Genomic DNA, 288,358 nt, shown 5'->3' with positions numbered 1-288,358 from the left:
AGCGTCCCCTCCATACTCTCCCCGTATCCATACCAACAAGCATAAGGGTCTGGATCAGCCCTGGGCCCAGGACAGCTCATAGAGAACGGAATCGGCGTCGAGTGAGGTCGTTCCAGCTCCGGGTTGTCGAGTATGAGAATGGGATCAATGACGTTGATTGTGGGCCCAACCGGCGTCGCCAGTGTCGACATCTGACCCGACAGCGGGGAAGGTCGCTGTGGCACGACCGGCGTCAGTACGGATCCGCGATTGGATCAGGAGGGGCCCTCCCGAGCCGTGGTCGAAGACAGCAACTTTGAACCCGAGAGGGCCCCCACCAACTCACCTGTGCCCAATTGCGCCAAAGGTGGGTCGGCCTGCCCAAAAATGAGGCGCATTGCCTCATAAAATTCAACGAGCTGGGCAGGGATGGCTCCAACTCCCGGGATGTCAGGGAAGCGCAGAGCTGTCCCAGATGAAGGCTCCGAGGACGGAGGCCTAGAACGTCGAAGCTCTTCCTGTACCGCATCGTCCGAGGGACGGGGTGAAGTCGAAGAACACTTGTCCTTCTTTGACTTCTTCTTTTTGTGACCTGAATGTCACGATGACTTCGAGGATGAAGAGAGGTAGGGACTCCACAGCTGGTCTCGAGACCTTCCTCTCGTATGAGACTGTGAGCGCCACGGAGTCGAGTTTCAGACCCTCATGAGCTTTAGGGACCGCTCCCTCAAAGCTTTCAGGTTCATGGCCCGACAGTCGGAGCACGACTTCGGGTCGTGATCGTGCTCCAGGCCCCAAAGACACATGAGGTGTGGATCCATCACCATCATTGACCATGACGTCATCACAGCGAACACGATGCCAACGACGCCCGCGGAGTCGACCGATGGCCCCTTACGTCACACCGAGGTAACTGGTCGAAGAAAAATCTCCGGATCCAGTCTGACGCCTGGGGAAATTCAAAGGTAAGGAATCTGCAACCAGAAGTCTGTATCAGATTCTACGTACACCACATGGTACATTTGCCACATATCCCAGCAAGGTAAGAAGTGGGTCCAGCATAAGGTCAGTGTAAGGAAATGCCTCCTTGGCATGGTTACCCCCTGACGTTTTGCCTTTGCTGATGCCAAGTTATGATTTGAAAGTGTGCTGGGACCCTGCTAACCAGGCCCCAGTACCAGTGTTCTTTCCCTAAACTGTACCTTTGTCTCCACAATTGGCACAACACTGGCACCTAGGTAAGTCCCTTGTAACTGGTACCCCTGGTACCAAGGGCCCTGATGCCAGGGAAGGTGTCTAAGGGCTGCAGCATGTCTAATGCCACCCTGGGGACCCCTCACTCAGCACATGCACACTGCTTGCCAGCTTGTGTGTGCTGGTGGGTAGAAAATGACTAAGTCGACATGGCACTCCCCTCAGAGTGCCATGCCAACCTCACACTGCCTATGGCATAGATAAGTCATCCCTCTAGCAGGCCTTTGCAGCCCTAAGGCAGGCGTGCACTATACCACAGGTGAGGGAATAGGCGCATGAGCACTATGCCCCTACAGTGTCTAAGCAAAACCTTAGACATTGTAAGTGCAGGGTAGCCATAAGAGTATATGGTCTGGGAGCCTGTCATACACGAACTCCAGAGCACCATAATGGCTACACTGAAAACTGGGAAGTTTGGTATCAAACTTCTCAGCACAATAAATGCACACTGATGCCAGTGTACATTTTTATTGTGAAATAAACCCATAGGGCATCTTAGAGATGCCCCCTGAAAACATACCCGACTTCCAGTGTGGGCTGACTAGTTTTTGCCAGCCTGCCACACACCAGACATGTTGCTGGCCACATGGGGAGAGTGTCTTTGTCACTCTGTGGCCAGGAACAAAGCCTGTACTGGGTGGAGGTGCTTCTCACCTCCCCCTGCAGGAACTGTAACACCTGGCAGTGAGCCTCAAAGGCTCACCCTCTTTGTTACAGTGCCACAGGGCATCCCAGCTAATGGAGATGCCCGCCCCTCCGGCCACTGCCCCCACTTTTGGCGGCAAGGCTGGAGGAGATATTGAGAAAAACAAGGAGGAGTCACTCCCCAGTCAGGACAGCCCCTGAGGTGTCCTGAGCTGAGGTGACTCTTACTTTTAGAAATCCTCCATCTTGCAGATGGGGGATTCCCCGAATAGGATTAGGGATGTGCCACCCTTCCCACAAGGAGGAGGCACAAAGAGGGTGTAGCCACCCTCAGGGCCAGTAGCCATTGGCTACTGCCCTCCCAGACCTAAACACACCCCTAAATTTAGTATTTAGGGGCTCCCAGAACGAGGAAGACAGATTCCTGCAACCTGAAGACGAAGAAAGACTGCTGACCTGAAGCCCTGCAGAGAAGATGGAGACAACGACTGCTTTGGCCCCAGCCCTACTGGCCGGTCTCCCCACTTCAAGAAAAACTGCAAACTGCAACAGAGACGCATCCAACAGGGACCAGCGACCTCTGATGTCTCAGAGGACTGCCCTGCATCTAAAAGGACCAAGAAGCTCCAGAGAACAACGGCCCTGTTCAACAAAACTGCAACTTTGCAAAAAAGAAGCAACTTTTAAAGACCACACGTTTCCCGCCGGAAGCGTGAGACTTTCCACTCTGCACCAGACGCCCCCGGCTCGACCTGCGAAAACCAACACTACAGGGAGGACTCCCCGGCGACTGCGAGCCCGTAAGTAGCCAGAGTTGACCCCCCTAAGCTCCCACAGCGACGCCTTCAGAGGAAATCCAGAGGCTCCCCCTGACGGCGACTGCCTGCTTTAAGGAACCCAACGCCTGGAAACCACACTGCACCTGCAGGCCCCAGGACGTGAAGGAACTGAACTCCAGTGCAGGAGCGACCCCCAGGTGACCCTCTGCCTTGCCCAGGTGGTGCTACCCCGAGGAGCCCCCCCTGTGCCTGCCTGCATCGTTGAAGAAACCCCCGGTGTTGGAAAATGGGTTATTGGAAAGGGCAGGTAGGTACCTACACTTAGCAATAGGCCACTAACCTCTACTAAGGTCCAGTTAGGTCTCAGTAAATTAAACCCAGCTCAACCCTTGGTAGCTTGGCAACGAGCGTCAAGGCTTAACTTAGGAGACAGAGTGGGAAGTGTGGAAAAAATCAATCCCAGGAGGCAACATTCTCTAAAAATCCATCATGGCTGAATCTGATTTTTGGAGGTTACATCTGGCTGAGCCCACCCACTGGTGTGGCTAAAAATCATAAACACACCCCTCTCCTGCCCCCTCCTAATCTAATCAAGGGGGCACCTAGTTGTCTGGGGTTGCAGGATGTGGGGGTGTTGCTGGTTGCTCCAAATGTCCTTCTCTGCCTTTGAAGACCAGTTTGGCAGCCCTCCCCCTTCCTGCCTCACCATCTGCTGAGGGGAGATTCCTTCCCACAGGCACATTCCTTTGTGTGAAGCCAGGCCACTTCACACCTCATCAAGGCAGCTTGGCCAAGCTGCTCAGGCTGGCCAATCAGAGCACAGCAGCAAAAACAATGCAGGGCTGAAATTGGCAACTTTTCAGGTAAAGTTTAAAACTCTTTACCTGAACAAGTTATATTAAATCCAACAACTGGAAGTTGTGAGATTTATTACAACAATCAATTTGATACCAAACTCTTGGTATGCATCATTTAAGGAGACTTTAAAAATTAAAATAAAGTCTCCCCATTCTAGCCTATGAAGGCCATTTACTACAATGAGGGAAAAATGAATTTGACTGTTTTTACCTCACCAGGGCTTATAGAACTATGTTTATAAAGTCCCAGCTTATAGTTACATGGCACCCAGCCCTAGGGGCACATAGGGCACATCTTAGGGGTGACTTAGATGTAAAAATAAGGTAGTTTAAGACTTTGGAACTACTTTTAATTCCAAAGTCGAATTTGCATATAACTTTAATTTAAAAGCAGCCAGCAAGGCAGGCCTGCCTTTAAAATGACACTGGGCACCTCAGCAGTGCACCTATGGGTGCACCACCTATGCTGTGGTCCCTAAACCTACATGCCCTACCATATACTAGGGACTTATAGGTAGGTTAACGTAGCCAATTATAATTAGCCTAATTTGCATATCCATTTTACACAGAGCACAGGCCCTGGGACTGGTTAGCAGTACCCAGGGCACCATCAGAGTCAGGAAAACACCAGCAAAAAGTGGAAAATGGGGGCAAAACGTTAGGGGGCCTTTGCAATCAGCCCTGTTTTCTCACACAAGCCCCCCCCCAGCCCACATGCCCAGGAGACTCAGCCCAACCCTGGGAGAGTCTTCCTGGCTTGTTAGGCGAGGAAGACAGTGAAGAAAACTGGCTGTCCCTTTGCAGGGCCTACTCTGCCTTACATCCTCCTGTCATGGTCACTCCCTCTGGGTAGTGAAGCCATCCCAACAGTGAAAGGACCCATCTCAAACTGAAACTTCCCTCTAGGGGGTCTTCCTCCTCTCTCTCTGCCAACTTGGGTAGTGAGGTGCCCACCTCCCCTACTCCTAACTTTGCTAGGGCAACACCTAGCTTACCCAAAGAGGTCACCCAACACTTGAGCAACCCCACCATGACCAACAGGGTCAGAGGGCCTACTTTGCTTTTGGCCCTGGGGTCTGCCTCCCAGGCCAAGTGCAGTGCTGCCAGGAAGGCTAGCACCCAGCAGAGGCTACTGACAGCTGTCAGTACCCAGAACCACACCCTAAGCTCTCCACTGACAGGTGGCTGAGCTGCTTTAGGGACAACTGTGGGGTCCTGGCACCCCTCTTGCTGTCTAGAGTGGGGGGCTACCACCTCCTGTGGCAGACACCCTCCCTCCACTCTCCCTTCTGTCAGTGCAGGGGCAACACCTTGCATCTGGACAGCTGCCTGACTACTCAGGACTTCCTTGGGGTCAGGTGAGGCCTCACCAGTGCCAACTCTGGGCTCCCCCCCTACTGGGGCAGAAGGCCTTTGGCTCCCTGGAACTCTCTTTAAGAGTGGCCTACCCTTCCTTTTCTTCTTTCCTTTTCTTGGGGACCCCTGTCTCCTAACTGTAGGGACTGACTCCCCAGGACTTTGGGTTGGGGGGACGCCCTGGGCGACCGCCCCATCTGGGACCAGACTCACCTCTGGGAGGTCATTGCCCAGGATACAATCTAGGGGGAGGTCAGCACTGACTACCACCCTAAACCAGTCAAGGATACCCTCCCTCTCTAGGGGCACTATGGCTACAGGTTTGGAGGTGACCTCCCCTGTGGCTATCCTGTCTTTCCTTGTCTCTCCTGGGACATACATGTCTGGGGTCACTAACCGGTCACTCACCATAGTGTGACTGGCACAGGTGTCTCTCAGGCCAGTGGTAGGGATCCCATTCACCTGAATGGGGTGGAAGTGCCTACTCCCACCCTCAGGGATCACCAGCTTACCATCTGGTCCTGTCTCCCAGCTCAATGCTCGGAGGACTTCATCATCTGAGGAGTCCTCCTCCATGGCTACACTGGACAGCCCAGTGCTAACCACCTTCTTTGGACAGGCTGCATCTCCTCTGAAGTGACCTGTCTGCTGACAGTCAAAGCAAGCCTTACTGTCCAAGAGCTTTTTTAACCCTGGGTCTCCCTGTCTCTGCTTGTCAGAGTGGGAGTGGGATTTACTCTCCTCCTTCTTAGGGTTCTGGGGTACAGAGGGAGTCTCTGTGGTGGGCTTACCACCTCCCTCCTTAGGTTTTTGAGGACCTGACCCCCCCTTCTTGGAGTCTCCCCCCTGGGACTTGACAACCACCCTGGTTCTCAACCACTCATCAGCTGCCTCCCCTAGCTCTCTAGGGTTGGTCTGCTTCGAGTCCACTAGATGCTGGCGTAACCTTTCTTGGGGACAATTGGTCAAGATGTGCTCTCTCATGATCAGATTGTATAACCCCTCATAAGTATTCACTTTGTTACCAATAATCCAGCCCTCTAGTGCTTTAAGTGAGGTGTCTACAAAGTCAACCCAAGACTGGGTACTGACCTTCTGGGTGTCCCTGAACTTCATTCTATACTGCTCTGGCGTTAGACCAAACTTCTTGGTTAAGCACCTCTTCATACTAGGGTATGAATCTGCCTCCTCCCCCCTTAAGGTCAGAAGCCTATCCCTCCCTGAGTTGGGGACCAACTCCCACAAAAGGGAACCCCAGTATTGAGGCCTAACCCTCCTCATTTGGAGTGCCCTCTCAAAGGCCTCCAACCACTTGTCTATATCATCCCCCTCTACATAAGCAGGAACCACCCCCTTGGGTAATCTGGGACAAACCCCACCACCCATGGACACCTCAACTTCTCTGTCGCTGCCACCATCTTTTTTCTCTCTCTTTGCCCACTTTTTCTTTTCTAGGGCCAGCTTCTCTGCCTCCAAAGCTATAAATGCTAGCTGGGCCTCCAGCTCTCTTTCTCTGAGGGACAGGTTCTCTCCTCCTGAAGGGACCCCCTTCCCCCAACTAGCTTTCGGTCTGCCCCTAGTGACTGTATGGAATGAGGACCGGTCTTCCTCATCCTCACTTAGGCCCAGATGCCCTCCCTCCCCTGAGTGGTTAGAGCTAGCATCCTCCCCTACTTCTCCCTCCTCTGGAGCTTCCTCTGGGTCTACCTGTTGGGCCTCAGCCCATGCTGTCAGGGATTTGATCAGGACATGCTTCCTGAGGTCAGTGGTTGCAGGCAACCCTCTTTCCGTACACAACCCCCTAAGCTGGACTACTGTCAGTGTGGGTAGGCTAGCCAGATCAAGCTCCATGGTTCCCTGGTTTTGTGTCAACAAAAACTTTTTGCAAAAATTGGAAACAAGAATTTAGAAAAATCACAAAAATTCAATAATTGAAATAAATCCAAATTAAAAATTAAAAACAATTTTTGCACTAGGACAATTTAAAGGATTTTTAATTTGTTTTACTTAAAACTGTAACGTGATACTGAACACAAGTACAGGATCCCACCACTGCTCACCAAAAATGTTGGAAAATGGGTTATTGGAAAGGGCAGGTAGGTACCTACACTTAGGAATAGGCCACTAACCTCCACTAAGGTCCAGTTAGGTCTCAGTAAATTAAACCCAGCTCAACCCTTGGTAGCTTGGCAACGAGCGTCAAGGCTTAACTTAGGAGACAGAGTGTAAAGCATTCAAATATCACAAAACAGTAATTAAATAAAACACAGGAAACAGTTTAAAAATCCAAAAACAATTTATAAAAATAGATTATATTTTTATCTTTAAAATGACACCAAAATGAATAAAATCGGATATGAATTTTTAAAGAATTTTTTTTTTTTTGAGCGCCTAGAAACAAAAAGCGCCAATCGGGTCATCTGGTTGCACCTTGACCGGGGCAAAGTCAAAGTTTCAGGCCGACCGCGATGGAGCCCTGCTCGGCTACAGGGCGCGGGAGGCCTCGGTTAAAATGTTACCGTCACACTTAGGGGGTGATTCTGACAGTCGGCGGGAGCACCGCCAACAGGCTGGCGGTGCCCCGCAGGGCATTCTGACCGCGGCGGTTTGGCCGCGGCCAGAAATGGAAAACCGGCGGTCTCCCGCCGGTTTTCCGCTGCCCTATGGAATCCTCCATGGCGGCGCAGCTTGCTGCGCCGCCATGGGGATTCTGACACCCCATACCGCCATCCTGTTCCTGGCGGTTCGCCCGCCAGGAACAGGATGGCGGTATGGGGTGTCGTGGGGCCCCTGGGGGCCCCTGCAGTGCCCATGCCAATGGCATGGGCACTGCAGGGGCCCCCGTAAGAGTGCCCCACAAAGAATTTCAGTGTCTGCCTAGCAGACACTGAAATTCGCGACGGGTGCAACTGCACCCGTCGCACCTTCCCACTCCGCCGGCTCCATTCGGAGCCGGCTTCCTCTTGGGAAGGGGTTTCCCGCTGGGCTGGCGGGCGGCCTTCTGGCGGTGGCCCGCCAGCCCAGCGGGAAACACAGAATCACCGCAGCGGTCTTTAGACCGCGGAGCGGTGTTCTGTCGGGGGAACTCTGGCGGGCGGCCTCCGCCTCCCGCCAGAGTTAGAATCACCCCCTTAGTCTTTTTTTTTTGAAGATTTTCTTCAGCGGGACGAACCTGCCAGTCCAATCCGACCTCCTGGAGCCCTTCTCCGGATACGCGTTTCTGGAATCCTCGTGGAGATTTTTACCTTCAGACTTAGTCGTTTTTTCGAGGTGAAAATCCTTCGACCGGGGTAAACTTGGATCTTGATCCGACGTCCATGGAGCCCTTCTCGGATACGATGGCTGGGAGGTCCCGGTCAACTTTTAACCTTCGGACTTAGTCTCTTTTTCTGAGGTTTTTCTTTACCGGGATGAACCAGCAAATCAGGCCGGGTCGCGGTTGAGGCAAGCCGGCTAGAGTTGCCGCGGCAGGTCGGTCCCTCTATGGAGCTTTTTTACAAAAATTCTCCAAACTTCTCCAAACTTCTGGGGCTTCTCCCAGATGTCCTTTCAAGGTTCTTTTGGGGTCCACAGGTCACCCCAAGGGTCCAGAAGTCCTGAGATGGTCCTTGGGGGGTGCGGACTACAACTCCCAGAATGCACCTGGCGCAAACTCCTTTTTGGCCACTGGACAGTGGTCAGCTGGTCGCTTTCTTCAGGAGTTGGTGCAGGGGACTCTGGATAGCAATTTTTCACCTGTAGCAAACAGGGAGTCCCTCCTTGAACCAGTTGAAGCCAGGCAAAGTCCTTCTTGTGGTGAAGCCCAAGTGTGCAGCTGGTGCAGTCCTTCTGAGTGCAGGTTCCAGGTGCAGGCCAGGGGTCCAGCAGGGCAGTCCTTCTTCTTCTGTTGTTCTTCCTTGTTGGAAGTGGTAGGGAACTGAGGTGTGGGTGCAGGTATGCCAGTTTTATCCTTGCTCCTGGGAGAAAAGCAGGGGGGTCCTGGTTCTCCAATCAGGTGCAGGGTCATTCCCCCTGTGATGACCACTTCCTGGGAAGTGTGGAAAAAATCAATCCCAGGAGGCAACATTCTCTAAAAATCCATCATGGCTGAATCTGATTTTTGGAGGTTACATCTGGCTGAGCCCACCCACTGGTGTGGCTAAAAATCATAAACACACCCATCTCCTGCCCCCTCCTAATCTAATCAAGGGGGCACCTAGTTGTCTGGGGTTGCAGGATGTGGGGGTGTTGCTGGTTGCTCCAAATGTCCTTCTCTGCCTTTGAAGACCAGTTTGGCAGCCCTCCCCCTTCCTGCCTCACCATCTGCTGAGGGGAGATTCCTTCCCACAGGCACATTCCTTTGTGTGAAGCCAGGCCACTTAACACCTCATCAAGGCAGCTTGGCCAAGCTGCTCAGGCTGGCCAATCAGAGCACAGCAGCAAAAACAATGCAGGGCTGAAATTGGCAACTTTTCAGGTAAAGTTTACAACTCTTTACCTGAACAAGTTATATTAAATTTATTACAACAATCAATTTGATACCTTCATTTAATGCTGCATCATTTAAGGAGACTTTAAAAATTAAAATAAAGTCTCCCCATTCTAGCCTATGAAGGGCATTTACTACAATGAGGGAAAAACGAATTTGACTGTTTTTACCTCACCAGGGCTTATAAAACTATTTTTATAAAGTCCCAGCTTATAGTTACATGGCACCCAGCCCTAGGGGCACATAGGGCACATCTTAGGGGTGACTTATATGTAAAAATAAGGTAGTTTAAGACTTTGGAACTACTTTTAATTCCAAAGTCGAATTTGCATATAACTTTAATTTAAAAGCAGTCAGCAAGGCAGGCCTGCCTTTAAAATGACACTGGGCACCTCAGCAGTGCACCTATGGGTGCACCACCTATGCTGTGGTCCCTAAACCTACATGCCCTACCATATACTAGGGACTTATAGGTAGGTTAACGTAGCCAATTATAATTACCCTAATTTGCATATCCATTTTACACAGAGCACAGGCCCTGGGACTGGTTAGCAGTACCCAGGGCACCATCAGAGTCAGGAAAACACCAGCAAAAAGTGGAAAATGGGGGCAAAACGTTAGGGGGCCTTTGCAATCAGCCCTGTTTTCTCACACCCGGGTCTCCCCATTGATTCCTATTGAAAACCTGACACCTGTTTGCACTCTGCACCCAGCCGCCCCAGTGCTGCTGAGGGTGTACTTTCTGTGCCTGCTGGTGTCCCCCCCAGTACCCTACAAACCCCCCTTGTCTGCCCTCCAAAGTCGCGGGTACTTACCTGCTGGCAGACTGGAACCGGGGAACCCCTATTTCCATTGAAGCCTATGTGTTTTGGGCACCACTTTGACCTCTGCACCTGACCGGCCCTGAGCTGCTGGTGTGGTAACTTTGGGGTTGCCTTGAACCCCCAACGGTAGGCTACCTTGGACCCAACTTTGAACCCTGTAAGTGTTTTACTTACCTGTGAACTTAACATTTACTTACCTCCCCCAGGAACTGTTGATTTTTGCACTGTGCCCACTTTTAAAATAGCTTATTGCCATTTTTGTCAAAACTGTACATGCTATTGTGATAATTCAAAGTTCCTAAGATATCTGAGTGAAATACCTTTCATTTAAAGTATTGTTTGTAAATCTTGAACCTGTGGTTCTTAAAATAAACTAAGAAAATATATTTTTCTATATAAAAACCTATTGGCCTGGAATTGTCTTTGAGTGTGTGTTCCTCATTTATTGCCTGTGTGTGTACAACAAATGCTTAACACTACCCTCTGATAAGCCTACTGTTCGACCACACTACCACAAAATAGAGCATTAGAATTATCTCTTTTTGCCACTATCTTACCTCTAAGGGGAACCCTTGGACTCTGTGCATGCTATTTCTTACTTTGAAATAGTACATACAGACCCAACTTCCTACAGTCAGTCCCAATCATTAAGGAGAGTTGAGAGAAAACTGTGCTCCAAAAACCTCCCACAGGACCAAAGGGTCATGTCAAATGTGCAAAGTTGGAGCCAGTGGCATGGTATTTTGGGCAACTGGAGGACCTTGATGGCTCTACTGTAGCCAGGGCTCTGGGAGTAGAGTATCTGCACTGTTGGAACCTGTAACGTATACGTTTGTGTCTATGGTTAGGCGATATGAGCTTGGTTTGGCTGCAGCAGTAATACCAGATTTTGTTGTGTAAGAGTTAGCCCTTTTTGTGCTCCCAGACCTCCCTGAGCTTTGCATCTTGGGTTGGCGACAGTGCTACACAAGAATGGTAGAGTTTGGATACAGGTGTCCTCCATCAGGGTCAGTTATTACCAACGTCTAGGGAGTGAACTCCTCTGGAGCTAGTGGGTATGAGGGGATTTTTGGTCCCGCCACAGTATAAAATGGTCCATGGGGCAGCATTGGCAAATCAAACACCCTCAGCGTGCTAGAGGACATGTCCATCTGGGAAGAGATCCCCAAATGTGGCTAAAGAATGGTCTGACAATATTTGTTGGACTAGTCTCTTCCGCTTGGGTGGTAGCAATTGGTTATCTGATAGTGGCAGAGCGGGGGAGTGAAGGAGCATCCCCACCTCCAAGCAGACGGAGGAGCTTCCTCCACGCCCAACTGGTAGTAGAGAGTGTCTGTATGTCAGTGAAGACTAGTGGAATACCCTGCAGAAGGATGGAGGTGAGTGGTGTGGGTTTTGCCTGGTCGCGTTCTGGTATGGCATGCGGGAGTCGGGCATCTCAGTGGAACAAAAAATGATATTGAGCAACTAAATAATAAAGTTGGAAATGTGGTAGTCCAAGCCTCACATGGTCATAACAGAGCACCAATGTGTCCCAGCCAACCTGGGGCCTATGTCCCATTAGACAAGCCGTAGCGTGGAGGAGAATGCATTGGTGAGGGAAATCGGAATGTTTAGAAAAAGATACAGAAAGTGGGAGAACGACCATTTTGATAATGGTTGTACAGCCTGCCTTTGACAGTGGAAGCAGAAGCCACCCCTCAATTTGTGTCATCAATTTGCCTATAGCTGGCCCGTAATTTAGGCAAATGATCTGCTTTTTGCCTCTCTGTAGCCAAATGCCGAAGTATCGGAAGGGGCCATCGCACCACTTCAGGGGAAACTCGCATGTTATTGGTAAGGTTGTGGAGGTAGGTGGAAATAGTTCGGTTCTGTTCCAGTTTATGGTGAAGCCGGAGAACCTGCTGAAGCGAACCGCCTCCTGAATTTTTTGGGCCAATTTCTCAGCTAGGCGACAGACAAATAATATTTTGTTTGCATATGGGGAAAGGGGTAACGGGCCCGGTTAAATTGTAATCCTCTGTGGAGAGGCTTTTTCTGAAGATGTCGGAACAGGCAGTCCATGGCTATTATAAATTGGAGAGGGATAGGAGGCAGCCCTGTCTAGTCCTTCTAGTGACAAAAAGCGGCAGTGAGAGAGCCAATGTGTTGTGGACTTGGGAGGTCTCTGACATCATTGGATGTTCAGAGGATTCTTGGGGAGACGGTTGGGAGTGGAAAGAAGAAGCAAGAAGCAGCAGGCACTGTTGTGGATGTTGTATTAATAAAGACTTACCACACGAGTCTCGGATCCTTGGATCTACTTCTTAACAGTGGCGACGAGAGTCTACAGCATCCACCGAACCTGGCGTGTGATATGCTGACGGCTGGACTTCTATCAAGCGCTGGAGCGAGAAGGAGCGCTGTGATGACGTGGAAGTACTCCACCGTTGTAATATAGGAGCTGATATCCAGATGTTATCCCACAATCTGGAGTGCTGACCTGCTGACCGTGTCGAGTCACGCTGTGGGCTGGTGCGTTCATTGAAATTGCTGAACTGCGGCTGAGCTCCCGGTGAGAGAAGGTATTCGGCCGCATTTCTTTTCTTTTTGGGAATGTCTCGAGCCATGCTGGCAGCAGTGGTTTATGCGCGCGATTGAAATTTGTGCGCAATTTCAAAAAAAAAGAAAAGGGAAAAGAAGAACTAACGGGATACCTTTGCACGCGCGCAATTCCAAGCCCTCATGCGAACGTGCGCATTTCAAAGCCCTCGTGCGAATGTGCGCGTGTGGCTTTAGCAGCATTCCATAAGACTTTGTGCTGAGGAGACTATCTTCAAGATCAACATAACACGGTGCGAGTCTCCCCAACAGTTGTTTTCAACCTTGATACATTACGAGACTCGCACGAACGTCAGATCTCGCATGTTTACAGTTTTACGGTGTCTAGACTGCTAACTCATTTTTATTTCCTGGCACAAAACCACACTTACTCATATGTTGTTCTTGGAAATGTTATATTTTATTGAAATGGATGGTAAGACAACATGTGTATAATATACTGTTCTTGACTTAAGTATTTAGAGGATTTTGAACATTTCATTTATCGATTTATTTTTCTTGGAGCATATTTCCTACACTATGTCTCATATGGCTACTCTCAGTTTGTCTCAACCACCACAATTTTTATCTGAACGTGGGGAACCCATTCTACAGTGGAAAAAATGGATTAAACTTTTTGAATCTTAGATGATTGGCATTGGCGGAGAAAATTTTTCGCCAGCAAGGAAACAAGGAATTCTTGTGCATAATTTAGGTATTGAAGGGAGGAATATCTATGACAGTCTTGATCCAATTACGATTGGCACTGCAGATGGTGACCCTAGGGATGTATATGATATGTCAGTCATGATGTTGAAGAAACATTTTGATACTCGAAGAAATGTAGTCATGGAAAGACATAAATTCTTTATGAGAACACAAGCTAGAGATGAAAGAGTGGGAAATTACATTGCTTCTCTTAAGACACTTGCGCAGACTTGTGAATTTTCTGGTTTAACTGATTCTCTTATCAGAGATCAACTGGTAAGATGTACCACTAATCCAACTGTGCAAGAAAAGCTATTAGCAACAAATCCTTCTCTGGAAGAAGCTGTTGCTATTGTGGAGAGTTTGGAGCATGCCGCTTCCTGGGTTAAAGAAATGAAAAACACCACTTTGAACTGTTTAGCTGATTCCTCGGTTAATCCGGCAGTAGCTAGAGTTTCCACTCAAGAAGGTTTACAGGAGAAGAAATCAGCGGCAGGTCATCTGAGAGGGGGCAGCGAGATGCCCAAAGAGTCCAAACTTAAATGTTACAAATGTGGCAGCTCTGGACATTTAGCAAATAATCCGAGATGTTTTGCTAGGAATGTCAACTGCAGAAATTGTGGAAAGAAAGGACATTTAGCAAAAGTTGGCAAAAATCAGAAGATAAATGTGATAGATGAAGCAATATCAAGTCAACAGTTGATCTTAAATGTGAAGTGTCCTGATACTCAGAATTCCTCTATAAGTAGTGATACTAAGTTAGTCATGCCAAAATGTGATATAGAGATTGATGGTAAAATTGTTCCTGTCCTTGCGGATTCGGGATCTCCTTTTACCTTAATAGGTGATAAAAACTGGGAGACAATTTTTGGTAATGATCACATTGAACTTTTCCCTCCTGATATTAACCCCATAGGCTATGGTGGACAAAGAATTGATTTATTTGGCTATTCATTGATGACAATTAAATTCAAGGGGCGTGAAACTGTAGGGAAAATTTATGTGGCCAAACGAGGAGACAACTTGTTGGGGTGGAGACATCAAAAAGATCTGGGCATTATTCTCAACCCAAATTCTCCCGAACAAGTTCTTTCCATATCTCATATAGGAAGTGATGCTTCAATTGTGAATGAATTTCCTGAAGTGTTCAATGACAGATTAGGGTTATTGGCAGATTTCAAGCATAAAATCATTTTGAAATCTTCTGCTAAACCAGTAGTACATAAAGTAAGGAAAGTGCCTCATTTGATGTTATCTCCATTGCAGGATGAGCTTAATAGATTACAGAGTTTGGGAGTTATAGAAGAGATTGAAGCTTCGGAATGGTTGGCTCCCATTGTTCTAGTTCCTAAGGACAATGGTTCTAAAATTAGAATGTGTGTGGACTTGAGAGGTCTAAACCAGTGTATATGGGTAGATCGCCAACCTTTGCCAAACATCAATGAAACCTTAACCATGCTCTCACAAGCCAAGGTATTTAGTGTGTTAGATCTATCTGTGGCCTATCATCAAATTTTACTTCATGAGGACTCAAGACATTTAACTTCTTTTGTTACACCTTTGGGAGCTTTTAGGTTTATTAGAATGCCATTTGGCTTAGCGTCAGCAGCTGCGTGTTTTCAAAGAATAATGAAGGAAGTGCTTAAGGGTTTGAGTTCTGTCCTATTCTTTCAATATGATATGTTAATTTATAGTGAAAATGAAGAGGAGCATAACATTGCTCTCAGAGCAGTTCTGAGGAGATTAAAAGGAAAAGGATTGACCTTAAAGAAAGAAAAGTGCAAGTTCAAGGTTGGAACAGTTTCTTATTTAGGACACACCATTTCTGGCCATCGTATCAAACCTAAAGTGTCACTGGCCAAATCTATCATATCAATGCCCACTCCTTCTGACAGAGATCAAGTGCGCTCATTTCTTGGTCTAGCAGAATACTACTCGAAGTTTATTAGGAACTTTGCAAGTGTAGTTCAACCTTAAAGAGCCATGCTAAAGAAAAGTGTGGATTTTGTGTGGTCCTCAGAGTGTGAAGAGGCTTTTAACATTGTTAAATCCAGAATTGGTGAAATGCCTACACTGGGCCATTTTGATACTAGGAGGAAAACTTTGTTGTCCACGGATGCTAGCCTGAAGGGTTTGGGTGCAGTTCTCTCACAGTTGGTTGATGGTGAAGAGAAAGTGGTGGCTTTTGCCTCTTGTTCTCTTAGAGAGGCAGAAGTCCGCTATTCAGTAATAGAGCGTGAAGCTTTGGCATGCAATTGGGCCGTTAACCATTTCAAGTACTACCTTTGGGGGTTGCCGTTTGTAATTAGAAGTGATCACAGACCTTTAGTGCAGATGTTTTCGTGCCGTAATATTGAAAACCCAACTCCACGCATCAAGCATTGGGTAGAAGGTCTAATGGAATATAATTTCCATGTGGAGTACCTACCAGGGAAAGAAAACATTCTGCCATATTTCCTTTCTAGATTACCTTTGGCGGACCATACTACGGATGATCAGATTCCAGTTTTGTGGATTAAAGAACCAGCTATTGATGAGGAAAGTTGGGAGTCGGAATGTGAATGAGACACAGTTTGCATACTGGTTTCAGAATATGTTGTGAGGGGCTGGCCTGATTTATGCAACTGTCCAGATGGTGTTATAGCATTTTGGAACGTCAAAGATGAATTGAGTATTGTTGGAAATGATCTGTACAGATGTGATAGGCTGGTTCCTCCAGTTGGGTTGTACGAGACACTGGTCAATTTAGCTCATGAGGAACATTTAGGCAGGAATTTAACCAAGGCTAGTGTCAGAGAATGCTATTGGTGGCCAGGCCTAGATAGACATGTTGAGGCGGTTGTAAAAAATTGTATATATTGTGCAAGAAGTGATAAATCCAAAAGAGTAAGAACTTCTCCTTTATCCCCAATCCGTGTCCCTGATGAACCATGGTGCAAACATGGATTACATATTGTGGGACCGTTTGAAGCTCTACCTCACAATGAGAGATTTGCAATTGTGTTAGTTGATTATATGTCCAAGTGGGTCACTGCTAGTTGTGTGAGTGCCATCACCACTAAAGTTGTCATAGAGTTCCTAACTGATGTTTTTGCATGTGAGGGTATTCCAAAGGTGATAGTCACTGATAATGGTGTACAATTTACTTCACTGGAAATGAAGAATTTTCTCAACAATTTAGCTATCTCTCACTTTCGCACTGCCTTATATTCCCCCCAAGCCAATGGGTTGGTTGAAAAGATGAACCAGTTGGGGTAGCTAGTGCACAGACTGCCATGGACAATTGTATACCTTTAAAAACTGTCCTCAGGGAGAAATTATGGGCCCACAGAAATGCTCCTAATGCCGTTATGGGTATGTCTCCTTTTAAAATATTGAGAGGTAGAATGGCGGGTTCTAAACTTAATCCCTTGTGGTTGTTGGCTGATAAGGAGATTAGGGACTCACCAGATAGTAAAGATGCTATCCGACACAGAGTTATTGCGAATCAAGCAAAATAAAAGGAAGCATTTGACGTAAAACATGGTGCTCATAAAAGATTGTGGCATGTAGGTGACATGGTGTATGTTAAGAAACCTTTTTGGTCAAGGAAAGGGGCGTTTAAGTTTATGGGACCGAAGAAAATTGTGCAAGTGAGAAAGAATGTTGTTGTTCTGGAAGGGGGTGATGTGTGGAGCATGTCGCGCGTAGCCAAATGTGTGAATGACAGACCAATGACTGAGGGAATGTACAAGGAGGAAAATATTGGTGGATCTGATCCTGATTCTGGAGAGAAGATTAGAAGGAGTGTAAGGAATAAAACAAACTCCCAAATACTTAGAGGATTTTACATATTAAGGAAGCTATGACAGTAACATTGTGTGTGTGATTACATATTGTTCATAGATTGATCATTTATGGTTATTCCATTTTCATTTCAGTTGCCTTAGCTATAGTTAGGTTTTTGACAATGAGCCACTATTTTTGTTTCCCCTGTTATGTGTTGCATTGCGTTGATCTTCTTTTCTTTCCTTGTATTCTTTATATCACTGTGTTGTAGTGTTATTTGAAATATAGCGAAGTTAAGTTATTTTTATGTTACTATGGGAAGGAGATGTGTTGTGGACTTGGGAGGTCTCTGACATCATTGGATCGATGATGTCAGAGAATAGAATGGAGATGTTCAGAGGATTCTTGGGGAGACGGTTGGGAGTGGAAGGAAGAAGCAAGAAGCAGCAGGCACTGTTGTGGATGCTGTATTAATAAAGACTTACCACACGAGTCTCGGATCCTTGGATCTACTTCTTAACACAATGGCTGTATGCGAGCACTATGCTGGGACTACTATAATATGACAAGTGCAATGAACCCACAAGGCAGTCCTAGTTTCTGCAGCATCACCCATAAGAAAGGCCATTCTAGAGAGCTGAACACTTTCTCTGCATCTTGAAGTGCAACCGCCACCTGAACTGTGGGGGAGATCCTATTCAGCACAGAAAACACTGGCCCATATTTATACTTTTTTAGTGCCGCATTTGCGTCAGTTTTTGACGCAGAAACGGCGCAAACCTGCAAAATAAAATTGTGGCCCATATTTATACTTTTTTAGTGCCGTATTTGTGTCATTTTTTGATGCAAAAGCGGCACCAACGTACAAAATACCATTGTATTTTGTAAGTGTGCGCCACTTTTGCGTCAAAAAGCAGCGCAAATGTGGCACTAAAAAAGTATAAATATGCGCCTGTATTTTGTGCCGTTTTTCGTCAAAAAGCGGCGCAAATGCGGTACTAAAAAAGTATAAATATGGGCAGTGCTTAATTTGTATATTGAGAGGTGCCAGTGCTCAAAGCCCTTCTCTTAAACAGGAGGCTGCTGTAATTAAATCTGCCAGCAATGAATACTGAGGCAGCGTAATCCTGAAGCCATCTTGGGCCTCTTCAATCCATTTACAGCCATCCCTGCCCCTTCAGCTCATCCTGCAACTTTCTACTTTCTCCCTTTATGACGCTTTTTAGTTTTTCCTTCTTCCGTCTTTCACATATGTGTCTTCTGCTCGCAGCAAACGCTCGAGGCATGAGAATAAGCCCCGGCCCTCACAAATAAGTGCCGGTGCTCAGCACTGGAAACAACAAGCACAAATTAAGCACTGAATTTGGGCCACTCTACGCAAGCTGAGAGAAGTAGAAAGCTGTGGGACGAATCTCGAATGCAAGCGTGATATGATCTGATCTAGCAGGAGTGATAACCGGGTAGCCAACACGTTAGCTAATATTGTGTTATCAAAATTAAGCAGACACAAGGACTGATATGAGGTGCAGTGCAGTGGGTCCTTCCCAGGCTTCATTAGTAACGTTCATGCTGCGTTGGGGGAAAAGCCCCAACACCCAGAGCCTCAGCATACATTTTCAGTAAAAGCGGGGCTAGTAAATGTTTATAAGCCTTATAGAAGTCCCCAGTCCCCATCTAGACTGGGGGGGCTTAGAAACGTCGAGGGTGTTGATCGCTTGTATGATCTCTTCACTTGAGATCAGCTCTCTGAGGAACTACCACTGAGCATCCGTTATCCAGACCATGGCTATCTCAGTTAGATAGTATGTTTTGGCCGCATCCTCGCTATAAGTGCGGGTGGTATATTACAGTAATACCTGAGTAACTCTGCCACAATGCCCACATCGTCTGTCAACTCCAGACCCACCAGACAGATGCAGCTCAGGGAAATATGCAGTGCCCCTAGGTGGGCGAAGCAGTCATGCCAAGGTGCGGCTGGGACACTTGCTGTCCCCATATCGTCAAGCTCTGGTGTGCTTTCCCAGGAATCCAACTTACCGCTTGGCCAGCTCCCAGAATTCGACCAGTAGCACCATCTGCTGCAACAACTGTGGGCCATGCCATTGTTGAGTCTCTATGCAATCAATATCACGTAGTTCAGTTTCTATGCGGGCTATATTATTGCGTATGTCTCACAGCACACCTGAGTGTTTAGAGATGGATACCTCCCAAATGAAGGCCCCGAATGCCACCCAGGGGGTGGCTTGTGTGGAGACTGAACCTTTGTTCATTTCAGAGTATTCAACAATAGAAGTGTGAAGCTCTGACTGTAATGTCTTGTTGAGCAGGCCATTACATGGAAATCGCCAGCATCTCTCCACTCCTCCCCCATATGGCATCACCAATGACATCTGGACTGAGGAGTGATCAGAGAGTACACAGCAAACGGGTCACGCTGTCTAGCCACGGAGTGGTAGTGGCAGAGAGCAGCCAGAAATCTATGCCGGTCCATGTGTTATGGGGGCAGAATAAAATGTATAACCAGGGGTTTTGGAATACGCCAAGCTCTGGGCATCCTTCAGCACATACGTGTTGCATAGTGGATTGTGGGGTTCTATATATCAAATGCATACGCCCGTGAGTAGGGACTGAAGTTAGAGAAGTATTGAAGTGGATCCCATAAGGAGGCAAAAGTGTGTGAGTGTCTGGGGGGAGGTGGGTCTCTTCTAAGAATGTAATTTTTATTCTGTGGTGAGTGAGATACTGAAATGCCTGTTTGCCCTTGTGTGGACTGTTCATACCTCTAATATTCCAGGATAGGAATGGGAACTCAACTACTAGGTACCGGCCGCCATGTGTTACCATCATGGAAGGTCATGTAACTGAACATAGCCCTGTGCGTTCCAGAGGATGGGTCGTTTCTGAGACAAAAAAACTAACGTAAAATTAACTCCCCAGTACCACAAACCCCCCCCAACACTGGGCATTTAGATCCCAGTGGATCCCTGTGCCCATTGCCAACAACTGAAAAACAAATACCCCAAGAGTCCACAATGTGGTGTACACCTTGGGGGGTGGGAGGGGGCAAACAATACTATGGTGCCATAGCCTCAGTTACGGATCATAGGAGGAAGAGCAAGGTCAAAACAGGTCACTATGCTCCGTAGAGGTGTGGGACTATAAGATGGCTGAAACAATAAAACAGTACCATACTGTGGGCAAAGGGGCCTGAAATGTTCAAGGAGCCAGCAGTTTAAGGCAGTTCATAGCACTGATCAGTCAGGTAGAAACAGATCTGTGCTGGCTGAGGTGTGTAAGTCCTTGGGTGAGCGAGCAGGTGTGGAGCTGTGGAAAGGCAACTTTTTCTTGCTGTACTGCTTACAGAAGGCCAGGGCATCCGCGGGGGTGCTGAAGGAGCAGGCTTTGCCATTTGACCTCTACCCGCAAGTGGGCTGAGTAGAGCATGCGGTATGTAAGTCCCAGTTTCTTTACCGTGTTCTTGGCCTCAGTATATTTTCGACGAGAATCCTGCACTGCCACAGTGAAGTCAGGGAAGAATAGTCGGGAGCCTTAATGTTGTATTTGCCACATTTCTCACGCGAGTCGGAGGGCAGTGTCCCGATCCCAAAAATTGAGGAGATGGGCGATAACGGGGCACAGAGGGGCACCAGGGTAGGGCCTCCAAGCCAGTGTGTGGCAGGCAAGCTCCACTACAAATATTTGTGAAATTTTGATGACCACATTGGTCTGAGAGGAGGCGCTCAACAAAGAGATCCATTCAGCCTATGTCCCTGGATTCTGCGAATACCAAGATGTGCAGATTGTTGCGCCGGGATCTGGCCTCCATCATTCTTAATCGCCACGGACTTGAGGATCCGTTCAATTTTCTCTAGCTGCTTAGTCACTGTTGTTGACTCATCCTTGAGGATTGAAATAAGCTTCTCCCCACCATCCAGCCAGACATTTTGGTGGTCAAAGCATTCCCCCATTCGGCTGAATCGGCTTGTGAGAGTGTCCAACCGAGCATCTATGGAGTGGAAATCCACGCGGAGTTCCGCCACGATTGCTGCCATGAAAGAGGAGTGTTCTGGTCTGCAGTGCCAGTCACTCCCCTCTCCATGTTGTTAGGGGCCCCTGATCTCTCTGTTTCGCTGGCGCCCTCGAAGGGGAGCATGTGCTGTTTAAGGTCCCTGCATACCATGGTCAGTGAGGACCTGGGTGTTGTCTCTTGTGGGTTAGATGCAGTGGTCACTCTGGATCAGATGCGATCGCAGGATATCTCCCTCAGCGCCAGGAGTGATCAGCGCAGTCCTTTTTCAGCACAAGGTAGACTGGATTAGGTGGGTGGCCACTGGGGAGAGGGGAATGTCAGGAGCAAGGGTGGCAGCACCAGCACCCTGCCAGCTGCCCCCATCTCCAGCACTGGCAAAGGAGAATTGTGATCTGGATGCTCCATGCAAGTCCAAAGTGCTGGCCCAAATTGGATGCACAGTGGTATCCCCTTAGGCCTCTCCAATTTTTATAAGGGAGGCTGTTGCCTCCAAGATGGAAAAGACTTCTGAGGGCCAAGCGCTCTGGTGCGGGCTGAAGGGTACATGCAGCCGGCCAGATTGGGCCGATGCGTGGGTTAGCAAGTGCCGCCTGCCTCCCCCTATCCTGCGCCATTACTGCAGTACTAATTGGCTGGTGCTGAGGGACCCTCCGCTGGGCTGACGTACTGGTGTTGGGAGCGTTCAACTACGAGGGCCTCCAGGTCTCTACTAGGCAGCGTCTTTAAGGAAGCATCTCCCCAAGTCCAGAATTGCAGGATGAAGAACTGACGCTTACTGGAGAGTGTGTCAGTAGTAGGGCGGCATTAGCCCACACGCCCTAGCGTCGTCACTTCCCTTCTCAGGACAAGCATCCTGGGCAGCTGCAGTGCTGTCTCTGGGTTTTGACAGACGAGCCCCAACCCGCCATTGGCATTGAATTCAGTGTCCTTGGGCGGCCGCTGGGCCAAGCAGAAATCATCAGAGGCGCTATCGATGCAGGGGGTAGCGCAGGCTAGCCGGCGGGGTTTGGTATCCCAACCCACAGCCTAAGGCTCCCCCGTGGGGCCTCCGAAGCAGGGCTGCCAGCAACATGGCTCGATTCCAGGTCATTCTCGCTGCACAAAATCACAAGGCCGCTCCGTCCAGGTCCGCCCGCTATGCCGAGCACGGGTAAGGCCTGTTCTAGGGAGGTCTGGGGATTGATTACAGGCGCCGGAGCTTCTCTGCTGCGCAGCCATCTTGGTCGCCGGCATGGACACACCCGTAATATGTCTCTCTGATGCCAGTTAATTACAAAATGAAATAAAAGAAAGAATAAAAAGATCTCCCATTATTATGAGATCGAAGGCAGAAAAATACACAAAGGGAAAACTAATCATTCCCTGCTAGCAAAGCAGGGTTGTATTGTGGCTACAAACTGAAAGAAAAACAATTTGAATACCTTTGTAAAAGTAACTGTCTAAGGTGAAAAGAAGGATGAAGCACTAAGGCCGCCCTACTAGATCCGTACGGCTAGGCGTACTGGCCACAGGAGAGAAAGCTCTACGAAATAGCACGTGGTCATTGGCATTCAAAGTTTAGCAGTTTGCCTTCATTGTTTAACCCTTATGTTCCAGAAGTTGCAAGATGGAAAGCACAAAACGATGATATGAAAGATCTCTTCCTGTGGGAAGGAATCCTTGGACTTGCTTCGACGTGATGCTATGCCCCAAAAAATTAGAAACTATTAAGCAAATCCAACAGTTCCTAATTCATATTCTGCACCACTCAAATATAGCAAAGTATATGGTCAGACCCTTTTGGACATGGATGCCAGCGGCTATTGCCAAGTATCTTCAAACAGAGCAGAAAAGTAGTTAAGATACTACTCAAAAATCCATCAAAATGATATAAAGTGTGAACTCTAAGAATTGGGCAAGAATAGACGACGCATAAAAGGACAGCAGTACTATATCCTTCTGCATCCATGAAGAAGACTCTGCTTGCAACATTGTTTCCAGGGCTCCTGCTACATTTCCCCAGCTGTGCATCCTCTGAGGGCAGTATGTCTTCAGTCTGCATGAGAAGGAATCTCCCTGGGAGTGAAGGAGTCCCTCCCCTGCATCTGCAGGCACCTACTGCAACGACGACGGGCTGCGTGGATCGCCTCTCATCCTAAGCTGCATGGATCGTGCATCACGGGTAGTGGTCTGGAATAGTCCTCTTGGTCTTCTCTGCCAGCTGTCCAAGTTTGGTGGATGTAAGCCTTTGCCTTCTCACGCAGGACAGTACCCCGTGCACTGCATCTCTTGCAGCTGCCATGGCTTGTTTGCATTTCTTCCAAGGGATCTTCAGGTTGCGTGTAGCTCCAGCTCCCAGCATTCCTTCCTGTGATGCACATCCCTCTGCGTGGTTCTCCTGCGGTCTGGGACCCTTCTTCTGTGTGCTGTGTGGGCTCCTTCTGCGACTTCTGTGTACCCGTCCTGTGGGTGCCACCTTTGGTCCTGTGGGCTTTCTGTGTCGATGAGGGTACCCTCTGACTCCTCCTCCTGGGTTGAGTCCTCCTGGGCCCTGCTGGTCCTTGGAAGCACCACTTTCTACCAACCGTGATATTTGCATTTGCCAAGGCTTGTTAGTGGAACTCCTGCCTGACACCCATCTGTAATCTTCCTTCCAGCATGGGATATCTCCTGCATCCCTCAGGAACTCTTCTCTGGCACCAGGGCTGCTGTGCTGACCATCCCTTCATCACTGTCGACCAACTCCTGCAAGTACAGCTGGGTGGGTAGTAGCTCCTACTCCTCCTGGACTCCACTGTGACTATTGGACTTGGTTCCCTCTCTCCAAAGGTCTTCCTCTCCAGGAATCCACTTTTGGTTTCTTGCAGTCTTGTGTGGTGTCTTCTTTTCCTTCCTTTTGGGTGTTTTGGTGAAGTTCCAGTGATTCTGGTCTCTGGAGGCTACTGTGTTACTTACCTCTGTGGTTTTCTAGTACTCCCAGCTCCCCTCTACACATTCTACTTACCTAGGTGGGGGTCTTGGGTTCGCATTCCATTTGTTAGTATATAGTTTGGGCTCCCCCTAGGGTCACTATTGGTTACTTGCAACTGGACTGTTTTCTAACCTTTTCTATGCCTATTGCTGTTTACTACTGTATATAATTAGTGTATTACCTCCTATTGGAGGGTTGCCCTTCTAGTACTTTGTGGTATTGTGTGATCAAAAATAAAGTACCTTTGTTTGTGTACAACTGAGTGTTTTCTTTCATTTGTGTAAGTACTGTGTGACTACATTGGTTTTGCATGAGCTTTGCATGTCTCCTAGATAAGCCTTGGCTGCTCATCCACAGCTACCTCTAGAGAGCCTGGCTTCTAGATACTGCCTAAACTTCACTTACCGGTGGATACCTGGACCTGGTATAAGGTGCAAGTACCTAAGGTACCCACCACACACTAGGCCAGCTTCCTACACTATGCATGTGTGAGACTCCTGTCCACGCAAATCCGGCCAGGATATTTATGAAATTTGAGTACTGAGAGACTCCAACAATTGAGAATCAAGCTTTACCCCTAATACAACAAAGTATGAGTCAATCCAGTCTAATTTTAGAGACCAGTAAGGCAGAATTTGTTCGGGGCCTCTGTGGGGAATGCCACATCGCAAACCAAACAAGGGTGATGCAAGGAAATGAGTCAGATTTGTAACAAATAAAACAAGCAGGTATTGCCAAAACCTATAGTGTTTGTAGACTTCCATATAGTGCATGCACATGGACAAACCATCCTTGCATATACTGACAGACAGCATGCATTTATGCAGAAAGAGATGGCCATGCACAAACCTACTGATATGTCCATGCACAGACTTCAAGTTGTGATGTGCGTTCAGTATTTTGTATGAATTCACTTATGGAATGACATTTTGTGGATATCTAATTACTCAAATTAGATTCATATTTGAATTTTAATAGTCGCCACGTTTGAATATGATTATTATTGAAGCTGAATCATAAAACACTATCGTGTTTGAAGAGAACAGTGTTTAAAATATGAATCAGAATTAATAATGAGAAAATGTAGATATAAATTGGCTGTAATTAAGGATTTTGCCCTCATGTTTGTTATGTATTCACGCATGATGTAAACTAAGGACATTCTGTGATGTATTTTAATTTTTTCTTAATGTTGTTTTTCTCTCTTTATTTCCACTTCTTCCTTTTTTTCTACTTTTCCCACGTTAGCCCCGAGGAAGCCCAGTACATTGGCGAAACGAATGTTGGTTGTGGGAAAAGCACATTTTGAAATCAACCTAATAATACCATACATATAATTTGTAAATCTATGTAGAAACAAAAAAAGAAAATGTTGCACCAAACTTCAAAGAAAGGACTACAACCTATGGGACATTTTGGGGTACTATTCATTAAAGCTGTTTTGAAATGTGTGCACAAGTATTATGTTTCCATAGAATCTTTTTGGATTTAAAATAACTTGATTTTTATTTCGAGGTTTCGTGGTCATTGGAATGAATATGTTGACTTGGAAACTCCTCAAGAAAAAATTGCTAAAAGTAATGAGACACACATAGGCATGAGGAGCACAGCTTTTACCAGAGCAGCAGTTGAATAGTCTCTTGGCGTCTATCCAATGAGACTTTGCACCACAGTGCTAAAGCTCTCTGCAGATACGGAGGAGTGCAGGAGAGGTCTGCTGCTGTGCTGCGCCCCCTGACCCTGGGGAAATAAAGGGAGGTGTTATGATCAGTTATGCAGCTTCAGAAAGGGACTATGCACCAGTTTTCAACTAAATAGCTCTACATACAACTTGCTGACTATGCTGGAGTAGGAGAGAGTACAGCTATGAATCAGTCGGATGATTGCCACTTCACATTTCTGAGTTAAGTTGTCTGCAATCCATGCACTAACCCAGTGTGAATATATGCACTTTACATAGGGAACTTGTGTTGAAGACGTACACGTCACCTGAGTCAGTCACGTGCACAGTTTAGGCCCACAGGTGAACGCTAGAGCTGCAGACTCCGTCATTGCCTACTCATGTGAAAAATGGCCTGTGTGCTGTCCTTGCCAGTGATGAAGCTAGGTGCCAAAGACTAGCATCAGTAATAAATGCACGTCAAGAGTAGGGCGGGGAGCTTGGGGAGGGTGTAGGAATCTGGCTTTTTATGTAGTGTACCAATGTAGGGGGACACTATGCGGAAAGTCCAGACGACCCTTATTGGATCATAGGAGCTTACTTTAATAAGCATTTCTTGTACACACAGTCGATAAATGAGACACAATCAAAAAGAAATTCAAGACCAATTTAGAAAAATAGCACAGCTGTTTATATATATTTAGGAACCAAGGGGTGTATTTATGAGCCCCTAGCGCCACTGGACTGTCACTTTATGTGACGCTCCGGTGGTGCTATGCCCTGCGCCATATTTACAAGGTGGCATTAAGCCACTATTTGTGACTGAACGCCATCTTGTAAATATGGCCCCTTCACACGCAGCACTTTGCGTGGAAGGGGCATGCAAAGGGTGTTGCTGTGGGCGTGCCACAGCAACACCCATTGCATTTTGACGCGGCCCTAGATTAACATGTTTTCGTAAACCTGAGGCAGCCCCCAGGGGTGGCGTTAGCAAGGTACAACGGGGATGATACTTTTATTCCTACTCGTTTTTTGCTTTTTCTATGTGTGCTGCATTCTGCAGCACGCATAGAAAGAGCAAAATGCCAGAAATTATGGTTTATGTGCGGGAAGGTGTCCCTTCATGCACATAAACAATTGTTTCAAAATGACACTTTGGCCATTATGTGTGTATTTCATTCTGCAGCACACAGTGAAGTGCCAAATCACCATTAGTGATTGTTTATGAGCAGGAAGGGATACCTTTCCGCACATAAACAATCAAACCTCTCAATGCAGACATTCTTGCACGATGGTGCAAGGATGCCTGTGTTAGCACTAGGCAGCTCATTTTAGTGCCAGCACAGGGGAAAGTGCAGGGGTGCGCTATATTCTAATGAATATGGCGCATCCCTGAGTTTCTGAAGTGACGCATCGCGGCGCTGCCAATTTAGGTAAATCTGGTCCCAAGATCATTTATATTGGGTAAGTACTTTAGATGTTATTGATTTTTACCAAAAAAAAAACAGTGAAATAGCAAGCTGTCATATTTGAGCTCCACAGTCCTGAAGTCCTTCGATGTCTAGGTGAGTTTTTGCAGCGGTGGTGTCTGGAGTGGACACAAGCAAGCCTTGGTGGGCACAAGTGTCGCAGTAGTCCGGGTATTGGTAAAGAAAGGCTCCTGGACGGTCTAGCATCTAAAAACTGCAGAGACAGGACTGACCTCCTACAGCCTCAAAAACCTCCTCCTGGTGTAATGTTCCCTAGGTGGGCCCCATGGCCAGCAAAACGTTGTACAGGACAAATTCACTTGATGTCTGCAGATGCAGGGAAATGGCACCTCCACCCCAAGGGAGATGGTGCCTGGTTGTTGAAGCGCTGTACAGTCCTCACAGCTTTGGGAGGATGCACAGCTTTTGGACGATTGGGTTGTTGCAATTGTGGTTAAGTCTTCTGTTCCTGCTCTTCCTTTGCCTTCTTTGGTTCCTAGTAGAAGAATCTGAAATCCTAGTGTCAGAGGGATCCTTAAATACTGAATGATAGGGAGTTTAGAGGAGTGTAGGGTAGCAGCCAAGGGGCTACTTACCTCTGGGGAGACTACACCCCCTCTATATAACTACTTACTATGAAGAGGGGGCATATTCCTGATCCAGAGTTCCTAGTTTCACCAAAAACAAGATGGTGGAACTTTTACTCCACTTGTCCACTTCAGGTAGCCCACCTTAGGGGTGTGACTAGCCTAGATGTGAAAAAACACTTCCTGAATAACTCATTTTCTGCCTGCTCTGGTGCCAATGGGCCTCAGGGCAGGTGGTGGCATTCCCCAGGACTGAGGGAAGCCAGGTCACATATCAAAGGCTGCTGGGGCTTTGAAGCCTCTCGCTCTGATATGCTAAAATGCAAGCCATCTTGCTGGAGGAGGAGAGATCACCTTCTTTAGGAGCAGTCATTGTTTCTGTCCTCTGAAAGTGTGGGCTCTCACCTGCAAGGGGTCAGAAACTAGTCTGTGGTGGCAGACTAGTTGATACCAGTTAACCAGCACACTAAGGCCCAGATTTAAGAAAAGTTAGTGCTGCGTTTGTGCCATTTTGTTTTAGGCAAAAACGCTAACTTAACAGCATATTTCGAATTTAACACTAGAGCAGTCTAGCGTCAACATTTTTGACTTAATGTTATTTTTTGGGAGCGTCACCTCACCTTGCGTCGTTTAACAACAATGATATGCAAGGTAGGTGTTCCCTCCTAAAAATGATGCTAGGCTACTAGTGGCAAATTCACAACCCAACGGAAAAACTATGCACGCACAAGACTGGCTCCAAAAATGACGATAAGTCTGACTGGCGTCAACATTTTAATGCCTGGTCAGACCAGGCGTTAAAATCAGACCCACACACCACACAGAAGGAGTATTGGAAAACAACAGGACACCATGGAAGTATTAATCCTACAGCTTGTCACCCGGAGAAGACAACAGCGATGAGGCCAAGTGCTACCAGCACCACTGAAGCAACTGCAAACACAAAGCCAGCTTAGAAGAAGGTAGAGGATCTTTCACCAGCGTGCAAGCATCCTGGCCCTAGGAGAAGAAGAGGTGATCAAACTCTACCGTCTGAGGCGGGAGTCCATTGTACATCTACTCCATCACATAGCGCCAGACATTACAACAAGAGTGCGGAGATACACAGCAATTCCACCCATGAGCAAATTCCTAGCTGTTCTCCACTTGCTGGCATCAGGTTTATTCTAGACAACTACCGCATAGGTGGATGGGATCTCACAACAATCCCCCTCTATGTCTTCCTTACAAGGGTTCTGAACGTCATCATCGGACTCACACCCCACCACATCTGCTTCCCCAACATCCAGGAACTGCAGCAGGAGGCCAATCAAGGTTTCTTCCAGATTGCTGGCTTCCTGCATGTGCTGGGTGCTTTGAACTGCACCCATGTCCAGCTTGTCCCTCCTGCAGTAACCGAACACCTCTACAGGATCCACAAACATACCCATTCCATCAATGTGCAGGCCATCGTGGACCATCATGGAATTATCACAAACATCCATGCTAAATATCCCGGAAGCGTCCATGATGCTTACATCTTCAGGCACTTCACTATAAACCAAAAATTCCAGGCTGGACGATATGGCAATGGCCTACTTGTGGGTAAGATACCATACAAATCATAACACACACAACACAACAAACTTGTAGTGCAAACAATACAAACACAATGTCAAACATACATGGACAGGAAACACAGATGTATAGGCCAAAACACATAAGCCACATGCCACACTACACTGCATACAATGCACATCACCCACACATACGCCCATATCTACAAGTCCATGGCACCACAAGACTGACACACCACTGGACGGACAGGTGGAGCAAGGTCACTTTTGAACACAAAAGCTGGACTCAAACAAATACATGTGTCCACAGGTACACAACAAAACACAGATCCTACACACAAAACACTTACTGAGGCATCACTCTGCTATGTGTTTTGCATAGTGCATTCAAACGTAGAACAACTCACATATTGGCACTGCCCCACATTTACTATGCTGTAGAAGTCTCTAGCAGCACTAATATCTATGGCTCCTGAGTGGTCCCATCACCATCTACATATCACCTAAATATGATAGGTATACTCATTGTGTACAACTTTCCCTTGTGTGGTGCATAGTGCAGCACACATTTAAATACATCACCATCAATGAAAGATCATGTGCAGGAATGGACACCTCACACCACACCAACAAACATACTGGTAAATCCCACATCTCCATACCATGATACAAGGGTACCAAACAATGGACTGTGACAGATGTACTACTGACAATGTACAGGGAGAGGCACACCATGGTGCAATAGTGTCAACATGATGGATGCCATCAATGGACTGTGTAGGATAAATGCCAAATGTTTGGTGCAAATCCTGCACAGTACATATGCCCACATTTAAAGCAATGGTTTGCCCCATTTTTATGCTTGCTCTGTGCAGGTGTCATAAGTACCAGATAAAATATATTCATTGGAACCTCTTCTATAACTCTGCATCATTTTAGCTTTAGCCCAGTGGGGGAACACACCTCGTGCATACATGATGCTTTGCACAGGCAAGTTACACTGTGGACCTGAATTATACTTTTTTAGCGCCACCTTTGCACCTTTTTTGATGCAAAAGCAGGGCAAACTTACAAAATTCAATTACATTTTGTAAGTTTGCCCAACGTTTGTGTCAAAAAATGACGCAAATGTGGTGCCAAAAAAGTATAAATCAGGCCCTGAGTGTTGCACAGCATGGGTAGCGGCACTTTCGTAACATGGTACTGTGAATATTTGCTGAGTTGGCCCACAATAGTGGCAACAAAAATTAGGCTAATGTGGTGCAAAGGGATTCCAGGGCCTTGTAGCTTTGGTCCCCTGGCTCAAATATAGAGATCACTGTACACATGTGGCATGGGTGAACTGTCAGACAAAAATTCCAATTACAATCACCATGTATCTAAGCCACAAACCATGATCGGAAAGTGCACCACCACAGACCAATGCAACCATACATTCAAACAGGAACACACACAATACCAGATGTTAGTCTGATACATCACTCGTCTCAAAACAAATATGGACCATGGCCCCTAGCAATTAACTAATGTGCATAATTGACACATGTCCTCACATTCCTTTGCAGCTGACCAAAGGTTACTGCATCTAGCCATGGGTCATGACACCTTTTGGGAATCCTACAACGGACGTAGAGCGGGCCTACAATGGAGCTCACATAAGGATCAGAAATGGCGTGGAGTGGACATTTGGTTTTCTCAAATCAAGGTTCAGGTGCCTACATCTTACAGGAGGAGGACAGTCATATGCACCACCCCTTGTCTTCAAAATCATACTTGTGTGTGCCATTTTGCACAACATTTGTCTACGCACACATGTCCCCTTGGATGACCAAGTAGATGTCCCCAATGAGGAGGATGACAACAAAGGTGTACAACTGGAGGAGAGGGAACAACAAAACGCTACTGCTGGAGTACTCAGAAGAGAATTAATAGTGCAAATTCTTTTCACATAGAACTGTACTCCAAGAATCACCATGTAAATAATCAAATAAAATCACGTAAACTCAGAATGTACATGTTGTACTCTTTTATACAATCACATACCAATTGTAACTTGCACATATCTTAGGGAGAATGACTACACCACAAGAGTTGTAAACAACTTTGGAACATAGGCCCTAGGCCCTGATTTAAGAGGGTCTAGTGCATCCTTGTGCAACATTAGTGTTAAACAACTTACGCTAATGTGGCCTAGCGATGCAAATATCTAAGCAGCAGGAACTCATAGTGGTGCAAGTCAGGCATTGTGCAACTCTGTAACACCGTGTGCCACCAAATGCCTGCGACACTCATTAAGTAAGCAAGGGGGGTGTACAGCTGGTAGGAGGGGAGCCAAAATGGTGTAGTGGAATCTAACAAAAACAACTGAGCCATATATTGCTGCTACTTTTGACTCCTGCTCAGAGCAGCTGTTTAAAGGGGGCACACCTTTGGTACCAATGGGACCCTGAGTACTGTTTATGGTAAGGGCCTAAATCTTAGCTCAGAGCCTGAACAGTACATCAATTGCATCAAATACCTCATACACTATTGCCCCCTACCCTGTTCCATAGTGTGGAGTCTGTAAAATACAGCACACACATGGTAGGGGGATGCTATGGGTGGAAAGAAAAGTGGCCTTGTACTGGCTTCTGCACCACTGTATTTTAATCTGCCCCATAGTCAGGAACAATAAACATCTCCTAAATAATTCACTACCACATGAATGTGTTGGTGGAATGTAGGCATTGCATCTAGCTAATACAATTAAGGTTATCACACACATATCACACAAGTGTGTTGGCTTGACATATGCCTGTAGCAATCCAGAAAATATACTTGAAGACAGCTGTACAGATGTAGGGGCTAGGTTGGAAAATTCTAGCAAGTACCATCAAATGGCAGGTTTGTGTCTGCTAGCTAACGTAGCTAAGCCTGAATGACAACATCACACGTAAGTACTGAGAACAAACTTCTCAGTGCCACCCATGTATTGGCAAGAGAGTGACATACAGGGACCAATACACACAAATGTCTAGAGGGGTGATTCCGACCCTGGCGGTAAAAACCGCCAGGGCCGGGGTCCGCGGGAGCACCGCCAACAGGCTGGCGGTGCTCCTTTGGGCATTCTGACCGCGGTGGTACAGCCGCGGTCAGACACGGAAAGTCAGCGGTGTACCGCCGGCTTTCCGCTGCCCAGGGGAATCCTCCATGGCGGCGCAGCTTGCTGCGCCACCATGGGGATTCCGACCCCCATACCACCATCCTGTTCCTGGCGGTTTCGGCCATGGAGGATTCCCCTGGGCAGCGGTATGGGGTGTCGTGGGGCCAATGGCATGGGCACTGCAGGGGCCCCCGTAAGAGGGCCCCACTTTGAATTTCAGTGTCTGCTTAGCAGACACTGAAATTCACGACGGGTGCTACTGCACCCGTCGCACCCCTTCCACTCCGCCGGCTCCATTCGGAGCCGGCTTCCTCGCGGAAGGGTGTTTCCCACTGGGCTGGCGGGCGGCCTTTTGGCGGTCGCCCGCCAGCCCAGTGGGAAACCCAGAATGACCGCCGCGGTCTTTTGACCGCGGTACGGTCTTCTGGCGGTTCCCGCTTGGCGGGCGGCTACCGCCGCCCGCCAAGCCTGGAATCACCCTCTAGGTGTATTACAACCAATGAACTCAGAATTTGCATGTAAGTCAATCAAATGCATTAACAAGTCACACACCCATGGCAAATTGTGTGTATGAAGAATGACACAGAAAGCTTGATTGTGTCATTCCCTCTACTCATAGTTGACACGAGTAATCACAGTACCTAAATATACTCAATGGGATTGTTACATAGGTTGTGGAAAGCAAATGGAAGCATGTGGCATTGTATGAAAAATTATGTGAAGCCACAGTAGGACAATTATGAGAGACGATGGAAGACTTGGGGGGGCCGGTCCTGCTGAAATGTTCTATGGATACTAGTGGTACCTCAAAATACCAAGGGTCCAGCCATGGACCTGTTTGTGGATGATCTCATCCTGAAAAGGATGGAAATATGTAGACTCTCAAAAATCTTTTAGGTGGAGGGAGTCCACCGCATCCCAGGTGCACCATGAAGGCCTGGCACACACCCTTGGCCCATCATAGCATAAACGTCTGATACCGGGATGTGAGTCACCAAGCAGCTTGCTGTGCCCCTCCATTGCATATAGGTAAAGCTTGGGTTACCTTCGACCACAATTTCTGTCTTTAGTTCCATAGGCTGCCTTGCAGTGTCCTCTAGGTGAAGAAGACTCTGAAGGAACGGGACCACAAGTTAACAATGACTTTTCTTTTGATTAGCAAGCAAATCTCACTTTTTTAGCAAGCACAAAAGCTGGTTGTGATTGGCTGGATTGAATGTCATCTGGCATGAGGGTCAAGACACTGCAACCACCCTAAGAGGCGACGGGGTGGCGGCATGGCAAAGGAGTATAGTGAGACACTTGAAGTAGAGGTGCAGGTCAAAATATATAGGGCCTCATTATGACCCTGGCGGCCGGCGGTAAGCTGGCGGTAACACTGTCAACAGGCTGGTGTGTTCCGCCAGCTATTGTAACTGTGGCGCAATAGCCACGGCCATACTGCCGGCCCCTCCACTATACCACCAGGCTTCTGCCTGGCGGTCATAATACCCAGGGCAGCAGTGCAAACACAGCTGCCCTGGGGATTATGAGTCCTTGACTGCCAGCCTGGCCAAGGTGGTAAACACTGCCATGGAAAGGCTGGCGGTAAGGGGGACTTGCGTTGCCCCTGGGGGACCCTGCACTGCCCATGCCATTGCATCACTTGGCATGGGCAGTGCAGGGGCCCCCAGTCACAGCCCCGTCGCGCATTTCACTGCACAATAGGCAACACAGCATAACATCAATGTAATGGGGGACACAACAGGAAAAATATTAGCCTGGCTGGGCAGGTGTGAGGCTGCGAATAGATGGGTACCTGGGATCCAGAGGGCATCAGGGGAACTTGCTAGTAGAGGAGAAACCATAGCCCAACTGTCAGGCCACTACTGCGGGAAAATCAATTATGCAAGGTATTTCGCCACAAAAAACAAAGCAGGCGAGCTCCTGGGTGACATGCCCCACCCATGCCTCACTACCAAGGATAGGGAAGCACAATTTCCCTGGAGGAAATTGTAAGAGCCATCACGATGTGAAGCCCGTCAAAGCATCAGGGCCCCACGGAGTAGCAATGGAGCCATATAAGTTGACAGACTCTTAGCTTGCCTCACATCTGAAGCAGATGTATGAGAAGAGCCGGAAGGGGTGAGTACTCCCGTTAGACAAGTGCCAGGCTTCCATAGTGGTCATCCACAAAGAAGGGAAGCCCAGGGAGGACAGTATCTGTGCTCTGGATCCACAGACAAGACACAGTTCCAAAAAATATCAATGACCTAACCAAGCATCCAGGGAATAACCACACCAATTCTTGGTAAATCATGTGAAACAATGGTTATTGATGAGACACACAAACAAGCTGTCATTCCCCAGTATATGATAAGGAAAGCCTGATATCAAGTCTCTCAAAGGCAACTACACATACAAGTCTGCAAGGGACTGTGCATCGCAGTGCAGATGAGCCATCAGGAGGATGTGAGATCACCAACCAATGCCCCCTCAAACTCCTGAGTAGGCTATATTGATCCTTGACTCAGTCAGGGGCCTGCTGATTGCGCACAGTGGACTGAGCTGAGGTGATCACAGTCAACCAGTGTTCATACATCACCAACGGCCCTGTATGGCCATTCAAATTGATAATTGATGACTAGGGTGCCATCACTGCATGAACGCATCAATCCCGTACAGATTGTATTCAATCTCATCAATCTGCCAATAACATAGATGTTTGAGTAATTGAACTTAGAAAATGTATGTTGTTAACACAACACATCTGAATGTATCCACACATGTCCTAGCTAGGTGGACCAGACTTGTTGCAGTGAAGTTGCGGATGGACAAATAAGTACAATTAATATCATAAAATGTGTACGTGTCACGTGATTACTTACAACTTATCATGACAACTACAAAGGTCCCCCCATTGTGAAACATGTGTTACACAGATATGACTACACAGCTTTGGAACAATGGACTACACATAAGATAGCTGTATTCAAGAGTTGGTATGTGTCCAATCCTTATACACACCACTGTATCATGCAGGACTTATGAGACATAATACATGTATTATCACACAAAATACATGTCACATATATACCTACAATGACACATGTCAGCACCCCATCTCCAACATTTTGCATGCATAGGGAACCATATGTTACATGTGTTGCTCTGGATCATTAATTCTAATCCTTACAAGACACCAGAGTATGCACATACATACACTTACATTTAAATGGCTGACAGGATCTTATGCCGGCCTTGGTCAACAGCATCCATTGCTAAAAATGTGTTAAGGGTATGGCATGCCAGAACATGTATTGCACATGGGCTTTTCCATCTTATGTTGGAATTCTAACATGACACTGTGGTAGACCTACAACATGAGTAGCATACAATATGTACACTCAATCCACATGTGTAGACATGTATGTGGCTAAAAGCCTTCATACACAGGCAGCTTTGCAAACTGTATCAGTCCTCATACCAGTCCTCACATGCATCACACACACACACACACACACACATATGGTAACACATTCCTACGTTACCGGTACACATAAAAATGAACATGCACACACATGTAGCCATACCATACAAACTACATGGATGCATAGCCCCTGTAACAAGAAAAGTGAATGTGTGTGCACAGTCAGCCTTCCCACCTAAATCCACACATGGACGTTATGCATCAAATATTTTGAAGCATATGCTACCTCGCCATACAGCGCAAATCACTAAAATTACGCCTGGCACCATGTGCATCTGAACTGACTTCCTGTCTCAGACTTCCCTCAAAAATCCACACATGCAAGGTATGTGTCGAACATTTTGATGCATACCATTGTCCTACAAACATCACAAATTGCACAAATAACTCCTGTCTTCTGCAAGTGAATTGCAAGTCGACAGGCCTTGTCAGCTTGCTTGTTAAAAATACATGCATATCAGGAAATGTGACACATACGCCCAGGAAGTGATGTAACAGGACTTCCTCGCTGCACACATGGTAAAGTGAATTTACTTTCACTTTTAGTTTACAGTCTTTTCTGTCTTTGGTTGACAGAGGTTGACAGAGGTTGTGTGGAGCTGGTGCTGATTGAGGAGTGATGGTTGGTGAGAGTTTTGTGCTGTGTCCAGTTGCTGTCCAGTCCTTCTTGTTGTATTTGTACATTTGTGTAGTGTAATTGTCCTGTCATTGTATTAGTATTGGGTGTTCGTCTTGGGATAGTGTAGTTTAGTGGGGTATTTGGGGTTATGTGGGCTTATTTCATACTTTTTGGTGGTCATTGGTTGCTGTGGAGAGAGACAGCAAGATGTCTGGCAAGGGAAGGGCCCAGCACATGAGTCCAGATGAGAAGGGGGAGGTTCTTTTGGTTAGTGTGCCTCTATCTCCCCAGTATGTTGATAATGGGTGGCTGTGTGATCATGGGCTACCCTACAGAGGACAGGAAGTTGTGCTGGGGAAAGGTCCTGTTCCAGCTGCGCAGGATCTTCAAGATGGACCCCACAGACCAGATCAAGCACAGGTGGGAGACCTCTTTGCAAGGAAAGGCAGATCTGTTGGTAGGTAAACCTGTAACATTGCTACATCCTCCCTTGCATGTGCATCACAGTAGGGCATAAGGAAAATAATAGCATTTCATGAGAAAAGTGAGGACATCAAGGGGCAGATGTAAGGAAAGTGGTGCTGCACCCAATGCAACTCCACTTTCCTTGCACACCTTCACACCCCCCTACCACCACGATGTGTGCACTGTACCTAAGATACGGCGCACCATGGCAGAGGTTAGGGGACATTTGCATCGTTATTTTAGATGCTATTGATGTAGTCTTCTGAGTCATTCCCATCAATTTGCCGCAAACCCTGACTAGTACATAGTGGGCCATCAACATATAATGGTGTGCCCTCTTTTTAGCACATGCTTTGAGCAGGCGTTCAAATGTGCAAAACAAAATGAAGCTAAATGTACCTTTACATTTCAATTTGCTATTTCTTCAGCCCCCCTAATGGGCAAACACCCCCTGTGCATACATAATGGCTGGTGCAGGCATAATGTAGCGAAAAATTGATAAAGTTGCACAATGCATGCATTGTGCCACTTTGTGACCCTATGGGCAACATGATGTCTACGCCATGCATGATGTAGGCAAGGGGGCCATTCCCCTGTTAGGACTGTCAAATAATGAATATCACAGAGGAAACAGTGAAAAATCTTTGTGTTAATCATTCTGGTATTTTCTACGCCTGCTAAGACCAGGCATCAAAACAGGGCACACCATAAATTATGATGTGCCCCTATGTACTGTTCAAGGTTGGACCAAATTCTTGCCCCTAACCCTGAATTGTACATCAATACTGTCAACACTTATGACGCCACTACCCCTCTTAACTTAGATATGGTGCACACATGGTGGCAATAGGGGGTGCTAAGAGACACAAGGAAAGTGGCTCTGCACTGGGTGCAGCCACACTTCCCTATTATCTGCCCCTAGCTTTGCACAATCTGCCTCTAGCTTTGCACAATTCCGCCGCACTCAAAATACACACACTTTTACAAAACACAACCACATTGGACAATTTGAAATACACACAGCTGATACACATACACACACCACACCACACCCACACACTCAATACAATATAAAACACACACCCACATCACCCACAAACCCCTACGACAAAAATTGAGAAAGAAGCACACAGAGAGACACCACCATCAACAATCCTAGCATCCACAGGCACACAACACCATCACTCACATAACATCCACGCACCTCAGACAACAAACACATCCCCTCACACATCACAACACACACCACCCCACACATCACCCACACTATGGCACCGCAAAGACACCCCAGGTTCTCTGTGGAGGAGCTCAGGGTCATGGTGGAAGAAATCGTCCGGGTTGAGCCACAGCTCTTCAGATCACAGGTGCAGCATACCTCCATAGCTGGGAAGATGGAGCTATGGCGCAGAATCGTAGACAGGGTCAATGCAGTGGGACAGCATCCAAGAACACGGGATGACATCAGGAAGAGGTGGAACGACCTACAGGGGAAGGTACGTTCCGTGGTCTCAAGACACCAGATTGCAGTTCAGAGGACTGGCGGTGGACCCCCACCTCCTCCTCCACAACTAACAACATGGGAGGAGCAGGTCTTGGCTATACTGCATCCTGAGGGCCTCCCAGGAGTAGCAGGAGGAATGGACTCTGGTAAGTCAAATCCTAACTATTACATCCCCCACCCTACCTGCGTGCTATCACATACCCCACCCTCACCCTCACCCCCATCACTCCAATACCTCACATATGCCCTACTATCACAACCCACACATCCCAATACCAAGCTCTGCATGCAACAACAAAGCATGGACACCCATCACCAAAGCATGTCCACTACAGATACCCACACAGATCCCCAAACCAACTATCACTCAAGGTCCTACACAAGAATGCAAGCACTGGAATACAGGGTCGCCCACCCATTGCACACGATGGCACACACAGATGCAATAATCATGCTTTTACACCCCTGCAGGACCCCTACCCAACGTCACCGGACAGGAGGTTCCAGACATTGCCACTCCCCCCACAAAAGAGGCCCACAGTGATGACAGCAGCTCTGTCCAACTGGATCAAGATGACCACCCCGGCCCATCTGGGAACTCGGGACAGTCGGTTCCCCTGACACTGGCACATGCCACCACAGAGCCTCCCCCCCGAGGAAACACCAGCACACCACCCACCAAGCGGGCCCATCCTTCTGTCCCCAGGACACGTCAAGCAGCAGAGTGTCCGCCACTACAGGGAACCCAGGCAAACCCACCACCCCAAGAAAATCAGGGACCTGAGGGCAGTGGCAGTGGGCACACGGTTCAGGGGACAGAGGCACAGGAAAACAGGGGAACTGGGAGGACTGCTGTGCGACAGGGGGAGGACAGGCCCAGGGAAACCACTCTCTACGAGGCCCTCTCCAAAATCATGGGAGCGTACCATCATTCCCAGGAGACGATGGCAACGTTATTGGCCAAATTTCAGGCGACCCAGCGGCTGCTGGAGGAACAGTATTTGGGGATCAGGGGGCAACTCAAGTCCATCAACACCACCCTGGTCACCATTGTAGGGGTGCTGAAGGACCTTGTGAACACCAGGAGGGACACTGTGGCACAACAAGGGGCGCCTGACACTAGCCTGGATGATGAACAGCCCACATGTGTGGAATGTCATGTCCTTTCTTGGAATGTGTGGAATGTCGTGTCTTTTCTTGGAATGTCATGTCTTTTCTTGGAATGTGTGGAATGTCATGTCTTTACATGGAATGGCTGGAATGTCGCGTCTTTTCTTGGAATGTGTAGAATGTCACGTCTTTTCTTGGAATGTGTGGAATGTCATGTCTTTTCTTGGAATGTGTGAAATGTCGTGTCTTTTTTTGGAATGTGTGGAATGTCGTGTCTTTTTTTGGAATGTCATGTCTTTTTTCGGAATGTGTGGAATGTTGTGTCTTTTTTCGGAATGTGTGGAATGTCGTGTCTTTTTTTGGAATGTCATGTCTTTCCTTGGAATGTGTGGAATGTCGTGTCTTTTTTCGGAATGTGTGGAATGTCATGTCTTTTCTTGGAATGTGTGGAATGCCGTGTCTTTTCTTGGAATGTGTGGAATGTCGTGTCTTTTCTTGGAATGTGTGGAATGTCATGTCTTTTCTTGGAAAGTGTGGAATGTCATGTCTTTTTTTGGAATGTGTGGAATGTCGTGTCTTTTTTTGGAAAGTCATGTCTTTTTTTGGAATGTGTGGAATGTCGTGTCTTTTTTCGGAATGTGTGGAATGTCATGCCTTTTTTTGGAATGTGTGAAATGTCGTGTCTTTTTTTGGAATGTGTGGAATGTCGTGCCTTTTTTCGGAATGTGTGGAATGTCATGTCTTTTTTTGGAATGTGTGGAATGTCGTGTCTTTTCTTGGAATGTGTGGAATGTCGTGTCTTTTCTTGGAATGTGTGGAATGTCGTGTCTTTTCTTAGAATGTGTGGAATGTCATGTCTTTTTTAGGAATGTGTGGAATGTGTCTTTTTTTGGAATGTCATGTCTTTTTTTGGAATGTGTGGAATGTCGTGTCTTTTTTCGGAATGTGTGGAATGTCATGCCTTTTTTTCGAATGTGTGGAATGTCGCGTCTTTTCATGGAATGTGTGGAATGTCATGTCTTTCTTTGGAATGTGTGGAATGTCGTGTCTTTTCTTAGAATGTGTGGAATGTCATGTCTTTTTTAGGAATGTGTGGAATGTGTCTTTTTTTGGAATGTCATGTCTTTTTTTGGAATGTGTGGAATGTCGTGTCTTTTTTCGGAATGTGTGGAATGTCATGCCTTTTTTTGGAATGTGTGGAATGTCGCGTCTTTTCATGGAATGTGTGGAATGTCATGTCTTTCTTTGGAATGTGTGGAATGTCGTGTCTTTTTTTGGAATGTGTGGAATGTCATGCCTTTTTTTGGAATGTGTGGAATGTCGCGTCTTTTCTTGGAATGTGTGGAATGTCGTGTCTTTTTTTGGAATGTGTGGAATGTCGCGTCTTTTTTTGGAATGTGTGGAATGTCGTGTCTTTTTTTTGGAATGTGTGGAATGTGGCGTCTTCTTGGAATGTGTGGAATGTCGTGTCTTTTCTTGGAATGTGTGGAATGTCGCGTCTTTTTTCGGAATGTGTGGAATGTCATGTCTTTTTTTGGAATGTGTGGAATGTCGCGTCTTTTTTTGGAATGTGTGGAATGTCGTGTCTTTTCTTGGAATGTGTGGAATGTCATGTCTTTTTTTGGAATGTGTGGAATGTCGTGTTTTTTTTGGGAATGTCGTGTTTTTTTGGAATGTGTGGAATGTCATGTCTTTTTTCGGAATGTGTGGAATGTCATGTCTTTTTTGGGAATGTGTGGAATGTCGCGTCTTTTTTCGGAATGTGTGGAATGTCATGTCTTTTTTTTGGAATGTGTGGAATGTCGTGTCTTTTCTTAGAATGTGTGGAATGTCGCGTCTTTTTTCGGAATGTGTGGAATGTCATGTCTTTTTTTGGAATGTGTGGAATGTCGCGTCTTTTTTTGGAATGTGTGGAATGTCGTGTCTTTTTTCGGAATGTGTGGAATGTCGCGTCTTTTTTTGGAATGTGTGGAATGTCGCGTCTTCTTGGAATGTGTGGAATGTCGTGTCTTTTCTTGGAATGTGTGGAATGTCGCGTCTTTTTTTCGGAATGTGTGGAATGTCATGTCTTTTTTTGGAATGTGTGGAATGTCGCGTCTTTTTTTGGAATGTGTGGAATGTCGTGTCTTTTTTTGGAATGTCATGTCTTTTTTGGGAATGTGTGGAATGTCGTGTCTTTTTTTGGAATGTGTGGAATGTCATGTCTTTTCTTGGAATGTGTGGAATGTCATGTCTTTTTTTGGAATGTGTGGAATGTCGTGTTTTTTTTGGGAATGTCGTGTTTTTTTGGAATGTGTGGAATGTCATGTCTTTTTTCGGAATGTGTGGAATGTCATGTCTTTTTTGGGAATGTGTGGAATGTCGCGTCTTTTCTCGGAATGTGTGGAATGTCATGTCTTTTCTTGGAATGTGTGGAATGCCGCGTCTTTTCTTGGAATGTGTGGAATGTCGTGTCTTTTCTTGGAATGTGTGGAATGTCATGTCTTTTCTTGGAAAGTGTGGAATGTCATGTCTTTTTTTGGAATGTGTGGAATGTCATGTCTTTTTTCGGAATGTGTGGAATGTCATGCCTTTTTTTGGAATGTGTGAAATGTTGTGTCTTTTTTTGGAATGTGTGGAATGTCGTGCCTTTTTTCGGAATGTGTGGAATGTCATGTCTTTTTTTGGAATGTGTGGAATGTCGTGTCTTTTCTTGGAATGTGTGGAATGTCGTGTCTTTTCTTGTAATGTGTGGAATGTCGTGTCTTTTCTTTGAATGTGTTGAATGTCGTGTCTTTTTTGGGAATGTGTGGAATGTCGCGTCTTTTTTTGGAATGTGTGGAATGTCGCGTCTTTTTTTGGAATGTGTGGAATGTCATGTCTTTTTTTGGAATGTGTGGAATGTCGCGTCTTTTCTTGGAATGTGTGGAATGTCGTGTCTTTTCTTGGAATGTCATGTCTTTTCTTGAAATGTGTGGAATGTCGTGTCTTTTTTTGGAATGTCATGTCTTTTTTTGGAATGTGTGGAATGTCGTGTCTTTTTTTGGAATGTCATGTCTTTTTTGGGAATGTGTGGAATGTCGTGTCTTTTTTTGGAATGTGTGGAATGTCATGTCTTTTCTTGGAATGTGTGGAATGTCATGTCTTTTTTTGGAATGTGTGGAATGTCGTGTTTTTTTTGGGAATGTCGTGTTTTTTTGGAATGTGTGGAATGTCATGTCTTTTTTCGGAATGTGTGGAATGTCATGTCTTTTTTGGGAATGTGTGGAATGTCGCGTCTTTTCTTGGAATGTGTGGAATGTCGTGTCTTTTTTTGGAATGTGTGGAATGTCGCGTCTTTTTTTGGAATTTGTGGAATGTCGTGTCTTTTTTTTGGAATGTGTGGAATGTCGCGTCTTCTTGGAATGTGTGGAATGTCGTGTCTTTTCTTGGAATGTGTGGAATGTCGTGTCTTTTTTCGGAATGTGTGGAATGTCGCGTCTTTTTTGGAATGTGTGGAATGTCGTGTCTTTTTTCGGAATGTGTGGAATGTCATGCCTTTTTTTGGAATGTGTGGAATGTCGTGTCTTTTTTCGGAATGTGTGGAATGTCATGCCTTTTTTTGGAATGTGTGGAATGTCGTGTCTTTTTTTTGTGTGGAATGTCGCGTCTTTTCTTGGAATGTGTGGAATGTCATGTCTTTTTTTGGAATGTGTGGAATGTCGCGTCTTTTTTTGGAATGTCATGTCTTTTTTTGGAATGTGTGGAATGTCGTGTCTTTTTTTGGAATGTCATGTCTTTTTTGGGAATGTGTGGAATGTCGTGTCTTTTTTTTGTGTGGAATGTCGCGTCTTTTCTTGGAATGTGTGGAATGTCATGTCTTTTTTTGGAATGTGTGGAATGTCGCGTCTTTTTTTGGAATGTCATGTCTTTTTTTGGAATGTGTGGAATGTCGTGTCTTTTTTTGGAATGTCATGTCTTTTTTGGGAATGTGTGGAATGTCGTATCTTTTTTCGGAATGTGTGGAATGTCATGCCTTTTTTTGGAATGTGTGGAATGTCGTGTCTTTTCTTGGAATGTGTGGAATGTCATGTCTTTTTTTGGAATGTGTGGAATGTCGTGTTTTTTTTTGGAATGTCATGTCTTTTTTGGGAATGTGTGGAATGTCGTGTCTTTTTTCGTAATGTGTGGAATGTCATGCCTTTTTTTGGAATGTGTGGAATGTCGTGTCTTTTCTTGGAATGTGTGGAATGTCGCGTCTTTTTTTGGAATGTGTGGAATGTCATGTCTTTTTTTGGAATGTGTGGAATGTCGTGTTTTTTTTGGGAATGTCGTGTTTTTTTGGAATGTGTGGAATGTCATGTCTTTTTTCGGAATGTGTGGAATGTCATGTCTTTTTTGGGAATGTGTGGAATGTCGTGTCTTTTCTTGGAATGTGTGGAATGTCGTGTCTTTTCTTGGAATGTGTGGAATGTCGCGTCTTTTCTTGGAATGTGTGGAATGTCGTGTCTTTTTTGGGAATGTGTGGAATGTCGCGTCTTTTTTTGGAATGTGTGGAATGTCGCGTCTTTTTTTGGAATGTGTGGAATGTCATGTCTTTTTTTGGAATGTGTGGAATGTCGCGTCTTTTCTTGGAATGTGTGGAATGTCGTGTCTTTTCTTGGAATGTCATGTCTTTTCTTGAAATGTGTGGAATGTCGTGTCTTTTTTTGGAATGTCATGTCTTTTTTTGGAATGTGTGGAATGTCGTGTCTTTTTTTGGAATGTCATGTCTTTTTTGGGAATGTGTGGAATGTCGTGTCTTTTTTTGGAATGTGTGGAATGTCATGTCTTTTCTTGGAATGTGTGGAATGTCATGTCTTTTTTTGGAATGTGTGGAATGTCGTGTTTTTTTTGGGAATGTCGTGTTTTTTTGGAATGTGTGGAATGTCATGTCTTTTTTCGGAATGTGTGGAATGTCATGTCTTTTTTGGGAATGTGTGGAATGTCGCGTCTTTTCTTGGAATGTGTGGAATGTCGTGTCTTTTTTTGGAATGTGTGGAATGTCGCGTCTTTTTTTGGAATTTGTGGAATGTCGTGTCTTTTTTTTGGAATGTGTGGAATGTCGCGTCTTCTTGGAATGTGTGGAATGTCGTGTCTTTTCTTGGAATGTGTGGAATGTCGTGTCTTTTTTCGGAATGTGTGGAATGTCGCGTCTTTTTTTGGAATGTGTGGAATGTCGTGTCTTTTTTCGGAATGTGTGGAATGTCATGCCTTTTTTTGGAATGTGTGGAATGTCGTGTCTTTTTTTTGTGTGGAATGTCGCGTCTTTTCTTGGAATGTGTGGAATGTCATGTCTTTTTTTGGAATGTGTGGAATGTCGCGTCTTTTTTTGGAATGTCATGTCTTTTTTTGGAATGTGTGGAATGTCGTGTCTTTTTTTGGAATGTCATGTCTTTTTTGGGAATGTGTGGAATGTCGTATCTTTTTTCGGAATGTGTGGAATGTCATGCCTTTTTTTGGAATGTGTGGAACGTCGTGTCTTTTCTTGGAATGTGTGGAATGTCATGTCTTTTTTTGGAATGTGTGGAATGTCATGTCTTTTTTCGGAATGTGTGGAATGTCATGTCTTTTTTGGGAATGTGTGGAATGTCGCATCTTTTCTCGGAATGTGTGGAATGTCGCGTCTTTTTTTGGAATGTTTGGAATGTCGTTTCTTTTTCCGGAATGTGTGGAATGTCATGTCTTTTTTTGGAATGTGTGGAATGTCGTGTCTTTTCTTGGAATGTGTGGAATGTCGCGTCTTTTCTTGGAATGTGTGGAATGTCGTGTCTTTTCTTAGAATGTGTGGAATGTCATGTCTTTTTTTGGAATGTGTGGAATGTCGCGTCTTTTCTTGGAATGTGTGGAATGTCGTGTCTTTTCTTGGAATGTGTGGAATGTCGCGTCTTTTCTTGGAATGTCGCGTCTTTTCTTGGAATGTGTGGAATGTCGTGTCTTTTTTCGGAATGTGTGGAATGTCATGCCTTTTTTTGGAATGTGTGGAATGTCGTGTCTTTTTTCGGGATGTGTGGAATGTCATGCCTTTTTTTGGAATGTGTGGAATGTCGAGTCTTTTTTTTTAATGTGTGGAATGTCGCGTCTTTTCTTGGAATGTGTGGAATGTCATGTATTTTTTGGGAATGTGTGGAATGTCGCGTCTTTTTTGGAATGTCATGTCTTTTTTTGGAATGTGTGGAATGTCGTGTCTTTTCTTGGAATGTGTGAAATGTCGCGTCTTTTCTTGGAATGTGTGGAATGTCGTGTCTTTTCTTAGAATGTGTGGAATGTCATGTCTTTTTTTGGAATGTGTGGAATGTCGCGTCTTTTCTTGGAATGTGTGGAATGTCGTGTCTTTTCTTGGAATGTGTGGAATGTCGCGTCTTTTCTTGGAATGTCGCGTCTTTTCTTGGAATGTGTGGAATGTCGTGTCTTTTTTCAGAATGTGTGGAATGTCATGCCTTTTTTTGGAATGTGTGGAATGTCGTGTCTTTTTTCGGGATGTGTGGAATGTCATGCCTTTTTTTGGAATGTGTGGAATGTCGAGTCTTTTTTTTAATGTGTGGAATGTCGCGTCTTTTCTTGGAATGTGTGGAATGTCATGTATTTTTTTGGAATGTGTGGAATGTCGCGTCTTTTTTTGGAATGTCATGTCTTTTTTTGGAATGTGTGGAATGTCGTGTCTTTTTTTGGAATGTCATGTCTTTTTTGGGAATGTGTGGAATGTCGTGTCTTTTTTTGGAATGTGTGGAATGTCGTGTCTTTTCTTGGAATGTGTGGAATGTCATGTCTTTTTTTGGAATGTGTGGAATGTCGTGTTTTTTCTTGGAATGTGTGGAATGTCGTGTCTTTTCTTGGAATGTGTGGAATGTCGTGTCTTTTCTTGGAATGTGTGGAATGTCATGTCTTTTTTTGGAATGTGTGGAATGTCGTGTTTTTTCTTGGAATGTGTGGAATGTCGTGTCTTTTCTTGGAATGTGTGGAATGTCATGTATTTTTTTGGAATGTGTGGAATGTCGCGTCTTTTCTTGGAATGTGTGGAATGTCGTGTCTTTTCTTGGAATGTGTGGAATGTCATGTCTTTTTTTGGAATGTGTGGAATGTCGTGTTTTTTCTTGGAATGTGTGGAATGTCGTGTCTTTTCTTGGAATGTGTGGAATGTCATGTCTTTTTTTGGAATGTGTGGAATGTCGTGTTTTTTTTGGGAATGTCGTGTTTTTTTGGAATGTGTGGAATGTCATGTCTTTTTTCGGAATGTGTGGAATGTCATGTCTTTTTTGGGAATGTGTGGAATGTCGCGTCTTTTCTTGGAATGTGTGGAATGTCGTGTCTTTTTTTGGAATGTGTGGAATGTCGCGTCTTTTTTTGGAATGTGTGGAATGTCGTGTCTTTTTTTGGAATGTGTGGAATGTCGTGTCTTTTCTTGGAATGTGTGGAATGTCGCGTCTTTTTTCGGAATGTGTGGAATGTCATGTCTTTTTTTGGAATGTGTGGAATGTCGCGTCTTTTTTTGGAATGTGTGGAATGTCGTGTCTTTTTTCGGAATGTGTGGAATGTCGCGTCTTTTTTTGGAATGTGTGGAATGTCGTGTCTTTTTTTGGAATGTGTGGAATGTCATGCCTTTTTTTGGAATGTGTGGAATGTCGTGTCTTTTTTCGGAATGTGTGGAATGTCATGCCTTTTTTGGGAATGTGTGGAATGTCGTGTCTTTTTTTTGTGTGGAATGTCGCGTCTTTTCTTGGAATGTGTGGAATGTCATGTCTTTTTTTGGAATGTGTGGAATGTCGCGTCTTTTTTTGGAATGTCATGTCTTTTTTTGGAATGTGTGGAATGTCGTGTCTTTTTTTCGAATGTCATGTCTTTTTTGGGAATGTGTGGAATGTCGTGTCTTTTTTTTGTGTGGAATGTCGCGTCTTTTCTTGGAATGTGTGGAATGTCATGTCTTTTTTTGGAATGTGTGGAATGTCGCGTCTTTTTTTGGAATGTCATGTCTTTTTTTGGAATGTGTGGAATGTCGTGTCTTTTTTTGGAATGTCATGTCTTTTTTGGGAATGTGTGGAATGTCGTGTCTTTTTTCGGAATGTGTGGAATGTCATGCCTTTTTTTGGAATGTGTGGAATGTCGTGTCTTTTCTTGGAATGTGTGGAATGTCATGTCTTTTTTTGGAATGTGTGGAATGTCGTGGTTTTTTTTGGAATGTCATGTCTTTTTTGGGAATGTGTGGAATGTCGTGTCTTTTCTTGGAATGTGTGGAATGTCATGTCTTTTTTTGGAATGTGTGGAATGTCGTCTTTTTTTGGGAATGTCGTGTTTTTTTGGAATGTGTGGAATGTCATGTCTTTTTTCGGAATGTGTGGAATGTCATGTCTTTTTTGGGAATGTGTGGAATGTCGCGTCTTTTCTCGGAATGTGTGGAATGTCGTGTCTTTTTTGGGAATGTGTGGAATGTCGTGTCTTTTTTTGGAATGTGTGGAATGTCGTGTCTTTTTTTGGAATGTGTGGAATGTCGCGTCTTTTTTCGGAATGTGTGGAATGTCATGTCTTTTTTTGGAATGTGTGGAATGTCGCGTCTTTTTTTGGAATGTGTGGAATGTCGTGTCTTTTTTCGGAATGTGTGGAATGTCATGTCTTTTTTTGGAATGTGTGGAATGTCGTGTCTTTTCTTTGAATGTGTTGAATGTCGTGTCTTTTTTGGGAATGTGTGGAATGTCGCGTCTTTTTTTGGAATGTGTGGAATGTCGCGTCTTTTTTTGGAATGTGTGGAATGTCATGTCTTTTTTTGGAATGTGTGGAATGTCGCGTGTTTTCTTGGAATGTGTGGAATGTCGTGTCTTTTCTTGGAATGTCATGTCTTTTCTTGAAATGTGTGGAATGTCGTGTCTTTTTTTGGAATGTCGTCTTTTTTTGGATTGTGTGGAATGTCGTGTCTTTTTTCGGAATGTGTGGAATGTCATGCCTTTTTTTGGAATGTGTGGAATGTTGTGTCTTTTTTTGGAATGTGTGGAATGTCGCGTCTTTTTTTGGAATGTGTGGAATGTCGTGTCTTTTTTCGGAATGTGTGGAATGTCATGCCTTTTTTTGGAATGTGTGGAATGTCGTGTCTTGTTTTTTAATGTGTGGAATGTCGCGTCTTTTCTTGGAATGTGTGGAATGTCGTGTCTTTTTTAACAGTCCCTGAGATCCAGGACAAAGACAGAGAACAATGCCAAGACCCCCGCCAGGAAATGAGACCACCCTGAATGTCATCCTTCTGTCCCACTTCGTCACCCTGTCCATCCATCAACTGCCCTAGCTCCACTTCCTATGCCCCTTTGGACAATGCACCTGTGAAACAAATAGACTGTACTCTGCCATGGACAATCCTCCACCATCACCCCTGCCCATTTTACAACCCCCTCCACTAATTTGCACTGAAATAAACACCCTTGAATCACAAAACCTGGTAAAGGTTAGGTGCAAAGTTACTTAGTGTGAGGGCACCCTGGCACTAGCCAAGGTGCCCCCACATTGTTCAGAGCCAATTCACTGAACTTTGTGAGTGCGGGGACACCATTACACGCGTGCACTACATATAGGTCACTACCTATATGTAGCTTCGCCATGGTAACTCCGAATATGGCCATGTAACATGTCTATGATCATGGAATTGCCCCCTCTATGCCATCCTGGCATTGTTGGTACAATTCCATGATCCCAGTGGTCTGTAGCACAGACCCTGGTACTGCCAGACTGCCCTTCCTGGGGTTTCACTGCAGCTGCTGCTGCTGCCAACCCCTCAGACAGGCAGCTGCCCTCCTGGGGTCCAGCCAGGCCTGGCCCAGGATGGCAGAACAAAGAACTTCCTCTGAGAGAGGGTGTGACACCCTCTCCCTTTGGAAAATGGTGTGAAGGCAGGGGAGGAGTAGCCTCCCCCAGCCTCTGGAAATGCTTTGTTGGGCACAGATGTGCCCAATTCTGCATAAGCCAGTCTACACCGGTTCAGGGACCCCTTAGCCCCTGCTCTGGCGCGAAACTGGACAAAGGAAAGGGGAGTGACCACTCCCCTGACCTGCACCTCCCCTGGGAGGTGTCCAGAGCTCCTCCAGTGTGCTCCAGACCTCTGCCATCTTGGAAACAGAGGTGCTGCTGGCACACTGGACTGCTCTGAGTGGCCAGTGCCACCAGGTGACGTCAGAGACTCCTGCTGATAGGCTCCTTCAGGTGTTAGTAGCCTTTCCTCTCTCCTAGGTAGCCAAACCCTCTTTTCTGGCTATTTAGGGTCTCTGTCTCTGGGGAAACTTTAGATAACGAATGCAAGAGCTCATCCGAGTTCCTCTGCATCTCCCTCTTCACCTTCTGATAAGGAAACGACCGCTGACCGCGCTGGAAGCCTGCAAACCTGCAACATAGTAGCAAAGACGACTACTGCAACTCTGTAACGCTGATCCTGCCGCCTTCTCGACTGTTTTCCTGCTTGTGCATGCTGTGGGGGTAGCCTGCCTCCTCTCTGCACCAGAAGCTCCGAAGAAATCTCCCGTGGGTCGACGGAATCTTCCCCCTGCAACCGCAGGCACCAAAAAGCTGCATTACCGGTCCCTTGGGTCTCCTCTCAGCACGACGAGCGAGGTCCCTCGAATCCAGCGACGCTGTCCAAGTGACCCCCACAGTCCAGTGACTCTTCAGCCCAAGTTTGGTGGAGGTAAGTCCTTGCCTCACCTCGCTGGGCTGCATTGCTGGGAACCGCGACTTTGCAAGCTACTCCGGCCCCTGTGCACTTCCGGTGGAAATCCTTTGTGCACAGCCAAGCCTGGGTCCACGGCACTCTAACCTACATTGCACGACTTTCTAAGTTGGTCTCCGGCGACGTGGGACTCCTTTGTGCAACTTCGGCAAGCACCATTTCACGCATTCTCGTAGTGCCTGTTTCTGGCACTTCTCTGGGTGCTACCTGCTTTACTGAGGGCTCTTTGTCTTGCTCGACGTCCCCTCTCTCTTCAGGTCCAATTTGCGACCTCCTGGTCCCTCCTGGGCCCCAGCAGCGTCCAAAAACGCCAAACGCACGATTTGCGTGTAGCAAGGCTTGTTGGCGTCCTTCCGGCGGGAAAACACTTCTGCACGACTCTCCAAGGCAAGAGGGATCCGTCCACCAAAGGGGAAGTCTCTAGCCCTTTTCGTTCCTGCAGAAACCTCAGCTTCTTCTGTCCAGTCGAAGCTTCTTTGCACCCGCAGCTGGCATTTCCTGGGCATCTGCCCATCTCCGACTTGCTTGTGACTTTTGGACTTGGTCCCCTTGTTCCACAGGTACCCTAGATTGGAAATCCACAGTTGTTGCATTGCTGGTTTGTGTCTTTCCTGCATTATTCCTCTAACACGACTCTTTTGTCCTTAGGGGAACTTTAGTGCACTTTGCACTCACTTTTCAGGGTCTTGGGGAGGGTTATTTTGCTAACTCTCACTATTTTCTAATAGTCCCAGCGACCCTCTACAAGGTCACATAGGTTTGGGGTCCATTCGTGGTTCGCATTCCACTTCTGGAGTATATGGTTTGTGTTGCCCCTATCCCTATGTTTCCCCATTGCATCCTATTGTAACTATACATTGTTTGCACTGTTTTCTAAGACTATACTGCATATTTTTGCTATTGTGTATATATATCTTGTGTATATTTCCTATCCTCTCACTGAGGGTACACTCTAAGATACTTTGGCATATTGTCATAAAAATAAAGTACCTTTATTTTTAGTATAACTGTGTATTGTGTTTTCTTATGATATTGTGCATATGACACTAAGTGGTACTGTAGTAGCTTCACACGTCTCCTAGTTCAGCCTAAGCTGCTCTGCTAAGCTACCATTATCTATCAGCCTAAGCTGCTAGACACCCTATACACTAATAAGGGATAACTGGGCCTGGTGCAAGGTGCAAGTACCCCTTGGTACTCACTACAAGCCAGTCCAGCCTCCTACATTGGTTGTGCAGCGGTGGGATAAGTGCTTGAGACTACTTACCACTCTTGTCATTGTACTTTTCATAAGAGAAAAATATACAAAACAAGGTCAGTGTATATACACATAGCCAAAAAGTTTTGCATTTCCTCTTTTCACTCTTTTCTAAGTGCTGAAAAGTACTTCTAAACTTTCAAAAAGTTCTTAAAAGTTTAAAAAGTTTTTCTGTCTTTCCAAAAAGTTCTAAAAACTTTTTTCTCTTTTTCTATCACTTTAAGTCTCTCTAAAAAATGTCTGGCACAGGAAAAAATGTTGAACTGTCCAAACTTGCATATGATCACCTTAGCTGGAAAGGAGCAAGGAGTCTCTGCATAGAGAGAGGTTTGAGTGTAGGGAAGAATCCTTCCTTAGAACTGTTAATTAATATGCTTAGAGTACAGGATAAGGCCATAAGTGCCCAATCTGTAGAAAAAGTAGCTAATGGTTCTCAATCTGATCCAGGGACTCCCCCAGGAAAAGGTTCAGGAAAGAAACTTCTCAGCCTGCCCATTACTAGACAGTCTAGCATAGTTGGTACAGAGGTTGAATCACACCATACTGAGGATGTGATCTCACATTATGCTGGTAGCCAAGCTGTTAGGGTGCCCTCTGTAAGGGACAGGTCTCCTTCTGTTCATTCCCATCATACCTCTGTATCTAGAAATGTCCCTCCCACCCACCCTGATGACAGATTGTTAGAAAGGGAGCTCAATAGATTGAGAGTGGAACAAACCAGACTGAAGCACAAGAAGCAACAGCTGGATTTGGATAGACAGTCTTTAGAAATAGAGAGGGAAAGACAGAAGTTGGGTTTAGATACCCATGGTGGCAGCAGCAGTATTCCCCATAGTCATCCTGCAAAAGAGCATGATTCCAGGAATCTGCACAAGATAGTTCCCCCTTATAAGGAGGGGGATGACATTAACAAGTGGTTTGCTGCACTTGAGAGGGCCTGTGCTGTACAGGATGTCCCTCAAAAGCAGTGGGCTGCTATCCTATGGCTATCATTTAGTGGAAAAGGTAGGGATAGGCTCCTTACTGTGAAAGAAAATGATGCCAATAATTTTACAGTTCTTAAGAATGCACTCCTGGATGGTTATGGCTTAACCACTGAACAGTACAGGATAAAGTTCAGAGAGACCAAAAAGGAGTCTTCACAAGACTGGGTTGATTTCATTGACCATTCAGTGAAGGCCTTGGAGGGGTGGTTACATGGCAGTAAAGTTACTGATTATGAAAGCCTGTATAACACAATCCTGAGAGAGCATATACTTAATAATTGTGTGTCTGATTTGTTGCACCAGTACCTGGTAGACTCTGATCTGACCTCTCCCCAAGAATTGGGAAAGAAGGCAGACAAATGGGTCAGAACAAGGGTGAACAGAAAAGTTCATACAGGGGGTGACAAAGATGGCAATAAGAAGAAAGATGGTGAAAAATCTCAAGATAAGCATGGGGATAAGGGTAAAACCAAAGATCCCACTTCAAATCTTAAACACTCTTCAGAGGGTGGGGATAAAACAAATTCTTCCTCTTCTTCCCAACCTGCACACATTAAAAAGCCTTGGTGCTTTGTGTGTAAAAACAGAGGCCATAGGCCAGGGGATAAGTCCTGTCCAGGTAAACCCCCTGAGCCTACCACCACTAATACATCAAGCTCTAGTGCCCCTAGCAGTAGTGGTACTAGTGGTGGGACTGCTGGCAACAGTCAAGCAAAGGGTGTAGTTGGGTTCACTTATGGGTCCATAGTGGAAACTGATGTAATCAGTCCCAAGACAGTTTCTGTCACACCTAGTGGCATTGGCCTTGCCACACTGGCTGCTTGTCCCCTTACAATGGATAAGTACAGGCAGACAGTTTCAATAAATGGTGTTGAGGCCTTGGCCTACAGGGACACAGGTGCCAGTTTCACTTTGGTGACTGAAAACCTAGTGCCTCCTGAACAACACATCATTGGACAACAGTATAAGATTATTGATGTCCATAACTCCACTAAGTTTCTTCCCTTAGCTATAATTCAGTTTAGTTGGGGTGGAGTTACTGGCCCTAAGCAGGTGGTGGTATCACCTAGCTTACCTGTAGACTGTCTCTTAGGTAATGACCTAGAGGCCTCAGGTTGGGCTGATGTAGAGTTTTATGCCCATGCAGCCATGCTGGGCATCCCTGAGGAATTGTTCCCTCTCATTTCTACTGAAATGAAAAAGCAAAGGAGAGAAGGCCTGAAAACTCAGGATCCCTCTCCATCAACAGGTAAAAAGGGTATCACAGTATCCCCTAACCACCCTACCATTCAGGATACCATTCCTGTGGTGGGAGAAACCTCTCCTGGGGTGGCACCTGTTCCAAGGGAATCATCAGCTGGCAAAGCTGGACTCCCTGAGGTGGAAGTACCTCTCTGTGGGATAACTAACATTGGTGAGAAAAACAGCACCATTTTAGTTAACATGGAGCATCCCTCCAACCCTCCCAGAGAAACTTTAGTGCAGAAACCCTGCACTACCTCACAACACTTAGGACAGCATCCCTGCCCTAGTGTGGAGCTCAGAGGACAGCATCCCTGCCCTGCTCCAACTCAAGAGAAACAGCATCCCTGTTCTCTCTTCCAGCCAGATGGACAAAGTTTTTGCCCAGCTATGGCTTTTCTGAGACAGCATCCCTGTCTGGCATTTCCATCACTACAAATAGGTTCAGTGGACTATTCCCACTGCTCTAAACTAAAACTTACTGATAAAAACTCTGAAAATACATCTTCACATTGTTGCTTAGCTAAAAAACTTCAAACAGGGTGGTTTACATCCCCACAGGGAAGTAACCATATAGTGGATGATAAAGGGAGTAACCAGTCTATTGCAGAGCTACTCTCTACTTATCACCACTTAGACAATAAAGTCTCAACTGGCCAAGGTTAGCCTTATTGTCCTTCGTTTGGGGGGGGGTTGTGTGAGAAGGTAGCCTCTTTCTAGCCTTGTTACCCCCACTTTTGGCATGTTTGTGAGTGTATGTCAGGGTGTTTGTCACTGTTTTCACTGTCTCACTGGGATCCTGATAGCCAGGCCTCAGTGCTCATAGTGAAAACACTATGGTTTCAGTATGTTTGTTATGTGTCACTGGGATCCTGCTGGTCAGGACCCCAGTGCTCATAGGTTTGTGGCCTATATGTATGTGTCACTGGGACCCTGTCACACAGGGCCCCAGTGCTCATAGGTGTGCATGTATATGTTCCCTGTGTGGTGCCTAACTGTCTCACTGAGGCTCTGCTAACCAGAACCTCAGTGGTTATGCTCTCTCATTACTTTCAAATTGTCACTAACAGGCTAGTGACCATTTTTACCAATTTACATTGGCTTACTGGAACACCCTTATAATTCCCTAGTATATGGTACTGAGGTACCCAGGGTATTGGGGTTCCAGGAGATCCCTATGGGCTGCAGCATTTCTTTTGCCACCCATAGGGAGCTCTGACAATTCTTACACAGGCCTGCCACTGCAGCCTGAGTGAAATAACGTCCACGTTATTTCACAGCCATTTTACACTGCACTTAAGTAACTTATAAGTCACCTATATGTCTAACCTTTACCTGGTAAAGGTTAGGTGCAAAGTTACTTAGTGTGAGGGCACCCTGGCACTAGCCAAGGTGCCCCCACATTGTTCAGAGCCAATTCACTGAACTTTGTGAGTGCGGGGACACCATTACACGCGTGCACTACATATAGGTCACTACCTATATGTAGCTTCACCATGGTAACTCCGAATATGGCCATGTAACATGTCTATGATCATGGAATTGCCCCCTCTATGCCATCCTGGCATTGTTGGTACAATTCCATGATCCCAGTGGTCTGTAGCACAGACCCTGGTACTGCCAGACTGCCCTTCCTGGGGTTTCACTGCAGCTGCTGCTGCTGCCAACCCCTCAGACAGGCAGCTGCCCTCCTGGGGTCCAGCCAGGCCTGGCCCAGGATGGCAGAACAAAGAACTTCCTCTGAGAGAGGGTGTGACACCCTCTCCCTTTGGAAAATGGTGTGAAGGCAGGGGAGGAGTAGCCTCCCCCAGCCTCTGGAAATGCTTTGTTGGGCACAGATGTGCCCAATTCTGCATAAGCCAGTCTACACCGGTTCAGGGACCCCTTAGCCCCTGCTCTGGCGCGAAACTGGACAAAGGAAAGGGGAGTGACCACTCCCCTGACCTGCACCTCCCCTGGGAGGTGTCCAGAGCTCCTCCAGTGTGCTCCAGACCTCTGCCATCTTGGAAACAGAGGTGCTGCTGGCACACTGGACTGCTCTGAGTGGCCAGTGCCACCAGGTGACGTCAGAGACTCCTGCTGATAGGCTCCTTCAGGTGTTAGTAGCCTTTCCTCTCTCCTAGGTAGCCAAACCCTCTTTTCTGGCTATTTAGGGTCTCTGTCTCTGGGGAAACTTTAGATAACGAATGCAAGAGCTCATCCGAGTTCCTCTGCATCTCCCTCTTCACCTTCTGATAAGGAAACGACCGCTGACCGCGCTGGAAGCCTGCAAACCTGCAACATAGTAGCAAAGAAGACTACTGCAACTCTGTAACGCTGATCCTGCCGCCTTCTCGACTGTTTTCCTGCTTGTGCATGCTGTGGGGGTAGCCTGCCTCCTCTCTGCACCAGAAGCTCCGAAGAAATCTCCCGTGGGTCGACGGAATCTTCCCCCTGCAACCGCAGGCACCAAAAAGCTGCATTACCGGTCCCTTGGGTCTCCTCTCAGCACGACGAGCGAGGTCCCTCGAATCCAGCGACGCTGTCCAAGTGACCCCCACAGTCCAGTGACTCTTCAGCCCAAGTTTGGTGGAGGTAAGTCCTTGCCTCACCTCGCTGGGCTGCATTGCTGGGAACCGCGACTTTGCAAGCTACTCCGGCCCCTGTGCACTTCCGGCGGAAATCCTTTGTGCACAGCCAAGCCTGGGTCCACGGCACTCTAACCTACATTGCACGACTTTCTAAGTTGGTCTCCGGCGACGTGGGACTCCTTTGTGCAACTTCGGCGAGCACCGTTTCACGCATCCTCGTAGTGCCTGTTTCTGGCACTTCTCCGGGTGCTACCTGCTTCAGTGAGGGCTCTTTGTCTTGCTCGACGTCTCCTCTCTCTTCAGGTTCAATTTGCGACCTTCTGGTCCCTCCTGGGCCCCAGCAGCGTCCAAAAACGCCAAACGCACGATTTGCGTGTAGCTAGGCTTGTTGGCGTCCTTCCGGCGGGAAAACACTTCAGCACGACTCTCCAAGGCAAGAGGGATCCGTCCACCAAAGGGGAAGTCTCTGGCCCTTTTCGTTCCTGCAGAAACCTCAGCTTCTTCTGTCCAGTCGAAGCTTCTTTGCACCCGCAGCTGGCATTTCCTGGGCATCTGCCCATCTCCGACTTGCTTGTGACTTTTGGACTTGGCCCCTTTGTTCCACAGGTACCCTAGATTGGAAATCCACAGTTGTTGCATTGCTGGTTTGTGTCTTTCCTGCATTATTCCTCTAACACGACTCTTTTGTCCTTAGGGGAACTTTAGTGCACTTTGCACTCACTTTTCAGGGTCTTGGGGAGGGTTATTTTGCTAACTCTCACTATTTTCTAATAGTCCCAGCGACCCTCTACAAGGTCACATAGGTTTGGGGTCCATTCGTGGTTCGCATTCCACTTCTGGAGTATATGGTTTGTGTTGCCCCTATCCCTATGTTTCCCCATTGCATCCTATTGTAACTATACATTGTTTACACTGTTTTCTAAGACTATACTGCATATTTTTGCTATTGTGTATATATATCTTGTGTATATTTCCTATCCTCTCACTGAGGGTACACTCTAAGATACTTTGGCATATTGTCATAAAAATAAAGTACCTTTATTTTTAGTATAACTGTGTATTGTGTTTTCTTATGATATTGTGCATATGACACTAAGTGGTACTGTAGTAGCTTCACACGTCTCCTAGTTCAGCCTAAGCTGCTCTGCTAAGCTACCATTATCTATCAGCCTAAGCTGCTAGACACCCTATACACTAATAAGGGATAACTGGGCCTGGTGCAAGGTGCAAGTACCCCTTGGTACTCACTACAAGCCAGTCCAGCCTCCTACACCAATCCCCTGTACCTCAGCCTATCCCAATCACACCATCAGACCAGCATGCACACAACTCAACACACAAGGGTGGCTCTGGGAAACATAAGCACCACACATCCCACAGACACTCACACATGCATCATACCCATGCACACATACCAACATCCACTGCCTCCACTGTGTCCCCCTCCTCCACGTTTCCCTCCTCCCTCCCTGTCTCGTCTCCGCTCACACCTGCATGCACTACATCTTCAGCCACTACCTCCATCACCACACACTGCTCACGTACACTCACCACCCGCACTACCATTCACACATCCCCTGTGTCCTCTACCAGTGTGTCTGTGAGCCCTCCTCCCAAACTACACAAACGCAGCCACACACCCACCCAACAGCCATCCACCTCACAACAGCCTCCAGCCCATGCACCTTCACCCAAAGTCAGCAAACGTACACCTCCTACAACCACAACCTCTTCCTCCACTCCCAAACCCCCTCCATCTACTCGTCCCAGTGTGTCTAAAAAGCATTTACTATCTAATATTGACCTCTTCCCTACACCTCCCCCCCGTCCGTCCCCTAGGGCCCACCTTTCCAGGTCCCAACCCAGCACCTCAGCCACCACATCACTGGGAACAGTGGTGCCAGCAACTGCGGGCTTTGGGAGTGTGCCAAGCAACAGGGCTGCCAGTGTTCCACAGAACGAGGGCAAGGACATTCCGCCACCTCCAAAAGTAAAAAAGTTGGCCACATCCCGGAGGGAGAAGGCGAAAACACCTGCACCAAGGGCTCAGGCAAAACAAAAGTGGATAGTGGCAAGACAGCTGCGCCACCATCCAAGGTGGGGAAGGGCCAGAAAATCAAGGGCAGGTCCATGTCGACGCCAACATGTACGGCCGACAAGACCGCCACCAGCACTTCCACCAGCACCGCCACCTGCACCGCCACCTGCACCGCCACCAGCACCGCAGTCACTGAGGCCGCCACCAGCACCGCAGCCACAAAGACCGCCACCAGCGGCGCCACCACAGAGCCCTCCGCCAGCACCGATGCCACAGAGCCCCCCACCAGCACCGCCGTCACAGAGCCCGCTACCGCTGCCGCCAGCGGACCCGCGACATCCTGAGCCAGTGGCACCACCGCAGACATGGCTGCCATCCCCAGTGGTCAGTCGTACGAGGCTGGTGGTCAGTTCCAGGAGCCTGGGCAGCTAGCATGTTGCACCACCGTCAGTGGAGTATCGCATCCACTACCTCAGTCCTTCGAAGGATGAAGCTCTCTGGGAACAAAGCCCCCTCCAGAACCAGTGGAGAAAGGCATCCACTACCTCAGTCCTTGGAGGATGAAGCACTTTGGGCACCAAGCCCCCTCCAGAACCAGTGGAGAAAGGCATCCACTACCTCAGTCCTTGGCAGGATGAAACACTCTGGGCACCAAGCCCCCTCCAGAACCAGTGGAGACTCTTATCCACTTGAGAGACTGTGGCTTTGCACTCCCCAGGATAAAGCAGTGGGCAACCCACCCACTTGTGAGACTTGAGAGACTGTGGCTTTGCACTCCCAAGGATAGAGCAGTAGGCAACCCACCCAGTTGAGAGACTTGAGAGACTGTGGCTTTGCACTCCCCAGGATAGAGCAGTGGGCAACCCACCCACTTGAGAGACTTGAGAGACTGTGGCTTTGCACTCCCCAGGATACAGCAGTGGGCATGGGGCCCCCTCGTGGAGCTGGCGTTGTGCATCCGGCTGAGGTGCCCCCCCCTTCTCTTTCCCCTGAGGTGCCTGTTTCATTGCGATCTGATGCCCCTGCAGTGTTCTCTCCGTTTGGAGTCTGGTATCGAGTGTGGGCCTCGCCCATGCATTTTGGGGCCAGTGGTCCATGGATTATGAATGGTGCACTATCTGGACTTGTGTAGTTTGTGTACATAATTGTTTATACTGTTTTTCAAGTTTTGACTAATGGATTTTTATTTATTACAATCGTTCAACTCATTTCCTTTTGTCCTTGCGTTCTTCCGGGGAGGTGGGGGGGTGTAAATGTAATGTTGCAGCATGTATTTGTGTGTATGGTGTTGTGGGTGAGGGTGGGGGTGTTGTGTGTTGTGTGTGTGTGTCACTCTCTTTTTCCTCCCCTCTCCCCTGTGTTGTAGGTGCAGTACTCACCGTGGTCGTCGCCGCCGTCTTTCGTGCTCCTGGTGTAGTGTGGTTAGTTTTACGTATCCTTTGCGCATTAGCTTCAGGCTTTAGGCCTTTGTGCACTTTGCCCTGGATGTATTTTATTCATTTGCTTGCAGCATAGAGCCTCTGTGCACTTTGCTCTAAATGCTTTTTATTAGGCTTCGTACTGTTATTTTTCAAATAGCCAGTTCTACGGTCTTGTTTTATATTCATATCACACTGTTTAGCCTACTTCAGCACTGGAGTTCTCCATAACACATTCTTGTTCACTCTGTGCTTCAGTCAAGGATACAGTCTGGTACATTGCCGATAGACGTGGTAGGAGTTTAGTCTTTGGCATTCCTGCGTAGGGATATTTTGTGATCACACTGACATGTTAGTTATAAAAACACTTCCTTGTCCCAACACACGCAAGAGGGAGATTCCGACCAGGGAACCACAACTAGACGCTGACTGCCTTGTTGCAGAAGCTGAACCAAGATCACAGGCCTTTGCTCAGGCATGAGGGCTGATGTCTCCCCAGTGATTCAGAAAGGCAAGCTAGAAGCTTAACATGCTGTGCTCGAAATAGAACAAGCAGAGGGAGAGTAGAAACTATTAGACACCATGATAGCTTTGTTCTTATGTTTTACTCTCCTGGTGACTATTTCAATCCTACTCTGTTGTATGGTTCTGGTTGCAGCTCACGCCTTATTAACTAAAATGCAGTCGTTTTATTAAAACATTATATAAAACTTATACTGCCTTTGTCATTTGTATATGAGATCATACTGTAAATGAGAGAGTTGGTTTGGATCTGAGTGACCACGACTTCCCTGAGAAGTTCCAAAGATGTCATGCGCTCGGCTGCCCAATCATCTCTTCCCCTCGGGAGAAATGAGGCACTGCTAGTTAGCCGGAGCAAAAAATGGATTTAGGGTGACAGAGTTCCTTACACGTGGGTCAGACTCAGTCCCCCACACCGTGATCGATCCTGCTGCCTAGAAATCCAGTAGTCTTATTTAGGATAATGAGAGCCCACGCGACACTGGTAGAGGAGCAGGAATACCATCGCAGGGAGTATTTGGAGTACTGGCTCCATGGCGTCCTGGTTCCTCGTGGAATGTGTAGAGGTGAGTGTTTTCTCTTCCAAGTCCTGTTTCTGCCGTGTTTTTGTTCGCGTTGGTTCCGCCCCGGAAAAGGTGGCAGAATGGCCTCTCATAATAGAGTGGGTGGTACATTGTCTTCCGCCTGTCTGTTGGCGGTGACCACTGCAGTGTTTGTTTGTACCGCCGTGGCGGTCGGAGTGTTAAAGTGGCTGTCTATGTTGGCGGTTTCCGCCATGGTCGTGATTCCATTTTTTTTACAGCTGGCCTGTTGGCGGTCTTACCGCCGCTTTAACACCAACCACCAGGGATGTAAAGAGGACCTAAGTTTCCTAGGTCACTCAGCTAAACAAGTGCAATGTGTAACAGTTGTCCATGCTAATCTTTGTTCACAAATCATAAACCTATGTTTTCCTGTCATGTCGTGCAGGTGGACCCCCAAACTACACCATAGGAGAGGTTTCCACTTTTGAAGTCCCCGATGCAACCAGTGTCCCCTTGTATGTCACATAAGTACATACAGTGTTGTGTCTGAGAGGGTTTGATGTGTATTAAGCCATGTACAATATGCGTGAATTTACAGAATGTTGCACAGGTGCTAACGTGAGCTGCCATGGATTCGTGGGTCCCAGGAAATGTTTTGTATAGCCACAAACACACTGTCAGTCACAATATATGCTCTGAATGAATGTAGCAAACATATGTTTTCACAACACCTGTTCCAGCACTGTGTGCCACACGTTGCACAAATTTAGTCAGAACATGGTACAATATGTGTACTTGGGTATAGCTCTCCAAGGGCCTTTTGCAAGAAGGCACGTGATCCCCTGGTGCTTCACTGCTGTTCAATAATGAAGTGAGGCACCGGACGTACAAGGAGCTCTGTTGAGAAGGACAAAAGTCAGTTGAGTACACATTGAGATTAGCGCTGTTCTCCAGATGGATGTGGGACAAGTCCATGTATTGTAGCAAATAAGCCATCATGATAGTTGTGAGCAAGCATGATCACATTAAGTGTGTATGAAATGTGCATGGTGAGTGTGTTCCTGGTAGTTAGGAGCTGTATCAGGTTTGTGCACAAATAGGGGCAGATACAGGTAAACAGGCACTGCACCCAGTGCTGCACCACTTCTCTTGAGGTCCTTAGCTCCTTCCTATCCGCCACCATGTGTGCCATATATGATATACGGTGCACCATGGTGCTGGGCATGTGCCAAATGTGGTTACCATCTTGATGCACATGATGTTACTATTCATGGATAGTGAAAGAGAACTAATGCTAACTCTGGACTGTACATAGGGGCCCATTGTGACCAATGGTGTGCCCCCCTTTAGTTCCAGCTCTGAGCTGGCATTAAAACTAGGAAAACAATGAGGCAGCTGAATCTCTTAGATTGCAGTGCGTCCTTTTGGCAGTCATCCTATCGGGGTAACGCAAATCTGCATACATCATGCCTGGCACAGGCATAATATGGAGCAAGGGGTGACAAAGTGGCACAATGCAGGTATTGCACCACTTTGTTGAGATTTTGCTGACTATTTGGCCTTATTGTGCCTTATTTGCGTCATATTGCTTATGACACTAATGTGATGGAAGGAGGCCCTAGATCCTCTCACATCTTGGCCCCAGTGTGCAACTTTGGAGATCCATAATTCCTGTGATGTACCAAATTCTGTTATTGCTTGCTAGGCAGACTTGCATGGTCTTGGGATTTGCCCTTGTTGTTGGCTGACTGCATGACAAAATGTGTCCCCAAAATGCTGTTTACTATGAATGCTTGTTCTTCCACTACCCAATGCAGTTACTGATGACATGCTCTCCTCATGTTTTAGCTGCCACAATGACTCCAGCGCAGAAACACAAATTCACTAAACTAGTGGAAAAGTTCCAGCACATTTGCAAGGTTCAGGCTTGTCACAGGAAGATGGCAAAGAGATACCGCACGGAAAAGTCATCTAGGGCGTGGAAGGCCACTCTGATGGTGGACCAGCCAAACATCCTAAAACCACATTAACTACAGGATTGTCCTCAGCACTCAGAGTCCATGGTGCTCCTTCAAGTCCAGCACCCTCAACATCTTGAGCACATCAGGCAACAACAGCACCATGACAGCTACCACCATCTGCCACTGGGTCCGGCTTTGAGGGAGAAATGCAAAAAGACATGACCGAGCTGGAGGCTAGGTTGGCCAGACTTGAGGCAGACAAAGTCCGAAATTATAAATTGCTGAAATTCATAAAGAGAAAGCTCAAGAAGCTGCACGTGTGGCCACTCACCACTTCCATGGACCTTCCCTTCTCCAGTGTGCATCCTTCAAAGTTTTAATGGGTTTTAGAGGGTTAGACATAGGTTAGGTAGGATGGTATAGGTTAGTTGTAGGATATAGCTAGTGTATTTTGGGGGCGGGATTTAGGCATTTTAGTTGTTTTGAGGGTAGTTGGTTGGGGGATTATGTTTAGGAGTAAAAAATAAATAAATACAAAAAGAATATTGTTTAGAACATAGGATTAGTGTGTAGTTTAGTTAATTTTGTCATACACATCTATTGTCTCATAAGGGGGTTGAGGGGCAATATTTATTGACTGGCGTTATGTGTATAAGTTTAGAATAGAATAGATAGCTGTAGGGTTAAGTTAAGATAAATTAGTTTATGTTAGCTTAGTGTAGGTTAGTGAGTAGGTTAGGTTTTTAATAGGGTGTGTTTTTTTTAAATACTGTCATATTTCAGACAATTAGGTGTCCATGATGATTGACTGTCTGGGTGTTCTAATTTCTGCACTGGCCAAGTTGGGGAAATGCCTTAGGGTATGCATTTAGTATTGATTTACATGTATGACTATGTGTATCCCCAATGACCAAGGACCTGTCTGATTGGCAGTGCTATGATATCAACTACTCAAGACAGTTTTCAGCGCAGTTCCTGACACTTTGATTCTGTATGGATATAATTTATTTGACATGTAATGATGTTACATCTATTTTCATTGCTAAGATCTGTCACAATCTTTTCAGAAAAGATTTGCACATTATACTCCACCTTTATTTGGGGTATGGATACTGGCAAACTGACAGTTGCTTGTTACAGTTTTGAATATGCTCTTCAGTTCCTCAAATATTTGTTGTATTGTTACATGTCAGGGAAATTTCCTGACATTTGAATTCTAAACCATCCTTCCCATATGTCAACCTGCATGGAAATGTATTCAATACATGCTTGTGAGGCTCAGTAAGGTGTTTGTAGTCCACAATACTATTGGTCACCTTTATCATGTTTGAGTCCTTATGTGTGCCTTTGTGTCTGGCAGTAAGCCACACGTCATTTGGTTCTGTTCTCATTGACGTTGCTTAACACAATGCAGACATTTACGAGTTGCTTAAACACTGAAAAAAGTGCATGATAAATGTGATTATGGTGATGTATTTACATGTGCAACTTTAATTTTCAATGCAGTACAATGTTCAGTTCACTGACCCCATGAGAGAGCCTGAGCCTTTTGATGTACATTCAGAGTCCAAAGTTGAGGGACATGTCATGAGACCTGGGTAGGAGGAGTGTGCATTTCCAAAGTGACAATAAGAAGGAATTGAGACAATGCCAGCTGTCACAACACTGGCATGATCCTAAGCACCAAACTAAGGAGATAGTGTCCATGTGGCATGGACTAGTGCTACCGGGTGGTTTTACATGTGACTGTTCTTTCTTCCACATCTTCATTCTCTGATGTGTGTGGTTCCTCCTGTGCCATGGGTGGAGGTGGTGTTGAAGTTGAGGGGGCCACACACACATCAGAGGATAAAGATGAGTAATCAAAGGGCCCAGCAGCTGCCATTTGTGGGAATACATAAGGCATAACTGCAGCAAGGAGGAACTGCTGATTTTTCAACACCGCAGCTACATTAGGGTGGTAGGCAGCCATGTTTTCCATGAGGGAGGCCACTTTCCGCTGTATGGACTCCAGGGCATTTTGTATCACCCCCAGCCTGTTATCTATCATGCTGCTGCCACTTTGTAAGGGCAACTGTTGAAGCCTCTGCCACATGACAGCAACTATTTCGGCCAGAAACTGCTGGAGTCCACATAGCAGGGAGTAGGTGCCTTTGATGGTAGTTGAGCTGTCCTTATTTGGACTGAGACACCTCTGCACCCCCATCATCCAAGGTTGCCTACCATGGTCTCCATCCCCACCTGCTTGGCCAGCTCCCGTTGGACTCCTACCACTGTCCTCTGAAAGTTGATGTCTGGGTCCCCAAAATCCAGGGCTTTGGTAGAACTGGTTGGTGCTGTGTCCCGCAATGCTGTGTGTCCTCCCTGCAATTGGAGGTGGTGTCGTACAAGTTACTTACCTTCGGTAACGATATATCTGGTGGAGACATATTTGTCATGAGTGGAACTCAAGCCTCTTGTACGCCTTACTGCCTTACTGCCAATACCACTTCTGTCTAGGGTTCTGAAGAAGATCAGACAAGACCAGGTCCGTCCAAGTAATCGTAGGTAACATCTGTGGGCCAGCATGACGGGAATAAGGAAATTGGTGTCCTGCAAGTCTAGTGCTACCATCCAGTCTCCAGGGTCCAGGGCAGAAAGGACCTGAGGCTAGGAAGAGATTGAGGGACCAGAGGTCTAGGATAGGGCAAAGGTCCTTGTCCTTTTTGGGCACCAGAAAGTAGCAGGAATAGCAACCACAACCTACTTCTGGCACAGGAACCCTTTCTATGGCTCCCTTGGCCAGGAGAGCCTTGACTTCCTTGCGGAGAAGTGCCAAATTATCCTCCAAGAGGTGATCGAATGATGGTGGCATGGCTGAAGGTGGAGGCTTGAAGGGGAGGGAGCAGCCCCTTTGGACTACCTGTAAAACCCACCTGTCCATGGTAAAGGATTCCCAGTGGTGCAGGTGATGGCGAATCCTGCTGCCAACTGGTCCCGGATATCCCAACAGACTAGGAAGGTTTGGAGGCAGAGGAGGGGCTCGGGTGGGTGGCCTACTGACTCTGATCCACGAGGTCGTTGGGTCAGTGGCCTGGTGGAAATGGACGTAGTTGGGTGCCCCTTCCGTAGTCACGAAAGGAGCATGAGGCGGGCTAAGAGGGAAAAGGAGGAGCTGCGAGGACAAGAGACTGAGCTGTAGCCAGGGATTCCTTAAAGTGCTCAAGTGCTGAGTCCGCCTTGTCTCAGAAGAGGCAAGTGCCATCAACGGGCATGTCCATCAAAGATTGCTGGACATCCCCAGGAAAGCCAATTGTCCTCAACCAGGCGTGGCGTCTCAATTCCACCATCGATGCAACAACCTGCCCAGTGAGTCGTGGTATCCAGTCTACAACGTATCATGAACTTGGCTTTGTCTCTCCCATCTGTCATGGCTTGGGAGAGAACATTCCGGGCCTCTTCCAGAACTTGAGGCAGCACCTGTGCGATTGTATCCCTGAGAGTTTGGGAATAGCGGCCCAAAAGGCATGTTGTGTTCACAGACCGCAGCGTTAGACTGGCAGAAGAAAACATCTTCTTCCCTAAGAGTGTCAACGTCTGACCCAGAAGCGGATCCTGAGGTTCCCTCCAGAGTCGGGAACTAAATCACCAACTTGGAATCCGAGGGGGCCCTCACGACTCCCCTGGGCTCGAAGGCGCCGAGGGTGGGTCGGGCTGCCCAGATATGAGGGCACAGAACTCTTTAAGTTGTGCAGGGGTAGCACCGGCTCCCGGAAATTCAGGGAGGCACGGAGCAGACACAGAGTGAGGCTCTGTAGGCGGAGGCCTCGAGCGTCAACGCTCTTCCCGTGTCACGTCGTGCGAGCGACAGGATGATGTCGAAGAACGTTTCGCCTTCTTCGACTTCTTATTCTTGTCCAGATGACTTTGATGAAGATGAATGGTGTTGACTTTGCAACCGGTCTCCTGACCTTCCTTTTGAACGGGACCGGGAACGACGTGGAGTCGCGTGTCGGGTCACCATGAGCTTCAAAGACCGCTTCTTCAAAGCTTACAGGTTCATGGCCCGACACTCAGAGCACGACTTTGGGTTGTGGTCGCACTCCAAACACCAGAGGCACACGAGGTGCAGATTTGTCACCGGCATCATGCGGTGACAAGAGTCGCAGGATCTAGTTTTAAGGGGACATCCCTCGACACAAACCACAGCTGGTCAAAAACTAATTCAACAAAATGTCGTAGTTAGTAAAAAATTGACTGGGATAACAGATCTGCGCGTAGGCTGGTGCATAAAGAAAAGAACTGACGTAAGCGCGCCGGGTTGGCACCTATATACAACCGCAAATTCATCACGGCGACCACAACTCCAACAACACCCACCTGATGGCACGCAGGGGTACTGCTCAAAGAAAAATTCTCCGGATCTAATCCGACGCTTGGGGAAATTCATAGGTAAGGAATTTAAAATTAGAAGTCTCTATCAGATTAGAAGGAACCTAGGATATCCTGGAGAGTCTCTTCATTGATGGTCGGCAGCTGGTTATCCATGTCATCTGTAAAATCCAGGACAGGGAGGTGGGCAGAATGTAAGGCATCATCCTCTGCAATAGGATAGTGAACTGTCAATCTTTGACTGTGGTGGCTGTTGACATGGCTCATTGATTCCTTCCTACTAGTGGCTCAGTGACATGTTACAGACCCCAAGTTGTAGTTGTTTATTATGTGTTGCATTGTGCATCACACATGGGGCAACCTTTCAAGGATTTTGTGCATTGATCCCACACCACCATATTCCTTGCAGGCTCCTTGCCCCAGCCACTGACACCATGGTAGCACATACTTTTCTCTTCTATTCACCATGGTGGACATTCCCACAATAGAGTAATGAGTGTTGTCACTATTTTGGTGCTTTACTGCTTTGGCACCATGAATGATGACACTAGTGCAGCAAAGCACAGGGAGGTCCATTGCTTATAATCGTTGTGTCAGTTCATCATTTGCCATTAGCATGCCCCGCATAGCGCTTCGATGCTTCCGCCGGAATGCGCTCTATAAATAAATAATTCAATTCAATTCAATTAAAAAATAATTCAATTCACATACATGCTAATTAGATGGCACAGTGCAACCTTTATGGATTTTCAGCCCCATTAGTTCGTCCCTCCCTACATAAGGGACATATCCTTGCACACATCATATCTGCCACAGGCATATATTGGTGTTAAAATGTACAATGTTAATCAATGCATGCATTTTGAGTCTGTTAATGTGGCACAAGGGGAATGGGCAGCTTGGATCCATATTGGCCACTATTTGTATGATGGTAGTGTTGAATTACGGGTTAGTGACATTGGGCCCGTAGTGCAACATTGATGCCACTTGTGTCTGTTCTTACGCATGAAGGTGTTCCTTTATGCACAAGGCCAACCATTCCCACAACACAGACAACCTTGTAACATGGTCAAATTGAAGCTACTTGTACAGCAGCACAAAGGATGATCACAGACATGCTCCATATGTTGTATATATTCAGTTTTGTACCCATTCCTGAATGGTGCATTGAGGTGTGTGACTGTTGTTGTTGGGCCACCCTGTGCAAGTAGCGTATGACATGTTGCACACCGAGGCCCTGATTTTTTTCAAAAGTGCCACAGCTCGGTTCAGCAGCAAAAATAGATGCACCACACTGCACCACTTTTGAAACGCAGGGAAGAGCTGTATTTACAGGAACACGGTATACCCCTGTGTTTCCCCCTGCGCAGAATTAAGCTTGCTGCCCCAATGCAGGCATCTTTGCACCATAGTGCAAGGATGCCTGCTTTCAGAGGATAGATTGTTTATATGCATTTCTGTGTGGTGCAGGATGCAGCACACATACGAAGGGCAATGACACGAGGAAGGAAAGCATTTTGCCTTGTTGAGCCATCCTAATACCACCCATGGGGTGGTGTTGAATTCAGTCACAGCCTCAGGTTAACATGTAGTCTTGGATCTATGGCAGCAACAATATGCAATGGGTGTTCTTGTGCCACAGACACAGCCATACTGATGGCACGCCCCTTCCAGACACAATGCTGCATGTGTAGTGGCCATATATATGTAAGGTGGTGTTTAGCCACACTAAGGCCCATATTTATACTCTGTTGGTGCCGGACTAGAATCATGTTTTTTTTCACAAATCCGGCGCAAACTTAACTCCAAATGTATATTTTGACGCTAGACATGTCTAGTGTCAAAAGTATGGAGTTTGCGTCATTTTAAGGATACGTGAAACTGCCTTGCGCCAATGAGATACAAGGTGGGCGTTCCCGTCCAAAAAATTACTCAAACATATTAGTGCCATATTTATCCAACAGGGCAAAAATGACGCAAGGGTGGGAGGTGGACCCAAAAAATGACGCAGAGACCGATTTGCGTCGCATTTTAAAGCCTGGGTCAGGGCAGGCGTTAAAAGGAGGCAAACACACAAATACTCAAGGAAAACACACACAAGCAACACCATTGCTCAATAAGGACAACATGGAGGTGCTACTGATGCAGCATGCCAGATGACGCAGAGCACAGGACCAACAACAGCAGCCACCACCACCCCAACGTGGCCCCCAAAGGCAACGCAGAAGGCAGGAGAGGGTCTTCAGGACCAGGACAACCCTCCTTGGCCTCAGGGAACAGGATCTCATCCAAGGTATAGACTCAACTGGCAAGCCATACAGCAGCTGCTGCGCCAAATTGAGCCACATGTAACAGGCAGCCTGCAGACACCACACAATATACCACCGGTGACCAAGCTGCTAGCTGTCCTGCACATGTTGGCAAGTGGCTCCTTCCAAACCACGGGTGCCCTGGTCACTAGGGGTATCACAGCCCTCATTCTCTGCCTTCCTTCCCAAGGTCCTAGATGCCATCATCTCCCTCACACCCCGCCACATCAGCTTCCCCAACACCCAGCAGAAGCAGCAGGAGATCAAACAGGGGTTTTACCAAATACATGGCTTCCCGCATGTGCTTGGTGCAATTGTCTGCACCCATGTCCGGATTGTACCACCTGCTGCAACAGAGCAACTATACCGGAACAGAAAGCACACCCACTCAATAAATGTGCAGGCCATAGTTGACCACCAGGGATTGTTTACCAACATCTTGGCCAAGTATCCAGGGAGTGTACATGATTCCTTCATCTTTCGCCACAGCACTATCAATCAGCACTTCTAGGAGGGACGATATGGCAACGGTCTTCTTGTCGGTAAGTCCATAAACCTAGCAATATACACATGGCACTGCAACCCTGTAGGACACACAATACATACACCACTACATTGACACGTGGGCAGGACGACACTGAGATGTGGCACAGGTAGTTATGTTGTACACCCTGACACAATGGGATACACACTTATGGACAAATGACGGCTGCCAATAACAATAGATGCCACTCTAGAGCTACAAGGGACCAATGTCAAAGCACACAGTGACTTGGCCTGCACTGGAAGTACAATTTGGAAGATGAACCATTTACTATTACATTAGGCCACATAGTCAATCCCACACCCTCCCAAGCAATAAGTACTGTGGAAGGGTTGTACAATGTGTTTTGCTGCAGGTTAAACACCATGAGACACACAGCATGATGATGCTGACTCACATGTAGGTGACACGGAACTACTAAAGCAGTCCCAACATCATACATCTCTTCTAGGGTGCCGTTGCCAGGTAGCAATAAGGAAGTGTACTGTGCTATGAACACATATTGATGTGCCATTAATGCAAACTGCACACTGCTGCACACACTGAAAGAGCCAATTGTCCATCAAAATAACAGATGTACAGGGAGATGGCCCTTCCTGCACAGATACATCCACCTCCACAAGGCAGTTAGCCAAGTTACCTGGAGCAAGTTGCAAAGTGTAGGTACACGGTTGCACATGAGCCTCTGGCAGAGGGAACCACAAAGGTCTGCACAAAACCAAGTCACACATGGGACAATTGTGCATTGTCAATACTGAACACCTCAGTGCTGCCAACATGGGAGATGTGTTGTGCGTTGTCACCAAGCCTAATCAAAGGGCCTCATTTTTGGATTTCAACTGCAATGACATATGTCTAAGTGGATGGGATGTCCAGGCCTTGTAGTGCAACCATGTTACCACCACATTGGAATCTATTGTGTGTGTGGAAGTATCATGTCTCCTCCAGTGAAAGCACACTAAAACATGTTGCTTACTACACAACGCGTGGTACATACATAATGACCAGCAGTTTGGAAACAAAATCATAGATGCCAGGTCAATGAGCCAAACACAAGTTGTCAAGTCAAACAACCCAATGCAGAATAAACCTAACAGAAGCCCAGGATCTCACACAATGCCACAAACACATATGAGTGACAGACAACACAAGATATCAACTGCAATGCTACATGACATTCCTGGTGCAAGCACTAACTAAATACTCCTATTTTCTTTTTCAGCTGATCAGGGTTACGAAATCCAGCCATGGGTCATAACCCCATTCCCCAACCTAAGCACAGCAGCAGAGCATGCTTAGAATGAGACACATTGAAGGACACGCACCATTGTGGAACGGATCTTTGGCATCCTGAAGTCTAGATCCTGGTGCCTGGACATCACAGGAGGCAGCCTCCTATATGCCTCAGAAATGGTCTGCAAGATCATATTGACTTGTGCCATCCTACACAACATTTGTGTTAGGAGGAAATCCTCCTATATGAACCCGAGCTAGAACTGTCTGATGAGGAGGTGGAGGAGGAGGAGGAGGATGGTGCCAGGGAAAATGAGGGGGAACATCCAAACACAGCAGCAGGAATGCGCTGCAGACAGCAGATTGTTCAAAACTTTTTTCACCAATAGTCAATCTAAACACATTCTTAGGATATGTAATTAAACACCCCACTTCATCACACAATCCTGCTCTGGTTACTTATTTCTCCATCACATGTTCTTTAGGAATGTGAGTATTACTGCAGGGAGCATGTCACAAAGACCAATCTGACTACTTCTGATGCAACATCACATGATGCGTATGATTGTACAGCAAACATCACAACATTTAAAAAAACATCAGTTGAATTTCACATATGAAGGACGAAATCATAGAACCACAGCATATGACACACATCCACGTTGCTAACATGGTTTAGTGTAGCACGACACACAAATATGACATCTCCAATCATAAGGTAAATAAGCGCCTCATACGTGAGACAGTGGATGTGAAATATCAGTGGGACAGGAATGTATGAACAGACCCCTGGCATTAGTACGTGTGACATTTGCTATCTCTGCAAGGAGCTTGTGTGACAAGAGGTGCATCATTTCTGAAAATGGATAGCATGAGTGTCCCAGGTATGACAAGCAATGGTCACAACACTTGCCCTGCGCAGTCCATCCCTGGTAATAAATCCTGCCACTGCCATGTGTTAAGTATCTGCCCTCCCATCTCTAGGGGGCACTGTAAATGGACTATCTGTACCCTGGGAATCATCATTAACACTCACTCAGACTCCCATTCTGAATCCTGTTTGCTTCCTTTTTCCATATGGCATGCTATTGAAGAACTATATTAGCCTGCATGGACCTGTAATCTTCAGTCCATTGCTTTCTATGGCAAAAGTCTGGTTGTCCCTTTATACTGGACTCTGTCCTCAGGGACTTGTGAGAGAGTGAAGCTGCACACACCTGTGAGCTTTCTCGTGCAACCCAGCCATCTGTCTCTGACCAGGCCTTGCTGCTGCCTGGAACAGCTTAGAAGCTGCCATTCCCTGAAGCTCCTCATTGTGCATTGGAGTACAATTCATTTGTGTATCAAAGCCCTTGTTGGATTGTGTTACAGTCCTGATTACGCATGAACCTGCTCTGTTTACACAGTGCTGTTCCTGCTTGTTCCAGTCAGACTTTGCTCCCTGTTTCTCAGCCTTGTTCATTTTTGTTTCTGCCAGAGCCTGCTTTCTGTTCCCCAGACTTTTTCCAGTCTTTGTGTCAACCAGAGCCTGTTCCCTGAGCCTGGCTTTGCCTCCTACTTTGTTCCCTTGCCTTCTATTTTCTCTTGGGGTATTGTGTCTGGTAAGTGTACTATCAGTCCTAACCTGTACAGAAGTGTTTAACTTTGTATTTGTTTAATCCAGTCCCCATCCTTTGTCTAGAGTTGCATGTAGTCATTCGTGCCTAACAGTGACCTTTGGCTGTATTCCAGGATTTGTTACTGTGTCTCCAGGCTGACAAACAAGGGCTAGTCTTGTGTATATAAGGGCAATCCTTGTTTGTGCCCTAATTTTCCAGACACAGATTCACTTCTGCTGCCACCTTTCAATGGGGTTTGCTTGGTGACTAGCTGTGAGATTAATCTGCACAGAGGCACTGACGTTCCCTGTTCCCTGTTGCTGTGGGAGTTCTGAGCCCTACCCTGTGTACAATCTTAGTGATAAGCCCTGCGTGTTTGTCCATTACTGACCTGTAGGAAGTTGGCTCTGTATATACTATCTCAAAGTAAGAGATAGTGTGGACAGAGTCCAAGGGTTCCCCTTAGAGGTAAGATAGTGGCAAAATTTGATATTTCTAATGCTTTATTTTGTGGTAGTGTGGTCGAGCAGTAGGCTTATCAGAGTGTGGTGTTAAGCATTTGTTGTACACATACAGGCAATAAGTGAGGAACACACACTCAAAGACATAACTCCAGACCAATAGTTTTTATATAGAAAAATATATTTTCTTAATTTATTTTTAGAACCACAAGTTCATGATTTGAAGTAAATACATAAAATGCAAGGTACTCCACACAGGTAAGTTAGGAACTTTGAATTAGAGCAATAACACATACAGACGGTCATTACAACATTGGCGGTAAAAGCCGCTTACTGTCGTGCAGAAGACTGCCAACACACTGCTGTGGAAAACCGCCACAGCCATTATGACCCACAGCACGGAATCCGCCAAAATTCAGACACCCACACAAGTCCGCCACACCAAAGGTCAGTGATAAACTGGTGAAAACAAATCCTCCACCATCACGCCAACAGAAATACGCACGAATCCACGCGGCGGTCTTTTAACCGCGGTATTCCATTGGCGGTACACACCGCCGTGCTCAAAATAAACACACTCTTACAAAACACAGCCACATTGGACAATTCGAAATACACACACCTGATACACATACACACACCACTCCCACACACCCAATACAATATATAACACACACCCACAAACCCCTACGACCAAAAATCACGAACGATGGCCAGAGAGAGACACCACCATCAACAATACTAGCATCCACAGGCACACAACACCATCACCCACATAACTTCCACGCACATCACACTACACACCACTACATATCAGCACACTTATCACCCCACACACTACCCCACACATCACCTACACCACCCCATGGCACGGCAAAGACACCCAAGGTTCTCGGAGGAGGAGCTCAGGGTCATGGTGGAGGAAATCGTCCGGGTAGAGCCACAGCCATTCGGATCACAGGTGCAGCACACCTCAATTGCAAGGAAGATGGAGCTATGGCGAAGAATAGTGGACAGGGTCAACGCAGTGGGACAGCACCCAAGAAATCGGGAGGACATCAGGAAGAGGTGGAACGACCTACGGGGGAAGGTGCGTTCCGTGGTCTCAAGACACCACCTGGCGGTTCAGCAGACTGGCGGCGGCCCCCCACCTCCTCCCCCACAACTAACAACACGGGAGGAGCAGGTCTTGGCAATTCTGCATCCTGAGGGCCTCGCAGGAGTAGGTGGAGGAATGGACTCTGGTAAGTCAAATCTTAACTATTACATCCCCAACCCTACCTGCATGCCAGCACATACCCCCACCCTCACCCTCACCCCCATCAATCTAACTCCTCACAAATGTCCCAACATCACAAACCACACATCCTAACCCCAAGCCCTGCATGCAACAACAAAGCATGGACACCCATCACTAAAACATGCCCACTGCACATACCCATACACCCCCCTACACCATCATAACACAAGCTCCCACACAGGACTGCAAGCACTGGGGTACACGGTCACACACCTATTGCACACCATGGCACATACAGATGTAATAAACATCCTTTTATACCCCTGCAGGACCCCTACCCAACGTCACCGGACAGGAGGGTCGACACATGTCCACACCACCAACCGAAGAGGTGATGACGGCACCTTTGTCCAACTGGATCTAGATGACCAGCCCAGCCCATTGGGGACCTCTGGACAGTCGGTTCCCCACACCCAGTCACAGGCCACCACAGAGCTTCCCCCCTCTGGAAACACCAGCACAGCACCCACCCAGCAGGCCCATACCTCCGTCCCCAGGACACGTCAATCAGCAGTGTGTCCACCACTACAGGGAACCCAGGCTAACCCACCACCCCAACAACAAAAGGGACCTGGGGCAGTGGTAGTGGGCACATGGTCCAGGGGACGGAGGCCCAGGAACACAGGGGAACTGGGAGGGCTGCTGTGCGACAGGGGGCGGACAGGCCCAGGGAACCCACTCTTCATGAGGCCCTCTCCTCCATCATGGGAGCCTACCACCACTCCCAGGAGACGATGGCAACGGTACTGGCCAAGTTTCAGGAGACCCAGCGCCTGCAGGAGGAACAGTATATGGGCTTCAGGGAGGAACTCAGAACCATCAATTCCACCCTTGGCACCATCGTAGGGGTGCTGAAGGAAGTACTCAACACCAGGAGGGACACTGTGGCACTACAAGGGGCCCCTGACACTAGCCTGGACGATGAACTGCCCACCACCTCCGCCGGCGCTAGTGGACAGGAGGCACCGCCACAGGACCACCACACCAGCACCCCACCCCCTGCAGAGGGAGAACCGCCTCACAAACGGTCCCTGAGATCCAGGAACAAGACAGAGAACGATGCCAAGACCCCTGCCAAGAAATGAGACCACCCTGATTGTCATCCTACTGTCCTACTTTGTCACCCTGTCCATCCTTAAACTGCCCCAGCTCCACTTCCTATGCCCATTTGGGCAATGCACCTGTGAGACTAATAGACTGGACTCTGCCATGGACATTCCTCCGCCATCACCCCTCACCATTTTGCTACCCCCTCCAATTTTGAGCACTAAAATAAACACCCTTAAAGCACAAAACAATCTGGAGTCAGTCTGTGATTTCGGAATACTGTATTAGCAATTACTGTGGCAAAAAGCTCTTTCATTTGTAATGCCTACATACCTATGTCACACAGCTCTAGTCCATGAGGAATCAAAGCAGATGTCACACTGTGGAACCCAGATCTGTGAAATCGTAAGAGAAAGTGACAACTCAGTGACCATACACTGGGTGAAAACGTCAGACAGTAGAGAGGTAGTAGTGTTTAAGTACATGTAGTAGGCAGGTTTGTATTCTTACCTGTCTTTCACTGTAAATATTGCTGGATCACTGAGTCCCTGTTGTCCATGTCTTCTTCCTCTGCTTCCTCGTCTTCACTGTCCACAGGCTCCACAGCTGCAACAACACCGCCATCTGGACCATCCTCCTGCAGAGAAGGCACCTGTCGTCGCAAAGCCAAGTTGTGAAGCATACAGCAGGCCATGATGATCTGGCACACCTTCTTTGGTGAGTAGAATAGGGATCCACCTGTCATATGGAGGCACCTGAATCTGGCCTTCAGGAGGCTGAAGGTCCGCTCGATCACCCTCCTAGTTCGCCCATGGGCCTCATTGTAGCGTTCCTCTGCCCTTGTCCTGGGATTCCTCACTGGGGTCAGTAGCCATGACAGGTTGGGGTAACCAGAGTCACCTGCAAATGGCGAGGGACAACTGTTAGACACACACTAACCTGGAGGAATATCCCCATACCCAGACAACCATTCCCACTGACTTGCTTCCAGGTGCTCACCTAATAGCCACACAAGGTGCCTCTGGAGTTGACCCATCACATAAGGGATGCTGCTATTCCACAGGATGTAGGCGTCATGCACTGAGCCAGGGAACTTGGCATTCACATGGGAGATGTACTGGTTGGCCAAACATACCATCTGTACATTCATCGAAAGATAACTCTTCCGGTTTCTGTACACCTGTTCACTCCTGTGGGGGGGTACCAAAGCCATATGTGTCCCATCAGTGCCACCTATGATGTTTGGGATATGTCCCTTGGCATAGAAATCACCTTTCACTGTAGGCAAATCCTCCACCTGAGGGAAAACGATGTAGCTCTGCAAGTGTTTCAGCAGGGCAGACAACACTCTGGACAACACATTGGAAAACATGGGCTGGGACATCCCTGATGCTATGGCCACTGTTGTTTGAAATGACCCACTTGCAAGGAAATGGAGTACTGACAGCACCTGCACTTGAGGGGGGATTCCTGTGGGATGGCGGATAGCTGACATCAGGTCGGGCTCCAACTGGGTACACAGTTCCTGGATTGTGGCATGGTCAAGCCTGTATGTGATTATCACATGTCTTTCCTCCATTGTCGACAGGTCCAATAACGGTTGGTACACCGGAGGATGCCGCCATCTCCTCACATGTCCCAGCACACGGTGCCTATGAAGGACAACACCGGGCACAGAGTCAAACAACTCAGAGGTACGTACCCACAGCTTACACAGAACACCAATCATAATCTAAAAAGTGGCCTGTATGTGTGTTGAGTCTAGGCTTAGGTATGTGTGACGCAGTTGAAAATGAAGCCATGTGGGCCCCTGAAATGGTGGCTGCCTGACCTCTAAAGTGGGACAATGGGATGTGAGGTAACTGCGCTGGCGTTGTACACCGTCGCGGTAGGCGATCGAAGACCGCAGCGCAATGCTGCATTGGTTAACATTGGACCCTATGGGTCTCAGGAGCCAATGACGATGTACGCCGGCGGTGACGGTGCGCACCGCCGAGTACGTGACCGCCATTTTCTATCTGTTCAATCACTCGATACCTGATCTTCGACAGGAGAGGACCTACACTGCAAGTGCTGCTGTGACCTCGGTCTGGAAGAGACAATGGCTCGAGTGTCTGGGGAAAGGGCCCCTGCCTTCACATCGGAGGAGTTGGAGAAACTTGTGGATGGAGTCCTCCCCCAGTACACGCTACTCTACGGTCCTCCAGACAAACAGGTAAGTACACTGGGAGCATGCTGTATGGGCTATGCCTGTGTGGAGAGGGGTGGATGGAAGAAGGAAGGGGGGAGAGTGCGGCGTGCATGAAACGACGGTGAGTGCTTGTGCCACATGGCAAGGGTAGGGATGGGGGCCAATCACTTTGATGGTGCAGTTGGTAATAAGTGTCTCTTACTCCTATACAACTTATGTAGGTCAGCGCCCACCAGAAAAAATATATTTGGCGTGTCATTACCAAGGATGTCCGGACCCTGGGGGTCTACCACAGACGGAGCACCCACTGCCGGAAAAGATGGGAGGACATTCGCCGCTGGAGCAAGAAGACGGCTGAGGCTCAGCTGGGGATGGCCTTCCAACGTGGGAGGGGTGCCCGTCGCACCATGACCCCCCTGATGTTCAGGAATCTGGCGGTGGCGTACCCGGAGTTGGATGGGTGCTTGAGGGCATCACAGCAGCCACAAGGGGGTGAGTACACTCTCATTCTGCTGATTTAGTGCGCAGTGGAGGGGTCTCGGTGGGGGAGGTGGGCTGTGGGTTTCCCTAGGCCAAGGCGAGTCCCGTGGGCAAGGTCCCTCCATAAGGCAGGCGATGTGGCACCCCACTGCACCTCTGTAGAGTGCCAACTACACCTAGTCATGCCCTTGTGTCATCCATGTGTGCAGATGTCGTCCATAGCCTAGTAGGCCATTTCCCAGGAATTGAACTCAACATGTCTTTCTTCTGTCATCCCCCCCCTTATTGTGGTCTCCCTGTTCTTGTGTGCTTTAGCATCATCAGTCGGAGGAGCAGTGGCACCGGAGCACGAGGGGGCTGCATCCCACATGGCCATGGAGGGCCACACTACGGAATTGGACTTCACCAGTGGGACGGAGGGCGAGGGGAGCTCCACGGCGGGGACAGGAGCTGACACCAGTGACACAGACTCGTCCTCTGATGGGAGCTCCCTTGTGGTGGCGGCAACATCTGTGCCCCCCCATCTACAGGTACAGCTGCCACCCCCCTTCCAGCACCGCCTTCCCAGCAGCCCCTCAGCCTTTGTCCCGTGCCCGCTCACCCGGGAGGGTGGGCATCACCTTCACCCCAGGCACCTCAGCCCCTGCCCCAGTCACCCCTGCTGCCCTCAGTGAGGAGGCCATTGACCTCCTCAGGTCCCTCACTGTTGAGCAGTCTACAATTTGAATGCCATCCAGGGTGTAGAAAGGCAGTTGCAACAAACCAATGCATTCCTGGAGGGCATTCATTCTGGTCAGGCGTCCCTTCAGCGAGCCTTTCAGACTCTGGCCTCAGCACTGATGGCAGCCATTGTCCCTGTGTCTAGCCTCCCCCCTCCAACTTCCTCCACCCAGACCCAATCCCCTGTACCCCAGCCTATCCCAAGCACAACTCTAGACCAGCATGCACACACGTCAACACACAAGGGAAGCTCAGGCAAACATAAGCACCACACATCCCACAGGCACTCACGCAAGCATCACACGCATGCAGGCACACCAACATCCACTGCCTCCACTGTGTCCCCCTCCTCCTTGTCTCCCTCCTCCCTCTACAGCCACTACTGCCATCACCAGCACACCCACCACCACACCCCGCTCACGTGCAGTCACCATCCCCACTACCATTCACACGTCCCCTGTGTCCTCTCCCAGTGTGCCTGTGACACCCCCTCCCAAGATACACAAACGCAGACACACACCCACCCAACAGCCATCCACCTCGCGACAGCCTCCAGCGCATGCACCTTCACCCAAAGTCAGCAAACGAACACCTCCTACAACCACAATCTCTTCCTCCACTCCCAAACCCCCTTCAGCTACCCGTCCCAGTGTCTCCCAAAAACTTTTCCTGTCCAACCTTGACCTCTTTCCCACACCTCCCCCACCCCGTCCGTCTCCTAGGTCCCGAACTAGCACCTCAGCCACAACATCTCCGGGACCAGTGGTGCCTGTAGTCACCGGAATCAGGAGTGCAACGGCCACCAGGGTAGCCAGTATGTCACGGAGCCACAGCACAGACAGTCCCCCACCTGTCAAGCATCAGAAGTTGGCCAGTGCCCGACGGGAGAGGGGGAAGACTCCAGCCACCAAAGCCGCTCCCAGGGCTACAGGTGGGCGTGTGGAGTCAGCTGCGACAACTTCCAAGGTGGGGAAGGGGCACAAGAAACTCAGCAAATCTGGGAAGAGCAGCACGGCGGAGAAGGCCGCCATCATCCCCGCTGCCCAGGAGGCCACCGACACCAGCCCTTCTGCCCAAGTGGCCACCGCAAGCACCAGCCCAGCTGCCCAGGAGGCCACCGCCAGCACCAGCCCAGTTGCCCAGGAGGTCACCGCCAGCACCAGCCCAGCTGCCCAGGAGGCCACCGCCAGCACCAGCCCAGCTGCCCAGGAGGCCACCCCCAGCACCAGCCCTGCTGCCCAGGAGGCCACAGCCGTCATCCCCGCTGGGACAGAGAGGACCGCCAGCACAAGTCCCGCTGGGCTAGAGAGGACCACCAGCACAAGCCCTGCTGGGACAGAGAGGACCGCCAGCACAAGCCCCGCTGGGCTAGAGAGGACCGCCAGCAGCTGAGGCACTGCAAAGGAGCCCGCCGCTCCAAGCACCGCTGAGCAGGGCACCGCCGTCTCAAGCACCACTGAACAGGGCACCGCCGTCACAAGCACCGCTGAACAGGGCACCGCCGTCTCAAGCACCACTGAACAGGGCACCGCCGTCTCAAACACCGCTGAACAGGGCACCGCCTTATCAAGCACCGCTGGCCCATGAGCGCCAAGGGCACTGACGCTACTGAGTCCGTCACGGGCAGAATGAAGCACTCTGGGCACCAAGCCCCCTCCAGAACCAGTGGAGAGATCCATCCACTACCTCTGTCCTAAGCAGAATGAAGCACTCTGGGCACCATGCCCCCTCCAGAACCAGTGGAGTGATCCATCCACTACCTCTGTCCTTAGCAGAATGAAGCACTCTGGGCACCATGCCACCTCCAGAACCAGTGGAGAGATCCATCCACTACCTCTGTCCTTAGCAGGATGAAGCACTCTGGGCACCATGCCCCTTCCTGAACCAGTGGAGAGATCCATCCACTACCTCTGTCCATAGCAGGATGAAGCACTCTGGGCACCATGCCCCCTCCAGAACCAGTGGAGAGATCCATCCACTACCTCTGTCCTTAGCAGAATGAAGCACTCTGGGCACCATGTCACCTCCAGAACCAGTGGAGAGATCCATCCACTACCTCTGTCCTTAGCAGGATGAAGCACTCTGGGCACAAGGCCCCCTCCAGAACCAGTGGAGACTCTTATCCACTTGAGAGACTGTGGCTTTGCACTCCCCAGGATGGAACAGTGGGCAACCCACCCACTGTAGAAACTTGAGAGACTTTGGCTTTGCACTCCCCAGGATGGAACAGTGGGCAACCCACCCACTGTAGAGACTTGAGAGACTGTGGCTTTGCACTCCCCAGGATAAAGCAGTGGGCAACCCACCCACTGTAGAGACTTGAGAGACTGTGGTTTTGCACTCCCCAGGATGGAACAGTGGGCAACCCACTGTAAAGAAATGGCTCCCTGTTGCAGTTACCCCCCACTTTTTGCCTGATACTGATGCTGACTTGACTGAGAAGTGTGCTGGGACCCTGCTAACCAGGCCCCAGCACCAGTGTTCCTTCACCTAAAATGTACCATTGTATCCACAATTGGCACACCCTGGCATTCAGATAAGTCCCTTGTAACTGGTACTTCTAGTACCAAGGGCCCTGATGCCAAGGAAGGTCTCTAAGGGCTGCAGCATGTCTTATGCCACCCTGGACACCTCTCACTCAGCACAGACACACTGCTTGCCAGCTTGTGTGTGCTAGTGAGGACAAAACGAGTAAGTCGACATGGCACTCCCCTCAGGGTGCCATGCCAGCCTCTCACTGCCTATGCAGTATAGGTAAGACACCCCTCTAGCACGCCTTACAGCCCTAAGGCAGGGTGCACTATACCATAGGTGAGGGTACCAGTGCATGAGCATGGTACCCCTACAGTGTCTAAACAAAACCTTAGACATTGTAAGTGCAGGGTAGCCATAAGAGTATATGGTCTGGGAGTCTGTCAAACACGAACTCCACAGCACCATAATGGCTACACTGAAAACTGGGAAGTTTGGTATCAAACTTCTCAGCACAATAAATGCACACTGATGCCAGTGTACATTTTATTGTAAAATACACCCCAGAGGGCACCTTAGAGGTGCCCCCTGAAACTTAACCAACTATCTGTGTAGGCTGACTAGTTTTAGCAGCCTGCCACAAACCGAGACATGTTGCTGGCCCCATGGGGAGAGTGCCTTTGTCACTCTGAGGCCAGTAACAAAGCCTGCACTGGGTGGAGATGCTAACACCTCCCCCAGGCAGGAATTGTCACACCTGGCGGTGAGCCTCAAAGGCTCACCTCCTTTGTGCCAACCCAGCAGGACACTCCAGCTAGTGGAGTTGCCCGCCCCCTCCGGCCAGGCCCCACTTTTGGCGGCAAGGCCGGAGAAAATAATGAGAATAACAAGGAGGAGTCACTGGCCAGTCAGGACAGCCCCTAAGGTGTCCTGAGCTGAGGTGACTCTAACTTTTAGAAATCCTCCATCTTGCAGATGGAGGATTCCCCCAATAGGGTTAGGATTGTGACCCCCTCCCCTTGGGAGGAGGCACAAAGAGGGTGTACCCACCCTCAGGGCTAGTAGCCATTGGCTACTAACCCCCCAGACCTAAACACGCCCTTAAATTTAGTATTTAAGGGCTACCCTGAACCCTAGAAAATTAGATTCCTGCAACTACAAGAAGAAGGACTGCCCAGCTGAAAACCCCTGCAGCGGAAGACCAGAAGACGACAACTGCCTTGGCTCCAGAAACTCACCGGCCTGTCTCCTGCCTTCCAAAGATCCTGCTCCAGCGACGCCTTCCAAAGGGACCAGCGACCTCGACATCCTCTGAGGACTGCCCCTGCTTCGAAAAGACAAGAAACTCCCGAGGACAGCGGACCTGCTCCAAGAAAAGCTGCAACTTTGTTTCCAGCAGCTTTAAAGAACCCTGCAAGCTCCCCGCAAGAAGCGTGAGACTTGCAACACTGCACCCGGCGACCCCGACTCGGCTGGTGGAGATCCGACGCCTCAGGAGGGACCCCAGGACTACTCTGATACTGTGAGTACCAAAACCTGTCCCCCCTGAGCCCCCACAGCGCCGCCTGCAGAGGGAATCCCGAGGCTTCCCCGGACCGCGACTCTTTGAACCTAAAGTCCCGACGCCTGGGAGAGACCCTGCACCCGCAGCCCCCAGGACCTGAAGGACCGGACTTTCACTGGAGAAGTGACCCCCAGGAGTCCCTCTCCCTTGCCCAAGTGGAGGTTTCCCCGAGGAATCCCCCCCTTGCCTGCCTGCAGCGCTGAAGAGATCCCGAGATCTCTCATAGACTAACATTGAAAACCCGACGCTTGTTTCTACACTGCACCCGGCCGCCCCCGCGCCGCTGAGGGTGAAATTTCTGTGTGGACTTGTGTCCCCCCCGGTGCCCTACAAAACCCCCCTGGTCTGCCCTCCGAAGACGCGGGTACTTACCTGCAAGCAGACCGGAACCGGGGCACCCCCTTCTCTCCATTCTAGCCTATGTGTTTTGGGCACCACTTTGAACTCTGCACCTGACCGGCCCTGAGCTGCTGGTGTGGGGACTTCGGGGTTGCTCTGAACCCCCAACGGTGGGCTACCTTGGACCAAGAACTAAGCCCTGTAAGTGTCTTACTTACCTGGTTAACCTAACAAATACTTACCTCCCCTAGGAACTGTGAAAATTGCACTGTGTCCACTTTTAAAACAGCTATTTGTGAATAACTTGAAAAGTATGCATGCAATTTTGATGATTTGAAGTTCCTAAAGTACTCACCTGCAATACCTTTCGAATGAGATATTACATGTAGAATTTGAACCTGTGGTTCTTAAAATAAACTAAGAAAAGATATTTTTCTATATAAAAACCTATTGGCTGGATTTGTCTCTGAGTGTGTGTACCTCATTTATTGTCTATGTGTATGTACAACAAATGCTTAACACTACTCCTTGGATAAGCCTACTGCTCGACCACACTACCACAAAATAGAGCATTAGTATTATCTCTTTTTGCCACTATCTTACCTCTAAGGGGAACCCTTGGACTCTGTGCATGCTATTCCTTACTTTGAAATAGCACATACAGAGCCAACTTCCTACATTGGTGGATCAGCGGTGGGGTACAAGACTTTGCATTTGCTGGACTACTCAGCCAATACCTGATCACACGACAAATTCCAAAATTGTCATTAGAAATTGATTTTTGCAATTTGAAAAAGTTTTCTAAATTCTTAAAAGACCTGCTAGGGCCTTGTGTTAGATCCTGGTTAGCATTTCTTTTAGAGTTTAAAAGTTTGTAAAAGTTTGAATTAGATTCTAGAACCAGTTGTAGATTCTTAAAAAGTATTCCAACTTTTAGAAGCAAAATGTCTAGCACAGATGTGACTGTGGTGGAACTCGACACCACACCTTACCTCCATCTTAAGATGAGGGAGCTAAGGTCACTCTGTAAAATAAAGAAAATAACAATGGGCCCCAAACCTACCAAAATACAGCTCCAGGAGCTTTTGGCAGAGTTTGAAAAGGCCAACCCCTCTGAGGGTGGCAACTCAGAGGAAGAGGATAGTGACTTGGAGGAAAATTCCCCCCTACCAGTCCTATCTAGGGAGGACAGGGTCCCTCAAACCCTGACTCCTAAAATAATAGTCAGAGATGCTGGTTCCCTCACAGGAGAGACCAACACCTCTGAAATCACTGAGGATAGCCCCAGTGAAGAGGACATCCAGTTAGCCAGGATGGCCAAAAGATTGGCTTTGGAAAGACAGATCCTAGCCATAGAGAGGGAAAGAAAAGAGATGGGCCTAGGTCCCATCAATGGTGGCAGCAACTTAAATAGGGTCAGAGATTCTCCTGACATCCTAAAAATCCCCAAAGGGATTGTAACAAAATATGAAGATGGTGATGACATCACCAAATGGTTCACAGCTTTTGAGAGGGCTTGTGTAACCAGAAAAGTGAACAGATCTCACTGGGGTGCTCTCCTTTGGGAAATGTTCACTGGAAAGTGTAGGGATAGACTCCTCACACTCTCTGGAAAAGATGCAGAATCTTATGACCTCATGAAGGGTACCCTGATTGAGGGCTTTGGATTCTCCACTGAGGAGTATAGAATTAGATTCAGGGGGGCTCAAAAATCCTCGAGCCAGACCTGGGTTGATTTTGTAGACTACTCAGTAAAAACACTGGATGGTTGGTTAACTGGAAATGAAGTGTGTGACTATGTTGGGCTTTATAATTTGTTTATGAAAGAACACATTTTAAGTAACTGCTTCAATGAAAAGTTGCATCAGTATCAGGTAGACCTAGGTCCAATTTCTCCCCAAGAATTGGGAAAGAAGGCAGACCACTGGGTCAAGACTAGGGTAACCAAAACTTCCATTGGGGGTGACCAAAAGAAAGGGGTTACAAAAACTCCCCAGGAGAAAGTGGGTGACACTAGAAACAAAGAAAAAGAGTCCTCTGTAGGCCCCCAAAAACCAGAACAGGTGGGTGGGCCCCAAGACACAACCCAAAACAAAGGTGGGTACCAGGGTAAGAACTGGGATGCCACTAAGGCCTGGTGCCACAACTGTAAACAGTCTGGGCACCACACCAAGGACACTTCTTGTCCCAAAAACAAACCCCAGAACAAAATTCCTGGGGTAACCAGTGTAGCCATGGGAGATGACTCCTCAGATGAGGAGGTCTTCCTAGCCTTCAACTGGAAACAGGGCCCAACAGGTGAGTTGGAGATTCCAGAGGGAAGTAGACACTTCCACCACCTACTGGTGAATGGAATCCCAACCACTGCCCTGAGAGACACTTGTGCCAGTCACACTATTGTGCATGACAGGCTGGTGCTCTCAAACCAGTACATCCCAGGTGAGACTGCCAGGGTAAGAGTTAGCCTAGACAGGGTCACTAAGAGGCCTGTGGCTTTAGTACCCATAGAAGTGGGTGGCACTCTTAGCTGGAGAAGGGTAGTAGTCAGTACAGACCTCCCCCTTGATTGTCTCCTTGGAAATGACTACCCAGAGGTTAGTCAGAGCCCAAGAGAGGAACTGGTCCAGTGCCAGTCCTCTCCCAAGGATTCTGGAAGTCCTGCCTCTGCAGTAAATGCAAGCAGGCCCCAGAAGAAGAAGAAAAGAAAACAGAGTAGGAAGGGTGGACAACCTTTAGCCAAGGTTACAGCAAGCCAGGGAGATTCTGCTCCAGTAGGGGAGAACTCCAAAAATGGCCCTGATAAAGTCCAACCTGACCCACAAGAAGTCCTGGCTAGTCAGGCAACTGTTAAACCTGAGTGGGTGGCTCCTCAGCTAACAGAAGAAAGAGTGGAAGAAGGGTGTTTACTACAAAATGTGGTAACCCCCCACTCTAATACAGCAGACAGGCACCCTGAACCCAAAGAAGCCTGTAACTTAGCCCCTTCCCTTGTAGGTGAAGAGCTAAAGGTGTGGTTCTGGGCACTGACAGCTGTCAGTGGCCTCTGCTGGGTGTTAGCCTTTATGGCTGCACTATCCTTGGCATGGTGGTCAGACCCCATGCCAAATAGCAAGTTAGGCCCCCTGACCCTGTTGGTCATGGTGGGGTTACTCCAGCTCTGGGTAACCTCTTTGGGTAAGCTAGGGATGACCCTGGCTAAGATAAGATTAGCAGAGGTGGATACCTCTAAACCCAAAATAAAAAGAATGGGTGGAGACATTGAAGAGGCAGACAAGAGGCAATTCAGACTAGGTCCTATCACTGTGGAAGTGGGTCAGTTCCCCAAAGGGAATGACCTGAACAGAAGGATGTAAGGCAGAGTAGGCCCTGCAACTAACCAGCCTATTTCTCCTACTCTTCCTCGCCTGACAGACTAGGAAGACTCTCCCAGCTTGGGCTGAGTCTCCTGGCCTGTGGGCTGGGGGGGGCTTGTGTAAAGAAATGGCTCCCTGTTGCAGTTACCCCCCACTTTTTGCCTGATACTGATGCTGACTTGACTGAGAAGTGTGCTGGGACCCTGCTAACCAGGCCCCAGCACCAGTGTTCCTTCACCTAAAATGTACCATTGTATCCACAATTGGCACACCCTGGCATTCAGATAAGTCCCTTGTAACTGGTACTTCTAGTACCAAGGGCCCTGATGCCAAGGAAGGTCTCTAAGGGCTGCAGCATGTCTTATGCCACCCTGGAGACCTCTCACTCAGCACAGACACACTGCTTGCCAGCTTGTGTGTGCTAGTGAGGACAAAACGAGTAAGTCGACATGGCACTCCCCTCAGGGTGCCATGCCAGCCTCTCACTGCCTATGCAGTATAGGTAAGACACCCCTCTAGCAGGCCTTACAGCCCTAAGGCAGGGTGCACTATACCATAGGTGAGGGTACCAGTGCATGAGCATGGTACCCCTACAGTGTCTAAACAAAACCTTAGACATTGTAAGTGCAGGGTAGCCATAAGAGTATATGGTCTGGGAGTCTGTCAAACACGAACTCCACAGCACCATAATGGCTACACTGAAAACTGGGAAGTTTGGTATCAAACTTCTCAGCACAATAAATGCACACTGATGCCAGTGTACATTTTATTGTAAAATACACCCCAGAGGGCACCTTAGAGGTGCCCCCTGAAACTTAACCGACTATCTGTGTAGGCTGACTAGTTTTAGCAGCCTGCCACAAACCGAGACATGTTGCTGGCCCCATGGGGAGAGTGCCTTTGTCACTCTGAGGCCAGTAACAAAGCCTGCACTGGGTGGAGATGCTAACACCTCCCCCAGGCAGGAATTGTCACACCTGGCGGTGAGCCTCAAAGGCTCACCTCCTTTGTGCCAACCCAGCAGGACACTCCAGCTAGTGGAGTTGCCCGCCCCCTCCGGCCAGGCCCCAATTTTGGCGGCAAGGCCGGAGAAAATAATGAGAATAACAAGGAGGAGTCACTGGCCAGTCAGGACAGCCCCTAAGGTGTCCTGAGCTGAGGTGACTCTAACTTTTAGAAATCCTCCATCTTGCAGATGGAGGATTCCCCCAATAGGGTTAGGATTGTGACCCCCTCCCCTTGGGAGGAGGCACAAAGAGGGTGTACCCACCCTCAGGGCTAGTAGCCATTGGCTACTAACCCCCCAGACCTAAACACGCCCTTAAATTTAGTATTTAAGGGCTACCCTGAACCCTAGAAAATTAGATTCCTGCAACTACAAGAAGAAGGACTGCCCAGCTGAAAACCCCTGCAGCGGAAGACCAGAAGACGACAACTGCCTTGGCTCCAGAAACTCACCGGCCTGTCTCCTGCCTTCCAAAGATCCTGCTCCAGCGACGCCTTCCAAAGGGACCAGCGACCTCGACATCCTCTGAGGACTGCCCCTGCTTCGAAAAGACAAGAAACTCCCGAGGACAGCGGACCTGCTCCAAGAAAAGCTGCAACTTTGTTTCCAGCAGCTTTAAAGAACCCTGCAAGCTCCCCGCAAGAAGCGTGAGACTTGCAACACTGCACCCGGCGACCCCGACTCGGCTGGTGGAGATCCGACGCCTCAGGAGGGACCCCAGGACTACTCTGATACTGTGAGTACCAAAACCTGTCCCCCCTGAGCCCCCACAGCGCCGCCTGCAGAGGGAATCCCGAGGCTTCCCCGGACCGCGACTCTTTGAACCTAAAGTCCCGACGCCTGGGAGAGACCCTGCACCCGCAGCCCCCAGGACCTGAAGGACCGGACTTTCACTGGAGAAGTGACCCCCAGGAGTCCCTCTCCCTTGCCCAAGTGGAGGTTTCCCCGAGGAATCCCCCCCTTGCCTGCCTGCAGCGCTGAAGAGATCCCGAGATCTCTCATAGACTAACATTGAAAACCCGACGCTTGTTTCTACACTGCACCCGGCCGCCCCCGCGCCGCTGAGGGTGAAATTTCTGTGTGGACTTGTGTCCCCCCCGGTGCCCTACAAAACCCCCCTGGTCTGCCCTCCGAAGACGCGGGTACTTACCTGCAAGCAGACCGGAACCGGGGCACCCCCTTCTCTCCATTCTAGCCTATGTGTTTTGGGCACCACTTTGAACTCTGCACCTGACCGGCCCTGAGCTGCTGGTGTGGGGACTTCGGGGTTGCTCTGAACCCCCAACGGTGGGCTACCTTGGACCAAGAACTAAGCCCTGTAAGTGTCTTACTTACCTGGTTAACCTAACAAATACTTACCTCCCCTAGGAACTGTGAAAATTGCACTGTGTCCACTTTTAAAACAGCTATTTGTGAATAACTTGAAAAGTATGCATGCAATTTTGATGATTTGAAGTTCCTAAAGTACTCACCTGCAATACCTTTCGAATGAGATATTACATGTAGAATTTGAACCTGTGGTTCTTAAAATAAACTAAGAAAATATATTTTTCTATATAAAAACCTATTGGCTGGATTTGTCTCTGAGTGTGTGTACCTCATTTATTGTCTATGTGTATGTACAACAAATGCTTAACACTACTCCTTGGATAAGCCTACTGCTCGACCACACTACCACAAAATAGAGCATTAGTATTATCTCTTTTTGCCACTATCGTACCTCTAAGGGGAACCCTTGGACTCTGTGCATGCTATTCCTTACTTTGAAATAGCACATACAGAGCCAACTTCCTACACCCACCCACTGTAGAGACTTGAGAGACTGTGGCTTTGCACACCCCAGGATAAAGCAGTGGGCAACCCACCCACTGTAGAGACTTGTGAGACTGTGGCTTTGCACTCCCCAGGATATGGCAGTGGGCAACCCACCCACTGGAAAGACTTGAGAGACTGTGGCTTTGCACTCCCCAGGATGAAGCAGTGGGCAACCCACCCACTGGAAAGACTTGAGAGACTGTGGCTTTGCACTCCCCAGGATGTAACAGTTGGCATGTGGCCCTCTCGTGGATTTGGCGTCGTGCACTCAAGCGGCTGAGGTGCCCCCCCTTTCCCTCCCCCTGAGGTGCCTGTTTTCTTGCTCTCTGATGCCCTTGCAGTGTTCTCTCCGTCATGGTCGGGGATCTTGTGTGGGCCTCGCCCATACCGTGTGGGCCCAGTGTTCCACAGACTTAATTGGAGCACTACCTGGACTACTATGCTTGGTGTATATTTTGTTAATGGTGTATATATATATTTTTGCGTACTTGATTTTAATATATTACAAATGTTACCTCATTTTCTATTGCCTTTGCATTCTTCCAGGGGGTGTGGGGGTGTAACTGTGATGTATCAATATGTATTAGTGTGTGTGTTGTGGTGGGTGAGGGTGGAGGTGGGGGTGTTGTGTGTTGCCTGTTTTTTCCCTCCCCCCTCCCCTGTGTCGTAGGTGCAGTACTCACCGTGGTCTTTGCCGCCGGCGTTTGTGCTCCTGGTAGAGGAGCAGGAAGACTATCGCAGGGAGAATTTGGAGTTCCGGGTCCATGGTGTCCTAGTTCCTCATGGGGAGAGGTGAGCGTTTTCCCTTCGGAATCCTGTTTCCGCCGTGTTTTTATCCACGGTGAATCCACCCCGGAAAAGGTGGCGGATTGGTAGGTTGTGATACTGTGGGCGGTACATTGTCCTCCGCCTGTCTGTTGGCGGTGACCACCGCACTGTTTGTGTGTACCGCCGTGGCGGTCGGAGTGTTAAAGTGGCTGTCTTGGTTGGCGGTTTCCACCACGGTCGTAATTGCTACATTTTTACTGCCGGCCTGTTGGTGGTCTTACCGCCACTCTAACACCGACCGCCAGGGTTGTAATGACCACCACAATTTTTGTTAAAATGGCAATGAGCTATTTTAAAAGTAGACAGTGCAAAAATCAACAGTTCCTGGGGGAGGTAAGTATTGGTTAGATTGTGAGGTAAGTAGGACACTTACAAGACTCAGTTCACGGGCATTGGCAACCCCAAAGTTACCACACCAGCAGCTCAGGGCCGGTCAGGTGCAGAGGTCAAAGAGGTGCCCAAAATACATAGGCACCTATGGAGAACAGGGGTGCTCTGGTTCCAGTCTGCCAGCAGGTAGGTACCTGCGTCCTCGGAAGGCAGACCAGGGGGGTTTTGTAGAGCACTGGGGAGGACACTAGTAGGCACACAAAACACACCCTCAGCAGCCCGGGTGCGGCGGGTGCAGTGTGCAAAGCAAGCATCGGGTTTTGTATTGGATTCAATGGAGGGACCCGGGGGTCACACTAGTGGTGCAGGCAGGGCACAAGGTGGCTTCTCGGGCAAGCCACCGACTGGGCTAGGCAGAGGGTCGCCTGATGGTCACTCCTGCACTGAGGTTCGGTTCCTTCTGGTCCTGGGGGATGTGGGTGCAGTGCTTGGTCCAGACATCGGGTCCCTTGTTACAGGCAGTCGCGGTCAGGGGGAGCCTCTGGATTCTTTCTGCATGCGTCGCTGTGGGGGTCCCGGGGGGTCGTCTCGGGCTACTCACGAGGTCGCAGTCGCCTGGGAGTCCTCCCTGTGGTGTTGGTTCTCTGGATCTCGAGCCGGGGGCGTTGGGTGCAGAGGGTGAAGTCTCACGCTTCCGGCGGGAAGAGTGAGTTCTTTGAAAGTTGTAAAAAGTTGCAATATTGTTGCTGTTTGTTGAACAGAGCCGCTGCTCACTGGAGTTTCTTGGTCCTTAGGTTCAGAGCAGTCCTCTGAGGCTTTAGAGGTCACTGGTCCCTGTTGGATGCGTCGCTGTTGCAGTTTTTCAAGTCAGGAGATAGGCCGTTAGGGCTGGTGCCAAAGCAGTTGTTGTTTTCCATCGTCTCTGCAGGGCTTTCAGGTCAGTAGTCCTTCTTCTTGTTTCAGATTGCAGGAATCTGATTTCTTGGGTTCTTGGGTGCCCCTAAATACTAATTTTAGGAGTGTGTTTAAGTCTGGGGGGCAGTAGCCAATGCCTACTGTCCTGGAGGGTGGCTACACCCTCTTTGTGCCTCCTCCCCGAGGAGAGGGGGACACATCCCTATTTCTATTGGGGGAATCCTCCAAAATCAAGATGTAGGATTTCTAAAGGCAGGGGTCACCTCAGCTCAGGACACCTTAGGGGCTGTCCTGACTGGTGGGTGACTCCTCCTTGTTTTTCTCATTATCTCCCATGGGCTTGCCGCCAAAAGTGGGGGCTGTGTCCAGGGGGCAGGCATCTCCAATAGCTGGAGTGCCCTGGGGCATTGTAACACAAAGCCTGAGCCTTGGAGGCTTACTGCTAGGTGTTACAGTTCCTGCGGGGGGAGGTGGGAAACACCTCCACCCAGAGCAGGCTTTGTTTCTGGCCTCAGAGGGCACAAAGGCCCTCACCCCAGGGGGTCAGAAACTTGTCTCTCAGCAGCAGGCTGGCACAGACCAGTCAGTCCTGCACTGAAGGACTGGGTGAAATACAGGGGGTATCTCCTAAGATGCCCTCTGTGTGCATTTGTTATTAAATCCAACACTGGCAACAGTGTGGGTTTATTATTCTGAGACGTTTGATACCAAACTTCCCAGTATTCAGTGCAGCCATTATGGAGCTGTGAAGTTCGTTTTGACAAACTCCCAGACCATATACTTAATATGGGTACACTGTACTTACAATGTCCAAGAATATACGTAAACACTGTAGGGGCATATTGCTCATGCAGCTATGCCCTCACCTGTGGTATAGTGCACCCTGCCTTAGGGCTGTAAGGCCTGCTAGAGGGGTGACTTACCTATGCCACAGGCAGTATTTTGTGGGCATGGCATCCTGAGGGGGATGCCATGTTGACTTTGCCTTTTTCTCCCCACCAACACACACAATCTACAATGGCAGTGTGCATGTGTTAGGTGAGGGGTCCCTTAGGGTAGCACAACATATGCTGCAGCCCTTAGGGACCTTCCCTGGTCACATGGCCCTTGGTACCACTGGTACCTTTTACAAGGGACGTATCTGTGTGCCAGGGGTGTGCCAATTGTGGAAACAATGGTACATTTTAAGTGAAAGAACACTGGTGCTGGGGCCTGGTTAGCAGGGTCCCAGCACACTTCTCAGTCAATTCAGCATCAATATCAGGCAAAAAGTGGGGGATAACTGCAACAGGGAGCCATTTTCCTACACAAACTCCCCCCACCCCCCCCACCCCCACCCCCAGCCCACAGGACAGGAGACTCAGCCAAAGCTGGGAGAGTCTTCCTAGTCTGTCAGACGAGGAAGAGTAAGGAAAACAGGCTTCTTTGTTGCAGGGCCTACTCTGCCTGACATCCTCATGTTCAGGTCATTCCTTCTGGGGAACTGACCCACTTCCACAGTGATAGGACCTAGTCGGAATTTCCTCTTGTCTGAGTTTTTAATGTCTTCACCCATTCTCTCTATTTTGGGGTTAGAGGTATCCACATCTGCTAATCTTATCTTAGCCAGGGTCACCCCCACCTTACCCAAAGAGGTTACCCAGAGCTGGAGTAACCCCACCATGACCAACAGGTATAACTTGCTATTTGGGATGGGGTCAGACCACCATGCCAAGGATAGTGCAGCCATAAAGGCTAACACCCAGCAGAGGCCACTTACAGCTGTCAGTGCCCAGAACCACACCTTTAGCTCTTCACCTACAAGGGAAGGGGTACGTTACAGGCTTCTTTGGGTTCAGGGTGCCTGTCTGCTGTGTTAGAGTGGGGGGTTACTACATCTTGTAGTAAACACCCTTCTTCCACTCTTCTGTTAACTGAGGAGCCACCCACTCAGGTTTAAGAGTTGCCTGACTAGCCAGGACTTCTTGTGGGGCAGGTTGGACTTTACCAGTGCCACTTTTGGAGTTCTCTCCTACTGGAGCAGAATCTCCTTGGCTTGCTGGAACGTTGGCTAAAGGTTGTCCACCTTTCCTACACTGTTTTCTTTTCTTTTCTTCTGGGGCCTACTTGCAGTAACTGCAGGGGCAGCACCTCCAGAATCCTTGGGAGAGGACTGGCGCTGGACTAGTTCCTCTCTTGGCCTCTGACCAACTTCTGGGTAGTCATTTCCAAGGAGACAATCAAGGGGGGTGTCTGTTCTGACCACCACCCTTCTCCAGCTAAAAGCCCCACCCACTTCTATGGGCACAAAAGCCACAGGCCTATCAGTGACGCTGTCTGGGCTAACTCTGGCTCTGGCAGTCTCACTTGGGATGTACTGGTTTGAGAACACCAGCCTGTCATGCACAATAGTGTGACTGGCACAAGTATCTGTCAGGGCAGTGACTGGGATTCCATTCACCAGCAGGTGGTGGAAGTATCTACTTCCCTCTGGAATCTCCAACTCACCTGTTGGGCCCTTTTTCCAGTTGAAGGCTATGAAGACCTCCTCATCTGAGGAGTCATCCCCAATGGCTACACTGGTTACCCCTGGGATTTTGCTAGGGGGTTTGTTTTTGGGACAAGAAGTGTCCTTAGTGTGGTGCCCTGTCTGTCTACAGTTGTGGCACCATGCCTTAGTGGCATCCCAGTTCTTACCCTGGCACCCACCTTTGTTTTGGGTTGTGTCTTGGGGCCCACCCACCTGGTCTGGTTTTTGGGGGCCTACAGAGGACTCTTCTTCTTTGTTTCTAGTGTCACCCACTTTCTCCTGGGGAGGCTTTGTAACCCCTTTCTTTTGGTCACCCCCAGTGGAAGTTTTGGTAACCCTAGTCTTGACCCAGTGGTCTGCCTTCTTTCCCAATTGTTGGGGAGAAATTGGACCTAGGTCTACCAGACACTGATGCAACTTTTCTTTGAAGCAGTTACTTAAAATGTGTTCTTTCATAAACAAATTATAAAGCCCAACCTAGTCATGCATTTCATTTCCAGTTACCCAACCATCCAGTGTTTTCACTGAGTAGTCTACAAAATCAACCCAGGTATGGCTCGAGGTTTTCTGAGCCCCCCTGAACTTAATCCTGTACTCCTCAGTGGAGAATCCAAAGCCCTCAATCAGGGTAGCCTTCATGAGGTCATAAGACTCTGCATCTTTAACAGAGAGTGTGAGGAGTCTATCCCTACACGTTCCAGTGAACATTTCCCAAAGGAGAGCTCCCCAGTGAGATCTGTTTACTTTTCTGGTTGCACAAGCCCTCTCAAAAGCTGTGAACCACTTAGTGATGTCATCACCATCTTCATATTTTGTTACAATCCCTTTGGGGATTTTTAGGATGTCAGTATCTTCTCTGACCCTAGTTATGTTGCTGCAACCATTGATGGGAGCTAAACCCATCTCTTTTCTTTCCCTCTCTACGGCTAGGAGCTGTCTCTCCAAAGCCAATCTTTTGGCCATCCTGGCTAACAGGAGGTCATCTTCATTGAGGCTGCCCTCAGTGCTTCCAGAGTTACTGGTCTCCCCTGTAGAAGAACCAGTTTCTCTGACTATTACTTTTGGAGATAGGGTTTGAGGGACCCTGGTCTCCCTAATTAGGACAAGAGGGAGGGAGTCACCCTCCTGGTCATTAATTTCTTCCTCTGTAGGATTATCCTCAGAGGGGTGGTCCTTTGCAAACTCTGCCAAAAGCTCCTGGAGCTTTACTTTGGTAGGGTTGGACCCAGTCTTTATATTTTTTAGCTTACAGAGAGTCCTTAGCTCTGACATCCCTAGATGCAGGTAAGGGGTGGTGCCCACTTTTAAAATAGCTTATTGGCATTTTAACCAAAACTGTGTGTACTACTGTTTTAAATCAAAGTTCTATAGTTACCTGTGTGAAGTATCTTGCATTGCATTGTACTTACCTCAAATCTTGAATCTTGTGATTCTACAATAAATTAAGAAAAGTTATTTTTCTATATAAAACCTACTGGCCTGGAGTTGTCTTTGAGTCAGTGCTCCTCATTTATTACATGTGTGTGTACAACAAATGCTTAACACTACCCTCTGATAAGGCTACTACTCGACCACACTACCACAAAATAGAGCATTAGTATTATCTAATTTTGCCACTATCAACCTCTAAGGGGAACCCTTGGACTCTGTGTACACTATCTCTCACTTTGAGATAGTATATACAGAGCCATATTCCTACATATTATACATGTTTATGCATGTTAACACTGCAGTCCTGAGCTTTGTTGAGTTATGTCCGACTATTACTTAGGGCCACATGTACCAAGCTATTTATAATTTTCACAAATGGCCTAGTTTTCAGAATTGTTATGTTTACGTCAGGAAAAATAGTCATTCAAATGCACACCCCCAATTTTGCCATTCTGCTATCACATTGCCCAATCACAAAACAGGGTTTGCTAGTGGCTTTTAGGAAGGGGCGTTCCTATCCTATTATTGAGTCGCAGTCTGCTGATTGATTCTTGAGCACGAATCCTGGCATTAAACAATTGCAGTTACCATCCGTTTCAAGTTGGTGCTAACCCATTTGCAAAAGGGGAGGGGTCCCCATGGGATTCCTTCCCCTTTGTGAATGCATGCCCATAAATTGTTTCTGAACAGCAAGTTGTCCCATGGATCACTGACAGCTTCCAAAAAATTATTTCAGTCATAAGATTGTTTTTTTAAATACTTTCTGTTTACCCCTGCTGAAATAAGGCTGCAATTAAACCAATATTTACATCCCTATTTGAGAGCAGTCACAGACATGGTGGTCTGCTGAGCCCAGCAGGCCAGCATCCCTGTGAGTACCGCCATTCCCCAGCGGTTTGTAAAATGAGACCTACCTCTTCAATATTCATGAGATAGGTAATTTGCTATCCCATTTGTGAATTGCAAATCAATCAATCAATCAGGAATTTGTAAAGCGCACTACTCACCAGTGAGGGTCTCAAGGCGCTGAGGAGAGGAGGGGGGAAAAAGGAGAGGGGAGGTGCTGCCACTGCTCAAACAGCCAGGTCTTGAGAAGTTTCCTGAAGGGAAGGAGGTCTTTGGTCTGGCGCAGGTGGGAGGGAAGAGTGTTCCACGTTTTTGCGGCGAGGTGCGAGAATGATCTACCGTCAATTGTACTTCTGCGGACGTGTAGGACGGTTGCGAGGGCGAGGTTGGCGGAGCAGAGATGCCGGATCAGGGTGTACAAGGAGAGTAGTATGTTGAGGTATTCTGGTCCGGTGTTATGCAGTGCTCTGTGAGCGTGGGTGAGGAGTTTGAAGGTGATTCTCTTGTTGACTGGGAGCCAGTGCAGGTTTTTCAGGTGGTCTGTGATGTGGCAGTGGCGGGGGATGTCCAGGATGAGGTGTGCGGAGGCATTCTGTATGCGTTGCAGCCTCTTCTGGAGTTTGGCCGTGGTTCCTGCATAGAGGACATTGCTGTAGTCCAGCTTGCTGCTTACGAGGGCTTGGGTGACTGTTCTTCTGGTTTCGGTGGGTATCCATTTGTAGATCTTTCGGAGCATGCGGAGGGTGTTGAAGCAGGAGGAGGAGATGGTGTTGACTTGCTGGGTCATGGATAGTGAGGGGTCCAAGATGAGACCAAGGTTGCGTGCGTGATCGGTGGGAGTCGAAGTGGTTCCGAGAGTGGCAGACCACTTGGAATCATCCCATGTGGAAGGGGTGGAGCAGAAGAGGAGGACTTCCATCATGTCGGATTTGAGACAGGTGCTCTTCCTCCATTCGGCGATGGCCTTCATTCCTTAGTGGAGGTAGGTCTTGGCGGAGGGAGAGGATCAGCTGGGTGTCATCGGCGTATGAGATGATGTTGAGGTTGTGGGATTGGGAGATATTAGCGAGCTGGGCCATGTAGATGTTGAAGAGGGTAGGGCTAAGGGACGAACCCTGGGGTATGCCGCAGATGATGTCAAACGTGGCAGTGTCATGGACAGTGTTCTACCTCAGATAATCCTACTTTCTAAGTGCTAGTTACTAAGCCTTGCAATGTGTGACTCACAAAACCTGGCCTTGGTACATATGGCCCTGAGTAACACATTTCAGGTGCAATGATAACACCTGTGTCCATGTGTAGGAAGTTGGCTCTGTGCATACTATTTCAAAGTAAGAAATAGTGTGCACAGAGACCAAGGGTTCTCCTTAGAGGTAAGATAGTGGCAAAAAGAGTTAATTCTAATGCTCTATTTTGTGGTAGTGTGGTCGAGCAGTAGGCTTATCAGAGGGTAGTGCTAAGCATTTGTTGTACACACACAGGCAATAAATGAGGAACACACACTCAAAGATTTACTCAAGGCCAATAGGTTTTCATATAGAAAAATATATTTTCTTAGTTTATTTTAAGAACCACAGGTTCAAGATTTACAAATAATACTTCGAATGAAAGTGAGATGTATTTTAATGGATGAAAAAGCTAACTTAGACTTTTGTAAGTGTAGCAGGTAGCTTACAATGTTTTTTGCAGATGCGTGTAATGGTTGGATTTGATTATTATGACAGTAATAAACAAATCTTTTCCACTTATTTGCGTAGTAGGTTTCCTAGCCTGTTTGATGACCTCCATGCATTCTTGTGCAAGGTCTAGATGACCAAATTCTAAGATTTCAGGAGCCAAATTGCTAGATTGAGCAATGCTGGATTCGGGTGTCTGATCTGTTGTTTGTGTTGAGTTAACAGATCTGGTCTGTTTGGCAGTTTGATATGAGGTACTACTGACAGGTCTAGTAATGTTGTGTACCAAGGTTGTCGTGCCCAAGTTGGTGCTATTAGTATTAGTTTGAGTTTGTTTTGACTCAATTTGTTTACCAGATACGGAAGGAGTGGGAGAGGGGGAAAAGCGTAAGCAAATATCCCTGACCAACTCATCCATAACACATTGCCTTGGGAGTGAGGCTGAGGGTACCTGGATGTGAAGTTTTGGCATTTTGCGTTTTCTTTTGTTGCGAATAAGTCTATTTGCAGTGTTCCCCATCTTTGGAAGTAAGTTTGTAGTATCTGGGGATGAATTTCCCATTCGTGGATCTGTTGGTGATCCCGACTGAGATTGTCGGCTAACTGGTTTTGAATTCCTGGTATGTATTGTGCTATTAGGCAAATGTGGTTGTGAGTCGCCCAATGCCAAATCTTTTGTGCTAAGAGACACAACTGTGTTGAGTGTGTTCCTCCTTGTTTGTTCAGGTAATACATTGTTGTCATGTTGTCTGTTTTGACAATAATGTGTTTGTGGGTTATTAGTGGTTGAAATGCTTTCAACGCTAGAAACACTGCTAGTAGTTCTAACTGATTTATATGAAGTTGTTTCTGTTGAGTGTACCATTGTCCCTGTATGCTGTGTTGGTTGAGGTGTGCTCCCCACCCTACCATGGAAGCATCTGTTGTGATCACGTATTGAGGCACTGGGTCTTGGAAAGGCCGTCCTTGGTTTCCACCATTGAAGCGAGGTGTATGTTTGGCGGTCTATCAACACTAGGGGGGTCATTCTGACCCCGGCGGTCATGGACCGCCGGGGCCAGGGTTGGTGGGAGCACCGCCAACAGGCTGGCGGTGCCCCGCAGGGCATTCTGACCGCGGCGGTTTGGCCGCGGTCAGATGTGGAAAACCGGCGGTCTCCCGCCGGTTTTCCGCTGCCCAAATGAATCCTCCATGGCCGCCATGGAGGATTCTGACACCCCATACCGCCATCCTGTTCCTGGCGGTTCGCCCGCCAGGAACAGGATGGCGGTATGGGGTGTCGTGGGGCACTGCAGGGGCCCCCGTAAGAGGGCCCCACTTTGTATTTCAGTGTCTGCTTTGCCACTGCACCCGTCGCACCTTCCCACTCCGCCGGCTCCATTCAGAGCCGGCGTCCTCGTGGGAAGGCTGTTTTCCACTGGGCTGGCGGGCGGCCTATTGGCGGTCGCCCGCCAGCCCAGTGGAAAACCCAGAATCACTGCAGCGGTCTGACGACCGCTGTGCGGTGTTCTGGCGGGGGTACTTTGGCGGGCGGCGGAAGAATCACCCCCTAGATCTTGAAGATGACCCTGTGCTTGTGACCATTGTGTTGCTAGGCACTGTTGTAAGGGCCGCATGTGTAATCTTGCGTTTGGGACAATGGCTATGCATGAGGACATCATGCCTAGTAGTTTCATCACTAATTTTACCTGTAACCTTTGGTTTGGGTGCATGCCCTGTATTACGTTTTGGAATGCTTGTACCCTTTGTGGACTTGGAGTGGCAATCCCTTTTTTTGTGTTGATTGTTGCTCCCAAGTACTGTTGTATTTGACACGGCTGTAAGTGTGATTTTTGGTAGTTCAGTGAGAACCCTAGTTTGTGAAGGGTTTCTATGACGTATTTTGTGTGTTGAGAACACCGTTCTTGTGTATTGGTTTTGATTAACCAATCGTCCAGATACGGGAATACATGTATGTGCTGCCTTCTGATATGGGCTGCCACTACAGCAAGGCATTTTGTAAAGACCCTTGGGGCTGTTGTTATCCCGAATGGCAACACTTTGAATTGGTAATGTACCCCTTGGATTACAAACCTTAAGTATTTCCTGTGCGAAGGATCTATGGGTATATAGAAATACGCATCCTTGAGATCTAATGTGGTCATGTAGTCTTGTTGTTTGAGAAAGGGGATTACGTCTTGAAGTGTCACCATGTGAAAGTGATCTGATTTGATGTAAAGATTTAGTGTTCTGAGATCTGAGATGGGTCTTAGAGTTTTGTCCTTTTTGGGTATGAGAAAGTACAGGGAGAAAACCCCTGTTCCTTTCTGATGATTGGGTACTAGTTCTATTGCATCTTTTTGCAACAACGCTTGGACCTCTAGCTGTAATAGATCCATGTGTTGTTTGGACATGTTGTGTGTTCTTGGAGGCACATTTGGTAGTTATTGTAGGAATTCTATGCAATAACCATGTTGGATGATGGCTAGGACCCACGAGTCTGTTGTTATTTCCTCCCAGTTTTGGTAAAAATTTGTTAGTCTCCCCCCCACTGGTGTTATGTGTTGGGGATTTGTGACACTGAAGTCACTGTTTGTTTTGAGGGTCTTTGGACTTTTGAACTTTCCTCTAGTTTTAGGGAACTGTCCACCTCTGTATTGTCCCCGAAAGCCTCCTCTCTGATACTGGCTCTGGTATGTGGGTCTGGTTTGTGAGGTTGAGGGTTCTGTGGTTTGGCCCCGAACCCCCCCTCTAAATTGTGTCTTCCTAAATGTGCCTCTGCTCTGTGGGGAGTAAAGCACGCCCATGGCCTTGGCCGTATATGTATCCTTTTTCAGCTTTTCGATAGCTGTGTCCACTTCCGGCCCAAACAACTGCTGTCCATTAAAAGGCATATTAAGCACAGCCTGTTGGATTTCGGGCTTGAATCCTGAGGTGCGTAGCCATGCGTGTCTCCGAATAGTGACCGTTGTATTTACAGTTCTTGCAGCTGTGTCTGCTGCATCCATTGCCGATCGTATCTGGTTATTCGAGATACTTTGGCCCTCTTCCACCACTTGTTGTGCACGCTTTTGGAACTCTTTGGGCAGATGTTCAATAAAGGGCTGCATTTCATCCCAATGAGCTCTGTCATATCTTGACAGCAAAGCCTGTGAATTGGCAATGCGCCACGGATTGGCTGCTTGTGCTGCAACTCTTTTCCCTGCTGCGTCGAACTTTCGACTTTCCTTGTCGGGTGGTGGTGCATCTCCAGAGCTGTGTGAATTCGCCCTTTTACGTGCTGCGCCAACTACTACTGAGTCAGGTGGCAGTTGCTGCGTTATGTACACAGGGTCTGTAGGGGGAGGCTTGTTCTTTTTCTCCACCCTAGGTGTGATGGCCCTGCCTTTCACGGGCTCTTGAAATACTTGCTTTGCGTGTTTCAACATTCCTGGTAACATTGGAAGACTCTGGTACTGACTATGTGTTGACGACAGAGTATTAAATAAAATGTCAACTTCAATCGGTTCAGCGTGCAGTGTCACATTGTGAAAAGCAGCTGCTCTGGACACCACCTGTGTGTAAGCAGTACTGTCTTCAGGTGGTGATGGTCTTGCTGGGTAACAGTGGGGACTATTATCCGATACAGGCGCATCATAAAGATCCCATGCATTTGGGTCATCTTGGCTCATCCCTGTGTGTGTTGGAGACTGCATCATAGGTGGGGTAGCAATTGGTGATGGTTGCGGTGACTGATGTGGTGATGGTGGCAGAGTTACTTGTTTTGCCACCTTTGCCTGTGGTTGTTTGTCTCTGTCTTGGAAAGCAAGTTTCCTTTTCATCCTTATAGGAGGGAGAGTTCTTATTTTCCCTGTATCCTTTTGAATATGGAGCCTTCTCTGTGTATAATCTGGCTCCCCTGCTTCTAGCTCTTGTCCGAATTTATGGCCTTGCATTTGTGCTGAAAGGCCTTGTTCCTCGGTGTAGGAGCTTGTTTTCGGCTCTGAAGCCGGATGTTTAGGTACCGAAACCTTTTCCACTGTCTTTTTCGGCTCCGAAGCCACTTTTTGGGGTTTGGTGTCCCGATCTCTCGGTGCCGACTCATCTCGGTGCCGGTATCTCGATGACGAGATTGCTCGGAACTAGGTTCCCGGTGTCGAGAATGTTCTGTGCCGGTATCTCGACCGGAGTCGGATGACTTCGACACATGTGTGCCCTTTTTCGGTGCCGATGGATGGTCACTGATTTTACAGGTTAAGCCATGGCCTGCCGGCGGTGGCGTCCTCTGGGCCTTCATGATCTTGGTGTGAGTTTTGGCCGGGGCTGGTTTACTCACGGTTTTCGGCGTCTGCTCTGTTTCAGGCTCGTCTGAGTCCGAGTCAGCAATGGAGAAAGTCTCTTCTTCGTCGATGTCGTGGTGTCCTCACGGCGCCGACGCCATTTGAAGCCTTCGTGCTCTCCGGTCCCGTAGCGTTTTCTTCGACCGAAACACCCGACAGGCCTCGCAGGTATCCTCTTTGTGTTCGGGAGACAAACACAAATTACAGACCAAATGTTGATCTGTATAAGGATACTTGTTGTGGCATTCGGGGCAGAAGTGGAATGGGGTCCGTTCCATTAGCCTTGAAGACGCACGCGGTTGGGCCGACCAGGCCCCGCTGGGGAATCGAAGCCCCGAAGGGCCACCGGAGCTTTTCCTTGATTCGGTGTCGATCTGCATTAACTAACCCGATACCGAACGCAAACAATACCGTTGATTTTTCCGATATCTAACTAAGTTTCCGAACCGAAACACGGAGCGAAGAGGAACACGTCTGAACCCGATGGCGGAAAGAAAACAATCTAAGATGGAGTCGATGCCCATGCGCAATGGAGCCGAAATGGGAGGAGTCCCTTGGTCTTGTGACTCGAAAAGACTTCTTTGAAGAAAAACAACTTGTAACACTCCGAGCCCAACACTAGATGGCGGGATATGCACAGCATGTGTATCTGCAGCTACACATGCCATTGAACATATATATATATATTGAGTTTCATCTTGTAGATACATTGGGCCTAAAATATACTATTATTACACTGCATTTGCCTTTTTTTTTTTTTACGCAACAGCAGTGAAAACTTACAAATGACAAAGATATTTTGTAAGTTTGTGCTGCTTTTACCTCAGAAATGAGGCAAAAGCAGCACAGAAGATTTAGAAGTAAGGCCCTTGTGCATAAATATCTTCCCACATTATTTCTGCACTCTGGTATTGACACTCTGTGACCACTGACATGTTACATGCATCACAAATCTCCAGCAAAGTAGATGTATCACATTACACAAAGACAAAGTGGTTGTGTAGGTGCTGTTTATTTTAAAGTGATGTAGTGCAGTATTTACATAGTCCAGGTTTGTGACCCCATCAGTGTAAAGCATTCTATTGAGACGCAACACAAGTGCAAGGTTGAGAGACATGTCATTACACATGCCGAGATGAAGTGTCATTCAGTGCAGAGGAACATGAATTGCCAATTGGGTAGTGAGAGACAATTGCAGTCCCTAGTGCTAGGGTTAACAGTGTGTTGGTAAAGAGTGCATGCCACCAAGTGTAGCAACATCAGGAAAATCAGTGCCCATGTGGTATGGGATGGTGCTACCAGGTACTCCAGCGGGTGAATATGATCTGTTCCACATCTTCATCCTCTGATGTGTGTGTCGTCTCCTCTGCCCTTGATGGTGGTGGTGGTGGGTTTGAGGGGGCAACACACACTTCAGTGGTTGGAGAAGTGGACTCCAAATTCCCAGCAACTGCCATATGTGGAACTAGATATGACATAAATGCAGCAAGGAGGAGCTGCTGATTATTGAATATGGCAGCAACATCCCTGTGGTAGGCAGCCATGTCTGCCATGAGGGAGTCCAGCTTGTTGTCATGCATGCAGCTGCAAGATTGGGAGGGCATGGGTTGTGGCAACTCCCTCACACACTGTTGGACTCCTTGCAGTAGTGATTGTGTGACTTGTATGGCTGCTGACTGTTCTGCAGATGTCATCATGCACATGTGCATTCCCTCAAGGCTGGCTGCCATAGTTTGCATCCCCATCCGCACCTCCTTGGCCAGCTCCCACTGTACTCCCACAACTGTCCTCTCATAGGTGGTCCCAGTGTCATCAGAGTCCTCAGCTGTGTTTGAGCTGGCAGGTCGTATTACTGGGGTGGTGGGTGGGTTCTCTGGGATGGCTTCTACATGTGTGCTCCTCCTTGAGGCTGGAGGTGGTGTCTGGAGGGTTCCCAGGACATCTTGGAGGGTTTCCTGGCTGATGGTTGTCAGCTGGTCATCCAGGTCATCAGGGTAGTCCAGGACAGACAGATCCACAGAAGGGCCATCATCCTCTGCAATGAGATGTTGTACAATTAGTGTGTCTGTGTTGTGGCAGTTGTAATGCGACGTCACAGACTTCCTATTGGTGGTACATTGTAATCTTGGTTCCCATGCATTGTTCCTGTCATTAATTTTTGTAGTCTCTCAGGCCTATGCCCCACCTGCATGTCGCTTGTAGTGTGGGCAGTTGGGGGATTTGTCGGCATCACATCTTCTGGGTGTGGCTTCTATCCAAATTGTGGCTTGTCACCTTCTTGTCCTAATCAACCCTCCCTCTGCTTCCATTAGCATGGTGAACTCTTGCAATGATTGCTGGTGTGCTGATGCCACATGCACCACACATTACAATATGGCCCTGTCCTAGTCTATTATTTTTCACATACACCTATACGGTGCTGAGACCTAGCACCATACCATGTATTGCATTTCCATGAAACAATACGGGTGTCACCATTGGTAGTTTCTCATGCTGATGTTTGCATATGTGTGCTACATTGCATTGCACTAATGGGCCTGGCAGAGTTCCATTTCCTCTTATGACTGTGCAGGTGTGTTTGCCTAGCTACACACGTCCTCCCCCGTCAATGCAGTTGTCTTAGCACTATGACACCTGAGATGTTGCATGGTGCCATTGCTGCTATTGTGACACAGGCACAAGGGTAGACCCTGGAATGGGCAGCATGGGTATGAGATTACTGCTGTGTACTTCATAATATATGTGACAGTTCCTGATATTTATTGAGTCTATGGACATGAGCAGTTGACAAGAGTTGCACTTGGATAGGGATTGATCAATTCATCATACTGATCCCTCATTGTGAGTGTGTTTGTGCCAGGGGCACCTAACTGCCATTTCCTAATTGACCAGCACATACAGCATAGGTAGTAGTAGCAAGTGTTGTCAAAGGTAAATGCCGCTTGAGCCAATGGCCTGAGACTGGGCCTTGTCCTCTAGATTACAATCTGACAATACCAACTGTCCTGTGACAGCAGCCCAGTTTTACTTTCTACCCTACCCTCCTGGTCTGCTTCAGCATTCCCAACAGCCTTGGCATGGCGGTGTACCCCCATGCAAAGTTGTTGGTGTTGTGCTGTGGCACTTGATGCCCATGCACCCGTGCCGTGCTCCTTTTCCCTTTCCACTGCCTGATTGGCAGGGATGACATGCATTGTGTAGTAGGTATGTACCTCCCCCTTCTTGCATCTGACATTTAGGCATTTTTGTCCCCCATGGAACTTACCCTGCATATGTGTTGTTTCCTGGTAGTCTGCGCTTTCCTGTCCTGCGATTCTTGTGACGATTTCCTCCGGGATGACGGCTGCAACCATCTCCTCAATCTTGTCTAGGTCCTCTTGCGAGGCTGGACTCCCACCTGCAGTGCTGCCTTCCTGTTCCTTGCCATTTTCTCCTTTGTTCTGCGCTTGCCGTCATGCCAGGGTTTCTTACACTCAGTGACAGTTCTCCTGACTTCGGCCACACTGTTAATCTTGTCCACAATGTGTTGCCAAATTGCCTCTCTCCTTCCAATTGGCAATTTAGAGGTGATGAATAGTTGATGCTGGTGTTCCGTCATCTCTCTGACCAGGATTTCATGTTCCTCTGCACTGAAGCGACACTTCCTCTTCTTCTTGTCCCTAGGTTTGTCTGTGTCCTCCTGGCTGGTTCCTGGTTGCCTGGGGTCTCTCCTGGCTTCTGGGGTCCATTTTTGGTCTCCTTAGCACTTTTTGCTGCGTTTGCATCTCTTTTTGATGCTATTGCGGTGAAAAATGGCGCATATCTGTTTTGCGACGTTTTTCCATGTTGCAAACCGGATTAGAGTCATTTTTTCTGCGTTAACGTCATTTTGCCCTACGAAAAGGTGCAATGGTTAGCGTCAGGAAAAATGACTCTAACCTGTTCTTAGCGCCACTGCGCGTCAAAGCATAAATATGCCGCACGGGTAGCATTAAGAAATTATACTAGCCAGCGCTAAAATATTTGACGCAAAACTGCATTTGCACAGTTTTGCATCAGAAAGTATAAATCTGGACCAAATGGCTTAACACCACGTTGTCTATATGTCGGAGTGCATAGCGCCACCAGAACATCACTACAAGTGAGGCTCTGGTGGCGATGGGGCCTTTTGATTCTGACTCTGTGTGTCCCAATGCAACCCTTTTTGCTGTTGACTTTATCTACTATTGCCTGCCATATAGCCTCTCTCCTACCTACTGGCAATTTGGAGGTGACAAAGAGATGTTGTTGGTGCTCTGTCATCACTCTGACCACAATGTCATTCTCCTCCTCACTAAAGCGACACTTCTGCTTCCTCTTCTCCTGGGGCTTTGCTGGTCCCTCCTGGCTGATACTGTGCTCGTTAGGGTCTCTCTGGGATCTCTCCTGGCCAGCATTCTCCACTTTGTACCCCTACGTTTATTTTCGTGCTCTCATGTTTTTTTTTTTTTAATGCTAATGCTGTTAAGTATGGTGCTAACACGTTTAGCATAAAAAAAGTGCCACAAAACGTTCTAATGCCACTTTTACACCATTAGTGCCAATTTTCTTTCCGGCATGTCGCAATGGTTAGCGCCATGTTTTTTTTATTGTAACCTTTTCTTAGTGCCATAGTACGTCATTTTTTAAATATGGCACACGGATGGTACTAAGGCATGGAGTTTGCCTGCAATCATTTTTTTTTACACACAACTGCCCTGGTGCAGTTGTGCATCATGGGCCTAAGAGACTAGTGCCTTTTCATGTCATATTAGATCTGATACTGGCAACAGTACAGATTTATTAAGATGAGGTGTTTGATACCAGTATTTTCGGTGAAGTTATCATGTAGCTGGATAACTTGTAATGTCCAGTACATGTCCTCAAAAACGGCTTCCTGAGCACTTGCAATGTATAGCAATGGAACTAGGTATCACAGGGGTATATGTGCTCGTGCAGATGAGCCCCCCTGTTGATTCATCTGGGCTGGTCCCGCAGTCCCTACATACAACCTCTTTGTCCTAGGACTGTTTCCAATTGAAACCAAAGGGGGAACCGATGCTGAAAAGCGCCTCTGCACCCAGGCGCCCCTGAGCCTCCCGAGGTCACCTGTGGTGCTGCCTTGGACCTTGCCCTGTACTTACCTAACTCCAGAAGTTTGGTCCTGTAAGCCACTGCTGAGTACCTGTAGTACCTGTAGTGCAATATGTGTTTTTCTCCATAGGATTGTGCTACCACATTAGAGACATTTCAAGTATATTGCCTGTGTTCTTCAAAAGTGCATCAGTATTTATTCTTGTTGAAGTATTCTGGTGATGTGAAGTGATGAAACATAATATAAACAAAGTAACTATTTTTCTAACAATTGGTCTTCAGTTCCTTCTTGAGTGTATGTCTTATTTTATGCCTCTGTGAGTTCAACAAATGGCACGCAGACTGCAATGGCAGCTGTGTGCAACTTGTTTTTAGGGGATTCCGGAGAGTGGCACAATACATTCTGCAGCCTTTAAGGACCCTCTGCCTTAAGCCCCAGGGGTACCACTTATAAGATATAGAAGTGTGTCAACTGTACACATTGTTATCTGCTTTTAGGGAAGATCACTGGCACTGGGGACATGTTTAGCAGGTACTGAGTTGTACTGGGTCCCAGTGAGCAAAAAGTGGAGGTGACCATGTCAAAAAAGGAACTTTCCTACATACGTTAGCCTTTCGTGGAAGAGTTTAAGGCTATTAACAAGGATAACCCTGTGAGGACTTCTGGAAGTTCCAAGGTCCATCACATAGGTGACCTCCCTTTTTCTTTCAAGGATAGGGTAGAGTCTACTCGATTTGTGCTTGAAGGCCCTCGGTATCACAGGCTCCAAATCCCATAGTTTCTCCTATTGCTGAAACGCAACCAGTGGAACCTTTTGGTCAAACTAATACTTCTGGAGCCCGTGGCTGGCCTCTAGGTTCTTATTTGTTTTTTGTTAGCCATCCTGGAACGAAGGCCAAGAAATGATTCACAATGATAAGTTTTGCTAGACTCAGTGGTCCCTTAAGAGGATGACCAACAGAAGCTCAAAGGGACTGAAGCCCACTCCATTCTATGGCACCTCTTTGTAGGTAAAAAGCAGGAATGCAGTGGTGGGCGGTGACCTCAACAGTAGAGGGGTGTTGAGTGGACAGAGAGAACAAACCAGGTGACAGGCATTGTAATAAATCACAATGCCTGTAGGCTCAAATTCCAAAGCTCTCAATCATGGCTCGTTAACAGATTGTTGTAATGGGCTGTGACTGAGAGCTCTGGAGTTGAGGTACAAAGTAAAGCGAGTTTCGTGCAGTGCCTGTCAGTGGGCCCAAAAAATTTGCTTCTATGCCCTAATTGGGGGTGTGTGGAAGAGGAGGGTGCTGTAGGCATGGCAAAAGGATATCCTATCTCCTGAATTTCTCAGGGAGACCCACGATCATACCTTTCATGAGCTTGTTGATTTTCTCAACCAGATCATTGGTTTGTGGACGATATGGGGTAGTGAACCTATGAGTCACACAGCATTTATTCCATATTGTTTTTAGGTAAGCAGACATGAAGTACTACCTCTGTCCGAAACCACCTCCTTAGGGGAAACCCAATCTAGTAAAAATATAATAAGAGGGTTCTGGCAACTGTAGGGGCAGTGGCAGTCCTAAGGGAAACTGCCTCAGGATACCCGGTGGCATGATCCACTACCCCCAGTATAAAACTGTTCCCTGATGCTGTTTGAGGGCCAAGGAGACCAATAATGTCAATCAAAGTGAACCCCAACCACTGTGGAATTCAGGGGGCCTTTGGTTTGCCACCTGGCCGCTGGCTTGACAAGTGACACAGGAGCTGCAGAACTCCTTTACCCTTTTGAGATATGCCTGACCAGTAAAAGTGGGTGAGTAACCTACTCCAAGTTTTGGCCAAGATGCCCAGCTAGTGGGATGTCTTGTGCTAAGGTGAGCAAGAACAGTCTGTATTGCTGACACACTACCACTCTACTAGTGGCACCAAGTGTGGGGTCTCTGGCCGCAGTAAAAAGGAGTTCCTCCTCCAAATGGAACATGTGGAAGCCACTGGCATCCCCCCTTTCCTTGTCAGCAGCTTGCTATCTCAGGCCCTGATGTGGGACAGGTCCTCTTTCCATGGCAAAGATCTTCCCTAGAGGGTCCCTTCCCCCGGGGCCTAGGAGCTCTGCTGTGCAAGCCCCAAATTCCTGGGGCTCAGTTCCCTCAAGGAATGACAGTCTTGCCCTTGAGGAGAGGGGACCTAAGCTTGTATCTCATAAGAAGGTGGTTCTCAGCTTTATTGCCTTTTCTCTTGTAGGATTAGGCCATTATTCCTTGCCCTGATACCTCTTTTTTACTCTGGGCTTTGCTCTGTGATCATGTTTGTATACACACCTATTCTGGTATCCCCAGCATGAATGCATTGATTCTCATCTCTATCTCAGTCCATGCTGGGTTCTCCACATCATTACCGAGCAGATATTCTACTGGAACTTCAAAGAACACGGCCACCTTCTTTTGGCCAGTAACCCCTACCTATTCCAAGGTCACCATAGCCATAGGATTACCTTTGACAATGTTATCAGAATTGATATCTGGATATGCCTGTCCTGTTAAGTACTGTTCTGGGGATAAAAGCTTATCAGTCACGAAGGAGACACTTGCACCGGTATCCCTCAGTGCTTCTATTTAAACCCCACTAATATGTGGCTTTTGTCTATATCTCTTCAGGTTACTGGACCAGACAGCCTAAGTAGCCATATTTTACCCACCCTCTGAGATTAAAATAGCTTCAGTGTGCTCTCTGGTAGGGGCACACCAAGGATTCCCATCTGCAGACTAACAACTCCTAGAGGTGTTTGGCTAATGGAAGCCTTTTTGGGACAGGAAGAGTCCCCAGTTTGGTGACCACTATGCTTGCAGAGATGCCACCAAGCCTCATGATTCCAAAAATTGGATCGCAAAGCCTTGGGGCCCACCCTTTTTAACAGGCTTTTGGGGGTGTTTGGAAGGCTCTGAGTTTTCCCTTTTATGTCCCACATCCTTCCCTGGGGGGAAAGTCACCCCTTTTGTTTGGTCACCCCCACCATGGGTCTTCCTTGACACCCTTGTTTTGACTCAAAGTTAAGCCTTCTTCCCAGACTCTTTAGGAGAGACTAACCCGAAGTCCACTAAGTACTGATGCAATATTTCAGAAGTACAATTACTCATCAGATGTGTTTTCCTTATCATTAGAAATTTTTTAGAGCCCTTCACAATCTTGCACCTTACTGCCTTTCAACCAGCAACCAAGTGGCAGATTTAAGAGCCCCTTGCGTCATCTAACAACACATTAGCGTAATTTGTTTAACACGAAAGTGGTGTTAAATGGTTAAAAAAAAACATTGCACCAGATTTACAAAGTGGCACAATGCATGCACTGCACCTCTTTGTAACCTTTTGTGCTACATCATACATGCACCATGAATAATGTATGCAAAGGGGGCATCCCCCCATTAGGGGGCCCACAAAATAACTCAAAGAAATCTAAGGGATTTCTTTGCATCATTTTTTCTGCACTTTTAACGCCTGCTCAGAGCAGGCGTTTAAAGGAGGCACACCATTAATCATAATGGGCTTTGCAGGATTAGCATCAACATTTTTTACGCTAAACCTGCAAAGCTTCAAACTAGCATCGAAAAGTTTGACACTAGTTTTCTAACTACCACCATGGTGCGCTGTATGTTAGATATGGCGCACACATGGTGGAGTTAGGGGGTGGCGCAAGATAGGTGGCATGGCACTGGGTGTAGTACCACTTTTCTTAAATCTGGTCGCAAGTGTTTTGACTGAGAGGTCTACAAAATCTAACCAGGACTAACAGTTTTGTGAGTCTCTCTGAATTTAATCCTGTACTCCTGAGTGGTGAGTCTAAAGCCCTCAATCAGGATATCCTTCATGAGCTCAGAGGACTCCGCTTCTTCCTCATCCAGTGTCAGGAGTTTATCCCTGCACTTTCCTGAGATTAGCTCCCACAGCAGACAGTCCGAGTGTCTATGGTCAATCCTTATAATTGCACTTGTTGTAGCCACCACTTATGGGTTCTAGACCCAACTCAGTTCTTTCTTGCTCTATAGAACGGATTTTGGCTTCAAGGGCTGTCCGTCTGGCTAGTCTCACAAGAATTGCTTCTTCCTCCTCTAGCTCTTCTCTGTGCCTTGACCTACCCCAGGATTCACATTAGATGATACAGATGTATCCCCTCCTCTGGGGTGGCTGTGATGAAATGTGAATGAGTTAGCAAATGGTGTCATAGTATCTTCTGTCCTACTTGTGCTTCCTTGTTCATCTGAATGTCCCCACAGTAGTGTTTTGCAAAGGTGTGTGGACAATGCCCATGTAGCTGCGGCACAGATCTCCTCGATAGGTACGTTTGCCAGGTACGCCAGTGTGGTGCCTTTCTTTCTGTGTGCTCTGGGTCTCGTAGCTAGCTGTGTCCCTGCTTTTTCGTAGCAGATTTGGATGGTGGCAACAATCTATCTGGCAATATTTGCTTTGGATACCGGCGATCCCTTGTTTGCTTTGGCAAATGACCCAAAAAGCTTGTTTCCCTTGTGAAATGCTTTTGCCTCCTGTAGGTAGTACATTAAGGGCCTTTGAATGTCAAAATTGTGGAGGGCTCTTTCTGCTCGTGTTTTTTGTTCCTGGAAGAAAGTCGGTAACAGTATGCTTTGATTAACGTGGCACTGCGTTACAAACTTTGGTTTCAGAACTGAGGGTTAGTTCTGAGGACCACCTTGTCTGTCTGGATCTGAGAGTAAGGTTCCTGTACTGTTAGTGCTTGCAGTTTGCAGCCTCTGTGCAGTGATGTGATTGCTATCAGGTAGGCTGTCCTTAGGGAGAGTGACTTCAGATCTGATTTGTGCATGGGTATGAATGCTTCTGCCATTAATTGCATTAGAGTCCTGCTCAGGTTCCTCAACTGTGTTGGTGCTGATCTTGGTGGTGCCGATCTTGGTGATGCCACTCTCTTTAATCCTTTTAGGACTCTCTTTACTACTCTTGATGTAAAGAGACTGGCCCACAGTGTATGCCACTATAGCTGCCAGATGTACCATTATTGATGCAGAGGTGAGGCTACTGCGTAGCAGGTGGGTGAGGTACATTAGTACTGTGTCCTTGAGTCCATCTTGTTGTTGTCTATGCACAAATGGATGTATCTCTTCCATTTAGGCGTGTAGTATTTTTGTGTGCTTGGTTTCCTTGCTTCCCTCAGGATTTTCATCGTCCTTGGTATTCAGGAGCCAAGCTGCTAAGTTGAGTGCAGCTGGTTCTGGGTGATAGCCGTCCCTGTATTGTATTGTCAGTAGGTCCTTTACTGGTTTCAGTGAGATCATCTGCCCCCTAGACATCTTCAGTAGATCTGAGTACCAGGCCTGCCTTGCCCATTGTGGGGCTATTAGGATGATTTTGCTCCTTGAGTGTCTGGCCCTCTCCAGCACATTATGGATTAGGGGAATTGGAGGAAAAGTGTATGCAAATTTCCCTGACCAATTTATTGACAGGACATTCCCTTTGACTGGGGGTGTGGAAACCTGGAGGTGAAGTACTGGAATGTTGTGTTTGTTGCTGTGTCAAAAGAGTCTATGCTTGGTGTGCCCTATGTGTTGAAAATCCTTTGGATGGCCTCTTGCTTTAATTTCCACGCATGTGAGCTGTTCTCCTTTCTGCTTAGCTTTTCTTAGCTCCTGGTAAGTAAATCATTTGGAGAGTTATTTGGTGCAGTACTACCAGTGCCAGATGGCATGGGCTAGCTTTGACAGGGTGAAGGGTTTTGTTCCCTCCTTGTTTGCTCAGGCAGAACATGGTCGTTTGTATCAGAACTGTTCTGCCTGTCAAGTGTGCTCCGACGGCTTTTAGGGCTAGGAAGACTATTTTCAGTTCTAGGTAGTTGATGTGTTTCGCTGCATCTGAGTCGTTCCAGAAGCCCCCTGCCTTCAGAGTGCCGGTGAGAGCTCTCATGCCCTTGTGTTATGCGTCCCTTGTTATGGTAACAGTTGGAGCTGGTATCTTGAAAGCTCTCCCTATGCTCATGTTTGTTGTGTCCCACCACTTCATTTCCCTTTGTTGTGACAACCACTAGATCCTCCCAACTCCCTGTGGCTTGTGACAATTTGCTTCAGATCCATTCCTAGGTGGGCCGCATGAGGGATCAGTGTTATGTGTTAGACCTGAAAGCCTGAGGGGTCATCCCCCAACTTTTTGCCTGCCTCCCTCCAGTTCTCTGAACTGTTTTTGCTCATTTTAGGACTGCGCACACTTTACCACTGCTGACCAGTGCAAATGTGCATGTGCTCTCTCCCCTAAACATGGTAACATTGGTTGCTACCCAATTGGCATATTTATTTTACCAGTACGTCCCTAGTAAAGTGCGCTACATGTGCCTAGGGCCTGTAAATGAAATGCTACAAGCGGGCTTGCAGCACTGATTGTGCCACCCACATAAGTAGCCCCTTAACCATGTCTCAGACCTGCCATTGCAAGGCCTGTGTTTGCAGATTCACTGACACTTCGAGTTGACATTTAAAACTACTTGCTAAGTCTTAAACTTCCTTTTTTCTACATATGTCACCCCTAGGGCAGGGTGCTATGTGAGTAAAAGGTAGGCCATGCAATTGTGTTTTACAAGTCCGGGTAGTGAAAAACTCACAAATTCGTTTTCCACTACTGTGAGGCCTCCTCCTCTCATAGACTAGCATTAGAACTGTCCTCATATTCTTCTAAGTGGTAGATTCTGATCTGGAAGGAGTAGCCTTGTCATGTTTAGTATGGCCAGGATAGTAATAGAAAATCCTGCTTACTGGTGAAGTTGGATTTAATATTACTATTTTAAAAATGCCACTTTTACAAAGTGCGCATTTCTATGCTCTTACTGCCATCTGTTCCTTACAGCCCTGTCTCCAATGCATGTCTGCTCTGTGCTGGTTGACAGCTCCCCTTGTGCATTCCATCCAGACTGCCATAAACACAGGACACTCAGTCACATCTGCATACTGAATGGGTCTCCTTGTGCAGGACAGGTGGAGGGTCTCTCTCTCACACTTCAAAGGCCAGAGGCCTGCCCTCACACAAAGGACTGATAACCCCTCACAGGGATGCTGACAGACAGGACTGGGCTGAAAGGGGAACTTGTGCACTTCAAATCCACTCACTGACGTTTCACCCACTTCAAAGGCACTTTTGGGTATATATATACTGGGTCTTGGATACCACCAAATCAGACACTTCTAGAGCTACACTTGGACTCTGTCAAGCCCCTGTCTGGCTGCCCAAAGAACTCATCTGGACTGCTTTGCTGAGAACGACTGCTGCCCTGCTTGTTGCCCTACTGGCCTCTGACTTTGCTGAAAGGGCTCTACCTTCCCCACAAGTGGTCTCCAACAGCTTGGATTGAGCTTGCCTCCTGTTCTGAAGTCTCAGGGCCACAAAGACTTCACCCCAGAGAAAGAAATCCCAGTGCGTCAGAAAATTGATGCAACGCCTCCTGAAACTGATGCAGCGCCTACCTCGCAGTGGAAAAATTGCTGCATCGCCTACAGGATCAACACAGTGCCTGCTCATTCTATTAGAGCATCAAGGATTCTCAACGCATCATCCCTGGGCATCAAGATATCCAGGCATTGCAGTGAGGAACCAAGGCTGGCCTTCTGGAAATCTACGCATCATCTTGCAGCATAGAAAGAAACACCACATAATCTGTGGCACACCAAAAAATCTAATGCAGCGCCTTATTTTTCCAACACATCTCCTCCTCTGCAGGCCCGGTGCATTGTTATTTTTGACACATCCCAGGTACTGTGTTATAAGGATATAACAACTGATTCTTAAGGATTCAGACTCATTTAAACCTTTAGAAAGTTATATCTTGACTTGTGCATATTGGATTTTTGTCTTTTTGATCTTATTTTATTGTGAAAAATATCTATTTTTCAAAATTAGTGTGGAGTAATTTCCGTGGCATTTTCACTGTATTACTGTATGAGCTATGCACACTTACTTTACACATTGCCTTAAAAGTTGGCTGCCTGCTGTGTCAAGCTACGAGAGGGTGAACACAGGATAATTTGGATTGTGTTGTAACTTACCCTGACTAGGATTGTGGTCCCTACTTGGACAGGGGGCATACCTCTGCAAACTAGACTTCTTTGGGTTTATTGTAAGCCCCAGGAGCTGTAAAATGTGCATGACAGTAAGTTTCTCTTGTATTTGCTCCCTGATTGTGCCTTTATTAGCCAGCCATCCAAGTATGGATAAACAGTGATTCCTTTCCTTCTTAAGTGTGCTGCTACCTCAGAGAGAACCCTGGTAAAGACTCTTGGAGAAGATTTTATACCGAAGGGCAGCACTGTGAACTGGTAATGTTCCTTGTCTAACATGAACCGAAGATATTTCTTGTGGCCTTGGTTCACAGGGATATGTAGGAATGCATCCTTTAGGTCTATGGCAACCATGTTATCTCCCTCCTGCAGTAGAAGAATTACTTCTTGTAGGCTTGTCATCTTGAAGCATTGTGTCCATATGAGTTTGCTTATAAACCCCCATTGTGCTGTCACAAGTTTATGGCTCTCTTTAAGATTAGTTCTTTCACTTTGTTTCAGAGTTGCTTTAGTTCTTTTCCTTTGAAAGACCTCACCTTTGGAGGTCTTTGTGGAGGCTGTTTCTTTAGTTCTATGCCATATGTATCAGGTGATATTTAGGATCCATTTGGTGATTTCTCCATTACTGGTGGAACCCCTTGAGTCTGCCTCCCCACTGGTGTGTTTTCAGCATCCTTGACCTGCAAGTCACTTCTTTGGAGATTCCCACACCCCGGGGGGAGGGCTGGTGGGTCCTCTTCCTCTCACCCTTACTTGAAAGGGCTGTCTTAGTGGGTGCTGACATTGTTGCTAAGTCTGTGGTAGTGTAGTTTTGAAAGAAGACCCCCCCCCCCCCCCCCATTGCTGTCATATATTAAAAAGCGGTATGTCCGCGGGTCATCTACTGGGGTGCCCCTTTTATGTGTGCCCTTAAACTGTAGAGTGCGCCCATTGCGCTTGCTGTTTCATTGTGCTGTTTTACTTGTTGCAGGGTGTCACCCACTGTATCACAAAGTGGAGGGGGTTCATAACACCAAAGAAAATATCACTGCTAGAGTATCACCCTCCTGATTATCAGTCCCCAGTGAAAAAATATCCTTTTATGGATGGAAAGGCCTCAACCCCCCTAATAGTGGCATGCTTCATCATTTGGCCAGTCTAACCCACCAAACCAAGCTGGTACTGGTTTTGGCGGTAAAGGAAAGTACCCTCTTTATTGGCATGGCTACCCCCCATTTTCTGCCTGTTGTCAGTGTGTTTGACTGTGTTCACGGGGATCCTGCTAACCAAGACCACAGTGATTTTGTGCTCTCCCTTCAAACTTGGTTACTTACTCCCAACATTTGGCATACTGGTGCCTCCATATAAGTCCCTAGTATAGGTACCCAGGGCATTGGGTTACCAGGGGATCCCCCCCCATCGGCTGCAACATGTATTCATGCCACCTATGGGGAGCCCACGCAAAGTGTATCTGCAGGTCTGCCATTGTGACCTGCATGAAAGGGCGCATGCACCCATTTTCACTCAAGGTCACTGCACCAGGTCACTATAAGTCAACCCAATGGCAGGCTCTCCTAGCTTAGAGGGCACCCCTGCACCAGCAGAGGTGCCCCCCCCACGAACTCCAGACCAATTTTCCTGGACTTCGTGAGTGTGGGGACGCCCTTTAATTTAATGCGAGTACTGGACATGTCACTACCTCTGTCCAGATACATAATGATAACTCCGAACCTACACGTTTGATATCAAACATGTAGGGATCATACCCCAATACTGTTGCCAGTAATGGAAGTATGATTCCATGCACTTTGGGGGCTGCTTAGAGGACCCCCAGCATTGCTCCTACCAGCCTTCTGGGGTTTTACGGGCAGGACAAGCTGCTGCCACTCCTCAGTCAGATTTCTCCCTCCTGCTGCTTGAACAGCTCAAGCCCAGGAAGGTAGAACAAAGGATTTCCTTTGGGAGAGGGGGTGTGGTGGTGGTATCACCCTCTCCCTTTGGAAATAGGTATTACATGGCTTGGGAGGGGTAGCCTGATAGGTGGTCACTTGGCTGGGTGACCAATCCCCCTTTCAGGGCTATTTTAGGTCTCTCTCTTGGGTGGGTCCTCAGATTCTGCTTGCAAGATTCCAGCAAGACGCCTCTGCAAACTCTACTTTGACTTCCAGCCACTGGAACCGTGACTGGACTCTCCAGGAACCGACAATCTGCAGCCATGACGAAGACTCTGCAACATTGTTTCCACAGCTCCTTCCAGCCCTGGCTGCGTATCCTGAGGGCAGCAAGTCTTCGGTCTGCATGAGAAGGAAGACAGAATCGCCCTTGGAGTGAAGGAGTCACTCACCTTCATCCGCAGGCACCAACTGCGACAGCGACTGGCTGCGTTGATCTCCCCTCATCCTCAGCTGTGTGGATCCTGCATCGCAGGTGTTGGTCCGGAGTAGTCCTCTTGGTCCTCTCTGCCAGCTGTCCAACTTTGGTGGAGGTAAGCCTTGGCCTTCCCACGCATGACAGTACTCCGGTGCATTGCCACTCTTGCAGCTACCAAGGCTTGTTAGCATCTCCTCCAAGGGCTCTTTAGGCTCTGTGTAGCCCCAGCCCTCCTTCCTGCGATGCACAGCTCTCTGCGTTCTTCTCCCTGTGGTGTGGGCTCCGCTGTGACTCCTGGTTCCTCATCCAGTGGGTCTCCTGTGGGTGCTGCTTCTTCTGTGGACTCCACTGTGGGTTGTGTCCTCCCAGACCTTGGTGGTCTCCTGCAGCTCCACTTTTGCTTCACAGCAACTTCTGCCTTTGCTAAGGCTTGTTGGTGGCCCTTCCTCACCACTGGCCGACTGCAATCATTCATTTGGCATGGGATGTCGATTGCATCCTCCATGACATCTTCACCTGCTCCAAGGCTGCATTCCTGACTGTCTTCGTCCTACCATCGACCAACTCCTGCAACCACAGCTGGGTGGGTAGTAGCTGCTGCTCCCCCTGGGCTCTTCTGTGAGTCCTGGACTTGGTCCCCTTCTTCCACAGGTCTTCCTCTTCAGAAAGCAACCGCTGGTTTCTTGCAGTCTTGTCTGGGTGTTGCATTTTCTTTCTTTTGGGTGGTTTGGGGAAAATCCAGTAACTTATTCCTTTCTTCCTGGTCGTTGGGGGAGACTGTGGTACTTACCTTTGGGGTTTCCTAGTTCCCCGAGCTCCCCTCCACACACTCCACTTACCTAGGTGGGGTCTTGCATAAGCATTCCATTTTTTTAAGTACATGGTTTGGGCTTCCCCTAGGGTCATTATTGCCTATCTGCTTTTGCACTGTTTTCTATAGCTAATTATGCCTATTTCTGATTACTAGTGTACATATCTAGTCTGTTATTTATCTCCTATTGGAGACCACAGAGCAATGTGAAACTGAGTATTCCATTTCAAAACGATAGTGCTGGCACCAGTTTGATGAATGATAATGGAGACACTACATAATTGTGAAAATGAGAAAGACCACTGTTTCAACCAAGTCTGTGCTTACTCAATGTAGGGTAATAAGAATAGAGGCCTCGGGTGGGGGGGCATGATTAAACAAGCATGAATATAAGATTTAAGTCTTCCCTGAGATAAGGCTAGAGAAGAGTGGATGCTTGTGAAATTCTTTTGAGGACAACCTTTTTGATTTCCCCTATAGTATCCGTAACCTGCTTCAAACAAGCAAGTAAGGGCTGACATTAAGTACCTGTTGTTCTGTCTTGTTTCTATATTTTCTGACCAATATCGTGTGTGACAATAAGCGAGACTCCCCTAGAACTGGTGAGGCCTTGCCCTGACAATTGCAGGGTAAGATGCCCTGTATATAGAGTTTTAAGGTTAAGACTGTGCTTTCACCCAATTGGCTTGACACCACTTTGGATTTGTGAATGGTCACATTTTTATACAGAGTGCAGTGTTATACATTTTTTGTGGTTTTCGGTTTCACAGGAAGTGTCTTTGATTCAGAATTAATGGGTATAATCTCAAGTAATAGGATTTATTTTTCCTTTCTGAAGATAAATGACCGTAGGAGATGCCTAGAGGACCAGGTAGGAATTAGTCTTACCTAGGTACATGTTTAAGAGCACATGTGACAAACAGTAGGAAATCAGACAAACTTTGTGCCCTGACGAAGGTCACAGGACTTTCTGGAGGAAAGTTTTTCTCAAGTGAGTACTTGTGAAAAGGTGGCAACATGTTGGCATTTGTAAAAAGTAGCGATTATGGTGTACTCGTTCATTGAAATGAGTGTCACACCACGGACTTGTACTTTATCCCTACCTCGTACCGTCATCAATAAAGTACTCTTTAAACAGGCACGAAGGTATTTTAATTATTTCTTTTAACCCTGGTTCTTACTAACCGGAACAAAAATTATTCTGATCTCTGTCCCAGTAGAAGCAGGTTCTCCTGTGGGGCTACAGTTGAGACTGCCAAACCCAGTACCATCTTGGTTTGGCAGGTTGGACTGGCCAAATGATGAAGCATGCCACTATTAGGTGGTTGAGGCCTTTCAATCCATAAAAGAATATTTTTCAATGGGGACCGAGAATCGGAAGGGTGATAAGCTAGAGGTGATATTTGCTTTGGTAATATGAACCCACTCCACTTTGTGATGAAGTAAGCTATGGTTGGGAGTTAGCGGATTTGTGGGATTACTCCTCTCTCTCCATAGTCTATGTATGTCTCCCACTGCCTGTTTGAAAAGGGTGTCCTCTATGAAGGAAATGTTTATTATTGAGACCTGTACCTCAGGCTTGCATCATTAGCCAAGTGTGCCTCCTTAGGGTGGTACCTGTGCACATATGTCTACTGGCCATACCTGCCACATCTAGTGCTGACTTTAGACATGTATTTGGAATGCCCTGCCCTTCCCTTCCTGACTGATCCCCTTGGGTCTCTTTTTGTAATCCTCAGGGAGATGTTGCATGGGGGTCTGTGATTTCTTACCATTGCTGATGTCCGTAGTGGTTTCATGAGGGCATTGGAATTGGCTACCCTCCATTGTGTGGTGGCCTCCCTTTCCATTCCATTCTCCCCCCCGACCCTGCCCAAGGCTCTTTCTCGTACTTTCCTTTTTGCTAGGGGGACTGGTGGAGGTGGGCATGATGTTTCTCTTCCACACAGTGGCCACAATAATGGAGTCTGCGGGGACATTGCCCTTGATGTATTTAGGGCCCTACGTGGACTGTTGGCATTTTTTCTCCACTCGGGGCCCTTGCATTAGCTGGTTCCTCAAAGGCCTCCTTACCCTGATCCAGGATGCTGGGCAGCATGGGTAAGAGAAGGATTTCCTTTTGGGGTGGCAATAGTGTCTGTAGGAGAAAGCATGATCCCTCCTTTCACTCCTCTTCCAGCTATACCCCAAAGGGGTCTGCAGCCCCATTCACAAGGCTGTTGTACATGGCCAGGTCATCCAGTGGAGATGGCCTCAATGGGTAGTTGTCTAGACCCTCTTCAGGTGAATCGACGTTGAGATCCTGCCATGTGAATTTCTTCAAGGAATCATCAAATTCCCTTCTTCTCTGGATGAGAGCGGCCATTTAAGCTTTGAACTTTCTCTTTCTTTCGAGCTCTAGTGCCTGTAGGTCTGCTTCATCTGATGTCAAATCTTTCCTTTTGGGGGGGGTGCACATTCTGGCATCTTCGACATTCTGGCCTTGTGTTCCGGGTCTTTCGACAATGCTTTTTGGCCTTTGGTTGGTATCCGCTCAACTCGTTCTGTTTTTGCTGACCTTCAGTCACTGTTGTCATTGGCGCCAAAGCTGCTTTTGTTGGTTTGTTTGAGGACTTAGGGTCCGAGCCTTTGGTCAGTCTTACCTTCCTTTCGGCATCCTTCAACCCCTCCTTTTGTGGTTGGACTTTCTCAGTTTGTGACTTAAATATTTTGACATCTGAGCCACCCCTCCTGCCCACCCCCCTTCTGTTTCAGCCTCCTCCACGTTCTCCTTGCCATCGCTCGAGAGGTGTAGATATCGGAATGACTTTTGCTTCTGGGACATGGTGTAGTGTTCCAATCTTTGCCTGCATTGTAACTTTAGAGTTTAAGGCGAGGTTTCCATGCAGGCCGTTCAGTCCTCATCCTTGTGGTCTTTGGGCATGCAGAGGTTGCATACCTCATTGGCGGTACCTTTTTGCACTTTAGGCAACATGTAAAAGGGGTATTTTCCAGGGACCTCACTTGCCACCTCTGTCTTCATTCTCAGTCGGTGGTGAGTCCGATTTCATCCACCAGTGACCCCGACCGGGTCCACGGGTGTTTTTGTGCAGAAGCCTCCGATGGGGCGCAGCTAGGTCTCTCTTCTCTCGCTGTCTCCTTTGATGTAGACTTCGAGGTTTCCTTTTTTTTTTAATTGTTTTATTTTTTTTAATTATGCTTTTCCGAAAAAGTTTGGGAGCTCCTCTGTCGTGCTTCCAGACTCAACCACGGAAAAAAGAATCTGAAGATGGAGCCCACACCCAGGAACTTCTGTGGCCCCATCTGACGTCACACAGAGGACTGACTAAGCACCAAATGGTGGTCAACCACACCTGAAGAGGGGGGGGGGAGGGAGGGGGGGGTCTGGACCCTTCCTCAATTGTCGACTACCTCAGCAGTTTAATTAGCCTAGAAGTGAAACTCCTCCTGAATAATTAATTTCTTGCCTGCTCTGGTGCCAAATGGGTCTCAGAGCAGGAGGTGGCATTCCCCTGGACTGCCAGGGTCATATATCAAAGGCATCAGGGGCTTTGTTTGAATCCCATGGCTCAGATATGCTAAAATGACAGCCATCCTCCTGGAGGTGTGATCACCTTCCTTCGGAGCAGAAATTGTTTCTGGCCCCAGAGTGCAAGCTCTACCTGCAAGGGGGCAGGGGAGGACGGAAGCTCATCTGTGGTGTCAGCTAGTGGATACCAGTCAGCCATCACTCTAAGAGTGACTAGTGTGTTTTCAGGAGGCACCTCTAAGGTGCCCTCCCGGTGCATGTCAGAAATCTGAAACTGGCAAGAGTATGGGTTTAGTAAGATGAGGTGTTTGATACCAAACACCTGTATTTTCAGTGAATTCATCATGTAGTTGGGTAACTCACAATGACCAGTGTACAGTACATGTTCTCAAAAATGGCTTCCCGTACACTTGCAATATATAGCAATGGAACTAGGCATCACAGGGGTAATTTATTTGTGCAGAAGTACCCTCAATAAGTAATATAATGCACAATGCATTAGTGCGCTAAGGCCTGATATAGAGGTGACTTACATATGTTACATGCAGTGGGTGTGTGCAAAGTCATGTTTTCAAAATGGTTTGCGCCATTTCACGCATTCTGCAATAGCAGTCTGCACATGTTTGAGTGTGGGTCCCTTAGGGTAGCATATACATGCTGCAGCCACTAGGTAACCACTTTAGTACCATGCCTTATGTACCAGGGTACTATTTACTATGGACTTACAGGGGTGCTGATGTCCCTGCCGGTTACAAATATACATTTACCTTGTTTTAAGGGAAAGGGCAGTGGCACAGGGGAATGGTTAGCAGGGGCCCAGTGGACTTTCAGTCAAAAACCGTCAGTACTAGGGCAAAAAAAAAACAAAAAAAAACCAATAAGCTGACCATGTCAAAAAGGGCACTTTCTTAGAGAGGGGGTAAAAATGTTTCACTATGAAGACTTCAAATAAAATGCCTTTGAGCTATATCAAGACTAACAATTATTATAACCAATTACTGATGAATATGGGCTGACCAATGTCGTACTTTCTGAGGTGTGTTGACCTTTAGCCTATCGGCCTAATTGCAATTACTGGCTACACCAACCTGAAAAGGAAGCTTTATGCCATCCAAAATGTGACCAAAGGAACGCAGAAGAAAAAGAATATTCAGTAGAGTTGTGTGACCTGTGCCAATCCTCTGCTCAACAAGTAAAAAGAATTTCAAAGATTAGGCTAAGCTGTATGCCTGCATATGTAGCAGGCCCCCCTTGTAAATTTAATAGCATATTAAGCCCTGGAGTCTAACTCAGCTATCTTGTGGCAGCTAAATCAGGTTTCTAATTGCAGAACTTCCGCATGATTTTACAAATACTTATAAAACTGAAAAAAGGGTGATGAATCAAGTATCATGTTAGAGAAATTGAAAAGTTGTTTCATTATTTAGCCACCTTGTTGTAACAGTATAATTTTATGGAATATCATGTGGTACTCAAGTCCTTCTGTAAGTTGAGAAAATGCAATAAAACAAAGTGGAATAAACCATTAAATTTTTCAAACAAAGCACTAGTTGACGACAAAACAAACAAAAAGAAACATACTGCTGTCTCCTGGTTCGGTTTTGTTATTACTTTGCAGTGCAGTATTCATTTGGAGCCCAGTAGAGTAAGAAATTACTTCCAAGCGCCATCATATCCTCATTGCAGTGCTGCTTGTCTCAAAGAAATCATGTATAATACAGAAAAGGCCTTCAAATTTCGCCTATTTTTAAATGTTTTCTTCTTTGTCATTTTTTTATTGGATTAAAACACAAAGTAAGTAAGCCGTAGGCACATTTATGTCCCAGCTGCTGTAACAGTTTAAAAGCTCAGCCCTGGGAGAGATTTGTTCCCAAACTCATAAACCAACATCATGTGTGGCTGCATTGAATTGGGACACTTAAATGGTACAAACTTGCACAAAAAAAGAAAGGTTAAGACTCATGGGGGAATACTTTGAGTCACTGTCCAAATCCATGGAGTGGAAAATTCAGGGTCATCCTAATGCGAGGAAGAATGGCAACATTTGAATTTCACTGATCAACCAAATCAGGAACAGTGTAACACCTAATTACATAGTATACTTAGCGCATCAATTAAATATGAAATCAAATGCTAATATTGTACTTTCAGAACACTTTCAAGGGTAATTCTGCAGTTTACGTTGAGCATTTTTGAGCTTGTGTGTTTGCAATTGTTTATTTTGACAGGGGTGGAAAAAAAATCTAACAGTAATTTGCAAATTATGGACAGCATCCCCAATGAAGATTCATACATGATATTCAAAAATGGGAGCAGTTACCAGTGCAATACTCTTCGATCCCTCAAAAGATGAGTTTACAAAAGCAGACTTACAATACTCATTTTTATACAGTGTTCATTAAGTTCCTGAAACATAGATTTGTGTTAGCAGACTTTTCTCTCTCCTATGTGGAAAACAGTTTATTGTTGGTCATCTCCAAAGATGTCGCTCTTCTTGCGTTTCATTTCCTCAAAGTCAAATTCGGATCCAGTCATCCTCTTATAGATATCTTTGATGTCATCACACGTAGTCTCGAAGTGGGTGGTAGGATCGTAAGTGCGGGAAATGAATATCTGAACAAAGGATATATAAAAGGTTAACATTCCCAGCTTCCAAGACAAAATACTTTTTTTACATGGGGCCAGGGGGGAGACACGATCCCAGATTGCAAACAAAGGTGACTGTTAAAATGAATATGGTCTTTCACTTCTTTTTATGCCTTTTTTAACTAACATTTAAAACGTACACAACATTTTACGACCCTGAGCCTGCATGCACAATGGCACAGTATGGACACCTCCAGATTTGTTGTTGTACAACTTCTAATCAGACAGCTTAAAACGCATGAATAAACTCCTCCAGGAATGTAAAGAACGCCAATGTAACCATTTTCAAGTCGTCAAATGAATGTTTTTTAAACAAATATTACCTCTCGTCTCCCCTTCACACCCTTTATAGCTAATGTAACAGATTAATTTATAAATGTTTTTTATTGCCATGGAGTAGGTCACCCAGTTACAACTTTGGATCACTGTAAGCCCAAACAGCCTCCAATAAAGTATATGCACAAGGCAGCAAACAGAAGACCTTATAAAGTGAAAGCGCTGTGATTTGTCAAATCATGTGTAAGAATAGGAGAATGTAATCTTTATAAACAAAATATGTATTCTATTGTCTTCCGCACTGCTGTATCTCCCAAAATGCTATTCATAACCCTAGCCTTATTCAACCACCAATGAAAAATAAGAGATGTCAGAACCGCCCTGTCCCGATTTGTTCACTCCGTAGTGGCCGCCACCCACTTTAAATCATAGCTGCATTACCACACTGCAATATATGCTTGTAATCGACCTAACGACCTCAGTGTACACCAGGTGAGTTAGTAGTTTCTTTCAGTGAATTACAGAGGTTTTCCTAATGCCTTACTGTGTTTAATGAATTCTGAAACATATCCATGAAACGCATTTACTCTTAAAACTGACTCAAAGTAAGAGCGGCTATTAATCCACAGCATTGCTACACAAGTAAGAGAAGCAGGTTTGCAGTAAAGGTGCTTTGTAAATAAATAAGCACTACACTTACAGTGAAATAAATGCATTACACTGAACTTTTAAGGCGCACATTTTAGCTGCTGGTAGTATATCAATCACTGCTTTTTTTTTTATTAAGTTTTTAGTAAGTTTCTGCTGAGAAACCAAAAAAATGAAAGATAATCCAATATAAACTTATTCACAGATAATACAAACCTGACTTTCAGTTCCCATGTCAGTTGGACCGTACATGTCACTGATGCTAACAAACCTAAAAAAGAAAAGTTAGAATAATTAGAAGCAATACATCCACAAGATAATATTAAGGTAAGTTATGGTCTAATTAAATATCAGCTTCTTCACATCAATCTGATTAGAAACAGGACCTGACCCCTTCTAAAAGTAGTTTCACACATTTTGGAGATTTATAACTAGTGAAGTAAATAAACAACCCACAAAGAAATGACATTTATATTTTAACTTATTTATTAAGTACCAGCAATAAGGAATACTATATGCCTTATGTGCATTAAAACCATGCAAGAGCTCCATACGGCCTCTTAGATAGCCATATTAAAAGAAAACACTGCTTACACTGGGTAAATGTTAACACTCTCGCTCGCAGTGAAGTAAGTGACTGTTAGGACCTATTAGTGGTTACGGTAAAGCAAGCTGAAAAGCACCAAATAGTACTTCACATTCAAAATGTTAGTGAATAAGGCTTGATGACCACCACCGGTTTAGGGCTGGTGAAAAGCAATGGGAGGGGAGCCTCTGACGTAGGCAACCAAGTCTGCATATACATGAATACTACAATAAACCCTGTCTCCAAGGAGCTCAATAGGAAAGAAAAAAAAAAGATCAAGCAAACCGAAGGCCAGATGGGCCAGTCATCTACCACAAAGAAGCAATGCTGAGCTAAGTGTTTATGGGGCAGCGACTGAATGTTACTGGGACTAGTGGGAGCAGAGGCTTCAATGGTTATTTCTTTTCTCATCAGTAAAAAGGGTCTTCACATTGCAGAGTAGTGACTTGGACATTAAATAAGTTTGGTAGACTTGACATACCAGTACCACTATGATAACAGTAGTCTGTAGCAAAAGCTCATTCAGATTAAGACTCTGAGGAATGACAGAATGACATACCTGCAGGCGCAATGCAAGCCTGCCCTCAAACAGTACTAAAAATGTGCCTGTACTACCCGAAAACAAAGTGATACTAGGTACAATCTGATTGTTCCCCAAGTGTTAAGCTCCTGATGCCCATCAAGGTCATCCCTGCTTCTCCTTCCTGAAACCAGTTCCTCTGAATTCCTAGTACAGGGTTCCTGACCATGGATCAAGCCACAAAGCTAACCTTTCCTGTGTTGTGCCTCTACGAGCTGCTTACTTCAACCTGGTCTAACATTTGAATTTGGGCTAAGATGCCCATAAAATGTGGACAGTAACAAGGACAGCATGCTCTGTCGGGATTAGTGGACGGCAAAAATGGGTGAATATGGCAGACCCTCTGGGTTGGCTCAGCCTGTTTGCCCCAGGCATCAGGGGAGTGTAACTACTGGACCCCTTTGCCAGTGCTTGGTTCATTGAATGCACACCAATGAAGAAAATAGGACTGGGGCAGAATGGCTTCTAATGTCCCACCAGTCAAAACCTAAAGCCGGAAAATTAAAAGTGACCTTGCTACTGTGATAATTAAAGAAGAACTTAACTGTTGAGGAGCTACCCTACATCTGCCAGGAGGAGTGCCTGGATACTCAAGGAAGACATATGCAGGGCTCAGTTAAGACACTGCATGAGAACAGCTTGACACACTGAGCCTGCCAAGGGCATCACCACACTCCAGCAGCTCAGGAGGAAATAAGATCAACTGAGTTGAGGAACTGCTCTATAATCTTCACACACCAAGATGGGTGAATCTGAAAAATGCCTGGCCCATTGTAGGCAACTAAAATGCCTATAGCAGCAAAGGGATCAGGAAAAGCTCTGTCTAAGCACCCAGACAGAGGGTCTGATTTCAATGGACTGAGCTTCCTGGTTTAGGAACCATGTGAAACAGCATTCTATCCCACTGTGTCCAAGGAGATTGCCAGTTAAACCCATAGTCAAGCCTAAGTCTAAAAAGAACACTTCTCAGTGTGTACTGTTGTTGCAAGTGGTCACAGTGGCTGCCTCAGTGACATGAGTTCTCCCACCACTGGAAAACCTGAACATGACTGGTAGATCCCAAGATAAAGGCCCCTAAAATTCAAAGCATAAAGGAGAGATAATCCAGTCTAAAAGTATATAAATAAGCTAGGCCCTCAACTGGTTCTGGGACTCCCAGTCCAGGTAAGTGAATAAAGTCCGTAGATGGACACCAAGACATTAACCCTTATTGTGCTCCCCGTTCTTCCCATGCCAAAGAGTACCTTTTGTTGGATGGCATCTTCTATGTTGGTATGACAGGTATTTGGGTTCTACATTTTTGAGGCATTCCTTTCACATCTTAAAGGATGGCACCTTTACTCAAACCAGATTTGCGGATACCCAAGAAAAAGATGCAGGCCCAGAGTGTCTTGACCACCTTTCAGAGCCTTTAGCAAGAATCTGCTCTCCACCAAAAGTCAAATTAGAATGCCTTTGTCCGTAAAGCTTCTGCTACTTTGGGACTCTTGACATTTTTAAAGTTTACTTAAATCAAATGTCTAGTGCCAAGAAGCTATAAAGCCACTTATGGCCATATCTTGGCCTCCTAAGTAGGCTGCTTCTTCAGGATTTGGCTGTTTATCTTAAGATAGCCTTCTCCTTTTCATAAACTAACCCACTGCTAACTGGAAATCATATTTACCGAGAGGTACATTACAGTTAGGAAACGGAATAAAAAAAAATTAAAAAAGTATCAATTCACAAAAAAAGGTTACATATAGGTTAAAAGGCTATAAGAAAAAATGTTATTATAGTTAGGTACTGATTTCACACTCACAAAACCACAGAAATTCAACTGTTCTAGTTATACTTATCTCAAGAAATTATAGCTCATGTCCCACCATGCACAGTTTTTCATCACTAAGTTTATTGCAAATGTTGCAATTATATTATGAATGATGTCATAGAAGATGCCATTACTGTTGTAATAGGTGGAGTAAGTAGCAGTGCATGTGACGGCACGAGTTATAGTTACCTTAGGGCACGAGTAATAGTTTCTTGAGATAAGGATGACTGTTTAATTTCTATGATTTTGTGCCTGTAAAGTCAGAATCTAACTATCCCTGTAACCTTTGTTTTTTAAGTGAATTTTTAAGGTTTTTTTTTTTTTTTTTTACTTCTATTTCCTAAGTGACGTCCCTGTAACCTTTGGTTTGCTCAGTGAATTTTTTTTTTTTTTTTTTTTTAAATGTTAAGTAAAGAAAATGTCACTTACCCAGTGTACATCTGTTCGTGGCATCAGTCGCTGTAGATTCGCATGTTTTGCATAGCTCGCCATCTGGTGTTGGGCCGGAGTGTTAAAAGTTGTTTTTCTTCAAAGAAGTCTTTCGAGTCACGGGACCGAGTGACTCCTCCTTTTGTCTCCATTGCGCATGGGCGTCGACTCCATCTTCGATTGTTTTCCCCCGCAGAGGGTGAGGTAGGAGTTGAATTGTAGTAATAGTGCCCATGCAATGGAGTGACTAAGTATGTACTTATTTAAGGTTGAAATGATATATATATACAAATAGTTGAAGGTAACTTCCGAACTGCTACAGGCTCCCGGGGAGGCGGGTGGGCACATGCGAATCTACAGCGACTGATGCCACGAACAGATGTACACTGGGTAAGTGACATTTTCAGTTCGATGGCATCTGTCGCTGTAGATACGCATGTTTTGCATAGACTAGTAAGCAGTTATCTCCCCAAAAGCGGTGGCTCAGCCTGTAGGAGTGGAAGTAGTCTGAAACAATGTTCTTAATACGGCTTGACCTACTGTGGCTTGTTGTGCGGATAACACGTCTACACAGTAGTGCTTGGTGAATGTGTGAGGCGTAGACCATGTGGCTGCCTTACATATTTCTTGCATTGGGATGTTTCCTAGAAAGGCCATGGTAGCACCTTTCTTTCTGGTTGAGTGTGCCCTTGGTGTAATGGGCAGCTGTCGTTTAGCTTTAAGGTAGCAGATTTGGATGTATTTAACTATCCATCTGGCTATACCTTGTTTTGATATTGGGTTTCCTGCATGAGGTTTTTGAAATGCAATAAATAGTTGTTTAGTCTTTCTGATGTTCTTTGTTCTGTCAATGTAATACATTAATGCTCTTTTGACATCTAATGTATGTAGTGCCCTCTCAGCTACGGTATCTGGCTGTGGAAAGAACACTGGAAGTTCCACTGTTTGATTTAGATGGAACGGTGAAATAACCTTTGGTAAAAATTTTGGATTAGTCCTTAGGACGACCTTATTCTTGTGTAGTTGTATAAAAGGTTCTTGTATTGTAAACGCCTGAATCTCGCTTACTCTTCTTAGGGAAGTAATGGCGATGAGAAATGCAACCTTCCAGGTTAGGAACTGTATTTCGCAGGAGTGCATGGGTTCAAAAGGTGGACCCATAAGTCTAGTTAGGACAACATTTAGGTTCCATGAAGGAACAGGTGGTGTTCTTGGTGGTATAATTCTCTTAAGGCCCTCCATGAATGCTTTAATGACTGGTATCCTATATAGGGAAGTTGAATAGGTAGTCTGCAGGTATGCAGATATTGCTGCAAGGTGTATTTTAATGGAAGAGAAAGCCAGGTTAGATTTTTGTAAGTGAAGCAAGTAACCCACTACATGTTTTGGAGTAGTGTGTAATGGTTGGATTTGATTAATATGGCAGTAGCAAACAAACCTCTTCCATTTACTTGCATAGCAGTGCCTGGTGGATGGCCTTCTGGCTTGCTTTATGACTTCCATACATTCTTGGGTAAGTTGTAAGTGCCCGAATTCTAGGATTTCAGGAGCCAAATTGCTAGATTCAGCGATGCTGGATCTGGGTGTCTGATCTGTTGGTTGTGTTGTGTCAATAGATCTGGCCTGTTGGGCAATTTGATGTGGGGTACTACTGATAGGTCTAGCAGCGTTGTGTACCAGGGTTGCCTTGCCCAAGTTGGTGCTATTAATATGAGTTTGAGTTTGTTTTGACTGAGTTTGTTTACCAGATAAGGAAGGAGATGGAGAGGAGGAAAAGCGTAAGCAAATATCCCTGACCAGTTCATCCATAGGGCATTGCCTTGGGACTGCTTGTGTGGGTATCTGGATGCGAAGTTTTGGCATTTTGCGTTCTCCTTCGTCGCAAACAAGTCTATTTGAGGTGTTCCCCAGAGTTTGAAATAGGTGTTCAGAATTTGGGGGTGAATTTCCCATTCGTGGATCTGTTGGTGATCTCGAGAGAGATTGTCTGCGAGTTGATTCTGAATCCCTGGTATAAATTGTGCTATTAGGCGAATTTGGTTGTGAATTGCCCAACGCCAAATTTTTTGTGCTAGCAGGCTTAACTGCGTGGAGTGTGTCCCCCCTTGTTTGTTTAGATAATACATTGTTGTCATGTTGTCTGTTTTGACGAGAATGTATTTGTGAACTATTATTGGTTGGAAAGCTTTTAGTGCTTGAAAAACTGCTAGCAGTTCTAGGTGATTTATATGCAGTTTTGTTTGATGTACGTTCCATTGTCCTTGTATGCTGTGTTGATCGAGGTGTGCTCCCCACCCTGTCATGGAAGCATCTGTTATTACGTATTGTGGCACTGGGTCTTGGAAAGGCCGCCCTTTGTTTAAATTTATGTTGTTCCACCATAGAAGCGAGAGGTAAGTTTGGCGGTCTATTAACACCAGATCTAGAAGAGGACCCTGTGCTTGTGACCACTGTGATGCTAGGCACTGTTGTAAGGGCCTCATGTGCAGTCTTGCGTTTGGGACAATGGCTATGCATGAAGACATCATGCCTAGGAGTTGTAATATCATCTTTGCTTGTATCTTTTGTGTTGGATACATGCGTTGTATGATGTTGTTGAAATTTTGGATTCTTTGGGGACTTGGAGTGGCTACTCCTTTTGTTGAGTCTATTATGGCTCCTAGGTATTGTTGTACCTTGCACGGCAGAATGTTGGATTTCGTGAAGTTGACTGTGAACCCTAGTTTGAAGAGGGTTTGTATGATCTGATTTGTGTGGTTTGAGCACTCTATTAACGAATGGGCCTTGATTAGCCAGTCGTCTAGATATGGGAACACATGTATTTGCTGCCTTCTGATGTGTGCAGCGACTACTGCTAGACATTTGGTAAAGACTCTTGGTGCGGTTGTTAATCCGAAAGGCAATACCTTGAATTGGTAATGTATTCCTTTGAATACAAACCTTAGGTATTTCCTGTGCGATGGGTGTATTGGTATATGGAAATACGCGTCTTTGAGGTCTAAAGTTGTCATGTAGTCGTGTAGCTTTAGCAATGGTAACACTTCTTGTAGTGTGACCATGTGAAAGTGGTCTGATTTGATGAATGTGTTTACTATTCTGAGGTCTAGGATTGGTCTCAGCGTTTTGTCCTTCTTTGGTATCAGAAAGTACAGTGAGTAAACTCCTGTGTTTATTTGTGTGTTTGGTACTAATTCGATTGCATTCTTCTGCAATAGTGCCTGCACTTCTATCTCCAGGAGATTGGAATGATGTTTTGTCAAATTTTGTGCTTTTGGTGGTATGTTTGGAGGGAATTGTAGAAATTCTATGCAATAACCATGTTGGATAATTGCTAGAACCCAAGTGTCTGTAGTGATTTCCTCCCATGCTTTGTAATAATGACCTATTCTTCCCCCCACTGGTGTTGTGTGGAGGGGGTGAGTGACATGTGAGTCACTGCTTAGTAGTAGGGGTTTTGAAATTTTCCCCTATTCCTAGGGAATTGCCCTCCTCTATATTGTCCCCGAAAACCTCCTCTGTACTGTCCCTGGTAACTGGACGGTGTTGCCTGTGAGGTGCTGGCTTGTGTGCCCTGACCCCGAAACCCCCCTCTAAAGGGTGTTTTACGGAATGTGCTGTAATTCCCTCTGCTCTGCGGGGAGTAGAGTGCGCCCATGGCTTTAGCAGTGTCCGTGTCCTTTTTGAGTTTCTCAATCGCTGTGTCAACTTCTGGACCGAACAGTTCTTTTTCGTTAAAAGGCATATTGAGAACTGCTTGCTGAATCTCTGGTTTAAATCCAGACGTTCGTAGCCATGCATGCCTTCTGATAGTTACAGATGTATTAATTGTCCGTGCAGCTGTATCTGCAGCGTCCATGGAGGAGCGTATTTGGTTGTTTGAAATGTTCTGTCCCTCCTCAACCACTTGTTTTGCCCTCTTTTGTAGGTCCTTGGGCAGATGTTCAATGAGATGTTGCATCTCATCCCAATGGGGTCTGTCATAGCGCGCAAGTAGTGCCTGAGAGTTAGCGATGCGCCACTAGTTTGCAGCTTGTGCTGCGACTCTCTTACCAGCTGCATCGAACTTGCGGCTTTCTTTATCTGGGGGTGGTGCATCTCCAGATGTGTGGGAGTTGGCCCTTTTCCTAGCTGCTCCTACAACGACAGAGTCTGGTGGCAGCTGTGTAGTGATGAAAACCGGGTCTGTAGGAGGCGCCTTATACTTTTTTTCCACTCTTGGTGTGATTGCCCTACTTTTGACCGGCTCCTTAAAGATTTCTTTTGCGTGCCGGAGCATACCAGGGAGCATAGGCAGGCTTTGGTAGGAGCTGTGGGTGGAGGAGAGGGTGTTGAATAAAAAGTCATCCTCGACCTGTTCTGAGTGGAGGCTTACATTGTGAAATTGTGCTGCTCTAGCCACCACTTGAGAATACGCAGTGCTGTCCTCTGGTGGAGATGGCTTCGTAGGGTATGCCTCCGGGCTGTTATCTGACACTGGGGCGTCGTATAAGTCCCATGCGTCATGATCTTGGTCACCCTGGCTCATGGTGGTGTGAGCTGGGGAATGTGATGGAGTTTGTGCTGGTGAGACGTTAATTACAGGTGGAGGAGAGGGTGGTGGAGTAACCTTTTTCACTACCTTTGTTTGTGGTGTTTGTTCAGTTTGGAACTCCAATCTTCTCTTTCTTCTAATAGGGGGAAGGGTGCTTATTTTTCCTGTCCCCTCCTGTATGAAAATACGCTTTTGCGTATGGTCTACATCAGTTGATTGTAGCTCTTCCTCAAACCTATGCTTTCGCATTTGGGAGGTTAGCGATTGCTCTTCTGTATAATAGCCTGAAACTGGGTCGGTTGCAGTCTGTTTTGGCACCGAAACCCTGTCTGCATCTTTTTTCGGCTCCGAGGTGACTTTTTTCTTTTTCGGGGCCGAAACCTCTCGGCGTCGATCTTCGTCGGTGCCGCTGTCTCGGCGTCGAGCCGTGTCTACACCGGTATCTCGGTGTCGATGCTTGTCTCCAGCACTTTCTCGGTCCCGAGAAGGCTGCGTGCCGGTGTCTCGACCGGAGTCGGACGATCTCGGCACTGTTTGGGCCTTTTTCGGTGCCGACGGTCGGTCACCGAATTTATGCGTCGAGCCATGGCCTGGTGGCAGTGGCGTCCCCTGGGCCTTGTAAATCTTCTTCTGAGTGGTCTTCGACGTCTTACTCACGGTTTGTGTATCGTCGAATCCTTTGGAGTCCGATTCGTGGATCGAAAAGGTTCCTTCCTCTTCTTGTTCCTCGAACTCTCGGTGGGCTGTCGGCGCGGACGCCATCTGAAGTCTTCTGGCTCGACGGTCTCGGAGTGTTTTTCGGGACCGGAACGCACGTCAGGCCTCGCAGGTGTCTTCACTGTGCTCAGGTGACAGGCACAGGTTACAGACCAAGTGTTGGTCTGTATAGGGGTATTTATTGTGGCATTTGGGACAGAAGCGGAACGGGGTCCGTTCCATCGGCGTTCTTCTGCACGCGGTCGGGCCGACCAGGCCCCGACGGGGGATCGAAAAACTACCCCGAAGGGCACCGGAGCTCTTCGATCTTTCGACGCGGTGTTGAATCTAACTACGCCGATCCCAAACGCAACAATACCGACGAAAATCTTCCGAAATTAGCTATCTTTCCGTTCCGAAACTCGGAGCGACAGGAACACGTCCGAACCCGATGGCGGAAAAAAAACAATCGAAGATGGAGTCGACGCCCATGCGCAATGGAGACAAAAGGAGGAGTCACTCGGTCCCGTGACTCGAAAGACTTCTTCGAAGAAAAACAACTTGTAACACTCCGGCCCAACACCAGATGGCGAGCTATGCAAAACATGCGTATCTACAGCGACAGATGCCATCGAACCATTTAATTACTTTATGTTAATTTAACCACTGCTGCGTATGTGCCAATCACAGCCTTTGGCCGTGAGCGGTGGGGGATGGCCAGAGGGCCCCGCCTACGGCGAACACCCCCATAGGCACCCAATCCTGCACCATGCACAGCCTTTGGGCTGCGCACGGCAAGGGTTGGCCTTCAGGTGTGTTCCGCGAGGCTGGCCCTATAGGCACCCAATCCGCGCCATGCGTGGATTAGTCGCAGGGCCTGGCCTGCAGCCAACACTCCATAAGCACCCAAACCTTGCGTCATTAACGGGCTTTGGACATCTGCGCAGTCCCTCTCCCAGTGCTGATTTCAACCCAGGGAACCCCATCCCCCGGGGCCTGGCCAAGTATAAGGGGACGGGTCTGCGGGGGCCCCCTCCCAAGGCTGATTTTGGCCCTGGGGAACCCACCCTCTGGGGCCCACTCAATTACTAAAAGGGGATGGCCCACATCCCGGGCTGATTTTGGTTCCGGGGACCCCATCCCCTGGGGGCCTGGCCAATTACTGCACCCCAACACCCATGGCCGGCCAATTAGTAAAATGGGGAGGGGGGTGCCATGTGTGTCCCTTCCTCTGGTGGATTTTGGCCTCGGGACCCCATCCCCTAGGACCTGGCCACTTCTTGGTGGGTGCCCTGGCCCCACCCAGGGCACCCAGTGTGCGCTGTTGGAAGCCACAGGAAGAGCCTGAATGCCCATGCGTCCCTGCTGGCTCCCTTCCCCCAGCAGGCATTGCTCCCGCACGCAGGAAGCAGCAAAAACAATGCTGCTCCCTGTGTGTGGGAGCAATTTTTTTCATCTGTTTTCCTGCCCTCCAGACAGTGGGCAGGTAAACAGATGAAACGTCATCTTCCAGCGGGCGGCAGCAGGAGTTTTCTTGCTCCCGCCGCTGGGAGCAGACTTACTGCTTGCTCTCACTTATCAGGAGTTGTCAAAGTTCTGCCACGTGAAAGCAAACAACTGTTGCAAGGGTGGGCACTTCAGGACATAGGAACCAGAACTGGGGGGGTGGCGGTCCCCACGGCCAATAATGACACCATGAGGAGCTGCACGGCCCCCCTACATTCAATTAGCACAGGCTGCCCTAGGCAGGGGTAGTTCCCTGGGGCAAACAACGGCCCAGGAGGGGGGCCGTACAGACCTACCTTGTCAAAATCTCCCTACACTGGAGAGGTGAAGGCTCCTCCCCTCCCATGTACTATACAGCCTTGCCCTCAGCATAGGATCTGTTGGATCCATTGAGTATCAGAGTCCCTAGATATACAAATGTATTTTTCCTTTAGTATCGTTGAAACTACAGAATGGATTTGCATATATTTGGGGCCATTCTGTTTAGCCATTTAGGCTGTGGTCGTGTTAAAATTCCTTTGGGAAACTGCATGGGGAAAATGCCTTTTGGGATACACCCTTGATTAATCACTCTGCAACTTTCAAGACCACACCGGTACTTGTTGTAGGTGCCTGTGGTTGCAGGGGAGTGACTCCTTCACTCCAAAGGAGATTCCTTCTTCTTTTTGTGCAGGCTTAAGAGGTCCAGTCTTCTGAGGATGCACGGCCTGTGAAATGTTGCAAAGCTGGCAGGAAATGTGGAAACAAAATTGCAGAACAGTCTTCTTCATTGTAGCAGCGTTTGTCGGTTCCTGGAGGGTCCAGTCACGGTTCCAGTGACCTGAAGTCAAAGCAGGGGTTGCAGAGGAGTCCTGCTGGAATCTTGAAAGCAGAATCTGAGGACCCACCCAAGAGAGAGATCCTAAATTACCCGAAAGGGGGATTGGTCACCTAACCAGGTAAGCAACTATCAGGAGAGGGCTCTGACGTCACCTGCCTGGCCAGACAACTCAGATGCTCCCAGAGTTCCCTGCCAACCTTGGAAACAAGGTAGCAGAACCCAGGGACCCTCTGGAGGAGCTCTGGGCACCAGACCAGGGACTGGGGGTCCCTGAACCGGTGTGGACTGGTTTACGCACAGAGGGCACCAAAGGTGCCCTTTAAAGCAAACCAGTGGCTTGGGGACGCTTCCCCTCCCTGCAATGGCAGGCCTACAGAACCTTTAGCATGGGCTCCCTATGGGTGGCAGAATAACTACTGCAGCCCGTAGGGATCCCCTGGAGCCCCATAGCCATGGGTACCAAGGTACCATATAATTGGGACTTACATGAGGGGGACCAGTAAGTATGCTCCCCTCATGCAAGTCCCAATTGCGATTATAATAATAATTATGCCCCTGCTTGACAAATCTCTACGAAACTTTCTAATAAAGCTTTTGGACTAGTTTATGCATGTAAAGTTTTTAGGTGATCAGTCAAGCAGAAGCCTAGAAAGAAAAAAGGGGGGGGGGAAGATACCCTGGCCCCCTTGGCTCAAGGAGGAGGGTACTCAAGAGGGAACCCCAATCCCCCGCAAAATAACATTAAAAAAATAATAAATAACAGAAAATAATTACAATTTCTGTCGCAATCCCATGGGACTGCAAAAAAACAAAAATGTGGCTCGGGTCGCTTTGGTAAATGAAGGGCTCACAAAGCCATTTCCAGGGCTGCTATATGACAAAAGGGGGAGGGAGGCCATGGGAGGACCCCTCCCTGAGCCACTAATTGTCCCAGGGACCTCATGCCCTATATGGGCTGGCTCACTTACTGTGTCCCAGGTAGCCCACCCCTGGGACACAGCCTCTTCCCTGCCTGGCAGGGAAACTATTTTCTGCTCCCGTCTGGCGGGAGCATTTTTTTAAACTCCCACAAAACGGGAGCAAAAAGAAAGTCTATCAGCGAGTGTGAGCTTTTAAAATGCTTCCGCCGGCTGGGAGCACACTTGATATCTATTTCTCTGCCCACATCATTGCAGATCAAGATATTGCTCCCATCTGGAGAGAGCAGTATAAATAGCTGATCCCTGCAGGCAGGAGCAATGCTGGCTCCCACAGCATGAAGGGAGTGGCTGGGGCTGCGGGGTCCCTGGGGCTACCTGACTATAACTCTGTGTGGTGCGCCGAATAAAACTCAGTGGGGTTTGGAGGACAGGGATATCAGGTGCAAAGCCCCCTCTCCTTTTAATAAATATATACAGCCCTGAGAGATAGGGTCCTCAGGGAGGAGTGCGGGGGACACATGGCGCCCCCTCCCTTTAAAATGAAAAAACAGCCCTGGGGGATGGGGTCCCCAGAGCCTTTTTTTAGGCTTAGGGAAGGAGGTTGTCTCCCCCCACCTTGATTAACAGATTGCGCCCCCTTCCACTCCCACCCCCCTTAATTAACAGACTTGGCCACAAGGATGAAAGCGAATCGGGGAGATGGTCACATGCAACCCTCCCAATACATAATATACCTGGTGCTATGGGATATGGTCCCTAAAGCCACGCGCCCCTCTCTCTTGTAAATTTAATACAGCCCTAGTGATAGGGTCCCCAGGGCCTAATGAGGTTCGGAGAGGGAGACCCTGCAGCCCCCTCCTCTTTTAAATAAAAAAACATGGCCTTGCCTCTAAAAAATAAATATAAATAAAAAATACGATCTTAAGAAATGGGAAACTCAGGATTAATGAGACTTGGGGAGCGAGGACATGCGCCCCCTCCATTTTCTATGACACCAGTGATGTAATAAATTATGTAATAGAATATGTCATCAACTATTAAATTTTTCCACTCTAAAGCCAGCAAACCACTGACCAGACAGTCTAAAACACACTCCACGAGAGCAGTATCAACTGCAGCTGCATTTTTGCAGGCATCTCTCTGGACAAGATATACTAAGCTGCAACATGGAAGACTACTCATTCCTTTGCACAACATTACTGTCTTGAATCACCACAGTGCAGCGATTCAGCAATAGGACAGGTTGTGTTGCACTACCTATTACATTAAGGTGAGCCTCTTTCTTAATGCAAATTAATTTCATACGGTCTACCGGTTGTTTATCCTTGTGTTGCCTAACCAGGTATTCACACATGAATGTTTACAATCTTGCAAATATCTACTATCGGACTGAGCGTATTATTTTAAACACCGCTTGTGCATAGCTATTTCGTTTCCTTTGTTTACCATTGAGGACGGTTTTAGTCCTGGCCCACCTTCCACTAAGGGTTGTGACAGTTGCTTTAAATACTTCTTGCTATTCCGATTCAAGCATGTGAATCTACGAAAGTTCCAATATTGGAAAAGAAAACAAGTTACTTACCTTTAACTACAGATATCCAGTATTGGTATCTTTCATAGATTCAGATGCAACCCACCCTACTCCCCTTTGAGGTTCACCTTCCATTTCAGTATATGCTTCACTCTTGTGCTCGAACATCTGAGAAAGAGCCTCTCTTGGGAGCATGCTGGCGCCTCATTGGTCATAGGTCAAGTTTGGTTCTGGTACTATTCACTGACCCAGAATTCCAAGAAACGGTGTCTCATTGGCCAGTTCGTAAGCCTTTTTTTTACTATCCTAGATACATCTTAAAGCCCAGTTTAGAGGTACTACTGTGTAAAAGATTCCCACTGCAATCACTCTCTTTGAAAATAACATTCCAATTTTGTTTGCAAGTTTCATAATCTAAACACATAGCATTGTCATACACCATAGAAAGCAGAAGAAACAAATACACTGGGTACATGCAAGAAGGTACTGGTGTCTGTAGCCCAGAAAACAATGGGCAGACATTGCTTTCAGTGGCAACAACACTGCAACAAAAATGCTTAATGGTTTACCACTGTTTACCCAGTGCCATGCACGGACAACAGCATGCTATGTTGGGTACTACTAAAGATTAACTAATACTGCTGAAATTTCTGTAACACAATACTTTGAATTTAACAGAGACATAGTAAAATGTATGAAGTATGGTAAAAAAACAAAATGACCAAGCCAGTCTACAACAGGATTTTGGAGTTTTGCTCACTTTTCACACTAAAGACACATGCACAATTATGTAGCAAGAAAGCATACTTCTGCTCGATGGGCTCCAAGAGTTCCAACGCTGGTCTGATTTCCTTTTCAGGTTCACCCGTTTCCACAGTAGTACTGACAATGGCAATGTATTTTCCTTGTGCTGCCACATTGTGTGCAGAGGATATCATGCAGACATAAATGTCTAAAACAATCAAATTTAGAATAGATTTAAAAACTGGGAAATCCCCACACTAAAAGATACATTCATAAAAATTCACACACACTACCTTCCCTGCAAACCTTTGCTTAATTTCATCCTAGAATTAATGTAAAGGCAGAAGGTGTGTTTGACAATTCTCATTGGTAAAACATTACTTCATAGTTTCACAGGTGCAGACCAAATGTTCACTTCAATCTACAGTCAATGCCATTTAAAACTTAGGAAATTGAAAATGAGCTAATTATCCTTAATTTGCCTTTCCAGAATTACGCTGTATGATCAACAATGTTATTATAACCACCAGATCCAACAACGGGAACCATCATCAGATGAGCACTAGTCTGGGTTGCCCTGTCCGTGTTCCAGTCTAATGAAATTCCAGCAGAGGTGTTAATGCCTAATAAGACTGCGAGTTAAGAAGGTAAGGTGAAGATAAATAGCAGCATGAAGGCTTGATAGAGTCTCTCTCTCTCTCCAGGTGATGCAACATCGGAATGAAGAAGCTCTCAGTCATACACTAAGGTGAATGGTGAGGATACATTAAGCACACCAATATAAAATATTCCTATGCATGAGCAGCACACTACCTGCATTAGAGTCAGAGAATTCAAGAGAAGACTGAGAAAACGGACAATATTTTAAAACCCACTGAAAATGTTGGGAGCGCGGTTTTAAATTGTATTGTAGACACGGACAAGTAGTATTCTGAAAGAAATCCAGATGCTTCTAAATTTTACTTTTAGGGTACTACTGGGAAATTGTTCAAATTACTGGCATGAGAAAGACTTTTTAAATTTGATTCTGCACTCAAGCATTGAATCATCCTTTGAATAAGTGACATGAGCTTACATTCTAAGAATGACAAACAATCAAACCCCAGCTTCTAATGCGGTTTTCAGATTCTGGATGTTTTTAGATCAACCAATGATAGGGAACTTATCTTGAAATCGTGAACATTTTTACAAGACAAGTGTCAAGAGTATGATTTTACTCAGATGCAGTAGATGCAAGACAAATACTCTGGAGGCACACTACTGGGGCATTCACAGAAATAATCATGCAGAATATATCTCCAATTTCTTTTGCTGTGTATGTCCCTACGATGGGTTGGTTTGAATAATTTTTATTCAAACTTCTGATAACACAACACAGATGTGCTTTCTTATACCATCTCCCACCTCCAGCCGCCTCCTTGTCCAGTTCTATAAAGCTTCTTGTTAAGATTCTATTCTAGAAAGGAGATGAACTGCTTGAATGAGAATATTGCCTTTAAGGTCTCTACATTGTTTATACACATTTATCAGTATTAGAGCACTTGCATACCTTGATATACAACCATGTTTAAAACCAATCTAATCCAGGTAACCAATCTTATGCATCACCATCCAAACCATATAAAAACAAACTCACGTTTTATCGTTGTAAAACATGGTTGTACATAGGGCACGCAGATGTGCTTTGTAATCTAGGAGGGTGATACGGGAATGTATCGGAGTTTGCGTACGGATTCATGCATGCATGATGCACTGTAAGGAGTTGTGATTCAAGTCAGGTATTTGAGTTGTTCGAAAAGCTAGGTACACCACAGTTGAGCAAGTATTTTTTTAATGTTATTTACTCTCCATTAGCCTTCATTCTGTTTATTTTTTTACATGTTCAATAATGATTATCTTCGCCACACTTACATGTTAGTTACACCTTTTTCTTCTTTGCAGCATTTTTTTGCTTTCTAGGAACTGCTTTTTCTTGGTTCGTGTAATATGCAATACAGTGAACACAGTCATAGTAAAGTCATTACTTTATGAAGTTCTCGCCTTTCAAAAACAATGGAGGAACTATTGTTTTGGCCACCTAAATCCGCACAAGTTTTGCACAATTCACTGTAAGGAGTTGTAAATCAATTTAGGTATTACTAAGTTGTTTGAAAGGTTAGGTACACCACGGTTGAGCATAGTTCAAGAACCCAGCACTTTTCACCAATGCTGGAAAATATATTGTTGTGGTATCCTAAAACAAAAAATACTTAAAGCATATACTTCTCTTGATTCACAATCAATACCCTTGAAGAAGGGCCAATTAGTCCAAAATGCACCAAAGACATAAGATCATTTTTGTTTGAAACTTTTATTCATTATTATTTCTTTAATAAGCTTAGTGCCGTTTGACAAATCTGCTGAATACTTAAAAACAAAAAAAAAGTTCATCTACTTTGGGTCTTTAGTGGAAAATTCTGCAAAGATCCGTAAAGCAGGGAGCAAGAGAGGGGCTGGTTTCAAAAGTGTGATTTCCCATGTTAAATCCCCTAGAAAACATTGATCTCCAATACAGAAGAAAAAAATACAAAGAAATTGCACCAAATTTGGCAAAAAGTAAGATCTTTACTCAGAAAGCGTGCTTTCATTGATTTGTTGTTAATTTGTGCAGCCATTCTTAAATTAATGCTTAAAAAGGTGCACTGGATGAGCATAAGGGGGTTATCACAGGTAAAAAGTGAAATATCTGGATGGTTAGAGTTTTGATATATTTTGAGTGGCCTATTTAAAGTGGTTGGGGAAAATCCTGATTGGCTGGCCACAACACGGAGAATATGTTGCAGCAGCCAATACAGGACTCTGGAAGAGAGTTCTTGATAAACAAAAAATGAAAGCTACGTAAGCGGGCAGGGAGGGCCCACTTTAAGCTCCAAAGCCATTTGCGGGCGTCCCAAAGAACACCCTCCACTCAAGTCAAAATGGGAGAAATTATTTTGGGTCATGGGTAATGCGGTACCACACTGGCAACACCTGTGATGCTGAAGTCCTGTAATGCGGTACAGACTAAACATTTAAAAAAAAAAAAAAAACAATGGGAAGCGCAAGGTCACAGACCACGCAGTGAAGCCAGCTACCACTGGCAGGCTACAGGTTGGGATCACTGGAGGATGGCTGACTGCAGTGAGTTGGGTGCAGGTTCAACTCACCGCACATGCCTAAAGGCTGTGTGGAGTGGGTCATGTACTTGGGGTTCAGCCTAGAGTGTGGATGTGCAAAGCCGGATATTGGGCACCCATTTGAGGCTGGGGTCCTGGGGAAGGATAAAGGCAGGGCCCAGCCTCTGCAAGCCCAGCAGCCAACCAGCACTATGCACAGCCAAAGACATGTGCAGTTGGCAGGTTGGCTAGAGGTTTTCTGAGGCTGTAGGGAGTATGCACAACTTTGAGTATGTTCAAAAAACACATTTTCTGGGAGAAAAAAACAAATGTTAAAGTGACATTACAGTTCAGTATGGTAATACGATCTTAGTTCACGTAAAAAATATATAAAAAAAAAACTGGAAAAAACACAAAGGGTTTTAGTAACATTATAGTTAGGTGTTGAAATGAGATACGAATGTATGTATAAAAACTGAACACAATTAAAAAACGCCGGTTATAGTTTAGTGAATTGGTGATAACTTTAGCTCCTAATCCCACAAATGCACTGCATAAGACCTAGGCAAACTGTTCAGGATTTTGTGAGAAACCAACTCACAGTGAGCACCTTTTCAAGCAGGGCATGCATGGTATGAATTATATTACATAAAGAAAGAAAAAGCAGTTCCTAGAAAGCAAAAAAAGGCTGCAAATAAAGGAGAAAGAGTACTTAACATAAGTGTGGACACGATAATCGTCATTTTCAATGGAACAAAATGAGGCAAATGGGGAATACAATGAACAGTCAAAAGTGCACATGGGACAAATCACAGGCACAAGTTAGGGTTCAAATCTGGAATAGTAGAGTGTAATGACTGGATATACCTAAATTATTAAGCAAATTATATCAACTGCTCGCACGTAAACACGTTATCCAGACTCGTTGGGCAAAAATGTTCCCAAGCCATAACTTCATTTTTAAGATGCGTTTTACTCTTCTCGTGACGGATCAGTTTCACAAAGGGAAACGTATATAGTGGCAGAAGACTGTATGTAAATACGGAAATTAAAATGTTCTGAAACAGTTCTAACACTTAACAGAAACCCGATGATAACATACAATGAATAAACACACAGTTAGTTCAGATTTCAAACCACTATTGGCATGCAGTTTTGTAAACTTTAGAACAGCTTAATTAATAAAAATGCTTTACATATAAGAATCCAGAACCTTACCAGATTTCCTGTTAACTTGATTCTGTGGAATGATAATCTGGCACGAGTTGGCATCATTTGTATTCTTTATGGGATGACTCAAGATACATATCATTCGTATCACCTGCCCCACTTTTGTGACTCTGTTAGGAACATAACTGGGATCACAAATCAACTGTTTACAACGGGCAATCTGCAAAAAGAGAAATAATGAGCGACAACCATAGTAAACTGTTTCAAGGCTATTTTTCAACTGAATAATTGAATTAGAACAAGACAGATACGCCATAGGGGAAATTGTTTAGTGTTTAGTACCAGAGTAATCTGCACGGTTATAAAAAAAAAAAAAAAAAAAACTAACCATCCCTTAGTGTTGACCATGTTTCAAGTCATTGTTTGAAAATGCTACCCTTTCAGAGAGCGGATACTAGAAGACCGTGATATGGGCTCCCTCAGTATGCAAATGTTGCAACAGCAATTCAAATACGTTAAGATTCTTTTATATCACTGCTCTGCTATCTGACCTGCTTCAAGGTTAAACCTTTAAGAGTGAAATACGTAAAGCATGTCTGTCCAGGTGATGAGATTATGCGTAAGTGTTGCCAAGTTGTCAGAGTCTTCTACAAATCGGCCTTGATGTAAATAGTGCCAGACCAAAAGTGATCATTAGACAACCACAGAAGAAACAACGTGATAAGAACCAAGAGCATGAAATGTAGTGCATATTGCGAATCCAGTTTAGAGTGTAAGTGATGGGTGTATATTTAGTAATGGAAAGTGTACTGTCCTAGGAAGAGGATTCACAGTTCCAAACAGGAGTTAGGTGGATTTTCAGACAAGAAAGGATTAATATTTAGTTGGCCGGAACGAATGAACTAATTACTTACCTCTGATAATCTTTCTAGTGGATACTCTATCTAACCAGAGATTTCCGAATTTATCAATATTCCCAAAGCATCAGATGGGATCTGGAAAACTGAAGCCATACTTCTGTGTGCTGGTAGGTGGAGTTGCGTGGCTCTGCAACAACTTTGTTTAGCTCCGGAAGTGACGAGAAGAGTTGCCTATTAGCTCCACCCATGCGCATCCACGTCAGTTGTTTTTTCACGTTGTTCACAGATTAATCGGCAGGTTGGCACAACCAGTGAGCAGATATCTAATTTGACACCGTTTTAGAAGCAAATGTCCCGTTCATAGAATAGGGAGGGTTGTTGAAAAAGTGTTTCCTTGTGGATACGTCTAACACAGATTCCTCATTTTGTGAACCGATACCATAGCGGTGCTTCCCCAAGTGGAGGGTCTGAACTGGCACAGAATAAAAAGTTCTGTACGACCAAGTGGGCAAAATTACCTTCTTGACTGACCAGACCGCTGTGAGCCTTAGCTCTGGTGGAATCAACCTATAAGCCTTCTAGAGGCTGCTTCTTAGCCGATGTGTAGTAGCAAATATTTATGCAGAGAATGATCCATCAGGAGTTGGTCTACTTTTGAACTCCTGTCTCCATTTTTGCCCTGAAGGACCCCACAAACAACTGATAGCCTACCTTAAGATGTTTGGTACAATCTTTGTAAAAATTTAGTGCGCTCTTAAGGTCCAACTAATGGAGCCTCTTTTTCCTTAGAGGGTCGAAGTGAAGCAAAGGATAACAGCCTGCCCAATGTGAAATGCAATGATTGAATCCAAGGACTACTTTAGAGGGATGTGGAGGAGTGTAAAAGGTGGGCAGAGTGACAGACTGACCCAAATGGAACAGGGTCAACACTTTCAGAAGGAAAGAGACCCATGTGATAAGCATCATCTGGTCAGGGAACACAATAAGGTAGCTAGGCTTGGATGATAAAGCCTGCAGCTCACTCACCCTCTGGGCAGATGTTATTGCCACTAGAAAGCTTGTCTTGATGGTAAACAGCCGGAGGGGACAATTGTGTAGTGGCTTGAAAGGAGCACACAAGGTACGTGAGAACCAGGTTCAAGTCCCACTGAGGCATGATGAAGGGCGATGGAGAAAACACATGTTTAAGCCCTTTCAAAAACCCATTTACAATAGGGGACTTAAATAAAGAGGGTTAGTCAGGCAGACAGAGCAGAGGTAACCCTTAGGAGTGGCCAGGCCAGAGCCCTGCTGGGCAAGGGTAAGAACAAAGAGAAGAATATCACAAAGTGAAGCAGTATTTTACATAGTTTTGCCAACGGCAGGCGTATACCGTTTTGGTGGAGGGCAGCCTGGCCACCAAGATAACTTTACAGACTTCGGGAAGAAGGTCAAAAGCTATCAACTGTGGCTGCTCAATCTCCACACAAGGAGGCGGAGAGTTGACCGGTTCGGGTAGAGGACCTTCCTCTGCTGCTGCAACAGAAGATTCTCCGGAAGGGGCAGTCTGATCAGAGGATAGATGCTCATTTGCAGAAGCTCAGGATACCAGACTGACTGCGTCCAGTTCTGAGCCACAAGGATGACTTGGGCCCTGTCGTTCTTGATCTTCTTGAGAACTCCGGGCAGAAGTGGTATAGGCGGAAAAGAGTGCAGGAGCCTGAACTCAAGTGAACTCCACTTGAGGCGATAAGCATCTCCGAGCGATAGCCCCCTTGGAAACTCCAACACACAAAACTGCTGACACAGCACATTCTCTTCGGGTGAACCAAGTCTAGCCAAAGCTCTCCCGACTGCTGAGAGTCCTTCTGCCACCTCACAATGGAGACGCCATTTGTGATCCACTAGGCTTCGACAGCTGAATTTGTTTACCCTGCGTTCAGAGAACCTGCCAGGTGGTGAACCACCAGGGTTATGCCCTGCTGTTCTAGCCATGTCCAGAGATGCAGGGCCTCTTGACAAAGTGTCCATGACCCCACCTTGCTCTGCTTGTTGCAGTACCGCATGGCAGTGGTGTTGCCTGTTAACACTTGTACTATCTTTCCCTTGACCGAGCAAAGAAATGCTTTTAATGCTATCTGGATCGTACAGAGCCCCAGCAAGTTGATGTAAAGTCTGGATTCCACCGGACAACAGAGTCCTCTGATCTCCACCTCTCACAGATGGCCGCCCCATCCCAGGAGTGACACATCAATCACTACGGTCAGATCTGGTTGAAGAAGGAAGAGGAGCCTGCCTTTGACCCAATCATATATATGCCACCACTGCAGGTCCTTTGAAGTTCCCTCCGAGATCGGAACCATGTCGGAGAGATTCCCCTGACATTGTGCCCACTGGAACTTCAGGTCCCACTGGAGAGCCTGCATATGCCATCTGGCATCATTCACTAGCAGGATGCAGACGGCATGAGGCCCAGAATGCTCTATCAAAACCCAGGATAGAGGCTCAAACATCGGTATTATAAGCTAAATATTCTGGATGCGCTGCTCGGGAGAATAAGCCCGAAACTGAATCGTGTTTGGAACAGCTCCAATGAAAGGGAGCTTCTGAGGAGTCAGGTGTGACTTTTGACATTTTTTAGTTAACTGGAGAAAATGCAGGGGGTTTGCCGTAGTCTGAAGGTGTGAAACGACAGTCTGGGGCAAGGCTTCCTTCAACAGCCAGTTGTCGAGGTAGGGGAAGACTGAAACCCCTAACCTGTGCAGATGAGGTACGACCACAGCCATCACCTTGGAGGACATCTGAGGGGCGCTGTTAGTGCCAAAGGGAAACACAGTGAACATATAGTGCTCAGGCCTACCTTGAACCCCAAGTAACGCCTGGGGGCAGGCAGGATAGGGATGTGAAACTACACATCCTGCAAGTCCAACGCTACCAGTCAATCTCCTTGGCCTAGGGCAGACAAAGACCTGAGCCAAAGTGAGCATCTTGAATTTCTCCTTTTGAAGAAGAGATATACAGTTTGCAGATATAGAATAGGGCTAAGACCCTTGTTCTTTTTGGGCATCCGAAAACAGCGGGAGTAACAGCCACTGCCTACTTCTGATATCGTAACCCTTTCTATAGCCCCGTTGGCCAGGAGAGCAGATAGTTCATTGCAGAGAAAGGCTATACGATCCTCTGCCAGCTGTTCTTGCCTTGGCAGTGTAGGGGAAGAAAAAGATGAGGAAGAGAGGAAGTAGCCCCTCTGAGTGATCTAGAAGACCTATTTGTCCCATGTTATCGATTGCCAATGAAGAGATGATGTCGGATTCTCCCTCCAACTGGGCATCCATTGTCTTAAGAACAACAATAGGAGTGCTGAGAGGCTGCAGCTACTGGAGAGTTGGTTGTGGACGACTTCTGGCTACCAGACCCACAAGATCGGATGCACTGCATCCACATCCCCGCTCAGCTTAGGGAGCTTGCGCAAGACAGTGGCTGGCATAGGGCTGGCGCAGTGGCATGCCCCTTCTGTAACCACAAAAGGTCCGAAAGGCAGACTGGGGTCGAGGTGTCACTGAGAGGCCCAAGAACTTGGCCGTGGCCCACGATTCTTAAAGCCCTCCAGTGCCAAATCTGCCTTTGGTCAGGTTTTTTTCCAGGAGTTATGTATATATTTGGAAACCCCTCTTTAATAGCCACTATAGCATAATGGTTCAGTATTTAGTGCCATGAAGCTAGCATTATGTATAAAACCATGGATTCGAACCCCACCACTTTATGAAGTTTTTGGTACTTCATAGGTGTGTATTTGCTATGAATAATCGTCTCCATAGTTTTCACTGAATTATTATTTTCAGTGACAGGTCTTTGTTGTTTACTTTTGAGTAATGTTGGTGCATTACTGTTTGTGTGACACTGATTGGACGTGGTTCTTCTGGCTTTATGCACAACTGTTTTCCGTTCCCATAAGGTTTTTACTTTTAAGTTGGTGAGGATGAGTTACTTTGAAGTCTGTGTTTGTCCTATCCACTGCATGTGTAATGGGCTGCAATTAATTTAGTATAATTGGTGTGGCTATAGACATATTTGTTACCTTTATCTCATTTGCTGTTCGTTCGGTGAAGAGGTTTGAGCGGAAACGCTTATAATATTACAAGCAAGTGTATGTTGTGGAGAATGAGCTGTTTGGTGCTGCTTTCTGGTCTGTATTTGTGTGATACAATGCTTTGCTGGCCCTCTCACTTGTAGTTTTATTTAAAATCTCTTACAAGAAGTTGGTATGCTCACACCAAATCGTTTGGTCACTTAACAAGTTGTTTGTCTTTGAAGTTTCATCCCCAGCTGATTACAGGAAGTTAAGTAATGGCGAGTTGTGTGTGTTTTAATGGTTTCAAACATCACATAATGAAGAGCTACTAGGGTTGCAATAAATGCAGATGCTCTGCCACATGCTTTTCTTGCACAGTTACAGTTCCTTTTTCTTTTCTTCTAGTGTATACAGGGAGTGCAGAATTATTAGGCAAGTTGTATTTTTGAGGATTAATTTTATTATTGAACAACAACCATGTTCTCAATGAACCCAAAAAACTCATTAATATCAAAGCTGAATATTTTTGGAAGTAGTTTTAGTTTGTTTTTAGTTTTAGCTATGTTAGGGGGATATCTGTGTATGCAGGTGACTATTACTGTGCATAATTATTAGGCAACTCAACAAAAAAAAATATATACCCATTTCAATTATTTATTATTACCAGTGAAACCAATATAACATCTCAACATTCACAAATATATATTTCTGACATTCAAAAACAAAACAAAAAAAAATCAGTGACCAATATAGCCACCTTTCTTTGCAAGGACACTCAAAAGCCTGCCATCCATAGATTCTGTCAGTGTTTTGATCTGTTCACCATCAACATTGCGTGCAGCAGCAACCACAGCCTCCCAGACACTGTTCAAAGAGGTGTACTGTTTTCCCTCCTTGTAAATCTCACATTTGATGATGGACCACAGGTTCTCAATGGGGTTCAGATCAGGTGAACAAGGAGGCCATGTCATTAGATTTCCTTCTTTTATACCCTTTCTTGCCAGCCACGCTGTGGAGTACTTGGACGCGTGTGATGGAGCATTGTCCTGCATGAAAATCATGTTTTTCTTGAAGGATGCAGACTTTTTCCTGTACCACTGCTTGAAGAAGGTGTCTTCCAGGAACTGGCAGTAGGACTGGGAGTTGAGCTTGACTCCATCCTCAACCCGAAAAGGCCCCACAAGCTCATCTTTGATGATACCAGCCCAAACCAGTACTCCACCTCCACCTTGCTGGCGTCTGAGTCGGACTGGAGCTCTCTGCCCTTTACCAATCCAGCCACGGGCCCATCCATCTGGCCCATCAAGACTCACTCTCATTTCATCAGTCCATAAAACCTTAGAAAAATCAGTCTTGAGGTATTTCTTGGCCCAGTCTTGACGTTTCAGCTTGTGTGTCTTGTTCAGTGGTGGTCGTCTTTCAGCCTTTCTTACCTTGGCCATGTCTCTGAGTATTGCACACCTTGTGCTTTTGGGCACTCCAGTGATGTTGCAGCTCTGAAATATGGCCAAACTGGTGGCAAGTGGCATCGTGGCAGCTGCACGCTTGACTTTTCTCAGTTCATGGGCAGTTATTTTGCGCCTTGGTTTTTCCACACGCTTCTTGCGACCCTGTTGACTATTTTGAATGAAACGCTTGATTGTTCGATGATCACGCTTCAGAAGCTTTGCAATTTTAAGAGTGCTGCATCCCTCTGCAAGATATCTCACTATTTTTTACTTTTCTGAGCCTGTCAAGTCCTTCTTTTGACCCATTTTGCCAAAGGAAAGGAAGTTGCCTAATAATTATGCACACCTGATATAGGGTGTTGATGTCATTAGACCACACCCCTTCTCATTACAGAGATGCACATCACCTAATATGCTTAATTGGTAGTAGGCTTTCGAGCCTATACAGCTTGGAGTAAGACAACATGCATAAAGAGGATGATGTGGTCAAAATACTCATTTGCCTAATAACTCTGCACTCCCTGTATGTGATAGTCTTATACTGGTAACTGTGAGGTGTGTAGAAGTCACAATATAATTTTTTTTGTCCCTTTGCATTTTTGTTTTTTTTGTTCAGGATCGTTGTTTGAGCTGGTGGATCTTTTGGGACATCAAATCTTTTGCAGCTGTAACAGTAGCTTTGTTGGCAACTTGTAGAATAAGGCTAGAGAAACTGGATTTTGATATTGCAATGGAACTATGGTTCCAGTTGCTTGTTGGCTAAGTGATGTAATCGTGGGTGGTGTGTTTTCAGGCCTTTCTTGAGATTACATGCCACACTAGGAATTTCATTAATTTCAGATAATGGTTGAAATGTAGGAGTTACATTTTTTATTTTTTGTAAAGTATAATGGGACACTTTTGGTTGTGTGTTTCCCTTTGCTTAGCACCCTCAACCCAATTCCTATTTCTCCTTTCTCTTGTGCTTTCATGTATACTATCCTATTGGTGGTACTTTTCTGCCCTGAGCTTAAATATTTCTCTGTTTCCCTTTTCTTTAAGCTTTTGTTTATTCTTTTTCAGATGTATCTTTTGGCCTGTCACGGTGCGGCCAGTTAACTTTTTCTCATTCCAAATCACTCCCTGAGTCTGAGATAGCTTACTTAGATTTAATTTAAGATCGCTATAGTTGCTAATTAGTGTCTTGAGATTCTGCCTTTATCTGTTTTTGTCTTTCCCCTTTTACATTATTTGGTTCTGTAGCAAATGCGATAATATGCGACGTACATGTATCCTTATGTATATATCCTATTTCTTTTTTTTTTTGTTAGCCCTGATGTAGTGGATTTGTATTTTGCAAAACACCTGTTGGCAAACGTGTTGGCAACTTAAGTGCTTGTTCCTGTTAAATTTGTCCCAACTGGAGATTACTATTAGTGTCACTTAATTTAATTCATGTCTGTTGTACACATTCATTTGAATACATCAATTTTGCATTGAACATAAAGAGACTAAATAAACTTAACATTTATGGTGCACTGTGTTTTTAAATTTGAATTGTGACTCCCCACTACACATGTAGTCTTCGGATTTAATTTTTGTCAGCATGACAGACTGACAATAGTGGGTCAGTGTGCAGGGCCTATACCCATTTATCCAGGCTGGCTTTTCTAAAATGAAATCCAGTGATTACTTCCTGCAGAAAGGAAGTTCGGGTCATCAATACCAACTTATCTGGGGAAAATGTTGTAGAAGGTGGTGTGAAAAAAAAAACCTGTAGCTCAATTAAATGCCTAGTGGCTGTTAGAACAATGAGAAACAATGTTTAACATCTAACTTTTTGATGAACAACTGTGCTGTGGCTCAAAAGGGGTGCACGTAAAGTTAGAGCTAAATCCAAGTCTCACTGCAGCATCACGAAGAATTTTGGTGGAAATAAATGTTGCAAACTTTTAAATCTCATCACAACTGGTGATTTTAACAAAGAAGGTAGGTTCAGCAACTAAAGAAAATGCCTCTCCACGACGATGCATGCAAAGGGAATCCCAAGGACCCCATGAACGTGGAGCTATGGATGAAGATATCTGACACTTCAAGACAAACTTCACCCCCAGCCCTTGGAGAACCCTACCTCCGGTGCAGCAACATTCAGCAGGCAGCCCTCTTCCCTGTCCAGACTGTGGTTTGCTCAAGACGACCCCCAGGACCACGCCTGCAGCCTCCGAGAGACTCCTGGGGTCCCCTCATAGAAAATCACTGGAGACCCAACATCTTGTTTGCACCTTGCTGACCCAGTGCTGCTGAGGGTGTATGTTTGGTGCCTACTTGTGCCCCCCCCCCATGGTCCTCTAAATCCCCCAGGTCTGCCCTCCCAAGTCACCTGCCTGCAGATCTGAAACAGAGTGCCCACAGTCTCCATAGAAGATCACGTTAATTTTGCCTAGACTTTGACCTCTACACCCGGCTGACCCAGTGCTGCAGCTGGTGGATGTTTGGGGTTAACTTGAACCCCGACCTTTGGACATCCTAACCCCCGGAGACTGGAACTTTAAGTGTTGTACTTACCTGCAAATCAATTTAACTTTTCTTCCCCCCCAAGAACTGTTTCTGAAAATTGCACGTGTCAAGTTTTATAACAGATTATTGCCAACATTTAAAAAACTGTATAACTATCAATTTCCAACAAAGTACTGTTGATACATGGGTGAAATACGAATCTATTGAAGTACTTACCTGCAACTTGAATCTTGTGGTTCTAAAAATAAAGAAAATATATTTTTGCTATATAACAAACATCAGTCTGGAGTTAAGTCATTGAGTGTGTGCTTCTTCTATTGTCTGTGTGTGTGTGTGTGTGTGTGTGTGTGTTCAACAAATGCTTTGCACTACCCTCTGATAAGCCTAATTGCCCGACCACACTATCACAAAAGAGAGCATTAGTATTATCTACTGTAGCCTCTGGGGAACCCCTGGACTCTGTGCACACAATGTCTCAATGTCTCACTTTGATATAGTACATCCAGAGCCAGCGTCCTCCAGCATAATTTTAGATCTCCCACATAATCCATCATCAGCCTCAATCTGCAGATTTTAACAAAAAAACATGTTTCAACCTCACACAGTTCATAAATGACTAAAAATGTAACGACCGGTGTTGCCGTGCAGTGAAAAGCCCTTTGCTAAAATGGACTTGTCACCTTTTGGTTACTGACTGCTGTACTTGGGGATTAAAACTGTACTAATGAGGCACAAACAATGCCCAGACTGTGTTAACAAGTTTAAAAATTATGAAATATTTAAGTAATATTACAAAATGTGCTGCATTGTGCCGCATAATTTGCTTGCAGCATAATTTACTTAACATTGTCACATAATTTGGCCCTCTCCTGCAGCATAATTCCAGTGGTCTTGCATATCATGTACTATGGAAGAGATTTTCACATTTGGCCAATAAGTGAAGGTCTTTTTAAAAGCTGTGAAGTCATAAAGCACCGCATTTCACAATCTTGGGACTTATTACTGATCTACTCTCTGTGTTTATTTCTTATTAACACAAGCCACCCGTAGGAAGATGACTTTTTATGTAGTGTACTAATGTAAGGGTACACCATGCAAAAAGTCCGGACAAAGTGCTTTATTAGGGATAGTGTGGTGGAACAGCATAGGTTTATGAGGGGAGTGGTAAACATTTGTTGCACACACAGAGTCAATAAATGATACACACACTGAAGAAGAAATCCAAAACCTATTTATAAAAATAACACAGATTTTATATATTTTAGGACATTCAGATCACTGATGTAAGGAAATGCCTCCTTGGCGGTCAGTCCTTCAAGATTTTTTTAGATAATCAGCAATGCGCTCACATCCTGATCAGGTAGTGATTGTGAAATATATCAAAAAGGCGAAGAATCTTCAGGTAGAAGTATCCTACAGAAGATAAAATTACTTACCTACAGTACTGCTATTAAAATGGACACACCCTAACTACCTGTGGATTCCACATCGACCTGTCTATCGCCTTATTGCATGGCTGGTTATTAAGCAGGTCCTCTAAATGAGGTCCCAATACAATAGAAAGTACTACACCGGTCTTTCTGATGTTAGTCTCATCCACATGCCTCAAAGGCACAAAAGCTACGACTGGAAACTGATATCAGTATGCCTATTGGGGCACTTTATGGCTCCAAAAATGTCACATGGAAGTAGTTTCAGACACCCAAGTAGAGCCAGCACCCCTTACAAGCATGAAGTGCTATTGAAGAATTCCTGGATTCAGTTTGGTCCGCAGGATATTCAAAAGATAAGGAGTATATTCAAAAGGTGAGGATCTGCAGGAAAGTAGACTGTCCACAAGAAAGAGCATTACCGGAGGCAAATAACTATTTCAATTAACCGAACGATTGCCCATGAAGTTTAGAGAATATTGTGGATTCAATACTGAATCAGCCAAAAACGTGCCAATATCAGAGCAGGCACCATTTATTTCAAAACAGAGAAATCAATATATGACTAAGGTGTGAAATAGATATGTATGCTATTTAGAGCTCCAGAAACCTATGCAAAGTACATTACTATTTCTATTTGTCCCATTACATTACTCTGTAAGCAGTATCATCTAATATAGCTTAATCCTGAGCAAGAAACCAAAGGGATTTAAAAACTTAAGTACTTGATTTTGAGTACTAAATTCGAAAACTGCAAATCTATATCAGCACAATGAGCATGCACATTCATTAACAAAGGCAAATTCCTTGGAGTTACACAAAGCAGATCTATGCATTTGGGAAGAATCAGAAGCATGCACCACCCTCTTGATAGATATTTTCTTCTGTAGAAAAAGTGAAGGTCCAAAATGTCTGCAAATAGCAAGAAAACACTTAAAACTAAAACAGAAAAAAGCAACTGAAAAAGATGAACAAAGAAAACCTACCTCTCCTTCAGATTTTACACCAACTACTTTTCCGTTTTCCATAACAATCTCCTCAATTGGTTTGTTCAGCATGTAGGTGCCACCGTAGATGGCACTTAGCCTAAAAACAAAAACCATTACCAAGCTTAAGTGTGTACGTTTTACAAACACGACAAAGAGGCATAACTGAGGACTACTTTTTAAGCGATTTCTTTCTACAACCTTTAACAAAAGCATACGGTTTCCATTTCAGCATTATTCTTAATGTAAACAAATTACATCACCAAACAAACAAGTTACTTACCTTCGCTAGCACCCTATCTGGTAGAAATGAGGCATCAGACTGGATTTAAAAATGTCTGATCAGTCCCCTTGTGCACAAGCAGGTGGCATCATGAGTGCCAGAAGGGACCTACTCTGTAGCCACACCCCAGCACACTGACCTCAGTTTCTGATTGGTTTTTTCCATACCACAAGCACGGATCAAAACTGAGGTGAAATTACAAGTGTACGAAGGTGAGGTCCTAAAGGATTTCTGTGATGTGAGACTACAGTTTTCAAAACAGGGAGGAAGGAAGTTGGGTAAGGAATCTGTGGCTAGATAGAGTCTCTACTAGATAAGGTGTTACCAAAGGTAACTAACTTGTTCTTCTGATAGAGACTTCTAGCCACAGATTCCAATCCCTCCCCAGTGTGGATCTGCGAGCTGCTTACACTAAAAAGTTCTAGTGGACCGAATGGTTGAAATGCCCATCACACCGGATAAGACTGTCTAGGCATAGTGTTTGACAAATGTGTGCAGTGATGCCCATGCAGCTGCGTGACGGATGTCCAGAATGGGGATTCCTCTAGCTAGCTCGGTGACTGCAGCTTTATATCCAGTGGAATGAGCTTTCAAGCCCTCAGGGAGTTGCTTTTTTGCCACTGCGAAGTAGATTTTGATCCACAAGACAATCTTTCTGTGTTATGGACTGCTTTTCCTTTCTTCGGACCCACAAATCCAACGAAGAGTTTATCATCCACCCAGAAATCTTTTGTACAATCAGTGTAGAATGACAATGCTCTTTTTGGGTCCACATGGTACAGTCTCTCCTCTTCCTTGGTGGGATGAGGTAGGGCAAAGAAAGTCAGCAGTGTGATGTTCTGCCCGATGTGAAAAGGAGTGACCACCTTTGATAAGGAGGAGGCATTGGTCCAAAGGCCTAGCTTATCAGGGGAAAAGGTTGTGTATAGTTTTGTGTGTGGGATCGATGAAAGCACCTGCAAATTGCTAACCCACCGGTCAGAGGTTATAACCACAAAGAAGACTGTTCTGTTGCTAAGCAGTCCCAGAGGACAGTCGTGTCCGGGCTGAATAGGGTAACAGAGGAGGAAAGAACTAACTAAATTCAGGTCCAATTGTATATGATTAAAGGTGTAGGGGGAAACGTGCTGCAGATCTTTCAGGAAAGAAGTCACAACAGGTGACTTGAACAGCAAGGGTTGATAAGACAACTGCAGGAAGGGTCAAATGGCAGAAAAGTACCATTCAACTGTGCCCATAGCAAGGCCTTGTCAAGCAAAGGATAAGGAAAACAAAAGGATTTCATAAGGGTGCAGAGGATCAACAAAGGTGGCAGCACACCAAGCCACAAATCCTGATCGGAGACAGATGCTCATGCGAACTCTGGACAAGAGTGGTATTGGTGGAAAGGCATACAGGAGTCCTGAGCTCCACTTGAGAGGAAACTCTTACCTGCACTGAAAACTCCAGCACACAAAAATGTTGACATTGCATGTTCTTGGTGATAGCAGAACATCTCCAGGGTTGAATGCAGACAGTGCCTCAGCCAAAATGACCATCTTGAATTTTTCCTTTTTCAGGAAGTAGTTGAGGGGGCGTAGGTAGATTACAGGCTGGAGGCATCTATCCTTTTTTTGGCACCAGATAGTAGCAAGAATAGAAACCACATCCTAAGTCTGAAGATGGCACCCTCTCTAGATCTCCTTTGGCCAGAAGTGCTATACTCCCTGTCCCAAGAGCAAAAGGTGGTCCTTTGTCAGGCAATCAGTGGGATCTTCTAGAAAGGTAGGGCATAACCTCGCTGATAATCAGAAGCACCCATCTTTCAGAAGTGAACTTCTACCCTGGGGCAGGTGGTGCCAAATCCTGCCATCAACCAGGTGCCCATGATGATGTGAGGGCAAACTAAAGAGGCTGTGGCCACCAGGGGGAGATAGAATAGGTCAACCTCTACTGCTGGTTCCCACAAGGCTTGTAAGACCCACGTCCATGGCACGAAAGGACAGTGGTGCCTGCTGGCCGTGGTGGCTAGGAGGAAAAGGATGCGGCTGACAGCCCCTACTGTTGCCGCGGAAGGCAGAATGTTGCTGTTGCAGGGCCATGATGAGCCCCAGCGACCTAGTGGTCGACCAGTCTTTACAACTGCAAGCACCAAATCTACCTTGCTGCCAAAAAGGCAAGTCCCACTGAAGGGCAATTCCATAAAGGATGCCTGAACCGCTCCCAAAAAGCCAGTTGTAGTCATCCAGGCATGACGTCAGAGCACCACTGTGGAAGTTATGGCTCTGCCAAGCGAGTCGTGGTTTCCAATTCACATCAGATCGTAAACTTTGCCACATCTCTTCAGTTCGCAATAGCTTAGGAAGAGTATGGCACGGGACTCCTTCTAGTTCATAGGCAGTACTTAAGCATAAGTATATCACACAGTATGGTGGTAACAGCCCAATAAGAATGCTGTGTTCACCGCAGTGCTAGACTTGCTGAAGAGAAAATAATCTTTCTAAAATGTATCCAGTCTCTTTGATTCCCTATCCGGTGGTGTGGTTTGGAACGTGCTATGATTTCATGATTGATCTTGGAGATTGAGGCCTGGATCATTAGGCGCCATCATCGAAACCCCCCCCTCTTTCACAGCCACTTTCGAAAGAGAGAAGGCCGGTGTCTGGTTAAGTGTCCAGTCCACTGGCATCAGTCAGGTCCTCATACCATTTGTCCTCCGCCTTGGACTCTACTATGAGGTCAGAACAGCCATCTATAATTTAGGCTGGGTGGGGCGGGTTGGTACCCAACAGACACCGGATAACGCTGGTCCAGCTAAATATGGGAGGCCGGTATAACAATGGGCTCGGTGTGGAGAACAGCATCATTGGAATGGTATCTGGGTGAAGTTGCAAACTCACAGCCGGGGCTGATCTGGATCCACTAATGGATCCTCAGAACCAAACTAGCGCTGAGGTTGGACCCGGCGGCAGACTCATAACTGGAGGCTCTCCGGAATCCATGGGGCCCGAAGGAGCTCCTTAGGGGTTCTGCCAGCCAAAAAGGAGGCTCATGGTCTCATAAAACTCCTGAAGTTGGCTGGGGTCGCTCCGGGAAATTAGCGGAAGTGTGGAGCAGACCCAGGCGCGGGCTCCACAGGGACTACCACAGAGTGGGGGCCTGAATTTGTGGCATCATTCCACGGCGTCAGTGGATGAATGGGACCGACTCTGAGAAGATGAACAACGCTTTGACTTCTAGGACATAGGGCTTCATTTTGACCCTTTTGACCGCCAGGGTTAATGTGGGGGTATCACCGTCAACAGGCTGGCAGTGTATACTGCCACATTATGAGTGTGGCGGATTGACTACAGCCTACCTGCCACATCACCACTCATACCGCCATGGAGTCGTATGAACCGCTGGGCTGGAGGTGTGCATTTCTGACCCGCCGATTCACACATGACCACTTGCGGTATAATGAGCTGGCCTACCGCCATGGTTTTTGCGGTACCACTGCCACGAAAACCATGGCGGTAGGGGTACCGGTGACAGGGAATTCCTTCTCTGTCACTGGTAGAAGGCTCCCATCCCCCAAGCAATCACAGCACCCCCCCCAACACCCTACCTCCCTACCCGCAATCATGCACACCCACTAGCACCACGCATGCACCACCACTTCCATACACGCATTCACTCACACATACTCACACGCATACACACGGACAGGCAGACACACACTCACTGTCTCATTCATACATGCATTCACTCACATGCATACAACCATGCATACACCACAACACTCACAGATGCATACACACGAACACACCACACACAACACCCACCACCCTCCCACGACGAATGCCTGATTGACCTTGTCTGGTGAGGAGGTCGTCCAACAGGGAAGGGGCGCTGCTACCGCCAGCACCGCCCCGCCAGCAGGACACAGCCCAGCCACCTGTTTGGTCAAAATACGGCTGGTGGCGTCCTACTGACGGGGCGGTGCAGGTGGTAGCACCGCCCAGGCGCCTCGTCCGCCAGCATGGCTACTGCTGGATTTCCGCCCTATATGTGGCGAAATCCTTCAGTATCCATATTATGGCAGGCGAAAGACCCGCGGTCTTTTGGCGCTCATGACTTTGGTGGTCTCGGTTTGAGACCACCAAAGTCATAATGAGGGACATAGTCTTGTGGGACTTTACTGAAGAAGTCCAGGTTTCCAACAATAACTGGCACAAGCAGCTCAGACAGTGGCTCTTCCCTCGTGAACGGGACACTGAGCGGTACGGAGGTGTGTGGCACGCGGCTATAAGCTTCATGGCCCACGCACAGATGACCTTCAGATTCATAGTCCTGCAATCCTCAAAGCCCGTGAGGTTGTGGTCCTGTTGCAGGTACCACAGAGACACCAAGTGGGGATCTGTCACGAAACTTGCCTGTGAGAGGCAGCACTAGGCTTGAAACTTATCTGTTTCATTGGGGATATAGTCCAAAAAACGGCAGAAAAGTAATTAAAAAATTGACTGCCCATGTCACTTCCTGCACAACCATGCCACTCGGACCCAAATGACACCATCTACAGGTGAGCAAAGGGACTGCTCAAAAAATTTCTGGATCCAGTCTGAAGCCTGGGAAATATTCTAAGGTAAGGAACTGTGGCTAAAAATCTCTAACAGATTGTGTTACCACTTGTTACCCAAATACATGCATAAAGCCAGTACACACGGGCATTAAAATCTAACACAAAAAAATCCCTATAGCCTCCAATAACCTAGAAGAAATCAGATTGTTGACCGTTGTCTCCATAGAATGAGAGGAAAAAGCCAAAGTGAACAGATTCTTGGATACATAAGTAAATAATGTAACAAGCATATTTTGGCCCACTGTTGATTCATTCAAGTCAGTGGCTGGAGGTTTTGGCATTGTGATCACATTAGACAACTGTGCCATCTTCAAGTTCAGTAAAGGAGACCAGTAGAAGAAAAGATCTTAGTGGAAGCAGGTACATAATTTGGTTAGCTGCAAGCATGCAGTGTGTTGCTATTTTCATTGTGTTGAGTAAAAAATATAAAGACATTATTATAACAAATAACAGTTTTTTCACGAACATTGCAAGTATACTTGGATACTTGTTTTATGACCACTTTACAAGTGGCTTACCATACAAATTTGACTAACAGCTGTAGTCAGCATTTTATATGTCTTACCTAGCAAATCCCTGTGGGAGCTCACCAAGGCCATAGAGCGGATACAAGTAAGGGCTTTTCCCATATCTTGCGAGAGATTCACTGTAGAGTTTGATCCGGTTGATGGCTTCAACACAAGGCTGATCGAGGTAGCTTGAAAAAAAAAAATGGTGATTGAGGGTTAATTCGACATGTCAAAACTGCCTACCAAAGAACAATGGCCTGATTTAATGTGTTGGAGTTTTTCCTAACTGAATATAAAGCTGCACTACAATGCATTTAATACATAATCAATGGTATATGGAAGCATGCTGCAAAATAGGTGAAGGGGTCATTAAATGATGGCTATCCCAGTGCTTCAATAATCTGCCAGATTATATTATCTATTATGTAGGATATCACATGGAGAATCTCTACTGTGCACATGTTGATTTGTTTTTTAATTAATAAAAAATCCCCAAAAATACACACAAAGGATGTGACTGAAAACTGAATAAATGTTCAATTGCTGCCACTGAGCTATGCACCCAATCAGTTTTTGTTGTTTTACTGCCCTGACAAAGTATATTTAAACATGACTTAATGATGTTCAACAATCGAAGATCCATCGTATAAAAATACTGTAACATATACTTGATGTGGACTTTGTAGCAGTCCACTCAAAAACCCCTTGTTTGTTATACTCTTCCTACTCCAGCTATTGGCTTCTCTCTTGCCTTTCACTCCCTCTCTGTTTACTGTTGCTTTTTCTGTCGCACTGGTACTCCATCCTCCCGTTTCACACTCTCTATCCGCTGCCTCTCCCTCTCCCATCTATCCCGCTTTGGTGAACTGCACCAGATAACCCATCCAAGACGCTAATAGTGGCTTATACAATGCTTGTGTAAGTGCTAATACTGGCAGACAGCTCTCTTTGAATGTTATTTTATTTTCATAATAACCACTCTAAAACCGCTGCTGGTGGGTGGCAAGTGCACAAGACTGGTCATCTGAGTGTTTTATGGCAAAAACCATTCTAAGATGAGCATCTGTAAGGGTGTACACAGCCCCGGTCACCTTTGAATGTTTTTTGACATACTTACCAAAAAAATTCAAAGTAAATAAGCATTGGTAAAGTGATAGTGTTGCGGACATATATTAAAGGCAAGACAGATTGGCTTTACCAGTGCTTATGCAGTCAGAAAGGACCATGCAGTCTCCTGTCACCTGATTTGTCAATTCCATCCCCCAAATGCTATGACAGGCCATTCACAGATATCAGCTAACCAGCACTTTAGAGCAGTGGTTACCAACCTTTTGACTTCTGTGAACCCCGATTTTATCATTACTGGAACCCAGGGTCCCCCAATGAATCATTACTGTAATCTGGGGACCCCGCACTAAGTCATTACTGAAAGCTGGGGACCTAGCCTAATCTGTTGATGATATTTAATTTTTTAAGCTGTCACAGACCCCCTGGAGAGGCTTCGCGGACCCCCAGGGGGTCCCTGGACCACAGGCCGGGAACCACTGCTTTGGAGGATACGGTACTGGGAGGGGAAGATGATAGAAACAAAGTAATTTGAAATCTATTCCTCTCTCACTGATAATGGAAATGTTGGTAGTAAGTGTAGGAAAGTACCGTCTTTTTGGCATGTTTCACCTGCTGTCAGTGTGTTTTGACTGTGTTCACTGGGAACCTGTTAAACAGGACCCCAGTGACTGTGCTCTCTTCCTCTAAATTTGTTTGTTTAGGACTTTATACACCCCACAACTGGCATAATGGTACCCCCATGTAAGTCCCTAGTATATGGTATTTAGGTACCCAGAGCATTGGGGCACCAGGGGTTCCCCATGAAATGCACCCTGTATTGTGCCACCCATGGGAGCCCATGCAAAATGTGCCTGTCTGCCTGCCACTGCAGCCTTTGTGAAAAGGTGCACGCACTCTTTCACTGCACCAGGTCACTGTAAGTCACCCCTATGTTAGGCCCTCCTAGCACCAGAGGGCAGGGTGCAGGTACCTGTGTGTGAGGGCACCCCTGCATGAACAGAGGTGCCCCTATGAACTCTAGCTCCATTACACTGCACTTCATAACTGCGGGGAAGCCATTTTACCTGTGTACTGGGCACAGGTATCCAGTAACCAGTATTCAGTGACCTGTATCCAGCTACATATTGGTAACTCAGAACGTGGACATGTTTGGTATGAAACAAGTCGGAATCATCCCCCAATACTGTTCCCAGTATTGGTTGTATGATTCCATGCACTCTGGGGGCTCCTTAGAGGACCCCCAGCATTGCTCCCACCAGTCTTCTGGGGTTTTCCGGGCAGCCATCTGTTGTCACCCCTCAGACAGGTGACAGCTTGACCAGCTCAGGCAGAGGAGAGGAAGGCAGAACAAAGGATTTCCTGTGTGAGGGGAGGTAACAACCTCTCTCCCTTGGAAACAGGTGTTGCATGGCTTGGGACGGGTAGCCTCCACAAGCCACCAGGCTTTGAAGGGCACCTCTAGTTCCCTTTTTGCACGAACCAGTTTGCACTAGTCCAGGGACACCTGGTACCTGTTCTGGCATGAAACTGGACAGTAGAAAGGGGAGTGACCACTACCCTGTCTATCACCATCCTAAGAGCGGTGCCAAGAGCTCCTCCAGGTGGCCACTTGATTCTGCCATCTTGAATCCAATGTGGGCAGAGGGCCCTGACAGCAAATGAGTGGCCCGGTCAGGTAGGTGACATCACAGCCCTGTCCTGATAGGTGGTCACCTTGCTAGGTGACCAATCCCCCTTTCTGGGCTCTTTATGGTCTCCCTCTTGGGTGGGTCCTCAGATTCAATGTGCAGGATTCCAGCATCTTGTACGTCATGTACAGGCCCTGGGACTGCAACTGGGGCCTCCGGGAACTGACAATCTGTAACTTCAGCAACAACTCCGCTCTGTAGCATTGTTTCTCCGGCTCCTAACAACTGCAACATTTCCCTGGCTGTGCATCCTCTGAAGACAACAAGAAGTAAGAAGGAATCTCCCTTGGAGTGAAGGAGTCACTCCTCTGCATCCACCAACTGCAACGCCGATCAGCTACGTGGATCTTCTCTCCTACAAAGCTGCGTGGATACTGCATCACAGGTAATGGTCTGGAGAGGTCCCCTTGGTCCAATCTATTAGCTGTCCAACTTGGAGATGCTAAGCCCTTGACTCTCCATGCAGGACAGCACCCCTGTGCACAGTGACTCTTGCATCTACCAAGGTTTGTTTGTTCCTCCTCCAAGGGATCTTCAGGCTCTGTGTAGCCCTGGCCTCCAGTACTGCCTTCCTGCAAAGCACAGTCTCCTGCCAGCTGCTCCAGCGATGTGGGGCTCCCCTTCAGATGTGCTGAGTGGACCTCACTGCGACTCCTGTGCTTGCTGCCAGTGGGTTGCCTGTGGAGGCTTCCTCCTCCTCTTCTTCTCATTCTCCCAGCTGCTGAGGGTCACCCCGGACTCCCTCCTTTGGTGCAGTCCTCTGGACCTTGCTGGTCTGCTTCAGCCTTACAAAACCTTCTTCTCGGATTCTTAAATTTGCCAAGGCTTGTTGGTGGTGCTCCAACACCACTGACCAAGTGCACCACGACCGCCAACGTGAGACATAACTTGCATCAGTCTTGGAACTCCCCTTCTGCTCCTGTGCGGCACTGATGACCACCTTTGCCCACCGCCGACCTGGTCCAGCATCCACAGAGGGGTGGGGTAGTGGCTCCTGCCACTACCAGATACTCCATCACGAACTGTACTTGCTCCCCATCCTTTGCAGGTCCTCTTCGGTCAGGATACACTTTTGGGTTCTTCCCGTCTTGTCTGGGTCTTGCACAATCCTCCAATTGGTTTTGGGGAAAACCAGGTACTTACCTCTGCTCCCCTGGTCACTGGGAATCACTCTGGAAATCACCTTTTGGGGTTCCTAGTTCCTCCTGCTCCCCTCTACTGACCCCACTTACTTGGGTGGGAGACTGCCTTTTACATTCCACTTTTTAGCATATAGTTTGGCCTTCCCCTGGAGCCCTCACTATTTGCTGTTGCTTTTACCATTGCCTATTGCTTTATATGCTTTTTACTGATTGCTAATGTGTACATAATAGTGTGTATACCTACTTCCAGTTGAGGTATTGTATGCAGTATTTCTGTATTTGTGTTATGTAGGAAGCTGGCCTAGTGTGTAGTGGGGACCTAAGGTACTTACACCAGTATCCCCTTTTGGTAAGTGTAGGCATTGTCTAGAAGCCAGGCTCTCTAGAGGTAGCTGTGGATGAGCAGCCAAGGCTTATCAAGGATACATGCAAAGCTTATGCATTATTACTGTAGTCACACAGCACTTACACACATAAAAGAAACCACAGTGTTACAAAAATAAAGGTACTTTATTTTAGTGACAATACCAAAATTACTAAAAAAGGCAATACTCCCTTAGGATGTAAGTAAACACACTAGATATGTACTCTATTAATCAGAAATAGGCATAGAAAACAGTGCAAATAGCAATAACCAATAGTGCCCCTAGGGGAGCCCAAACCATATACTACAAAAATGGAATGCGAACACAGGACTCCCACCTAGTTAAGTGGAATGTGTAGAGGGCAGCTGGGAGTCCTAGAAAACCACAGAGGTAAGTAACAGAGTAGCACCCCCCCTCACCCTCTCCTCTCCCACCGGCCAGAAAAGCAGGAGTAAATCACTGGAATTTCCCCAAGCCACCCAAAAGGAGGGAAAAAGAAGAAAAGAAGACAAGACTGCAAGAAACCAGCAGTGGGTTCCTGAAGACGATGACCTATGGAGAGAGGGGACCCAGTCTAAAAGTCACAGTGGAGTCCAGGAGGAGTAGGAGCTACTACCCACCCAGCTGTACTTGCAGGAGTTGGTCGACGGTAAGGAACAACAGGTCAGCACTGCAACCCTGGTGCTGGAGAAGAGTTCCTGATGGATGCAGGAATTCCACCAACAAGCCTTGATAAAGGCAAACTCACGATTAGTGGAAAGGTGGTGCTGCCGGGGACCAGCAAGGCCCAGGAGAACTCCACCCATGAGGGGGGAGTCACAGAGGACCCTCAGCGACACACGGGACCCACAGGAGTCCCGCAAGACGTCGACACAGGTTGCAGAAGAAGTCCGCGCAGCACTTCAGAAACGGATCCCACGCTACATGAGAACCACGCTGAGGGCTGTGCTTTGCAGGACAGATCGCTGGCAGCTGGAGCTACACGTCACCTGAAGATCCCTTGGAGGAAATGCAAACAAGCCTTGGCAGCTACAAGATACGCGGTGCACAGGGGTACTTTCCTGCATGGGAAGGCAAGGGCTTACCTCCACCAAAGCTAGACAACTGGCAGAGAGGACCAAGAGGACTAGTCCAGACCACCACCCGTAATGCAGGATCCACTCAACTCAAGATGAAGGGAGATCCATGCAGCCAGTCGTCCTTGCAGCAGGTGCCTGCGGATGCAGGGAAGTGACTCATTCACTCCAAGGGAGATTCCTTTTTTTTCTTGTGCCAGTTGAAGAGTTGCTGTCTTCCGAGGATGCACGGCCAGGGAAATGTTGCAAAGCTGGAAGGAGCCGTGGAAATCAAAGTTGTCTTGTTCATGGATTGCAGCATTGTCGATTCCTGGAGAGTCCAGTCGCAGTTCCAGTGGGCAGTTGAAATGGAGGTTGCAGAGGACTCCTGCTGGAGCCTAGCAAGCCGAGTCTGAGGACCCACTGAAGAAAGAGACCCTAAATAGCCCTGAAAGGGGGATTAGTCACGTAGCCAGGTAAGCACCTATCAGGAGGGAGCTCTGACGTCACCTGCCTGGCCACTCAGATGCTCCCAGAGTTCCCTGCCAACCTTGGAAACAAGATGGCAGAACCCAGGGACCTTCTGGAGGAGCTTGGAGGACCACCTCTGGGGTGGTGATGGACAGGGGAGTGGTCACTCCCCTTTCCATTATCCAGTTTCACGCCAGAGCAGGGAAATAGAAAAAATTATATAACAGTGATTTAAGGTTTTATCTTTGCTTTGATGTAGCATGTTTGAATGCATTTAACGATCCATCTTGCTAAGCCTTGTTTAGATATAGGATTACCTTTATGTGGATGTTGAAAGGCAAACAAAAAGTTGTTTGGTCTTTCTAAAATCTTTAGTTCTGTCAATGTAATACATAAGAGCTCTTTTGAGATCGAAGGTATGAAGAGCTCTTTCTGCCACAGAGTCTGGCTGTGGAAAGAAGACTGTCAATTCCACTGTTTGATGTGAAATGAGATACTACTTTTGGTAGACATTTAGCTCAAAGGAAGGCAACTTTCCTTGTTAAAAATTGAATATGACAATACTGCATAGGTTCAAAAGGTGGGCCCATAAGTCTGGCAAGTATGATATTTAAATTCCATGAAGGAACAGGTGGTGTTTTGGGTGGAATAATGCGTTTTAATCCTTCCATGAAGGCTTTAATAACAGGAAATTTGAACAGAGAAGTGTGTTGAATAGTTTGCAAATAAGCAGATATTGCAGTAAGGTGGATTTTGTTGGATGAGAAAGCTAATGAAAATGTCACTTACCCAGTGTACATCTGTTCGTGGCATCAGTCGCAGTAGATTCGCATGTTTTGCAATAGCTCGCCATCTGGTGTTGGGCCGGAGTGTTACAAGTTGTTTTTCTTCGAAGAAGTCTTTCGAGTCACGGGACCGAGTGACTCCTCCTTTTGTCTCCATTGCGCATGGGCGTCGACTCCATCTTCGATTGTTTTTCCCCGCAGAGGGTGAGGTAGGAGTTGAATTGTAGTAATAGTGCCCATGCAATGGAGTGACTAAGTATGCACCTATTTAAGGTTGAGATGATACATATATAAATAGTTGAAGGTAACTTCCAAACTGCTACAGGCTCCCGGGGAGGCGGGTGGGCACATGCGAATCTACTGCGACTGATGCCACGAACAGATGTACACTGGGTAAGTGACATTTTCAGTTCGATGGCATCTGTCGCTGTAGATACGCATGTTTTGCATAGACTAGTAAGCAGTTATCTCTCCAAAAGCGGTGGATCAGCCTGTAGGAGTGGAAGTAGTCTGAAACAATGTTCTTAATACGGCTTGACCTACTGTGGCTTGTTGTGCGGATCACACGTCTACACAGTAGTGCTTGGTGAATGTGTGAGGCGTAGACCATGTGGCTGCCTTACATATTTCTTGCATTGGGATGTTTCCTAGAAAGGCCATGGTAGCACCTTTCTTTCTGGTTGAGTGTGCCCTTGGTGTAATGGGCAGCTGTCGTTTAGCTTTAAGGTAGCAGATTTGGATGCATTTAACTATCCATCTGGCTATACCTTGTTTTGATATTGGGTTTCCTGCATGAGGTTTTTGAAATGCAATAAATAGTTGTTTAGTCTTTCTGATGTTTTTTGTTCTGTCAATGTAATACATCAATGCTCTTTTGACATCTAATGTATGCAGTGCCCTTTCAGCTACGGTATCTGGCTGTGGAAAGAACACTGGAAGTTCCACTGTTTGATTTAGATGGAACGGTGAAATAACCTTTGGCAAAAATTTAGGATTGGTCCTTAGGACGACCTTATTCTTGTGTAGTTGTATAAAAGGCTCCTGTATTGTAAACGCCTGAATCTCGCTTACTCTTCTTAGGGAAGTAATGGCGATGAGAAATGCCACCTTCCAGGTTAGGAACTGTATTTCGCAGGAGTGCATGGGTTCAAAAGGTGGACCCATAAGTCTAGTTAGGACAACATTTAGGTTCCATGAAGGAACAGGTGGTGTTCTTGGTGGTATAATTCTCCTAAGGCCCTCCATGAATGCTTTAATGACTGGTATCTTATATAGGGAAGTTGAATAGGTAGTCTGCAGGTATGCAGATATTGCTGCAAGGTGTATTTTAATTGAAGAGAAAGCCAGGTTAGATTTTTGTAAGTGAAGCAAGTAACCCACTACATGTTCTGGAGTTGTGTGTAATGGTTGTATTTGATTAATATGGCAGTAGCAAACAAACCTCTTCCATTTACTTGCATAGCAGTGCCTGGTGGATGGCCTTCTGGCTTGTTTTATGACTTCCATACATTCTTGGGTAAGTTGTAAGTGCCCGAATTCTAGGATTTCAGGAGCCAGATTGCTAGATTCAGCGATGCTGGATCTGGGTGTCTGATCTTTTGGTTGTGCTGTGTCAACAGATCTGGCCTGTTGGGCAATTTGATGCAGGGTACTACTGATAGGTCTAGCAGCGTTGTGTACCAGGGTTGCCTTGCCCAAGTTGGTGCTATTAATATGAGTTTGAGTTTGTTTTGACTGAGTTTGTTTACCAGGTAAGGAAGGAGAGGGAGAGGAGGAAAAGCGTAAGCAAATATCCCTGACCAGTTCATCCATAGGGCATTGCCTTGGGACTGTTTGTGTGGGTATCTGGATGCGAAGTTTTGGCATTTTGCGTTCTCCTTTGTCGCAAACAAGTCTATCTGAGGTGTTCCCCAGAGTTTGAAATAAGTGTTCAGAATTTGGGGGTGAATTTCCCATTCGTGGACCTGTTGGTGATCTCGAGAGAGATTGTCTGCGAGTTGATTTTGGATTCCTGGTATAAATTGTGCTATTAGGCGAATTTGGTTGTGAATTGCCCAACGCCAAATCTTTTGTGCTAGCAGGCTTAACTGCGTGGAGTGCGTCCCCCCTTGCTTGTTTAGATAATACATTGTTGTCATGTTGTCTGTTTTGACGAGAATGTATTTGTGAACTATTATTGGTTGGAAAGCTTTTAGTGCTTGAAAAACTGCTAGAAGTTCTAGGTGATTTATATGCAGTTTTGTTTGATGTACGTTCCATTGTCCTTGTATGCTGTGTTGATCGAGGTGTGCTCCCCACCCTGTCATGGAAGCATCTGTTGTTATTACGTATTGTGGCACTGGGTCTTGGAAAGGCCGCCCTTTGTTTAAATTTATGTTGTTCCACCACAGAAGCGAGAGGTAAGTTTGGCGGTCTATTAACACCAGATCTAGAAGGTGACCCTGTGCTTGTGACCATTGTGATGCTAGGCACTGTTGTAAGGGCCTCATGTGCAGTCTTGCGTTTGGGACAATGGCTATGCATGAAGACATCATGCCTAGGAGTTGTAGTACCATCTTTGCTTGTATCCTTTGTGTTGGATACATGCGTTGTATGATGGTGTTGAAATTTTGAATTCTTTGGGGACTTGGAGTGGCTACTCCTTTTGATGTGTCTATTATGGCTCCCAGGTATTGTTGTACCTTGCGCGGCAGAATTTTGGATTTTGTGAAATTGACGGTGAACCCTAGTTTGAAGAGGGTTTGTATGATATGATTTGTGTGATATGAGCACTCTATTAACGAATGGGCCTTGATTAGCCAGTCGTCTAGATATGGGAACACATGTATTTGCTGCCTTCTTATGTGTGCAGCGACTACCGCTAGACATTTGGTAAAGACTCTTGGTGCGGTTGTTAATCCGAAAGGTAGTACCTTGAATTGGTAATGCATTCCCTTGAATACAAACCTTAGGTATTTCCTGTGCGATGGGTGTATTGGTATATGGAAATAAGCATCCTTGAGGTCTAAAGTTGCCATGTAGTCGTGTAGTTTTAGCAATGGCAATACTTCTTGTAGTGTGACCATGTGAAAGTGGTCTGATTTGATGAAAGTGTTCACTACTCTGAGGTCTAGGATTGGTCTCAGCGTTTTGTCCTTCTTTGGTATCAGAAAGTACAGTGAGTAAACTCCTGTGTTTATTTGTGTGTTTGGCACTAATTCGATTGCATTCTTTTGCAATAGTGCCTGCACTTCTATCTCCAGGAGATTGGAATGGTGTGTTGTCAAATTTTGTGCTTTTGGTGGTATGTTTGGAGGGAATTGTAGAAATTCTATGCAATAACCATGTTGGATAATTGCTAGAACCCAAGTGTCTGTAGTGATTTCCTCCCATGCTTTGTAATAATGACTTATTCTTCCCCCCACTGGTGTTGTGTGGAGGGGGTGAGTGACATGTGAGTCACTGTTTAGTAGTAGGGGTTTTGGGGCTCTGAAATCTTCCTCTATTTCTAGGGAATTGCCCTCCTCTATATTGTCCCCAAAAACCTCCTCTATACTGTCCCTGGTAACTGGACGGTGTTGCTTGTGAGGTGCTGGCTTGTGTGCTCTGACCCCGAAACCCCCCTCGAAAGGGTGTTTTACGGAATGTGCTGTAATTGCCTCTGCTCTGCAGGGAGTAGAGTGCGCCCATGGCTTTGGCAGTGTCCGTATCTTTTTTGAGTTTCTCAATCGCTGTGTCCACTTCTGGACCGAACAGTTCTTTTTCGTTAAAAGGCATATTGAGAACTGCTTGTTGAATCTCTGGTTTAAATCCAGACGTTCGGAGCCATGCATGCCTTCTGATAGTTACAGATGTATTAATTGTCCGTGCAGCTGTATCTGCAGCGTCCATGGAGGAGCGGATCTGGTTGTTGGAAATGGTCTGTCCCTCCTCAACCACTTGTTTTGCCCTATTTTGTAAGTCCTTGGGCAGATGTTCAATGAGATGTTGCATCTCGTCCCAGTGGGCTCTGTCATAGCGCGCAAGTAGTGCCTGGGAGTTCGCGATGCGCCACTGGTTTGCAGCTTGTGCTGCGACTCTCTTGCCAGCTGCATCGAACTTGCAGCTTTCTTTATCTGGGGGTGGTGCATCTCCAGATGTGTGGGAGTTGGCCCTTTTCCTAGCTGCTCCTACAACGACAGAGTCTGGTGGCAGCTGTGTAGTGATGAAAACCGGGTCTGTAGGAGGCGCCTTATACTTTTTTTCCACTCTTGGTGTGATTGCCCTACTTTTGACCGGCTCCTTAAAGATGTATTTTGCGTGCCGGAGCATACCAGGGAGCATAGGCAGGCTTTGGTATGAGCTGTTGGTGGAGGAGAGTGTGTTGAATAAAAAAATCATCCTCGACCTGTTCTGAGTGGAGGCTTACGTTGTGAAATTGTGCTGCTCTAGCCACCACCTGAGAATACGCGGTGCTGTCCTCTGGTGGAGATGGCTTCGTAGGGTATGCCTTCGGACTGTTATCTGACACTGGGGCGTCGTATAGGTCCCATGCGTCTTGATCTTGGTCACCCTGGCTTATGGTGGTGTGAGCTGGGGAGTGTGATGGAGTTTGTGCTGGTGAGACGTTAATCACGGGCGGAGGAAAGGGTGGTGGGGTAACTCTTTTCACCACTTTTGGTTGTGGTGTCTGTTCAGTTTGGAACTCCAACCTTCTCTTTCTTCTAATGGGGGGAAGGGTGCTTATTTTTCCTGTCCCCTGCTGTATGAAAATACGCTTTTGCGTATGGTCTACATCAGTTGATTGTAGCTCTTCCTCAAACCTATGCTTTTGCATTTGGGAGGTTAGCGAGTGCTCTTCTGTATAAGAGCCTGAAGCTGGGTCGCTTGCAGTTTGTTTCGGCACCGAAACCCTGTCTGCGTGTTTTTTCGGCTCCGAGGTGCCTTTTTTCTTTTTCGGGGCCAAAACCTCTCGGCGTCTATCTTCTTCGGTGCCGCTGTCTCGGCGTCGAGCCGTGTCCACACCGGCATCTCGGTGTCGAGGCTTGTCTCCAGCACTTTCTCGGTCCAGAGAAGGCTGCGTGCCGGTGTCTCGACCGGAGTCGGACGATCTCGGCACTGTTTGGGCCTTTTTCGGTGCCGACGGTCGGTCACCGAATTTATGGGTGGAGCCATGGGCCTTGTAAATCTTCCTCTGTGTGGTTTTCGACGTCTTACTCACGGTTTGTGTATCGTCGAATCCTTCGGAGTCCGATTCTTGGATCGAGAAGGTACCTTCCTCTTCTTGTTCCTCGAACTCCCGGTGGGCTGTCGGCGCGGACGCCATCTGAAGTCTTCTGGCTCGACGGTCTCGGAGTGTTTTTCGGGACCGGAACGCACGACAGGCCTCGCAGGTGTCTTCACTGTGCTCAGGTGACAGGCACAGGTTACAGACCAAGTGTTGGTCTGTATAGGGGTATTTATTGTGGCATTTGGGGCAGAAACGGAACGGGGTCCGTTCCATCGGCGTTCTTCAGCATGCGGTCGGGCCGACCAGGCCCCGACGGGGGATAGAAAAACTACCCCGAAGGGCACCGGAGCTCTTCGATCTTCGATGCGGTGTTGAATCTAACTACGCCGACCCCGAACGCAACAATACCGACGAAAATCTTCCGAAATTAGCTATCTTTCCGTTCCGAAACTCGGAGCGACAGGAACACGTCCGAACCCGATGGCGGAAAAAAAACAATCGAAGATGGAGTCGACGCCCATGCGCAATGGAGACAAAAGGAGGAGTCACTCGGTCCCGTGACTCGAAAGACTTCTTCGAAGAAAAACACCTTGTAACACTCCGGCCCAACACCAGATGGCGAGCTATTGCAAAACATGCGTATCTACAGCGACAGATGCCATCGAACATTTGATTTCTGTAAATCAAGTAGATAGCACTGAATTTCTTGCATAGATGCTGCAAGTGGTTCCGTTTTTTTTAGATTGATAGTAATAGACAAATCTTTTCCACTTGTTTGCGTAACATTGTCTAGTAGTAGGTTTACATGCTTGTTTAATTACTTCCATACATTATGATGGAAGCTTTAGGTAACCAAACTCTAAGACTTCAGGAGCCAAATCGCTAGATTGAGAGAATTGGGGTTTGGGTGCCTTATTTGACCTTTGTTCTGTGTTAACATGTCTGGTCTGTTTGGGAGTCTGGAATGAGGTACTACAGACAGATCTAGGAGTGTTATTTACCAATGCTGAAATGGCCACGTTGGGGCTATGAGTATAATGGTGATTGAAGGTTGACGTAGCTTGCTGACCAGAAAGGGAAGGAGTGGGAGATGGGAAAAGCATAAGCAAATATCTCTGACCAATTGATCCATAGAGCATTGCCCTTGGATAGGGGATGTGGGTGTCTGGATGCGAAGTTTTGGCATTTTGCATTTTCGGTTGTTGCGAATAGGTCTATTTCTGGTGTCACCCCTTTTGAAAGTATTTTTGAAAGTATTTTTGAAGTACTTGGGGGTGATTCCTGCTTAGGACATCTGCCGGCTGATTGTCTATCCCTGGAATGTATTGTGCTAACAGATGAATGGGATTGTGAATTGTCCATTTTCATATTGTTTGGGCTAGTAGGGACAGTTGAGATGAATGCGTCCCGCCATGTTTGTTGAGGTAATACATGGTTGTCATGTTGTGTGTTTTTATGAGAACAGTCTTCTGTTTGAGAAGCGGTTGAAACGCTTTTAGGGCAAGAAATACAGCTAATAATTCTAGGTGGTTTATGTGAAACTGTTTCTGCTTGGCATCCCATTCTCCCTGAATGGTATGATTGTTGAGATGAGCTCCCCAATCTATCATGGATGAGTCTGTTGTGATTATGGTCTGAGGCAGAGCCTTGAAATGACCGACCCTTCATTAGATTGCTGAGATTCCACCATTGAAGGGGCATATGTGTTTGCTGGTCTATCAACACTATATCTTGAAGATGACCGTTTGCTTGAGACGATTGTTGTGAGAGGCGCTGTTGTAAGGGTCTCATGTTTAGTCTTGCATGTGGAACTATAGCTATGCAAGATGACATCATCACTAGAATATTCATTATGAATCTTATATTGTTGATTTGGCTGTATGTTTGGTATGAGAATTTGGAAAGCTTGTATCCTCTGTGCATTTGGGTTTGCTAGGGCCTTTTGAGTATCTAGAATAGCACCTAGGTAAGGTTGTACTTGTGCTGGTTGAAGGTGTGATTTTTGGTATTGAGAGTGAACCCTAGTGTATCTAGGGATTCTATCACATATTGTGTTGTTGGCATTGTGTAAAATTGTTTGATTTTATTAGCCAATCATCTAGATATGGAAAGACTGGAAGGAGTTGTCTTCTTAAGTAGGCTGCTACTACTGCTAGACATTTTGTGAACACTCTTGGAGCTGTTATGCAATGGCAAAACAGTGAACTGGTAATGTTTTCCTGCTATGACGAACCTGAGGTATTTTCTGTGAGCTGGATGGATGGGTATGTGAAAATACGCATCTTTGAGGTCTGAAGCATCATGTAACCGTGTTTTAGTAGTAGTGGAAAAACATCCTGCAGAGTTACCATGTAAAAATGTTCTGGCAGGATGTTCTTTGTAGCTCTAGGGTTCTGGTGCTCCAAAAGCACGTCTGTCCATGACAGTGGAAAAACACAGAGGTAAGTGTATTTGTGTTGTACATTGTAGATTTTGGGGAAGGATCCCGAGTCACCTCAAAAAAGATACTTGTACTTTGAAGAAAAACAAGTAGTAACATCCACGACTAACACTAGATGGGAGGAGTGCGTAAAGCATATGATCTACAAGAGTGTGCAAAGAAAATGTGCTTTTTGAATGTAAAAGCTTGACAGGAGAATTTATGGTTTTTCGGTTGGGCTAGTTAAAATTGAGGACTGTCACCCAGCCAGCAGGAGGTGGCTGTCGAAACTCATGTCATATAAAGTTGGTCTGTCTGTTGTATAACGCATATTAGGTAATACCTTTTTGGAAGGACTGCCTTTCCCAGAAGGTAGAAAGAGGCTAGAGGAAAAGTCATACACGCACTTCTTTACGGTAATTAGATTGTTAAACGTGATTTAAAGTATACGTGGAACATTTTTGTATTGTTTTTGGTGTTATAATAAGCTTGTATGATGATTTATTTGTAAATAAATAAATCACAAGCACAGTTTGGGTAGACTAAATTCCCACAACAAAATATCTCTCGGAAAGGTATCACCTAGGACTGTAGATGTAGTATTCTGGAACTTTTCATTGGCAGAAGTCTCCATAGCCAAACATGGCTTAAAAAAATACAAGTCTCTTCCACTAAAATAATAGAGACGTTGTAAACTGTCTTGTGCAGATAATGTAAATGTCAGTTGTACTTAGACGTGGGTTTTGCACAAAATCTAGCCCTGCAACCAGAGCACTGTGTCACCGACTTGCAATGGCAGTTAGAGTCCTTCTAAGCACATAAATCGTCACCGACTTTAGACTTGTGCCCTTCAGCAGCCACCTCATGTTCTACTGACATCGGTCTGGTCACTAAGGTTTTCTGATGCCTTAGGTGCATTGGGTACGCCCAGACGACGGTCCCAAGCTCTCTGTGCCATAGGACTCAAGGTACACCTTACTGATGAGAATTAAGGATGTTGAAACCGGTCTAGGTTTGCTTCTGGTCCCTTCTGGAAGGGGTCTTACATGTCAGTTTGGGCCAGACTGTTCCCCCTGAGGAGCAGAGTTGCACAGATTTTCTTAAGGAGGGTCTTTGTCTAGAGTATCATGGTGGGCTTAGAACAATGGAGTGGAATGCGTCCCAGAGCAATTGCCAGTGGCTTGAGATTAATTCAAGCATTTCATCCATCACCTTCTTGTTGTTACTGCCATGAATGGTGGCAGGATATAAGTAGTACTTTTTAACAGTTCAAACATTTAATTACTTCATTAACACAGGGATTCGAACAAAGGACATACATGTCACAACAATGCACTTTGCAAAGGAAATTTTCCTCACAGTTACTTCTAGAAACACATTTTGCAATTCTGTATTAAGGGTATTGTGCAGAAAATGGGCTTCCTTCAATATGTGAAGCAAGGATGGTTTCACAATGGCTGTGCCTTGGAACTGGCATCTGCAGGGCACTATGTAGAGGACAGATGCCGCTGGTAAATACAGCAGTCTTTGCCCTGCCAGAGGTAATGCAAAGCAGAAGTAAAAAGACATGTTTTCCTCTGAAAAAGTCCTAAACAGTACCACTGTTCAAAGTTATTCCAGATCCTTAAAAGGTCTAAGGCAGTTGTAAGGACAGTGAAACAGGGTAATCTGTTTGTACTTCTCTGGCTCTGTGCTTTGGAACCAATCAAAGAGCAGATGGTGAAGTGAAACTGGCAACTATGGAAAAGTCTTGCTGCTGGTTGCCATTTTTCAAGCACTTATCCCTCTCCAGGCAGTGATCCTGATAAACCGGTCTATTCAGGTCAGGTGAACCAGTGGTGCTGATCTGTTTAGTGATCAGCCAGTTGGTACTGGATTTCTTCTCGAGTCTATACAGCTGTGCCTTTGCATATCCCTTTGTCCACATAACGAACTGTTGGTAGAACAGGCAGCTTCATTGAACTGGTAAATACTGTTGCCACAGATTACAGAAATTACACCAATATAGGGCGTTAAAGGTTTTGGCCAAATACTGCTCAACCACACCTAATTCCGAAACAGCGGGCTAGTGACTTACTATGGTCCTCTGTATGCCTCTGCCAGATGCAAGAAAGCAAGGAGAAATGATTGAATAGGACGCTGGTAACATGAAATAAGCTTAAGTACTTTTGGTATGCATTTTGTCGTCTAGTACCATGGGAAGTGCTGAAATTATTCGTAGGAAATACTTGACTCGGCAGTAAGCTGCTGAGAAATGAGACATTAGCATGGGGTCCATTCAAATCTATACAGACGTTAGGGGCAGTAATTGTTTCGCAGTATACATATATAATGGGTGTTTGTCAGCTTCACACCATTTTAAGCAATTCAAGTTTCCATTCAGGCATTAGGGGGTGCAAAGTACTCAAGTCATAGAAAGGAGGTAAAATTGTACTAAATATTCAGCAGAATAGACTAGACGATTGATGCATGTTGCCACCCACACCGTCACTGTGATTTCAAGACACTGCTCATCACTTTCAACATAAGCACTGAGAGATTCAACATAAGCAGAGATAGTTTTCAATATGTAACAAAAATTGTCAGCAGGTTTGTCAGTGTAGCATCCAACTAAAGCCTCTGCCAGAAATATCCTACAACTGTAATGGCAACAAACATCAAATCCTTTAGCATAAAAAACCTTCACTGGAACTACATGGTGTGAGGCTTTTAGTTCCTCGATGACATTAAGCCTTCTTTGTGCTTATTCACAGTAGTAGCTCACTTGCACCTCTTAAAGTATATTCAGATTTATTGCTATTAACTCACTCATCAGTCCTGTAGAGAGCCAGAGCATGCCCTGTGAAATCAATCACATCCTGTCCCAAGTCAAACTTCTTGTACACATCTCTCATGGTTGAAGTCTTTGGATCAACACCTTCCAGTGTTTTTGAGTCATTCTCATCAAAGCCAGAAACGTAGCATAAGAATTTTCTAAATCGTCTTTTTTCAAACAGACCCATTAAACCTAAAAAGAAAATAAATTATGCATGTGAAAATCATTAAATACGATATTTATAGTACCGGTCTTCAAGTAACTTCTGTCATTTCTGTTCTTGAAAAAGTAAACACAACAAAAACAAACAAGCCAAAAGGGTATTTTCAGACCATGAACAAGCTATTAAAAAATAACACATAAAGGCAAAATATGCCTCTCGGATCCAAACCAACCTATAGTTGTAATGCCAGAATTCTATAGAATGAATGAGAAAGTCCTTTGAGGTGCAAGGCACAGTCTAGGGCCACCTGGATGGATGTGGCGTCCTTCCATCGGCGCCTCTACACAAATGGCAGGTGGATGGCAGTTCAATTTAGTTTTGTAAGGATTTCATCAATGTGTAATTTATTTTCCTTTTCCTAACAGGGGCTTTGAAGGATAAGTGAGTAAATGTTACAGAAGTATTTGATGTATAAATTACTCAACTGATGCACCAGTTAATGGTTTAAATGATGAGGAAATTGGCTATATTCGTGGCTTCAGATCACAATACTCGATAGTGTATAGATTTAAGTTACACGCCGTAAGCTAAGCAGGACAGGAGGGCTTCTGTCCCATTTTGATTTGAGAGCATTTCTCCCACATTGCTCAAGCAAATCATTCACCGAAATGTGTTGGAAAGGAGTAGGGAACACCTGAATTCAATGTGCATATTAACTGCATTGTCACACCAAAACATTGTTATTAATGCCCAATAAAGAAGGTCCGCAATCGTGTTGGTTTAAATTTACAAGCCCAATGCATGAGGTTTCAAGGGACTAATTCAGTTAAGAGATTTTACAATGCTTACTCATGTCTCTTGGTGTGATCAGAAGCCTTATGTTATTCTCAGATTTATCAAGGCTGAACTGCATTGGCAAGAAACACAGGAAAAACCAAAAGGTCAAGGTGAGATCAACTGGGATTTCTCCTTATGTTTCTTGCTCCAGCGTTTTGGTCTGTGTCTTTCTACCTCTCTGGATCTCACTGCCGCTCTGAATCTGCTGCCCATGAGCCCCTAGCCACATCTTAAGTGTGTAAATCCTCATTCCAGTGTCTGTGTCAATCAATCTCGCCGGGTAGAACATGAAATAATATAGGTTTAACAGGCAAAATTTCTAGAATCTTAGAATATAAAAGCAAGAAAGAAAACAGCTGCTTACTAGAAGCAAGAGCTTCGGCCTCGGTGGAAGGAACCTTGTAGATCTTTCCTCCCTTGTAGACAAAACTTCCCTCAATCACTTTAAAGTCCAGGTAACGAGTGACTTGGGTAAATAGCAGCATCTTGACCAGCTGACCTGAAATCAACATTTCAAAGGAATTAAAAAAATAAATAAAAAAAAAAGGAAATTCAAAATTATAATTATAACACTTGTGCATTGCTATTCCTCTGTTTTACTAACAGCTTATTCAAATAATGTAGCCATCATTCTCTTTTAAATTGCCGATGATAAAGATCACATTCCCTGGCAACAGCCAAAAGCAGCAGCTATATAATCTGTCATTTGCAGCATTTAACAAAATGCTGCTTTTTGTAAGGTCACCCCTAAGTTTTTTCACTGATGCTGCTAGTTCCTGAACTCAGAGTGCACTGAAGCCTGCTGCAACCCATGGGGAACCCTCGGTGTCCCAATTCCCTGGGAACCTAGGTACCATATACTATGGACTTACATTGGGGCACCACTATGACTATTGTGAGGTGTACAAAGTCAGGAACAACCACATTTAGAGGGCAAGAGCACAGTCACTGGGGTCCTAGCTAGTTGGATCCCAGTGAACACAGTCAAAAGCACACTGATCGCAGGCAAAAAGTGGGGGTAACCAGGACAAAAAGAGGGCACTTTCCTACACTCAGTGCCAGTGCCCTGACCCTAAAAGTGTATGTTGAATTGGCTATAACCAACAAGAAATGGTTAACTTACCTGTAAGTTTCTAGCAAATGGTAACTGGGTGCCAACGGCATGTAGGTTAAAGGACTAACCCAGGTCTTGCAGCTCTGATTGTGCCACCATGGAGATCCCCCAAGTAAAGCAATTTCCCAAGTGCACCACTGCAGATTAGTAGAGCAGTCATGCAGCGCTAGCCCAACGGTCACTGAAAGCAATGGCAAAGCCAGCTCTTTTCCCAGACGTGTGTAAATCACCACTCTGGCACACCAACCGAGCCCTAAAGGCTGGGTGCAACATATAGCACAGGCAGGATATGTACTTTAAATGCCCTGACAATTAAAAAAACAAAAAAAAACAACACAAAATATCAATTTTACTGTGGAAAGACTTGGTCACCCAATTAGCGAGTACAGGGTTGTAGGAAGTTGGCTCTGTATGTGCTATTTCAAAGTAAGGAATAGCATGCACAGAGTCCAAGGGTTCCCCTTAGAGGTAAAATAGTGGTAAAAAGAGATAATACTAATGCTCTATTTTGTGGTAGTGTGGTCGAGCAGTAGGCTTATCCAAGGAGTAGTGTTAAGCATTTGTTGTACATACACATAGACAATAAATGAGGTACACACACTCAAGAGACAAATCCAGCGAATAGGTTTTGTTATAGAAAAATATCTTTTCTTAGTTTATTTTAAGAACCACAGGTTCAAATTTAACATGTAATATCTTGTTTGAAAGGTATTGCAGGTAAGTACATTAGGAACTTTGAATCATTTCAATTGCATGTATACTTTTCAAGTTATTCACAAATAGCTACTTTAAAAGTGGACACAGTGCAATTTTCACAGTTCCTGGGGGAGGTAAGTTTTTGTTAGTTTTACCAGGTAAGTAAGACACTTACAGGGTTCAGTTCTTGGTCCAAGGTAGCCCACCGTTGGGGGTTCAGAGCAACCCCAAAGTCACCACAACAGCAGCTCAGGGCCGGTCAGGTGCAGAGTTCAAAGTGGTGCCCAAAACGCATAGGCTAGAATGGAGAGAAGGGGGGTGCCCCGGTTCCGGTCTGCTTGCAGGTAAGTACCCGCGTCTTCGGAGGGCAGACCAGGGGGGTTTTGTAGGGCACCGGGGGGGACACAAGCCCACACAGAAATTTCACCCTCAGCAGCGCGGGGGCGGCCGGGTGCAGTGTAGAAACAAGCGTCGGGTTCGCAATGTTAGTCTATGAGAGATCAACGGATCTCTTCAGCGCTGCAGGCAGGCAAGGGGGGGCTTCCTCGGGGAAACCTCCACTTGGGCAAGGGAGAGGGACTCCTGGGGGTCACTTCTCCAGTGAAAGTCCGGTCCTTCAGGTCCTGGGGGCTGCGGGTGCAGGGTCTTTTCCAGGCGTCGGGACTTAGGTTTCAGAGAGTCGCGGTCAGGGGAAGCCTCGGGATTCCCTCTGCAGGCGGCGCTGTGGGGGCTCAGGGGGGACAGGTTTTGGTACTCACAGTCGGAGAGTAGTCCGGGGGTCCTCCCTGAGGTGTTGGTTCTCCACCAGCCGAGTCGGGGTCGCCGGGTGCAGTGTTGCAAGTCTCACGCTTCTTGCGGGGAGATTGCAGGGTCTTTAAAGCTGCTCCTTGAAACAAAGTTGCAGTCTTTTTGGAGCAGGTCCGCTGTCCTCGGGAGTTTCTTGTCTTTTTCGAAGCAGGGCAGTCCTCAGAGGATTCAGAGGTCGCTGGTCCCTTGGAAGGCGTCGCTGGAGCAGAGTTCTTTGGAAGGCAGGAGACAGGCCGGTGAGTTTCTGGAGCCAAGGCAGTTGTCGTCTTCTGGTCTTCCTCTGCAGGGGGTTTCAGCTAGGCAGTCCTTCTTCTTGTAGTTTGCAGGAATCTAATTTTCTAGGGTTCAGGGTAGCCCTTAAATACTAAATTTAAGGGCGTGTTTAGGTCTGGGGGGTTAGTAGCCAATGGCTACTAGCCCTGAGGGTGGGTACACCCTCTTTGTGCCTCCTCCCAAGGGGAGGGGGTCACAATCCTAACCCTATTGGGGGAATCCTCCATCTGCAAGATGGAGGATTTCTACAAGTTAGAGTCACCTCAGCTCAGGACACCTTAGGGGCTGTCCTGACTGGCCAGTGACTCCTCCTTGTTGCTTTCTTTGTTCCCTCCAGCCTTGCCGCCAAAAGTGGGGGCCGTGGCCGGAGGGGGCGGGCAACTCCACTAAGCTGGAGTGCCCTGCTGGGCTGTGACAAAGGGGTGAGCCTTTGAGGCTCACCGCCAGGTGTTACAGGTCCTGCCTGGGGGAGGTGTTAGCATCTCCACCCAGTGCAGGCTTTGTTACTGGCCTCAGAGTGACAAAGGCACTCTCCCCATGGGGCCAGCAACATGTCTCTAGTGTGGCAGGCTGCTGGAACTAGTCAGCCTACACAGACAGTCGGTTAAGTTTCAGGGGGCACCTCTAAGGTGCCCTCTGGGGTGTATTTTGCAATAAAATGTACACTGGCATCAGTGTGCATTTATTGTGCTGAGAAGTTTGATACCAAACTTCCCAGTTTTCAGTGTAGCCATTATGGTGCTGTGGAGTTCGTGTTTGACAGACTCCCAGACCATATACTCTTATGGCTACCCTGCACTTACAATGTCTAAGGTTTTGTTTAGACACTGTAGGGGTACCATGCTCATGCACTGGTACCCTCACCTATGGTATAGTGCACCCTGCCTTAGGGCTGTAAGGCCTGCTAGAGGGGTGTCTTACCTATACTGCATAGGCAGTGAGAGGCTGGCATGGCACCCTGAGGGGAGTGCCATGTCGACTTACTCGTTTTGTCCTCACTAGCACACACAAGCTGGCAAGCAGTGTGTCTGTGCTGAGTGAGAGGTCTCCAGGGTGGCATAAGACATGCTGCAGCCCTTAGAGACCTTCCTTGGCATCAGGGCCCTTGGTACTAGGAGTACCAGTTACAAGGGACTTATCTGGATGCCAGGGTCTGCCAATTGTGGATACAAAAGTACAGGTTAGGGAAAGAACACTGGTGCTGGGGCCTGGTTAGCAGGCCTCAGCACACTTTCAATTGTAAACATAGCATCAGCAAAGGCAAAAAGTCAGGGGGCAACCATGCCAAGGAGGCATTTCCTTACACAACCCCCCCCCAAACGAAAGAGGATGAGACTAACCTTTCCCAAGAGAGTCTTCATTTTCTAAGTGGAAGAACCTGGAAAGGCCATCTGCATTGGCATGGGCAGTCCCAGGTCTGTGTTCCACTATAAAGTCCATTCCCTGTAGGGAGATGGACCACCTCAACAGTTTAGGATTTTCACCTTTCATTTGCATCAGCCATTTGAGAGGTCTGTGGTCAGTTTGAACTAGGAAGTGAGTCCCAAAGAGGTATGGTCTCAGCTTCTTCAGGGACCAAACCACAGCAAAGGCCTCCCTCTCAATGGCACTCCAACGCTGCTCCCTGGGGAGTAACCTCCTGCTAATGAAAGCAACAGGCTGGTCAAGACCATCATCATTTGTTTGGGACAAAACTGCCCCTATCCCATGTTCAGAGGCATCTGTCTGCACAATGAACTGCTTAGAATAATCTGGAGCTTTTAGAACTGGTGCTGAGCACATTGCTTGTTTCAGGGTGTCAAAGGCCTGTTGGCATTCCACAGTCCAGTTCACTTTCTTGGGCATTTTCATGGAGGTGAGTTCAGTGAGGGCTGTCACAATGGATCCATATCCCTTCACAAACCTCCTGTAATACCCAGTCAAGCCAAGGAATGCCCTGACTTGAGTCTGGGTTTTTGGAGCTACCCAGTCCAGAATAGTCTGGATCTTGGGTTGGAGTGGCTGAACTTGGCCTCCACCTACAAGGTGGCCCAAGTAAACCACAGTTCCCTGCCCTATCTGGCATTTGGATGCCTTGATAGAGAGGCCTGCAGATTGCAGGGCCTTCAAAACCTTCTTCAGGTGGACCAGGTGATCCTGCCAGGTGGAGCTAAAGACAGCAATATCATCAAGATAAGCTGTGCTAAAGGACTCCAAGCCAGCAAGGACTTGATTCACCAACCTTTGGAAGGTGGCAGGGGCATTCTTTAAACCAAAGGGCATAACAGTAAACTGATAATGCCCATCAGGTGTGGAGAATGCTGTTTTCTCTTTTGCTCCAGGTGCCATTTTTATTTGCCAGTACCCTGCTGTAAAGTCAAAGGTACTTAAGAATTTGGCAGCACCTAATTTATCTATGAGCTCATCAGCTCTAGGAATTGGATGAGCATCTGTCTTGGTGACAGAATTGAGCCCTCTGTAATCCACACAAAACCTCATCTCTTTCTTTCCATCTTAGGTGTGAGGTTTGGGGACTAAGACCACTGGGCTAGCCCAGGGGCTGTCAGAGCGCTCAATTACTCCCAATTCCAGCCTCTTGTGGACTTCCACCTTAATGCTTTCTTTAACATGGTCAGACTGTCTAAAAATTTTGTTTTTGACAGGCATGCTGTCTCCTGTGTCCACATCATGGGTACACAGGTGTGTCTGACCAGGGGTTAAGGAGAAGAGTTCAGGAAACTGTTGTAGGACTCTCCTACAATCAGCTTGCTGTTGGCCAGAGAGGGTGTCTGAGTAGATCACTCCATCTACTGAGCCATCTTTTGGGTCTGATGACAGAAGATCAGGGAGAGGTTCACTCTCTGCCTCCTGATCCTCATCTGTTACCATCAACAGATTCACATCAGCCCTGTCATGGAAGAGCTTAAGGCGGTTCACATGGATCACCCTCTTGGGGCTCCTGCTTGTGCCCAGGTCCACCAGGTAGGTGACCTGACTCTTCCTTTCTAGCACTGGGTAAGGGCCACTCCATTTGTCCTGGAGTGCCCTGGGAGCCACAGGCTCCAGAACCCAGACTTTCTGCCCTGGTTGGAACTCAACCAGTGCAGCCTTTTGGTCATACCAAAACTTCTGGAGCTGTTGGCTGGCCTCAAGGTTTTTGGTTGCCTTTTCCATGTACTCTGCCATTCTAGAGCGAAGGCCAAGTACATAGTCCACTATGTCTTGTTTAGGCTCATGAAGAGGTCTCTCCCAGCCTTCTTTAACAAGAGCAAGTGGTCCCCTTACAGGGTGGCCAAACAGAAGTTCAAAGGGTGAGAATCCTACTCCCTTCTGTGGCACCTCTCTGTAAGCAAAAAGCAGACATGGCAAGAGGGCATCCCATCTCCTTTTGAGTTTTTCTGGGAGCCCCATGATCATGCCTTTTAATGTCTTGTTGAATCTCTCAACTAAGCCATTAGTCTGTGGATGGTATGGTGTAGTGAATTTGTAAGTCACTCCACACTCATTCCACATGTGTTTTAGGTATGCTGACATGAAGTTGGTACCTCTGTCAGACACCACCTCCTTAGGGAAACCCACTCTGGTAAAGATACCAATGAGGGCCTTGGCTACTGCAGGGGCAGTAGTCGACCTAAGGGGAATAGCTTCAGGATACCTAGTAGCATGATCCACTACTACTAGGATGTACATATTTCCTGAGGCTGTGGGAGGTTCCAGTGGACCAACTATGTCCACACCCACTCTTTCAAAGGGGACCCCCACCACTGGAAGTGGAATGAGGGGGGCCTTTGGGTGCCCACCTGTCTTACCACTGGATTGACAGGTGGGGCAGGAGAGGCAAAACTCCTTAACCTTCTGGGACATACTGGGCCAGTAGAAGTGGTTGACTAACCTCTCCCACGTCTTGGTTTGTCCCAAATGCCCAGCAAGGGGAATATCATGGGCTAAGGTCAGAATAAACTCTCTGAACGACTGAGGCACTACCACTCTCCTAGTGGCACCAGGTTTGGGGTCTCTGGCCTCAGTGTACAGGAGTCCATCTTCCCAATAGACCCTGTGTGTTCCATTTTTCTTGCCCTTGGACTCTTCAGCAGCTTGCTGCCTAAGGCCTTCAAGAGAGGGACATGTTTCTTGTCCCTTACACAGCTCCTCCCTTGAGGGTCCCCCTGGGCCTAAGAGCTCAACCTGATAAGGTTCAAGCTCCAAAGGCTCAGTTCCCTCAGAGGGCAGAACTTCTTCCTGAGAAGAGAGGTTCCCTTTTTCTGACTGTGTTGCAGTTGGTTTCACAACTGACTTTCCTTTTCTCTTGGTAGGCTGGGCCATTTTTCCAGACTCCAGCTCTACTTTTTCACCCTGTGCCTTGCATTGTGCTCTTGTTTTTACACACACCAGTTCAGGGATACCCAGCATGGCTGCATGGGTTTTTAGTTCTACCTCAGCCCATGCTGAGGACTCCAGGTCATTTCCAAGCAGACAGTCTACTGGGATGTTTGAGGAGACCACCACCTGTTTCAGGCCATTGACCCCTCCCCATTCTAAAGTTACCATTGCCATGGGATGTGCTTTAGTTTGATTGTCAGCATTGGTGACTGTATAAGTTTTTCCAGTCAGGTATTGGCCAGGGGAAACCAGTTTCTCTGTCACCATGGTGACACTGGCACCTGTATCCCTCAGGCCCTCTACACTTGTCCCATTAATAAAGAGCTGCTGCCTGTATTTTTGCATGTTAGGAGGCCAGGCAGCTAGGGTGGCTAAATCCACCCCACCCTCAGAGACTAGAGTAGCTTCAGTGTGGACCCTGATTTGCTCTGGGCACACTGTTGATCCCACTTGGAGACTATCCATTCCAGTGTTACCTGGATTGGAGTTTGGAGTGGAACTTTTCTTGGGACAGGCCTTGTCTCCAGTTTGGTGTCCAGACTGACTACAGTTTCGACACCAGGCCTTTTTGGGATCAAAGTTTTTACCCTTGTACCCAGGATTGTTTTGTGAAGAGGCTCTGGGCCCACCCTCCTGTGCAGGTTTTTGGGGGCCTTTAGAAGACTCTTGACTATTTTTATTTTTGGTTGTCTCACCACCTTTCCCCTGGGGAGGTTTTGTGACCCCTTTCTTTTGGTCACCCCCTGTGGAAGTTTTGGACACCCTTGTCTTGACCCAATGGTCCGCCTTCTTTCCCAATTCTTGGGGAGAAATTGGTCCTAGGTCTACCAGATGCTGATGCAGTTTATCATGGAAACAATTACTTAACAGGTGTTCTTTCACAAATAAATTGTACAGCCCATCATAATTACTTACACCACTGCCTTGAATCCAACCATCTAGTGTTTTTACTGAGTAGTCTACAAAGTCAACCCAGGTCTGGCTCGAGGATTTTTGAGCCCCCCTGAATCTAATCCTATACTCCTCAGTGGAGAATCCAAAGCCCTCAATCAGGGTACCCTTCATGAGGTCATAAGATTCTGCATCTTGTCCAGAGAGTGTGAGGAGTCTATCCCTACACTTTCCTGTGAACATTTCCCAAAGGAGAGCACCCCAGTGAGATCTGTTCACTTTTCTGGTTACACAAGCCCTCTCAAAAGCTGTGAACCATTTGGTGATGTCATCACCATCTTCATATTTAGTTACAATCCCTTTAGGGATTTTCAACATGTCAGGAGAATCTCTGACCCTATTTATGTTGCTGCCACCATTGATGGGTCCTAGGCCCATCTCTTGTCTTTCCCTCTCTATGGCTAGGATCTGTCTTTCCAAAGCCAATCTTTTGGCCATCCTGGCTAACTGGATGTCCTCTTCACTGGAGTTATCCTCAGTGATTTCAGAGGTGTTGGTCTCTCCTGTGAGGGAACCAGCATCTCTGACTATTATTTTTGGAGTCAGGGTTTGAGAGACCCTGTTCTCCCTAGATAGGACTGGTAGGGGGGAATTTTCCTCCAAGTCACTATCCTCTTCCTCTGAGTTGCCACCCTCAGAGGGGTTGGCCTTTTCAAACTCTGCCAAAAGCTCCTGGAGCTGTATTTTGGTAGGTTTGGGGCCCATTGTTATTTTCTTTATTTTACAGAGTGACCTTAGCTCCCTCATCTTAAGATGGAGGTAAGGTGTGGTGTCGAGTTCCACCACAGTCACATCTGTGCTAGACATTTTGCTTCTAAAAGTTGGAATACTTTAAGAATCTACAACTGGTTCTAGGATCTAATTCAAACTTGTACAAACTTTTAAACTCTAAAAGAAATGCTAAACAGGATCTAACAAGGCCCTAGCAGGTCTTTTAAGAATTTAGAAAACTTTTCAAATTGCAAAAATCAATTTCTAATGACAATTTTGGAATTTGTCGTGTGATCAGGTATTGGCTGAGTAGTCCAGCAAATGCAAAGTCTTGTACCCCACCGCTAATCCACCAATGTAGGAAGTTGGCTCTGTATGTGCTATTTCAAAGTAAGGAATAGCATGCACAGAGTCCAAGGGTTCCCCTTAGAGGTAAAATAGTGGTAAAAAGAGATAATACTAATGCTCTATTTTGTGGTAGTGTGGTCGAGCAGTAGGCTTATCCAAGGAGTAGTGTTAAGCATTTGTTGTACATACACATAGACAATAAATGAGGTACACACACTCAGAGACAAATCCAGCCAATAGGTTTTGTTATAGAAAAATATCTTTTCTTAGTTTATTTTAAGAACCACAGGTTCAAATTTAACATGTAATATCTTGTTTGAAAGGTATTGCAGGTAAGTACATTAGGAACTTTGAATCATTTCAATTGCATGTATACTTTTCAAGTTATTCACAAATAGCTACTTTAAAAGTGGACACAGTGCAATTTTCACAGTTCCTGGGGGAGGTAAGTTTTTGTTAGTTTTACCAGGTAAGTAAGACACTTACAGGGTTCAGTTCTTGGTCCAAGGTAGCCCACCGTTGGGGGTTCAGAGCAACCCCAAAGTCACCACACCAGCAGCTCAGGGCCGGTCAGGTGCAGAGTTCAAAGTGGTGCCCAAAACGCATAGGCTAGAATGGAGAGAAGGGGGGTGCCCCGGTTCCGGTCTGCTTGCAGGTAAGTACCCGCGTCTTCGGAGGGCAGACCAGGGGGGTTTTGTAGGGCACCGGGGGGGGGGACACAAGCCCACACAGAAATTTCACCCTCAGCAGCGCGGGGGCGGCCGGGTGCAGTGTAGAAACAAGCGTCGGGTTCGCAATGTTAGTCTATGAGAGATCAACGGATCTCTTCAGCGCTGCAGGCAGGCAAGGGGGGGCTTCCTCGGGGAAACCTCCACTTGGGCAAGGGAGAGGGACTCCTGGGGGTCACTTCTCCAGTGAAAGTCCGGTCCTTCAGGTCCTGGGGGCTTCGGGTGCAGGGTCTTTTCCAGGCGTCGGGACTTAGGTTTCAGAGAGTCGCGGTCAGGGGAAGCCTCGGGATTCCCTCTGCAGGCGGCGCTGTGGGGGCTCAGGGGGGACAGGTTTTGGTACTCACAGTCGGAGAGTAGTCCGGGGGTCCTCCCTGAGGTGTTGGTTCTCCACCAGCCGAGTCGGGGTCGCCGGGTGCAGTGTTGCAAGTCTCACGCTTCTTGCGGGGAGATTGCAGGGTCTTTAAAGCTGCTCCTTGAAACAAAGTTGCAGTCTTTTTGGAGCAGGTCCGCTGTCCTCGGGAGTTTCTTGTCTTTTTCGAAGCAGGGCAGTCCTCAGAGGATTCAGAGGTCGCTGGTCCCTTGGAAGGCGTCGCTGGAGCAGAGTTCTTTGGAAGGCAGGAGACAGGCCGGTGAGTTTCTGGAGCCAAGGCAGTTGTCGTCTTCTGGTCTTCCTCTGCAGGGGGTTTCAGCTAGGCAGTCCTTCTTCTTGTAGTTTGCAGGAATCTAATTTTCTAGGGTTCAGGGTAGCCCTTAAATACTAAATTTAAGGGCGTGTTTAGGTCTGGGGGGTTAGTAGCCAATGGCTACTAGCCCTGAGGGTGGGTACACCCTCTTTGTGCCTCCTCCCAAGGGGAGGGGGTCACAATCCTAACCCTATTGGGGGAATCCTCCATCTGCAAGATGGAGGATTTCTACAAGTTAGAGTCACCTCAGCTCAGGACACCTTAGGGGCTGTCCTGACTGGCCAGTGACTCCTCCTTGTTGCTTTCTTTGTTCCCTCCAGCCTTGCCGCCAAAAGTGGGGGCCGTGGCCGGAGGGGGCGGGCAACTCCACTAAGCTGGAGTGCCCTGCTGGGCTGTGACAAAGGGGTGAGCCTTTGAGGCTCACCGCCAGGTGTTACAGCTCCTGCCTGGGGGAGGTGTTAGCATCTCCACCCAGTGCAGGCTTTGTTACTGGCCTCAGAGTGACAAAGGCACTCTCCCCATGGGGCCAGCAACATGTCTCTAGTGTGGCAGGCTGCTGGAACTAGTCAGCCTACACAGACAGTCGGTTAAGTTTCAGGGGGCACCTCTAAGGTGCCCTCTGGGGTGTATTTTGCAATAAAATGTACACTGGCATCAGTGTGCATTTATTGTGCTGAGAAGTTTGATACCAAACTTCCCAGTTTTCAGTGTAGCCATTATGGTGCTGTGGAGTTCGTGTTTGACAGACTCCCAGACCATATACTCTTATGGCTACCCTGCACTTACAATGTCTAAGGTTTTGTTTAGACACTGTAGGGGTACCATGCTCATGCACTGGTACCCTCACCTATGGTATAGTGCACCCTGCCTTAGGGCTGTAAGGCCTGCTAGAGGGGTGTCTTACCTATACTGCATAGGCAGTGAGAGGCTGGCATGGCACCGAGGGGAGTGCCATGTCGACTTACTCGTTTTGTCCTCACTAGCACACACAAGCTGGCAAGCAGTGTGTCTGTGCTGAGTGAGAGGTCTCTAGGGTGGCATAAGACATGCTGCAGCCCTTAGAGACCTTCCTTGGCATCAGGGCCCTTGGTACTAGGAGTACCAGTTACAAGGGACTTATCTGGATGCCAGGGTCTGCCAATTGTGGATACAAAAGTACAGGTTAGGGAAAGAACACTGGTGCTGGGGCCTGGTTAGCAGGCCTCAGCACACTTTCAATTGTAAACATAGCATCAGCAAAGGCAAAAAGTTAGGGGGCAACCATGCCAAGGAGGCATTTCCTTACAAGGGTTACATGCTGAACCCCTCAGCTGTGCTAACTCCGGAATGGTAAGACCAAAGGTGGACACTCCATGGTATCAAACAACTTGTTACATTAAGCCAGACTTGTATCTCAAGTCAAAATTAACATAACTTGTTGTAGTGTGCAGCTTTATCGTACTGCCACTTTGTTACCTTTAAATCTCTTGCCTTCTGGGGCACACATGGAGATTGATGCACAAGTCAGATTTCTGCAGAAACATGCCAAGGACAAAGATGGCTACCTCTGAAATTTCGAGTCCACCTCAGAGCAGCCCACCTTAAGGGTGGTACTAGCCTGGAGGTGGAATGCCAACCTGACTAGCTAATTTTCACGTCTGTCCAGGTACCAGGTGGGCTCCGGACAGGTGGGGTGGCTTCATCTCCAGAGAGGGAAGCCAGATTCACATTTCAAAGGCGGCAGTCCTTTGAGGCTTGCCGCATTAGGAAGGCTAATCACCAGGTCTTCCTGTAAGAGGTGTTACACCATCTCCCAAACAGGCTTTTGTCTTGAGCCTCCTGAAAGCAGAAAGCTCTCACCTTAGGGGGCCAGAACCGTGTCTCGGGTGGCAGGCTGGCAGAAACCAGTCAGCAAGCACACTGGAGGCAGGTAGGGTTTCAGAGGCACCTCTAAGGTGTCCTCTAGGTACATGTATTAGTAAATGCCATTAGTGTTGGTTCACCAATTCGAGATGTTTATATAAAACATCTCTATCTTCAGTGAAGCCGTCATGTAGCTGGGGAACTCGTATTGACCAGTGTCCAGCACATGCATTTAAAATGACTTCCCTGGCCTATACCTGAGAATTGATAAAGAGATAGCAGGGGCATATCTGCTCATGCAGATATGCCCTCACATGTAAGATGATGCACCCTGTAAGGCCTGCTAGAGGGGTGACTTACATATATTGCATGCATTGTTTGGGGACATGGAACAGAGGATGTGTGCCATTGTTGTGTTTTCATTTTTGTCGGCACCAAGGCACGCAGCCTGCAATGGCAGTCTGTCATGGGCTTGGTGAGGGGTCACTTAGGGTGCCACAATTTGTGCAGCCCTCAGGGACCCTCTTAAGCACCTCAGGCACCAGGGTTACCATTTACTAGGTACTTACAGGGGACACTAAAGTATTTGCCAATTGGGTAAAACAATGGTACAGTTTATGGAAAGAGATCTGGCACTGGGGACCTGGTTAGTAGGAACCCAATGCACTTCCAGTCGAAATCACATCAGACACCAGGCAAAAAGTGGGGGCAACCATGTCAAAATTGCACTTTCCTACAATATTTAAACAGTCTTTGGGTAGAGTGACACTCCTCACAACAGAGGAGTCTCCTGCCTAGAGCACCCTCTAGAGGCAGAGAGAGATGTGAACTTTCTACACTTGGCTCCTAACAGCCACAATGAGCAGTAATCAAGGAAGAGGCAAAAAGCACTCCTCACCAAAAGATTACTTTAAACTCTTAACAGCAGACTGCAGTCTCAACCCTCATCTCCACCATCTACCAAATCGCATTCATATAAGAGGGACTGATTAGAAGTCTGTCAAAGACAAAGGCCTAATTGAAATTCCAAAGGATTTTTGTCTCTTTTGACACCACGTGTTTAGGTCTCTATTCTGAACATCTCGGCATTTGGCAAAACAACCTTATATCCGTTATATCCAGAGGAGCAGGTCAGGTGTTTCAAAATGGAACCCAATGGCCTCCATGGCTTAACCCAACCTACAATGTATGTACCACATATGGCACAAACATGCACAACCTATGTTTGAGATAATAGCACTAGGATCTGGGTTAGTGTACAGAAACAGAACTTTACAAGAGATGGCCAGCATTTCTTCACTGTGGTAACAGATAAAAATGTCTGGTTACAGCTATAGATTCACAAAACATGGTACGCTGCTGCTACCAGTATACATACTAAACCCATGAGACGGATACAAAATGATCGCATGCTTGGTGTGCCACTCCAGGTCATAGGATTGGTTCAGAACTTCACTCATGTCAAGGAACTGGCTTAAGTGTCTATATACATACTTGATTAATGTGAAACTAGGAGTCAAACCAGGATAGCAGATACTTGCAGTCAGGCACTCAGGGAAGTGGAGCATGACTGTACACCTTGCACAAGACATTTCCATCCCAATGAGGAGTTTCTTTTAAGGGCCTCCCAATCTTTGTGCACTTAACTAAATGGCTTACAGTTAACTAACCCAATGAAGGGAAGCAACAGCGACGAGAAAGGCCACTTTCCACAAAAGATACTGCAGTGGGCAATAGTTTACTAGCTCAAATTGTGGTATCATTAGCCTAGTGAGTACAATGTTGAGGACTCATAAGAGTAGTGGGGCTAAAGGAGGGATTATTCTTTGGAACCTTCCATAAAACTCAGACTATTACTTTGAATATTGGCTGGTGTTGTCAATTTTGCAAGTAAGCTGCCATACCAGCTAAATGTGCCATAATTGAAGTGGAGACTCTACACCATTTATAAGTGTAACATATAAGATAATATCTTGCACAGAGGACTACAAAAGCTTATGTAGTCTACAGCAGTAATGGATGAATGGTGGCCAGTGGGCCGCATAATAAGCCCTTGTTGTGGAGCCCTCCTTAAGAATTAGCACACATACTTCTGGGAGTTGAAGATATCCACCCTCTTCGCAAGACTCAACACCTTGAGATTGGGGTGTTGCAGCTGACTGTGTGAGAAGGCCTGCATGTACATGCATCCTTCTTGTGGTGCTACACAGGCATTTCCAGAAGTAGTAAGTACTATGGCTGCCTTACTCAGGTGATTGCTATGAAGATGAACCTCATGGGAACTTGCCTCACTTTCCTCACACTGTATGGTATTAGTAATAGTGGAGGGAAAGCAAATATACTTCACCAGTTAATCCACAGAGCATTGCCCCTGGACTGTGTGTGAGGGTACCGGGACGTGGAACTTTGGCATCCTGCAAAGCACTCAAACACTTGGGTGTCCCATAAGTGAAAGTATTACTTAAATACCTGGGTGTGGACCTCCCATTTGTGTGTTTGTTGATGCTTTCCACTGTCAGTCCCAAAAATGTAATGGTCTTCTCTGGGAGTTGTTCCGCCAGGAGGAGGACTTGATAGCAAACGGCCCAGTGCCAGATTATCTGTGCTAGCTAGGATTAATTATGGAGACTGCATGTGTGTATTTTAAGACTGTACACTGTGGGCATGCTGTCTGTGAGAATGAGGACAGTTTTACGGATCTGTTTGCAGGGGGGAGAATTGTCTGGCCTGTAGATGGCTGCCATTTTGGTGAGCTACTTCGGCCGCATTTAGTATCCTTAAACATCCTGAAGCTTTAATGACTTGAGAATCCGCCACGGCCACCGTATTTGACTTGTAAGAGTAGTGAAGTTGCTGGAGACGAGAGCCCACCATCGAATAGTGCCAAGGCGACAGGAGGTGACGATCATACCTAGCCATGCGGCCATCCACCAGTGAGGGCTGAAAGGCCTACCTGCAGTGCAGAGGTATCAGATGACCCTTGGTGGTCATACTCACGGGCCCCACTCACTGCGAGGAAATCTCGCTGCATCAGTTCCGGGGGCCTGGGCGCACCATGAGTTGTGCTGCGGGCCGGAATCATTGGACCGGGGCCGAAGTAGTACACAAGCAGGGCACCTGAGCTCGGGGTGCAGCCAGTCCTGGGCTGCAGCCCGCGAGCTGCATCTGCTGCCTACCGCTTGATGATGCGGGCAGCGTAAGGCGCAGGCAAGCTTGGTGAATCCCAACTTAGCTGGGTGTTGGCCCATTCCAACGAGGGCTCCCAGTTATAGCAGATTTTGGTGCAGAGTGAGGTACGTGGTGCTCTTGGACCCTACGTGCCCCCTGCAGCACCTGGCACCCCTGGAGTGCCCAACAGGTGGTGTTGGGACTGCAGACCCCAGACAATTCCAATTGTTCCTGCTACCTGCAGCTGTAGGGGCGCCTACAACTAATCGATCTCCTGGGTTGAGACTTTCTCAGACATTAGTTGTGGAGCGCGCTCACCATTCCCTTGTGCTGTGTCCGGTGCTGGGGGGTGAGGCCTCGCCCAATCATTGCAAGACTATTGAACTATGGAGACTAGGATGTGGTGCTCCAGGAACTTCAGGTACTCCGCCACAAGGGCACTGAACTCTCCATTTTTTCAAGACTTTATTCTGCAGGGGAAGGAGGTGCAGAGACAGTTTCTTCCAGCTAAAAGCAAATTGCAAGAAATACACCTGGAATATGCTATGCTCTACTTGGCATGCCTGCGTGTGATGGTGGATGGGAAACCAAAGATCTTCAAAAACCCTAAACTGTTGCAGCAGTTCCTTAAGCAATGTGTGACTGCTGGGACTTGGTGGCGTTCGCCTCGCTCTTATGAGGGACCCTAAACAGTGTCTCAGGACTTGGAGGAGCAGGACCAACACTTGCTACGCCCTCTGATCTGGTTCTTCTCAGTAGTTGTTGTATGACTGAGGCTGGAACTTTATATCCTTTTGTCCTTTGTGGGTGGTTGGTATTTGTGTTTTATCCGATTGCTGCTCAGGGGTGGCAGTGATGATGGTTCTGGAATAGGTTTGCAAACGTTCTACCATGCGTTCACCTGTGTCCGTACAGTGGCGTTTTTTTATTGCCTCCTTGTGAGACACGTTCCTAAGCTGGCGTTGTATGGGTTCTGGCTGACACATCAGTATGCTACCGATGTTAGTATGGCAGCGGGCTGGGGTTTCTAATGTTTAACACTTGTTGTAGGTATTTCATCTCACACTATAAGTGGAATCAGCCCCCTGTGCCTTGATGTAGTGAAGAAAGACCGGCAGCTAACATCTATCCCCATGTATGCTCCACATTGTTATGATTGGGGTTATGTTGGGTCTGATCCAGAGTAGGTCTTAGGAGGGGGTGTCTATCACTGTGATATTTGCTGGAGATCAGTGTGGGTGGTCATGTTCAATGCAACCATTTACTGTGCTCTGGCGTGTGTCAACTGCGATGTGTGCTCCATGCATAGTTTAGTTTAAGCAGTTTGTGTGGCAGGGCCATGGCTAATAGCACAACTGGTGATAGGAAGTGTGGCTCTGGTAAAATTTCTAATATGGAATGTCAGGGAGTAGAATGACTGTAGGAAAGTACATAAGTTGGTAGCATTCTTACACTGCAGGAATCACACTTGGTACCCGGTAGTGGGCTTCTCATGCAGCAGCGTTTAAGAGGCTCGTGCATTGCGGCAGGTTTCACCGCACAGGCCAGGTGCATGCTGCTTTGTGTTCAGCGGAACTCTGGCATTAAAGTTCAGGAAGTGTGCGTAGATCAGGGTGGACGCTATGTTGTGATGTGCTGCCACAAAGATAATTTGGCTATTCTTCTGGTGGTGGTATACGGACCGAACTTGGTGACCTACAGTTCTATCAAGCACTGAGCGCTTGACCTGCACTTTGTGGTGATGACCCAGATATGGGGAGGTGATTTTAAGTGTATCTTGTGCCCTGCTTGTGACTGCTCCCAGGGCCTCGTTCGGCAGCCCTCAGTTGCGGTCCGTGCCCTCAATACTATAGCAGAGCAATGTGATTTGCTAGATATTTGGAGGCACAGGTTTCCCAGGAGTGAAAGATACACTCAGCATTCCAAGGTGCATGATAAACATACGCACATTGACTAATGGTTAATGTCCCGTAGCCTGGAGTCTTGAGTTCACCGTTGTGCGCATCTACCGCGTACATATTTTGATCACACGCCGGTGCTCTTAGTTATGTGTTTGGAGAGTGTGCGGCCTCCTGCTTTTTCCTGGTATTTTCTGCAGTATTCCCTTTTGGACGATGTGTTCCGTGAGGAACTTGCACAAGCAACTGACACATTTCCCAACTAACATAGGGACAGTGGTTTGCATATGGGCATTCAATAGCAACTTACAGGACCAGTTCTCAGTAGTTAAGGTAAGTACAGGGCACTGTACAAGGCAGCACCTACAAGCCACCTCTGTGAGGGGGCCTCTAAGGTATCTGGTTACAGAGGTCCTTTACGACATCTGGTGCCCCATTGATTTCAATGGGAAGTGGTCCTGGGAAAAAGAAGGTGCAGGTGGTGAATGGGGAGCTAGTCCGACTGAACAACCAAATGTGCCAAAGTCATGGGATGCTCAGGGACGTGGGGACACATTGGTCCTCTTCTCCTCGGTCCAGGTGCTGACGTGTCCTCGACCACCGTGTTTCCGTCACCAGAGGCAGTTGCGGTACAGAGCGGGGCCTGCAGAAAGAGGCTGCAGGCGTGGACTGGGGTCCAGTCTGACCAAACCAACCAGTGGGCTCAGGTCTCACGAGGCTCGGGGATTTAAGGGCACCTTTGGTCCTCTTCTCCTCAGTCAAGGGAAGCTGGGTGCAGAGGTGTGCTGGACAATCGTGGTTCCGTCACCGGAGACAGTTGCAGTAGAAGGAGCCTGCAAAAAAGAGGCCGCAGGTGATCCACAGATAAGACACTTGAGGTAGGCTTGTGTCCTGGAGGGCTGGGGAACCACGCTGGCACCACTGGCCCACTTCAACTCGGGCTAGGGGGCATGCTGTCCAGGTTCTGGTTTTAAGCGGACTGGAGTCCTCAAGGTTCTTCTAGAGTGCCTGCTGAGAAGTAGCTCCACTACTCCACGGGAGATCCTGGTGCTTTTTTGTAGTGCAGGCAGTCCACCCACGCTTCTGGAGGCAGAGCAGCATCAGGAGGAAATTACTTTGGCGCAATGGTCGAGGACTGCAGACAGATTGGCAGTTTCGGGCCAAGTCATAAGCTGTTACCCTGTTCTTGATTTTCGTGGCTCTTCAGTGCCCTTCTTCTGGGATCCAGTAAATCTGACTTTGCGTGTGGGGAGAAGCCATCCAAATACTCAATTTAAGGGTGTTTAGGGGTATGCAGGGTTGTAGCCAATGGGCTACTTACCCATGGGGTGCCTCCACCCCCAATATGACAACTTAAACAGAAAACATGATGGTGGAACCATTCCTCAAGTGTCCACCTCAGATAGCACACCTTAGGGGAGTGGTTAGCCCAGATATTCTCACTTGTCCTGGTGCCAAATGGGCCTGAGGGCCGTTGGTGGCTACACCCAGGTCTGGGGAAGCTGGGGGTTTGCATAACAAAGGCGGCAGGGTCTTTGAAGACCCTGGCCTTGATATGCTGTAGTAGGTGTCAACACCCCTCTCCAGATCAGGCTTTGTTTTTGACCTCTGGAAGTGTGGGCTCTCACCTCCAGGGGGTCAGAAACATGTCTGGTGGTGGCAGGCCAGTTTGGGGTCGGTCATCCATCACTCTGAGTGGTTAGCAGGGTTCAGGAGGGCATCTCAAATGTGCCCTCTGGGTGCAAGTCTTAATAAATATGAGGCGGACATCAGACTGGCCTTAGTAAGACGAGGTGTTTGATTCCAAACACCATAGGGTTCAGTAAAGCCATTATGTGACTTGGTCACTCATGTTGACGAGTGTCCAGCATATACCATAAGATGGCTTCCCTGTTCCCTTGCAATGCTCAGCAATGGAGCTAAGCATCACAGGCGCATATCTGCCTGTGCAGGTATGTCCACACATCAAATACAATGCACCCTGACTTGGGGCTCCCAGGCCTGCTGTAGGGACGACTTACATATATTCAGATGCAGTAATATGTTGTGTTTTCGCCTGGCTTGCACCAGGACACGCAGACTGCAATGGCAGCTGTGTGCATCTTATTTTTAGGGGGGAGGTCCCTGAGGGTGGCACAATATATGCTGGTCTGAACGCAGGAACTTGTGATCACATTTAGGACAAAACTGGAAGGATGGCCTCCTCCATAAATTCCGCTCCTCCCACTTTCATATGACCTGCTCTAAAAATTTCCATCCAATTTAGTTCTGAAGCGGTCAAGGGTCATACTAGGTCTTACTGTGTTGCAACTAGAACTTTGGGTAAGTCAAGGATTTCTCTTCTGTAGCGCAATAGTCCTAGAGCTCCATTCGAAACAGATGACAGAAAAAAAAATCTGAGCTAAAATCTATGTCCTGGTTCAATGTGGGTTTCAGGGAAGATATCACAAATCAAACCACAATCTGAACCTCTACCTTGAAGAAAAAAAAAACGAAAAAAAAAAAAAAACGAAAAAAAAAAAAAACAATGTCTGCGGACAACAGTTGACAGGAATTTGCAAAGAATGTGACCTATGACAGGACATGCTGCAAAATGAAAATGTCACTTACCCAGTGTACATCTGTTCGTGGCATCAGTCGCTGAAGATTCACATGTTGTGCATAGCCCGCCATCTGGTGTTGGGTCGGAGTGTTACAAGTTGTTTTTCTTCGAAGAAGTCTTTCGAGTCACGGGACCGAGGGACTCCTCCTCTTTGTCTCCATTGCGCATGGGCGTCGACTCCATCTTCGATTGTTTTCCCCGCAGAGGGTGAGGTAGGAGTTTTTTGTTAGTAATAGTGCCCATGCAATGGAGTGAATAAGTATGTACCTATCTAAGATTTAATATATTTACAAATGTACAAAGTTGAAGCTAACTTCCAAACGGCTACAGGCTCCCGGGGAGGTGGGTGGGCACATGTGAATCTTCAGCGACTGATGCCACGAACAGATGTACACTGGGTAAGTGACATTTTCAGTTTGATGGCATCTGTCGCTGTAGATACACATGTTGTGCATAGACTAGTAAGCAGTTATCTCCCCAAAAGCGGTGGCTCAGCCTGTAGGAGTGGAAGTAGTCTGAAATAAGGTTCTTAGTACGGCTTGACCTACTGTGGCTTGTTGTGCTGATAGCACGTCTACACAGTAGTGCTTGGTAAATGTGTGAGGCGTAGACCATGTGGCTGCCTTACATATTTTGTGCATTGGAATATTCCCTAGGAAGGCCATGGTAGCTCCTTTCTTTCTGGTTGAGTGTGCCCTTGGTATAATGGGCAGTTGTCTTTTTGCTTTAAGGTAGCAGATTTGGATGCACTTAACTATCCATCTGGCTATACCCTGTTTCGATATTGGGTTTCCTGCGTGAGGTTTTTGAAATGCAATAAACAGTTGTTTAGTTTTTCTGATGTTTTTAGTTCTGTCGATGTAGTACATTAGTGCTCTTTTGACGTCTAATCTATGTAGTGCCCTTTCAGCTATGGAATCTGGCTGTGGGAAGAACACTGGTAGCTCTACCGTTTGATTTAGGTGGAACGGTGAAATAACCTTTGGCAAAAATTTAGGATTGGTCCTTAGGACTACTTTATTTTTGTGTAGTTGGATAAAAGGTTCTTGTATTGTAAACGCCTGAATTTCACTTACTCTTCTTAGAGATGTGATGGCGATGAGAAATGCAACTTTCCATGTTAGGAATTGTATTTCGCAAGAGTGCATAGGTTCAAAGGGTGGACCCATGAGTCTGGTTAAGACGATGTTAAGGTTCCATGAAGGAACGGGTGGTGTCCTTGGTGGTATAATTCTTTTGAGGCCTTCCATAAATGCTTTAATGACAGGTATCCTAAATAGTGAAGTTGAATGGGTAATCTGCAGGTATGCAGATATTGCTGCTAGGTGTATCTTAATGGAAGAGAAGGCCAGGTTCGTTTTTTGTAAGTGTAGTAAGTAACCCACTACATCTTTTGGAGATGCGTGTAATGGTTGAATTTGATTAGGATGGCAATAAAAAACAAATCTTTTCCATTTGCTTGCATAGCAGTGTCTAGTGGATGGTCTTCTGGCTTGCTTTATGACTTCCATACATTCTTGTGTGAGGTTTAAGTGTCCGAATTCTAGGATTTCAGGAGCCAGATTGCTAGATTCAGCGATGCTGGGTTTGGATGCCTGATCTGTTGGTTGTGTTGCGTTAACAGATCTGGCCAGTTGGGCAACTTGACGTGGGGTACTACTGATAGGTCTAGCAGTGTTGTGTACCATGGTTGCCTTGCCCACGTTGGTGCTATCAGTATGAGTTTGAGTTTGTTTTGACTCAATTTGTTTACTAGATATGGAAGGAGAGGGAGAGGGGGAAAAGCGTACGCAAATATCCCTGACCAGTTCATCCATAGGGCATTGCCTTGAGACTGCCTGTGTGGGTATCTGGATGCGAAGTTTTGGCATTTTGCGTTCTCCTTCGTTGCAAATAAGTCTATTTGAGGTGTTCCCCAACGTTTGAAGTAAGTGTTTAGAATTAGGGGGTGAATTTCCCACTCGTGGACCTGTTGATCTCGAGAGAGATTGTCTGCAAGTTGATTCTGGATCCCTGGAATAAACTGTGCTATTAGGCGAATGTGGTTGTGAATTGCCCATTGCCATATTTTTTGTGCCAGCAGGCACAGCTGTGTCGAGTGTGTCCCCCCCTGTTTGTTTAGATAATACATTGTTGTCATGTTGTCTGTTTTGACAAGAATGTATTTGTGAGTTATGATTGGTTGAAATGCTTTTAATGCTTGGAAAACTGCTAGTAGTTCGAGGTGATTTATATGCAGCTTTCTTTGATGTACGTCCCATTGTCCTTGTATGCTGTGGTGATTGAGGTGTGCTCCCCACCCTGTCATGGAAGCATCTGTTGTTATCACGTATTGTGGCACTGGGTCTTGGAAAGGCCGCCCTTTGTTTAAATTTATGTTGTTCCACCATAGAAGCGAGAGGTATGTTAGGCGGTCTATCAACACCAGATCTAGAAGCTGACCCTGTGCCTGAGACCATTGTGATGCTAGGCACTGTTGTAAGGGCCGCATGTGCAACCTTGCGTGTGGGACAATGGCTATGCATGAGGACATCATGCCTAGTAGTTGTAATATCATCTTCGCTTGTATTTTTTGTGTTGGATACATGCGTTGTATAATCTTTTGGAAATTTTTAACCCTTTGTGGACTTGGAGTGGCTATTCCCTTTGTTGTATCTATTGTGGCACCTAGGTATTGTTGTACCTTGCACGGCAGAATGTGTGATTTTGCATAGTTGATGGTGAAACCGAGTTTGTAGAGGGTTTGCATGACCTGATCTGTGTGGTGCGAGCACCTTGTCAGTGAGTCGGTCTTGATTAGCCAGTCGTCTAGATACGGGAATACGTGTATTTGCTGCCTTCTGATGTGTGCAGCCACTACTGCTAGGCACTTTGTGAAGACTCTTGGTGCAGTTGTTAAACCGAAGGGCAATACTTTGAATTGGTAATGTATTCCCTTGAATACGAACCTTAGGTATTTCCTGTGCGACGGATGTATTGGTATGTGGAAATACGCGTCTTTGAGATCTAAGGTTGTCATGTAGTCCTGTTGCTTTAGCAACAGTAACACTTCTTGTAGCGTGACCATGTGAAAGTGTTCTGATTTGATGTAGGTGTTTAGTGTTCTGAGGTCTAGGATTGGTCTCAGTGTTTTGTCCTTTTTTGGTATTAGGAAGTACAGGGAATAAACTCCTGTGTTTATTTGTGTCTTTGGTACTAGTTCTATTGCGTTCTTTTGCAATAATGCTTGAACTTCTATTTCCAGAAGGTCTGAATGTTGTTTTGATAAATTCTGTGCTTTTGGTGGTATGTTTGGAGGGATTTGCAGAAATTCTATGCAATAACCATGTTGGATAATTGCTAAGACCCAAGTGTCTGTAGTTATTTCCTCCCATGCTTGGTAATACTGACCTATTCTTCCCCCCACTGGTGTTGTGTGGAGGGGATGAGTGACATGTGAGTCACTGTTTGGTTGTAGGGGTTTTGGGGCTTTGAAATTTTCCCCTATTCCTAGGGAATTGTCCTCTGTATTGGCCCCGAAAGCCTCCCCTTTGGTACTGTCCCTGGTAGCTGGACGGTGTGGCCTGGGAGGTGCTGGCTTGTGTGGCTTGACCCCGAAACCCCCCTCTAAAGGATGTTTTGCGGAAGGTGCTGTAAGTGCCTCTGCTCTGCGGGGAGTAGTGCGCGCCCATGGCTTTAGCAGTGTCAGTGTCCTTTTTGAGTTTTTCAATCGCCGTGTCCACTTCTGGTCCGAACAGTTGTTTCTCATTGAATGGCATATTGAGCACTGCCTGCTGAATCTCTGGTTTAAAACCAGACGTTCGTAGCCATGCGTGCCTTCTGATAGTCACAGATGTGTTAATTGTTCTTGCAGCTGTGTCCGCTGCATCCATAGAGGAGCGTATCTGATTATTAGATATGTTCTGTCCTTCCTCAACCACCTGTTTCGCCCTTTTTTGTAGCTCTTTGGGTAGATGCTCAATGAGGTGTTGCATCTCGTCCCAATGGGCTCTGTCATAGCGCGCAAGTAGTGCTTGAGAGTTAGCGATGCGCCACTGGTTTGCAGCTTGTACTGCGACTCTCTTTCCGGCTGCATCGAACTTGCGGCTCTCTTTATCTGGGGGCGGTGCATCCCCAGATGTGTGGGAGTTGGCTCTCTTGCGAGCTGCTCCTACTACGACAGAATCTGGTGGCAGCTGTGAGCTGATGAAAACAGGGTCTGTGGGAGGTGCTTTATATTTCTTTTCCACTCTTGGTGTTATTGCTCTACTCTTGACCGGCTCCTTGAAGATTTCCTTTGCGTGCCGAAGCATTCCTGGGAGCATAGGCAGGCTTTGGTAGGAGCTATGGGTGGAGGAGAGGGTGTTGAATAAAAAGTCATCCTCGACTGGTTCCGAGTGTAGGGACACGTTGTGGAACTCTGCTGCTCTAGCCACCACTTGTGAGTATGCTGTGCTATCTTCCGGTGGTGAGGGCTTTGTAGGGTACGCCTATGGACTGTTGTCCGACACTGGGGCGTCGTATAAGTCCCAAGCGTCTTGGTCCTGATCACCTTGGCTCATGGTGGTGTGAGCCGGGGAATGTGATGGAGTTTGTGCCGGTGAAACGTTAGTTACAGGTGGAGGAGAGGGTGGCGGATTTACCTTTTGAGAGGGTGGCGGAGTTACCTTTTTCACCATTTTTGTTTGTGGTGCTTGGTCTGATTGAAACTCCAGTCTCCTTTTTCTCCTAATAGGGGGAAGGGTGCTTATTTTCCCTGTTCCTTCCTGTATAAAAATACGTTTCTGAGTGTGGTCCACTTCGGTGGATTGCAACTCTTCCTCAAATCTATGCTTTCGCATCTGAGAGGACAGTGATTGCTCCTCTGAATAGGAACCGGTAGGTGGGTCGGTTGCGGGTTGTTTTGGCACCGAAACCCTGTCTGTACTCTTTTTCGGCTCCGAAGTGACCTTCTTCTTTTTCGGAGTCGAACCCTCTCGGCGTCGATCTTCCTCGGTGCCGCTGTCTCTGCGTCGAGCAGTTTCGGCTCCGATATCTAGGCGTCGATGTTTTTCAGCAGCACTTTCTCGGTCCCGAGAAGGCTGCGTGCCGGTGTCTCAACCGGAGTCGGACGATCTCGGCACCATTTCGGCCTTTTTCGGTGCCGATGGTCGGTCACCGAATTTATGGGTCGAGCCATGGCCTGGTGGCAGTGGCGTCCCCTGGGCCTTGTCAGTTTTCTTGTGTGCTTGCTTCGACATCTTACTCACAGTTTTTTGGTCGTCGAATTCTTCGGAGTCCGAATCATTGATCGAGAAGGTTTCTTCTTCCTCTTGTTCTTCGAACTCTCGGTGAGCTGTCGGCGTGGACGCCATCTGCAGTCTTCTGGCTCGACGATCACGGAGTGTTTTTCAGGACCGGAACGCACGACAGGCCTCGCAAGTCTCTTCACTGTGCTCAGGCGACAGGCACAGGTTACAGACCAAATGTTGGTCTGTATACGGGTATTTGTTGTGGCATTTAGGACAGAAACGGAACGGGGTCCGTTCCATCAGCGTTGTTTTACACGCGGTCGGGCCGACCAGGCCCCGAAGGGGGATCGAAAACTACCCCGAAGGGTACCGGAGCTCTTCACTCTTCGATTCGGTGTCGATTCTAACTAAGCCGATCCCGAACGCAACAATACCGACGTAATTTTTCCGATATTTAGCTAACTTTCCGTTCCGAAACCCGGAGCGAAAGGAACACGTCCGAACCCGATGGCGGAAAGAAAACAATCGAAGATGGAGTCGACGCCCATGCACAATGGAGACAAAGAGGAGGAGTCCCTCGGTCCCGTGACTCGAAAGACTTCTTCGAAGAAAAACAACTTGTAACACTCCGACCCAACACCAGATGGCGGGCTATGCACAACATGTGTATCTACAGCGACAGATGCCATTGAACACTTAATTACAAGACATTGCATTTAGCCCAGGGTATTGTGGCTGCTGGTAGTGATACAAACCTGGTGATGTCAGCAGGAATAAACAGGACTGTTGTGCAGTTCCTATTTTAGTGATAAGAGTGGGTGTTTTAGGGCAGGTGCACCACCACATTTGGGTGACTGAGTCAGTCCCACACCGTCTGGAAGCTGTCAGCCTGATTCCTTGCTAGCCCGCAGTGCCTCACCCAAACCTAGCAAGTAAAGGATTTGTGGCAACCTAAATTTGACACTCTGGCTCCTAAGGGAAGTCATGGGGAACAGACCATACCCCTTTCACTCACATAAGGCAGATAAAACCTAAAACAGTGATCATCATTAGGATTACGGTAAAGAAGAGCAACAACCCCACCATCTTTGTATGAACATAAAAGCCTAATTAATTCCTACCTGCACCCTACATCTAAGATCTGAGAGCATAGCGGTGGTAACCTTTCTGCCTATCCTGGTCTAAGGGAAGGACCCCACACTTGAAAAGGCTGGTAAGGTCTCCCTGTTGTCTAGATGGCAATCCTCTCGATTGGCTGAAGAGTCAGCATCAGGATCAGTGAAGCTGTTAATAGAATGGTGTGAGTCGCAGAATGACCATGACTGGAATGCCTTCTGCCTCCTACCCAGGCCTATGCATTGTCTATGTATCAAATCCTGCAGTATTCTTAGAACAGGTCTGATGTGATATGTCTAGGATTTGAGAACCGACTCCTGAGCTCCTAGAGCGACAATATGAGGTAGAATATCATGGACCAAGCACAACAGCCTTGAACGGGGCACAAAGTGAAATGCATGCAAAGGGCTGATAAAATGTACAGTGTTAACAACTATGTCTTCACAGAAAGAGGCAGCTGATTATAATGTAAAACAGTGAGCTAAAAGCTGGCTGTGCTACAAAATACGAAATGAATAAAAATGTGTCTATGTGTAAATGAGACAGGCTACAGGCCTAATGCTATAAAAGGGGCGTCTAACCCAGGCATTAAGCAGAACCCACAACAGGACTAGCAAGATAGGGAGAACAACCAAGTCTACAAAGCCATGTAAGTTTGCCAACGCATGAAACTTGGTTAATATATGGCGAAAGCGACACCTTGCTCCATTCTTTCAACATTTTGATGGTACATGTATGAGGCTGGGTGTCACTATTCTGATTCATATGCCTCCTTTCCTAGGATAATTAGTTTTTAACATCAAACTCATTTGCATATAGGTGTCAAGGTGTTGAGTTACTCTGTTTTATAACTCAACACCTTGAAGGCAAGTTGAGGGACTACTTCCGGGCTGGATCTTCAATGTCTGGGATTTGAAAGAAAATGTGTATAGAAAGACATCGATAGATAACTATCTCAAAGAGAATAATGGGAAAGTACAATCATATATATTACTTTTGGATGCATATAAGACCAGTACAGGGTGCCAGGGCATATCCATTATGGTGGAATATAAATAGTGAAGATAATCAGTGGAAACTACTGTAGAGAAAGAAATATTAACTTTATCAATCGTTAATGGATGAATATCTAGGCATAGGGGGAACAGCTTGCTTTCAAGAGAATTAAATTTCAATCCTTATCCACTAATGAAGCTTGAAACCAACACACCAGGATACATCAGCAGATAAAATCAGGAAAACTGCTTGCATGACTTAGGTAGTGGGACATAGGCCACAGATCTATCGGGCCTCTGCAGAACAAGCAGGGAACTCCAATGACTAGCAAGACTGAAATATAACAGGCATTTGCAGGCCTTGAAGTACTACACTGCACAAAGTTAGACAGTTGACTTAGATTGGTTTGGTTTTATTTTGGGAATTGAAGACCCCTGCTAACTTCCAAGAATGTCAGGGAGGCCGTAGCAGTGGCATTTATGGCAGATATGGCCTAAGATACCTTTCCATGAATGAAAAGTGGGAAGCTTCTAGGTTTGCGGTCTACATTCTTCTACCGTTTATGTATCAAACTAGTGTACTATCTCCTGTTAATGTTTGAAGTGGCTGGACAAGGGTGTTGTTCACCTTGTAACACAATACAGGAGTCAACAATATGCAAACATAAAGAAGTAAAACTGAAGACCCTCTGTGATTTGTATAGACCTATATTTGTACTTAATGATGAGTCTTTTCAACATGCTTGCTAATCACCATGAAGGAGTCGAACTACCTAACCCATCCAGTGCAATCTGGATTTAGGTTGCAAAATATGCTAGACACAACTTCAAGTGTCTTCTTGCCTACATGGACCATATGACTAAGGTTAGGCAACCAATGACAGGCCTGTCATTGGATGAGGCCATGTTGCCAACAGTGTCAAATGGCCTTATTTTATGAAAGTTCGTGGAAAATGGGTTGTTGCACTGGAACACACTACTGTACACTGCTACCTGGGCAGATAAAGGTGATCATAGACATGTCAAGAGTGTTTTTATGAGGAGCATTATTGCTCTTTCATACTCTTGCCTATCACCAATATTTGCCTTGGCGCTAGAGCCAATGGCATGAACTAGAAAATATGCCTGTGCAGGTAGGGTTTGAAAACGATCCAACCTATTCAGAACCCTGACAAAGTTTTGAAGTTATGTGCCTGGGTACAGCTTCACTCTACAAAGCAACTGTATTACTACTCATACTGGGTGCCGGACTTTTCCTAAAAAGTTAATGCGACTGTGTGCACTCTGCTGTTGGATGTGCCCTTCCATATTCACCCTTCTGAGTCGCCCAACTCGGCTCTCAACACCACCAAGACTATATTTAACTTAGTTACAAACAATAAAAAACAAGTCCAAACCTGGCTGAATGACGTGAACTTGGATTATACAAGCCCATCTGCAAGTCACTTGGACACCTATCTCGCCCACAAGGAACACAGCCAATAAAACAAAGATACCTTGGTACTGGCTACATCTACTAAAGTGAAACTATTCTTCACAGAAAGTGACTTCAGAACTGTGTTCAAGCCCTCGTGCTTATTCATCTGAAATGTAACAATGCCTTTGTTTGTGGTATTCCAGTCTCTCCACTGTGCATCATACATGCAGCACATCTCACCAGGGCCTGAAGAAATATAAGCACATCACCCTCATACAGACACAAATCCACTGGTTACCCTTGCCAGTTAGCACCAGAATGAAAACTAGCTGCATTATCTACAAATTCATCACAACCAGCACCCTCTTGTATCCAGCTGACAAACTCACCATAATTGATAGCTTTTAGGCAGAGCAGTAGCTAAAGCACCATCAGACAGGAAGCAAAGAGGTACAAAAAAAGAAATGACAACAGGCCTTCTCCGTCGATGCACTCAGGAACTAGAACAATATTCATGCATCCACCAGGATGCAGAGGCTGGGAACCAGGCGTGGGCTCAAGTGAGGTAGCTGGTGCCTACTACCAGCGGAACCACAGAGTTCAAAGGCACACCAGAGGGACACTGAATTATCTGAAACATCTGCAGCATGTCCTCCACTTGCTTTAGGGGTCAACAGCCTGGAAGCGCAGTGAGCGCCGATGCCAGCTAAAGAAAAGGCTCAGAATCAGACAACTGGGGTAGAGGAGGGTTCTTTGAGTGCCGGCTGCACAAATTCTCGCCAGAGAGGGAGTGGAAGGAAGCAGAAGAAACTAGCTTTATCTTCATAGGTTTATGACAAGACTTGTCTTTTGGCCTCTGCCACTTACCCAAAGAGAATGTCCATGCATTCTTGAGGCAAGTTGGGGTATCCAAATTTTATGACATCAGGAGCCAAACCGCAAGATTTAGATCTTTGGGATTTGGGTGTCTGATATGTCCATGGTTCGGAGTGAGAAGGTCCGGGTCGAGGGGACGCTTCTCACGAGAAACCACACAGTTCTAGGAGGGAGGTGAAACAGGCCTGTCGAGCCCATGTGGGAAGCACTAATACTAGTGTGAGGGATGTCTGCCTGAGCTTCCGAACCAGAAAAAGAAAAAGAGGGAGAGGCAGAAATGCTCATCCATAGAGCATTGCCTTTGGACTGAGGGTGTGGAAACCTGGAGACGACGTTTGGGCATTTAGCATTTTCCTCTGTTTCAAACAGGTCAATGTCTGGAAACCGCCACTTTTGGAATTAGGTCTTGTGGGTGAAGTTCACACTAGTGGACTTGTCGCATCCTGCTGAGAAGGTCGGCAAAACTGTTATGTGTTCCTGGGAGATGTTCCACTAACAGACGGATGTTGTGACGTAGAGTCCAATGCCAGATTGTCTGTGATAGGCGAAACAACTGTAGAGAATGTGTACCCACTGTTTCTGTAAATAATACAGGGTTGTCATGTTGTCTGTGCTGATCAGGACAACCTTGCGGATCAGGTGATGAGTGAATGTTTTCAGTGCTAAACAGCTAGAAGTTCTAGGTAGCTGATGTGGAGACCATGGTGTTTGGTATCCCAGAGACCTTGGACTGTCAGACCCTGAAGATGAGCACCTTGTCAATATAGTTTGAAGAACAGGGTTGAGTTAAGGTCACCCTTTTAACACGTTGCTTTTGATCCACCACTGCAGGATCCACCACTGCAGAGCGATGAGTGCGGCTGTCTACCAACACTATATCCTCCAGCTCACCCTGTGATTGCGACCATTGGTGCGCTAGACATTCCTGTAATGGATGCACGTGTAGTCGTGCATTCGGCACTGTGGCGATGCACAAAGTCATCATAGCTGGAAGTCTCATGACATTTCTGACTGTGACCTACTGATTGGCTTGGAAACAGGATATTTGTGTTTGAAAATTCTGTGTCTGTGCTGCGTTGGCATAGGCTAATCCCAGTTGCGTGTTTAGAATAGTCCTGAGATAGGGTTGGATCTGCTGAAGGTGACATTTTTGGAAAATGATGGTGAAGCCTAGTTGATGTACCAAATCTACTGTAGTTTGGGTGTGTTGGAGACAATGCGGGAGAGTGCTGGCTTTGATGAGCCAGTTGTCCAGATATGGAAAGACATGAATGTTTTGCCTGTGCAAATGTGCTGCTACTGTGGCTAGACACTTTGTGAATACACAAGGTGCAGTAGTGACTCCGAATGGGAGAGCTTTTAACTGATAGTGGTTGCCTTCTATTACAAATCTGAGGTATCTACAATGTGCTGTAGGTATGGGGTTGCGAAAAGGTGTTCTTCAAGTCTAGTGATGAGAGGAAATTGCCCTGTTGGAGAAGTGGGATTAAACCCTGAAGGGTGACCATGTGAAAATGCTCTGACAAGTAGTATTGATTTAATGGCTGTAAATCTAGTGTTGGCCAAAAAGATATATCCTTTTTGGGGATTAGTAGGAATAGGGAGTACACTCATGACCCTTGATGTTGGGTAGGGACGGATTCTATAGCTCCTTTGAGTAAAAGAGAACTTCCTAATCCTGCTCAAACAGATGTTCTATGGAGAGTTTGTGAGTGCAAGATCGCGTGTTTGGAGGTGTGGAAATGAGCTCTAAACAATAACCATTTTGGGTAATATTCAACACCCACTTATCCGATGGTATGTTTTGCCAAATAGGGAAGAAGTGTTGTAATCGTCCCCCAACGGATGTGGGACAGTCAGAGGAGGGAGAAGGAAGTCACTGTTTTGTGACAGGTGTGCCATTTGGTGGAGCACTTTTGCCATTTCCTTTTGAATCATTTCCACAGTATGTGCCTCTTTAGTACCCTCTAGGGGAGGATGGATGACTTTGTCCTCTGTGATAAGAGACAAGGTATCTGATGTTGTCTTGGAGCCTGGCTTGTAAGATGGACAAGGAAAGGAATGAAAATGTCACTTACCCAGTGTACATCTGTTCGTGGCATTAGTCGCTGCAGATTCACATGTGTGGCACAGTCCGCTGCCTGGTGTTGGGCTCGGAGTATTACAAGTTGTTTTTCTTCGAAGAAGTCTTTTTGGTCACGGGACCGAAGGACTCCTCCCTCCTCGGCTCCATTGCGCATGGGCGTCGACTCCATCTTAGATTGTTTTCCCCGCAGAGGGTGAGGATGGAGTTGTTTGGTATAAATAGTGCCCATGCAATGGAGTGAATATGTATGTACGTTAAGAGTTTCTAATAATTATTTACAAATGTTCAGATGTTTAAGATTTATGATCTACTTCTAAACGGCTACAGGCTTCCCGGGGAGGTGGGAGGGTACATGTGAATCTGCAGCGACTAATGCCACGAACAGATGTACACTGGGTAAGTGACATTTTCAGTTCGATGGCATATGTTGCTGCAGATACACATGTGTGGCATAGACTATAAAGCAGTTACCTCCCCTAAAAGCAGTGGTTTAGCCTGTAGGAGTTGAAGTAGTTTGGAATAATGTTCTTAGTACAGCTTGGCCCACTGTAGCTTGTTGTGCATTTAGTACGTCTACACAGTAGTGTTTAGTAAACGTATGAGGCGTAGACCAGGTTGCAGCCTTACATATTTCGCTCATAGGAATGTTTCCTAGAAAGGCCATTGTAACACCTTTCTTTCTGGTTGAGTGTGCCTTTGGTGTAATAGGCAATTCTCTTTTGGCTTTAAGATAGCATGTTTGAATGCATCTGACTATCCATCTAGCAATGCCTTGTTTAGAGATTGGATTTCCTATGTGTGGTTTTTGAAAAGCTATGAACAGTTGTTTTGTTTTCCTGATTAGCTTTGTTCTGTCAATGTAATACATTAGTGCTCTTTTGATGTCTAATGTATGTAGTGCCCTTTCAGCCACAGAATTTGGTTGTGGGAAGAACACTGGCAATTCTACTGTTTGATTTAAATGGAATGGTGAGATTACTTTTGGCAGAAATTTTGGATTTGTTCTTAGAACTATTTTATTGTTGTGTATTTGAATAAATGGTTCTTGTATGGTAAATGCCTGTATTTCACTTACTCTTCTGAGGGATGTGATTGCAATGAGAAATGCGACCTTCCAGGTTAGATATTGCATTTCACAGGAATGCATGGGTTCGAAAGGTGGACCCATGAGTCTTGTTAAGACGATGTTAAGATTCCATGAAGGAACTGGTGGTGTTCTTGGTGGTATAATTCTTTTTAGCCCTTCCATGAATGCTTTAATAACTGGTATTCTAAATAGAGACGATGAATGAGTAGTTTGTAGGTAAGCAGATATTGCTGCGAGGTGTATTTTTATAGATGAAAAAGCGAGATTTGCTTTTTGCAAATGTAGTAAGTATCCTACTATGTTTTTAGTAGAGGCATGTAATGGTTGTATTTGATTGGAATGGCAGTAGTAAACAAATCTTTTCCACTTAGATGCATAGCAGTGTCTAGTGGAAGGTTTTCTAGCTTGTTTTATGACCTCCATGCATTCTTGTGTGAGGTCTAAGTGTCCGAATTCTAGGATTTCAGGAGCCAAATTGCCAGATTCAATGATGCTGGGTTTGGATGCCTGATCTGTTGTTTGTGTTGTGTTAACAGATCTGGCCTGTTGGGTAGTTTGACATGCGGTACTAGTGAAAGGTCTAGTAGAGTTGTATACCAAGGTTGTCTTGCCCATGTGGGTGCTATCAGTATGAGTTTGAGTTGGTTTTGACTCAACTTGTTTACTAGATATGGAAGGAGAGGGAGAGGGGGAAAAGCGTACGCAAATATCCCTGACCAACTCATCCATAGAGCATTGCCTTGTGATTCGCGGTGTGGGTACCTGGATGCGAAGTTTTGGCATTTTGAGTTTTCTTTTGTTGCGAACAAATCTATCTGGGGTGTTCCCCAAATTTGAAAGTACTTGTTCAGAACTTGGGGGTGAATTTCCCATTCGTGGACTTGTTGGTGGTCTCGCGAAAGGTTGTCTGCTAGTTGGTTTTGTATTCCTGGAATAAATTGTGCTATTAGGCGAATGTTGTTGTGAATCGCCCACTGCCAAATTTTCTGTGTTAGGAGGCACAATTGTGTTGAGTGTGTTCCTCCTTGTTTGTTTAAATAATACATTGTTGTCATGTTGTCTGTTTTGACAAGAATGTATTTGTGTGTTATTATGGGTTGGAAGGCTCTTAACGCTAGAAATACTGCTAACAGTTCTAGGTAATTGATATGAAATTTTGTTTCGTGTATATCCCATTGTCCTTGAATGCTGTGGTGATTGAGGTGTGCTCCCCACCCTGTCATGGAAGCATCTGTTGTTATAACGTATTGAGGCACTGGGTCCTGAAATGTCCGCCCTTTGTTTAAATTTTTGCTGTTCCACCATAGAAGCGAGAGGTATGTTTGGCGGTCTACCAACACCAGATTTTGAAGTTGACCCTGTGCCTGTGACCATTGTGATGCTAGACACTGTTGTAAGGGTCGCATGTGTAGTCTTGCGTTTGGGACAATGGCTATGCATGATGACATCATGCCTAGAAGTTTTAGCACAAATTTTGCTTGTATCTTTTGGTTTGGAAACATAGCACTTATTACCTTGTGGAATGCCTGCACTCTTTGTGGACTTGGAGTGGCAATTCCTTTTGATGTGTTGATGGTTGCTCCTAGATATTGTTGTGTTTGACACGGTTCTAGGTGTGATTTTGTATAGTTGATGGAAAACCCCAGTTTGTGAAGGGTTTGTATGACAAATGTGGTGTTGTTTGCGCATTTTTTTACTGTGTTGGTCTTGATTAGCCAATCGTCTAGGTAAGGGAACACATGTATCTGTTGTCTCCTGATGTGTGCTGCTACTACCGCTAGACATTTTGTGAACACTCTTGGTGCAGTTGTTATTCCGAATGGCAACACCTTGAATTGGTAATGTATTCCTTTGAATACGAACCGTAGGTACTTTCTGTGAGAAGGGTGTATTGGTATATGAAAGTACGCATCCTTTAGGTCTAATGTGGTCATGTAATCTTGCTGTTTGAGCAGTGGAATGATGTCTTGTAGTGTGACCATGTGAAAATGGTCCGATATGATGTAGGTATTTAGTGTCCTGAGATCTAATATTGGTCTTAATGTTTTGTCTTTTTTTGGAATTAGAAAGTACAGGGAGTAAACTCCTGTGTTTTTTTGTTGTACTGGTACTAACTCTATTGCATCCTTTTGCAGTAGTGCTTGAACTTCTAGTCCTAAAAGTTCTAAATGTTGTGGTGACATTTTGCGTGTTTTGGGGGGGATGTTTGGTGGGAAGTTGTGGAATTCTATGCAATAGCCATGTTGGATCATTGCTAATACCCAATTGTCTGTTGTAATCTGTTGCCAAGATTGGTAGAATTGGCTTAGTCTTCCCCCCACTGGTGTTGAGTGAAGGGGTTGCGTGACTTGAAAGTCACTGATTAGGTGGAGGTGTTTTTGGAGTCTGGAATCTTCCCCTACTCCTTGGGAATTGACCCCCCCCGATATCCCCTGAAACCTCCCCTGTAAAGAAATGGCTCCCTGTTGCAGTTACCCCCCACTTTTTGCCTGATACTGATGCTGACTTGACTGAGAAGTGTGCTGGGACCCTGCTAACCAGGCCCCAGCACCAGTGTTCCTTCACCTAAAATGTACCATTGTATCCACAATTGGCACACCCTGGCATTCAGATAAGTCCCTTGTAACTGGTACTTCTAGTACCAAGGGCCCTGATGCCAAGAAAGGTCTCTAAGGGCTGCAGCATGTCTTATGCCACCCTAGAGACCCCTCACTCAGCACAGACACACTGCTTACAAGCCTGTGTGTGCTGGTGAGAACAAAATGAGTAAGTCGACATGGCACTCCCCTCAGGGTGCCATGCCAGCCTCTCACTGCCTATGCAGTATAGGTAAGACACCCCTCTAGCAGGCCTTACAGCCCTAAGGCAGGGTGCACTATACCATAGGTGAGGGTACCAGTGCATGAGCACTGTGCCCCTACAGTGTCTAAGCAAAACCTTAGACATTGTAAGTGCAGGGTAGCCATAAGAGTATATGGTCTGGGAGTCTGTTTTACACGAACTCCACAGCACCATAATGGCTACACTGAAAACTGGGAAGTTTGGTATCAAACTTCTCAGCACAATAAATGCACACTGATGCCAGTGTACATTTTATTGCAAAATACACCCCAGAGGGCACCTTAGAGGTGCCCCCTGAAACTTAACCAACTAGCTGTGTAGGCTGACTGGTTCCAGCAGCCTGCCACACTAGAGACATGTTGCTGGCCCCATGGGGAGAGTGCCTTTGTCACTCTGAGGCCAGTAACAAAGCCTGCACTGGGTGGAGATGCTAACACCTCCCCCAGGCAGGAGCTGTGACACCTGGCGGTGAGCCTCAAAGGCTCACCCCTTTGTCACAGCCCAGCAGGGCACTCCAGCTTAGTGGAGTTGCCCGCCCCCTCCGGCCACGGCCCCCACTTTTGGCGGCAAGGCTGGAGGGAACAAAGAAAGCAACAAGGAGGAGTCACTGGCCAGTCAGGACAGCCCCTAAGGTGTCCTGAGCTGAAGTGACTCTAACTTTTAGAAATCCTCCATCTTGCAGATGGAGGATTCCCCCAATAGGGTTAGGATTGTGACCCCCTCCCCTTGGGAGGAGGCACAAAGAGGGTGTACCCACCCTCAGGGCTAGTAGCCATTGGCTACTAACCCCCCAGACCTAAACACGCCCTTAAATTTAGTATTTAAGGGCTACCCTGAACCCTAGAAAATTAGATTCCTGCAACTACAAGAAGAAGGACTGCCTAGCTGAAAAACCCCTGCAGAGGAAGACCAGAAGACGACAACTGCCTTGGCTCCAGAAACTCACCGGCCTGTCTCCTGCCTTCCAAAGATCCTGCTCCAGCGACGCCTTCCAAAGGGACCAGCGACCTCGACATCCTCTGAGGACTGCCCCTGCTTCGAAAAGACAAGAAACTCCCGAGGACAGCGGACCTGCTCCAAGAAAAGCTGCAACTTTGTTTCCAGCAGCTTTAAAGAACCCTGCAAGCTCCCCGCAAGAAGCGTGAGACTTGCAACACTGCACCCGGCGACCCCGACTCGGCTGGTGGAGATCCGACACCTCAGGAGGGACCCCAGGACTACTCTGATACTGTGAGTACCAAAACCTGTCCCCCCTGAGCCCCCACAGCGCCGCCTGCAGAGGGAATCCCGAGGCTTCCCCTGACCGCGACTCTTTGAACCTAAAGTCCCGACGCCTGGGAGAGACCCTGCACCCGCAGCCCCCAGGACCTGAAGGACCGGACTTTCACTGGAGAAGTGACCCCCAGGAGTCCCTCTCCCTTGCCCAAGTGGAGGTTTCCCCGAGGAATCCCCCCCTTGCCTGCCTGCAGCGCTGAAGAGATCCCGAGATCTCCCATTGACTTCCAATACAAACCCGACGCTTGTTTCTACACTGCACCCGGCCGCCCCCGCGCTGCTGAGGGTGAAATTTCTGTGTGGACTTGTGTCCCCCTCGGTGCCCTACAAAACCCCCCTGGTCTGCCCTCCGAAGACGCGGGTACTTACCTGCCAGCAGACCGGAACCGGGGCACCCCCTTCTCTCCATTCTAGCCTATGTGTTGTGGGCACCACTTTGAACTCTGCACCTGACCGGCCCTGAGCTGCTGGTGTGGTGACTTTGGGGTTGCTCTGAACCCCCAACGGTGGGCTACCTTGGACCAAGAACTGAACCCTGTAAGTGTCTTACTTACCTGGTAAAACTAACAAAAACTTACCTCCCCTAGGAACTGTGAAAATTGCACTAAGTGTCCACTTTTAAAACAGCTATTTGTGAATAACTTGAAAAGTATACATGCAATTTTGATGATTTGAAGTTCCTAAAGTACTTACCTGCAATACCTTTCGAATGAGCTATTACATGTAGAATTTGAACCTGTGGTTCTTAAAGTAAACTAAGAAAAGATATTTTTCTATATAAAAACCTATTGGCTGGATTTGTCTCTGAGTGTGTGTACCTCATTTATTGTCTATGTGTATGTACAACAAATGCTTAACACTACTCCTTGGATAAGCCTACTGCTCGACCACACTACCACAAAATAGAGCATTAGTATTATCTATTTTTACCACTATTTTACCTCTAAGGGGAACCCTTGGACTCTGTGCATGCTATTCCTTACTTTGAAATAGCACATACAGAGCCAACTTCCTACATCCCCTTTGGAAGGAACCCTGATATGGTGTGGTTCTTGTTTGTTGGCTGGTGGTGTCTGTGGGTTGGCCACGAAACCCCCCTCTAAATGGAGTTTTTCTGAAAGAGCCTCTGCTCTGCGGGGAGTAGAGTGCGCCCATGGCCTTGGCCGTGTCTGTGTCCTTTTTAAGTTTTTCAATGGCTGTATCCACTTCAGAGCCAAAAAGTTGTTTCTCGTTGAAGGGCATATTAAGGACAGCCTGCTGGATTTCAGGTTTGAAGCCTGAAGTGCGTAGCCAAGCGTGTCTCCTTATGGTGACAGCAGTGTTGACTGTTCTTGCTGCAGTATCGGCTGCGTCTAGTGAAGAGCGGATTTGATTGTTTGAGATCGTTTGTCCCTCTTCCACTATTTGCTGCGCCCTTTTTTGGTATTCCTGGGGAAGATGGTCTACGAGAAGTTGCATCTCGTCCCAGTGTGCGCGGTCATATCTGGCCAACAGCGCTTGTGAATTTGCGATGCGCCACTGGTTGGCTGCCTGTGATGCTACTCTTTTCCCTGCCGCATCAAATTTTCGGCTTTCTTTGTCCGGAGGTGGGGCGTCGCCAGATGTATGTGAATTTGCCTTCTTGCGAGCTGCCCCTACTACCACGGAGTCAGGTGGTAACTGCGAAGTAATAAACACTGGGTCTGTGGGTGGTGGTTTGTATTTCTTATCCACCCTGTGTGTAGCCGAGAGGGTGTTAAATAAAAAATCATCCTCTATAGGATCGGAATGCAGTTGGACATTGTGGAATTCTGCTGCCCTAGCCACCAGTTGCGAGTATGAGGTACTGTCCTCTGGCGGTGACGGCTTTGTGGGGTATGACTCGGGATCATTGTCCGGCACTGGGGTGTCATACAGGTCCCAAGCGTCTTGATCCTGATCGTCATGACTTATGGTAGTTTGCGCTGGTGAGTGCATTTGTGGCGGTGTTTGTGCCGGCGATGCCTGTGGTGGAGAGGGCGGAGGCGTGACTTTTTTAACCACTTTGGCTTGTGGTTGTGCGTCATCCTTTGGAAGTCCGATCCTTCTTTTCCTCATGATTGGGGGAAGGGTTGATATCTTCCCTGTGTCTTGCTGGATGTACAGTCTCTTTTGTGTGTAGTCCGATTCTACACTTTGGAGCTCTTGTCCAAATCTGTGCATTTGGCCACTTATTCCTTGTTCCTCTGAGTAGGATGAAGGTGTGTTATTTTTCGGCGCCGAGAGAGAATCTTTTTTCGGTTTCGGCACCGACAGAACTTTTGTTCCTTTCGGCATGGATTCTCGGTGCCGATGTTTTTCGGTGCCGGTATCTTGTTTTTGTCTCTCGGAGCCGCTTTCTCGGCTCCGAGGTTGCTCCATGGCGGTCCCTCGACCGGAGTCGGGTGTCTTCGCTATGGGCGTGCCCTTTTTCGGCGCCTTCGACGGGTCGCCTGTTTTATGGGTCGAGCCATGGCCTGTTGGCAGTGGCGTCCCCTGGGCTTTCGGTTTGTCGATGGATTTACTTTTCGACGTCTTACTCACAGTTTGTTGCTGTTGTTCGACGTCGGAGTCTCCGGATTCTGAGTCCGGAACCGAGAATGTTTCCTCTTCCTCGTCGAAACGTTGTTTTGTCGACGTGGACGCCATTTGTTGACGCCTGGCTCTTCGGTCCCGGAGTGTTTTTCTGGACCGGAAGGCTCGACAGGCTTCACAGGTATCCTCCTTGTGCTCGGGGGACAAGCACAAGTTACAGACCAAGTGCTGATCTGTATAAGGATACTTACTGTGACATTTTGGGCAGAAACGAAACGGGGTCCGTTCCATCGGCTTCGATGTCGCACGCGGTCGGGCCGACCAGGCCCCGATGGGGGATCGAAACTACCCCAAAGTCTTCCGATGATCGGTGTCGATGTACCTAACTATTCCGATACCGAACGGAACAATACCGACGCTTTCTTCCGAGATTCTGACTAACTTTCCGAACCGAAACACGGAGCGAAAAGGAATACGTCCGAACCCGACAGCGGAAAAAAACAATCTAAGATGGAGTCGACGCCCATGCGCAATGGAGCCGAGGAGGGAGGAGTCCTTCGGTCCCGTGACCAAAAAGACTTCTTCGAAGAAAAACAACTTGTAATACTCCGAGCCCAACACCAGGCAGCGGACTGTGCCACACATGTGTATCTGCAGCAACATATGCCATCGAACCCACGAGTACTAGGGATTTGCAGTACACCCATGGACTTCGCAACCTCGGTGTCCTTTTTCATGTGTTTGGTAAACTTGAGGGCCAAAAACATGTTCCTTATCAAAAGGAACATTTAAGATTATGTGCTGCACCTCTGGCTCAAACCCTTATATGCACAGCCAAGCATGACGACATAGCAGGACACTTGTGTTGATTCCCCTGGCAGCTGTGTTTAAGGCACATCTAATGAAGATAGTATAGATGAGCTGCCATTCACTATCTCTCTCCTGACTTTTCCTCCTATGCTCCTACAGGAGGTATTGGAGGGCTTCCTCCATCTCCTCCCATTGGGCAAGATTCTACCTAGCTAAAAACCCCATAGTGTTGGCTATATGTCAATGATTGGCGGCCTGAGCTGCAACATGCTTGCCAAATGCATCAATTAGCTTGTTGTCTTTGTCAGGAGGTGGAGCATCACTGGCAGCTTGGGAAATCACACTCTAACTGGCATTGGATACCACTAAAGCAGGTATTTAATCCGTGGGGTGTAACCCCCAGGAGGGGTGTGGAGTCATCGGAAGGGGGGGGTGCGCATTACCCATCATCACTTCTGCCTGAAATCCAAACCGTTAGCTCTTTGTTTTGGGAAAAGAACCATCCAGGGAAGATTAAGTCCGATGGTTAAAATACTTCATTCGGAGTGTCATTCAGAGAGTGTCCTGCCACTTGCCACTGAAGCCCAGCCAGGGCCCTTGCTTGCCTGAAAGAAATGCAAACGTGTGCTACAAGTTAATCTGCAAATCAAAAGGCTAACCTGCAAAGGTAAGGGATGCTTGGGAGCATGTACTGGCCCTCAATTGATTTAATCACTGAAAGTGATGACAAAGATTTATTCTTCTTTTTGAATGAAAGTGCAAAGAGTTAACACTGAGCTGTGAAGCTGTGCTTTTGATAGTATTTATATAGCGCTTAATATCCCTGAGGAGGTGTTTAAGGGACAGCTATGCAACAAAAAAAAAGAAACGGTATTACTTACGGTCTGGGGATTACTAAAAATCTATATTTTGGAAGCACCTTTTTATCGTAAACCTTTCTGCACTTTTTGTAGCAGTCTATCTTATACTTTGTTTAATGCGTGCAGGTATAAAATAATGACTTACATATTCAATGTGCTGTTTGTCACAGGTTTTGTGTGACCTCGTAGTACTAAAAAATACACTAATTACTATTCTCCACGGCACCAACCAAGATTTAATTCTGTGACTCTCTCGTTACACACACACACCTCTGCAGTGCATTAACTGATAGAGGTTTCATAAAATATAGTGCATTTCCCACTTAGTAACAACATTTGTTTATTTATTTTCTATTTAAACTGCCCATTGTTTTTATATGTAGCTACCTGACAGTGATAGGCCTAAAATCTGAAGTCAAACACAGCACCAAACGTATATAACCAGAAGTCAATTTTTCCTAAAATAGAAGCGGACGTTTTCATAATGTTAAAAATAAATAAAAAAATTCCTCCCCTAGATGTAAAGGGAGCATCCTATTTAAATATTACAATTCATCATTAATGACTGTAAATGGTACGTTTTAATTATGATGAACGTTTAGCAACTTTTAGTTCCATGCAGCTGTAAAAGCCAAGCCATCAGCATCCCATGAAATATAGTATGGCTCTCCTCAGATGCAATTCATTAAAGTTTTAGCTCACGCATTACAGCCATTTTTGCATAATTATAGAGTTGCTGCATTTACCACATAATCCATCATCTGCTGGGCAATCTGCTGATTTTAACAAAAAAATTGTTTATAGGTCAAATGGTTCAAAAGCTACTAAAAAGCAGCGACAGTAGAATGCCCTTTGCAAAGCTGGGCTGGTCACCTTTTTGATGCTTTTTGTTATATTTGGGTGTTAAACTGGTACTAATGAGACAGATTGACCGTCTCTTTGGTGAAAAACAGCACACCTATCACATTAGTTCAGGAAGGTGTTATCATCCAAGTAAGGTTTGTCAAATTATATTTTGTTTGTGAAAAATAAAGTGCCATTGTGCATTTTTGGGTAATTCTTTTTAGAGACTTTTTGTTTGACCTGTGAAGTAAGCCTCTGACACTGAACCACAGTCACCAACTAACCTTTGGTTTGCTAAACACTGTTTAATATTATTTTCCCACCATAAATAGGATTTGGCGTGGGAATTGAGGGAGTGTATGGTTGGCAATGTTGAGGAGTACCAGGTTCTAGAATTAATTGTCAGGAAGGGCCCTTACACCTAAAATATTCTGACAAGGAGGGTCTCTGCATCAAAAGGTTTGAAGACCTCTTCACTAAATAATCCGGTGAGACTTGCCCTCTGCGAAAAATAGGGTCAGAAGGTGAAGCTTTATATTTTTGGTCCACCCATGGTGTGATAATATGGGCTTTTTGCAGGATCTTTAAATATATTGTCTGCGTCCCTCAACATGCCTTTGAGCACAGGGAGGTACTGTGTTACCCTATGTGAAGTCGAAAGTGTTTTGAATAGAAAATCATCTTCTACGGGCTCTTCACCCAAGGGTACCTAGTGGTATGTGGCTGCTCTAACAATAGCTCTTGGAAAGAGGTGGTGTCATCTGGAGAAGATGGCCTCGCAGGCTAAATGTCTGGGTCAGTGTCAGGATGTGGATCGATATCGTAAGCTGACTAAGGATCAGAGGGTTGCGGTATATCAAAAGTGTCATCCCTTGTCCCATGTTCCCCAGTGATAGCGTGTGGGTGACCCTTCAGGAGTGATATCTAACAGGTCACCCTGTGAATGAGGGTGGAGAGGGTGAAGGGGGTGAAGTGGGTGGAGGTGGTGTTGGAGGAGAGCCTGGTAAAGGATGCTGTAAAAGTGCTATAGTCTTTATCATTCCTCTTCTTCTTAGTGGCAGACACTGGCAAATCAATGGCATCTTCAAAAGAAACTTGACGTTTTTAGGAAGAAGGTGAAACTACGGCTGGTTTGAGGCTCTCTGTGAATCTGCCTTTGTTTGGCATTGAGTTTTTCCTTCATTTTGTGAAGTACTGGTTGGACCGAGGCACTTAAGTCAGAATTCAGTCACAAGCATAAGCGGTCTTGTGTTTCAATGCCAAAACTAGGTGTGAAGCATCTTTTGATGCCGAACTGGTTGGTGCCAAAGGTGGAGCTTGTCAGCTCGGCCCAGAGTTTGTCAGCTTAGCTTGTATTTCTTTGCAGAGTCTGAGAGTGGGACATCCATTCGGATTTTCGGGGCCTGTTGCCAGTGGTAGCCTGGAAGCTTTCATTTTAGAGAAACCTGGATGATTTTTCTCAGCAGTACAGGGATATTTGTACTTACAGTACGCTAGGCCGTTGCAAGATCCTGCATTTTGAGGTCTCTCTCTACCTCGGAGTCCGAACCATCAATGGAAAGGGTCTCTTCTTCAGCTGCAGAGGCCTCTTGGACTTCCTCCTCCTCTTTTTCGACATCCTCCTGTTCGAAGATAACAAGTGTATTTACGACCTCCTTTCTCCGCATTTCCCTTGGGCGTGCTCTTAAGTCCCGTAGAGTCTTTTTAAAGTGGAAGGACAGACAGGCAGTCCACTTCTCTAGGGTCAGGAGACAAACTGATTGCAGACCTGATGTAGGTCGGTCCACTGGAACTTTGTGTGGCACCTTGAACAAAACTGGAAAGAAGTCCGTTACATCAGCAGGGAATTATCTAGTTCGAAGGAATCGAGAAAATGGTCATCCCAAAGGGCCTCTGATGAAGCGCGTCGATCTGAGGAGCGATATTTTCTTGGTCCCGAAACGCTCTAGATAGCAGGAATATTGCATAACCGGTGTATCTACAGCCACACATGCCAACAAATGTGTTTCCTACAGTTGTGACATGGTTTGAAGACTGCAGTCTTAGGGACAGCTATATATACCTAGCACACTGTTGAAAAAGAAACTTCGAGGTCAGTAACTCACCAACCAAATGTCATGAGCTGAGCTCCACACATGCTTAAAAGGCTGTGGAAAGAAAGGAACTAAGTGCATAGGGGTGGCACTTATATACAACTCTGTGTCCCCTCTGAGACATGGGTTGATGCTGTCACAGAGTCTGGTGGCACCAGCTGACAGCACACCTGGACAATTTCTGGAAAAGTTCCAGATTCAGTACAGCACACGGAAGTAATAACATGTAGAATCTGCTTTTATAACTATCCATCAGAAAGACAGGGCTTGAATCATACTGTTGGGACTATGGAGTAATAGCCTACTACCAGCACAAGGCATAATGAAGAAATGGTTGCTTCAAGCTTGCTGAAAGACGTGTACAAGGGTAGTTCCGTCCGAAGATATATGAGAAATGAATGACAATAAGGTTCCTTAAAGACAGGAAGCACATATACAAAGGCAATCAATGAATGTTGAGTCGGAGTACTGGATTAGTGTATATAAAAAAAATAATGTAATAATAATAATGAAAAAAAACGAAAACAGAACAGTGTCAACTTGAACCCGGACGATTGACACTAGGACTGGTGTGTTTCTTCATCTAGGGCTTTAACGCTGGTGTGCCATTGTTCTTTGTTTTAGTTCACAACGTAATAATATTAAGTTTACCAGATCTGTTTAAAGCCCTCATTACTAAATAAAGACCACAGCCATAATATCACTGTTAACTTTGCAAGACTGCAGGAGGAGTTTATCACATTTCTGCGCTCATGAATCATTCAGCATGAACTGCTTCAGGAACCAGACAGGGGAAAAGTAAACACGATTACTTACCACTGGCCATCAGAAATTTTGGAATGAGGTCGACATTCCAGTCTCTCCCTCTTCCCATAGACTCTGGTGGGCTGCCAGGCAGGTTAAACCGTTTGTACAACTAAATAAACCAAGTGAAAAATATTGTTCAGAAATGATTATATGCAGTCATGGATATCGTTATTAAATACGCATAAAACACTGCTTAACAGCTTTATTTCCTCCCCATCAAAGGTAATACCCACGCAGGGATTCCAAATTGCACATCCACAACGGATTTCAGGTGAATATGTTAGTATCTGACAGTATGACCAAGGGAGGCTCCACTGCCAAATTCAACCTTTTACCCCATACCCTTGGTAAACCCATCAGGTTCCTCCTCTCCCATCGCCCCTTTCTTAAAGCAAGAACCAAGCATTATTTGACTTAACTTCTTCCCTGTAGGAAGTTGGCTCTGTATGCACTATTTCAAAGTAAGGAATAGTATGCACAGAGTCCAAGGGTTCCCCTTAGAGGTAAGATAGTGGCAAAAAGAGATAATACTAATGCTCTATTTTGTGGTAGTGTGGTCGAGCAGTAGGCTTATCAAAGGAGTAGTGTTAAGCATTTGTTGTACATACACAAGCAATAAATGAGGAACACACACTCAGAGAAAATTCCAGGCCAATAGGTTTTTGTATAGAAAAATATATTTTCTTAGTTTATTTTAAGAACCACAGGTTCAAATTTTACATGTAATACTTCAAATGAAAGGTATTGCAGGTAAGTACTTTAGGAACTTTGAATAATCACAATAGCATATATACTTTTCAAATAAATCACATATAGCTATTTTAAAACTAGACAGTGCAATTTTCAACAGTTCCTGGGGGAGGTAAGTATTTGTTAGTTCTTGCAGGTAAGTAAACCACCTATGGGGTTCAAGTTAGGTTCCAAGGTAGCCCACCGTTGGGGGTTCAGAGCGACCCCAAAGTTACCACACCAGCAGCTCAGGGCCGGTCAGGTGCAGAGTTCAAAGTGGTGCCCAAAACGCATAGGCTTCAATGGAGAAGGGGGTGCCCGGTTCCAGTCTGCCAGCAGGTAAGTACCCGTGTCTTGGGAGGGCAGACCAGGGGGGTTTTGTAGGGCACCAGGGGGGAGGGGGGGGGGGGGAGGGGGGGTGGGACACAAGTTCGCACAGAAAGTACACCCGCAGCAGCACGGGGCGGCCGGGTGCAGTGTGCAAACACACGTCGGGTTTTCAATTGGAATCAATGGGAGACCAAGGGGTCTCTTCAGCGATGCAGGCAGGCAAGGAGGGGGGAGGGCTCCTCTGGGTAGCCACCACCTGGGCAAGGGAGAGGGCCTCCTGGGGGTCACTCCTGCACTGGAGTTCCGATCTTTCAGGTCCTGGGGGTTGCGGGTGCAGAGTCTTTTCCAGGCGTCGGGATATGGGAAGCAGGCAGTCGCGGTCAGGGGGAGCCTCGGGATTCCCTCTGCAGGCGTCACTGTGGGGGCTCAGGGGGGGCAACTCTGGTTACTCACAGTCTCTTAGTCGCCGGGGAGTCCTCCCTGAAGTGTTGTTTCTCCACAAGTCGAGCCGGGGGCGTCAGGTGCAGAGTACCAAGTCTCACGCTTCCGGCGGGAAACGCAGTTGTCTTGAAGTTGCTTCTTTGGAAACAAAGTTGCAGTCTTGGGTGAACAGAGCCGCTGTCCTCGGGAGTTTCTTGGTCCTTCTAGAGCAGGGCAGTCCTCTGAGGATTCAGAGGTCGCTGGTCCTGGGGAAAGCGTTTCTTCAGAAGGGGGGAGACAGGCCGGTAGAGCTGGGGCCAAAGCAGCTGGTGTCTCCGTCTTCTCTGCAGGGTTTTTCAGCTCAGCAGTCCTCTTCTTCTTAGGTTGCAGGAATCTGAGTTCCTAGGTTCAGGGGAGCCCCTAAATACAGAATTTAGGGGTGTGTTTAGGTCAGGGAGGGCAGAAGCCAATGGCTACTAGCCCTGAGGGTGGCTACACCCTCTTTGTGCCTCCTCCCAAGGGGAGGGGGTCACATTCGTATCCCTATTGGGGGGACCCTCCATCTGCAAGATGGAGGATTCCTAAAAGTCAGAGTCACTTCAGCTCAGGTTGCCTTAGGGGCTGTCCTGACAGGCCAGTGACGACTCCTTGTTTTTCTCATTATCTCCTCCGGCCTTGCCGCCAAAAGTGGGTCCGTGGCCGGAGGGGGCGGGCAACTCCACTAGCTGGAATGCCCTGTGGTGCTGTAACAAAGGGGGTGAGCCTTTGAGGCTCACCGCCTGGTGTTACAGCTCCTGCAAGGAGGAGGTGATAAGCATCTCCACCCAGTGCAGGCTTTGTTACTAGCCACAGAGTGACAAAGGCACTCTCCTCATGTGGCCAGCAACATGTCTCGAGTGTGGCAGGCTGCTAAAACCAGTCAGCCTACACAGGTAGTTGGTTAAGGTTTCAGGGGGCACCTCTAAGGTGCCCTCTGGGGTGTATGTTAAAATAAAATGTACACTGGCATCAGTGTGCATTTATTGTGCTGAGAAGTTTGATACCAAACTTCCCAGTTTTCAGTGTAGCCATTATGGTGCTGTGGAGTTCGTGTTTTAATGACTCCCAGACCATATACTCTTATGGCTACCCTGCACTTACAATGTCTAAGGTTTTGCTTAGACACTGTAGGGGCACAGTGCTCATGCACTGGTGCCCTCACCTATGGTATAGTGCACCCTGCCTTAGGGCTGTAAGGCCTGCTAGAGGGGTGACTTATCTATACTACATAGGCAGTGTGAGGTTGGCATGGCACCCTGAGGGGAGTGCCATGTCGACTTACTCGTTTTGTCCTCACCAGCACACACAAGCTGGCAAGCAGTGTGTCTGTGCTGAGTGAGGGGTCCCCAGGGTGGCATAAGTTATGCTGCAGCCCTTAGAGACCTTCCCTGGCATCAGGGCCCTTGGTACCAGGGGTACCAGTTACAAGGGACTTACCTGGATGCCAGGGTGTGACAATTGTGTAAACAAAAGTACAGGTTAGGGAAAGAACACTGGTGCTGGGGCCTGGTTAGCAGGCCTCAGCACACTTTCAAATCAAAACTTAGCATCAGCAAAGGCAAAAAGTCAGGGGGTAACCATGCCAAGGAGGCATTTCCTTACATTCCCCTTTCCAAAAAGCTTTTATTTCCCATAAGAGGCCTCCAACGGCAAGTTCATGGCTCTCCTACTGTATCCCATTGGGGGGCAGCAGAAAAGTTCAAACCAGTCAATGATAACAGCCCATGCAAAACCGTTTAAGTCCTTTGCTAAAACCTTGCACGGGTCAAAAACCTACATTCTTAATCATCAGAGATAAGCTACCTTCCTTTCCCCCTCATCTTAAATCACAAGCTCCATACCTCAAAATAAAAAGCTCTGAGGAGCCAACTGTTAAGTGATACACAGAAATAATACGCTAAACATCACATATAGAAAGAAGATTCATTTAAGCAGTTCATAACCAAGCACCTAGGCAGCTTCCACTCCCACTAAAATAACTGTCACAACAGAATCTTGATAAAGTCCATTCTTGAGAATGAAACTACAGGAGATACCGCCCTGAGAAATGTAGAGAACTATACCAAGATAGGAAGGTACCAAATGCATGTACCAAAGAGAATTATGGGAAGAAGGGATAGGAAAAATGAAAAAACATATTTACATATACACTGCAAGAATAGAACACACGCTTATCTCACCCGACAAAAGCCTCACTCACCTCACAATATACCACATCTACATGCATGGCTGTCTTGTACTACATTCCCTTCTCACTAAAGCTTTATACTTGCAGCTCGGACTGTTAGGACAGTGGTCTTGATGGTGCCCCACCAATACATATAGAAGTACCTGCCTATTCATGCTAGTCGCCCCACTTCCCACTGAGGGCTCTTCTTGCCGTGTAGATGCACTGGTAACTACAAGCTCCCACTACTATGTGCAGTGAAGTTGACCCTGCAACCACAGCAGAGTACATAGTTGTAAAGAAATGGCTCCCTGTTGCAGTTACCCCCCACTTTTTGCCTGATACTGATGCTGACTTGACTGAGAAGTGTGCTGGGACCCTGCTAACCAGGCCTCAGCACCAGTGTTCTTTCACCTAAAATGTACCATTGTTTCCACAATTGGCACACCCTGGCATCCAGATAAGTCCCTTGTAACTGGTACCTCTGGTACCAAGGGCCCTGATGCCAGGGAAGATCTCTAAGGGCTGCAGCATGTATTATGCCACCCTAGAGACCCCTCACTCAGCACAGACACCCTGCTTACAAGCCTGTGTGTGCTAGTGAGAACAAAATGAGTAAGTCGACATGGCACTCCCCTCAGGGTGCCATGCCAGCCTCTCACTGCCTATGCAGTATAGGTAAGACACCCCTCTAGCAGGCCTTACAGCCCCAAGGCAGGGTGCACTATACCATAGGTGAGGGTACCAGTGCATGAGCACTGTACCCCTACAGTGTCTAAACAAAACCTTAGACATTGTAAGTGCAGGGTAGCCATAAGAGTATATGGTCTAGGAGTCTGTTTTACACGAACTCCACAGCACCATAATGGCTACACTGAAAACTGGGAAGTTTGGTATCAAACTTCTCAGCACAATAAATGCACACTGATGCCAGTGTACATTTTATTGCAAAATACACCCCAGAGGGCACCTTAGAGGTGCCCCCTGAAACTTAACCGACTGTCTGTGTAGGCTGACTAGTTCCAGCAGCCTGCCACACTAGAGACATGTTGCTGGCCCCATGGGGAGAGTGCCTTTGTCACTCTGAGGCCAGTAACAAAGCCTGCACTGGGTGGAGATGCTAACACCTCCCCCAGGCAGGAGCTGTGACACCTGGCGGTGAGCCTCAAAGGCTCACCCCTTTGTCACAGCCCAGCAGGGCACTCCAGCTTAGTGGAGTTGCCCGCCCCCTCCGGCCACGGCCCCCACTTTTGGCGGCAAGGCTGGAGGGAACAAAGAAAGCAACAAGGAGGAGTCACTGGCCAGTCAGGACAGCCCCTAAGGTGTCCTGAGCTGAGGTGACTCTAACTTTTAGAAATCCTCCATCTTGCAGATGGAGGATTCCCCCAATAGGGTTAGGATTGTGACCCCCTCCCCTTGGGAGGAGGCACAAAGAGGGTGTACCCACCCTCAGGGCTAGTAGCCATTGGCTACTAACCCCCCAGACCTAAACACGCCCTTAAATTTAGTATTTAAGGGCTACCCTGAACCCTAGAAAATTAGATTCCTGCGACAACAAGAAGAAGGACTGCCCAGCTGAAAACCCCTGCAGAGGAAGACCAGAAGACGACAACTGCCTGGGCTCCAGAAACTCACCGGCCTGTCTCCTGCCTTCCAAAGAACTCTGCTCCAGCGACGCCTTCCAAAGGGACCAGCGACCTCTGAATCCTCTGAGGACTGCCCTGCTTCGACGACGACCAGAAACTCCAGAGGACAGCGGACCTGCTCCAAAAAGACTGCAACTTTGTTTCAAGGAGCAGCTTTAAAGACCCTGCAATCTCCCCGCAAGAAGCGTGAGACTTGCAACACTGCACCCGGCGACCCCGACTCGGCTGGTGGAGAACCAACACCTCAGGGAGGACCCCCGGACTACTCTACGACTGAGTACCAAAACCTGTCCCCCCTGAGCCCCCACAGCGCCGCCTGCAGAGGGAATCCCGAGGCTTCCCCTGACCGCGACTCTCTGAAACCTAAGTCCCGACGCCTGGAAAAGACCCTGCACCCGAAGCCCCCAGGACCTGAAGGACCGGACTTTCACTGGAGAAGTGACCCCCAGGAGTCCCTCTCCCTTGCCCAAGTGGAGGTTTCCCCGAGGAAGCCCCCCCTTGCCTGCCTGCAGCGCTGAAGAGATCCGTTGATCTCTCATAGACTAACATTGCGAACCCGACGCTTGTTTCTACACTGCACCCGGCCGCCCCCGCGCTGCTGAGGGTGAAATTTCTGTGTGGGCTTGTGTCCCCCCCCCCCGGTGCCCTACAAAACCCCCCTGGTCTGCCCTCCGAAGACGCGGGTACTTACCTGCAAGCAGACCGGAACCGGGGCACCCCCTTCTCTCCATTCTAGCCTATGTGTTTTGGGCACCACTTTGAACTCTGCACCTGACCGGCCCTGAGCTGCTGGTGTGGTGACTTTGGGGTTGCTCTGAACCCCCAACGGTGGGCTACCTTGGACCAAGAACTGAACCCTGTAAGTGTCTTACTTACCTGGTAAAACTAACAAAAACTTACCTCCCCCAGGAACTGTGAAAATTGCACTGTGTCCACTTTTGAAATAGCTATTTGTCAATAACTTGAAAAGTATACATGCAATTGAAATGATTCAAAGTTCCTAATGTACTTACCTGCAATACCTTTCAAACAAGATATTACATGTTAAATTTGAACCTGTGGTTCTTAAAATAAACTAAGAAAATATATTTTTCTATAACAAAACCTATTGGCTGGATTTGTCTCTGAGTGTGTGTACCTCATTTATTGTCTGTGTATATGTACAACAAATGCTTAACACTACTCCTTGGATAAGCCTACTGCTCGACCACACTACCACAAAATAGAGCATTAGTATTATCTCTTTTTACCACTATTTAACCTCTAAGGGGAACCCTTGGACTCTGTGCATGCTATTCCTTACTTTGAAATAGCACATACAGAGCCAACTTCCTACAATAGTCCCAGAATGTGGGGGCATAAAGGGGGGCAAAGCACCTAGCAAAGCCACCTTCCCAGAAAAGATTATCTGCCACAATCAGGGGAAAGCCATGTGCATAGCATCTAAAAGGCACCAACCACTATGTCGTGAACAATAAAGGCAACATTATTAGGACACAGTGTAGCACCCATCACAAGAACAAATGTGGCAGAGGAAAAGGCAGTACCTTATATGTAAAAAACACTCCTCAATGCAATCTGATAAAAACTCCTTTCTTTGGCTATGAACAGTGAAGCTATCAATCCCTTAAATGTACTGAGCACAAATGCACCATTTACAAACCACTACCATTATATACTGCCTTCCAAAGCAATCTCATCCTTCAACGGTAAGCTCTCTCCTCCTCAAAGTGTAACCTTAAAATCCACTAGTCCACATAGCACATACAACTACTGTAGCAACACAAAAGGATGATGGACGGGGTGCTGAAACTTTTCAAAAGCTCATCTCCAGTCACAGATCTGGGCTTAATCCATTGTTCTTTTTCTCACCATGCCACCCCAGTTTGGTCCCAGCCATATGCAAAGCAGTCTTGACCATTTTCCCCATAGGAACAGTCCAGCCTGAAAAACCAGGCCAGATCCTCCCTGAACCAGAAACATAATCCTGGGACTGGTTTCAGGGTATCACTCTTCATGAGCCAAGCTAGCTTGAATCCAGTGGCACAGAACCACGTCTGGGCATACCGTCCCACTTAGGGCAACTTTAGCAACAGAAAAGGATAATGGGCGGAGTGCGGAAACTTTTAAAATACTCACCCCCAGTCACAGATCTGGGGTTAATCCATCTTTCTTACTCACCACACCATCCCAGTTTGGACCCAGCCATATGCAAATTAGTCTTGACCCTGTTACTCACACAGTGTCAAGAATGACTTTCATATGACTGAGTCCAAACTGGGGTGGCATGGTGGGCAAAAAAAAAAAAGACGATTGATTAAACCAAGATCTTTCTGACTGGGGGTGAATGTCTGCATTGTTCAGCATTCCATCCATCGTCTGTTCTTTTTGGTTTTGTCAACTTAAGTGGGAAGGTTACACCCAGACGTGGGTCATTGTGCCACTAGACTCAAGCTAGCCTGGCTGATGAAGGGTGATACCCTGGCTAATGAACGGCGATACACTGAAACCGGACCCAGGATGCTTGTTTCCAGTCCAGGGATGACCTAGCTTGGCAGTTCAGGCTGGACAGTTACAATGGGGAACAGGGTCAAGACTTATATGCATATGGGTAGGTCCAAACTGGGGTAGCGTGGTGGGCAAAAAACAATGGATTCGGACCAGATCCTTGCGCCTGTTCTTTTCACATGCAACAACTGTATCAATGTTGTATTCCCGATTGCCTAACCTTAATTTCATACATCAGTGTTTCAGTAATCAGGTCAATGTATTAGGACATTACTTGCAGTAGATAAGTGGTTTGATATAAAAAGGAACTGCAGCTGGCATCGTTGACGGTTGCAACAGATATTTCACTTTCAACAAAATATCAACTCTCCTTATATTACCACACTGGCAAACACACTGATAACCACCATTCCCTTTAGCAGTAATGGTTTGACTCAGTATGCATTTGGGCACCCTCATTGCCTAAGATACCTGAATGACACCCTTGAAAAAGGAGGGGTGGCCTTGCACAGAGAAATGCAGAAACAGACAGGTGCAGCACAGGACTGAGGTGGGGCAGGGAAGTAGAGGGCAGGCATTACCATATTAGCAAAAGGACTGGTCTGACAGCACCAGAACTTGGGATGCTAGGAGGGTGAGAAAACAAAGGCTGGAGCAAAGTGAACAAGATTATACTGCAGGATGTAAAAGCTGGGGGTGAAAATGAAAATCAGACAGCATCAAAGATATGAACACAAAAACAGGTTAAGAAGGCACAGACTTTGGTAGAGGGACAGAAACACAGGATGATATGGCATCTGGGGCAAAAACACCATGAGTAGGAAACTGGGTAAGGACAACACTGAAGCCAAGGGCATGATGAAATGACAATGTGCTGTGGTACAGACACCAAAAGAAGGGGACATGGTCTCTGGCAAAAAAAAAAAAAAAAAAAAAATAGAGCAGAGGGAAAAAAAAAAAAATTGAGCAGAGAGGGAAAAAAAAAAAAGATGGATGCAGTAACTATGTTCCACCAACACAAAACTTTACATTCCCAAGTAAGCTGCATACAAACCTCCTTACAACAGGATTTGCACTGCCCAAACCATTAATAGGAACTCCACTAACAATAAACCTTAAGCTACAGATCGTTAATCCTATGCTAGCCAATATAGGTGTACGAGCAAGAGGTCATTTAAATCTCAGGCACTAAGCTTGCTAGATGATCCTTGCTCTACCTCTGCTGTTCACTCCTTCCCCAGCACTCTGAAACAATCAATCAATCAATCAGAGGTTTATGCAAGCGCTATATTAAAATAACAAATAGATTTTAAGGTATACTTGGATTTCTGTTGAGGTTGCAATAAATATGTGACCTTAGTATATTAAAATATTAAGTATTTTTTAAATGCTTTACACATTTTAAGTCACCTTTAACCATGCCCAGTATTCCCTCATACACATGTAAGTGGGAATTTTATCCAACGGCAGTTGGATTATTGGGTCTTGTGGCTCCGCACTAAAAATAGTCTGCATCCAAATTTTAAGTACAAAATCCAAAATGATGTTGGCAAAAACCCAGGACTGGCTCCAAGTGGTGATCATGACTAAGGCTCTGAGTTTTACATTTTTACTGATTTTTACAAATAAATACAGAAAGAAAACAATGTGTTTCTAGTCTGTATTTATTTTTAAAAGAGGGAAAAGTACAGAAAATTGTGCTTTTAATGAGTAACTTTCCATGCTTTAAGTTGCGAATTCCAAGACAACAGATGAGCAGATAAACAGCATGGGGTGTTAAAAAAACAGGTTAAGATATCTTTAAATACAGGCATATGTTAAAATATATTTGTAGTAAACTGCAAACATTTACCTGCAGGGGTAGCTTTTTGCTACATTTGGCAGCTGAATTTATATGAGTACCTGTTTATCAGTTAAATAAACGAGGAAATGCGCCATTTTTGACTCCACTTATTTGCAACCCACAAAATAAATATGGATAAATACTAATAAGATGACCCAAAAATAAATATGGATAGATACAGACGGAAATGTTAAAAAAAAAAAAAAAAAAAAAAAACTATTAAACCATGAGCCCTAATCATGACCTAGGTGAAACCGGTAGTGATGAACACCCTGAATGAAAGTTATACTTACATCCTCCAGAGGTGTTATAGATGCACTTTCACCACCATAGTAAGAGTTGCGGTCCATGTGAAGCACTTTCTTGCTGTTGACAGACATTATACCCGATAGGATGCATTCCTGAAAAGACCAAAATATTTGTAAGAGTGAGTTAAATTTACAGGTGATCCATAAACAGTGAGAGAGAGGATGAAATGCTATTTGGAGAACTGTTTAGGGGAAGAGTAGTGTGCAGGTTAAAATCTGTCACTATATCAGTGCTCTCAATGACAACTATATACATTATTCATTATGCCAGTAAAGGCTTAAATAAAATACTGCTTAGAATTAAAGCTTTGTGGGGGTGTGGCTAGCACCCGACAAAGATGGCTCTGGACCAGAGTGCAATCCTTCAGCCGTTTTTGCAACCCTTGAAGGTCATCCAAGACGGAAAACGAGGTCCTGAGCACTCTAGACCTCTACTCCATGGATGCGTGCTGAATAGGTAGGTTGGAGTGACTCTGCCAGGCAATGAACCCTTGAGCCTTAACGTGACGCGTGTAGCGATCTAACAAGATGGAGTCAGTCTCCTTTTTGTAACCTACAACCTTTTCTACTACAACAAACAGTATGGACTGAAAACTGCACTAACGCTCATATAACACTGCTCCAGTGTTCCATTCTGTGTAAAAACGTGCTATTATCTTGGGTAAACATCATGAACTCTTTTCTTAGCAGATTTAGCCATGCAACCACAGCAATGTACCTGTATGAAATGGCTCGTTCCCACGCTTCACACCTTCCTTAGTACCCACTTCATCTAACATGTCCAATATGGCTCTGACTCGGTTCACTTTATGAAAACCGGCAACACAAACTAAAGGACCTTATTCCTGATCTGATACCCCTGGCAGGATATCTTGCCTCCAGCCTCTTCTGGAACATTCTCCAAGGACTTCATGCAACACTGGCTTGCCTGTTGCAGATGCCCTGCACGACTCTTCATACTCGCTGCAACTCTATCCACTTTCCCTCAAATATGGTCTATGTGTAACAGCTGTACATTGATACTCCCGGGTGTCCCATAAATCAGCCATTTTACACCCTAAACTACCAGCACTTTGCCAGTGCTCCGATGCACGTATCACCACACAAGAGTACTATCCAAATCGGATTACTGCCTGGACACTGCCTACACTTCTACTGTAGCCCTACCTACAGGTACTTAAAACATTTCACGGGCTCAAAACATTGCAAGCACTTAAAACTTTACAAGCTTAAAACATTACAAGCGCACTAAACTGCAACTTACAAGCTTAAAGTCTATGGAAGTTAACAGATCCACGTACTGCATTACCATATGCGCTGAATCCGGGTTTACATGCACACGCTGCAATTGTGTGTGCTCACGGATCAATAATATTCTCACTAAACCTCACTGGTAGATAATGGATTAATCTTCCACTGCATTGTGCACGATAACCTAATTCATCAGTTCGTATTGGTATATACATGCTCAATTAAAAAGAAAGGCCTTACAACCATGGCTGACACGAGAGAAAAAGAGCCTGGGGACCCAAGGCCATAAAGACTTTAAAGATCAAAAACCAGGCCAAAAAAGGAACCAGGCATGACCCTCCATGACCAGACTCCCCATTAAAGGGGAAGCAAGACTTTTCAAATAGCCTGGAAACCATATTACTGAAGCTCAATGCTCTACATGACTTAACGCAATCAACGAAAGAAACCACAGAGAACCTACAATCAGAAATGGGTAGTCTCAGACAAGATATACAAGCCTTGACTAACTGTACGGAAGAAGCAGATCCTAGAAGAAGTAAAATTGAGGATAAGCAATGTTTCATTACTAGAAGCTGTGAATTGCTGACGAGGAAAATGAGCTCACTAGAAAAAGAATTATCAGCCTTGGAAGATAGGAATAGAAGAGGCAACTTTAGAATTTTCGGCTTAGTAGAAAACACAGTAAATAATGACAAGTCATATGTATACTTCCTGGAATATTGGTTCCCGCAGGTCCTTAAACTGTCTTTCGACCATGGCTTTGAGAGCAAAAGAGCCCATAGGATCCCAATCCACATCACATCCACCTCCACTAACAAACCAAGGGCTCTTACCTTCCGACCTTTAAGATACCAACATACTGAAAGGATCCTAGAACATACAAGGAAAATAAAGACCCCCCCCCCAATCTGGAAAGGCCACGAAATTGCCATCTCACAAGACTATGCAAAACCCACAGTGGAACAAAGAAAGAAATTCTTGGCACTTCGCTCAGAACTCAGATCCCTAAACATCATTTTCTCCTTTATAGGGCCAGCAACACTGAGAGCCATCTTTGAGGGCAAAACGCATATTTTTGACAAACCAAGAGAACCAGAATCCTTAATACGTCAAATATCAGATAGCCAGATGAAACACTCTTGTTCAAAATCTTTTCATTGATCCATACATCCCTTCTTAGGCAATATGTTTTCGTCCTAGCCGAAATATTGTTGCATTTACGTCACTTGCCAACGAGTTCACTAACCACAATGTGCTCTACGCTTTAGCATACTGCGTTATGTATTCAGTGATAGTACACTGTGATATGTTGTGTCATCCTATTCAATATGTCCGTATCGGACTCCTGATTCTAATGCAGCTTTAAGATATGTACAGTTTGATTCAGCTCACAGATCTCCTTATTCTGTTTTAGATACACATTATGTTCCTTATACTGCTCTGGAAACACTCTTCATCTGACTGATAATTATGGTCTTACCTATTTATTTTCCAACTCTTAGCCATGACTTTAACGTGTTGCTAAGTTTTTCCTGCTTTTTACGGAAGTCTAACATTTTAATAATTAGAATTCTGCTGGGATCTGCACCCAGTCTGTCCACCAGCAGTTTTCTTTGCTCCAAAGCCTCCATAGCTCCTTTATTGCTTCAGGGATGGGGGGTGGTATGTTCAGGTAGGTGGGGAAAGGATGTTGGTTTGCTCTTCCTTGTTAATATTGAGGTTTCATCTGACCCGGTTGATTGTCAGTTCAACATTTTAACTCACCTTACAAATATTCAATGCAACTCGCACCGTGTGCTCCACTTATTCACTTTCTCACTCTTTGTACCTACTGATCCCCTTCTCTCCTACAGAGCTGTCCTACCTATACATACAGATTCTTCAAATTAATCTCTGCCCAAGATGTCTCGGGTATCACTTAAAATTGTCTGTCTTAACACCAAGGGATTAAATCACCCCGTTAAAAGGAAAAAAATCTTGACTACTGTTGTAAACTAAAAAGTGATACGCTCTTACTACAGGAAACCAGAGCCAGCATGACAGAATATCGTAGCATGTAGCACACATGGACATCAGATTACAGTTGTTCGCCTGCATTAAACAAGGAAAATGGCATGTACACTGATCAAGAGACATGCAGGCTGCCAGCTTCAAACTACTGCTCACGATGACCAAGGCAGATGGCTCATCTTCAAAATAAACTAAAAACAACAATTCCTTGTACAATACAAACATTTATGCCCCACACGGGGATGACCCGACCTTCTGGTCAACTCTTAATCACAGACTACTTGAAATATCGCCTAACAGAATTATTTTAGCAGGAGAATTTAAATTACTCTTGGACACTACTCTCAAAACATTGTCACAATTCACAGCTGATATTTGGCGACTCCATAATCCCACAGGATGTGAATTTACCTTCTATGCACACACACACAACTCCTTATCCAGGATAGATTATTTTTTTCATCACCAACTCCCTAGTCCAGTCAGCTTCTAGTTCCACCATTGAGCTTATCCCAATATCAGAGCACGCATGATTCACACTTATCTTACAACTTTGACACACACCTTACGTCAAAATTCTGGACAATGAATGAGATCCTTGAAGATCCATTCTCCAAAAACTCAATTACACTAACATTATCCAACTTCTTTGAAGCCAGCACCCATGCAGAAGTAGACAAATGCACTAAATGAAACACTATGAAAGCCACAATTAGGGGGGAAATTATAGGTTTAATATCAAATAAAAAAATAAACAGCTGAACACTAAGCTTAATAACCTAGAAAATCAAATTCAATCATTAGAAAAAAAACAGAACCAGGGACCTTAATCCTGAAATCATAACGAAAATTTAACAACTGAAATACGAATATAACAACATTTTAAGTGAAAGAGCACACGCTTGGTCTGCCAAAATTAAATAGAAATTTTATTTAGGGCACAAAAAACCTGGGGACTAGTTGCGCTGACTCTAAAGAAGAATGAAAAAAATCCATGAACATCACAGCCATTAAAGACCAGAAGGGACAACTACAAACTGCTCTAACTATAATTGTGGATACATTCAGCAACTTCTACTCCCAACTATACAACCTTTTTACATTAGATGATACTAATAACAGAAGCTTTCTGGAACCCCTTCAATATCCCAGTCTCAGAAGAAGTCCAGAAACTCCTCAAGAAACCAATCACGCAAGATGAGATCCTAACAGCTAACAAATCTCTAAAACCGAAAAAATAAAAATTAGGACCAGACAGCTTTTCCACATCTTTTTATCAAAACTACCAACATCTACTATCACCCCATGTTCTTAAACTCTTCAATACCTTTACCTCCACAAATAAAATTAGTTGGTCGTTTTCTGAAGCCTGTATTATCGTCATTGCCAAGGAGGGGAAAGATCCACTAGATGCTAAAAATTTCAGACCTATCTCATTACTAAATACAGATTATAAAATATACACTAAAATACTGCCACTTCATCTTGAACAATTCCTACTACTACTTGTACACCCATCCCAGACAGGTTTTGTCAAAGAACTTTAAACCCTCAGACAACATTAGAACTTTATGCCATATCCTTGATAAAACCAAAATGCTGAAATACCTTGCCATGGCTAAGGCTTTAAGTCACTGAAAAAGTGCTTGACAAAGTCTCCTGGGCTTATCTAAAAACCACCATAGAAAAATCCAACTTAGGTCCAAGATTTACTGGCATGGCCACAGCAATTTAACCAAAAGCCTGAATAAATTCAATCAACCTGGCACAAGGCACGAGACAGGGCTGTCCCTTTCTCCTCTACTATTCCTCCCCTCACTCGAACTTCTCCTACCTTCTATTCATATCAATACAAAAATTAAAGGAATTCCATTTCAAAACAACCCCCTAAAATAGGGAGAATACGCTGATGACGTCCTATTATTTTCAAGTGCTGCGGAAAATGCCATCCCTGAAATACTCAACGTTATCACTGCGTACGCCGAAGTCTCAGGTAATACCCTAAATTAAAAAAAACGGACATTGTCCCGTTTAACATATTCTGCTTCCCATTCATGGCCTCTAATTTCAATCTCAAATGGCAAGTGAATAAACTAAAATACTGAAAACTGAATCCACCCTTCTTATGAAAATCAAAAAGTTTACTGACGAGTTTTCACCGAAATTTATCACATGGTGGAGCAGGGAGGAAACTGTTAAAATGATGATTGCTCCACAAAATAATTTTGATCTCAATATGTTCCCACTTCACCTTGCTACATCTTTTGTTACCTCAATCAATGATCTGATATCAGTCTTCATTTGGAAAGGAAAAAAAGCAAGAACGTCTTTTCGCAAACTACAGCTAAGCAAAGCTCAAGGTGGAATAAAACTTTCTAATTTCATGAACTCTCAAACAGCCTTCCTAGCTAGAGCATCCATTTGGTGGCTGCATCGGTCTCTCCCATACTGTCCCACCTGGGAAGACATTGAGTCAGGTATTATTTGTTTTCTCTCACTTATAAATACTCTAACAAAACATATTAAAGAAACGCGCTCTTACCAAATTATTAAGATTCCACTTCTGCTATCAAAAAACAAATCTGACAAATATTACCCTCATAAAATGAAAGGTTCTGAATTTGCCTCCCTATTGCTCAATCCAGAAATAAAACTAAACTCTATCCCTTCCTTTTGGGAAAGATGGGCCTCAGTCAGCTTACTATAGATCGAGGACATTATCCAACCGGAAAACCCACTAACTTTCACCACACTGGCCTCTATTCAACCTCTGCCCGATCGACTTCCATCACTTTCTGTCTCATAAAGTTGCTCATTGCATCTTTGAAAAAAAACACACGAAGCTGACTGCCTAACCTTTCTTCAAAACTTACTTGACAAGAACCATAAGATTTCTATAATTTAGAATATGCTTAAATAAAAAATAAATCACTAAATCTTAGAGAGCCAAAAAGCATAGACAAAATCCTGTGCTAACTACAACATTGATCCAGTTCCAACATCACAATGGCTTAAAATCTGGAGATCCATACTACAACACAAAATCTCACCCCTCATCCTACAATGCAAACTATGGACTACATACAGAGTATTATGGACTCCGGAACACATGAATATAAGAGGCCTCCTCCCTTCAGCAGGTTGCTGGCATTCGTATCGCCCCACAGGTGACTTAGACCACTTTCTATTCTATTGCAAACACATTACCCATTCTAGCTAGCTAATGAATCCACATCATCAGATATATTCAACATACAACAGTCTCTGTCACATACAATAGTCTCACTAGGTATAAACGCCTCATCGGACCTAAACATACTATCTTCACCATCTATACGGGGCTGTTTTTTCATAGATATCCTACTCACCATAGGCATTAAAACAATACTCGCTAATTGGAAAAATTACAACATTTCCTACCATACTTGCCGGCCTTGGGCATGCTTCACCAGAAGCACCGACAAGGGTCTACACAACCAGTCTTAAAAAATCATCTTGCGCCTTTGTGGCCCAAACTAGATATGTACTTACAAAAAATGAATCCACCCTAAATTCACATAAAGAGAACACTACGTTTTTCAAATTACTTATTTCACATTACACTATGTAGTCACATAAAGAGAGCACTACGTACTTCCCCTCCCCTCTCTTTCTTTCTCTCTCTCCCCCTTCCTCCTCCCTCCTTTCATCTAGCTCCTTGTATGTTGCAACATACTTATGTAAAAAGAACAAGTGATGAGGTGCCCGGGCCTTTTTAGGCTTGCCCCCAAGGGTGCATGACACCCACTGCCCCCCCAGCACTGCCCCTCGCCTAACCAGCATCTGCACGGGCTCAGCAGCTCTGACAACAATCTTTAGCAAAAACCATCTCAAAACAAGACATGTATTGACAAAACCAAAAGGCTGACCACCAATGTCAAGAGCTATTGGCTTTGCCAATCCTTGTTTGGTTTCATGTTTCCCATAATCTTGTTAAATATAATTACACTGATTTGCCATTATCATTTTTAGCATGCATCAACGCATTTTACTAAATGATGCTTCAAAGAAATGGCACCCAAAGTAGATTAGCAAAACTTTTTTTCCTAGTTGCATTTTTTTTTAACAATTTATTTTGAAAGCAAAGAATTGAACTTTCTTTCAAGCGTCTTCAAATATTTGCATCTGATCAGAGAGCCTTCTGGGAGCATTATACGTAGCTTCATATTGTTAAACTTATCTGTGCAAATTTTTATGATGGAGCCACTCTCAATAGTGTAGTCCGAGTTTACAACATTTCCTTAGAGTGCTCACGCTAATAATAAAGGCTCTGCATTAATGAACCATAAATACAAGCTTGAGCAGCATTAACACAGGGACTCAAATATTACCTTAACTGCAGTTCTTCCCTGATCCATAATGTAATACTGTAAACTGCCAGCCAAAGCATTTGTGCTGCAGGGGGTTTGGCCTACTTGTCCTAAGGACAAAATAAACATGAAAACTTGTTGTCCTTGACCCCAAACAATATGTCATGGGCATGGCTATAGAATGTTCACATCCCTGAAATCCGTTAAATGGTTTAGGCTACATCTGTGTCTAAAGTTCCTATGGAAAAAATGAATCAGGAAAATGCATTTGGGACCCCACTTTTTCTCAGACCCTCTGACGGATCATGTTGAAATTTTTCATGCACAAACTAGTCAAAATGTAGCACTTTTTTTGAAAAGTTTCATTGGGTTTTGTCTAACAGCACTAAATTTATTAGCAACATCAAAAAGGAACTTCTTATGGAAACACAATCCTAACTATACGTGTGACTGTCTGGACAATACATTTGTTGGTTAGCACCTATAGATTGATTCATTGTATAAGAAAAAATGTGTTCACTTTGAATCTTTGATGTTACTCGGATTTTGATGTTAATTTCCTGTTAATATTTGGTTATTATAGGAGTCAGTCATTGTTTGCATTATCGACACCTAGTTCTGAGGATGGTCTTGTGTACTTTTCAGCCTTGAGAGATCAAAACATACAACATATTTACTCGTACCAACATCCAAACCACATATTACAACTGATTGACTATTATGATTGGGTGCAGCACACTGCTCCGGAACCCAAGGTTGGTAGTTGATCAGTGGTTACTGCAATTAGCCATGTGCTCTCAAGAAGAAATTGCATGACTTTAGTCCAGTTACTTTGTGATAGATTATACCAGTTTGTTGTGGTCATTAGTGGGGGGCTAGGTGCTCTCAGGTGATAGGCTGGCAGAAATTAAGCAGTGTTAGGTTACAGGGACAGTATATTAAAGAAAGAGGTTGTGATCAATGAAACGAGGGATAAACCTTTTGCAGAATTACAAGAGGGATTAAGGACAGGCATGATACTGAGCAGAAGCTATGCTCAGAAACAGATGGCATGCAGATGATGAAAGTGAAGAGGGCGACTCTGAAGAAAAAAAGAGGAATCAAGTGAAAAGAAGCCAAAGTCAATTTGCCATGCCCAGTTTTAGAATGGTTGTGGAAGAAATCTTTCTGCAATGAAAAGCAATCTGAGGAATTAACCTGTACAAAGAAACATTATACATGGTATTCCATGTCCATGGCATACAGCTTAAACATGCAAATCTGAGTGTCCACAGCATTTAAACATTAGAAGCCCAAGTCACATGTGAGTCAACCCTAGTATTCAGACTATGGGACACACTACACCGCTAAATATAAGAAAATCTGAGTACCCAACTAACAAATCGAGTTACAGTGGAAAATAGAGTTGACATGTTAGGTACGTCCCAAACAGCAGTGGGATGAAACAGAAATGTATTTTAAATCAGATTTTACAGTGTATATTAATGAACCTCCCCAAAAGCGTAGAAAACGCGTAATACAAATCTTTATGCATTCATAAGCTGTCAATTCTACTAAAATTACTTTAAAAAAAATAAAGAACATCCACACTAAACTAGATGAACGTTACACTGTCTTCATCAACACAACTTGAAACTAAAGAGAAAAAAAGATTTTGGAACCAAAAAGAAAAAGAAAGAAAGCCAGGTCTTTTTTCTTGGGCTTGAAACAGCACAGTTTATAGGCACACTACTAACCTTCATTACAAATTAAACAGACAAAATAATAATCATAAAAATGTGGCAAAAGAGGAAATCCCATAATGCTTAAAAAAAACTCTCTTTCTTTGATGACTGCATACATTTTGGAGTATTTGTTGGTGGCATTTTCACTTCAAGCACAAAAAGTGGGTCACCTTGTCCAAGGCACGGGAACTGGGGGGAGCACTAGCCTCCCAAGGCAGGGATGGAAGGGGAAGACCTTCCCCTTCCACCCCCCCCCCCCCACTCCCTCTGTGACGTCAGCGTTTGTCACAGGGCCTCCCCCATCGCAAGAGAAATGCTCAGCTGTCCATTGTCTCAATTTATAACTAAAAGCGTAACAGCAGGTACAAAATGCAATCTGATAAATGTCAGCGACATCCATATATTCTTGCAATACCCAGCTTTGACTTTATTTTCTTGATGTCTTACAGCTTCTTAAATGAAAAGACTGACATAAGCAAACCTATCACCCTTCACTTAGCCAGTTGTTATCCTATTCTGCAATACAGTAAATAGATGTTTATTTATTATTTTAGCCAGACAAAAGCCATTCAAACACTAATTATCAGGTCTGAGATTGGGATCTGGCTATAACATATACATACATAAGGAAAATGTTACTTGCCCAGCAGACATCTGTTCATGGCATACAGAGATGTAGACTCACATGCTTTGCATAAGTCCACCATCTAATGTTAGGTTCGGAGTGTTGCAAGTTGTTTTTCTTTTAAGAATCTTTTCAAGTCACAAGATCCAGTGACGACTCCTCTCGGTACCACTGCGCATGGACATCGAGTCCTTTGTTAGATTGTTTTCCCCCAGGTGGGTAAGGACGCGGTTTATACAGAGAGGAAGAAAGATGTCCATGCAGTGTACCACTGGCTTCCGGAGAGGAGGAAGAGTGCATGTGATTCTACAGCACTACATGCCACAAACAGATGTCTACTGGGTAAGTAACATTTTCTGTTTGATGGATGTGTGGTTGTAGATACACATGCTTTGCACGGACTGTAAAGCAGTCCCCCGAAAGTAAGTAGTGCTTACGCTATATGAGTTGGAGTGGCTTGAAAAAGTGTCCAGAGCACAGCTTGGCGAACATTAGCTTGTTGCAGTGCTAAAACACCCCTTGGACTGAGGGTGTGGGTATCAGGATGCAAAGTTTTAGCATTTTGAATTTTCTTTGGGCCAAGAGGTCTATTGTGGTGTTCTTCACCTTTAAAATTACTTGTGGTGAGTACTTGTGGGCGCAGAAAATTCAAAATGCCAAAACTATGCATCTCAGATACCCTCAGTCCAAGGGCAATGCTCTATGGAGGAATTGGTCAGGGATATTTGCTTATGCTTTTCCAACTCTCCCACTTGTTCCGTCTCTAGTTTGCAAAATGAGACAAACATCACTCACCATGATCCTTGTAGCTCTCACATGGGGACGTCAACCTTGGTTCACAATGCAATTGGATCATGGACTTGTTGCTGCATCCTGCTGAGGAGGTCTGCAAACTGGATGTCCATACCAGGAAGATACTCTGCCAGTAAGCGAATGCAGTGGTGAATTACCCATTTCTGTCATGCTGCCTATACCAACTAGAACCACTCTGTTGGGGAGTTGTGGTAGAAAGGATTTTAGTGCTAGAAAAACTGCCTGTGAGAAGTTTGTTGAATGGGCTCCCATATAACTTGTATTGTTAGCTCCCCAAACTGTCTGTGATGCATCTGTAGTCAGAGTGACTTGAGGCACAGGGTCCTGAAAGGGCTGCCCCTTGGAAAAGTTAGTGGGATTACACCATTGCAGACAGCGGTGAGTCTGACGGTCCAACAACACTAGATCTTGGAGATGGCCCTGTGATTGAGACCACTGACTAGATAGACACTGCTGTAAGGGACGGATGTGTAATCTGGCATGGGAATGGCAATGCAGGATGCCATCATCCCTAGTAAGTGAATCATTGTCCTCACTGTAAAAGTGTGGTTTTCTTGTCGTTGGAAAAGAAAAGTTTCAAAAGCTTGAATTCTAGCTGGGCTTGGATATGCCAACGCTGAGCAATGAGAACTGCACCCAGATAGGGCTGTATCTGTAAAGGTTGGAGGTGAAATTTGAGAAAGCTGAGTGTGAAGCCCAAGATGTGGAGAAGGTCTATTGTGCGCTGAATGTGAAGCTAACATTGTTGGATGGTACTGGCTTTTATGAGCCAGTCGTCCAAGTAAGGCTGGCTCATTCTGTGGAATGCTGCAACTACCGCTAGACATTTTGTGAAGACCCTGGGGGGCAGTGGTCACCCGAATGGTAAAACCTTGAAATTATAATGTTTCCCCACAATGACAAATCTGAGGTATTTGAGGTGTGCTGGATGAATGGGAATGCAAAAGTTTGCGACCTTCAGATCTAAAGCTGTCATGAAGTCACCTTGCTGTAATAACAAAAGGACATCTTGGAGAGTAACCATATGGAAATACTCTGAGAGAATGTAGAGATTGAGTGGTCTGAAATCTAGAATCGGTCTTAGTGAGCAATCTTTCTTCGGCATAAGGAAGTATAAGAAGCATACTCCTAACCCTTGCTGAGAGAGTGGACTGGCTCTATAGCCCCTTTGAGAAGAAGGGATTGTACCTCTTCTTTTAAATGAGTAAGATGGTCCTGTGAAAGTTTGAGAGAGCAAGGGGGTATATTTGGAGGAGTGGAGATGAGCTCCAGACAGTAACTAAGTTGGATAATTGATAGAACCCACTGATCTGTGGTGATATTGGGCCATTCTAGATAGGTGTGAGCTGGTGTAAGTAGTCACAGGTGTGTATTAGAGGGAGACCCTCTAGAGGTGGAAGCCTTTCCTCTACCTCTATTACTTGCACCTCTCTCTGTAGGAATCTCTGAAGGAACCTCTAATATAGAAATGGGTACCTTGCTTGGTTTGGGAGGTGGAAGGCTCAGTAGATGATGGTTTGAAGCCTCCCCTGTACTGTGGCAAGGAAAGTTACCCCTTTGTGGTGCGGTAAGTAGAGCCCCCATAGCCGTTGCTGTTTCAGAATCCTTAATGAGCTTTTCTATGGTGGTGTCATCCTACTGACCAAACAAGTGTTCCCTGTTAAAAGGCATGTTGAGAACTGCCTGCTGAATTTCTGGCTTGAAGTCAGAACATCTGAGCCAAGCATGCCTTCTGATAATAATACTGGTATTAATACCACATGCTGCGGTATCAGCTGCATCAGTGGCACACCTAATGGAGTGGTCTGAAATAGTTTGGTCCGCAGAAACTATTTCTTGTCCCCATTTGTGATGTTTCTCTGGGAGGTACTGAAGAAGATCCTCCATTTCGTCCCAGTGGGCCCTGTCGTAACATGCCAAGAGTGCCTCAGAACTAGCAGTACGCCAATAATAGGCAGCTTGTGCAGCCACTCTTCCAAGATGCATCTCGTTTTTTTGCTCTCCTTATCAGGGGAGGAGCATCTGCCGTTGATTGGCTGTTAGCACATTTCCATGCTGTGCTTATGGCTATAGCCCAGAGATATTTGTGACCGAATAAATATAGGGTCTGTAGGTGCCACCTTATATTTTTTATCCACCCTTGGGGTAAAAACTCTTGACCCAACAGGTTTTTTAAACATGTCTGTGGCATGTCTAAGCATAGCTGGTAACAGATGCAAAAACTGACTTTCTTTATGGCTCGTAGCCAATGTATCGAAGAGAAAATCCTTTTCAATAGGGCCAGTGTACATTTGTACGTTGTGATATGCAGCTGCCTGTATTATGACTTGCTGCATCTTCAGGAGGTGAAGGGCGTGCATGGTATAAATCAGGGTCACTTGGTTACATGGCATCTGGATCGTAAGACTACCATGGGTCAATATCTTGAATAATGCCCCCCAAGTCATCTCCCCAAGGTGGTGGCCATTTTGTGGAAAGAATTGTGGCTCAATAATATGTGGAGGAGATTGGAAAGGTGGGGGAGGAGTGAGAGGAAGCACAGGAGAGAGTCTGATGCAGAAGGCCGAGGTCGAACTGAAGCTTTGTCCTTGGAACCTTTTAAGGTGGAGGAGCAGTGTCCAAGGTCTTTTGAAAAGTAAGTTTCCTCTTGATTGCGACAGGGGGAGAAGCAATTATTTTTCCTGTTTCCTTTTGGATATGGAGCTGGTGCTGACAAGCGTCCATTATTTCCAGGACTCCACTGGTGAAGCTGCTTCAGAGGCATGACTGGAGTCTCTGGAAGACAACATTTTCTGTTCCAAAGTTTTGGTAAAGGAATTCTTGTGTTGAATCTAAGTGGTCAGCTCTGAAGTCATGTGGGAGGCTTCCTGCTCAGAGCCGAAACGCTTGAATTCAAGGATCGACTCGAAACCGGAGGCTGTTTGAGATGCTGTTGAACCAGAGGTCGATGCTGAAGATGACTTAGTCTTGGCTATTATCGGTGCCGAGCCGGAAGTTGGGGCACCCGAAGGTAACTTTCAGATCCGACAGTGGCCCGGAGGTACTGTTGGACCGACACACTGTTCGTGGGGCTTCTTTAGACTCTTTGTATGGAAGGTCAGGGCTGATGTATTCACGAGTGGCCCTGAGGTGAGGGATTGACTTACGATGTCAGATTGAGCGTCCGACTATGAATCTTCTATGGAGAAGGCCTCCTCTTGCTCGATCTCCTCCTGTGCATGCCCTTCCCCGGAAATATAAAAAGTGACGTCCGGTGTCTTTTAACGCCATCTCCAATCGACAAGCTCTTCAGTCCCAGAGGGTCTTTTTAGATCGAAAAGATGACAGGAGATGCAGGCTTCTTCTTTTGTGGTCCTGGGACAAGCACAAGTTACACATCAGATGTTGGTCGGTGTGTGGGAATTTTGAATGGCATGGAGGACAAAACAGAAATGGAGTCCTTTCTATCAGCCCTGCATATGCTGATGTAGGAGTAGGCCTGCGACGGGCGCCGGCACCCCGAAGGGCAGTAAGCCGACTCCCGATGTAGAAATTTGGGTCGAATACATTAGACAGTGAAAACGTGAACAAAATACAATACCATCGCTGGAAGAAAGACAGAAGAGTTCAGAATAAACCGAGCAAGAGGAAAACACGTCCATCCCAATGGCGAAGAGAAAACAATCTAACTAAGGACTCGATGCCCATGCGCAGTATCACTGCCCATGCGCAGTATCACTGAAAGGAGGAGTCACTTGATCTCAAGACTCGAAAAGATTCTTCGAAAAAACGTGCAATACTGCGAAACCAACACTGGATGGCGGACTTATGCAAAGTATGAGTTATCTACAGCCACACATGCCACTGAACATCTTGTTTTGATAACATATTTAAAATGGTTGGAATAATGCTAGCACCATGCCCATTTGTTGCAGATCTCACAGCGACACCTCAGACCTCTAAATAGAAGCAGACTTGCTCGATCTTTAGAAGGTCAATCGATTTTCATAAAGCCATCTGCCAGACAAACTTTTTTTTTTATTTTTTTAAATGAAAAATAACAAAAGAAATATCAGTTAGTATTAGCAGGAAGGGTTTAACAATCAAATTGTTAAAATGTCTTAATTTCCTTTTACTAGTTTTTTTTTCACCTACATGACTAAGGATGTTGTCGTTTTGCATTTAGTAAGATTGCCACTGTTCATTAATGCTTACATAAACAAAAGATAGGCTATTTCATCTAACTTCTGTAAGGAAATGGTAGTCAACAGGTGTAAGGAAATGCCTCCTTGGCATGGTTGCCCCCTGACTTTTTGCCTTTGCTGATGCTATGTTTACAATTGAAAGTGTGCTGAGGCCTGCTAACCAGGCCCCAGCACCAGTGTTCTTTCCCTAACCTGTACTTTTGTATCCACAATTGGCAGACCCTGGCATCCAGATAAGTCCCTTGTAACTGGTACTTCTAGTACCAAGGGCCCTGATGCCAAGGAAGGTCTCTAAGGGCTGCAGCATGTCTTATGCCACCCTGGAGACCTCTCACTCAGCACAGACACACTGCTTGCCAGCTTGTGTGTGCTAGTGAGGACAAAACGAGTAAGTCGACATGGCACTCCCCTCAGGGTGCCATGCCAGCCTCTCACTGCCTATGCAGTATAGGTAAGACACCCCTCTAGCAGGCCTTACAGCCCTAAGGCAGGGTGCACTATACCATAGGTGAGGGTACCAGTGCATGAGCATGGTACCCCTACAGTGTCTAAACAAAACCTTAGACATTGTAAGTGCAGGGTAGCCATAAGAGTATATGGTCTGGGAGTCTGTCAAACACGAACTCCACAGCACCATAATGGCTACACTGAAAACTGGGAAGTTTGGTATCAAACTTCTCAGCACAATAAATGCACACTGATCCCAGTGTACATTTTATTGTAAAATACACCACAGAGGGCACCTTAGAGGTGCCCCCTGAAACTTAACCGACTATCTGTGTAGGCTGACTAGTTTTAGCAGCCTGCCACAAACCGAGACATGTTGCTGGCCCCATGGGGAGAGTGCCTTTGTCACTCTGAGGCCAGTAACAAAGCCTGCACTGGGTGGAGATGCTAACACCTCTCCCAGGCAGGAATTGTCACACCTGGCGGTGAGCCTCAAAGGCTCACCTCCTTTGTGCCAACCCAGCAGGACACTCCAGCTAGTGGAGTTGCCCGCCCCCTCCGGCCAGGCCCCACTTTTGGCGGCAAGGCCGGAGAAAATAATGAGAATAACAAGGAGGAGTCACTGGCCAGTCAGGACAGCCCCTAAGGTGTCCTGAGCTGAGGTGACTCTAACTTTTAGAAATCCTCCATCTTGCAGATGGAGGATTCCCCCAATAGGGTTAGGATTGTGACCCCCTCCCCTTGGGAGGAGGCACAAAGAGGGTGTACCCACCCTCAGGGCTAGTAGCCATTGGCTACTAACCCCCCAGACCTAAACACGCCCTTAAATTTAGTATTTAAGGGCTACCCTGAACCCTAGAAAATTAGATTCCTGCAACTACAAGAAGAAGGACTGCCTAGCTGAAAACCCCTGCAGCGGAAGACCAGAAGACGACAACTGCCTTGGCTCCAGAAACTCACCGGCCTGTCTCCTGCCTTCCAAAGATCCTGCTCCAGCGACGCCTTCCAAAGGGACCAGCGACCTCGACATCCTCTGAGGACTGCCCCTGCTTCGAAAAGACAAGAAACTCCCGAGGACAGCGGACCTGCTCCAAGAAAAGCTGCAACTTTGTTTCCAGCAGCTTTAAAGAACCCTGCAAGCTCCCCGCAAGAAGCGTGAGACTTGCAACACTGCACCCGGCGACCCCGACTCGGCTGGTGGCGATCCAACACCTCAGGAGGGACCCCAGGACTACTCTGATACTGTGAGTACCAAACCCTGTCCCCCCTGAGCCCCCACAGCGCCGCCTGCAGAGGGAATCCCGAGGCTTCCCCTGACCGCGACTCTTTGAACCTAAAGTCCCGACGCCTGGGAGAGACCCTGCACCCGCAGCCCCCAGGACCTGAAGGACCGGACTTTCACTGGAGAAGTGACCCCCAGGAGTCCCTCTCCCTTGCCCAAGTGGAGGTTTCCCCGAGGAATCCCCCCCTTGCCTGCCTGCAGCGCTGAAGAGATCCCGAGATCCCTCATAGACTAACATTGAAAACCCGACGCTTGTTTCTACACTGCACCCGGCCGCCCCCGCGCTGCTGAGGGTGAAATTTCTGTGTGGACTTGTGTCCCCCCCGGTGCCCTACAAAACCCCCCTGGTCTGCCCTCCGAAGACGCGGGTACTTACCTGCAAGCAGACCGGAACCGGGGCACCCCCTTCTCTCCATTCTAGCCTATGTGTTTTGGGCACCACTTTGAACTCTGCACCTGACCGGCCCTGAGCTGCTGGTGTGGTGACTTTGGGGTTGCTCTGAACCCCCAACGGTGGGCTACCTTGGACCAAGAACTGAACCCTGTAAGTGTCCTACTTACCTGGTAAAACTAACGAAAACTTACCTCCCCCAGGAACTGTGAAAATTGCACTAAGTGTCCACTTTTAAAACAGCTATTTGTCAATAACTTGAAAAGTATACATGCAATTTTGATGATTTGAAGTTCCTAAAGTACTTACCTGCAATACCTTTCGAATGAGATATTACATGTAGAATTTGAACCGGTGGTTCTTAAAATAAACTAAGAAAAGATATTTTTCTATATAAAAACCTATTGGCTGGATTTGTCTCTGAGTGTGTGTACCTCATTTATTGTCTTGTGTATGTACAACAAATGCTTAACACTACTCCTTGGATAAGCCTACTGCTCGACCACACTACCACAAAATAGAGCATTAGTATTATCTATTTTTTACCACTATTTTACCTCTAAGGGGAACCCTTGGACTCTGTGCATGCTATTCCTTACTTTGAAATAGCACATACAGAGCCAACTTCCTACAACAGGTTCAGAAGTTAATACAAAAGACTCGCCATAGATACAGTGGTGAGTGAGAGAGAGAGTGCAAAGAACAAAATTAATTCCAAACTTATTTTTCAGAGATCAATATGGACCCCAAAATTGGGAACAAAATAGAACAGTACTTTGGGGGCAAAACTGCCCCTGGAGTGAACAGATAATGATGCACTGACACACAAAATTTGTTAAAAACAACCACAATTTTATATGTGGATGTAGGAAGTTGGCTCTCTATGCACTATTTCAAAGTAAGGAATAGTATGCACAGAGTGGGTTCCCCTTAGAGGTAAGATAGTGGCAAAAAGAGATAATATTAATGCTCTATTTTGTGGTAGTGTGGTCGAGCAGTAGGCTTATCAAAGGAGTAGTGTTAATCATTTATTGTACATACACAAGCAATAAATGAGGAACACATACTCAAAGACAATTCCAGGCCAATAGGTTTTTGTATAGAAAAATATATTTTCTTAGTTTATTTTAAGAACCACAGGTTCAAATTTTACAAGTAATACTTCAAATGAAAGGTATTGCAGGTAAGTACTTTAGGAACTTTGAATAATCACAATAGCATATATACTTTTCAAATAAATCACATAAAGCTATTTTAAAACTAGACAGTGCAAGTTTCACAGTTCCTAGGGGGAGTAAGAGTTTGTTAGTTCTTGCAGGTAAGTAAACCACCTACGGGATTCAAGGTTGGGTCCAAAGAAGCCCACCGTTGGGGGTTCAGAGCAACCCCAAAGTTACCACACCAGCAGCTCAGGGCCGGTCAGGTGCAGAGTTCAAAGTGGTGCCCAAAAAGCATAGGCTTCAATGGAGAAGGGGGTGCCCCGGTTCCAGTCTGCCAGCAGGTAAGTTCCTGCGTCTTCGGAGGGCAGACCAGGGGTTTTTGTAGGGCACCGGGGGGGGCACAAGTTAGCACAGAAAGTACACCCTCAGCAGCACGGGGGCGGCCGGGTGCAGTGTGTAAACACGCGTCGGGTTTCCAATGTAAATCAATGGGAGACCAAGGGGTCTCTTCAGCGATGCAAGCAGACAAGGGGGGGGGCTCCTCGGGGTAGCCACCACCTGGGCAAGGGAGAGGGCCTCCTGGGGGTCACTCCTGCACTGGAGTTCCGATCTTTCAGGTCCTGGGGGCTGCGGGTGCAGAGTCTTTTCCAGGCGTCGGGATCTGGGAGTCAGGCAGTCGCGGTCAGGGGGGAGCCTCGGGATTCCCTCTGCAGGCGTCGCTGTGGGGGCAGCTCTGGCTACTCACGGTCTCGTAGCCGCTGGGGAGTCCTCCCTGAAGTGTTTGTTCTCTACAAGTCGAGCCGGGGGCATCGGGTGCAGAGTAGCAAGTCTCACGCTTCCGGCGGGAAACGCAGTTGTTTTAAAGTTGCTCCTTTGGAAACAAAGTTGCAGTCTTTGGTGAACAGGGCCGCCGTTCTCGGGAGTTTCTTGGTCCTTCTAGAGCAGGGCAGTCCTCTGAGGATTCAGAGGTCGCTGGTCCCTGGGGAGAGCGTCGCTGGAGCAGTGTCTTTAGAAGGGAGGGAGACAGGCCGGTAGAGCTGGGGCCAAAGCAGTTGGTGTCTCCGTCTTCTCTGCAGGGTTTTTCAGCTTTGCAGGCCTCTTCTTAGGTTGCAGGAATCTGAGTTCCTAGGTTCAGGGGAGCCCCTAAATACAGAATTTAGGGGTGTGTTTAGGTCAGGGAGGGCAGTAGCCAATGGCTACTAGCCCTGAGGGTGGCTACACCCTCTTTGTGCCTCCTCCCAAGGGGAGGGGGTCACATTCCTATCCCTATTGGGGGGATCCTCCATCTGCAAGATGGAGGATTCCTAAAAGTCAGAGTCACTTCAGCTCAGGTTGCCTTAGGTTGACTGGTCAGTGACTCCTCCTTGTTTTTCTCATTATCTCCTCCGGCCTTGCCGCCAAAAGTGGGGCCGTGGCTGGAGGGGGCGGGCAACTCCACTAGCTGGAATGCCCTGTGGTGCTATAACAAAGGGGGTGAGACTTTGAGGCTCACCGCCAGGTGTTACAGCTCCTGCAAGGGGGAGGTGATACGCATCTCCACCCAGTGCAGGCTTTGTTACTAGCCACAGAGTGACAAAGGCACTCTACCTATGTGGCCAGCAACATGTCTCGAATGTGGCAGGCTGCTAAAACCAGTCAGCCTAAACAGGTAGTTGGTTAAGGTTTCAGGGGGCACCTCTAAGGTGCCCTCTGGGGTGTACGTTACAATAAAATGTACACTGGCATCAGTGTGCATTTATTGTGCTGAGAAGTTTGATACCGAACTTCCCAGTTTTCAGTGTAGCCATTATGGTGCTGTGGAGTTCGTGTGTGACAGACTCCCAGACCATATACTCCTATGGCTACCCTGCACTTACAATGTCTAAGGTTTTGCTTAGACACTGTAGGGGCACAGTGCTCATGCACTGGTGCCCACACCTATGGTATAGTGCACCCCGCCTTAGGGCTGTAAGGCCTGCTAGAGGGGTGACTTATCTATACTGCATAGGCAGTGTGAGGTTGACATGGCACCCTGAGGGGAGTGCCATGTCGACTTACTTGTTTTGTCCTCACCAGCACACACAAGCTGGCAAGCAGTGTATCTGTGCTGAGGGGTCCCCAGGGTAGCATAAGACATGCTGCAGCCCTTAGAGACCTTCCCTGGCATCAGGGCCCTTGGTACCAGGGGTACCAGTTACAAGGGACTTACCTGGATGCCAGGGTGTGCCAATTGTGTAAACAAAAGTACAGGTTAGGGAAAGAACACTGGTGCTGGGGCCTGGTTAGCAGGCCTCAGCACACTTTCAAATCAAAACATAGCATCAGCAAAGGCAAAAAGTCAGGGGGTAACCATGCCAAGGAGGCATTTCCTTACAGTGGAAGTAAGCAGTTTCGCAAAAAAAGGTATGGATGAAGCCAACACATGGGAAGGAAAGAGTCCTCTCCCCTACATAAGGCTAAATCAGGGCCTGTCTCTTGACTGTGAGCCAGGCATTTACCCTTCAATTCCCGGGCAACAAATATGCCACAAGGAATAAACTAGACCTTTTTTTGCTGTTTTCTTGGAACTCTACCAAGTAATGGACTGGGTTCAAAGAGCACAAATATGGGAAATGGTAATGACGTGAAGTATGAATGCATCTCAGAAATGTTGTAACTGTTCATTAACATATGCCCGCCATGGCAAAACAGGAGAACTGACCATAGGATTCCAGGTGAATAACTTTCAAGGATATCTGCTTGTCTCTGTGGGGTTTATTCTCCATGGATTATCGCCCATAGGTAGACAAAACTGTTCAGGATGTCCCAGAAATAAATAATTCACAAATTCAAATACTATTCTCTTTTGGGACCAGAGTTTTACTGGCAAAAGTGTGAATGTCTGTAGGAAGCTGGCCTGGTGTGTGGTGGGAACCTATGGTGTTGACACCTTAGACCAGGTCCAGGAACCCCCTATTAGTGAATGAAAAAAACGTTTTTTTAACCGTAGCATTTTTCAGAATTTGCCAGTGACAAAATTTCCATTTTCCACAAGCAGTGCATTTGTCAGGTCCGATGAAATGCTTTTTGAAAGCAGTCTCAAACCGCTTTGTGGCTACAAAGCAGCTAACGCACAAAATAAAATTTGGGGTGTGTTGTTAGAAAACCATGCATGGCACAGGGGGGGGATGGGCCCTTCCCTCTCCTGGCTATATGTGCAAGGCATAGGATTTCATAAAGGAAGCAGGGTTATGCTTTCTGAGTTTTACTGTCAAGGCCAGTTTAAAAACCTTATTCTAGATTATGCAGGCCACATTTTTCAGGCAGTGCTTTTGACAGCCATCATGGCTGATGCATACTTTGTGCTCCCCGCCTCGGAGCTCTCTAATTCGTACACTATCAGCATAACGCAGTGCAGGTGGCCACAAAGAAAGCTTGCAGAGGCCTGTGAAGCTGATTTTACCCAGTTCAGCCCAAATCCCAGCTCAGACCGCAGAGGGGCCAGAGGTGGCCACTGAGCTAAGTGAAGGGGTGTTAGACAGAACCACAGCTTTCGCCTAACCTCCACTGAGTTTGCGCTGTGTACCTGTAGGTGCAGGGGCTGGTTTGACAACGCAGCCAGCTTCCAAAACCCAACATGAGACCCTGCAATCACCTTCTCTGAGGATTCAAACAATGAAGACACCTCCTCACTTCTTTTGCATGATATGGGTTCCTTTCCATGGGCACTCCACAAACTGCAGATTATCCCCTGTAAACTACAAAAACTTGCAGTGACTCCAGGAGAAGACTGTCCCTTTCTGTACCCCTCAATCTTCTATCCCTAAAGTGTGCCCCAATTGTCCCTACCTTTTGTATTCTACCAGTGAATTCAGACTATCCAGATGGGGTGTGCGTTGTACCCTGCAGTGCCACACATCGGTGACTGAGTCGGTTTAGACACCCCTCTAATCTGTCCATACTAGCTGAGAGACTATCTGGTATAACCGGCCCATGCAGTGCCTTCCATTTCAAGACAATCATTTAAGCTTGAGAGCTTAGGCCAAAGTCTACCTAAAGTCATGCTATCTCACATGACCCAAATGCCTAAATGAGGCCTTTTAGAACAGTTTGGACTGCCAACAGTTTGCCCTGTCCTTTGTATTTACATCGATTTACGTTATGCTCTCACTACTGTTGTTAAGGAGCTAGAAATCAGACCCAACACGGGCTGATCCATTCTGTCTTTTGTATTTACACTGATTTATTTACGTTATGCTCTGGCTTCTTATGGCTACTGTTGTTAAGGAGCTAGAGATCAGACCCGTCAAGGGTCCATTCCGGGAGCTTTGGGATCCTCAATGCTAGTGAGAGCATAAGCTCCCCAAAAGAACCTATCGGAGACATGCAGTTGACACTGAAGCGACTACAGGTATACCACATAATTTCTTGGAATATGAGAGGAACACAGACGCTGACTAGCATATACAAAATGAATTCCCTCCTCAAACAAAAAGGGGATCCACGTACCACTTCTTCAGGAATTCCACAGTCAGAAGGGGGAGATGCTCCAGAAGTGGTGGGGAGCTCAGAGATTTACCACAATTACTCAGCCTAGTAAGCCAGAGTTATTCTTATTTGGGTATGGGTAGGGATCTCCCTCTACAGCCTATCTACATAGGTAGACCCAGAAGGTAGATTTGCCCTACTAGACCAGACACTTCCCCTACAATAGAAAGTACAATCTACAATCCAAAGCAAACCAACCCAAATCTCTCAAACAGATTTTGAACCACTTCGCTAAATCAGCTCATATCCCCTTGCCTTTTTTTTTGGTGGGGCGGGAAGGGGGGGATTGTCACTTTAATTGCATTTCAGACATTACATGGCCTTTAGGAGTACACTAGCGGATGAAATCCTCAAACATTTAAAACACAATGATTGGACAGCCTTGTCACTGATAGTAGAGGGGGAGGTATTCAAAGTAGTCATCAGGGGTCCATGCATCCAATACTACATAATGCAGAACAAAAGGCCATAACACGAGATTTAGACAGTGCAGAGAAAACATGCATAGCAACGGAAAGATGAGCAGTTGAAGTCCTGGCACTCTCAGAACTCTGACTCCGCTGTACGAGGATGCTGCCCTGGTAGCACATCTGTGCTGCTTAGACTATGCTACTTACAGAGTCAAACATATTCTGAGGGGGACAGACCCGGTCGCCTTTTGACGTGGTTAGTTGACAATAAGTCCAATCTCCAGTGGTACCGCTTCGTAACCCTGAAAGTGCCTTGCTATATTTCCATCAGGCCATCCACAAGACATTCTTCAAATTATACCAAATGTCAAACTAAAATGAATATAATTTTACACACTGCAAACTGCTTTGCTCTCTCCCAAGGAAATTAGTAGAATCTTTCAGAGCGCTATGGACTCAAGCGCTAGAAGAAATGCACCAGCAGCATACCCTATAAACATACTCTGGGACTGCCCTGGCAGCAACTGTACTGGGCCAAGGGGACATACAGATTAGATGATAGCACTAGAATGCCAAAGGTAGACTCCTGGAACCCTAGGAACAGTCAAAGAAAACTAAGACAACCATCCGTTTCCTCGACTTAGGAGGTGTCAATCACTAGGATCGTGGGCAGAAGCTTGAAAGCATGGCCCAACATAGAGAGGAGGCCAAGGACCTCCGTCAACACCTGAAGGGCAATGATGTGGACAAACTGCGATCAGCAAAGACTGAAATGCCCCCTTTTCAACGAACTACCCTTCCTGCACCATTTGGCTTATAATGGGCCTCTGGCATTCAGAGTTTACTTTTGGGCCGAGCTGTATAATACCCTCTGGCGCCTGTTCCTGTTGGTTACGTCTCCCCGTGTATTACTCCCTCCTCTTGTTTCATCATTCATCCCCCCACCCCAACACACGATCCACTTGACAAGATCACCTCTTCCGTACTCCATAAATGAAAGCTCTGGTCACATGCTGCAAGTTTCACTTCTCCAGCTCCCATTTTCCTTCCTGGTGGTTCTCTTTCCTAGTTCTTTATGACTTACGAGACTCCTACTGCTTCAAGTGTCTTAACCTTGGCTCAGCATCAAGCTGCTGCTCCACACCCTGTTTTGTAAACCACCAGCAGACTGCCTCTGTTCATAATTTAACATGGGTCTGCTGCAACACAGTAGACAACACATTTCTTATTCCTGCTTAACTTAAAACAGGCTGTAGATTTACACTGAGCATTTGGATTGCAGAGTGATTATCTACAACAAGGCATCTAAGTCACTGTTGGTAGTATGTTGTGGGGGTCAGCAGGGATGTAGCTGGTTGGGGGTGGGCGGGGATGGTCACAGGAATTGAGATTATAAGGTGTCCTTTTTAATCACCCCACACCATTTTTCAACCCAGATCATTTCACATAATGACATTACTCTGCAATTGTGACAAGCAGGCAAATTTACAAATTGTAGAAAGGTGTGCCATAGCCACTTCACAAGATGTCCATCAGCTACATTTTCAGAATCAACTGACTGACCCACTGCACATTATATATCCGGCACACATTTTTACAGCAGTGATTGTTCGAAGATGAAAACAAAAAGTGGTGGGTACATGTGCTCAGGCATAAATCATAATTCACTATGCCTACTTAAATTAAATATTACTCACTGGTTTATCTGATCCATTGTTCCCAAATGCTGACCCTTGAATTGCTACTATTCCTGGTCTTAAAAGCATGCAGAAATGCTTGAGTATAGGTGATCTGATGGTAAAGCAGATTCCACGAGGTATTCCATGGTGGTGACTGCTGTGCTTATCCTTTCATTTACTTCATAACAGGCTACTGACTAACATAATTAGTTATCAGTTAATACACAATCTGTGGGTTAGTACGCACAGCCACACATAATTAGGACTGTGAAACAATGCTACTAAAAGAACCATGATGAAACCAAGGTTGGAGAAGAATCATCCAGAGAAACTTTAGTATTTATTGCAGCTCGAGGTGGAGGGACACACACTTCACAAGGTACAGCCCACTCTAGAGGGGCATGGTGAACAATATGAAAAAGCCCTGATGGCTAAATCAGACCTGAAGGAGTCACTAGACTACAACAGGTGATGTGAAGCCTGATTTTGATCTCCTGTATACTGATCACGAAAAGCTAATGGACAGAGTAACTGAGAAGGAGTCCACTTTGGCGTCAATGTGTCCTTCAGTGTGGGAACTTCAGTCACGGGTTCAGATACTGTCTGAGAAAGTTAGCTTCTACTGGAAAGGTCTGAAAATGTGGAAAGCTGCTCCTGCAGTTCTTATGTTGTCACATGTGGAAAGCAGGCTTTCCTGAAAATCTAGAGGAACAGAATGTTGACCAATACATGAATCATTGGTTACTAGATAATTTATTCAACTGAAGAGGCCCATAGGATCCTGGGGCGCCCACCTCTCTCCCAAATTCAAGCAGGAGCTCTCCAGCCACTGCTAATTAGGGTTCTCAAATACAGAAATGAAGAACATAACCTGTCAACGGTGCAACAACGCAGACCATGGGCCGTAGGGGCAGCCAGTGGCACTTGCTCCCTGAACTATACCATTTCAAAAGCATAGATGCTCCTATCTAGAGGTAAAATGCAAATTAGGCCCGTTGAATACTAAATAGGCTCGCTCTGCTGTCTCCAGCATACCTTTGGGTTGTTATAGATGATGTTTTTCACAACGGTGGAGGTAAGGGATTGGCTTGAGGGCCATGGCGTCTCAGCATGGGATAGAGAGGAAGGTGAGACGATGCAGAGACAAGTCGTGACTGCACAGAAGGGATGGGATCTCAGGCTCCCCAGCTAAACGACAAGTAGAGCAAGAACATAGCAACAATTTGTCAGACCTGAAACATGTACATCTTTCTTACTTAGCTATGTTGCTACTGCAGCTAAGCATATTGTAAACACTCTTTTGTGTTTGTGGTTCATGGGGACGTGCAAAAAAGCATCCTTTCGGTCTATAGTCCTGTTGTGCTTTTTTCACAGCCATGGAATAACCTCCTGTTTTGTCATTTTTTATTTTTTGTGTCTTTCTATCTTTCTAAATTTGTTTGAACGGAGATTCAGAATTGTTCTCAAAGACTTGTTCGGTTTCGGAACTTGGAAGTATGCGGTGGAGTTTACTTGACATCTCTAAAGGGGTTACTTTCACTATTGCCCATTTTTTTTTTTAAGAGTTCCTGCACTTCACACTGTATGCATTGTCTTTCTTCCTCTCAGTGTGATCTTTTCTTTGGTCTGACCCCCCTGTTGGATCTTTATAAGTTCTATGCAATAACCTTGTTGGATGATGTTGAAGATCCATTTGTCTGAAGTCACCCTCCTGTGCTGTTGTCTGCTGTTGCCCTCTGGGTTAGTAAGGTGCTTGTGGTGGTGAGCCCTGGAAGATTCCTCTCCGTTGCTGACCTCGAAACTGCAGCGCCAGCATGGATTTAGTTGTGCGTTGTTCTTTTTAAGCTGCTGCAGTGTGTCATCCACTGCTGAGCCGAACAGTTGTTCCACAGTGAAGGGGGTGTTGATGCTTGCATGCACCTCGCTCTTGAAGAATGACACACATAGCCAGGCGTGTCTCTGCAAGGCTGTCCCTGTGACCATCTCTGCTGGGTGTATCTGCAGCATCGAGCACAGACTTCAGGCATGTGCTTGCAAGGGTCTTCTTCTGTTCCATGATCACGGTGGTCCATTTTGAACTGCTTTGGGAGGTGCGTCATTAACTTCCCCCGTTTTCCAAATCGTGGGAGCATAACTATTAACGAAGCAGTTGGAGTTAGTGCTCCTCCACTGTTTTGCTGCTCCTCCTTCCACTTCTACTCTGCCATTTCCTATCATTTGCTCTTTTCTTCAGGGGCATGCCAGAGAATGTGGGGACATTGGCCTTTTTTACGTCGCAGTCTACCTGACACCACAGCTGTGTGGTATGCAAAAGACATCTTAGGGAGTTTCAGAAAGTTGACCTGGAAATGCATTCTGCTCGTTGCTTGTCACTGGATTTATTTGCTTTAGGCTCCCTAGCTCGAGTCGACCTCCCCATGGCAAAGCTGTGTTGGAAGTATTATTCCACAAACCAGTTTTCTGTAAAAAACAGGCCTGTAAATCTTGTTCTTATGTGGTCACATTTGCTGGGCATTCCAAGACCAAGGTCAAATGTCAAGCTGCGTATTCAAGGGAGCATGGTATTTTGCTTTCAGCTGACTTCAAAGTGAGAGAATTTACAGGAAAGAGGAATGCAGCGTACTTTCTCCATGGAGCCTCCTTGAGCCCATTTTTTTATTCTACTTTTTATTTTAGACCTAGCCATCTCAAAAGGTATCTCATTCTTCAGCTGCACAAAATAATTGCCTTTCATTCGTGGGGCATGAAGTTCACTATTGGCATGGTCAGGTTAGGTGGAAGCACGAATGTTTCTAAAATCACGTTTGAAGACTTATTTATAAAACAATGTTTTAGTCTGATGTACTAATACTACTAAAACGAAACAGTTCTACATGTGAATGAAATGCATTTTTTTTGCTGACTTTTCATACTGAACATTTTTTTGCAAAATGTCTTTACAAATGAAGGGGGTCTGAACGTTAAGTGATCAGGATATCCTGGTTACTTGCTTTCTTTTACACTGATTAACTTGGGGGCGGGGGGGGGGAGCTTGTCTATTTTTAACAGGGGGTCGCACGCAAAGTTCAGGATGGCACTTGCAAACCGCATTGATTTAGCCTTATGTACTAGTACGACTAATACAAAGCAGTTCTGCATATGAATGAAATACATTTTGGGAATTTTTGTAGAGACTTTTTTCATATTTAACACATTTGCTGCAAAATTCCTCTTCTTTGGAGAGTAGATTTAATTTTAGAAACTGCCTTTTTAGGAACAATGTACAAAACCACATTTTTGTCTCAGCTTCAGTCTATCAAATGGTAATCTTGGGCAATTTACACTGTTATGGCCCATTCACTGTGAAGCACAGGATAAAATATTTTCACAAAAAAATAACCTGCCACATTGTAACACAATTTAACAATGCTTGGTTTTCACTTTGATGTGTAAAGCATATGCTGTATTTATGACATCTGTTGCAACTCGTTTTGGATAGTTGGATAAGTTTAAATGCACATTTTATGAATGCTTTTGTGTTTATTTTTAGCTATACAGTAATTATGTATTCCATCTGCAACTGTGCCTTTTTCGGAACACACACAACTAGATATAAACATTTTTCTCTTTTGTCCTTTTAGACACGCGTGTCATGATCTGAATGGTGCAACAAGGGCCAAAAGGTCTAGGAAACCCACAGAATACCGATTCATGCCATTTTTACTACTAAACAATCAGCCACAGTTGCAGTTACCTTGCAGGGACAAGGGTCATGATTTGAATGATGCAGCAGGTGCAGTGGCACAGGGGCCAAAATATCTAGGAAACCCACCAAACATTGATTATTGCTATACTTTATTACTAAAAAAAAGCAGTCACAAGTGCAGCTACCTTGCAGGCACTAAGGTCATAAATTGAATGGTGCAGCAGGTGCAGTGGCACAGGGATCAAAAGGTTTAGAAAGCCCAGTGAACACAGATTATGCTATATTTTACTACTAAACAGTCACAAGTGCTGTTACCTTGCAGGCATGAGGGCCATGATTTAAATGGTACAGCAGGTGCAGTAGCATAGTGGCCAAAACATCCAGGGGACCCAATGAACACCAATTACTGCTATATTTTACTACTAAACAAGCAGTCACAAGTCCAATTATCTTGCAGGCACTAGGACCATGATTTGAATGGTGCAGCAGGTGCAGTGACTCACGGTCCATAAGCTCTAGGAAACCCACTGAATTGCTATATTCTACTATTATCTCCCCCCCCCCCCCCCAACTCTGGCCGATATCAGACTCAGACTCAGCTATGGCCGATATCTCCAAGCTCCCAAATGGCCGTCTGCCATCCCAGTGCTCCCTGTGGTGCAGTGAGATTGCCACCTCCACCGTCACCACCGTGCTTCATGACACTTCCTCTCTCCCCTCATGGGCTTCCTCTTCTTCTCACCTAGTGCACCGGCACACTTAAAAAAAAAAAAGTGTACTGATCACCTTTTTTCACAGTACAGACAGCTTTTACAAAAAAAGCACTTCAAACTTCTATAAAGTATTTCAACGCTTTAGAAGAGCACTTGTTTTATCACACACACAGACACTTTTTTATGGCACTGAAGAGATTACATGATTTGGCCAGGATCAGAGGATACTGAGCCGACGCCAAGACTCGAAACCAGCTTCCCAAGTCAACAGCTCTTTCCGTTACTTCACATCTTTATTACAGTCATCTGTAACATGTACAAAAACACTGACAAAAACAATAGATTTCGTATAAGCAAAATCTATTGGCTATAACAGTGCTTGTTCTTTATTATTACATATGATACGATCTTGAAATACACACCTTCAGGATGTGCACTGTACGAAAACTTCTTCAAAATTTAATTTTACTAAGATGTTGTCCATGTAGAATAGCAATGCAGGACATCCAAAGGATGCACATAACTGACTTGCCTCTTAGTTCACTACTGGCATTTTCACGGTGGGTGGAAGCATGAACATTTCAAAATTCATGTTTGAAAACTATTCTTTAAAAACAAAAACAAATACTAAAACTGATTTAGTCTGGTATACTACTAGGAATAAACAGTTCTGCAGGTGAATAAAACACATTTTTTTAATTTTTGAAGAGACTTATCCATATTTTATACATTTGATGCAGAAAGTCTATAAAAAAGGTAGTCCAAAAGTTAACTGTACAAGACACCCTAGTTTCTTGCTTTCTTTCACATTGATTAACTTGTAAATAAATGCTCTGCATTTTGGAACAAGGGGCTGCATTCAAAGGTCAGGAGTGTGCTTGCAGCACCCAGTCTATACATCTACAAGGTTGTTGAAGTATAGATTTTACTGGCTTCAGAGTATATTAAAAAAAAAAAAAAAAAAAAAAAAAAAAAAAGCTATAATGCCAGCAATGCTGGCTGTGTCATAAAGCTTCTTATCTTCACTTACAGCTACTTACAACATGAATAAAAAACAATGTCAAAGCCAATAGATCTTGCAGTGGCAGGCCCTACTGGCTTTACAGATGCTTGTCTTGCCGTGGACACAATGTTAGGAGTCTGCCGTTGCAATTCCTCAAATATACAGTGGGATTTCTTCTCGACCCTTAGGGTTGCAGCCTTGCAGGCTGCCTTTCTTTACTGCCTGCATTGTGGCATAGTGTGCCTGCCTCTGCTTGACCTTAACCCTTATCATCTTCGAAGGAACTCTGAGCACTGCTCCCAACCTTCAGCGCTGTGGTCTCTTGGCAGGCAGAGGCTGCAGAATTGATGGCTGTCCTTCTGGGTGAAATTATAGTGACAGGTGGGAAAGTAACTTAAGGGAATGTCCTCCATTTCCCCACAACAGTTCTTGTCCCATGCATGTCCATTTTCCAACCAGACTGTCAGCCGGCCATGTGGACCACCTAGTTTTCTGTGATTTTCAGTTTCTTTCTATTATTTCTCTCGTCTTTCTCTTTAAGTGTCCTTCGTAGTGGATTTTTCCCTTGTTATCCTCAACATTTTGGTGAAATTCTCGTTCTTCTTTCCAGCATCCACAGAGCTTCAGCTGATGCTTACAGATCCAGCAGCGGAAAAAAGAATCTGAAGACGAAGACCACAGACTGGAACTTCCGGGGCGCACTCTGACATTATAGAAGGATGGATGCAGTCAACACTCAACATCCCCACAAAAAAAAAAAAAAAGAGACTAGGAAAAGTATTCCAGACCCAACCACATGATGGTGGGATAATGGCTAACAAGTGAATCTACAAAAGAGTCTCACTGCAAAACCCGGTATATGGTTGGAAATTTTGGACTCCTCTGAGTTCTGACTGCAAGTTTATGCATTTCTACACTCGGTCTCTCACGTATGCAGTGTGTTTCCTGATGTGATGCATTGACGATTGCAGTTGTTCCAAGGTTAGTATTTTTTTCTCGCTTTTAAGTCATGTCTAAAATTTGGTGGTACACTGAGCCTTAGATGTTTTGTGATGAGTTTATATAGAGCATTATATACTTCTTGGTATCAGTGAGCCATTCAAGTTGAGTGGAGAGCAGGCTTGCGGGTGGATCCGGTCTGTTAATACTGTACTTTACTAAGACACATAATACGTACTGATGTATTACCTGGAATGTCAGAGGTATGTCAATCGTGTCTAAGCAATATAAAGTTTGCTCCCGTTTGGAGGTGAGCTAAGAGAGCATGTCTTCAAGAAAAACACTTGCTGCAAAGACACCTAGTCACACAGCAGCAGTCATGACATGGTTCAAATTATTCCTTACTGGCTAAGGGCACTCTGTTTGGGTGTCCGCCAGAGTTCCATTCCAGTCTTCATAAGTACATGAAGATCCAGAAGGCCGGTACACAGTAACTTGGGTCCCTAGAAGGAACCGCTCGTCTTATAGCTAGTATCTACGCCCCTATTGTGGGTCAAGTACAATTCCTGGTGACCCTTAACCAAAGTCTGGTTCAGTACAGTGACTGCCTTGGTGTTTGGGTCTGATCACAGCCCAGCACCGTTGCGGGGCGGCATACAAGTCAGGTGTTCTGCCAGCATCGACTAGGGGAGTGGGGGAGCTCTCTGTTGATAGTTCTATTGAAGTAGGGGTGGGGAATTCCTATTGCCAGAGACATGTTGGCCTTTTTTGGGGGTAAGGTGTAGAAGACAGCTGTGTCTCGTTTATTTATCCGCTGGATTATCACTGTGCAGCAGTCTGCCTGAGGAGCTTATAATTTTTCAAGGGGTGATTGGGAGATAAGGTAAATAATGTTGAATAGCATTTTCTTTGAGCGGGCAATTATTTACAACACCTAATTGTTAAGATCGGTCATTTGCAAATTTGCACTGAAATGGCACTAAATCAAAAGGAACCACTGTAAAAACAGCAGGAAGCTTTCAGTGTAGTTTGACAAACTAAGTTACCATTCTCCATCATGAATTGCGTAAAGAGGGCTCCTAAGGGTCCCAACATAAAGGGGATAATAGAAACCATGTGACTGGATGAGGTGTCCTAGAGTTTCAATATAGGTGATAAATAAACTTGATGACAGTGCAGAAGACTGAGCAACACTCACAACTCAAGGTATGTGTAAAGCTGATAAAAATGTACGGAAAGCATATGAACCCACTCAAACGAGAAAATGCACCCAATGGAAAGAAGTGCCTCCACTTGCAACCTTTTGGAAATCATGTCCAACAGTGGCATTTTGACAGTATCAAAACCTTTGACTGATCTAGAAGAAACAGGGCACAGAAACAGCCATCATTAGATGAATGATATCCAGAACCATCACAAGAAAAAATCTAGTGCTGTGTCTGTGAAAGAAAAAAAAGGAGCATAAAAGTAGTCTGGCTATTGTGATTGAACACAAAATGCAAATAATCTTAGCTGTCTCATGCAAAAGTGAAATGAATTGAACTTGAAAAAGGCTCAGAGCAATCAAGACTTTGTACTTTTAAAAGATGGTGCCCCGGAGCAGACATGCATCTAGTTTTCCATTACTCTTTGAGTAGGTCACTAAGGAAAATATAGACATCATCAGAGAGCAGGCGTGGCAGGTATAGATTGAGCTGTGAACTTGAATTGAAACTAACACCATTACCCTACCAGTTAACAGTCCAAAGTAACAAATTTGAGAATGCTGGTGGTGGTAAGGTAGTATTTAAAGAAAAGGTGAGATAGTTTTTGTCCAGAATAGGATTTCTAATCTTCATTTGATAAAGCACTAAATTCTGTGTGTCAGTTAAATTCATTCACATCCACTGTAGAAGCTTAGATTATTTCAAAGAAAATGTAATCTGAATGGTTAGCGCAAACAAGAGCTACTGGGCGCATAGTTTTTAAACTTTCCTTTTTTTATATATTTTAGTACTGCAACCACATGTGAATAGCCATATGACAACCCATTAGTCACAGTTGACTGACAGTCATTTTCAGTGTAAGGATTCTTACAGCAAAGGAGTTGCACCTTGCTTTATGAGGGGACCAAAGTTCAGCACCTGAAGTTGATTATTCAACAGTTTTTAGTGTTGTGCCTCACTACTTGTTGGGTGAATAAAAGTAATACAATGTTTTCCAGTTTAAAATGATGTTTTGCATTGTTGCAAATCATTTGTCTGTTTCATTAAGAGTAAATAAAAATGTTTTAATGTTTGTGTCCCAATATCATTGATTTACAGAGCAGATGAGGCAAGTGGATTTCTTTACAGGACATGTAGATTTCTGTAGCATTTTGTCCCTTGGACAAGAGGATTATTAAAAAAATTCCACACCCCTATGAAGCCAGAGTAAGATCCACTAGATGTAAAATAGTATAGACCCCTATCCTTATCAAATGCAGAGAATAAAATCCTGGGCAACATTTTAGCCTACAGGCTTTTACAGGTTGCAGGGAAGTCGGTGAATGGAGACCAAAATGGGGTTTTCCTAGGCAGTAATACACATAATAACTTAAGGGGCCTTTTATGTGTCATGGATATGGTTCCAGAAGAGGAATTAAATGCCCAAGTGGCATCTTTGGACAAAGGAAGGGCATTTGATATGGTTTTGTGACCCTATGTGCTTGCAGTACTTGCTAAAATCGGCTTGCGGGAGGTATTTTGCGTTGGATATATCTGCTATACTCCACACCAGTTATGAGGCCATGGTCCAGCCAGGATGTTTCTGAATAATGCATCTTTTCTAGGGGAACCAGGCAGGGTTGACCATTGTCCCCAGTGATTTTTTAATGGCTATGGAGACTCTGACTGCAGAATTGTGGACTAGGGCTCATGAGTGGGGCATCTGACTCCAGGGGACAGACCATAGTGTCTACTACAGGCTGGTGATGCATTATTATTCTTAAGAGAGCCAACACAGCATATGTTGATAGTAACAAATGTGCTCTCCGATTCTTCCCGCCCCTGGCCTAAAAATTAGCTGGGGCAAGTCCTGTCTTTTACCACTGATGCAGTGTCCCCAGTTTGGCCTAACAGGACACTGTTTTGAAATGTGAGACTGGCTCATTTAAATATTTAAGAGTGCAAGTGTACAGGGATAACGACTGGTTACATGCAGGAAATTTTTTGACCAAGGTGCAACATTCACTACCTCTTTGGACTGGATTGTCCTGGTCTCCTATGGGCAGGATATCAATTGCCAAAATGCAGCCGTTACCTTGGCTCTAAACTATTTTGGGGCCCGCGCTTTAAAGATCTTTGTGTTTTTTTGAGGATTGCGTGCTCTGTTGTGAACATTGAAATGGAGGGGAAATAGACAGTTTTTAGCGTTAAGGGAGGTAATGCTCATTTTGGATGCGGGTGGTATGGGAACACTAAATTATGAGGGATATTCAATGAATTGGGGATGTGGGGGGCGCAGAGTACGGATTAAGACTAAGGGCCTGATTCTAACTTTGGAGGACGGTGTTAAACCGTCCCAAAAGTGGCGGATATACCACCTACCGTATTACGAGTCCATTATATCCTATGGAACTCGTAATACGGTAGGTGGTATATCCGCCACTTTTGGGACGGTTTAACACCGTCCTCCAAAGTTAGAATCAGGCCCTAAGTCTGGACCACTGTTCCCCGAAGGATTTATTACAGGGTAGGATGGCGCTGCCCTCTTGTTGCCACCGGGCGTTTTGCACAGTTAAATAGTGTTGAAAACACTATGTGAAGTACTTAGGAGTGAGTGCGTTATTGCCAGGAGATAACACTAAACTCCCCGTTGGAATTACAAACCACCACTATAGGGTTAAATGTTAGAGAACAGATTGAGGCTGGCATAGAGACGGTCGGTGATTTATACAGAGGGGGCAGCTTGGCTCCTTCTGCAGTGCTCTATTCTGAAATGGATTTACCAGCTGGTCAAAGCGCACATCTGAGCCGCCAAAAAATGACACACAGTTGCTTTTGCTGACACATGGAGAAGGTAAGCTGGAGGTATCTAGATTGCAAGCAGCAGTTGCTCGGGCCTTTTATTAATTTGGGTCTGATATCTGTGTGCGGATACCGAATGACGACTGGGCTCATGTTGGAATATCCTAAATTGCTCAATCCCAACCAACGTCTTAAACACACGCAGATTGAATATTTAAACCAGACTTCTTTGACCTCAGCTAGGTTAGCACAGATATTTCCGGGAGTTGAGAACGCATGTCCGAGATGCTGCCCGGAGGGTGCCGACTTTCGTTATAGTATGGGGCTGTGGTGTGAAAGCACAAAGAGATACTGCTGGAATTGAAAGACCTGGTGGGGATGTAGTTATTACTATCACCTGACCTATCTTTATTGGGGAGACTGCTGCATAAGAAGAATAAATAAGAGTGTAAATGTAAAGATGCTGCTTTAATATTAGCAAAACGTAAGGTAGAATGCATTGGAAGACCATAAAATGTCCCACAATAAGTGACTGGCTGCGAGATGTATGGAAGAGGTCAGATGTAGACGTTAGTGCAATACTGTTGCAAGAAAGGGTGCTGGGTAAACCCATATTTTCACGAGGAGGATCAGAATGTTATATTAGCTAAGCTCGATACCACACCACACGAGAATCATCCATGAACATAAGTTTTTTTTCATACTGGCTGTATGTTATTTCCTGATGTAGGCGGTTAATAGCTCCTGCTATATGACAAGTTACTGTTTAATTAAGACTTAAAATTCGGTTGGCAGATGAATGTTCGCTGGTTCACGTGCAGCAGACGTTGACGCAATTGTGAACTCAACAAATAGATGATGCATGTATATGTTCAACGCCAGTGTTTATTTAACTTGGACCTATGCGACCTTTCCGTACGTGATTATTGCATTATGGTGAAAACGTAATGAAGACATTTGTAAAAAAAAAAAAAAAAAAAAATCGTGGGAAATCCTTACTGAGTCTTACGTACATGGGTGGGTCAAAAGACCCATGCTTTTCTTAATTGAGTGAATAGCTTTAAATTGCAAAGGGTAAGGAGTCTTCTATGTATACAACACAAGCAACATAGCTTATTATGATGTGGTGTGCATGAGGGGGTGGCATGTTTATGCTGGGTTTATTGGAGTAGTTCTAATGCATGGCCCTGTAGTGCATGGACGTGCCGTTGGTATGATAGTATTTTGTCAACTATATTGATTTGATGTGCTGAGCTAAAGAGGGTGAGAAGGTTCTAATGTAGGCTGTTTTAGGGTGATCTTTTGGATGTGTCTGAAACAGCACTACATAGTGATACTGCTGAGTGTTATGTGGAGCCGATTAAAGGATATCGGACATGTTACGCGTGATAATTTGGAGCAAACAAAACTCTCGTACCTTACTTATCTATGATAAAGGACGCAATGACACACCTAGGTAACGCCCCCTCTATAAATATGTATCTGCCCATCCGCCCACAACTCACTTAGCACGATAAATTACATAAAGTTAGCAAAATTGAATTAACTGACAATAAGATTTACAAGAGCTCGTGTTAGAAGTTAAAGAGTTAACGTTATTTTAAGAAGTTTTAAATTACGTAAACTTTCATAGAAAATCTTGAAAACTTGTTTCGAAGAAAACAGTTCCAAAACGTACCAGTTTCAACTGTACATCCTGAGTATTTGTACTGTAGCTTTTGTGTATTATGACAGCATGATGTATTAATATAAGGTATTGAAGTTTTGTATCTCGTGTTGCAACTAGACTATAATAACGTTTTTGTTATTATCATCGCCTGGGCAAGCTCTGGCTCCCCTCTACACTAGACTAAAAGGCTTGGCCTGGAGAATATCCTTTACTTAGCATCTATGTTCCGTTTCCTTCCATGAGCTTTGACCCTCATTTCCGCCTCGCAATCTTTAACGTCCTTCTTTCCCTTACAGACTCCTTTCTCTATCCCGAGCAATCGGACTATCTAATTTCCTGCAACGGGCGCCTGAAATCAACGGGAAGTAGACAGTGGCGCAGCCATGAAAGTCGCACCTCTTCTCACTTTCTCCTGACGAACCTGCCACCACCCACTCTCTGTATAAGTACCCAATAACTAAAACTATTTGGGTTTCAACCCACTTCCTGTCGCGATTAAGGCGATCCGTCACAGTGAGCCTCTACCCGGACCAGGAAGAGATCGGCTCTCAGTCTCTCCACTGGATATGTTTAACACTCCCTCCCCTACACCACGACAAGGCCTGGACTGAGGGCAGGCACGAATCGGGTGTACACTGGGTATTTGCTAAAACCGGGCAAGCAAGTCCTAGTGCTGAGCACGCGCGTTCTCTCCATGGTTGTATGGCTTTAATTCATTTCCTCGCAGAGTTGGTTGGCAATACTACTTCTACAGATTGACATCTCCTTCACTCGTAGCAGTGTCCACTGCCACCAGGGAGTACAAATACTATCGCAGCCCACTCGGTTTTCAGATTACTTCCGTTGCAAGGCTGCGTCTCCCTAATGAGGTAGAATAATCTCCCTCACTACGCTGTGTGCTAGCTTCATTAAACTTTTTACTCCTAGGTGATAACACGGATGTGTCTGATTTTACAGTGATCACCCCAGATTATACGTTCGCTTCTAATTTGCCACGCTCGCTCAACCAGGACATGGGTGTGTTCGGTTACTAACCCGAACCCAACGCATAGACTTTGCGCCCTCCACTCACTCACCGTCAGCCCGGTGCCCAGCACGATCACGTCGTATTCCTCATTCATGGCTGTCCGGTAGTTAGGTGCGAGCTTTCAGGTGTTATTTTTGGTCTTGGCTTTCTCCCGTTTGTCACTGACCGTCGCGGGTCCCGCCGGCAGTGGGAGAAAGAAAATGGAGCTCGGTATAGGACAGGGGAGAAGGAAACGCGGAGGAGGCCGTGGGTACTCTCACGGCTTCCGTACAGACAGGCACTGCAGTGAGGCGGATGGGTGGGGCACCACATAAACATAGAGAAGGGACAAGTTAAAACAACCCTTGGTGGGAATAAGCGAAAGACACATTGACTATACAACACATTGTTCCCTCTAACTTCTGCACAACCCCATTGTGTAGCTATCCTTCTTGGACAGTTTTGGTCTGAAATTAGAATAGTTAATTAACCCGTCCTTTACTGTCTGTTCGAAAGAGCAAAATGGGTAGATACAGCTTTGGTGTGTCCTGTCCCCTGGGGGCACTATTGAATGAATATAGCCGTACAATGGCAGTCTACTCTGCTCGCGAGATGTGAAATGTAGCTGACATCTTTTTTGTATCAAATAATGTCTAAGCGTTCTGACGTCCGGTAATGGAACCAGCTCGTTAAATATAAAGGATTGGTGACCATTTTAGTTGTGCATATAGGGTCTTAATAGAGGCAAAACACAGCCCTCGTTTTGGAATGGAGACTTTTATTTTTACAAGCGAGAAAAATGAGCCCGCCACCTTGGAAGGGGCATTTTGACCCGTCATCAAGGTGTGTGCCTGGCATTGATGGTGATGCTTTCTTTGCCGAGGGCAGTGCACGGCTGCATTCATTCACGGGATCATGTGATGTTGGCCTTTTTCGCATATATGTTTTTTATATGACCAAAATGAACATTTCTATTATATTCGACCTGAACACTTTCACGATAGACTAATGATAGCAGCCATCTTGGATTGGAGCATTTTTATGGTCAAAGCCGAACTCTCTCCCATATTTTTTAATTGTAACATTTTCTCAGTTAGTCTGACATCTCTTTCTATGATGTCAGTATCTCTAGGTTGACGGAGAATTTCCCAAGCGGAGGATGACCACACAACGTGTGCTAGCTTCCCTGATGGCCAGACTCAGCAACATGAGGTCTTACCAATGTGCTCTGCTGTTAGTTGCAGCGTTGGCAGTGTGCGCTTTCTATTACTTTGGAGCTGAGAGGGAGAATTTCTCCAGCACCACCAAGAGGATAAAAGAGAACCAGGTCGCCCAGGCCACCAGCTCTGATTTAGAACTTTCCTTCTCTGATGGGAGGCTGGGGGGCAGCAACATCGATGGAAGCCGTACCCCTTCCAAGACCAAGGGTTTGGACACCAGCAACAGGGGCATGGCTACGGATTACCATCTGCTTATGATGTTCACCAAGGTGGAGAGAAACCAGGGACTCAGGGAGAAGTTCCAAGTGGCTATCAGCTCACTGGTCAAATATGCCAAATTCGAAGCCAGTGAAGTGCTCAATCTGCACTTCCTAACCGATGACCCCAGCAAAGAAGTAGGAAAGATGGTCTTGAGAGAGCTCCTGCAGGGAGTGCCCTTCAAGTACAAAGTCATATTTCATGATGTAAGTGCCTTCACTGAAAAACTGTTTCCTATTGTCGAAGCAATGCAAAAGCACTTTAGTGCTGGATCAGGAACCTACTACAGTGATTCCATCTTCTTCCTATCTGTGGCAATGCATCGGATAATGCCTAAGGAAATTCCTCGGATAATTCAGCTAGATCTAGATCTTAAGTACAAAGCTAACATTAGGGAGCTGTTTGAAGAATTTGATAATTTTATGCACACAGCTGTCATTGGAATAGCCCAGGAAATGCAACCTGTATACCGGCACACTTTTTGGCAGTTTCGCAGAGAAAATCCTAAAACTAAAGTTGGTGACCCTCCTCCTGAGGGTTTGCCTGGTTTTAATAGTGGAGTTATGCTGCTGAACCTGGATGCCATGCGCCAATCAAGACTCTACAATCAGTTGCTAGAACCGAAAGTGGTGAGCCATTTGGCGGAAAAATACCATTTCAAGGGCCATTTAGGAGACCAGGACTTCTTTACCATGATTGGTATGGAACACCCAGAGCTCTTCCATGTTTTAGAATGTGTTTGGAACAGACAGCTTTGTACTTGGTGGCGGGATCACGGATACAGTGATATATTTGATTTGTACAATAGGTGCGACGGTCATATCAAAATTCTTCATGGAAACTGTAACACGCCAATTCCAGAAGAATAGCACTGGATTTGTACAGATTGGTGACTGTACACTATTAGGGTATTTAGGTCAGCGTGGAGCTGCATAAACACCACAATTGTGTATGTGTGACAGATCATACCTTGGCTGAAAACAACCTTAGGAGCACTATTAAAATGGCCATTAAGTGAAATCTACAGAAGACGACTGTTCTGATAAAGGAAATCTTATTAAACGTACCGTAGAAAACCCTTAGAATGAGCAGAACACTTAATGTGTAAATTATGGGAGTTTCTGTAAACAAAGTCACTTTAATATTCAAATGCTATGGAAGAGGCCTGTCCTACATTTCAGTTTGAAAGAAAAGTAGTTTGATGCCAAGATGACTCGCAGTGTACCCTGAGTGGTATGACTAGAAGGATCTTTGGTAATTTAAACAATGGCTTTGACTATACCTCCCAGGCCCCTCTAATTTAAGACACATTTCAGACGTTTAGACTTTGTGCATTGATTCTCCGCCCCCCTTAAAAAAAAATATATATTATGCTGCCAAATTCTTTTAAAGGAAGTTGGAGCCTGTCCCACTTTCCGACCAATCGTGGAGACTTTTCTTCTTTTTGTTATTGGGGGTAAATGCATTTTCACTTGTTTGTCTGACAGGTTTAATCTGTTGATTGTAATTATACAAAGCCCGAAGTACAGTGGCTCCGCCTGTAATTCAGCAAGGACAGTATTACAGGGGCAATATGCAGACCGGAGGCTATTGATCTGTTTTATTGGTCCATCGTCACTGCACCTAGAAGCAATGTATTTCATTTGTTTAATTTGTAAAACTTTTTCACACAGGAACACTTAAAAATGCCAAAAGTGCATATTCATTACTGTATGAGATATCTAGTGATCACATTTTAAAAGACCCACTAGTAGACCAAAATTGAATTGCTGGATTACTTTTCCAACTCCAGTCTGTTCTTTGTATAATAAATGCATTACTCATTCCATTTCTTTCTTTTTCTCTTTTGCTCTCTCTATATCCCTTTTGTCGCTCTCGCACACACTCTTTCTCCCTTGTTCACAACCTATGGTCGTTCACTATGCTCTGTAGAGGAAGATCGTAAACTTAAAATCTGAAATTTCCTGTGCATTTGAAATATGAACAATCTAAAGACCAATGTTAGCTTTTAAATCTACCAGTATTTATTTGTTGATGATGCCTATGCAGATAAGAAGGAAACAGAACCCTTAACACCGTGATGAAATGCATGATTGTTTTAAATCTAGCATTTAATAAAGAGATTGTTGCAAAAGTGCTGCCCACTTGAATCAGTGCCCTCACTTGTATAAAGTCAAACATGACTCTAGTGTTGGGACAGCACATTTTCTTGAAAAAATGCTCGAGTGATAGCCTTCATTGCTGGGAGCATTACTTGACCAACGTCTGAAGTGACTATCTTCTTACTATTCTGTCACAAAAGTCAAATGTGTTAGCGATTGTATAGGGAAACAGCCTGAAGGCAAAAACAAAGAGTTGATGCTTTTTGCAAAGGTCTACTTGCAGTGACTTAAGACAGTTAGCCATTGTGAATCCTAAATAACTAAATGGGCTGCTAGAAAAGAGTGACACTTAAAGTTAACCCCTACAAAGGTCAGCTCTTCTAAGAAACACAAGACATTTTCATTTGATTTATAACTTGAATTACACTGCTTTACATGTCACAAGAAATGTAGGAGATGGGTTACCTGATAACTCGGGGCTGATCAAAGATTCAAATTCAGAGACATAGAGGAGAGAAGTCAGAGCAGTACTGTTCAATGTCCTGACCTGGTGATTCACTCAAAACACATTATGGAAAAGTCAGACAATTTTGATCAAACGTTTCAGTAGCTGTTGCAAAAGGGGGCGCTACTGAACACTTTGTTAAAGTTTAATCTGTAGTCTCAACTGATCATGACTAATTTCTCAGTTTATGGAGATTGTTGAAGAAGCCTACTCACCCAGTTTGGGATCTAAGCTTATTAGAAAGGAACATCCTTGTTTCGTTGATAATGGGCACTTGGTGTTTCCTAGCATACAAGAGGCTTATTATGCCGCCTTAGCACCTATGGAATATTAGGGCCTGCTGGTTTCTGTCTGAGATAGCCATATCTAAGTTTTCCGTAAGGGGCCCTACCAGTTCAGTAGTTTGTCCTGGCAGGTGCACTAGAATTGATGAAGCTCTACCTGTGTAGCTGGAGAATGTACCCATATAAGTGGACATTTTTGGTTCCATCTCTCGGTTAACAGCCACCTTGCTGCATAGAAAGGGCTTGTGCAAACCAAATAATTGTTTTTCTTGCTTCAAGTCACCTTCAGTGCAGTAGATAGGCCGATAGCAAAATCATTAGTCAGACAAGAGCAAAGTGCTTGTGTGAAAATAATCTCCCAGTACTGTGCTTGCTTTTACAATATGCACCTCCCAAATCCTACAGGTGTCCACTCACATGCCATTTGCTGTGACCTTCCTTGTCATACAGAACAGAATCCATCTGCCCATCACAGGGTCCTTCTTATGATATTGGAGCATTTCGCACTAGTACCGCTGGGCAGCTGTCCTGCAGAAAACTTCCCTTTCCCGCACCAGCCAACTCCACTCACCTTCATCGCACCAAAACAGCACAGGATGACCCCTGGCTAGGATGTGTCTTTCCATAATCGCTTCCTATATTAAAGAGGGGGGATGCTGTTTCATCATGATGTTGTCTTGTATTCTGGCATCATGTAAAATGCGTGGACTGTGCCTGCTTATGTATGGGTATGTATCTGTTGTGTCTATGTGTCATGATACACTTGGAAGGGGAGAATGCTGGCTCCATTATGAATTGTTATGGTAATGTGATGCCATGAAATACTGGTCAGAAACCTTCTGAAATGAATACGTAAAAGTAAATTGTTGGAAAGATCAATTAGGCCCCAGTTATGGGTGCCTAATGAATTCTGATATGTGTGGTAACACCTATTAAGGAATATATTGAAATTAGGAGTTTCGGACAAACTTTGCACTCCGACAATTTTCACTAGATACATTTTGGAATGTCAAACCTTCCAACATTCACTGAGGAAAAATGCCCAGTAAATACCAGGACTTGCAGATGCTGGTGCAAAAAGTACCAAAATCCGCATGTTGTGGAACTGTTTTTTGTGAGACTTCATAGTAGGTGCTGTTCCCAAAAATTGTGATTTTTATTAGGTGAAATAAATATCACTCTCTACTCTGGAGCATTCTTTGCCGGGGGCCTTAGAGAAAAAGACGAGGTGACCTTGGAGCAGGGCTGAAGAGCGGGGGGGGGGGTGTCTTACGTGCTTGTTATATTAAGGGATGTAATAGTAAGCCGTTCAACATAGTTCTAAGCAGGGTGGAAATTGTGACATCTCTAGTAGGGAAAATTATATCATGTAAGATTTAACTTTTAGCAGGCCAGAGGACCTTTGATTGCAGGCAGTAGTATACCGGTGACTGTGCATTACCAATAAGCAGGAGAGCATGTGCCAATATAAGGCTTGCTTCCACACATGTATAATTGTAAAACGCATTACACTGCATTTTAAAGCAGTGAGTAGTGAGGTTACTCAATCCAACGTTCTCAGTTAAACATTTAGGGCCTGATTCTAACTTTGGAGGACGGTGTTAAACCGTCCCAAAAGTGGCGGATATACCACCTACCGTATTACGAGTCCATTATATCCTATGGAACTCGTAATACGGTAGGTGGTATATCCGCCACTTTTGGGACGGTTTAACACCGTCCTCCAAAGTTAGAATCAGGCCCTTAGTGGTATTTCCATTTTGTTTGCCATCTGCTTGCAGGCTCATGTTACATAAGAATTATATGCAATACGTCCTGACTTGTAATTTATTTATTTATTATGGCTTCTAATCAGCTAGTCGTTCAACCACCACCATTTTTACCGAAGGGAGGAAAACCAGATATTAAATGGACTGAATGGTTAAGAATTTTTGAGAACTATTTGACTGCAATTGACGCCAATGATTTTCCTCCTGCCAGGAAATTAGCTCTTCTTTTCAATCATCTTGGTGTGGCTGGACAACGTGTGTTTGATAATTTGCCTCATGTTTCTCCTTCCACGGAGGATAGCAGTGGAGGTGATAGTAGTGTGTGGAATGTATATGTTGAAGGGAAAGAAAGAATTGGTAAACAATTCTCTGACAAATCGAATGTGTTACTTGAAAGGTTTAATTTCGCAATGTGTAAACAAGCTGTAGATTAATCAGTAGATGAATTTGTTGCCAATTTGCGCGTGCTTGCGGCAAAATGTGATTTTGGCACCAATGTGGATGTACACATCAGAGACCAGTTTGTGTTTCATTGTCATTCAAAAAAAATTCAAGAACGCTTGTTAGCATGTCGCAATCCTTCCTTGTATGAAACTGTTGATATTGCTAAGGCTGTTGAGAGATCCATTGTTACATCCAAGGTAGTGTGTGGGCAAAATGAACACACTAGTATTAATCAAGTGCTTGAGGATATAGAAGATGTTATGTTAAGGAAAGGGTACCAAGACAAAATAGAAATTTTGTGTCATGTTTCCGATGCGGCTCGCATAGTCACATTAGTAGTAGCCAATATTGCCCTGCTGTAGGTAAGAAGTGCTTAAAATGCAAAAAAAATTGGTCATTTTCAAGCTGTTGGCAGACAATTTAATCGTAATTCCAAGTCTATTAATAATGGAATGACAGTGAAAGTTAATAGTATTCATGCTCAAAATGAAAGCGCAGTTCAAGAATGTACGGATACATTTTCCAATTTGGTTTTGACCATAGACATTCCTCCAGGTAGAGGAAGAAGTATTACAAACATCAAGGGACCTATTTGTAAGGCAATTATTGATTCTAAGGAAATTTCCGTTATGGCAGACTCTGGTGCACCGATTACTATATTAGCAGATGTAACTTATCGTAAGTATTAGCCTGCGACTAAGGTGTTACAACAACCAGATATTTGTCCCAAAGCTTTTGGTGATCATGATATTGATCTATTAGGATGTTTTCTTGCTACTTTGTCTATCTTAGGAAGATGCACGTGACTACAATTTATGTAGCGTTGAATGGCAGAGACATTGTTGGGTGGAAAGATTTGGCGAAATTGGGCATCATCCTTCGCCCTGGATGTGATGACCGAATAATTTTAGGAGACATACCTGTGGATGTAGCTAAATTTAGTGTATACATTATCTCTACTGATTTTGATGTTAAGTCATTTATAGCAAAGTTTCCCAGGGCATTTGCAGACAAAGTAGGCACGGTGAAGGGTTTTGAGCATTGTATTAGAGTCAAGGAGGGTGCCATTCCCATTTCACACAAAGTCAGACCCGTTCCTATCTCAGTAAGAGGACAATGTAGATTTTCCAAGTAGTTTATGATGGAAAGTCTTAATTTTATTAAAGACACAGAGGCGAGTATTATGCTTTCTTTTCCTGCTTTATTTCAAACAGCAGCCAAGAAGAAAAGCACGAATCCCAGGGGATTGCAAACAAGCAACCAATGGGATAACAGAAACTAAGATCATTAACCAATCAATGCAGAGCATCACATAAGATATACCTATCCTGACTGCAGGCAGCCCTCTTTTCGTTTGCGAGACAGTCAAGAAACAGACTTAAACAAAGGTACTATACAACAGATCAAACATATTGCTAGAATTAGAGCAAAAAAGTCTTGAATTCTGTCCAAATTAGGAACAATGTATGGTTTAACCAGATGCTGGGTGTACAGATCCGAGCTTCGTGAAAGTCGTGGAGAATGAGATCCTCGTGAAGGAAAGGCATCCGCTGACTTAAGTTGAGGAGGATGCTGAAGCGTTGGTATTGGCTAGAAAGGGAGGGAGATAACAAGATTAGTACAATAAGTGGTGGGATAATACTCGCCTCCGTGTCTTTAATAAAATTAAGACTTTCCATCATAAACTACTTGGAAAATCTACATTTTATGACAAGACCGGAGGCTCCTATTATGCTTGTTTAAAGCATGTCAATTACAATAGAAGTTGCTGAATTAACAGGTTTACAATAAAATGTACGAAAGGTAGAATCATTAGACCAATCTGCCGATCTTAGAATATCCTCCAATCTTGAGCCAGCCCAAAAGGCTTTTGATGCCATGGCACCTCTAGCAGAATGGGCGCCAAATTTTGAAGTATCAATGCCCGCTAGTGACATTACCCATTTGACCCAACGAGCCAAGGTAGGAGAAGAAACCGGTTTATAAGGTTTCCTAAAGGAGATTAAAAGTTGGGAAGCAGAAGATGTTCTAAGATCGGCCGTTTTTTGTTCATAAACTTTTAAACAGTTTCCTACACAGAGTTTTGGTTGATTTGGAAAAAAGGGATAAAACACAGAGGTAATATTGGTTTTAGTACGACGGGACACATTGAATAGAATACCAGACGGAGTGAATTGACGAGCCGAGATATCTAAGGCTCTTACATCTGACAAACGTTTTATAGAGACAAGACACAGTAACATTGTTAATTTGGCTGAAAGCATTTTCAGAGATAAGGATTCATTATCTTGCCAAGAGATAAACATTTGAAGGACTAGGTTGACGTCCCATATGGTGGAGTATTTGGGAATTGGTGGATTGGAAAATTTCACTCCTCTTAATAAACGACAAATCATAGGATGTTCTCCTACTGGTTTTCCGTTTATAAGAGGAAGATGTAGCGACAATGCTGATCTATAAAGATTAATGGTTCTGTAAGATTTGCCTGCGCTAGCCTGAGAGGCCAGGAAGTTAGCTATTAAAGTTAGATCTGCTGAAAAGGGATCGCATGATTTTCCCAAACACCAGCTAGACCAGATAGACCACGCTGACTTGTATGCTTTGGAAGTGCCGGGAGCCCAGGAGCTGTTGATATAAGCTGAAGCTTCAAGTGAAATTCCTGGATAAGACGATGAAGACCTGAGACTTTCCAAGCGGATAGAAACAGGGTTTTGTTGACAATGAGATCGTGGGGAAGACCTTGAGGATTGAGAAGTAGTGAGGGAAAGGAGGATAGCAGGACGGGAAAGTCGACGGCTAACTCCAGGAGAGTGGGAAACCATACTTGAGCTTGCCAGAACGGAACTATTAAGACTATAGTGGCTTTTTGTCGTCGGAGATGATTGAGGACTCTGTTTATCATTATGAACGGAGGGAATGCATAGTGCGTTGCGGAATCCCACTGTTGGAGAAAGGCATCGGTCGCTAATGCATGAGGGTCTGGTCTCCAGCTGAAGAAACGAGGTAGCTGAGTGTTCAGACGGGATGCAAACAGGTCTGTGTGAAAGGGACCCCACTTGTGATGGATAGAGTTGAAGACTGAAGAGTGAAGTTTCCAGTCGCTGTAGTCTGAAAGATGACGAGAAAACCAATCTGCGACTGAGTTGAGAGAACCTGGTAAGTATTCCGCTTGAACTGAAATTTTTCTGTGAAGGCAGAAATCCCCAAAACTTTTTGCCAGTTCTGCTAGTGGTTTGGATTTGGTACCGCCAAGGTGATTTATATATCTTACCGCTGTAAGATTGTCCATATGAAGGAGTACGGAACAAGAAACTTTGTTTTTGGTGAAAGTCCTTATTGCAAAGGAGCCTGCAAGCATCTCTAAATAATTGATGTGCAATGAAGACTCCTGTCGAGACCATGTGCCTCCAGTCGATATGTGACCACACCTTGCGCCCCAACCTGTTAGGCTTGCATCGGATTCTAACACAAGATCTGGGACTGAGGCAAAGATGGTCCTGCCGTTCCAGGCTTCGAGGTGATCCAGCCACCATTGGAGTTCTGTACGGGATTCGAGATCGAGGGGGATGAAATCTGAATAAGCAAGACCTTTGCAAAGATGACGAATTTTTAATCTCTGAAGAGCCCGATAGTGAAGAGGGCCTGGAAAGATTGCTTGAATTGAAGAAGAAAGAAGACCTACAATTCTTGCAAGAGACCTGAGGGAGAGAGAAGTCTGCTGTAAAGATAGGGTTATCTCGGATTTGATGTGTTTTATTTTTGAGATCGGGAGTTGAAGGAGACCTTGAGGGGAATTGATCAGGAATCCTAAGAATTCCATCTTTTGTGAAGGGGTAAATATTGACTTCTGCTGGTTTACTAGAAAGCCTAGGTCTGAAAGAAGGGAGATGGTGTAAGCGAGTTGGGACTTCAGAATAGAAATGTCTTGATGCATTAGAAGAATATCGTCTAAGTATATTATTAATCTGAAACCTTGAGATCGAAGAAGAGCTACTATAGGTTTCATTAGCTTTGTGAAACACCAAGGAGCTGAAGGGAGACCGAAGGGAAGACAAGTAAATTGATAGGTATTGAGATTCCATTGAAATTGAAGGAACTTTCTGTGAGAGTAGTGAACTGGAACTGTTAGGTATGCGTCTTGGAGATCTAGACGGACCATCCAGTCGTTGAGAAGTAGGGAATCTCGGAGCTGGAGAATGGTTTCCATCTTGAAGTGTCTGTATACAACAAAGTGATTGAGTTGCCTGAGATTGATGACTGGTCTGATTTTCTTGTTTTTTCTTATTACTAAAAACAGTGGGCTTATGAAGCCTGAAGGAAGGGGAAATGCCGGTTGAATAGCTTGTTTTTGAAGAAGCTCTTGTATTTCTGCAGAGATTAGGTCTGACGTTTCTTTTGAAAATTTGAGAGGGGGCAGCGGAAAGTTTTGATAGGGACTCTCATAAAATTCTATTAAATAACCTTTGATTGTGTTGAGTACCCAGGGATCTGAGGTAATCTCTATCCATTTGTGGAGAAACAATTTTAGACGACCCCCTACAGAAGGATGGCCAGAAGGAAGGTTTACCTGAATTGTTGTAGGATCTGCGTTGGTTCCTCCCTCTGTATCCTCTGGAGCGCTGGGGGTAGAACTGGGGACGAAAGTCTTGTTGCTGTTGTTGCTGGTAAGCAAATGAACCTCTGAAGCCTTGGTTTCTGGAAGGGCGGCCGGTGGAGCGGCTTCTGCCTCTACCGGCTCTGACAAAAACCCGAGAATTAAAAACCTTTTTAAGTGATTGTTGGGCTTTGTTAATTGAAGCAAAAGTGGTAACATATTTGCTTAGTTCCTTTATGAAATTGTCCCCGAACAGTAAGCCATCGGCTTTGGCTCCTGGATCTTTAGACGCCAAATTTGCAAGTTTAGGGTCAAGCTTAAGCAGAAGACCTTTACAGCGTTCATGCGTCATGGCTGAGTTGGCATTACCCAGCAAGCAAAAAGCTCTCTGAGTCCAGAGAGAGAGTTCTTCTGGGTCAATAGACTCATCATTGGCTCTAGCTGATTCAGCTAGATCAAAAATGCGGGATAACGGGCCGACCAGATCCAGTACTTTATCTTGACATAGAGCCCATGCTCTGTCCACCCCTTTGCGTGGGTCCTTGCCAAAGTTGGAGAAGAATGTTAGGAGGGACGGGTCTATGGCAGGGGTATCGGTAATGTGTAACGGGAGGGAAGGTCTGGGACATTCAGCTCGTAGTCTTGAACGAACTTGTTTGTCTAGAGGAAGTCGCAATTTAGCTAAAATATATTTTGCTACATGATCGGAGGGAACCCATTCTGTCGAATTAGGATGGTGGATTAGTCCAGGGTCAAACATGGGGTTGCCGTCAGAATCTAAGAGGGGGGGATGGGATTGGCTAGATGAAGCTAATTTAGATTTTTTAGGAAGAGGTCCGATCCAAAAATTAGAGTAATTATCGTCCTCAAAGTCTGACGAGGAGACAATAGAGTCAGCATCGTCATCGGTATCTTTAATATCCTCAATCACAATTTTTTGGGTCTTGGGGACATTTTTTGACTTACTTTTACATTTTTGACCCAAATTTGTATTCCCCTCCAAACTGGGAGGCCTTTGAGGGACTTTGTCCTCTATCCTGTGTGAGTTTGACTCACCAACCATAAGCGCAGACGAGTCATTAGACTGACTTTGAGAAGCCTCCGGGGCTTTGCGCTTTCTGCTTTCCCCCGCAGAATGGGCCATTTGCGATTGAGATAGACATGAGGACATAGTGGACTGAATTTGTTTAGAAATTTTGTCCATAGAAGCAGAAACTGCTTTCTTGACAGAGGATTGAATGAAGCTATTTAAATTATAGGAGAAGTCTTCTTGAGAGTCTTCATTAGATTTAAAGTAGTCTGAAAAATCCATAGCTATGACAAAGAGAGAAAAAACGGTGTTTAAAAGGGTTAAATTTGAAAACACAAGCTTTCAGGTTAATGACCTGTGACTCACCGAACAAATATGCAAGGAACTCTTGAGAAGAATTACTGCCGGCTCTCCGTGAACAGTCTCAGCTGCTTTTGTTTATACAAGCGAGGCTAATTGCAAAATCAATAAAAGCCTTCAAGCTTTTAAAGCGTTCTTCAGAAGAGAGGCTAATTGAAAAATCAATAAAAGCCTTCAAGCTTTTAACTCGTGTTTTAGAAGCGGAACGAAGAATGGCAGTGAAGCGGCAGAAAAAATCAATAGAGCTGTCAAAGCTTTCACCCAGCGACGCTCTGCGGTGAAAGGAATGTGTTGGACTGAAGCCAGCTGTCAGAGTAGAGGTCGGGTCAGCCGGCGTTCAGGATAGAACGTTCGCGGCGACGCGCCTCTGACAAACGGAATTCGAGAAAAAAGACGTGTTGAAGTGTCAAACTACCAAGTATTACAAATATTCACAAGAAACGATACAACAAGAGTTTTAACACGATAATAAATGAACATATAATATAATATAAATACAAGGAAATAACAGATAATATAAGGAGCAATGAAGGGTATACTTATCTTGACTGCGAGCAGCAAGAAAAGAGGGCTGCCTGCAGTCAGGATAGGTATATCTTATGTGATGCTCTGCATTGATTGGTTAATGATCTTAGTTTCTGTTATCCCATTGGTTGCTTGTTTGCAATCCCCTGGGATTCGTGCTTTTCTTCTTGGCTGCTGTTTGAAATAAAGCAGGAAAAGAAAGCATAATAGGAGCCTCCGGTCTTGTCATAAAATTAAAGGATCTGCTAGACAAATTGGTTAAAGATGGCATCATAGCTCCCACAGATTCGTCGGAATGGGTTTCGCCAGTTGTACTTACAAAAAAAGGAATGGTGAGTTGAGGCTATGTGTGGACCTCAGGTCCTTAAATAAGAATATTATTGTAGATTGTCATTCTCTTCCACGCATTCAAGAGTTAATTTCTAGTTTAGGTGACGCGAATTTTTTTTCCACTATTGATTTGCGCTCTGCGTACCATCAAATTGCTCTTAGTGAGTGTTCTCAAGAACTCACTACATTTATAACTCCTTTTGGGGCTTTCAAATATCTTAGATTGCCTTTTGGTTTAGCGTCTGCAGCTAGTGTATTTCAGAAAACGATGGATTCGCTATTTGGTCATCTTAAAAATGTGTGTGCTTTTCAGGATGACATCTTAATACACACTGAGAGCATTGATGAACATAGAATTCTACTTGACAACATTTTTTCTATTCTTGAAAATTGCGGTATGACTATTAAAGGTGAGAAATGCAAATTTATGGTGAAGAGTGTAGAATATTTAGGCCATACTATTTCTGCGGAAGGTATTAGACCCAAACAGGGGAATTTAGAAGCTATTAAGGACGCCCCTTCTCCAACTAACAAAGATGAACTCCGTTCATTCCTTGGTCTATGTGAGTATTATTCACGATTTGTTGATGGATATGCCATGTTAGTACAACCTCTCAGGTTATTATTGAAAAAGGGTAGTAAATTCATCTGGGATGAACAAGCCAGTGGTGCGTTCGCTGCTATTAAGCAAATTGTTTTATCTGCTCCAGCTTTAAAATCTTTCATACCTACAGCGAATTCTTTTATTACAGTGGATGCCAGTTTAAAAGGGTTAGGAGCAGTGTTTGGCCAACGTGTCAATGGTCAGGAACATACAGTTGCTTTTGCGTCCAGGGCTCTTTCCGAGGCTGAGAGCAATTATAGCAACATCGAAAGGGAGGCTCTAGCTTGTGCCTGGGCGGTACATAAATTTAAAACATATATTTGGGGTACTGGTTGCATTTTATATACTGATCACAAACCTCTTGTCTTTCTTTTGGATGGTAATGGCCTTGGAAAAGCTTCTGCCAGATTGGTAAGATTGCTTTCAAAGCTACAAGAGTACAACTTAGACGTTAGGTATTTACCTGGTGGAAAGAATGTTAGAGCAGATTGTCTTTCACGCTTACCTCTGCCACTTTCTCAATCGATTCCTGTTGATGATGACACTGAGTGTGTAGTGGGTACACTAGACGTTGTTTCAGTATCGGATGGTTTATTTACCGAGCAAGAATGGCTTTCAGCTATGTCTAATGATGCAATTTTGCCGGTAGTAATTCATCATATCAAGCATGGTTGGCCTAATAGGAAGAAGTATGGAGGCGAATTAAACACATTTTGTCATCTGGCTGCTGAACTTTCTTGCGAAAATGGTATATGCATGAGAGGTTCTCTTTGTGTCCCTCCTAGTATCTTGAGACCCAGATTGATAAAGGCGGCACATGAAGGTCATCTTGGGATTTCAGCCACTTGCAGGAGACTTAAAGAGAAGTACTGGTGGCCTTGTCTTGATAAACATGTAACTGATTTTATTGATAAATGTACTTACTGTGTGGTATCTGATAAGCATTGGATGTGTCATACTAAACCGCTGCATAACATCCCTCTTCCCGATAATGCTTGGGAAAACTTAGCAATGGACTTCTCTGGTCCTTTTTATTTGTTACCCAAAGACATGAGGTACTTAATTGTTGTCGTAGACTATTACTCCAAATGGATATACTATGATTTTGTTGAGCATGCAGACACAGACTCAGTAATTATGTTCTTGTCGCAAATCTTTAATCTAGAAGGTGCACCTTCTGTGATCGTCACTGATAACGGTATGCATTTTACTTCTGCCAAAATGGAGAACTTTATGAAAAAATTAGTATTAGACATTCACGTGTGGCCTTGTATAGTCCTGCCTCTAACGGTTTAGTTGAAAGGGCTAACCGCTTTCTGAAAGAAGGCATTCAGACAGCTATAGCAACCAACTCTAATGTGTTAGAATTTTTGAAAGAGAAAGTCTGGGCATATTTGAATACTCCTCATTCTACAACTGGTTTTTCTCCTTTTGTTCTTCTTAGAGGTAGAAAATCCAGATCTCAGTTAGTGCCAGCCTGGATGTCTTCTTTATGTAACAAAGAGACGAAGGTGGATGTAGAAGTGTTAAAACAAAGAGTTTGTGAAAAACAGAGGATGCAGAAACTTAACTATGATATCAAGAAAAATGTAAAGGATGTTGTACTAAATGTGAATGATTGGGTTTTAATCAAAAAACCTCTTAAAATATGCAAAGGAGAATCAAAATTTTCCCTCCCAGTTAAAATAATCAAAGTTACCAAGACTGCTGTTTTGTTGGAAGGTAAGGGGTGGTGGAACAGAAACTGTGTGGTTCCTATATCCTTACCTCAAACAAAGATTTTCTGAAATGTATATGCAGGGAGGGAAGATGGTGCTAGTCTGGATAGCACATTCTTTGATGGTCCGAAGTTGATTCAGACGGAGATCAGTAGTACAAGTCATGAGGATTGTAGTCATGAAGATGGTAATGTTCCGATTCATATGGAGAACTCTTGTTATAATAGCGACAATACCACTTCAACATCTTTAGTCGTGGAACCTGGACTCAACACCACTTCAACATCATTAGTCGTGGAACCTGTTTACACATGCAGTCACAGACTTGTCAAAATTCCATCCAAGCTTAATGATTTCATGTTAGGTTAAAATATAGTTTACTTGTTCGTTTTGTTTTAAGGAAGGAAGATAATGTAGTATATATACATATGTTTTACTTTTGTTAATTGTTATTTACATTGTTATGTTTTGATACACTGTGTTTATTTTTGTTAATATGGAGTTCGTTTGTCGCGTGGCAATCGGAATCCTCTAGGGTTCTAGAGCCTTAGGAATGCCGAGCTCGGCATTGGCACTTTGGTCTACGTCTTGTGTGTGTGCGCCTCAGCCTGCCGTGGACCC

The 288,358-nt window shown here is 45.9% G+C and overlaps 3 protein-coding genes across 3 annotated transcripts; 1 reads left to right on the top strand and 2 right to left on the bottom strand.

Moving 5' to 3' along the window:
• Positions 1-124,200: 124,200 nt before the first annotated feature.
• Positions 124,201-272,300, bottom strand: GDI2 (GDP dissociation inhibitor 2). Its single transcript, XM_069229292.1, has 11 exons — positions 272,065-272,300; positions 234,145-234,252; positions 224,179-224,278; positions 179,506-179,640; positions 178,135-178,333; positions 161,202-161,333; positions 155,754-155,853; positions 144,531-144,702; positions 140,242-140,386; positions 126,245-126,299; positions 124,201-125,071 (listed from the first exon to the last, which is right to left on the bottom strand). The coding sequence occupies exons 1-11, from the start codon at positions 272,107-272,109 to the stop codon at positions 124,919-124,921; spliced, it is 1,344 nt and encodes a 447-aa protein (XP_069085393.1). The 5' UTR covers positions 272,110-272,300; the 3' UTR covers positions 124,201-124,918.
• A 327-nt stretch (positions 272,301-272,627) lies between these two features.
• On the top strand, positions 272,628-275,606 carry XXYLT1 (xyloside xylosyltransferase 1). The gene has a single exon (XM_069229293.1). It carries the CDS (start codon positions 273,154-273,156, stop codon positions 274,339-274,341), a length of 1,188 nt encoding a protein of 395 aa, XP_069085394.1. The 5' UTR covers positions 272,628-273,153; the 3' UTR covers positions 274,342-275,606.
• Positions 275,607-279,757: 4,151 nt separating this feature from the next.
• LOC138288070 (uncharacterized) lies at positions 279,758-283,979 on the bottom strand. Its single transcript, XM_069229291.1, has 2 exons — positions 283,144-283,979; positions 279,758-280,166 (listed from the first exon to the last, which is right to left on the bottom strand). The coding sequence occupies exons 1-2, from the start codon at positions 283,928-283,930 to the stop codon at positions 280,132-280,134; spliced, it is 822 nt and encodes a 273-aa protein (XP_069085392.1). The 5' UTR covers positions 283,931-283,979; the 3' UTR covers positions 279,758-280,131.
• Positions 283,980-288,358: the final 4,379 nt, after the last annotated feature.

The sequence above is a fragment of the Pleurodeles waltl genome, chromosome 4_1, assembly GCF_031143425.1.
Source record: "Pleurodeles waltl isolate 20211129_DDA chromosome 4_1, aPleWal1.hap1.20221129, whole genome shotgun sequence".
NCBI lineage: Eukaryota > Metazoa > Chordata > Amphibia > Caudata > Salamandridae > Pleurodeles > Pleurodeles waltl.
The sequence above is the reverse complement of the archived record's forward strand: the minus strand, read 5'-3'. Positions and strand labels throughout refer to the sequence as shown.

What these genes read in the sequence shown, in the direction of transcription:
- GDI2 (XM_069229292.1), bottom strand. Translation starts at nt 272,109, where the DNA reads ATGAATGAGGAATACGACGTGATCGTGCTGGGCACCGGGCTGACG. An exon ending in TGCTGGGCACCGGGCTGACG is followed by an intron (nt 234,253 to 272,064) that starts GTGAGTGAGTGG and finishes TGGTCTTTTCAG; the next exon opens with GAATGCATCCTATCGGGTAT. An exon ending in GTGTAAAATCTGAAGGAGAG is followed by an intron (nt 144,703 to 155,753) that starts GTAGGTTTTCTT and finishes CTCTTTTTGCAG; the next exon opens with ATTGCCCGTTGTAAACAGTT.
- XXYLT1 (XM_069229293.1), top strand. Translation starts at nt 273,154, where the DNA reads ATGACCACACAACGTGTGCTAGCTTCCCTGATGGCCAGACTCAGCAAC.
- LOC138288070 (XM_069229291.1), bottom strand. Translation starts at nt 283,930, where the DNA reads ATGTTTGACCCTGGACTAATCCACCATCCTAATTCGACAGAATGGGTT. An exon ending in CAGATCCTACAACAATTCAG is followed by an intron (nt 280,167 to 283,143) that starts GTAAACCTTCCT and finishes CTCCCTTTCTAG; the next exon opens with CCAATACCAACGCTTCAGCA.